Source organism: Prionailurus viverrinus, chromosome A1 (genome assembly GCF_022837055.1).
Source record: "Prionailurus viverrinus isolate Anna chromosome A1, UM_Priviv_1.0, whole genome shotgun sequence".
Taxonomy (NCBI): domain Eukaryota; kingdom Metazoa; phylum Chordata; class Mammalia; order Carnivora; family Felidae; genus Prionailurus; species Prionailurus viverrinus.
Genome location: NC_062561.1, coordinates 138209793 through 138498150, shown reverse-complemented (window position 1 = coordinate 138498150; position 288358 = coordinate 138209793). Strand labels below are relative to the sequence as shown.

The 288358-nt window shown below is 38.8% G+C and overlaps 4 protein-coding genes across 7 annotated transcripts; all 4 read right to left on the bottom strand.

The window, feature by feature from the left end:
* Positions 1-2784: 2784 nt before the first annotated feature.
* On the bottom strand, positions 2785-3705 carry TMEM174 (transmembrane protein 174). The gene is made up of 2 exons (XM_047864152.1): positions 3080-3705; positions 2785-2890 (listed from the first exon to the last, which is right to left on the bottom strand). Exons 1-2 carry the CDS (start codon positions 3703-3705, stop codon positions 2785-2787), a joined length of 732 nt encoding a protein of 243 aa, XP_047720108.1.
* A 31268-nt stretch (positions 3706-34973) lies between these two features.
* On the bottom strand, positions 34974-41476 carry TMEM171 (transmembrane protein 171). 2 transcript variants are annotated; one of them, XM_047878484.1, is made up of 3 exons: positions 40837-41476; positions 36879-37020; positions 34974-35172 (listed from the first exon to the last, which is right to left on the bottom strand). In XM_047878484.1, exons 1-3 carry the CDS (start codon positions 41474-41476, stop codon positions 34974-34976), a joined length of 981 nt encoding a protein of 326 aa, XP_047734440.1. The 2 variants fall into 2 exon arrangements, with proteins under 2 accessions (XP_047734440.1, XP_047734432.1); XM_047878476.1 differs by having other exon boundaries at positions 34974-35169.
* A 30909-nt stretch (positions 41477-72385) lies between these two features.
* On the bottom strand, positions 72386-196351 carry FCHO2 (FCH and mu domain containing endocytic adaptor 2). Of its 3 annotated transcripts, XR_007153008.1 has the most exons (27): positions 196238-196300; positions 179316-179407; positions 161452-161526; positions 157741-157882; positions 157497-157649; positions 147025-147129; positions 142972-143070; positions 141822-141918; positions 128748-128792; positions 126538-126610; positions 123204-123228; positions 112451-112508; positions 111996-112171; positions 110525-110536; positions 110027-110051; positions 108125-108167; positions 105629-105723; positions 100785-100888; positions 96295-96424; positions 92079-92190; positions 87974-88129; positions 87509-87641; positions 79597-79796; positions 78833-78897; positions 75133-75297; positions 74638-74811; positions 72386-73960 (listed from the first exon to the last, which is right to left on the bottom strand). XR_007153008.1 is itself a non-coding variant. In XM_047862900.1 (26 exons), the coding sequence occupies exons 1-26, from the start codon at positions 196268-196270 to the stop codon at positions 74789-74791; spliced, it is 2436 nt and encodes an 811-aa protein (XP_047718856.1). In that variant the 5' UTR covers positions 196271-196351; the 3' UTR covers positions 72386-74788. The 3 variants fall into 3 exon arrangements, 2 of the variants coding, with proteins under 2 accessions (XP_047718856.1, XP_047718867.1); XM_047862900.1 differs by having other exon boundaries at positions 72386-74811; positions 196238-196351; XM_047862911.1 differs by lacking the exon at positions 110525-110536 and having other exon boundaries at positions 72386-74811.
* Positions 196352-227857: 31506 nt separating this feature from the next.
* TNPO1 (transportin 1) lies at positions 227858-285928 on the bottom strand. The gene is made up of 25 exons (XM_047853667.1): positions 285797-285928; positions 285550-285663; positions 282713-282788; positions 278432-278581; positions 274602-274708; positions 272470-272603; positions 268670-268751; positions 265273-265395; positions 263021-263139; positions 256581-256641; positions 255865-256033; positions 252363-252515; positions 251417-251642; positions 249151-249322; positions 247396-247482; positions 246622-246729; positions 246331-246489; positions 246163-246250; positions 243771-243869; positions 243463-243558; positions 240532-240607; positions 239552-239651; positions 237054-237128; positions 235881-236023; positions 227858-233619 (listed from the first exon to the last, which is right to left on the bottom strand). The coding sequence occupies exons 2-24, from the start codon at positions 285652-285654 to the stop codon at positions 235916-235918; spliced, it is 2673 nt and encodes an 890-aa protein (XP_047709623.1). The 5' UTR covers positions 285655-285663; positions 285797-285928; the 3' UTR covers positions 227858-233619; positions 235881-235915.
* Between the last annotated feature and the right edge of the window lie 2430 nt (positions 285929-288358).

The window sequence follows — 288358 nt, the reverse complement described above, 5'->3', positions numbered from 1 at the left end:
GGAGAAGTGTCTCCTGGTGTTGTGGTAACCTAGATCTGAGCTTTGCCAGCAAAGTCAATGTTACACCCTATGTGACACTGCGTTTACCCTAACCAGTAAGTGTTCAGAATCATTATCACAGCTCCCTCCTCATTAAGAGCATTCAATGGCTTTCCAATTGCTCTGCCGACACAGACTAAAATGGCTGACAAGGCTGACAAGGCCCTAAAGGTTCTGGCCTGGGCACTGAAACTTTGAGCACGTTCCCAAAGCCAGGGCCACTTTGCACACTGATAATCTCAGGGTGGCTAGCATAGCAGGGGCCGGACAGACTCTGATTCACTAGCCCCACATCACAGTCCTCCATTCATCCCTCATAAGATACTGACAGAAAGAATGATAAAAGGCAAATATCCAGATGACAAACTAAAAACCCTTCCAGTCAAAGAGACCGAGCACAGACTCAGTGTTGGAATCCAAAAGCCATTCAGTGGGCTTTCTATCATGCTGGCACCTGCAACCCCCGAGTGAAGACAGAGACCATGGTGTCTTGAAGCAAGAGAGCAGGTGGATGTAATTCTCGGGTAGCAGAAGGCCCCTCTATTTGGTGCCCTGCAGTAGCAGAGGAATACTGTTTACACAGCCTGTAAGGTGCCCCCTTAATACTGCCTCCTGCTTAGGGGGGATTGCCAGGCATCTCCCTCCTTCTCTTTGACTGGGTATCAGCTACTGTTCCCTCAGCTACCAGGACAGTCCTCAGAGGTCAAGAGACATCAGTCACAAGGCTTTCCTGTGTGAACAGTGCTCCCTGGGGTTCTGCAAGGCAGGGGCCTTGACTTCACTTCCTCAAGCAAGCCCTCATGATCCTCCTGACCGGTCCAGAGCTATGAGACCCCTCCTGGATGTCAGAGAGTAGTTGATCAGATCTGTCTCCCCTCCTAGACTAGAAGCTCTGCTCTTCTGTTGGTGGGCTTTCTCACTGTTCTATCCCCACTTGGCCCATGTCCTACCAGGGAGTAGAAGTTGAATGAACAAGTTCTCATTTTCCCACCCCCTGACTATTCTAGGCCTGCCACCCACCTCGAGCTCCTGACACTCTGATGCACAGTCTTCGGAGGCATCGATGACCTCTGTGTTGGCACTTTTTCTCTTTCTTGGAACAGGGATGGTGCTGAGTAATTTTGTTGCCTGGAGCTAAAAACTCCCCAAGGCCACTTCCCTGCGTGTGGGACTCGTGGCATCACTGAGATAAATCGGCTTTCCTGCCTGGCCTGCTTCTACACATGGACACCCTTTCCAAACATCTTTTTGTGATTTGACCTTCCCTTGATGCTCATTATAACTGAAATCCAGGAATATAGGGTTGTGGGATGGGGGAGGATGAGCAGAGCAAGGGGTGAGGGAAGCAGGCACGCAGGGCTCCAAGTGTCATTGCCAGTAGGCATGCCACAGGTGATGCTCAGCTGTGTCCCTGTCCCCAGACTTCCTCCCCAGAACCAGTGGCTCTCAGTTAGGAATCCAATATTTCATGACTATTGTTTCTGTAAACAGAATCACATTTTTCCATTACTTTCTATCATCACACATCAAAACGAATTCTCATATAAAAAGGTTTTGTTCCTAAGATATAATACAGATCACAATAATAATAAACCAAGCATATTTTAATCATATCCTTGGAAAATGAGGTGTTTTTGATAAAAATTAGTAAAAATCATGAACATGGTACCAAAACTTTAAGGAATTGCTGAATACTGTCTTCCTCTGGGATGAGCCTCCCTTATCTCGAGTGACAGGAAAATATTTTCTTTTAAAACTCAATGGTCGTAACTGTCTCTTCTAAAGTCTTCGATCCGTGGTGGTGGTTTATTACCCAGTTCAGATTAAGGGAGATTAAGGCCACCAACTTCTTTTATATAGAAGATGAGCTTCTGTTGACCATAAAGATTGTTTCCATGATCCATGATTTTCCGGGTATGGACACGAGGCTCTATTTTGTCTAATTGAGCAGAACTCATCAACAGGTGCTTATAGAAGCACCCATGTTCTGTTGGCCCCTGGGCCCAGGTGGCTTGCGTCCAGCAGAGATCCTAGCCTGGGTGGACACATCAAGCTTTAGCCTTGCCAGTAGTCCTTGTGACCCAGTGATAACTTAAGGATTTATTGACATCATTATCCTATTATTATTTATTTTGTATGGTTATTATTTTATTTTGTATCCAGCTACCTAATACTTTTTGAACAGGAGACGTTACTTTACTTTATTCAGCTGTTAAAATGTTTTGCAGCCGTTAAGATACCCAGAGCCCTCAGGGGACACCGGATGGCAACCGAGTTGTTTGGGGATCTGCAAACCCCCTTTGAGGGGCTGAGAACCAGCACTGGGAAATCTCCAGGTGAGCCTATTTTCTCTTGCCCACCTGCTGCCCACCCCCCACTCTCACTTCCATGGAAACTTCCAGAGTCCCAGCAGCCGTGATGTTTCCCTTGGCTGCCGGAGCTAAAATTGAGACACCAGTGCCTTCCTGGCAAGGGGTGGGTTGTGGACAAAGAAATAAAATTTCTGCCCATGAACCATATGCGGGAATGTCCAGCTGTACCAGAAGGAAATATCCCCCCACCCCGGGCCTAATTTTTACCAATCTGAGACATGTTGGTTCCCATTTCCCCTCCCACCGCACCCCCTTGAACGGTCTCCATCAGGCTGCCTAGGCTGTCCTACTGTCTAGACTCTGAAAGTCACAGCATCTGACACCTCATTCGTCAGCAACAATGACTTAAATCCTGTTCCCTCAGCATCATGGTCTAGCGAGGAAGGGAGTATATTTCCTCATAGGGAGGAGGAGAGAACCAGGTGGAGTCCTCTTCTCCCAGCTGTGTCTCTTCCAGCTGGTCAGCATCAGGGCCGGACCTGGCAGTGGGAGCAGAAAACACAGACCCGTTACAGCCCACGACGCGTGTCTCAGAGCCGACGCCGCCATCCTGGGAAGAGGCCACACAGACCTCGCATTCTCCCAACACCTTCCTTCTAGACCGGACAAAGTCACGGGCTGTGACTGTGACACCCAGAAGGGGAGCGTCCCCCCTCCACACCACGTACCTGTCATTTCCACCAGCCACCATCGAAGAGTAGTCTTGCTCTCCAATAAACGTGGCGTTGTCTGGAGGGTAGATGGTGTAGTACTGAGGAGGACTTGGCGTGGCCGTCACCACCCCTCCAGGTGGTATGAGACCACAGGGGTTCACCACTGGCTGCAGGTAGGCGGCGTTGATCCCAACGGGCTCTTGAGAGCCATAGGGAGGAGGGATATATTGCACCACAGTGGCCCCATGGAAGGTGATGGGCTGGTTGATACCAGTGAAAACAAATGATTGTCCTCCCGCCGTCTGCTCCGAATCCAGAGCCCTTTCCTCACTTTCTTTGCACACCTGGCAGTAGAGCATTTTGAACTTGCACACAGCAATCAGGATGAATGTCACTCCGACCGATAGCAGGATGGGCCCAAGGAGCTGGGTCCATTCAAAGTGAGAGACACCTTGGTATTTGATCCAGCCCATGATGGTGAACGTGATCCCCACCAGTCCCAGGAAGATGCCTGAGAAGAGCAAGGTGGCCCCTGCCTTGTCATCATCGGACACCTGGATGTCAGCGGTACTGGGTGTGTAAGGAGTGACCGAAAACACGTTGAGAGGGAAGTCGTCCAAGCGGCTGCCGCCCTGCTCCATCGTCCGCACGCAATCACCCCGCTTCCCAGAGGGGAAAGGGATTATGAGAGCTCCTCAGAGCACAGCAAAGCAATCACAGGCTCCGATTAGTTATGGAAGAACTTTGGGCCTCTGTGGTTAACAGAGTATAACAGGCAGAGGCCTGAACTTTGTTTAGAAGAGCAAAGGTCTGAGAAATGAAGCTTGAAGTTTTCTTATACATTGTCCACGATTGGCGGGCCTCTGTTTTACAATTCAATGACAAGCCCTTTCTCATTCACATTCATTCATTCATTCATTCATGAATTCAAAAAGTGTTTGAGCCTGTTCTTTTGTGCCATGAGGTGCTTTTCTAGATGCTAAAGGAACCTCTCCTGGGCCCTGTTTGCATCCTGCCAAAACCAGGATTCTAGAAATGGCAGAGGGACCTCCGGGGCCTCTGGCAGAGCAGGGGCCCTTGATGTACCCATCGCATGCTCAGACACCTAACCCGCTTTTCCTGCTGGGTCAACTCACTGGAAGGGAACAGACACACATTTCTTGACTGTGTCGTCCTTCCCACGTCAGCGGGCTCGACCTGTGATGACCCTTAACCACCCACAGCCCTCACCGAGCTCTTAGGCGCTGCTGTCTTCTGGTCAGCCCATATGCCTTTTGCTTTCAGCCTTGGGGAACAGTTCCAACCAGGGGTGAGGAAGGACCCCCTAGGAAACCTTCCTATGCACCACATCAGTGGCAAAAGTTGAATGAGCGTCAGGTATGACCTGGCATCTAGGGGACACCTGCTGCAGACCCTCCCTCTGTGGTGGCAGCACGGTCCCTGGTCTCCAAGGTGAAGTCGACACCGGCTCTTTTTTTAAAGGGAACATTTTTTTTTTATTAATTTTTTTTGAGGGGAGGGGTAGAAGGAGAGAGAGAATCTCAAGCAGGCTCCATGTTCGGTGGCTTTTTAAACCTGCTGTGTTCGCAACCAAACTCAAGCTAATTCAGGGAAGAAAGCTTGACCTTTAATGACATCATCGGTCATTCATGATTGCAGAACTCGAAAGCGGCCCCATAAATTTGTTCCTCCACAGAATAGTAACTGTAATCCCCTTCCTTTCCTGGACAGGCCTTACCCAAACAGATGTGTCTCTTTAGTGGTTAAATATTATATTAGCTCCCTTTCCCATTAATAAGCAGAGGTCTGGGAAAAGAGTTGCCCTCTTGCCCTAGACAAGGCTTCCAAACTTTCCTAATGATACAAATCACCAGGGCCACTTTCTTTAAGGGCAAAATCTAAGTTCCTAACTCAGACCAACAGAATCAAAACTTCCAAGGAAGTGTGAATGCCCCGAGTGGCTTTTATCATCGGAATCTTTGTTAACCTACTCCAAGTTAATCCCAAGTGCTGCTGGAAGACCAGTGGACTTTGTTTCCCACCAAAAACACCTCCCCTCTGCTACAGGACAAGGCCTGTTGTAATCTCTGACTTCATTTCCAGCTGGGAAAGCAAGCAGGTGACCCCCCTCGGATATCGTCCCAGATGTGTCCTTAAGCAGCCAGATGGGCTGGTGGTGCATTTGAAGCGCTCTGCCGCTTTTCCCATTGAGCTAGATCAAAGACCCAGAGAAGCCAGCTTTTCTCTCTAATCATAAAAATTCTGATCAGCTAGCCTGACATTCTTTTCATGCTCTTAATCCCTGAGTTAACAGTTGAAACAGTCCTTGGCATTTAGAAAAAGCTAGGCTTTCAAAATTCTTCTTCTAAATCACTGAGTTTATATTTTTCATTTGTCTGTAGCTATGTCCACTTGCACTAAGAGAGTAACTGGGAACACTGAAGGAGCAGGGCGGAGGGATCGCCTTTATGAAAATATCCCATGAGAGCAAAACTGGAATGACTTTCACAGCAGACAGTCCAGGAAATTCTCTTGTTACACTTTCAAGGTCACCTTGATTTAGCTTCTCCCTCCAAAAGCTCAAACTCTGTGTATATGGTAAATAACAATTAAAAAACAAAACAAAACAAACCCCTAACAAACTGAATTCAACAGCATATTAAAATGATTATGTGCTATGACAACTAAGTGGGATTTATTCTTGGAATGCAAGGATAGTTCAACATTCAAAAGCCAATCAATGTAATACATGAACAGAATGAAGGGGGAGGGGGGGAACCCAGTGCTTATATCCGGAAAAAAGTGTTAGGGTTCATTGAACATACTATGGACCAGGCATGATTCTGGATATTTTTTTTTAATTTTCTTTTTTTCAATGTTTATTTATTTTTGGGATAGAGAGAGACAGAGCATGAACGGGGGAAGGGCAGAGAGAGAGGGAGACACAGAATCGGAAACAGCTCCAGGCTCTGAGCCATCAGCCCAGAGCCTGACGCGGGGCTCGAACTCACGGACCGCGAGATCGTGACCTGGCTGAAGTCGGACACTTAACCGACTGCGCCACCCAGGCGCCCCGATTCTGGATATTTAATATGCATGGTATCATTTCATCCTTTTAACAACCAGGTTATAGTCAATCAAGAAAATGATGCTGAGCTCCAGGGCCTGGGGTCACTTGCATATTTGACCACTGCAGCTTCATGGCAGCGGGGCCCTGGACACCCACGACCACAAAATAACATCTGACTCTGCTTTTCCCTCTAAAGTCATTTTGACTTTAGTCATTTCTTAGTTTAGATCCTACTTAATTAATGATGTGCTTAATTTAATTCTTATATATACATGATTTGCATATGTAGATAACGTCTAGAATTATGTACGGTGTTACGTTTACATTTGAGTAGATTGCCTGTTATTTCAGCCATTAATGTATTTCAGCATGGAAAGAGACATTTAAAACAATAAGATTATTTTAGGATGAGAAAAGAAAAGAACCCTATGCTGGTAACTAAGCTCCAAACCATCCTTAGGTACTCTGCTTTAGCGAAGACTCTACCAAGGAGATTTGTCCTTTGCCAGGTGGCTCCATGTTAGGCTCTGCCCATAGGGTGCACTGGAGGGAGACTGCAAGAGAAAGAAATTACTATTTCCTGTTTTGCTTGCTGTCACTGTCAGTAGATTTCATCATTCTGGCTGTGACAGTTCCAATTTCTAGGCGTCCCCCTGCAACACACCCAGACCAGCCTCACCGTGCCCCTTCAAAAATACCAGCAATGTATTGTATATTTGCAAGGTGCCAAGAGAGTACATCTTAAAAGGTCTCATCACAAGAAAAATTATGTAACTATCCATGGTGATGGATAGTAACTATGTGGTATATGTGAAACTAACACAATGCATGTTGATTTAAAAAAAAAAAATGACCAGCACCAGCCAGACAGTGCTTCCTCCCCAGAGGTTTTTGGTTGTTGGTTTCGTTTACTAGATCACTGGTTTATTATGAAAGGATATAACACAGGAACAGGCAGATGGTATGGGGAAAGGGCGGAGCTTCCATGCTCTCTCCCTCCAAATCTCCATGTGCTCACAATCCTGGATATGAGCACACATGTGAACCTCTCCAGAGGTTCTTGGCCCAAGATCGTCAGATGCCAGCATTAGCTAAGCGCCATTTTCTACTCAGAAAGCTGGGTCCCAATTCCATGGGGTCTCTTCTCCAAGCTTCTGCGTTGTAATATAATTCCAGCCTCTTCCCTTTGCCCCCCAACCTGCTACTACCTGAGTTACGTCAGTGCTCACTTTGTGCTTTTTCAGTCCCCCAATATCTGTTTAATTTCCTATATTAAATCTTTCTATTAAAATAGCTGGTAAAGTTTCTGTTCCCCTAACTGGATCCTGACTGATACATAATATTAACAGTGGGGTTAGGAAACAGACCTACAAAAATGGGATTATGGGGTTGGTTTGGTCATTTCTTGGCCTCAAAGATAGTGCTGAGCTCCTTGTCAATGAAGAATGGGATGTTAGTAACCTATGGCATGCAGTAATATCAAAACTAATCAAAGCATCACTTGTAGTAGGCTGTGAGGAAGTTCCTGGTGAAGAAAGTGATGTAAGGACCAAGTGGCTGCTACATTTAACCACGGTGGTAGCAACAATGGACTATGAGGTCTGTGGGAGTAGGGTGGCTGCATTGGAGTGCCCTAGAATAGTTAAAAAGAACATTAACGAGCTCAAGGCTTTAAACTCTCAGCTCAAGTAATGGTCGGGAAACCAAAGAGCTTCTACGGTGGCCCTAAAAGAATGTCTTTTTTTTTTTCTAGTACCTGCAGGGCTGACCTCCCTAAAAATCAAACACACAACTCAAATATGCAGGTTACATAATTACGACAAAAGTTTAATTTGAAGCCTCATCAAGTATGTCCTATGCAAGGTCAGGGGCTTGTGAAGGATTGGGCTCCTGAGATTTAGAAGGAGGACCCCCATGGAAACTCAGATGAAGTTGATAATCTTGAGCCCCCAAGTCATTCTGAGCCATCCTTGTTAGCAGAAGCAACTGTGTCCTCTTACTGTTTTTGGAGACACTATGGTAACCTCAACTGAAGTAGCAAACGATGCCTCGTTTCCTCAAAATTCCTGCTAACCACCCCTCGTTGCCTCTGAACATAATGGATCAGTTTTCAGCACACTCTAGGGAAGTGGTACAAGGTTCTGACACAGGAGAAAAGATCTTACAGTCTCTGTGATCGAGGAAGTCTCTCCCTTCAATTTTAAAATTTGATTTTCATTGCAGTGACATTATGTGCAATGAAAACATCCAACTTCCACCTTGCAGCTGTTCAAGAATATTTAGCATTGAAACTTGACAAATACTTGGTGACTAAGCCAACTTTGTGAGCCTTTTGTCATTAAGGTGAGCAATTCATTCATTCATTTTGTACAAAATTTGACCCTTTGTAGGATATTTCTTATTCAATGACTAAAAATAAGAATAATTCATAAAGCAGTGGTTCTCAAAGCATGATCTCCAGATCACCAGCATCTAGCAGCTTGTTAGATGTTAGCAGCATCTAACCCCCTAGAAATGTGAATTCTTGGGGGTGCCTGGGTGGCTCAGTTGGTTAGGCAACTGACTCTTGATCTCAGCTCAGGTCTTTTTTTAAATTTTTATTTTAGGTTTTTTTTTTTTTTTTTTTTTGACAGAGAGAGAGAAAGAGAGATGGACAGAATGCATAAGCAGTGGAGAGGAGCAGAGGGAGAGGGAGAGAATCTTGAGCGGGCTCCATGCTTAGTGCAGAGCCTGACTTGGGGCTCTGTCCCACAAGCATGAGATCATGACCTGAGCCGAAATCAGGAGTCAGATGCTTAACCGATTGAGTCACCCAGGTGCCCCCCCCCCCCCCAGGATCCCATCTTATCGAAAATTTCTGTGTCAGTTATTATCGGAGTACCTGGGACATGTCCTCACAGACAACATTATAAACCCAAGCTGTCCCCCTATGGGTTACCCTCACTCTTCCCCTTGCTCTCCACTTGCAGCAGCTGTGGGATTAAACGAACCAGAGGCAAAATAACTCTCCTTAAGACGCAGTTACAACTAAAAAAACAAAAAAAAAGTAAAAAGGGGTACCTGGGTGGCTCAGTCGGTTGAGTGTCCAACTTCTGCTCAGGTCATGATCTCGCAGTTCGTGAGTTAGAGTCCCATATCAGGCTCCGTGCTGACAGCTCGGAGCCTGGAGCCTGCTTCGGATTCTATGTCTCCCTCTCTCTTCTCTACCCCCCACCCCGCACATGCTTTGTCTCTCTCTGTCTCAAAAATAAATATTAAAAAAAATTTTTTTTGAAGATGCAGTTACAACGACAAAGGAAAGCTAATCAACTAAAACTACATACTTCCAAGAAACAACTCAGGTTAGTGCATCTGCCATTTAGCAAATTAGTTGTTTGGGAGATCAACCCAGATCCATGACTCTATGTAGAATAAAGACTCGGTACATCATCGACATCTATGCTTGTGTCAAAACATTAAAAGTTGATCTCAGTCTTTCACTAATTGTTCAAATATGGCTTTTTGGCACATTAAAATGTATCTTTTGCGGCCCCTGAGTGGCTCAGTTGGTTAAGCTTCCAACTCTTGATCTCAGCTCAGGTCTTGATCTCAGGGTTGTGAGTGCCAGCCCCAAGTTGGGCTTCATGCTGAATATGAAGCCTACTTCAAAAAAAAAAAAAGTCTCGTTTGATGAAAGCACTCTTTTTGGTTTGGCTAACTCTTTCGACCTAAACTTTTTTCAGCCACATCTATAGAGCAGACCCACCTTCTTCTGAGGCAGTCATGACACTGACCTTGCAGGAAATTTCAGGTAGTGTTTTATTTGCTCGTTTGGTTGTGGTTTATGATTTTATAGAAATGGAATCACGTTAATCTTTGGCTCTTTTTTTACCTAGCAGCTCATACCATCTTTCCCAAATCCATACAATTTATTTTTAATATTCTCACGAAAAGGACTGCTTGATATGGTTACAGCTGAGCATTTCTCCAACAAGATATATCAAGATATGAAATTGAGATCAAGGATTAAGCTCATTTTTTGCCACAGTAATAAAATCCATAACCGGAATAAGAATCCAGGGTAAAAAAAAAACATTTAAACTTTGGTAGAGGCACTGTTGTGGCAAGAGTGTAGGAAAACAGACAACTTTAAGTTGTGAGAACCTAACTGGGTACAACGTCTTTTTTTGGGAACAGAGTGATTTGGCAATATCTATTACAATTGAAAATGCACATACAGTTGAATTCAAGAAGATGCAAGTATTTTCTTCTAGGAATGTAACCTACATATATATATTTTACACGAAAGAGTGTCTTAGCGGAATAGACAATGAATGTCTGCACTGTCAGTGCACAGCCTGCTTGGGATTCTCTCTCTCCCTCTCTCTCTGCCCCTCCCCACCCATCCCCCTCCCCACAAAAGAGCAAGCAGGTCTATAAGAACAGGTATGAGATGATCTTTAAGATGTGTTGTATACTGTTGTATAGTATATTTACTATGCTACCATTTGCAAGGGGAAAGTGGTATATGCTTGTCACTGAATGTATGTGCTTAAAATATCACTGAAAGGATACACAATAAATTGGGAAAGAGAAGTGGCTGGGTGTTCCAGTTATCTATGTATAACAAACAGTGATCTATATAACAAGCCACCCCCAAACATTGTGGCTTGAAACACAATTCCGTAGGCTGACTGAGTTTTGCTGGGCAGTCTGCTAGGAATGCAGCCATCTGTCAGCCCAAGACTTACAGACTGAGCTCAACATCCAAGATGGTTCACTCACACGGCTGGGAGTTCTGCTGGCTGTTGTTAGGAGCTCAGCAAGGTTGTTCACCAGAGCTCCTACCTGTGGTCTTTCCATGTGATTTTTCCCAGCACGGTGCCTGGCTCTCAAGAGGGAGTGTCCTAAGAGTGAGCATTCCATGGGTCCCAGGTGGAAGCTGCAAGGATCTTACGACCTAGCTTGGAAGTCTCAGAATATCACTTCCGTTTCATTCTGTTGCTCAAGCAGACCACTAAGCCAAGCCAGATACAAAAGGAATGGAATTAGATTCTTCCTCTCTATGGGAAGAGTGTCAAGGACACAGTGCATGTGGAATAGGAGATAATATTGCCATCCTCTGGAAATACAATCTTCCATAGAGAGATACTGACTTTTTTACCGTTTAGTCTGTGATACGTCTTGAACTTCTGTCCACATGGACATCCAAGTGTGTTTCAAGATTTTAGATCAACCACATTTGTAATTGTTTATGGTTGGTTAGTAACCTCATCCTTCTTTACAGACAAGTTCTCGGGAGGACTCATGGGGGTTACACTGTCACAGCCCTCAGTAACATCAAGTTCTGAATTGTCCTGAGTTTCTTGCACATTTTCACTGCTTGTCAGGCTTACCCATCAAACTTCCTGTTTTTAACCACCAACCCACAGTCTTAGTTAAAAATTGTAATTTTGAAATTATTATAGTTCAAAGAGATCAATGAAAAGTGACACTGAAACCACAAAAACAGAGTTATCAGAGAACTCTTGTGGGAAGTGAAACTAAGCATGGTCATGCATTTGTTAACAAAACATTTGATTTCAGCACATTGTGGTGGGAAGGAAACTGCTTTGTGGAAGCGTGTGTGTGTGTGTGTGTGTGTGCGTGTGCGTGAGATATCAAATGCCTGGAACCTCACCCTCGAGAGAGAGGATTCTGCGCTTAAATAAATGTCAGGTGTCTATAAATCAGTTGGAGGTGGATATTTGAAGGAAATCTCAATATTAAGAATTATCTACTAGCCAACTTGTTTCATTTACTTGAATTATGTCTGTGACCGCAGTTTATAGTCCTCTTTTACAATTAAAAAAAAAACCATGGTGGTTGAATCATAGCTATATAGTAGTCATGCAGAAAATCAAAATTGTCCCTGTGTATTTTACTTTAAGAATCACCAAATATTTGGGGGGGGGGGGGGTGAGGATCGCTGTAGTATGGACTCTGAGCATTCATCCCAGCCTCTTACTTGAGTTTCCTAATACCCATGTGAGGGGCACTGCCTCAGTTTTACAGGTGATTAATCTCAGCCACAGGAAAGGGTGTTATCTGACCAACCAGCAGGGCAGGAGGGCAATCTGTTTTCCTAAACTGTTTTTAAACCGCTCTTCCATGAAGGGCACGCGCCTGCTGATGAGCGATCCCTCTGTGTTCCTGAGCCAGGCTGCGTCTGCTGAGGGTCACTGGGACAGGCGGTTCTTAGGATGTTCTCTCCGACAACCTTTACATTTCTTTTTTCGACTGAACTGAATGTTACTTTGGTGGTGCTAGAATGTAAGTCACAGCCACTGACATTTCCAGCAGGCAATAAGGTGGGCCCCCCTAGGGGCGGAGCTCGAGGCCTGAGGATCTTCTGAATGGGGTAGGTCTGCATCAGGCAGTAGCTCCCTTCCAAATTTGGAAATTTAGGTACTTGTGTTTACAGCCATAAGAAGTTCTGGGCTCTTAAGGGAGCCGTGTAATTAGATTACACTCACCTGGATAATCCCTTTTTGCATCAACTGTGTCATATAACATAATGTAGTCACAGGAATGATATCCCATTCACAGGTTCAGGGGAATAAAGGGTATGGAATCTCTTGTGGGAGCAGGTAGGGCATTTTTAGAATCCTGCCTACCACATTCTGGTTCTGCTGCTGGGAGTCAAGAGAGCATTTAAGAACAAGTGATCAGATGAGAATGACTCTACTGGGGATATGTTTTCCCAGGCTTCATTGGCATTAATTGCTAGGTAGGTTTAGGTAACATTTGCAGTGGGTCTTATGGTCCTTAACGTGCACAATTTACCCTCATGCCATGGTTCTCACAGTGTGGGCGCAGGACCAGCCTCATCAGCATCATCTGGGACCTTGTCAGAAATGCAAATTTCGAGTCCCGTCCCAAACCTACTCAATTAGACGCTCTGGGTTTGTGGTCCTGAGATGTGTGTCATAACAGGTGATTCTGATGCTACTCAATTGAGAACTCTTTTTCTAAAGTAAGTCCCCAGTTTCTTTCTTTCCTTCCTTCCTTCCTCCCTTCCTGCCTTCCTTCCTTCCTTCCTTTTTCTTTCCTTCCTTCCTTCCTTCTTCTTTCCTCCTTCCTTTCTTCCTTCTTTCTTTCTTCCTTCTTCCTTCCTTTTTTCTTTCCTTCCTTCCTTCTTTTCTCCTTCCTTCCTTCCTTCATCCTTCCTTTGTTCCTTCATTCCTTCCCTCTCATTTCTGTGTGTGTGTATGTGTGCATGTGCATAAATCAGGCCATCTCTAGTGACTTCCGTTTCCAACAATCTATGATTCTGTGAATGTTATTAAAATGATTACAGTGTATAAACTAAAAGGCACATGTGTGCATCATCTGTGTGTGTGTGTGTGTGTGTGTGTGTGTGTGTGTGAGCTTACATACGCACAGTGGCTGAGAGCAGTCAAATCCTGGGTCCACTAATTACTAGCTGTGTAGCTGGGGCGGCTGCTTAGATTCTCTGAGGCTCAGTTTCCTCATTTATAAAAGAGGCTGCTAATAGTACCTACTTCGGAAGGGCACGAGGATCGAGTGAGACGACATGGAATGAGTCCGTAGCCTAGTGGCTCAGTGACTGTCAGCTGTAGTTATTTTATCTTGCTACATTTATTTAAGTGTTCCCCTTGGGTTCTTGAGGAGCTGGGTCCCTAGTAGGGCTGGAGTACCAGGCCCAAGTCAGGAGGCCCTGAAACCACTGCCCGGATACTAAGGATTAGCTGAAGGTCAAGATGAAACTTCTCTGATTCTCAGGGTCAGTTTAAGTCATCCCACTACAAAGGGAGTCATTTGGGTAGAGTGTGTACATAATCCTGTGGCTGCCTCAGTGTCCTCCCCTGGGAAGCTTGAGGAGATCACATAGCAACATAGAATCAGCTGAAATGTGGAGAAAAGAAGCTGCAAACAGTGGGCCTCTGTTATCTGTGTGTGTCTGTTTATATGTTTATTTTTGGTTTCTAATTTTCTTGTTGCTTTTCTTTGTTTTGCATCTTGAAAGGAGCAGAAATAGTTAAGGCCTGGAAGAGGGTCAGGATGTGCCTCTGTGAGGAAGCGTGTCAGGTGGGACACCCCTCATCCCCCCCCCCTGCCACCTGACTTCAAGGGACCCTCATCCCACCCCGACTTCATGGGCCTCACCAGTCAGGCTTCGAGGGATCTCCCCAGAGCTCGCTAAGAGGCCTGAATAAAGATGAAGACCTCGTGGAGCCAGACACAGGGAGAGAGAAGAGGCCCCTCAGCAGGGTCTGCTTCCTCCAAGGGGAGCTCCGCACTCCTCAACCTTCTGGGTCATCCTCCTGTGAGCTGATGTGGGAGGGAAAGCAGAGGCCACCCAGTGTGAATTGCTGCTGTCTGAAATGGAAGCCATTCTCTCACGCGTAGGCAGGCAGTGACATGAGGGGCTGAGCCCCACAGCTGCTCCCCACCCGCAGCCTGTTCCCAGGCACCACATGGCTCCTTTAAGCTTCGATGCCACCAAGAGAGTGGCCCAGCCTGGGAGACACTGCTCTGCTAACAACCGCTAATAACCACAGGAACTCTCCCGGTGGGATGCGGATGCTGGCCTGGTCCTCTTCAGCCCCAGGAAGAGGAGTTGGAGCTTGCCGATATGTGCGCTATTCGAGGTGGGTCTCTGGCTGAGGTCTTAAGCGGCTGCCATATGTCCACCAGTCTTATGCAGGAGGTGAGCTCCCCCAGTGAGAGCTCTTAGGACTGCAGACCGGCCAGGTTCCTGGAAGGCCTCACCATTCAGAGTTAGAGGCCCAAAGGTGCACTCATAACCATTCTTGCCATCCAACACTTCTCGTATTCCCCATTAATGTGTCTGCATGTTAATCCACTTGGTCCCCTTCATGCAGACCAAAGTTGGCCAATGTGGGGAGTGATTACAGATACTGCCTTCTCCCCTCTGTTGCTCCAGAAAGCCCGTCAATAATTTGATTCCAGTTAGCTGGAACCCCGGGTAACAGAACATTCTGCAACGGTAAACAATGTTTATAAAATGTTTATAAAAAAAATTTGGAAACCAACACCCAGCATCCTGAGGATATATTTTTTAACTGGTGCTGGGTAAAAAAGTGTTAGAAAAAAAAAAAATGAAGTCCGTAGCACAATATAACATATGAAAATAAAAGATCCATACACAAAAGAATACTCCTAAAACTACAATGATATTTTTCACATTGATGTGGTTGCCTGTTTGGAGTAAAGAGATTAGCGCTTGGAATGGAGAAAGCAGGGAGAGGGGAGGAGAGGGGGTGGAGCGGGGAGGAGGGGAGTGGGGGAGGAGGGCGCAAGGGAGGGAAGAGGAAAAGGGTGGGGGAAGGGGGAGGGAGGAGGAAGGGGCGGGCGAAGGGAGGGGAAAAACTTGTAATGATGATAGCCAACTATGTCTCAAGGAGTATGAGTAACTCTGTCCTCTAGAATGAAGTTACAAGACAAAAGGTAAGAGAAGAAGCAAGCCGTCGACTTGTGATTTCACTTTACAGATGGAGAAACCAAGGCTCAGAAGCATGAATTCTTTGGTTCTGAGGTGTCACGGCCATCAGGGGCAGAAACCAGGTATTTTGACTCCACTGCTCTTTCTACTATGTCACACTGCTGCACAAGTATTTACAATACCTTGATTCTTGCCCTTCTAATGAGTAATTAATTTGGTTATAGTTTTAACAAGAGAGGTTGATCATCGCCGGTCCAACTCATAACCTTCTCCTCCTGGAAGCTACCCCACGCTGCACGAAGACAGTAGCCCCGCTGGCCACCAGACGACCTAGCCCTCCTCCTCTTGAGGTGGGCATCTGATGCAAGGGCAGCCTTTCCACAGATAGGGGGAAGGCTGGCCAACCATCCTGGTTTGTGTTGGACTGGGGGGTTCCCAGAAGGCAGGACTTTCAGTGCTAATTCCAGAAAAGTCCTGCGCCAACTAGGACAAGTTGTTCACTCAGGCGGGAAGGGACTTATGACCTGTGAGCTCGGGTTCCAAACCACAGAATAGGCAACCAGCTTCTCAGAAACTGGGAAACTAAAAGACTGGGCCTGTCACCTGAAATAGAAGGGCCATGATATAGAAAAAGGGCAAGGAGAGTTGAAGAGCTGCCGTGTTGATCACATGGAAACAAAACTTACGAGCAGAAACTCTGAGCAAGTAGAGGACACTGACTGTATTTTAGGAAAACTGACTTTCAGTAGCTTCTTCCTTAAAAACCACCATGGCCAATTGCAGATCCTTGTGGAGACTCTTTCCAGATGCTTCTGTTTGTTGCTGCTGCTGCTGCTTCTGCTTTCATTGCCAAGGAAAGGGCTACAGCAGACTCTTCCATATTAAAGCAAGTTCCCTCCAAATCATGCTGCTTATCTTCCGAATTGAAACGAAATGAGCAAAATCCAGCACACTTAGAAATTTCAAGTTGGCAAACCCCAGAGTGACTCTTCCTGACTCCCACCTCACATTTTTGGAGCTCAGGAAGCTCTTAATCAGCCAAAGCTGATGTAGCAGACTGTTTTTCCCAAAGAGAGCCGTGACAACATTTCCCATCTTTCATCCTCTTCTTACATTATTTGACACCCTGTGGCTACTGTGAATGTTGGCTGCTGATGGCTCACAGCTGATCCCAGTCCAGAGACTTGCCCTTGGCCCATGGGAGCCTTCTCTCCCAGAGGAATATGCCGACCCCCAAGGGAACACCCAGCCCAAGCCAAGCTGACACAGGGGTACAAAAGGCCAGCCTCACTGCGTCACAGAGGACCAATCCAGTGGCACGATTCTTGCTTCACTACTTGGTGGGATCAGGCTGTCTCTCGTCTCCAGCTGAGGCCACATCCTTGCTGAGCGTCCCCCCCACCTTGCACCCCTTTTTTCTTTCCTTGCTCCTTTCCCCGTGTAAGTACTTCCTTAACTAAGAATCCCCCACTCAAGGGTATTTCTGGAGATCCCAACCCAGGACACGCTTCCGGGGAAAGTAACAATTGTGCACTTTCGACTGAAATCTATGTGTGATTTTTTTGTGATTGGCTATTAGCTTCATTTAACAGCATTTATTGGCGACCCATGATACACATAAAGTGTGAAATAAGGCCTGGCTTTTACAGTCAAGGAATTTATATTGTAGTAGGGAGGACTTACAAGTAACCACAAACTCTACTCCAAGATAGAATTCAGTATGAACGACAACAAAGTTAAAAACCTAATTCTGGAATGTAGAGAAAGGGGTGCTTGATTTTGACCTGCAGAATCAGGAAAGAAATAGGCACGGGGAGGTGGCATTTCAACCGAGACTCCAAAGGCGGTAGCATCTTGGTAGCCAGAAGACACAAGGAAGGACATTCCAAAGGTGGGAACAGTGTGGAAAAGGCACACATTCCCGGGATGCATGCTGTGCTCTCTACACACCAGAGAAGCAGTCTGTCTGCTACGGTAAATTTGCTTATCTCTGTTCTGTCCAATATGTGTTGAGCCAATCTTTTTTTTTTTTAGGTTTAACTCTCAGAGGGCAATATTATTTCTCTTATTTGTGTGTTTCTGGAAGGAAGCCCTATTACAGCCCCAAATATTGATAACCGAACCATGAGGTGTTACTTGCGGCAGCCACCAGAGGGACCTCCTAATGGTAAAAATGGCTCTACAGGGATGACCAGAGCCTTCTGCTCGCCTCATTACCCGTAAGTTAGCATCATCCATAGACAGGAGAAGCCCAGTCTGATGTCTACTCTAAAGCGCCTCCCTCCAGGTAATCACTACCTCTGAGCCCCAAACCGAATCTACTTGGACATCTGCCTTTGAGCCTGTCGGCCATACCCCACGGGAGCAAGACCCTGCTACAGCCTGCATCCAGGTACCATTTTGTCCCAGAGCCTTTCTTCTTCATTTTCACATATGCACAAGTTGGGGCTTTGCACAAAGGAAGTCAAGTTGTAAAATAAAATTTTATCTTCCTGCTCTGCCAGTCTCTTCCCAACGAGAATGGATCCCAGTCAAGTTAGAAGCTTTTCAAGCAGGTATTCAGGACCAAAATACATTGGAGTTGGCTCCAATGGCTACAGGCCTGTGACTTTTTCACAGCCCTGCAAGGAGACCACAGCAAGAAACTGAAAAGACCTTAAAGGAGGGTATTATCTAGGAAAGTCGGCGATTCACCCAGAGGCACACTCCCAGTCTGCTTTGCCCCAGAAGGGTCGGTGTGTGTGGACGACCTAACTGTCCATCTCTCCGGGAGATTTCATGTGATCTTCCTTGGTATCTTTCTCCGCTTTGCTACTTTTTCTATGCCTTTCAGTCATTTCGCGGCTTAACTTTATTCACCATCTCAGACTCCTCATATGTTTTTCTTTATTCCCTCCTCTTCAGACTTTCTTCCCGAATTAACTGACTAGAAGGAGGCCAAGATCCACATCTACGCGAAAATGAGGTTTAGGTTTTTTGCTTTTTTTTATTGATGTATAACTGATCCACCACATTATATCCGTTTCAGGCATGCCACATAATGATTTGACATTTGTGTACATTGCAAAACGGTCACCACAATAAGTGTACTTAATATCCATCACCATACATCGTTACAAATGTTTTTCTTGTGATGGATTTACTCCCAGCAACTTTCAAATATGCAGTACGATGTTACCAAAGAAGTCACTCAACTCCAAAGCTGGGAAAGTACCATGTGTGGTGGGCAACTGGCTGAGTGATGCTGGTATCTTACTCACTATTTCAAAACACCCCATATCTTTGTCACAGCTCCCCCACCCCCCACCGTTGCCTTCCCTCTATCTCAGAGAAGCCTCTTCTTGCTAAGCCCCTTTCCACCTGGGTTATAATCTTATCTCTTCCCTTAACTAGCCTGTCTCCCCCTACCTAGCCTCTCCCCACCGATCTCCAGACACTCAAAACCCTCTCCTTTCTTCCCTACCTCATGCTGTCTTCCACAGCCATCCAACTGTTGCCCCAAACTTCGCGAAAAATCGTTGGCACAGTGTGCCTCCATATCCTCCCTCCTGCATAATCCCTACAATCTCCCCCCCCCCCCCAACCATTCCAGGGGAAATTTCTCTGGCCCCGACAGTCTGATCCAGGGAACTTTCTACAGCCCTTAACTTCCGGCGCGGGGGCGGTTCTGTAACATCTCACACCATCTAAGGCACCTCAGCACCTGAGAAGGCACAGACTCCTCCCCTTGAGACTCTGCTCTCCTCTCTTCGCTGGCTCCTCCCCCTACTTGTGAAAGGCACACTTTGCTGAGAAAGAGCTTCCAGATTTCTTACCCTTCCCTCACCATCTCCAGGACCTCACTTGCCAAAAAAGCCCTGGGCAGTGTGTCAGGGTAGGTCCGAGGGAGGCATTTTTATGCCAAAATGTAACCTTTTGTAAGACGTGTGTAGCCTTATAGAAGGTGCCGGTGTAAAGCAGGTTTTCACTGTTTAACAAACAGGGTCACCTGGGCCTTGTTCCCCTCGCCGCCGTGCATTTGCATTTGCTGTAAGACTTGCAGGGAGAGCCCCGTGCAGGCTCAGAGAAGGTTCAACAATGCAGGGTGGGTAACTAACCATTCACCTCCCTCCTGCCAAGGCCAGCAGAGAGGTGGCCCCAGCCCTGGTGCTCCTGACACACGTTTTGAGAGTCTCCCTGCACCAGCGAGCAGCCAAAGAAGCCAGAAGGCAAACAGGTATTCGTAATGCTCTTTGTTGCTGGGATTCTGTTCAAAAACAAGCAGTTAGAAGAATTCAGAGAAAATCATGACTCTCGCCCTGTCCTCATAAGTATCTGTCTGGGTCTAAGAAAAACTTGTAGACTTAAGAGGAAACCATAACACCTCAACATTAGCTTCCCCCGCCCCCCAACCCCCAGTGGTTGTTGTTATTGTTGTTATGATTATTGTTATGTAATGTTGAAAAGTCAGAAACGTCGAAACTGCAGTGAAAATCTATATACCACCCCCCCCCACCTTCTTCAGCAATTATTCATATCTGCCAGGTCTGTTTCGTCTCGCTGTTTTTGTGTGCATTTTTTAAAACAATTCTGTACGTCGCTCAGCACTCACCACGGTAAGGGTAGTCACCAGCTGTCACCATACAGCCTTATTACAATATTTTTGACTCCCATATTCCCTATGCGGCACTTTTCATCTCTGTGCCTGATTTATTTTATACTGGAAGTTATAATCTCCTTCACCTGTTTCACCCACCCTCTCACCCCTCCTCCCCTCTGGCAACCACCAGTTTGGTCTCTATTTATTAGTCTGTTCCTATGTTTGGTTTGGTTTTGTTTTGTTTTTTAGAGTCCACATAGAAGTGGAATCATACGATATTTGTCTTTGTCTGACTGCTTTCACTTAGGATTATAGCCTCAAGTTCCATCCCTGTTGCAAATGGCAAGATTTCATTCTTTTTAATGGCTGAATAATATTCCATTGTGTGTGTATACCACATGTTTATCCACTCCTCTATCAATGGACACTGGGCTGCTTCCATATCTTGGCTATTGTAATTAATGCTACAGTAAGCATCTGGGTGTATATATCTTTTCAAATTAGTGTTTCTGTTTTCTTTGGGCACATAGCCACTAGTGGAATTACTGGATCCTATGGTATTTCTATGTTGAATTTTTTGAGGAACCTCCATACAGTTTTTCAGAGTGGCTGTATCAATTTACATTCCCACCAGCAGTGCTCGGGTTTCCTTTTTCTCTACATCTTCACCAGTGCTTGTTATTTCTTGACTTTGTTATACTAGCTATTCTGACAGGTGGAAGGCGGTATCTCATTGTGGGTTTGGTTTGTATTTCCCTGATGATGAGTGATGTTGAGCATCTTTTCATATGTATGTTGGCCATTTGGATATCTTCTTTGAAAAGATGCCTGTTCAGGGGCGCCTGGGTGGCGCAGTCGGTTAAGCGTCCGACTTCAGCCAGGTCACGATCTCGTGGTCCGTGAGTTCGAGCCCCGCGTCGGGCTCTGGGCTGATGGCTCAGAGCCTGGAGCCTGTTTCCGATTCTGTGTCTCCCTCTCTCTCTGCCCCTCCCCCGTTCATGCTCTGTCTCTCTCTGTCCCAAAAATAAATAAACGTTGAAAAAAAACTTTAAAAAAAAAAAAAAAGAAAAGATGCCTGTTCAGATCCTCTGCTCATTTTTTCATTGGATTGTTTGGGGGTTTTTGGTATTGAGTTGTGTAAGTTCTGTATATGTTTTAGATGTTAACACCTTATCAGACATGTCATCTGCAAATATCTTCTCCCCTCTAGTAGATTGCCTTTTCTTTTTGGTGATGGCTCCCTTCATCGTACAGAAGTTTTTTATTTTTTTTTAAATTTTTTTTTTTTCAACGTTTATTTATTTTTGGGACAGAGAGAGACAGAGCATGAACGGGGGAGGGGCAGAGAGAGAGGGAGACACAGAATCGAAACAGGCTCCAGGCTCTGAGCCATCCGCCCAGAGCCCGACGCGGGGCTCGAACTCACGGACCGCGAGATCGTGACCTGGCTGAAGTCGGACGCTTAACCGACTGCGCCACCCAGGCGCCCCCAGAAGTTTTTTATTTTGATGTAGTCCCAATACCTTGCTTTTGTTTCCCTTGCCTGAGGAGACGGTGTTGCTCAGCAGATAGCTGAGAGATTACTGCCCGTTTCCTTTTAGGGGTTTTATGGTTTCAGGTCTTACATTTGGGTCTTTAATCCATTTTGAGTTTATTTTTGTGTATTATGTAAGAAAGGGGTACGTGTTTTTGTTCTTACTGAACCATTGGCAAGTAAGTGGTAGACGTCATGATATTTCAATCCTAAATACTTCAGCTAAGAATATACCTAAGAATAAGGACATGATCATACCTAAGAAGATTAACAATCATTCTGTAATATTATCTAAGAGCCATGCCCTATTCAAAATTTCCCAATCATCCTAAGAATCTTTTATAGCTTTGTTTTCACTAAATTAGAATTCAGCTGAGATTGACACATTACAGTTTGTCGTTATTTCTTTTTAGTCTACTTTTTAAAAGTTTCAAAAAAAATTTTTTTTTCAACGTTTATTTATTTTTGGGACAGAGAGAGACAGAGCATGAACGGGGGAGGGGCAGAGAGAGAGGGAGACACAGAATGGGAAACAGGCTCCAGGCTCTGAGCCATCAGCCCACAGCCCGACGCGGGGCTCGAACTCACGGACCACGAGATCGTGACCTGGCTGAAGTCGGACGCTTAACCGACTGCGCCACCCAGGCAACCCTGAACGTTTAACTTTATAAGAAACTGCTGAAGTGTTTCCCAAAGTGTTTCAACATTTTACGCTCTTACTGGGAACATATGAGACTTCTGGTTTCTCTACATCCTCACCAGTGCTTAATACTATCTTTTGCTTTTTGGCATTTTATTGGGTGTGTAGTGATCTCAGGGTGGTTTAAAAAATTTTTTTAACATGTATTCATTTGTGAGAGTGAGAGAGACAGAGCATGAGTGGGGAAGGGGCAGAGAGAGAGGGAGACACAGAATCCGAAGCAGGCTCCAGGCTCTGAGCTGTCAGCCCAGAGCCTGACACAGGGCTCGAACTCACGGACTGCAAGATCATGACCTGAGCCGAAGTCGGACGCTCAACCGACTGAGCCACCCAGGCGCCCCCCTTTATTTTCTTTAATTTTTTTTTTTAAACATCAGCATGGTTTAATTTGTATGTCTCAGATCGCTAGGGAAGCTGGACATCTTCTCATGTGTCTATCGCTCATATATATAGTACAGCTGACCCTTGAAAAACATGGGCTTGAAGTGGGCAGGTCCACGTTTATGCAGATTTCTTACAATATAGTAAATGCATTTTCTATTCCATATGATTTTCCTAACATTTTCTTTTCTCTAGCTTACTGTATTATAAGAATACAGTACATAATACATATAACATACAAAATATGTGTTAATTGGCTATTGATGTTATGAGTTAAAGCTTCGGGTCAACAACAATAAGCTAATTGTAGTTAAGTTTTGGGGGAGTCAAATGCTATACACAGATTTTTGACCACACAGGGGATGGCGTCTCAGCCCCCACGTTGTTCAAAGGTCAACTGTCTGTTAAAATATTTGCCCTTTAAAACTTGGGTTATTTGTTATTGATGTGCACCTATGCATTTTTGCCAGGTTTATTCATTATTATTTGTTTGTTTGTTAGAGAGAGTGGGAGTGCAAGCTAGGGAGAGGGGCAGAGACTAAGACAGAATCTCAAGCCGGCTCCATACTGAGCATGGAGCCCACTGAGGGAGCATAACCTGAGGCATGATCAAGAATCAGACACTCGGGGCGCCTGGGTGGCTCAGTCGGTTAAGCGTCCGACTTCAGCCAGGTCACGATCTCGCGGTCCGTGGGTTCGAGCCCCGCGTCGGGCTCTGGGCTGATGGCTCAGAGCCTGGAGCCTGCTTCGGATTCTGTGTCTCCCTCTCTCTCTGACCCTCCCCCGTTCATGCTCTGTCTCTCTCTGTCTCAAAAATAAATAAACTTAAAAAAAAATTAAAAAAAAAAAAAGAATCAGGTACTCAACAGACTGAGCCACGCAGGCTCAGTTGTATGCATTATTGCCCCATAAATGCCCCAGTTTTATGTGTGATTAATATTTTCCTCCAATGACTTGGGCTTTTCATTTTCTTAATGGTGTGTTTTGAGGAGAAGTTTTTATTTTTGATAAAGTCCAATTTATTAATATTTTCGTTTAAGATTGGTACTTTGTTTATATCCTGTCTATGAAATCCTTGCCTACCCCAAGATTAGAACGATTTTCTTCTTTGTTTTTTCTAGAAATATTGTAGTTTTAGCTTTTACATGTAGCCCTATAATCCATTTAATTTTTATATATAGTGTAAGACAGGAGTTAGGATTTTTTTCATACATATATCCATATCTTCTAGCACCATTTCCATATATTCTAGCACCATTTGTTGAAAAGAATATATTTTTCCCATTGGATTACCTGAAAAAAATAAACTGGGGACACCTGGGTGGCTTAGTCTGTTGAGCATCCGACTCTTGGCTTCAGTTCTGGTCATACTCCAAGGGTCATGGGATTGAGTCCCACATCAGGATCCGTGCTAAGCATGGAGCCTGCCTGGGATTCTCTCTCTCTGTGTGTGTCTCTCTCTCTCTCTGTCTCTCTCTCTCTCTGTCTCTCTCTCCCCCCATCCCTCCCTCTGCTCCTCTCCCCCACTCATGTTATCTCTCTCTCTCTCAAAAAGAAGAAAAATAACATGTAAAATAAGTTGATCATAGATATATGGATCTACTTCCGGACTCTAACCCATTGTCTATCCCATGCCAATATCACAACAATTACCAAGGTGTTACAGTAGCTCTTGAAATCAACGTGTAAGCCTTCCACATTTGTTCTTTTCCAGAATTATTTTAAATCTTCTGGTCCTTTACATTGTCATATAAATTTTATAATAAGCTTCTGGTTTTTATTTTTTTTAATGCCTGTTGAGATTGTAAGTGGGTTTACTTTGAATCTATAAATCACTGGAGAAAACTGACATTTTGCCAACATTGATTCTTTGAATCTCTGAACATGGAAAATCTGTCCATTCATTTAGAGCTTGTTCAATTTCAACAGTGTTTTGTTGTTTTCAGTACACTATGTGTGTGTGTACACATATGTACATTTACATATAAATTTATCTGAAACATTTTTTGACATTGTAAATAACACTTCATTTCCCACTTGTTTGTGCTGAAATACAGGCATACAGTTGCTTACTGTATATTGACCTTGTGTTTTCCATCCTTACTAGATTCACTTTTTGGTTTTCGTAGCTTTTCTGTGAAATTCTGAGGGTTTTCTATGTTCACAACCATGTTTTAGTTCTTCCTTTCCAATGTGTGGGCTCTTTCTTCCCTTGCCTGTTTGCACTGGCTAGGACCCCAGCAGAACGTTCACTAGAAATGGTGAAAGAAAACTTCCTTCCTTGTTTCTGATCTTAGGTGGGAAATATTCAGTCATTTACCAAAAAGTTTATTACAGAAAAAAAGGATTCAGAAAAAATCATCTTACAAAATTCAAAAAATCCATTCATGATTAAAGTTCTTGGTAAACTTGGAATAAAGAGTCAAAGGTATCTATCCTTGTTGTCCTCTTTAAATACGGTTAAGTTTTGTTTTCACGGATAGTTAATTTATACATGGATTAACTTGATTCTTTGAAGACCTACTTTTTTTTTTTTTAATTTTTTACTTTAGTTTTTGAGAGACAGACAGAGACAGACCGCAAGCAGGGGAGGGGTAGAGGTAGAGGGAGATACAGAATCCAAAGCAGGTTCCAGGCTCTGAGCTGTCAGCACAGAGCCCAACGCGGGGCTCAAACACCGTGAGATCACGACCTGGGCTCAAGTCAGACGCTCAACCGACTGAGCCACCCAGGCACCCAGAAGACTTACTTTTAAGCTTCGTTGAGATAGATCTAGAGTAGCTAGTTAGTCCTAATCCTGAAGTGTGGCCTTTTTGATAGTCTACTGAAAGTCCTTGGTGTTCCAGGAGGCCTTTCCCCTCTGGCTGGTCAAAACTCAATCATCTCCCAACTCTGTGTGAGCTCCAGGAGTTGTTATGTTTACGGCTCCACGGTACCCTTTCTTTCCTGGATGGTGGTTTTTTGGCCAGGCTGCTGCTGTCTCCCCCAGACACATGCACGACCTGGTATTTAGCCAAAGACTCAGAGAGGATCCCGTGGCCCGAAACCCCTTCTTTGGTTAGTTTCTTCCTCAAAAAATATTCACCGGTGGAAATTCCAGCTGCCTCAGCCTCCCCACTCTCCAATGATCTGTCTCGTCAGCTCTGTGAGAACTCTGTATTCTGTTTGTGTCCCCCTCCCTGGGTTGGGAAATGCAAATGCCTCTGGTAGAAAGCCTGGGTGACTGTAGACTCACTTTGTTTGTTTCCTTTCTCTCAGAAAGCCCAGCCCTGTGCTGCCAATTATTTCACTTCTGAGAACAATTATTTAATATGTCTCATCTGCTGCTCTAATTGTGTGACAGAGTGGCTAGCCAGGACTACTTACTCTGTCATTGGTTGGAGTAGAAGAGTCACTGGTCTCTTAATTTAGAACAGGGTCAGCTAACTTTTTCTGAAAGGGCAGGAGAGTAAACACTGCAGGTTTGTAGGCCACACTGTTTCTGTTGCAATCACTCAACTGTGTCACTAGCACAAAAGCAGCCACACACACTACGTAAGCTAATAAGTATGACAGCGTTCCAATAAAATTTTATTTACAAAAATAGACCGCTGACCTGTGGGTCATAGTTTGGCAGCCTTTGATCTAGAACAGGACCTTGGCCTGTTTTTCCCTCCATGACATAGACTCTTTCAAGTGTCCAAGCCAGTCATCTTATTGAATTCCCCCAATTCTGGGTGCATGTAGTTATTTTCTCAAGGTATTGTGTGACACATTCCTTCATCCCCTGTGTGTGTGTGTGTGTGTGTGTGTGTGTGTGTGTTTTAAATAAATTGTTAATAATTAGGTCAAGAAGCTTCATGAAAGGGTAAATGTGTTTTGGCAAGAATTTGTCTTAGGTAATATTGGGAAGATTAACTTCTAAAAAAGCATTGTCAAAATCAGTACAACGGTGCTTCGATGACTGATGAATTCCTCCGCTCACCCATTCATCCTCCATCCATCGGGGATCCGTCGTGGGCTCACCCTTTGCCATGTGCATCTCTGAGTGCCCTGAAAGGCCCAGTGAGGTGGTCCAGCCTGCCCTCAGTGGGGTGGGGCAGGACAGGACTGTTGGGACAGAAACTACACAGGACAGAAATCACAGTGGTGAAAAGCCAATGCCTCACTCTGTCTTTCTGGGCCAGGGCCAAAGGGCTTGCTTGATCGGAAGTAGCTGTAAAAATTCACCAGCCCCTCAGACTCAGTGAAATAGAAAGAATCTCTTGGTGAGGTCCAACCTGCATTTTTAACCAGTTCCATTGTTAAAAATAGGTCAAAGGAAAGTAGATGTGATGAAAGTCCCTTCCTAAGGGGTGGGGAGCCATCCACCTGGGACATGGCTGCATTTCCCAGGACTTACTAGAAAGGCAGACACGCCTTACAGCCCAGGGGTCAGGCAGCCCTTTAGGTATGGGAGAAGAAACCTCTTGGCCTCAGGGACAGTGGCGATTTAAGAATATGTCCACAAATTCTCTGAGACACCTCCCTTGAAAAGATGGAGTTAATTCCTCTCTCCTTGAGTGTGGGCCGGCCCCAGGGACTTGCTTCTCACAGACAGAATGGGGCAGACATGATGACGTTTGGAGTCAAGACGAGATCCTGAAAAGCACTGAAGCTTCCTCCTGGCTTTCTCTGAAATCTCTTGCTCTGAGGGAAGGCAGGCATCACATTGCAAAGACACTCCAGCAGCCCTGTGGCTGTCCCCGTGGAGAGGAACTGAGGCCTCCTGACAACAGCCAGCATCAGCCCTATGAGAGACCATCTCAGAATTGGGCTCTTCAGCCCCTGTCAAGTCATGCCAGAGGCCTGTGACCCCAGGTGACATCTTGACTGCAACCTCAGGAGAGGCCATAGGCCCAAACAACTCAGCTGAACTGCTCCTGAATTTCTGACCCACCAAAACACGAGAGACAATATATTTTTATTGTCATGGTAAGCTTGTTGTCCTGGGGTAATTTGTTATGTGGCAACAGGTAAGTGTTACAGGGGCTTTGCACACAGTTCTGGACTGCTACTGAGTGAGCCCCATGTGCCACTCCAGTTGAGGCAGCCAGCTTAAAAACAACACCATGCAGGGTTGTGCGTGCTGTCCCGTTTGACGCATGTGTCTTCTCAACTGGCTGCTGACCTCACAGTGAAATTCCCAGGCAGAAACCTACACCGAGCTTCCAAAGAATCAGGAATTGGGGCATCCACTCCCCCGGGGGGACTATGTTTGGAGATGACGCCATTGCCCCTTCCTTACCCACAGAGTGTTCTTTTGAGACTTCTGTCTGAATGGAAGGCAGCTGGGCAGCCCCACTCCTGGCAGGGGAACAGCTTTTCTAAATGTAGAGCCGACGGCACATATGGGTATCAGAACCAGCACCTTTATTTCATTAACACCATGTTCCAACAGAATCAACTGACTGGCCATGATTTTGAAAAATAATGAAACGATGCTTTGGTGCCAGATTACCCCAGTCAACTCAACAGGAACTACGAGAACAGGTTAAAATGTAAGTGATCACCAGTACTTTTTGGATTAGAGTGAGTTTGGGAATGAGGGAGCAGAGGACAGTCCTAATGATGACTCCTTGTTAATGGAGTTTGTATCTGACATCTCTGTGGAAGGTAAGAATGAAAAGTGACTTTGCTCGAATCAACAAAGATTTGAGTTAAAAAATTTTTTTTCAGTTAGGCTAGAACCCAGGAAACAATGGGCAACGTACGGAAATAGTTCACAGAAAAGAAGATTCAAAAAGCTCTTGATATTTGAAAAAATTCCCAATTCCACTCACAAGGAAATGTAAATTAGAACTGCCCTGAAATAGGATCTCTCACCTTTCAGATGGGCCAAAATCCAAAAGTTGGATTTGGGTAACACATTCCGGTGTTGAAGTGGTAACGAGATAGGCGCCTGTGTATGTTGCTGGTCAGAGTATAGAAGGGCACACACCTCGTGGAGGAAAATGTGGCAGCATCTAACACAATGACCTACGCATTGACTGTTGAGAATGGCACCATTCCTCGAGGCTGGCACTGAAGACATACCTTCTCTGGTCACAAGCACTGTAAGCACAAGGTCATTCACTGTGATATTATCTCTAACATTAGAAGATTAGAAACAATCTAAATGTCCATAATTAGAGGAATGGTTGAAAAAACTACAGTATATTCACACACGAGGGGGCCATGTAGCTATACCAAAAAAGGATAAAGATCCCTACGTATGGAGTCATTGTCAGGAGACCTTGTTAGATGAAAAAAGCAAGATGCAGAGCAGCGTATGTTTGTGTGTGTGTGTTGTGCGTACATATATATATATACACGTCTATAAAATTAGCATATCGTAAACTACATGCTATAGTATTTTATACCGGATATATATTGGTACATATTTTGCAATATGTATTAGTATTCATATATAAAACATATATATAAATATGTATTGCAAAATATATATCAAAAAAAAAAAACACTGGAGGGGCGCCTGGGTGGCTCAGTCGGTTAAGCATCCAACTTCGGCTCAGGTCATGATCTCGAGGTCCGTGAGTTCGAGCCCTGCATCAGGCTCTGGGCTGACAGCTCAGAGCCTGGAGCCTGCTTCAGATTCTGTGTCTCCCTCTCTCTCTGACCCTTCCCCATTCATGCTGTCTCTCCCTGTCTCAAAAATAAATAAACATTAAAAAATAAAAATAAAAATAAAAAAAACACTGGAAGGAGACAACTGAAACTAACGGAAGGAATAATGACCTAGATGGGGTTGATGGAAAAGGGTAGGTGAGAAAAAGGATACAACCAAGACTTCTCGATGCACACCTCTTAATACAGTATGTGCTTTACGTGTTCAGAAACTGAATTAAAAAATAAAACTGGGCACACCTGGGTGGCTCGGTTGGTTAAGGTGTCCAACTCTGGCTCAGGTCATGATCTCACGGTTCGTGAGTTTGAGCCCTTGCATAGGGCTCTGTGCTGACAGTTCACAGCTTGGAGCCTGCTTCAGATTTTGTGTTTCCCTCTCTCTCTGCCCCTCCCCTGCTCATGCACTGTCTCTGTCTCTCAAATATAATAAAGTTAAAAAAAAAAACTAACCCTAAATGTCAATGGAGATTAGTGACCCAAATTGTATATCAAATTAGTGATACAAAGAAAAATAATTATTTAAGTGACTTCCAATGTACTGCTCTAAATTTACATTTGTGCTTAGTGAAATCTATTTTAAGGATTTAAAAAACTTCAAAAATCTTTTAGTTTATTCATTAGTTTCATTAGTAGTAATACCGAATGACAATTCAAACGGAGAAAGAATCCCAAAGCCAGGAATCTACTATGGAAAGAGGAGACACTTCTAGGAGCTGGACTGCGATTCTAGTTCCCTTCTGGGGCTGAAGGGCACCCCCTGAAATGGGCCAGGGCGGGAACAGAGCAGTGACCAGCCGATGGCCACATATAACTGGGCATCAAGGTCCCTTTAGCAAAGGTGCACAGCCATAAAGGGCACAGGCGTCGTGAAGGACATCAGGCTCTGCCAGCCTGTACCAGCAGGACCTGAGATAACCTGTTACTGCTCACAGGGTAGCAGGGAGCAGACACAGGAGGGAAGCAGCTTGGCCTGGCCTAGCACCTGTCAGACCCGGGCTTCTGCCCCAACCCTGCAGGTCCCCAGGAGAGAGCCACCGGTGGGGAGGCTCCTTCCTAGCAACTTTACTGCCTGAGCACCAGGAGGGAGGAGGAAAGTTCCAGAGCCTGAGAAGAGAATCTTGGAGGCACGTTAGTGCCTCATGGCCTTTAAATAAGTGTCGTCTGAGTGGTTTGGCACACAACAGCAGTGGTGGCTCATCTACCCCCAGCTCACCCTGCTGAACTTCTGGCCCCTTCAGGCCCAAGCAGCCTCCAGAGAGCAGCCAGAGTGGTTAAATCACTGACCCCATGTCAGCCCTGGTTGGGCAGGGGCACTCTCCTGAGTGAGGTGGGGGACAGATATCCTTTCCAAGCAGTCACATGCTTCACCCAGCTGGAATCTCCCCCATCCCCACAAAGCATTTCCTACTAGGGAAAGCTGCAGGCAAGCCTTCCGCTCTGTTCTTGTTGTGGCCCTCAGGCTGGTGGCAGCATGCATGATGCTCCAGGAATCCAAGCTATGCAAGATCCCAGGAGCGCGCGTGGCATGAAGCAGACTGACCATGCATGGTTCCCCACCAACAGTCAGAGGACATTTCACCCCTCCGGCCTGCCCACCACCCCCACAGCATGCTTCCCAGCTCGTCTCTTCTTTGGAGAAGTTCCTACAGCAGAGGCTGGAGGATCAGGGTGTCCCATGTCCAGCGTGGCAGCAGGGCAGAGCCCAGCCTACCACACTGACTGGGGAGCTCTCGTAACTGACCATCAGAGGCCGGGAGACTCCTCGAGGAAGCAAGACTCCTACTGTTCTCCTACTATTTCCCACTTGGACATTGTCAAGCATTTTCCATTTCAACCTGGCTACCTTTTACCTCCACTCTGCCTCATCTTGACAGACATCGTTGATGCTTGCAGTTGTAGGCACCCAGCAGTCCTGACTTCATCCAACACGAAGAAGCAAAGATAAACCCATGCCTTCCCTAATAAATGAGTCCAAGGTCTCCCAGTCTGGAACTACCGGAAGTCTCCCTACATGAAAGAAGCAAGGGCCTCTGACGTCATCTCCCCACACCCTCGGGGTTGTCTCCCGAATCACTGGCTGGGCTGCCTAGAAGGCTGGGCTAGGGAGACCGTGTGCAGCCCCCGTCAACACTGGGGGGCTGATGGTAAACCCACATCCTTCCCTTTTAGGACCCTCAGCACGGGGACGGGCTCAGTCAACAGGCCTCTCTGGAAGGCGTAGAAGTCATAGGGGCTCATAATCCCAGATATTCCGGCCCACTAGGTATTGCGTCTGCAGTTTCTGTGGTCCCCATTGGCAGTGTTTTGCAGATCCCGAGATGATAGATGTTACTCCCCTGGAGATTTGGATTTATTGGCCCAGTCTGGAATGGAACCCGGCCATTAACCTTTTCAATAGTTATAGGGGTTCTTATCCATGTGGACCCTCATAGATCCCGCCAGACTACCGTGTCTCTTCTGCCTGCCTAAGGCCACCTTCCAAGGTTCCCTTCCTATCTCTAGATCCATTACTTTACTATGACCTGCCCTGGAATGATATCCCCCTTCAGGGGCTATCTACCACCCACATGGCGATAGTTCTCTGCCCAGCAACCAAATCAGAAGGCCAACAGTCACATGACACAGTCACAGGACACCTGTCCCAGGGGCCTCGCCCCACCCCACTGCCGCCTCTCGGGTATAAATTGGATGAGCACATCCTTGCTCCCCCCTCAGCTCTCATCCTCTGAAAAGCTGCTTCCCATGGCCTGCCTGCTGCATTCTTCCTTAGTTTGTAAAGTGAAGAAATAGCAAAGGGACCTTACCTAGTCCAAAATTTGCTTTAGTTTTAGTAGGGGTTAGTCCACTTAACTGACCCCGGGAGAAGATGAAGAATCCACAAGAAGAGGTTTTCATGGCATGGAGGCAGCGTGGAAACAGTGTGCCTTGTGTGGATCGTCCCACCTGAACTTGCAGAGCCCGTCACTGTTTGCCAGAAGGTGGCTTTCACACCTCCCGCCACCACAGGAGGGAAATCAGGAGTGAGATTTTCTATGCCACTGATGATAACGTTTTGGTATTCAAAAACAAGTGACACCCTTGGAAGGATGTTCCATGTTATCGGTCACTGGAGAAATTCAAACGAAAACCGGAATGAGGTACCATTTCATACTAACCAGGGTGGCGATGATGATGATGGTGATAATAATAATAACAAAAAATAACAAGCGCGGGTGAGGACGTGGAAGAATTGGAACTCGCACACATTGCTGGTGGGAACAGAAAAGGTCCAGCCTCTGTGCGAAAAGGTTTTCATTTAAGTCAGCATGGTCCAGCAATTCCGTGCCTAGGTATATGACCAAAAGAATTCACACAGGCATTCCAATAGATGCTCGTACTGATATGGACGATGATGTGGATGAATCTGAAAAATATCATGAAATACCTAGAAAAGGTAACTCTACCAAGACAGAAGCAGATTGGTGGTTGCCGGGGGCTGGGGAGGAGGGAGGCAACGAGGAGTGACTGTTGCGTGGGGTTCCTTTTGGGGTAATAAAAATATTTTGGAGTGAGATAGAGGAGGTGACTATGCAACAGGTAAATGTACTAAATGCCACCGAACTGTTCACCTGAAAAATGGTTCGTTTAGTGTTATGTGAATTTTACCTCGATTTAAAACAATGTTGATACATACGCAGGAAAAAACGAAACAAGTAACAGTCCACTAGGTGGCTTTTCAGAAGCTGTCACCCTTTGCCAGAACCTGGATAGGCAAAGGATGGATCTTCCGTGACTCCATGATTAGCCCCAGCTCCACTGTGACGTCAGTCCTTCAATAAACATCTTCACCCCGGGGACCTGTCTCAATGCTCTGTCTTCTTCAGTCTCCACCTTCCTCAATGCCGCCGAGAACAACAGAGGTAGAAGAGACTTCCTAACTAGAAGGTCAGACTTACACCCAAGAATTTCTAACTGCATTTCAATTATATTAGCCTAGAAAGGGAAAATACCCAGTTACAAACCCCAGCTTTGAGCCACTAAAAGGTCTTGGATATAAGGAGAACTCATACGTGTTCAGTATGAAGTCTACCTAGAAATTTCAGCTTAATCATTTTAAACAAATAACAGCAGAAGGAAGTGGTCATAATCTACCCTTGGCTCTAATTTTAAAATGTGAATAATTAACCTTCCAGGAAAAAAAAACACACGGAATTTTAAGAGTAGTTCAATAAACGTCCAATTCAAAAATAGATCGTTGCTGGTACCCATGATTTATGGTGGTGGCAATTCCCACGGAATCAGTCATGACTTTGGTTAAACTACTGGAGCATTAACGCCCTTAAATTCTGCTTTCGGGCACGTAACTGCTGGGTAATATGGATTTTTTTTTATTTTTATTTTTTTTAACTTTTATTTATTTTTGAGACAGAGGGAGACAGAGCATGAACAGGGGAGGGGCAGAGAGAGAGGGAGACACAGAATCTGAAACAGGCTCCAGGCTCTGAGCTGTCAGCACAGAGCCCGACGCGGGGCTCGAACTCACGGACCGTGAGATCATGACCTGAGCTGAAGTCGGACGCTTAACCGACTGAGCCACCCAGGTGCCCCATGGGTCATATGGATTTTTTATGGGGGTTAGGCTTGTGTAAAGGCATAAAAAGTTCACGTTTTTGTTGATTTCATTATCACAACAGTGCTGTTACCACAGATTTTTATGTTCCCAAAGTCACTTTCTCCCGGGTAGAACTGCTAATACTTAGTGTTGATTTTTGGTTTATACCTAGAATGAAATACTTACCTTCGCACCCAACAGTACAAAAGCTGTTGTTCATCAGTAGCCTTATAAGAATAAAAGCCAGTGGTCCAGGCAGCCTAACACCAATACGTTGTAACCGAAAGGCACGCCCTTCCACGAGAATCTAGCTACCACAGTAGCCCAAGAAATCTCTTTTCTGACGGTGTCATTCCACAATGAGGAGGCTTCAGGATATCAACGTGCTGGTCACTGTCCCCGTGTAAACGACCTAATTACCTTCTTGCAAGATGGAAGAAAGAAAAGAGGAATAGGAGGAGGAGGAAGAAGGAAGACAGGGAGAGGGAAGGCAAGAAGAGGAAGAAATAATAAAGAACTTAGGAGAGTCGTCTAGTTTCTCTGCTTCAGAAGCAGTTAACATTGGAAATAGAATAGGCCAGGCTAAACATTAACAGCTGCCTCCGGTCAGCCTTTGACAGAAACAGGGTAGCCACAGGCTGGCCTTCAGAACCCAGCTAGATGGGTTCAAAACCCAACCTCACCACTGAGAAGCAGTGTGACCCGGGGTCACTTAATTAGCCTCTTGGAACCTTTGTTTCTTCGTCTACCAGCTTGAATGTAGTAGGTCTAAATGAGAGAATCAGCTTATGGGCACTTTGCCTCTCCCGTGGTCCAGAGCGCTTAGTGCAGAACGTTCGCTATGGATGTTGATACTGAAAGGCCAGGGAAATCAGAACAGAGCCGATGCCACTGTATTTTTTTTTATTACAAAACAAATTATATAAAATAGTGATTGATTTTATGTACAATTGAACTGGAGTCACGGTCGGGAAGGCTCAGAAGATGGGGATAAGGATGTGGTTGCCGCGATTTCTTTTTCTTCGTATCTGGGAGGCAGTTCAGAGGAGAGATGCGGAGTGTACGAGATCCCAGCGGATGAAGGAGACCCAGAAATGGTGTATATAGATTCACAATCTCTCTCAGAGCCCACACCTTGGCCCCCAGGAGTTGGGGTCCTACTAAAAAGAAGGAAGGAGAACAGAAAGGAAGGAGAGAATAGTGACACACATTAAATATGAGGTTCTTTTCAAACGTTTAATTATAAGCTTTTAGGAGCATTTGCAAGGGTCTCAGGAGTAATTTCTTCCATGTTGTATTTCTTATAGATATATCTCGATTCCTTACTCCCTACTGTCCTTACAGCTGATTGTAACATTAAGAGAATTTCACCCTGTTTTGTTTTCCTTGACATTGAGAAGACGCGAGGTAGGAACATATAGGTGCCATCCAAAATGAGTACACACACACACACACACACACACACACACACACACACAGGGTTATTACTCTTCTCTGCCTGACTCTTCTCTGTTTCTGTCTTCCGGGACAGCTAGCATAAGGCAGACAGACCGAGGCAAATAGAAAATTAAATCAAACCAAAAACTTGAAGGGAGGCAGTAAAGCATAGTGGTTACTGGAGTGAGTTCTACCAGGCAGACCTGCCTCTGAATTTCCACTCCGCCGCTTTCCAGCCGTGTGATCGTGAGCAAGTAATTTAACCTCACTAAGCCTCGGCATCCTCATCTGTAAAATGGGGATGATCAGAGTGCCTACTCTCCTACCCATGAGAATTACATGAGATAATGCAAGTAAAGCCAGACTGCGGCACACAGAAATCATGGTAGCAGCAAGTAGGAGTTGTTGTTGTCGTTTTTTACGTCAATAGACATTTATTTAGGGCTTGGGGAGGTTCATCACTGGAGTAAAGAATATAAAAATTCACTAACAGAATTCTACAAATGCCCAGAACGTAACCTCCCCTTCATCCCTGCAGGACGGTTCCTATATCCATCTCTGGTTGGATCTCCAGCTCACCACCCAGTTTGAAGCACAACAAGAACATGGGCCTTAAAACACGAAGGACCAGGTATGGCAGCACCCATCCCCAGCAGTGGGGGTTTCCAGACATCCCGGTGGCCATGAAAGTCAGCCTCCCAGCCAGTCTGGCCGCCTCCAGCCTTTCCCCATTATGAACTGCACCAAGCACCGCTTGCATCCCATGGCCATGTCTCTAAAACCTTCACCTGCGTCCCTCTGCAGGAAGGAAAAACACCTAGATTTATGTTGTTTAATCTAACCCCAGGTATGCGTCCTAATTTGTGGCATATGGGGAGCATGGCGGAGGGGAGTGTGAATCTTATATTTCTCTTCATTCAGTCTGAGAAGGTTCCGAGGCCCAGGGAACAACTGAATATTGAGAAGAGAAGCCAAACTTGGTCAGGTCAGGGTGCAAGCTGATTTTAGCCAGTCACCCAAGTACCTCCATGAGGTACTGAAAACCTGTGTACCTGTTGGAGGTCGCTAGGGGACCCCCATATCTCCCCATGATCTAAAGCGGCAAAGCCCAGTGCTCAGTCTGGCTGATGACATGTTAAACATTTGGAGGCTCACCCATGCTAGGAACTCATAAAAATACCTGGAGAAGGCTTCATATTAACCCTGCATAACCACTTTTACAATTTTTCACGTATGTGCTGCCTACAGTTTCCTGAAAGGTACCGTTACTATTAAGGCAATAATTCTGATACAATGTCAGCAAAAAAGATCCTCCCACTCTAACGTTGATTCCTGTACCGCAGCCTTAAAACTAATTTGGCCTGAGCTTAGCCACAGACCCGAGAAGGTTAAACATGCTTACTCTTGAAGTGCAAACGCAAAGTCTTACCCATAGGTAAAAATACTGTAATACGAAGGTGGATTTTCATTTGGAAGCAAACCGTTAGCTCCAGGACTTCGGGTTACTGCAGAAGCTGAAGATTCAGGAAAGTAAGGTGGTGGGGGAGGTGGGAATATTATCACGGCATCACCTGAGGAAAGACAGTATTTCGTTGAAAACAGGTGAGAAAGAAATGCAAGCACATCAGCAAGAGCAAAATAAATTAGTGTTACATTTGGCCCATGTATGTAAAAGGTCAGAACACCTATGCCAACTCCAGAATTGAAAAGTGGGACTATCAAATTCACAGAGACATAGGGTGGACGTAGCCAGGGGCTGGGACAAGGGGGAACTGGAATGAATGTTTAACGGGGGACAGTTTCTTCTTGATGATGAAAAACTTCTAGAACTTGGTAGTGGTTATGGTTCCAAACACCGCGGATGTACGTAATGCCTCTGTGCACTTAGAAACGCTTAAAATGGTACATTTCATGTGATCTGTAGTTTACCACAGTTTTTTTCAAACAGTGGGCCACTATTTCCTAGCAAGTCAGAGCTAAAGCGTTTCTGTGGAGCATTCACTTCCTGGGGTTGTCTCCTGCTGCAAAAGCTTACTCCTTCTCAATTTGAAATTGTGAGTCATCGACACTGAGCTGTTGGATGAGGCGCCTTGTTCCTTACATGCGGTGTTAGCCTCTGAGCAAATGACAACAGGCTAGGCCACAGCCGCTCTTTCAACTGCCAAAGCTGTGCTACGCGCCCTTCTACAAGCTTTTCTTCACCCTTTCACCCAAGCTTTCCAAGAGAAAGTCACACTCCAGTTAAGCTTGTTTTTCTGTTTTCGGTTTTGGTTTTTGTGTCTGCCTTTCTGTTGCTGCTGTTCATTCCAGAACACATCCCGTGTTGGGGGGAGGAGACAGTGGAAACCAGATGCAAACTCTACCTTGTACTCCAAATCCAATACAGAACGTCCCATGGGGGTTGCCCAGATCATTCTGGCCCTGCGGCAGCACCAGAGGTCTGCCGAAATAGAGGTCCGTGGGCAGCCTCTGATAAGCCGGCAGCACCAAATGACAGCTTACGCAACATGCAGGAGAGAGGACTTTGATTCACCACAGGGAGGCAACCGGTTTGTACGGGCAGCAGACCTGATGCCCGTCTAGGTCAGGACAAGGTTCGTTACCGCTACCAGGGTGCCATTTGCCAGTTACCAGCCCCGGGGGGCCTGGGCTGTCACATCTGTGACCGGCAGGCCATCCCTAACTGCACCTGCCTCAGAGAACGGGCAGCAGGGCTGGGTTCTTGTGTGCTGGTCACACAGCAGACTGACTCAGCTCTAACACACCCGCGAAGGTGCTTAAAGCCCAGGCCACCAGCAAGTGGCACCGATCCACGTGTCGGACGAAACACTCCCGGCTGGCCACTCTCTGCCGTATTACCTCGACTGCTTCCCCGAAGCGGACTTAGCCCTGCCAAAAATGTGTTAAGTCTTTCTCTCCCTCCACGAGCACATGGCGACTAGGGCTTAAAATGTACGTCGCTAACCTAAACTTGATAACATATAATGGTTATCTTGGGATCCTCATGTAGTTTTTTTCGCAGGTCTTGGTAGGTCAGAGGAAGTAAAGCTGACTGTGCACTTTAATTACACAGCGTGGGACAAAGGCCCCGGGAATAAGCCTCTAGAGCAGGCCGGTCACCTGTCCAATGCAAACAAGGAAGTGCTCAAAGCCACCAGCTGTCTCTGGGGCTTGTCCAAGCCTCTGCTTGTCCTCCCTCTGCAAGGGAGGCTCCCCGCCCTCCCCACCCTTGCAACCTGCTCTCCCTGAAAGCAGCCCCGTCCCCCCTGGATTTCCCTTTCACTGTGTCCCCCAGGACCTGATGTCTTCTGGGAGGTGACAGCAGACATCCCTCAAGGGAGGCCTAGCTCATAGCCCTGCTTGTATATCCAGGACCCGGCACTGAGTGTGCCCACAACGGGGATATCTCGTGTGTCTGGGGAGGAGGGGCTTCCATTCCAGGAACAGCTGAATTCTGGGACTTGGCCAAGGACTGCCTCTTAGCACCCCAATCCTTCATAAGGCAGAACTGAGCATCAACCGACAGGGTCTATCTGGAGTCTTAGCAATTACACCAAAAGGCATGGCTGCGGAAAACGTAAACCCTATCCCATAATATCAAAGGAGAGAAAAACAAGGAGTTAGGCTGCAGACTTTCACAGGGGTGATGGTACTGAAAGGGTTAAGCGGAAAAGCCAGCATCAGGATGAGACCACCCAGGAGTCACTGTGTCCCAGCACCAGCAGCCCTGCTTTCTGCTGCCCCTCAAGTCCGGCCACCAGGAGGGAGGCTGAGCCCCAAAGATCCCCCAGTAGTAAACCCCAAGGGCATACCTCGAAATGCTCCCGAGTAAGTGGAAGACTGTAAGCATCAAACACGTGTGTTTACTTAGACTTACCATGTTCCCCAAAAGGACTGAGAACATCTACAACATAGGGTAAGCCCTTTAGCCATGTAACGGCTGCCCAGGACCCTAGGCGAAACCAGTGCTACGCGGGGGGCCACGGTGTGTGCGTGGCCGCCTGCCTGGGTTGGGATCCTGGCTCTGCCACTTGCTGGTCTGTGCCCTCGGCAAGTTACTTGAGATCCCTGTGCCTCAGTTTCTTCATCTCTAACGTGGAGATACTAAGAGTAGCTGCCTCATTGGGTGGTTGTAGGTGTGAAAGAATTTGACAGAGTAGGTCCTTGAAGAACACTTGGATGGGTATTTGGTCCCAGGATGAACCCTGCGTCTGTGTTAGCTGTTATTAATGTATAACCGATATTGGTGTGGCCCCCATAAATACATAAATACACAAATAAGTAAGCCGGGAGCTTCAACCATGGCTCAAGGATGCGTCTGTAAACCCATGTGCCCTGCTCTCCAAGGCCAGTGCCATGCGAGGCTGGCAGTCCAGGGCACCCCCCGCTGTGAATACTGCTGCTTCCACCAGACCACCCCCCCCCCCCGAACATGAGAAACGTGTACCACACTCCTTCTCTGCTCCTGTCCCATAATGCTCTTTGCCGAGCCTTGCAGACATCAAGGCTACGGCTTGAGAGCTTTTCCCTTTCCAAAGCAGGAGACTGAAAAAAGAAAAGAGCGATTGGCGAAACTGAATAGCAGTGGGATTTTTCATTGGCTGTGTGAAACTGAGGCAAAAGCTACTGATGTTCTGTAGGGGGGCGACTCTGGGAGCTATTCCTCCATCTGTTCTGCAGAACCCAGAGAACTCAGAAGTCCTGGCTGGGCATTCCATGGGGGAAAGAAGTGACAGGTGCGATCACAGTTCAATTTCATCTGTGCCACTATTTCCAAACTTCACCTCCATCCTGAAGCCACAAATGACAGCAAACGAAGAACGACGTGGGAAACCTTGCAGAAAGCTGCCTCAAAACATAGAAGATGGCTGGCCTTGGGACAGACAGGATCCTAGAATGTTAGTGCTGCAAGGAATCTCAGCAATGCAAGGCTCATTTTATAGATATGTAAACTAAGGCCAGAAGAGGTTAAGGACTTCCCAAGGACAGCCAGCCAGTGATAGCCAGGGATGAGAGTCTGCATGGCCGGCACAAAGTGCCATGTCACTTGGCAGGTCTCTAACGTGACAGAAGGTTCCCAGGCTCTCCTTAGCAGTTTCTGTCACTTTCCTCTTAATTTGCTCTGTGACCTCAGTCAAGGTCACAACTTAATGTCCCAGTGCTTTTGCTAAATAATAAGGAATTGCTGGGAGGAGATGAGGTGTACAAGGATTCTTCCAGGGCTTAACACAGCAGCAGGACTGTGCACATGTGCATATGCGTGCACATGTGTGTAAGAGAGAGACACAAAAAAGAGAGACTCTGGGCCAGACCCGAGGGCAGCCCGGTGAAGCCTTGATGCTACAGCCACTGTGCTATGAGCATGCATAGGAATGACAGCCACCTACCTACAGTGACCTGGACAGGCTCCGTGTTCTGGATCTGTCTGTCTTCAGCTTCAGAGGCCTCCTGGCCCACATTGAAGTTGTTTCTCTTCTTAACATGGGCAACCACAAAGAAACACAATCCCATGAGTACAATCAAGGGTCCCATGATCTGCAGGGATAGGAATCCACAGATCTGGGGCTCCACGTCGGCAGTGTCTGTCTCATTCAGGGGTTCCTGTGCCCAGTCGGAGCCACATCCAGGGACCCAAATGCCAAGTATGCTGATGAGCATGCCGCTTGTCAAGAACAGAAACCCAAAGATGAGGCACTGGGCAAACTGGCGGCTCTCTCCACAGAGGAAGGCTCGGTCGGGGTCCGCCTGACTGCCTCGCAGGTGCCCCTCCCGGAGCTGAAGCCGTGCCCGGGAGCGGGCCAGGATCACAGCCCCGAGCCCAACGGCGGCACAGGCAGGCCCAGCCACCTTCAGCACCATGCTGCAGTCTGGGAAGGTTTTGTATTGGCATGTCTGGAACCCAAAGATGGAGAGCAGGACTCCCACGCACAACAGGATGGCACCAAAGACAAAAAGGAAGAAAATGACCTTGCTGACACTCCTGTCTGGCTGGACCCCATCTGGCTCAGCAGCAGCTACAGGAGACATGGCCAGAAGAGGCCCCTTCCCCAGAACCAGGCAGAATGGATTTCCTTCCCTCCAGTGGTTGGTTGGTTTCAACAGCTCTGAAAATGTAACCAAACACCAAATTAAAGTGGGCACAGGTGTTCCTGACCCGCCCTGGCCATTTCAGAAATCACACTGGGATGAAATCATAGGAACAGAACTTTATGCAAGGGATACACTGGGGAACAATGAGCTGGTTTATGAGTCAGAAGCACCGGCATTCAGAAACTCTTGAATATGTAATTTTATGAAGATACTCAAGAAGAGGAAATGCAATGACCATGCACCTAAGAGTATGTTTAAAAAAACAAAACCCATACAATAAACGTAACTGGGCGTGGCTTTTCCTGTTATGAGTCTTACAAACTCACTTCCCCAGGCAAAAACAAAAACAAAAAAAGAAAAAAAACAGTGGCGAGTGAGGGAAGAACTACTGGGATTATTTCTGATTTACAGACATCCCACATTTCATCACAGCTGCTCCGAACGTTTCTAAGTCGGTAAATTTTCGTTCAGTAACTAACTTTCCATTTCCTATTTTAGACTGTGGCAACTTTCCATTCCCAGCCCTTTTCTAAGGCTGTCGCATCTCCAGGAGGCCCAAGGTCAGCAGTTTCAATTGAATGGGAAGGCAGTTCAGGAACAGAGTGGATTTGGTGGATTTTAAGTGAACTGTGTCAAACTTCGTCCCTTGAGTTCTCAAACAGGCACTGGGGCTGCGCCAGCCTGGCTGACCGGGCTGGGATGACCCAGGGGTGTGTGGCACAGCGGGTCAGGCGAGGCCTTGCCTCCCAGGCGTGCAGATGGCCTCTCACTCACCCTCCTCCAAAGTGCCTCTCACTTCCACAAAAAAGGTGTAGGCTCAGTTAAAAATAAGCAGCCAATAAAACCACCAGTTACAGAGCACTAAACAGCAAGAGGACTTGACTTTGGAAGAAGCGGGTCAGTGAAACCAAGTGGGAGAGTACCTTCCACAAGATTACCAAGCCTCGCGCTTACATTATCCTATATGAAGGGTACCCTATGCCGTTGTGAAAAAGGTGCCTCGTTTACTACGTTGACTTGATCGTCCGTCTAGTTATCTCTTCTTACTCTAATGAGTGGAATATTTTACCAGGACCCTTCAAGTTGAGGCACCGGAAAAAGCAACCTAAACGTGAACACCATTTTTACTTGCTCAAGGAAAGAAAACTTAAAATGCTTTGTGCCATTTGTATCCATGATCATATGAAGGAGATTGAGATTGAGGCTCTAAAGCCAAGGCCATCTTGATAGATCCAAATGACGCCCAAGGAGGGTCAGCTAATTTAGGTAACGAAAGCAAATAGCTGGTCTTACACTAGGAAGTACTTTTCCAGGAAAATGTGCACTGAAATCAGAAGGAAGTTGGGGCGAGAAGGAAATATTGGAGGGAAATAAGTTTCCATTTTAGACCTAGACAAACTATATTTATGAAGATGCAGTAAACTGAGACAAACACTTAAAGACAAGGTTGCACTAATTGAAGAAAAAGAAATCTAGATCATGTAATCTCTTTTGCTGGTTCCAGTGATAAGGGTGATTCTCTGTTACAAAGTCCTATCAGGAATTTCTGGTACCTTCAACTCTGAAGCGAGTCACAAGGCTTCAAATGACTTCAGGCAAATTCCCAAATACTAGTAAATAGAAGCCTCAAACTGGACTTGTAGCTCTTTTCCATGGACTAGTGGACTACACACCTGCCATATGTATTAATCCCTCATCCAAAATAGCGTGTGGGTAGTCAGTCTGTCTCATATACATGCACTCACAAACGGACACAAAGACATCGACACTAACAGAAGAGTAAACCTTTTTTAAATACCAACCTACGTTTAATGTCCCCAAAGCCGAATCCACCTCCCCAACACAATTTTTCAAAGGACATTTCCAAATCATCGGCATCTCACCCAGCCTAAAACTCGGGTGCATCTGGGGATCCAGGCAAGGGCAGCCAGAAGTCTTTTACAGGGAGTAGTTTCGTGGGTTTTAAGGAGCCGAAGCGCAACAGCAGCCCCGAGCGGTTCCGCCTGTGGCTCCCACCCTTGCGGGTTTAGCTCGGGATCTCCGGCTCTGGCGCCGCATCTCGCCCCAAGACTTGGTCCCAAAAGCGCAGCGCCAGACCCCGCGCGGGAGTGCGGAGAAGCGCGGGGACCCGAGCCGCTTACCTGAAGCTTCGTCGGGCGTGCGCGCTGCCTGCGCCGGGGCGCGTCCCGGGAGCCTGGCCCGGGCCTGGGGGAACGCGCTCTGGGAGGCGGCGCTGGCCGTGGACACCCGGCTGGGCGCGGCCTCCCTGTGGCGGCCGGCACCGCACGCTCCCACCTGCGCGTCCGGGCGCGGAGGGCGGGCCGCCACTGTATTTACAGAAGGAGGCGGTGCCAGAGGGGGCGCGGCGGGGCAGGGCCGACTGGCGGGAGCTGGCCGCCGCCGGGTGCTGCCCTTCGGGGCCGGAGACGCGCCCGGCGCGGCAGTGGAGGACGGGGGACGGCCTTGGAGCCCGGGGCGGGCAGATCTGGCCGCTTCTACGCCCGTGACCGTGCGCGCAAGGAATCCAGGAAAAATGGGCACCCCCGCCACTTCGCTGGCCCACAGCCGTGGGAGGTAGGGGGCGGCGAGTTGAGGTTCTCCTCCCGGCTGTCCGAACTGCGCGCTGCGAGATCCAGGCAGCAGGAAGGGAGCCGGTTCCCTTCAGGGTCCCGGGCCCAGAGTTGGGGCAGGGGGAGACGCGGGAAGGGGACTCGCCCGCTGCCCTCTCCGATGTGCTGGTGGCCCAGGCAGGACTGGGCCCTGCGTTCCTGAGGCCGCGCTTTCGGCCACGACGCCATCTAGGGCTAGTCTACCCAGCGGCGTGTGCCACTCCTGCCCCTCCGGAGACCTTGAAGGGGGGTGGGGGGTGGTCACTGGAGCAAGTCCCTCGCTGCAAGCTCCCCGACCAGAAAAGGGTTATGGAGACACCAGGTCCCTGAAACTTGCGCTCTATTAGAATGTGAGACAAGGGTCCTCCATACCTGAGCCATCCAGGCAGGAGCTCCTAGCTCCAGTACTGAAGCGGGCCTTGGGCAGGTCAGCTCTGTCCCTTCCGCGCTCACACTTAGGCTCCGTCCGCCTTACCACAGAACCCCCTTTCGGGTTCTCGATTGTTAATAGTCGGCCGGAATTAAACTGGTAACTTTCCCTGCCCTTGAACCAGTCCTTTCCTTTCGGGATGGGTTTGCTAATCCCCATGCTATTTGTAACCTGCCCGACGACACGTGACAGGGACCCAACCGCGCCAGTTTCCACACCAGAGGTCAGGGCGCTGTGGAAGGTGAATCAAAGGCTCGGCCCAAGTACAGAGGGGAGCCCTGGGGACTTTCCCCAGCTCCATCGCTTCTCCCCACTTCCTGTCCCCTTTGCCTGAAACCCAGTCTGGAGTTAATGCCAGTTGCTTTAAGCTTTTTAAAGTGTGAGCCCTCTGCATATCTAATACAGCAAGTTGTTCTCTAGGTCTCACTCTGCTTAGCTGATTTCAAGGCATGAGAAGCAGGGGACAGAGGGAGGCAGCGGGAAGGGCGCTTCCCTGGGCTTTGAGTGAGGGACCCCTGGATCGGAGACCTGAGGCTTGGGGAGGGAGGCATACTGGACACGTTCCTGCGTTGGGACTTGCTGGGGACAGTTGTCCCGGTGGCCAGATGTCGTCTTTCTCCCAGCCGGAGTGCCTTGGCCTCTGAGAATCTCTGCCCTGACTGAACATCACTGATTGTCACGGCAATGCATGATACTGATGACACCACCACCCCTTGTTCTGTGCCAGGCCCTGCGTTACCCACTCTACCTGCAGCCTCCACTTGCTTAGTATGTCTCCAGTGCCGCAGAGAAGGCTGGAGCCAAAGAGGATGGGGGGCTAAAAACCGGTCCGTTTTCAGTTGTGGAAACCAAGACCCAAGGGCAAAAATTGACCTCCCCAGCTGGCTCGTGTGGAGCAGGGGCCTGAACCAGATGTTCTGGCTGTTCCTCCTAGGTACACCCGTAACCCAGAGGACACACAGTGCCATGAACTCAGAATGTGGCTTTTTATTACGTGGCTTTTTAATCAGTGTAATAATATAGACACCGTATCCCAAGGACATTGCAGCAATCCGTGTCCCGGGTGGGGATCCTGGTCAAAGTGTCAGGATATTTCCAAGGTAGAGAGGCCTCAAAGTACACCTAGCTAACAAGCAGAGAGCCGGCAGGGGTGATTTCACAACAGCAGTGGACACGGAGCTTTCTAAGAACACAGGCCCTGTATACAGAAAGTGCTCTCCCTACGCAGGCCTGCTAACAGCTCTTTTTTGTACAAGGGGTTTCCATCGGCTTTCCCCGCTCGTGCTTTCCTTCTCCTGTATTTGAAACTCAATCTCTGGCCACATCGTGTGCGGACCTGTGAGGGCCCTGTTGACACAGCTGCCCCCCCCCCCCCCCCCGGTGCCACATGACTGCGGGCTGGCCACACATGACGGACTTGAATGTACTGGCACCAAGGACGATCAGATTAGCCTCCACTTGGGATATATCTGCCGCTTGGACTGTTTGTCTTTTGGAGCCTGTTTGACTAAATTAAAATCCTTAGAAACCGATCAGCACTCAAGTATGAAAGACATGACCACCAGCCTCCAAGGTGCTCGTTTTCGTAGCAGACCTACTTTCAGGAAAGAGGCTGGGTCACCTCCTGCCTGTGTAAGACCAAGTGGCCTTTTCCAGCTTGTGTGGTAGTGAAAAAAGACAAGACCAGACAGACTCCTTAGAAAAATAGGTGCAGAATGAACTATGAAAAACGGATGAATCTTGCATTCAGGAAGTGAATCTGGACAGCGAAGACGTGGCATGCGTTCATTCATTCATGCGGCAAATATTTAGTGAGTACTGAACACATGCCAATAAACAAGACACAAAATCCTTTGCCCTCCTGGAATTTCTATTTTAGTAAGGATGAGAGAGACAATTAAAAAAAAAAAAAAAGACATGTACGCTATCCGGAGTATTAGGTGGCGGTAAGTGCTGTGGGGAGTAAGAAATCCCAGGAGGAGGCGGGGGACATTTTGCTTTCAGCAGGGTGGCTGAGGAAGGCGTCTCTGAGAAGGTGACACTGTGGCAGAAACTTGAAGGGAATGGGGAAGCGAGCATAGTCATGATCTATTATTGCCTAACAAATTACCCCAAAACTTAGAAGCTTAAAACAACAAAGATTTATTACCTCTCACTGTTTCTGAGGGGCTGGAATCTCAGAACAGATGGGGGAGGGTGGTTCTGGCTGGAGATCTCCCATCAGGTTGTGGTCAAGCCATCTGAAGGTGACTGGGGCTGGTGGGTCTGCCTCCAGGGTGGCTCACCAGGGCTCTGGGCAGGAGGCTTCAGTTTCCAACCATGTAGACCTCTGCGGAGAGCTGCCTGATTGTCTTCATGACATGGAAGCTGACTTCCCCTAGACTGCGTGATCCAAGAGAGAGCGAAGGAGGGGGAAGACGCAGTGCATTTCGTGATGTGGTCTCTAAAGTCCTACACCATCACCTGGCTTTGCGTTGTTCCTTCGAGCTGGGTCAAAGGGAGGGAAATTAGTCTCTACCTCTTGAAGGAGGTGGATATCAAAGAACTTGTGAACATATTATATAACTATCACAGGGAACAATAGGATATTTCGGCAAAGGTGGGAAGAGCACTTCAGACAAAGGAAAGAGCGGATGCAAAGGCCCTGAGGCAGAAGCAGGCATATTCGAGGAAGAACAAGAGGGAGGCGAAGGTGATGAGGTAAGCAAGGGGATGAGGAATAGGAGAGGAAGTCAGAGAGGAAAGGTGTGAGGTGAAGGGGGTGGGGGGCACATGCACCAGATTGCGAAAAGCTTTGTGGTGCTCTGAGTGACACGAGAAGTCTTTGGAAGCTTCTTTAGCAGAGTGTGTCGTAGTCTGACTTTTTTTTTTTTTTTTTTTAAAGGGAACAGTGGCTTCCAGGTGAGAGTCACATGAGGTCCTCCTCAGACTCAGGAAGGGTAGAAGGGAGACATTTAGGAGGCTAATAAAATAACCCAGGAGATAAATGACTGTAGCTTGTGTTTGGAGGTGATAAGGCAATTGGACTCTCTATATGCCAGGAAGAGAGAGTCAACGGGGTTTTCCTTGGACTGGATGTGGGTTTTGACTTTAAGCTTTTGGGCCTGGGGAACCAGAAGGATGGTTCTGGCATTGCCCCAAGATGGGGAAGAATGGGGGCACCTGGGTCGTTCAGTCGGTTGAGTGCCCGACTTCCCTTCAGGTCACGATCTCATGGTTCCTGGGCTCCAGCCCCACGTCGGGCTCTGTGCTGACAGCTCAGAGCCTGGAGCCTTTTCAGATTCTGTGTCTCCCTCTCTCTCTGCCCCCACCCTGCCCGTGCTCTGTCTCCCTCAACACTAAATAGACATAACAAAAAAAGAAAAGAAAAGAAAGGATGGGAAGAATGAAGACAGGACCAGTTTGAGAGGGAAGCTTTGGGGCCTGTTAACTTTGAGGTGCCCAGGAGACATCTGAGTGGAGACGTTGAGTAGGCAACTTTCCTGTGCTCTGTCGGGTCTGTTGGTTAAATCAAGAGGGCTGGGGTCCCTCTCACACGTGCATACGTGGCTACAGCTGCCGGGTAGCAATCAGTGCGACTGAGGGCTCCGAGCAGGCACGGAGCCGTGGGCAGTCTGGGGCTGACCGGTGCCGGAGTTCCAGTGTCCCCAGGGGCCGCTGGCAGCCAGCGTGGCCAGGAGGGAGCGCTTTCCGCCAGTGCGGCCACGTCCGCTGCTCGCTGCTCTGTTCCCAGAGCAGTGCCCTGCGGAACCCATGTCCTCCACTCCCCCCACCCGGGACAGGCCACTTGGCACTCCCTGGAGCACTGCCCTGCTGAGAAACAGCTTGGGGCGGGGCCAGCGGTGCCGATTGGCTTCTGGAGCTCAGTATCACGGTTTCGGGATTTACAAGAGTGCAGAAGGACAGGGAAGCAGCCAAGTGGGCCACATTCTTGTTCCTCTCTTCTGCCCCAAATTAACCTCAGCAGCCTGAAGCATGCTTTTCTCTTTCCCATATCTGACGTTTCTCGGGACTCTGATGGAATTTGCTCTCGAGCGCTTGGTCTCGGGTCCGTATTTCAGGGAGTGCTCCCAGGACAGCTGGCGACACCTCTGAACCTAGATGGGTGTCCTACAGCTGCCGGCCCCTGCCAAGCTGCCGCAGTCGGGGGAGGCCGAGGCTCCCGGGGCATCTCCTTCCTCTGCGCCCCTGTGTGGGACTTAGAATAGGCCTGACAGGTATACCTGGGTAGGATGGACTGACTTGGCGGGCTTGAGCCGAGGGCTTTTATTTGGCCCCTTAGCTGACCCCCAGTGCAGACTGATCTTTTGCAGAGTCATTTTATTGCCTGGAATGGTTCTGTTGACTTTCACTGGCGATAACAGCTTGGCAGGAGTGCGGCGAGCTGAAGCCAGGGCTCCGGAACTCGAGGGGTTGTTTCGTAGAGAGTGAGTGAGGATTTGCAACAGTATTGGCCTCCGACTGGCCAGAGAGAGAGGGCACTTCGACAGTGGTGGCAGCCTGCGGGCAGCGGGCTGGAGGACAGACCAACACACTGACAGCAAGAAGTTTCTGGAAATGTGGCCGTTTCCTGGCGCCTTGCCTTGCCTCCATCAAACACCTCGCGCTGACTGGGTGTCAAAGAACAAAGTGTTTCTCTCCAGCATGTAAAAGGGCGTGAGTGGACCACAGTTTAGATCCCGGCTTTGCCACCTAGTAGCTGTGTGACCTTGGGCAGGCAAACAACTTTTCTGTGCCTCAGTGTCCTCATTTGTAACACGGGAATAAGCAGACCTACCTCAGACAATGTCTTGAAGAATAAATTTCTGGCACGTGACCGGCCACCAACAATGTATTTCTGGCTAGTCACCTCATCTTCCATCTGTGCCTCCTTCCTGGCCCATAATTTTCACAAGGCTGATCTGACCAATCCATGGAGAAGGTTAAGGGGTGGATGAGGACGGAGATCAGGAGCTCTCTCCCTCAGAGCAAAATGAATCGTGTCGACTTCTCTCGCGCAATTGCAACGGTCTGAGCCGCTGCTAACTCAACGATAGCACATTTCCCAGTTATTTCTAGGGGTCCTCAAAGGTATTTATGACATGATTTCAAAAACGACCTGTCCAGATGGCCCCCCTGTGTTGTCTGCCCTGTTGTTCTGCCTCTGCTCCACCACCATCCCCAGCCACCAAAGCTTCTGCAAGGGGCCTTGCCGCTGTTGGTGTCCCAGGAGGGATATGTGGGGACCCATGCAGGCTGCTCCCCCAGCCCGTCGGTGGCCAGGGTCCAGGGTTCTCCGGGCCGTCCTCTCCTGGATCCACCTGTGCATCTCGGGCCCATCACTACACCCTCGGTTTTGGCCCTCCACTTCCTGGTTGCCCCCGATGATTCCAAAGAGGAGTCAGTTCAGCTTACAGTGCTCCAAAAATATGGCCACGTGAAGTAGATATGAAAATAAATGAGAAAAGGAAAGGAAAACGAAAGGTTGGGTATATTTCCAACCTGATTCACACAGCTCGTGGTGATGGATGGTATGGTCTGGTGTGGATGCCAGGATCAGGTGTGGACGCTTGTCTGAGACACATAGAGATGGCTCTCAGAATGGCTCCACCCAGACTGGGAGCAGGCCACCCGATGGCGGAAGTGGCATCTGTGGGGACCCCAGCCCCCAGCTGGAGCCCCGAGGCAGGTTGCAGCGTCCCCGGTGGTCCCTCACAGTCACACACTCGAACCCTTGGCTTCTCCCATAGCGACTGTGGCCTAAAAACTGAAGCGGTAAGAACCTGAACACCTGAGAGCCGGGCATCTGAGAGATTAAAAGGCAGTTTGGCAGGAAGCCACCTCCTAAGTGCCCCAGATTTTAACAAAAGGCCCCTTGTCACAGCAGCAGAATGCAGGTTAAGGCCAGGGCTTGAGGCAGTGTTGATCCAGAAAGAAGGAAAAGAAAACTGCTCTTTGGGTTTTTTTTCTTGTTAACCTATCTCACAGGCTTATTGAAAGGATGAAATGAATACAGAGAGAAAGACCTGCTGTAATTTAGGCTTGGATGCCATCCCCCAAGAAATAATTTCTCCTAAATAATAATAATCGCTAACTCCCACATAAAACAGACTCTGTTTGTGGTGACGCACACACCTGACTCATTCGCACTTCCTGGCAAGCCAATGACATAAGTATTGTTGTTCCCCATTTTACGTGTGCACAGAGGGGGTGAGCAGCTCCGACCTGAGCTTGCAGGGAAGCGGCAAGGCTGGATTCGAGGCCCCGTGCTTCTTCCCTCTCCTAAGTGAGCCTGAAGCGTGGCCCACGGCGTCCTTTTTCATCGCCCACCGGAGGTAGCCGTGGCTCTTTTTCCGTGTCACTTTTGAGTCGCTCAAGGGCAAGCTCGCAAACTCCCTTTCATCTTTTAATTCGCCAATGAAATGCCGTTTCCCCAGATAGACCCTCCAATCTAGATCAGCCCGACTCCTCACACCCCCCCCTTGTTATTTTCAGAGCACCTGGTATTTTTTCATTCAGGGCACTTGTCACAAGCGTAGTTTATTATCCGTCTGAGATCACCCATCCCCCACCCTTGGCTGTTTAAACCACTGTATCCCCCTCTCCCTTCTTGTCGCTGTCATCTAGGACCTCCCAGACCTCCCACCATCCAGCTCAGGTTTTGGCCCCTGCTGCTCAGGCCCCTCCCACTTCAAATCCTGCCTCAATCCTGGGCACCTTAAACCTCCCGTGAATGACCCCGGGGATGTCCAGGCCTCCACACCCATCCACCTCAGCCCACACCTCCCGCCAGCACCTTTCTAAGCCAGGACCTCTGTGGCCGCATGCTGCCGGTGAGAGACACAGCCCCAGAAGCAGCCACTGTCTGCATAAATCAGTGTCCCCAAACGGAAGGGTCCTCGGCAACCCAACCCCATTTTGCTCCTAGACTCACTTCACTTTCCACAAGACTGTGTCAGCAGGTGGCCCACAGCCCAGGGAGCCCTGTCCTCTGCTGTGGCGGTGCCGCTGATGGTCACGATCCCTGCCTGGCCATCATGGTTCTTCAAGGGCAAACAACCCTTGGCCGAGTGTGCCCCACCTACCATGCCCCTGGCTCAGGGTCCCGGGGTTACAGCCTCTTTAATTTGCTCTCAAGGGCCTACCTCTTAAAGCATAATGGCTTCTAGGCCCAGTCAGGCAGCTTTAGGTCTTAGCCTCCTGCTGTGCCAAAGCCAGTTCTCCTGTCGCGGTGACTTCACCCTGACATCGAACCCAAGTCACCATTCTAGGCTCCCCTCTAGAGTGACCTCTTCCGTGAGGGCTCTCGACACTTGTTGCCAAAGGTCTCAGTCAGAACCGCCTTCATCCATCACCAGCGTATTGGAGAGGAAAGATAATTTTCCCTCTACTCTTCTGAATTCTCAGCTGAAAACTTTCAATAAGAGACCAATTAACCAGAGACAAACAGAAGCTTACTAACATGAACACCACGTATACCTGGGAGATACGGAAGAATGAGTAATTCCCCAAGGTGACCTAGAATTCAGGCTCAATACCATCCTAATAGGGAAGCAAGATGCCTGATGGCAGCCTCTTGGGGAGAGTAAATGACTTTTAGGAAAGATGAATGAGTCCTTAGAAGACGAGAGGGAATGTGTAACATTTTGTGACAAAGCCTGGGTGTGGTATCAGCTTCTGTGTCACCTTCCAGCCTGCTTTCCTGTGGCAAGAGTTGACCGTCCCTGGTTGATGAGACCCCCAGGGAGGAGATTTGTGACAATGGGGTTCCTTTTGGAGAACTTGTCTTCAGGCAGACAAGGGGGGGTCAGAGGAAGGCTCTCTGCGTTTGCTCTTTTTCAAGTGCCTACAGCTCAAACGGTTTGCCAACGTGCCACATTTTGGGGTGTCGTATTCTGCTACCCTTCAAAGGCTTAAAATACAGTCGGTAGGGGCGCCTGGGTGGCGCAGTCAGTTAAGCGTCCGACTTCAGCCAGGCCACGATCTCGTGGTCCGTGAGTTCGAGCCCCGCGTCAGGCTCTGGGCTGATGGCTCGGAGCCTGGAGCCTGTTTCCGATTCTGTGTCTCCCTCTCTCTCTGCCCCTCCCCCGTTCATGCTTTGTCTCTCTCTGTCCCAAAAATAAATAAACGTTGAAAAAAAAATTTAAAAAATACAGTCGGTAAAAGAGCCAGAGAGTACGTTGTTTAGGCTTGTAGGACATTTGGTCTCGACTGCACCTGCTCATCTCCACTCTCATAGCGGGAAGGCAGCCTTGGACACAGATAATATGTAAACAAATGAGTGTCACTATGTTCCCATAAAAGTTTACTTCTGGACACTAAACTTGAATGTCACACAATTTTCATGTGTCACAAAGTATTCTTTAAAAATTTTTTCAACAGTTTAAAGCATAAAAATCAGGGGTGCCTGGGTGGCTCAGTCAGTTGAGCATCTGACTTTTGATTTTGGCTCAGGTCATGATCCCAAAGTTGTGGAATTTAGCCCTGAGTCAGGCTCTACACTGAACATGGTGTCTGCTTAAGATTCTCTCTGTCTCTGTCTCTGTCTCTCTGTCTCTCTGTCTCTCTCTCTCTGTCCCTCCCAACCCTCCCCCTTCCCTCTCTGCTGCTCATGCTCTCTCTCGGTCTAAAAAAAAAAAAAAGTTAAAAAACCATGCTTAGTTCATGAGCCACACAAAAATAGGAGGCAGCCATATTTGTCCTGTGGGCTGTAGTTTGCTTTTCCTGTGCCAAGGTGTGGACCCTGTCCTACTTTCTCTGAGCGTGCCCAGTTAACCTGGACAAGGATAATGCTGAGATGGATCTACGCAGGAGGCTTCCTGATGGCTCTGAGTTCAGGCCTTCTTACCCCAGGTGCCGTGACTGGATGTTGTCACCTTTCTCAGTCGATGGTCCGTTGGGGTCACAAGGGGCCTTTTTATATGTAGTTGAAATTCTTTTCCTCTGAACCACCCTCTCACACTTTTTTGCAGCACAACTCCCTCCCCCAAACTCTGTCAGATTCAAGGTAGAGCTATTATTTCTAGTAATAGTTGGCTTGCGTACTTAATGATTACCCATATTTCTAATATATTCATATCTGATCAATTAGTGCTAATAATAATTGTGCTGATAGTCCAATCCAAAATCATTTTAATTCTTACGGTTATAGGAAACGAAAAACAGTTACATATGTGTACATTTTCCTGCAAAGCAAAATATATGTATCTCAGAGAAATAATATGGTTAATAAATGCTCTTGCATAAAAATATTACACTAGGGATAAAATTCTCTGGGGGGAGGTATATGGATTTAAAATTTTAACATAAAAGTATGTAAAATGTATTAACATTTTTTAAAAGCTCGCTAATTTTGGGGCTGCCTGGGTGGCTCATTCGGTTAAGTGTCTCAATTTGGCTCAGGCCATGATCCCACAGCTGTGAGTTCCAGCCCTGCATTGGGCTCTGTGCTGACAGCTCAGAACCTGGAGCCTGCTTCGGATTCTGTGTCTCCCTCTCTCTCGGTCCCTCCCCCACTTATGCTCTGTCTCTCTCTCTCTCAAAAATAAAGAAACATTAAAAATAATTTTTTTTGGGGGGGGCGCCTGGGTGGCTCAGTCGGTTAAGCGTCTGACTTCAGCTCAGGTCACGATCTCGTGGTCCGTGAGTTTGAGCCCCGCGTCGGGCTCTGGGCTGATGGCTCAGAGCCTGGAGCCTGCTTCCGATTCTGTGTCTCCCTCTCTCTCTGACCCTCCCCGTTCATGCTCTGTCTCTCTCTGTCTCAAAAATAAATAAAGGTTAAAAAAAAAAATTAAAAAAGAACCAAAAAAAAAAAAAAAAGAATTTTTTTTTTAAAGCTGGCGAATTTTAAAAAATAGATTATGGTTGGGGTGCCCGGGGCAGCTCAGTCAGTTGAGCATCTGATTCTTGGTTTCGTCTCGGGTCATGTTCAATCCCTGAGTCGGGTTCTGTGCTGACACTGGAGATCCTGCTTGGGATTCTCTCTCTCTCTCTGTCTGTCTCTCTGTCTCTCCCTGCCCCTTCCACTCTCTCTCTCTCTCTCTCTCTCTCTCTCTCTCATAGTAAATAAACTTAAAAAATAGATTATGGTTATGTCATGAACTAAGCTAAACCAGCTTAATCATATAACACTGCCCATACTGTTTTCAGTAGCCTCCTAAAGATGTCTGAATTACCTGAAGGCTCGCTACTCCCACACAACCTCACCAATGTCTCAAACCCCTCACATCAGGTCTACTGGACATACAGACCCTTATTAAACATTTATTAACAAACTGGCACAAAGCAGTTAATATGGCTGTTCTGTTCCTTGAGCTTGATGACCTTGACTTGACTGGAGTCAACCCCGTGACATTCCAGAGCCAGGTCTCTGTGCTACTCAGGATGCACCAGGCCACCGGACATCTTTGTCACATCAGTGGCCGCTGACTGGCCTGTGAGGGGATGAGATGAGCCTCAGACGCCCTCCCAGTGGATGAATTAACCTTGCCCTGAGTTCATATGAGGGTAAGGGATAGTACTTTTAAAATCTGTTAGCCAACCCACATGTCTTAGATAGCGCCAATACCCGCCAGAAAAAGCCTAATTAGCTTTATGCTAATTAGCAGAGGTCCAGGTATGGATTGTAGCACCCGTGGAAGCCCCTGGCCCGTGGCCTTTCTGACCTTAGCTCCCTTCCCAGGCTCTGTGGTCTTGGAATCCTAGCTGACCTGGTTTTAGTTTGACCTCAGTAGCACAATATCACACTTTGGCTGCAGAATTAAAAAAAAAATTTTTTTCTAATGTTTATTTATTTTTGAGAGAGACAGAGCATGAGGAGGGGAGGGGCAGAGAGAGAGGGAGACATAGAATCTGAAACAGGCTCCAGGATCTGAACTGTCAGCACAGAGTCTAACGTGGGGTTCGAACCTATGAACCATGAGATCATGACCTGAGCCAAAGTCAGACCTAACCGCCCCTTGGCTACAGAAATTTAAAATATGGCCATTTAGCAGTGAGTGTCAAACCACTGATGTATTTTATTCCATTAGGCATCTTTAAAAATGACATATGTTTTGTTTTTAAATGTCAGTACTTATAACATGCCACAAATACCGGTTCTTTCTATTTAAATTTACGATGGAAATTTTGAATGTCAACTTAATTTTTTTAGTTTATTTTTTATTTGTTTTACTTGTCAACTTGCAAATGAACAAGAGGGTAAATAGTTTTTACAAGTCATTTCAGAGGTTACTCTCAGCAGAGCTGTCCTTGGTGGTGGGAGAGAATGTCTCCTTGGTTCTTCGTGCACATTTGCTCACCTTCTTCCCAGAGCCCTCAGGGTTCTGCATTCCAAAGGATTAGGTGGAAGCCTTTACAACACAGCCAAGTTTCTGTGACACCTTCGCCCAGGCAGAGGGTGCCTTCTGGCCTTTTGGTTTATAGCTGAGTGAGGTCTTGGGAGATTCTTCCAGAATGAAGAAGATCTGCCCCTAGGTGATTTGCTTATTCCACTTAAACTGAGAAGCACTAGTAACTTAATATCTTCCTTCTTTAAACTAAAATTTTACTTTATCAGCACCCTCTTCACAGCACAATTCTGTATTTATTTGTTTTAAGGATTTGTGTGCCTTATTAGACTATAAGCACCATGAAAGCAGGGATATGCCTGAATTGCTTACTGCCATGACTCCGATGCTTGGCAGAGTCCCTGGCTGGCCCATGGTAGGTGCTCAGTAAATATTTGCTGAATGATGAGGTGAGATGAGATGAGATGAGACGAGACAAGACAAGACAAGATGCTGAGAGATGGAAACAAAACAGAAACAGAAGATGCCCTGTGTCAAAATCGAAGATGGAACAGGAGCTAGGCCATCAGTCAACCAAGAGGATACAGCAGTCCTAGTGAAACTGGAAAAAAGCTTCTAAGGATAAAAGACAGAAGACATAGACCAGCCAGGTCTGGATCCAAGTAAAGCAAGCCAAGAGTTCCGGGCTTCATAAGGCTGACCCTAGGTATGAATTTACATGACTGACCTATAACATAAATAATAATTTCATTTTATTTGTCCCTAGTTGCTCATGCGGGACCTTAACATTCCCTTCAATGCCTCATTCCAATTCTTTCTTTAGCTCTGTCAGTTCATCTTTCATTTCCTACTTTCTTACTAGTCTTATCATGAGCTCTTGTTTGTCTTCATTATGCTCTTGTTTCGTGGAAGTAATTACTTCATGACATTTTTAAATTCATGATTTTATATTTGGTCTCATTTTTCATCTCTTTCATGGAAAGATATTTCTTGTGAGTATATTTCATCTGCCATTTGTTTTTTCCTGTCATGTTTCTCAATCTTTTGTTCTTTCTCCTTTTTGCTTAACTGTTACTATACAGACATTTTAATTTTTTTTAACGTTTATTTATTATTGAGAAACAGAGACAGAGCATGAGCATGGGAGGGGCCAAGAGACGGGAGACAAAGAACATGAAGCAGGCTCCAGGCTCTGAGCTGTCAGCACAGAGCCTGGCACAGGGCTTGAACTCACGAGCTGTGAGATCATGACCCGAGCTGAAGTCGGACACTTAACCGACTGAACCACCCAGGTACTTTAAAATGACCCTTTTATACTGACATTTTAAAATGACCCTTCTTTGGATAAGATGAGTACTTCATGGGCAAGACACTTTTAGGAGTTGTGTGTGGGGAGAGGTCAGGCCTGTGTTCCAGACCATAACAGGAATTCTCCTATGACCCGAGGTTAGGTGCATGACTAAGTTCTTTTAGACTTTACTTCTCCCAAGCCAACCAAGATTGCAACTATAGGGTTCTTCAGATGGACCATGTAAATATGGCTTAAACATGTGATTCCACATTTGGTCCTTCTTCCCTTGCATTATCTTGGAGACAAATGGGGTCCAAAGTAACTCCTGCTGCCAGGCACTTGCTTGTTCTCGTTGCTAAAGAGGTTTTTATTTTTAACCCTCAGAATGGTCACCAACTTTTGGAGAACCATGTATTATTGGTTTCGGTTTCGTTCGGTTTCCTTTAGGACTCTCGCCAGCATTCCAAAAGGCACCCTTCTTACTTGAGATGTTTGCTTTCACCTGTTAATGAGGTAGGGGAGGGGGGAGGGAGTGGCTAGCCTACTCTCACTACAACCTTCAGTACTCTCAGGATCTTCTCATATTCTGTTTGCCATTGTGCAGACAGCTCTACATCATGTTTTGTGATTTTGCGACATAAAAATCCTCTAGTTGTGTCAAATAGGGAATTTGCATTTCTGTTTCTCATTGTCATGGTAGATCTTCGTGGGCAAAGATCAGAGATTTGAAGAGTGCTTTGGAAATAATTAACAGACTGATACAAGCTAAAATATTGAACGAGGTCAAGGGAAGGAGGAGGGAAATTTACCTGGAAAAGCCAGAAGGATGATAATTTTGAAATCCTTCAGTACCAGATTGGGAGGGTTTTACTCAGTTCTACGGACAAAGGAGAACCAATGAAAGTTCTAAAGTAGAGAATTAGCAAAGTCACAGCTTACAGGATAGGTGGCAAGTGGAGGGAGCCTCGGGCAGCAAAGAGAGCAGTGCTGACATTCAGAAGGGAGGTGTTGAGGAATCAAACTCAGGAACTTATAGTTTCCTTTATTTATTCACACACTGTACAGTTAAACTGGTGTACAAAGTACATAGAATCTAACCATATAAAGTGAAATAACAAATACCGTGCTCGAGTAGAACCGTGCCGACCTCCTCTACCTGATTCGAGTTCCTCCAAGGCCAGAGCAGTGTATTTTGTTGTCTTTCTCCTCCCTATAGAAGGAGGATGCATAAGAGTGAATAGAAGAAAGGAAGGACAGGTCTAAGGGGTGCTGCCAGCCATGTCTTTCCTGCGCAGTCCTGGGACAGTAAGGTACGAGTTCTGCTACAAGCCATCAAGTAATTGGTTGCTTAGCAGCCGAGAGCTTGGCCGGGGTGGAGCTGTCTGGAAGCCTGCATGTTTCTACAGTCCAGGAAATTTAGGGAAAGTACCGGGGTGCCTGGGTGGCGCAGTCGGTTAAGCGTCCGACTTCGGCTCAGGTCATGATCTCGCGGTCCGTGAGTTCGAGCCCCGCGTCGGGCTCTGTGCTGACCGTTCAGAGCCTGGAGCCTGTTTCAGATTCTGTGTCTCCCTCTCTCTCTGCCCCTCCCCTGTTCATGCTCTGTCTCTGTCTCAAAAATAAGCCTCCTAGGCAGTCAGCTCGACCATCATTTCTGTACAGAGTCTCCCAACGCTGGTCAACTGTGGCGATGAGCTCTCCGTGGCCCTCGGGGGTCCAGTGCTCCTGATCCACTTCTGCTGGCTCAGCGAAGAGACTAGACCAGGTAGAAAACAGAATGGCCTCAGCTAGGAACATGCTCTGCTGATAGGCCGGGTGTGTGTCTATCAGATGCTGCATCTCACTGGTCTGGAGACAGAATAATACAGTCAGTTCATACTTCTGATAGTCCTGCCTAGTCAGCTGTGCAGTTTATGACTCCAACCAGGAGGACTGCAAGAGGGAAAAAAAGCATCTTGGAAATAATGGTACAGCTTCACAGATCATTAGCAAACCTGACTTCCCATTACTAACTCGAGAGTTGTAGTGTGAGTTTTATTTTCATCCAACCTTTGGCTATTATTCAAAATGAAAAAATTTACCCTCAGATCTTTATGCTCTTTGTAATCAAACCCATTTCTCTTAACGCCGAGAACTGGAAGATGTCAGAGAAAAGTACCCATTTAAAACATAAAGCATAAGTGAATTAAATACCCATATAGCCATCGTAAAAGAGAAGATGTATGTATATGAAGGGGCGTTCCCCATCAGGTACATTCTTAGAGATACAGTAGCTGGCCATTAGGTCATGTTTTCATCTCTCCAATATTCCTAGGGATTCTAATGAATATTAAATCACAGTCCTCAGAATAGGCCATAACTATTTGTAATCTCAGCGTTATAAATAAAAGCTCACTAATTGGAGAAAAGAAAATCTATTCCTGGGAAGGCTGAATTAAAGGTTACATTAAACACACACACACACACACACGCACGCACGCACGCACCTGGATGGCTCAGTCGGTTAAGCGTTCGATTCTTGGTTTCAGCTCAGGTCATGCATGAACTCACGGTTCATGAGTTCAAGCCTTGCGTTGGGCTCTGTGCTGCAGCATGGAGGCTGCTTGAGATTTTTTTCTCTCTCCTTCTCTGCCCTTCTCCTGTTTGCTCTCTCTCTCTCTCACTCAAAAAAAATAAATAAGCTTAAAAAAAACAGTTCTCTTTTCCTCAGACAAGCAGTATTTATCAATTCATTCACTTGTTGACAAATATGTTTTTTTTTAAATGATTTTTTTTTAATTTTTTTTCCAACGTTTATTTATTTTTGGGACAGAGAGAGACAGAGCATGAACGGGGGAGGGGCAGAGAGAGAGGGACACACAGAATCGGAAACAGGCTCCAGGCTCTGAGCCATCAGCCCAGAGCCTGACGCGGGGCTCGAACTCCCGGACCGCGAGATCGTGACCTGGCTGAAGTCGGACGCTTAACCGACTGCGCCACCCAGGCGCCCGTTGACAAATATGTTTAATCCCTACATTCCAGGGCATGTTCTAGGTGCTTAGGGTGCAAAGGTGGCAGAGACAGATAGGTCCTGCCCTTGGGCAGCTTACCTTCTAGATGAGGAGGCAGAGCACAAACAGGCAAATCCACAAGTCTGTAATTTCCAGCAGAGATGAACGCTACAAAGAAAACAATTGAGCAGTGTAATGGTGGCAGGGGCACTATTTCAGAAAGAGTGGTCCAGAACGAATTCGCTGAGGAGGCGACATTTGGACAGACATCCAAGTTAAGTGAGAGAGTGAGGTGTGCAGAGACCTGGAGGAGATGTCCAGGCAGAAGACACTGTGCCTGCAAAGGGACATGCACAGTGGGAATGGGCGTAGAGGGTGGGATATGCCCGGGGAACACCGAGAAGGCAAGTGCAGCAGGGGCAGAGCAAGGGAGGAGTGACAAGAAAGTAGGCACGAAACAGTCATCCCAAGAGAGCAAAAGAGGGGCTCCACTCTATAGGATGGTGCCCACGTGGATGGGGCTACCAGTGGCTGGTAGCTGGTGATCATGAATGAAAAGCAGGGCTGGGCAGTGTGTGTCTCTTCTGTGGCGATCGGAGCAGATCAGAGCAGTGGGAAAGTAAGCTCCAACCAAGACTAGTGTTTTTTCATCCCAATAAGAGGGGTAACGGGGTTGAGAATATTGTAAGGAGTGGTCGTGATGGGCAACAGCATCCCAGGTGGGTAACAAGGGAATGGGGACCACAAGGAGTGGGGATCAGTAAATGGTGATAAGACCAGTGGGGTTGAAGAATGTTGTGAGGTACCAGATGGAATGATCTGGAAAGACAGAAAGTGGTGGTTTGAGAGTGGGATGCTTAAGATAAAGATTATGGAGGGGCTGGAGTTGTCATGACAAAGTCTGGAGTATGATCATGGCGGTGAGTAGCTGACGAGAGGTCAAGGAATGGAGAGGCCAGTATGCCGGCCAGACGGCTGACATGGCTGTTGAAATCAGCGTGGCTGATGAGGAAATACAGGCGGGAGAGAGAGAGGCAGCGATGAAGGGGCCAAAACCGCCAATGAGCAGAGTCATTGGGAGGGTAGTGAACAGTGGCAACAGGGGAGACTGTGTGTGTACATTCTAGGAGATGGGTTTGCAAGGGCAGGAGGAGAGAAGGTCTGACAGTGGCTCTGGGGAGCATGGTCCTCTGGGAGGATGTGGGGAAAAGCAGCTGTATCATTCATCACATCCAAGTGAGCCCTTTCCAAGATGGCAAGATCTGACCGGATGGCTCTTTTCCCAGCATGTCTCTCTACAGTAAGTGCTCCCCTTGTTCCCTCAGGCAGAGCGAGCTGACTCTTCCTGTCCATCTTTCCTGTGCTAGTCCCATGATCATCTTCGGGATGTGCTGGGAAGCTGACCAGATACCTGAGAGCCAGGTCTGCCGGATGTGAGAGTCCGTCCTCTGAGGCTGCGGGGTGGCTTCCTGAGCCTCTCCTGACAGGCGGGCCCACAGCACCAGGTGGGATGCTGGCTCCACCTGCAGACCTTGGGGAAGAAGTGGCTAAAGCCACATCGGAGAGATTTGGCTTCATCTCTGGGAACATCTGTGCAAAGGGTAGGCCAAAGAAGGCCCACAGAAGGAATCGCTGAGGAAGGCAGTGGACTTTCCAAGAAGGGACTTTAGGATGGGGCAGTGGAGTCCCCATGACATCTCCAGGCCTGATGTCATAAGGACATTGCCCAGACTCATGAAAGCTGCTCTAGGAGTTGAGGGGAAGAGAGGCTTTGGACACTGAAATGCACGCTCAGCAAAGGGCAGCACACCTGATGATCACGGGGTAGGGAGCCATCTCTGCACTGGGCCCTGGCCAGCAGAAGGCATCCTCCCTCCCTTCTCTCTCTCTCTCTCTCTCTCTCTCTCTCTCTCTCTCTCTCTCTCTCTCATATAAGCAGATGAGTTTCATTTCAGACAGTATCTCTCTACCCCACCTGGTGAGTGTTTATCCCAATGGGGGTCGTCTCCCCTCAGCTGCATCTTAACTTGCTTAGATCTTTCTGGCATCTTCAATTTGGGAGACCTTTTCTTTGCCCATGTGGCAAAGAACCCTTATGTGGGATGCCAGCTGGAGAGCACCAGTGATACCTGGGGGAGTTCCCTTTGCGGCCAATAAAAGGAACACGGACAGGAACCACGAGACTGCGTCCTGTCCTGGCTTCGTGTCTCAGTTTCCCCTCCGGCTAGAGCTGGGACAGACGATAGTGCTAGGAAGGCAGAAATTAGGACGTCTCTGACAAATAGTGGTGTTGGGTACTGAGATCTAACTGGAGGTTTTATAGCAATAATTGGGGTAAAAAAAAGTTAATAGCACCTAAAACTGCATATCCGCTTGATAAATGTAGGAGAAAAAATAGGTCAACAGAAGCGGCCACATGTGCTTGATTGCCAACTAAAAGTGGACCTCCTGCTGAGCCTGCCCCTGCCCTTGCTTCACATCCTCATGACACAAGTAGCGGTAGAAATGACGGTGGAAGACATCACACACTTACATTATTTATTCGGGGGAGCGCTGCTACATCAGGAGCTCCAATTACCGGTGGAACTAGCCAGTTTTCAAGCTTTCCAATGATAATAGGTCTAACTGTGAAAAAAAGGACTACAAATGGGCAGGCGGTTACAGTTCCGTACCCTGTGCATTTGATCATCTCCTGGTGAAGCTCCAGGCTGACCTCGCTGGGTTTGGATGGAAAGGCTTAAGACAGTACCTATTCCAGCTCAGGCGCCCCAAACAGGTGTAGAGTGGCAAGATGTTTATGGTTTGTTGAGAATAATTGGTGGTTTATGAACATTGGTGAGATGGCTGAGCAAGCACTAGATGGTAAATCTAAAGACAGAGGTTGAGTCTTCTTTTTACCAAGCCCTATAATGAATAACATTACAAATGGCAAACCCAAAGAAGCAGCTTCAATTCTGCTGGGGCTCCTCCCCACTTCAAAGCATATTGTGAATTTGAGTTTCAGTCTAACCAGAGAGTTGAATACATGGCTGGGCTTGATACGGCTAATGTATATAGTCCATCCAGGTTTGTGTGGATTTTTGGATATGGTATGGGTAATGGAATTCGTATTGTTGGGGCCAAAGTGAGGGCTGGGATTGGTGCTGTAACAGATATTAATGATAATGGGTGTAACGGTTCTTTAACAAACAGCATGATGGCTTCAACAAGGGGACAGAGCAAACCCTGAGGTTTCACTTTGGTCCCGTAGGGAGTTGTATATACCCTTGTACTTCTCATTCAGTTAGTGTAATGAATGCTATGGTGAGTAGAAGTGGCATAATTAATACAAGAAGGTTAATGATAAACATAGTTAAGGAAAGGAGTCGAACTCTGGAAAACTGTGGAGGTTCCTCAAAAAATTAAAAATAGACTGACCCTATAACCCAGCAATAGCACTGCTAGGAATTTATCCAAAGGATACAGGAGTGCTGATCCATAGGGGCACATGTACCCCAATGTTCATAGCAGCACTATCAACAATAGCCAAATTACGGAAAAGAACCCAAATGTCCAGCAACTGATGAATGGGTAAAGAAGATGTGGTTTATATATACAATGGAATATTCCTTGGCAATGAGAAAGAATGAAATCCTGCCATTTTCAGCAAGGTAGATGGAACTGGAGGGTATTATGCTAAGTGAAATAAGTCAAGCAGAGAAAGACAGATATCATATGTTCTCATTCATCTGTGGAACTTGAGAAACTTAACAGATGACCATAGTGGAAGGGAAGGGGAAAAAACGGTTTCAAAGAGAGAGGGAGGCAAACCATAAGAGACTCTTAAATATAGAAAACAAACTGAGGGTTGATGCAGGGTGGGCGAGAGGGGAAAATGGGTGATGGGCATCGAGAAGGGCACTTGGGATGAGCACTGGGTATTGTATGTAAGTGATGAATCATGGGAATCTACTCCTGAAGCCAAGAGCACACTGTATACACGGTATGTTATCTAACTTGACAATGAATTATATTTAAGAAAGAAATAGAAAGTTTTGAGTATAGATGTATCTACTGAGAAGTAAAAAAAAAAAAAAAAAAAAAAGAAAGAAAGAAATTTAGGTGTGCTTGGGTGGCTCAGTCGGTTAAGCATCAACTCTTGATTTTGGCTCAGGTCATGATCTCCCGGTTCATGGGCTTGAGCCCTATGTAGGGCTCTGCACTGACCATGGGAAGATTGCTTGAGATGTATGCACTTTTTTTTTTTAATGTTTTATTTATTTTTGAGATAGAGGCAGAGTGTGAGCAGGGGAGGTGCAGAGAGAGAGAGGGAGACACAGAATCCGAAGCAGGCTCCAGGCTCTGAGCTGTCAGCACAGAGCCCGACGCGGGGCTCAAACTCACCACGAGATCATGACCTGAGCCGAAGTCGGTCGCTTAACCGAGCCACCCAGGCGACCCGAGATGTATGCACTTTTTAAAAAAGAGTGTGTCTTACATTTTACTTTCTAATATCATAGCATTATTTCTATCTCCATAACTACAAATCTTCAAGATTATTTTTAATACTTACATAGTATCTCACCAAGTGCAAGTAATCCATTTAACCAGTCCTCCCAATTTTTCATATTATAAATAATGTTGCAACAAACATCTTTGTGTATACACCGTTGGTTACTTCTCTGATTATTTTCTTAGGACAAATTATCCAAAGTGATGAATTACTAAGTTAAACAACAGATTAAAAAAAATTTTTTTTACTTTATTTTTTATTTTTTTAAATTTACATCCAAACCAGTTAGCATATAGTGCAGCAATGATTTCAGGAGTAGATTCCTTAATGCCCCTTACCCATTTAGCCCATCCCCCCTCTCACAACCCCTTCAGTAACCCTCTGTTTGTTCTCCATATTTAAGAGTCTTTTATGTTTTTGTCCCCCTCCCAGTTTTTATATTATTTTTGTTTCCTTTTCCTCATGTTCATCTGTTTTAACTCTTAAAGTCCTTATATGAGTGAAGTCATATGATATTTGTCTTTCTCTGACCGACTACTTTCACTTAGTATAACAGCCTCTAGTTCTATCCATGTAGTTACAAATGGCAAAATTTCATTCTTTTTGATTGCTGAGTAGTACTCCATTGTATATATATATACACCACCTCTTCTTTGACCATTTATCCATCGATGGACATTTGGGCTCTTTACATACTTTGGCTATTGTTGATAGCACTGCTATAAACATTGGGGGTGCATGTGCCCCTTCGAAACAGCACACCTGTATCCCTTGGATAAATGCCTAGTAGTGCAATTGCTGGGTCATAGGGTAGTTCTATTTTTAGTTTTTTGAGGAACCTCCATACTGTTTTCCAGAGTGGCTGCACCAGCTTGCATTCCCACCAGGAATGCAAAGAGATGCTCTTTCTCTTCATCCTTGCCAACATCTGTTGTTGCCTGAGTTGTTAATGTTAGCCGTTCTGACAGGTGTGAGGTGGTATCTCATTGTGGTTTTGATTTGTATCTCCCTGATGATGAGTGATGTGGAGCATTTTCTCATGTGTCGACCATCTGGATGTCTTCTTTGGAGAAGTGTCTATTCATGTCTTGCCCATTTCTTCACTGGATTATTTGTTTTTTGGGCGTTGAGTTTGATAAGTTCTTTAAAGATTTTGGATACTAACCCTTTATCTGATATGTCATTTGCAAATATCTTCTCCAATTCTGTCAGTTGCCTTTTAGTTTTGCTGATTGTTTCCTTCGCTGTGCAGAAGCTTTTTATTTCAATGAGGTCCCAATAGTTCGTTTTTGCTTTTGTTTCCCTTGCGTCTGGAGACGTGTTGAGTAAGAAGTTGCTACGGCCAAGATCAAAGAGGTTTTTGCCTGCTTTCTCCTCGAGGCTTTTGATGGCTTCCTGTCTTACATTTAGGTCTTTCATCCATTTTGAGTTTATTTTTGTGTATGGTGTAATAAAGTGGTCCAGGTAAATTCTTCTGTATGTCGCTGTCCAGTTTTCCCAGCACCACTTGCTGAAGAGACTGTCTTTATTCCATTGGACATTCTTTCCTGCTTTGTCAAAGATTAATTGGCCATGCGTTTGTGGGTCCATTTCTGTGTTCTGTATTGTGTTCCATTGATCTGAGTGTCTGTTCTTGTGCCAGTACCATACTGACTTGATGATTACAGCTTTGTAGTATAGCTTAAAGTCTGGGATTATGATGCTTCCTACTTTGGTTTTCTTTTTCAAGATCGCTTTGGCTATTCGGGGTCTTTTCTGGTTCCATACAAATTTTAGGATTATTTGTTCTAGCTCTGTGAAGAATGCTGGTGTTACTTTGATAGGGATTGCGTTGAATATGTAGACTGATTTGGGTAGTATCGACATTTTAACAATATTTGTTCTTCCTATCCAGGAGCATGTAATCTTTGTCCATTTTTCTGTGTCTTCTTCAATTTCTTTCATAAGCTTTCTATAGTTTTCAGTGTATAGATTTTTCACCTCTTTGGTTAGATTTATTCCTAGGTATTTTATGGGTTTTGATGCAATTATAAATGGGATCAATTGCTTGATTTCTCTTTCTGTTGCTTCATTGTTGGTGAATAGGAATGCAACCGACTTGTGTGCATTGATTTTATATGCTGCAACTTTGCTGAATTCATGAATCAGTTCTAGCAGTTTTTTGGTGGACTCTTTAGGGTTTTCCACATAGAGTATCATGTCATCTGCGAAGAGTGAAAGTTTCACCTCCTCCTGGCCAATTTGGATGCCTTTTATTTCTTTGTGTTGTCTGATTGCAGAGGCTAAGACTTCCAATACTATGTTGAATAACAGTGGCGAGAGTGGACATCCCTGTCTTGTTCCTGACCTTAGGGGGAAAGGTCTCAGTTTTCCCCCACTGAGGATGATATTTGCGTTGGGTCTTTCATATATGGCTTTTATGATTTCCAGGTATGCTCCATCCCTACTTTCTTGAGGGTTTTTATCAAGAAAGGATGCTGTATTTTGTCAAATGCTTTCTCTGCATCTATTGAGAGGATCATATGGTTCTTGTCCTTTCTTTTATTGATGCCATGAATCACGTTAATTGTTTTGCGGATATTGAACCAGCCCTGCATCCCAGTTATAAATCCCACTTGGTCGTGGTAATTTTTTAAATGTATTGTTGGATCTGATTGGCTAATATCTTTTTGAGGATTTTTGCATCCATGTGCATCAGGGAAATTGGTCTATAGTTCTCCTTTTTAGTGGGGTCTCTGTCTGGTTTTGGAATCAAGGTAATGCTGGTTTCATAGAAGGAGTTTGGAAGTTTTCCTCCCATTTCTATTTTTTGAAACAGCTTCGAGCAAATAGGTGTTAACTCTTCCTTAAATGTTTGGTAGAATTCCCCTGGAAAGCCATCTGGTCTGGACTCTTGTTTTTTGGCAGATTTTTGATTACTGATTCGATTTCCTTACTGGTTATGGGTCTGTTCAAATTTTCTTCCTTCCTGTTTCAGTTTTGGTGGTGTATATGTTTCTAGGAATTTATCCATTTCTTTCAGATTGCCCATTTTATTGGCATATAATTGTTCATAATATTCTCTTATTATTTTTATTTCTGCTGTGTTGGTTGTGATCTCTCCTCTTTCATTCTTGATTTCATTTATTTGGGTCCTTTCCTTTTTCTTTTTGATTAAACTGGCTAATGGTTTATCAATTTTGTTAATTCTTTCAAACAACCAGCTTCTGGTTTCATTGATCTGTTCTACTGTTTTTTCGGTTTCAATAGCATTGATTTCTGCTCTAATCTTTCTTATTTCCTGTCTTCTACTGGCTTTGGGTTTTATTTGCTGTTCTTTTCCCAGCTCCTTAAGGCATAAGGTTAGGTTGTGTATCTGAGATCTTTCTTCCTTCTTTAGGAAGACCTGGATTGCTATATACTTTCCTCTTATGACTGCCTTTCTGTGTCCCAGAGGTTTTGGGTTGTGGTGTTATCATTTTCATTGGCTTCCATGTACTTTTTAATTTCCTCTTTACCTTCTTGGTTAGCCCATTCATTCTTTAGTAGGATGTTCTTCAGTCTCCAAGTATTTGTTATCTTTCCAAATTTTTTCTTGTGGTTGATTTCAAGTTTCATAGTATTGTGGTCTGAAAATATGCACAGTATGATCTCGATCTTTTTGTACTTGCTGAGGGCCGATTTGTGTCCCAGTATGTGGTCTATTCTGGAGAACATTCCACATGCGCTGGAGAAGAATATATATTCTGCTGCTTTAGGATGAAATGTTCTGAATATATCTGTTAAGTCCATGTGGTCAGTGTGTTATTCACAGCCATTGCTTCCTTGTTGATTTTTTTTATTAGATGATCTGTCCAATGTGAGTGGGTGTAGAAGTCTCCTACTATTATGGTATTACTGTCAATGAGTTTCTTTATGTTTGTGATTAACTGATTTATGTATTTGGGTGCTTCCACATTTGGCACATAAATGTTCACAATTATTAGGTCTTCTTGGTGGATAGACCCCTTGATTATGATATAATGCCCTTATGTATCTCTTGATACAGTCTTTATTTTAAAGTCTAGATTGTGTGATATCAGTATGGCTACTCGAGCTTTCTTTTGTTGACCATTAGCAAGATAGATGGTTCTCCATCCCCTTATTTTCAATCTGAAGGTGTCTTTAGGTCTAAAGTGGGTCTCTTGTAAACAGCATATAGATGGATCTTGTTTTCTTATCTATTCTGTTACCCTATGTCTTTTGATTGGAGCATTGAGTCCATTGATGTTTAGAGTGAGTACTGACAGATATGAATTTATTGCCATTCTGCTGCTTGTAGAGTTGGAGTTTCTGGTAGTGTTCTCTGGTCCTTTATAATTTTTGTTACTTTTGGTATTTGTTTATTTATTTATATTTTCATCTTTTCTCCCCTCAGTCCCCCTTAAAATTTCTTGCACAGCTGGTTTAGTGGTCACAAGCTCCTTTAATTTGGGGAAAACTTTTTATCTCTCCTTCTATTTTGAATGGCAGCCTTGCTGGATAAAGAATTCTTGGCTGTATATTTTTCTGATTCAGCACATTGAATATACCCTGCCACTCCTTTCTGGCCTGCCACGTTTCTGTGGATAGGTCTGCTGCAAACCTGATCTGTTTTCCCTTGTAGGTTAAGGACTTTTTTTTCCCTTGCTGCTTTCATGATTCTCTCCTTGCCTGAGTGTTTTGGGAGTTTGACTATGATATGCCTTGTTGATGGTAGGTTTTTGTTGAATCTAATGGGAGTCCTCTCTGCTTCCTGGATTTTGATGTCTGTGTCTTTCCCCAGGTTAAGAAAGTTTTCCGCTATGATTTGCTCACATAACCCTTCTACCCCTATTTCTCTCTCTTCCTCTTCTGGGACCCTTATGATTCTGATGTTCCTTTTTAATGAGTCACTGATTTCTCTCATTCTTAAATCGTACTCTTTTGCCTTAATCTCCCTCTTTTTTTCTGCTTCATTATTCTCTGTTGGTCCTCTATATCGCTGATTATCTGTTCTGCCTCATCCATCCTTGCCACCGCAGCATCCATCCATGATTGCAGCTCAGTTATAGCATTTTTTATTTCACCCAGGCTAGCTTTTGCTTCTTTTATCTCCACAGAAAGGGATTCTAATCTATTCTCAACTCCAGCTAGTATTCTTATTATCGTGATTCTAAATTCTGGTTCAGGTATCTCGCTTGTATCTGTGTTGGTTAAGTCCCTGGCTGTCGTTTCTTCCTGCTCTTTCTTTTGGGGTGAATTCCTTCGTTTTATCATTTTGAAGGGAGAGAAGGAATTAATGAGGTAGAAAAATTAAAATAAATAAAAATTAAAAATATTAAAATTAAAAAATTACACACACACACACAAAAATAAATGATGCTAGATCCTAGGTGTATTTTGGTCTGGATGTTGAAAGTGGCTTGATAGATTAGGGAAAAAAGGGGAGAAAAAGAAAAAAAAAAGAAAATCGTTTGAAAATTTGAAAAAATGAATACACTGAAGTAGACTAAAATGAAATGATGGAAGTAAAATAGAATTTTAAAAGATTTACCCAAAAGTAAAAAGTATAGTAGAAAAAATATTTTAATAAAAATTGAAAATAAAAATGAATTTTTTCTCTTTCTGTAAGAAAAAGAGAGGAGAAAAAAAAGAAAATTGAATAGTCGGGCTGGTTAACAGACTGAAATACTACTGAAATTACTTCGTTTTCCCCTGGAAGTCAAACTATGAAGTGCTTTATAGTCCATAAACTAAGGCGGTGAGACTTGTGTTCTTGAAGAGTGAGGTTGGCCCCGTTGGATAGGGTTTAGTGTAATGGTTCCGTTCTCCACTAGATGGCACTGCTAAGCCTACTGGGGGGATTGTTGGTGCGTTCGTAGGTGCATGAGCGCATGCGCGGGAGCGGTGAAAATGGAGTCACCCAGCTACCCAGTCTCTAGTATCGGAACTCTGTTCTCCCTGATCAGCAATCACACACCCATTCTTCGTCTTCAGCTTCCGTCCACTGCCTGCTTCCACACTGTCCGTGACCAAGCCCCAGGCAGTACCTCTCTCCCGAGTTTTGTCTCAGATGTGACTGTTTTCCCTGCCCACCCCCCCCCCCCCACTTCTGAGGGACTGGGGCTTTGACCCATTCTGCCCCTCTGCTGAGGGTCTCACGGAGCAACGGCTGAAAGCCGGCTGCACCCAGGAACGTTTGTGGGACCGTGCTGCTGCCGATGCCTGGAGACTGCAGGCAGGTACCAGCCTGCCCCAGAAAAAGTTCGCAAGCAGAGTTTCAGGGATTATGGAAAATCACAACACATCTGGCACTAAGCTTCACCCCCAATGGCCTCGATCCAGCACCAGTGAATGTGGCTGTTCTCTGGGGTGTGCTGGGCACAGGTGGCCTCACAGCCTCTACCAAATGTCCTCCCAGCAATGGAACTGCTTCTCCCCATGTGGCCCAAGAAACTTCCAGACCCTGCTCTGCTCCTGGAGATTTGCCCTTCTCACCAGGGCACTGCCAGGTATCAAGCTGCGGAGTTTCCGACTCTGCGCTCCCCATTTATGGTCGTAATGGAATTTAAGCCCTCTCCTTTCTCCCTTTTTAGTTTAGTCCCTGTGGCTGTTTCCAATTTGCCACTGTCTCTCCAGCTGCTTTTGGGGAGGGGTGCTTTTCCTATAATCTCCCCCCTCATCTCCATCCTCTCTCCTGACGCAAAAGCGGCTCCCTGTCCTCCGCTGCTTCTCTCCCCCCAAGTTCACCTCTCCGCCGTATACCTGCTGAATTCTGTGGTTCACGTTGTGCAGATTGTTGTGTTAATCCTCAGGTCAGTTTTGTAGGTGTGCAGGATGGTTTAGTGTTGGGCTGGCCGTATTTCATGGGTGCAAGACGCACAAAAAACTTGCATGCTGTTCCGCCATCTTGGGTCCTCTCCAAATTTTTTTTTTTTTTTTTTTAAGGCTTTGGTTTCTCTTAATTCCAGTTTAGTGAACATACAGTGTTAAAGGCTTTGGTTTCAAAGTACTCAATACAAAGGTTATACTGATACATTCTTACTAAAGATAATAACAAAAGATTTTCAAGTTTTCCCTGCTCACTGCTGAATTTATTTTTAAAAAGGGGTGGGCGGGGGGGGGGGGTGTTGGGGTCTGTCTGTATCGGTCAGAAAAATCTGTGGCTGACTTACTGGCCAGCTCACCTTCAGCCATTGCCAGCCTCTTCTCCTTTGGCCACTTCTATTATAAACGCTACTTGCTTTGTTTGCTTCTCACACACAATTCTGGAAGACAGGATAGAAGCACAAATGTGGTGAAAGCTTCTGGAAAAGCTTTTACTCTCCTTACAGAAAGGACAGATAAACCAGGAACTGCCCCTTCACAGCTTTGGATGTAAACATACATTCTGGACCTGCAACAGCCATACTGTAGCATAAGGAAAAGGCCAAAAAACCCACTTGTTCTGACCAATACCAGCAACAGATGAAGAGTAGGGTTGCTAAGCAGCTATCTGGAGGAAAGTCTTTGGTAGAGCTTGACATCAATTTAAATATATTTAGAAACTATAAGTGAGAAAATGTATTTAAATATGTTTAAAAATCACTTTCAAAAAATTTCTGCATCTTGGGGTTATAATGCAAATGAAGTTTTCCTATATAACCAGTTGAACTAAATTAACAGAGCAATCTGCATGCCTGTCAAAATGGTGATACCATGTTCAAAACCAATTACTCCTCACCTGCCCCGCATTGTCCTAACCATAGCTATTACTATCATTAGGGGTACAAAGACACATAAACCAACTGATAAATTATATATTACATGTTTATTAAGGGCACAACTTTTATGTAAAATTTACATTTTATGAAAAAATCAAAAATATTTACAAAATTGTGTAAGATAGATTTGCATTGTTCTAATTACAACTCAAGGTAGTAAATAACATTTCTTAAAAACTCACATTTGTTAGAGTTCTTTGTTTACAAATTCTTGGTTAAAGAGGCAGCTACAAAGTTTATCACTATACAGCAGCAAGAACCAGCTTGCTAAATACATTTCCCATTGAAAATCTACTGGTCTTTTTTACACCATTAGTGGATTTTTAAATGAAAAAAAAAATCAATATAAACTCATATGGCTTCAAAATTGTAGCCTGCGCCTAATACAAATGTAGGTATCGACACTTGGCATGAAGACTGTGGTAATCAGAAAGTGCAGAAGTTTAACCATTTTACTAATCTGTACATGTTTTAGGTAATACTTGATTCGAAACAAACCTGGTGAGTGCAACTGTGTCTGAAGTCCAGTAATAAAGTATTAACTGCCCACAGAAAGCAGTGTGATTGCAAAGCAGTTACATTTAAGATTCCAGTAAGGGATTGTAATTGGCATTTAAAAGAGCACAACATAAGAGTTAGAAATTCCCATTTTGCTATTTAGTGAAGATGAACATTTCAGCGAATTGTCTTAATATGCTGCTTTAATCAAATCTAAATGTCGAATTGGGCTAATACTGAATATACTTAAAAAGCACATACTGTGTTCTATGTATTGCTAATAAGTAGATTTTCTGCTGTATTTAGTAGAACAAGATGTTACATAAATGTCTAGTAGTAGGGGTTTTAATGTTCTGTAAAGCTTAACAGAATAATTAGTGGTTTTATATAAATTATCATATATAACAATTTATCACTTCTACGTAAAAGGCAGGACATTGGTATTTATAAATAAAATTCCCACTTGTAAATTATGAAACTGTCCAAAACATTTTAAGTCCTTCAATTAGGATTTGCTATAAAGTTAGGTTTTTTTTACTATTTAATATTAGTAGTTCAAGAAATGCTTAACCCAATCCATCACTTCAAATCCTCTCCCAATTTCTAGCAGTTGGCAATTAACCAATAACATACAAATTGGTAACTGTCCCAATTGTTGAAATGAAAACAAACGGCAGTACTTCTCCAATGCCAAAACTAATCTTCTCTAAAATGTGTTCCTCGCGAAATACAAAACTCATGCCCCCAACACATTCATTAAATGTATAAATTTCCAATGATAAACAGAATGAAAGGAAGTGTCAAATTGAGGATTAAAATAGCAGTTACCAAGTTACCTTTAGTTTTTCATATTGGTTTTATGATTTACATACTTAGGTGGAATATCTGAAGGTAACTTTTCTTTTCCTGTAAACATAGGCGATTAGGTGTATTTCTCTTTCTATCGGCTACAGTGTATCACTAAAGAAGTGAGCCAGGATTTTTAGGTACAAATTAACCTTTAGTTACTCTGAATTCCCTTCCCAATTGAGGTCAAGATATTTACAAAATGGCAATTATCTTGTAAAAATGCTTGACCACTCTAACACTGAATAGAAGAGCCAGACTGTGAAGGGAAAAAAAGTGAGGCACATTAACGAACACAAACCTGGATAGGCACATTTCTGGCTTTTGTTATTGTTTTAAAAGGCACACATTATGCAATCCATATAAAAATAAATTAAATCTACAGCATTAATTCTTAAAAACAATCACAAATTCTATAAAGTTAACTAACTGCAGAAGTAAATTTCTCTGCTGTCTTTTGCAAGCTTATTTTAAAACACATTGCACTTGAGAATTAAAAAAATCATATAAAACAGCATTTACACTTTATTAATGTTTCTATGAGATTCAAATTATACATTTTTTGCGTACACCTTGGACTCTGGTCTGATTACTTTATGGCACATAACTCAATTTGATTGAGTGTTCAGAATTAACGTTATCCAAAACTTAGAATTCATGTTCTGTCTCCATTCAATATCAAGCTTAGGAAATTTCAAACCTATCTCTGACTCTAAAAATTTATGGAAAGCTGAATTATTTGGTGCTTGCTCTCCTGAAATTTTAGGTCTGATAATACACTATATAACTCAACATAGACACTGAAGACAATATGAAATTTCAGCCTAGGAAAACTTCATTTTACTGAGAATGTCTACAAATGTGCTTCTGGAATATTGCAGTTGATCATTAACAACGATGAAAATCATTTCAGTGCTATTGCTTTTGATGACTCACTTCAAAAGTGCAATTTAATGTTTGTAATCAGTTCTCAAATGTGTGTACGTTCAAAGGACCTAATAGAAGCTAGAATCGTGTTGGAAAGAACAGACAATGCAGGATGTCAGACTTGTGCTTCTGTCTCGAGCCAACCCGTTTCCCAGGTCCATCAGCAATCTGCCAGGTATCGTCCTGAAAAACACCAAGCAGACCCATGCAATTACAATTTCAAATGAACTCAAAGGACGACATTTTCACTGTGGTTACAGACACAGAACCCTAGTTCCCATCTGCTGTTTATGATACATGAGAATCCGATCACAGGTGTCCATGTATACTGACCACAGTTATTCTCTCCCAGGTGTGTCTCTACCTGGCACTTTGTACCAAAGGTCGAAGAAGAAATTTTCCATGACTAGATGATAAACTGCTTGACAGTTTATAAAATAGTTGCTTAGTAGCACACTGTTAGAATGTTCCCATGTACACTAAAAACAAAATCTCTCAACTTACCAGTGGCAAACCGCTTCTTTACTAAGGAAAGCCTATAGCCAGTGCCTACAAGTTCAATATCTACTCCCGAGAGGGTACTTCCCTCGCTGAGGAACTGCACTGCAAGTGTTGTGGGTTTACTAGGTCCTTCTGAAAGATCAAATTTTGCTCTGAGGGACCCAGAACCTACAAGGAAAAGAATAAAGAACTTACCCAGGGCAACATAAAATTAACAGAAAAAACAAATAAGATAAACTATGTTCTATGCCAAATGCATAAAATGTATATAGTAAACACATCAATGTCCTGTGTCCAAATCAGACTTGATTCAAAGAATCTGAATTAAGTCGTTTTTTAATTGATTTTTTTAATGTTTATTTATTTTTGAGAGAGGCAGAGGATGAGTGGGGAGGGGCAGGGAGAGAGGGAGACGGAATCCAAAGCAGGCTCCAGGTTCTGAGTTGTCAGCACAGAGCCCAATGAAGGACTCAATCTCACCAACTGTAAGATCATGACCTGAGCCAAAGTGGGATGCTTAACTGAGCCACCTAGGCACCAGTGAATTAAAAGTACTCTTAATCCTTGCTTTTCTTTGACTTAAAAACACCCCTGTAGATCTGTATTGAGATTCAACATGATACAGACACATGTTGAAGTAAAAAAAAAAAAAAAAGTCAAGGTGGGCAGTTCAGAGGAAAGCGCTTAGAGGAGTAGTGCGAGTAGGAATAAAGTCCAAAAACAATGATGACCGTCAACTACCATATTACAGGGATGGGAGAAGTAAAGAAGGAAAGACAGCTAAGAGTAGGAAATCTGTATCAATATTATTATTTTCTATTCCCCTTCTTAAAATTTAACTTGCCTATCATGCCAAATACAGCTGACCTTTGAGCAACATGGGTTTGAACTCTGTGGGTTTACTTAAACAGAGACTTTTTTCATTCAGTGCAGTGCTCTTAAGTGTATTTTTTGTCTTTTCTGATTTTATTTCCTTTTATCTAGCTTATTTTAACAGTACAGTATATAACACATAAAACCTACAAAATACCTGTTCATTGACTGTTTATGTTACCGGTAGAGCTTCTGGGTAACAGTAGGCTGTTAGTAATTAAGTTTGGGGGGGGGGGCAAAGTTATACATGGATTTTTGACTACACAGGTCCACCAGGGTGAGTGGTGTGCGGGGGCTTGGCACTTCTAACCCCTGCATTGTTCAAGGGTCAACTAGATATTTGAGATGTCTTCTTTGCAGTCTAACCATTTATTCTACATACCTCAGTCTAACAGTATGCCAGAAACTGTAAAGCAAAAAATTGTGATGAATATGATAAATGCTACAAAAGTGCTCTGAATTGCTATGGGTACAAAAGCACATAAAATGATGGTGGAGAGGACAGTGTGAATTGCAGGCAGGGGTAACTACAGGTAGAGAGGGGAGAGAATACAGTGCCTTTAAGGGAACTGCATGCATATCAGAAGACCTAGAGGATAGGATACAAGAGGGGCAGAAGACTAGAATGGTAGGAAGGAACAAGCTCCAAATATCTTTACATGCCACGATAAAAAATAATCATAGGAAGTCACTAAAGATAAAGAAGACAAAAACAATTCAGATTAGGGTCTTAAAAGGGGACAGAGGTACAAGGTGCCAGGTAGGGAAACCAACTGAAAGTCAATAAAATAGTGTAGGATTCTAGGTGACAGTTGAAGTGGATCTCAATCAGGCTAAGGGAAAGGAAAGAAGAAAATGCATTTGAAAAATATTTCAGAGTTGGAATCGAGAGGGGGAAGGGAGGAGGAGTCTCAGAGTGTGCCCAGGTTTCCAGTCAAGGAAAACCGACAACCACTAGGTAGCAGGAGCAATATTCTAGGATACACAGAAGTAGAACAGCACAGCATAACCCTGATCCATTCTGCACTACTGTGCCTCATGGCACAGATTGGCTGGGAGGATGAAATGCTGCCTAATTCTTAACCACCGTCCAAGCCCAAGTCCTCCTTAGACTTGCACAATTCTCTTGATAGGCAATTCAATTCTGTGAAAGTTCTACAGGCCAAGAGCAGCCACCTTGGCAAATCTTAAACTTGAAAATTATTTCCTGTCCCTCTTCTGGGCATAAAGCCAGAGCAGAAACAATTTCTATTGTACAGTATCCTAATTTGCATATTTCTTTTTAAAGGTTAACCAAATCAGAACATTTATAGTATTTTTCCATTTCCTCACATAGATATCCTGATTCCTGAACAGCAGAGGAAAAGTATTCATCTATCTGATTAGAAAATTTGTACCCTGTTTTTGAGGAAACAATTTCTCTTGTTAGTACTTACAATAGTATAGTTTCATTAAGTAGGGGGAAATATGTATTCTCATTTTCCTGCTAGCTGGTTACGTAAGCCCTCAATTCAAACAGGATTTCTGGTTTACTTCCAGATTTAACTAGGAATTTCAGTTTTGTCCCCCCAGAAGCGATACAGCTCAAGCAGAAGTCAGCACCTTTGGCACATGAAAATAGGCAACAAAGGAACTGTAGATCAGCTTGGTTATTTCACCAAATAGGTGGTTCTCTAGTAAAAGAGTGATTCAGCATGACATGTATAAATAGCCACTACAGATATATTCCTGCTACTTGATACAGAAATACATAGGAGAAAAACCAGGGATATGATTTATGCTTTGATCACATTATGCTTAAAGTGTTCAAAGAGAAAAAGCTAAGCAAAATTTGAAAAGCTAAAAAAAAAAAAGTCCTACTTAGTAATAGGAAAAGTTATTGGAGGTTAAGTAGGCATCCAAAAAAGAGCAAGAGAATTCTCTTTTTTTTTTTATTTTTTTAATGTTTATTTATTTTTGACAGAGACAGAGAGAAAAAGCATGAGCGGGGGAGGGGCAGAGAGCGAGGGAGACACAGAATCCGAAGCAGGCTCCAGGCTCTGAGCTGTCAGCACAGAGTCTGATGCGGGGCTCAAACTCAGACTGCGAGATCATAACCTGAGCTGAAGTCAGACGCTCAACCGACTGAGCACCCCAGGTGCCCCAGGAGAATTCTCTTAAGAGAAAATAGGAATAATTAATGTTAAAGACTTGATTGTCCTGGAAATTACATTCTAAACTGAGTTAGGGAAGACAAGACAGAGGCCAGCCAACAGAGATTTTTCCTTTGCCTTGTGAGCACAAACAGATACAGACTTGGTGGGAGTAAGCAATTAACTTGTTTCTTCTTAAAATAATTAGCAGAGAAGTAAAGGCTGTTGATGGTTAGTTTTACTAAGGAGAAATGACCAGGAAAAGTTCTCTTGGAAAGTGAAGTAGGCAAAAAAAGGGGCTTTTGAAAGCCTGCAAGCTTCTACATGATTTCTGGGAGGACAGGAGGACCCCAGGAACAGAATGAGCTAAATGGTATATTAAATCAGTTTCAGTTATCAGGTCACTTGAAAATACCTAATAATATTCTCATGTGAATGTATGCATTTACACAGTATTTATAAAGTTAGAGCAAAACAAATCATTTTTCTTACAGAGAAAGCATATTCAATCTAGAGGGGAAAAATGGGTTCTGAATGTCAACTGGTCCACTCTTATTTAAGGTATTAACTTCCATCTAGTGGTCAATTCTAGAACTGAAGGCATGAAAATCTAGGAAAAAACTGTCCATAAAAATGCCTCAAAAATCAATTTTCATGGACACTGAATTACTAACAAAAAGGCATACACACACACTTACCTCCATTTTCTGATTTTTCTGAAATACCAGACAGTTTCCAAAAGGCTTTCATTTGTTCTGCATTCCTATAAGAACAAATATCTTCTGATTAAGTGTCTAGTATAGGGGCTTAAAAATGGATGGGCTGTCAATAAATGAATACATTTTAAGTATTTCACCAAAACAACTATAGGGCTAAATTTATTTTCAGTAGCATCACCAGGTGATAATGTGTTTATGATGTAAGTAAATATAATGCTATATCTTAATGGAAGTTTACTAAATTACATAATTCTTCTAGTCAGAAAAAGGAACACTGAAAATATATGTGGTTCAGTACCTTCATTACTGAAGGACAACAAACTTTTATTAAACAGTGAAGAATCTAGAGTGTTAGTCTATACTAATTCAGGGAACAAGAGAGGTAGTTAAGAGATGAGAATTCCTAAACTATTAAGACAGGTGTTCTTACAGAGATGATAGATGCTATATTTACCCCTCTAAAATAATAAGTATTATTTTTTAGAAAAATAAAGTTGATGGAGGTTAAGTGATTTACCTAAAGGTAAAGTTGTACTGAGTCATTCAAGCCTGGGTGGTGAACGCAAACTTACTTTTGGATTGAGGCTATTGTGATTTGACTAGTAAGATGAACAGCATCTTTTACACCACAGTTTTTATGGTAAAATGCACGAATACTTTTCAAGCTTACAACTTTGAAAATGGGTTCTACGAGTTGGAGCTTGCAGCAAAATTTAGCAGGAATTCAGAAAACTGAAATTTACCATATTGCAGGGGGAAGGGACTGCATATTTGTGACTCCTCCATCCACTGGTACCACCACCTGTATGTTTGAAAGCACGCTCGGTGCCACCATAGCTTCTGGGTTGTACTTATAATCCACTCTAAGATCTGTGGTGCCAGCACTACACTTCCAATATGTTGCAAGATTTAGAGGAGTGGACTGAATACCATTTGATGATACCTTTAAAGAGAAAAAGAAAAAAGTTAGTTTTTGCCCAAAAAGTAAACAAGTCATGCTGAAGACATGTATGCTTGAACACAAGAGTTCTCAGAATCAAAAATAATGATGGAAATATCGTTAGGCAGAAGAAAGCAGGCTTATCTCCGAGGAGTAAGAGCCAGTCTCACAGTGTGGATCTCGGACCACCCACATCAAAATGTCCATGACAGTTGTGCAAAATACACATTCCTATAGGTCCAAATGCAGAAAATCTGACTCAACTGCTTAGGTGCTAGGTCCAGAAAGAAGTATGTCATCAGTTGATTCTTCTTTATGCATGTTAACTTAAGAATCCCTTTCAACATCCAACACAGAATTCAATTCTAAGATTCCTTACGAATTAAAAGAATTTAAATTAAAAAAAAAAAAAAGGATAACTCACCAGGCAATATTGCAAGTCTGGAATTAGAATACTTCCGTACTTCCAAGTGTTTAATTTTAATCACATGACCCCTAGTAAATGGTGCAATTCCTTCCCATTCTTTAGATCCTTGCTCAAGTTAACTCCTTTTTAATGAGACCTACCCTGATCACCCTGTTTAAATGTACACTAACATTGCATTTCCAGTTTTCCTTATTGTTTAACCAACTGAGCCACCCAGGAACCCCTCAGTTTTCCTTATTGTGAACACTATGCCTTTTTTCGAGATAACAAAACATACATACATACTACCTCTCATGCTATTCCTGGCAATTAGCAAGCACTGAATAATAAATGTTTACTGAATTAAGAATAATGAATACCCGGAATAAACTCTAAGCCTACTTAAGTCGCACCACTTTCTATTCCTTATTTATTTCCCAAAATCGTAAGCCATATTAATACAATTACTCTATTAAAATTTCACATAATACATTAAGTATATGAAGTAGGAAATTTATCCCTTAGCATTCTTACTCCCCACTGTTAACACTGTAGGCACGCATGCACAGATCTCATTATTTTTTTTTTTTATTTTTTTTTAACGTTTATTTTTGAGACAGAGAGAGACAGAGCATGAACGGGGGAGGGTCAGAGAGAGAGGGAGACACAGAATCCGAAACAGGCTCCAGGCTCTGAGCAGTCAGCACAGAGCCTGACGCGGGGCTTGAACTCACGGACCGCGAGATCATGACCCGAGCCGAAGTCGGACGCTTAACCGACTGAGCCACCCAGGCGCCCCTAATTATTTCTAATGGCTGTAGTAATTCATTTAATCATTGTCTTCTATAGATGTATGCTCACATGGTTTCCATACAGTGCTGCAGTGAAAATCCTTTGCACCTTATCTTCTTTTTTTCCTCCCATGTGTGCTATTTTTGACAAACTGATTTCTTGAAGTGGAATTAAAGGTTTGACTATTCAGCAGTTTAATCCAACAGCTATTCAACAATCTAACAGAACTGCTTTCTAAGAAGTTCGATTAATTTGTATGCCTACTAACAAGTGGTCACAGCTCTCTTAATACAGTCTTTCCCATTTTTGTTAATCTGATGGGCTAAAACTGCTATCTCATTGTCACCTTAGTATCCACTGCTCTGATTACTATAGACATGAAACATCTTTCATAAGTTACCTATCTCTTGAGTTAACCATCATTTAAAAGAGCTCTTCAGAGTAAGCCTTTTGGTCTGTCTTATTATATTATGAAAACTTTTCCCTCAGATTAGATACCAATTCTGTTTAAGACTTTGTTTTAACAAAGAATTTATACACATTTATTTATTGTCACATATCCCTCTCATACCATGGCTTCTGGGTTCTGTATTACACTTAAAAAGGTCTTGACACTTCAAGATCAAAATATGTAAAAACATATACATATTAAAAATATACATATATACACACACACTTGCACACTTTATATTCATCCATGACTTTACCCCATTAAAACTAAAACATTACTCCACATTACCATTTAAAACATTTTTATTCCAAGCTTTATTCTTCCGGAAAACTTGAAAATGACTGTCCAAACACCAATATATACACACTTCCATTGGATTTCTGATCAGGATCGCATTAAATTTCTAAGTTAATTTAGAAACACCTAAGCTTTTTACAACATGACTCTTCATCTGAATAAAGTATACCTTTATAACTATATTCAACTCATTAGAAATAGTGTTAGGTTTCTTCCTAATTAGTTTTTATTATGTGTTCATTGTGATTACAGGAAAGGATAGTTTAACATGTTTTTTTAATTTTATTGCGGTATAATTGACATGAGTTTCAGGTGGACTACATAAAGGTTCAATATTTTATATACTGCAAAATAATCACAACTACTTTTTGTCGTGATGAGGATTGAGATTTACTCTTTTAGCACCTCTGAAATATGCAATATGGTTTTACTAACCTTAGTCATGATGCTCTATCTTCCATCCTCATGACTTATTACTGGAAGTTTATACTTTTGAATCCTTTTACCCACTTTGTCTACCTCCCTCCAAACCCTATATCTGGAAACAGTATGTTCTCTGTTGCCTCTGAGCTTGGCATTTTGTTTTTTAGATTCCACATAGAAGTGGAATTATACGGTATTTCTTTTTCACTGTCTTAGTTCACTTAGCATAATGGAATTGCTGCCTCCTCTTCTATTTTTTTTTTTTTTGAAAAGTTTGAGAAAGATTGGTAATAACTCTTCGCTGAAAATTGGGCAGAATTTACCAGTGAGACAGTGTAGTCCTGGACTTCTGTTCCTGGAAGGTTTTTGATTACTGATACAGTCTCTTTACTAGTAACTGGTCTATTGAGATTTTCTACTTTATCAGGATTCAGTCTTAGAAGGCTGTTTCTAAAAATTTATTTCTTCTAGGCTGTTCAATCTGTTGGCATAAAATTGTTCATGGTGGTTTCTCATGACCCTTTGTATTTGCATAGTATCAGTTGTAAGGTCTCCTCTCTTATTTCTGACTTTATTTGCACCCTCTCTGCTGTTTTCTTGGTGACTCTGATTAAAAGTTTATCAATTTTATTTATCTTTTCAAAGAACCAGCTTAGTTTTTTCTATTGTATTTTTAATTTGTATTTGATTTCTGCTCTTGGTTACTTCGTCCATTCCACTAACTGTGGCTTTATTCTTCATTTTCTTAGTTCTCCGAGGTGTAAAGGAAGTTTGAGATTTTTGTTTGCTGGGTAGGCATTTACTGACAGGAACATCCTTCTTAGCACTGTTTCTGCTACATCCAGTAATTTTGGCATATGTCCATTTTCATTGGTCTCAAGATAACTTTTCATTTCTCTTTTGATTTATTCATTGACCGAATGGTTGAGTAGCATATTGTTTAATTTCCACAAATTTTTTAATTTTCCAGTCTTCTTCCCATAATTGATTTCTAGTTTCGTATCATTTTGGTCAGAAAAGATGCATAACAGGATTTCTATCTTTTCAAATTTATTAATACTTGTTTTGTGGCCTAACCTATGATCTTCTCTAGAGATGTCCCATGTGCACTTGAAAAGAAGGTATATACCGCTTTGGGATGGAATGTTCTGTATATATCTTTTAAGTTCATCTGGTCTATCATGTCATTTAAGAAAAACGTTTTCTATTGATGTCTGTCTAGATGACGTAAGTAGGGTATTCCCCTTTTGTATTGCTCTCAATTTCTCCCTTTAAGGTCTCTTAAAAGGTAGATTTAGGTGCTCCACTGTTGGGTGCATAAATATTTACAAATATGACATCATCTTGGTGGAGTGACACCTTTATCACTATATAATGCCCTTTTCTCTTAATTCCTCTAATTTTAAAGTCCATTTTGTCTATTAACCTACCCCAGATTTTTTTTTTTTTAATGTTTATTTTTGAGACAATGCGAGAGACAGAGTGCAATCAATGGAGGGGCAGACAGAGGCAGACACAGAATCTGAAGCGGGCTCCAGGCACTGAGCTGTCAGCCCAGAGCCCGACAAGGGGCTCGAATGCACAAACCCCAAGATCATGACCTGAGCCGAAGTTGGATGCTTAACCGACTGGGCCACTCAGGCACCCATAACCTACCCCAGCTTTTGATTTCTATTTGTAAGGAGTACCTTTTCCATCCCTTCATTTTAACTCTGTCTTTTAAAATTTTTTTTTAATGTTTTATTTATTTTTGAGAGAGAGACAGAGCATGAGCAGGGGAGGGGCAGAAAGACGGGGAGACACAGAAACCGAAGCAGGCTCCAGGCTCTGAGCTGTCAGCACAGAGCCCCATACGGGGCTCGAACTCATGAAATGTGAGATCATGACCTGAGCCGAAGTCGGACGCTTAACTGACTGAGTCACCCAGGCGCCCCATTAACTCTGTCCTTCTATATGAAGTGAGTCTCTTATGCACAGCATTATACATGGGTGATACTTTTAACCCACTCATCCATTCTCTTTTGACTGGATAATTTAGTCCATTCATAGTTAATTATTTACAGGTATGTACTTACTGGCATCTTCTTAACTGTTTTCTGGCTGTTTTTGTAGTTCATCTGTTTTTTTTTTTTTCCACCTGTGCTCTTCCTTTGTGGTTTGATGACATTATTTACTGATATGCTTAAATTCCTTTTCATTTTTTATGTATCTACTATACATTTTTATTTTATAGTTACCATGAGGCTTACATATAACAACCTATATTTATAAGTATTTTAAGTTGAGAACTGAAAATTGAACATATTCTAAAGCTCTACATCATTTTTAGTCTCCCTCCACTGCACATTTTATGCTTTTAATGTTACATTAAAACAGTCATTTTAATGTTTTATTTTTGAGAGACAGCATGAGCCAGGGGGAAGAGGGAGAGGGAGAGGGAGGGAGGGAGAGAGAGAGAGAATCCAAAGCAGGTTCCAGTCTCCAAGCTGTCAGCACAGAGCCTGACACAGGGCTCGAACCCACAAACCAGAGATCATGACCTGAAGCCAAAGTCAGATGCTCAACCAAGCCACCCAGGTGCCCCTGAGATCACATTTTATATCTTTTTATCTAGCGTATCCCTTAACTGATTATTGTAGTTAATTTTACTATTCTTGTCTTTTAACTTTCATCCTACCTTTTATGAGTAATTAATCCATTCCACCTTTACCATATGTTTACCTTTACCAGTGAGATTTATACTTTTTTAATTAGTGCCCTTTACAGCTTAAAAAAGTTCCTTTAACATTTCTTGTGAGGCTGGTTTATTTGTATTAAACTTGTTTAGCTTTTGCTTTTCCAGAAAACTCTTTCTCTCTCCTTCAATTCTAAATGAAAACTTTCCAGGGTAGAGTATTCTTGGTTGGAGATTGTTTTCTTTGAGCACTTTGAATGTATCCTGATCTCTCCTTTCTAGCCTACAAGGTTTGTGCCAAAAAAAAAATCTGATAGCCTCAGCAGATATATAACAAGTGGTTTTTCTCTTGCTACTTTTAAAACCTCTTTACCTTTGACTTTTGATATTTTAATTATGTCTTGCAGAAGTCTCATTAAGATCATCTAATTTGGAACTGTCTGGGCTTCCTGGATCTGGATGTCTGTTTCCTTCCCCAGGTTAGGGAAGTTTTCAGCTATTAGGTCTTCAAGTTGTCTGTGCTTTTCTCTATCCTCTCCTTCTGGAACACCTGATGCAAAAGTTAGTCTGCTTGAGGTTGCCCCTTTAAGTCCCTTGAGCTTTCCTCACTTTTTTCATTCTTTTTGCAGCTCTGATTGGGTGAGTTACACTGTTCTGTCATCAAGTTCACCAATCTCTTCTGCTTCATCTAACCTGCTGTTGAACATCACTAGTTTGTCAGTCAGATATTATATTCTTTGGCACTGTAACTTCTATTTGATACTTTCTTATATTTTCTGTTTCTTTGTTAAAGTTCTCACTGGGTTCATCCATTGTTATCCTGAGTTGAATGAGCTTCCTTATGACCATTACTTTGAATGTTCTATCAGGTAAATTACTTACCTCCACTTCATTAAGGCTTTTTTGTGAGGTTTCATCTTGTTCTTTGATTAGGAACATATTCTTTTATTCCTTTATTTTGTTTGACCCTGTTTGCTTCTATGTATTAGATGAAACAGCCACCTCTCCCACTCTTGAAAGAGTGGCCTCATGCACATGACCCTTTATCATTCAACCTTGCCTTAGCTGTTGCTTGTCTTTTGAAACTTTGTGATTACCAAAGAAGCCTATTCTTTAATAGCTCCCAATTGTTGAGGGTGTCCCAAGACCTGTCAGCACCTACACTGAGAATGACTGGAAGCCAAACCATCAGGCAGCAGCTTTTAAAGAATGCAAATATAACTGGTCTTGCAAGACCACAGGCATGAGCCCTGCTGGCCACCAGACCAGGCAATCTACAGGTGTCCCGCTAGGCAACAGTTGAAAAAATCAGGGCTCCAGACAAGTGTATAAGCTCCCTTCTGGGAGATACCACAAGCTGTAGCAAGGCAGGAGAGCACAAAAAATGACATCGCTCAGCCTATGTTCCCTGGATCATAAAAATGGCACCCTTTTAAAGAAAAAAAAAATCTGGAGTTAATATATAATATATAAATTATTTTAATATACATATTAAAAATCTGGGGGGGGGGTGCGTGTGTGTGTATGGCACCTGCCAGCTTTGGGCACTAAAGTGCTGCCTACTAGCTCCTCTATCCCTGGAGAGAATCTCAGTAGGCCTCTGCCTCACTGGCTCACACTTTATGATAAGCCAAATGACTCTCTTTTCTCATATAATGTGGTCACCTTTTGATTGGCTGCTTCTGCATTGGTCCCTAGACTGAGTGAGTCTGTGTGAGAATCCTCCAGAAGGTGTTTTTCAGATCACCATAGCCCTTGGGTATCATGGGCATGGGCTCTGGTGCTTTTCAAAGCCAGAAGTTTTGGGGGCTCTTCTCTCAGGTATAGATCTTAAAAGGTGGGATGCCTGATATGGGGTATGAACTTTTCACTTGGGAATTAGCTCCAGGTTTGTGAGTTCCCTTCTGATTGTGGGTCACAGTGCTGGTGGTGGAGTTTGTGGGGAGAATGAGTCTCACCCCTCCTGCATGCTTCCATGTGACCCTCTGCTTGTTTGCTAATGTGATGGAACTGTTCAGGTGGTTTTCAGGTCTTTTTCAGAGGAAACTGTTCCAGAGTAGCTGTAGCTTTGATGTGTCCATAGGAGGAGGAGAGTTCCAGATCTTCCTATATTGCCATCTTCTAGCACCTCTCCAAGTCTGATGAGTTTAATTGTCAAAATTTTTCTGCATTAATATTCCTAACTGGATATTTAGAAAGCTACTAATCTTTGCATTAATTTTTAAACTCACCTCTTTATTAAAAACCCCTACAGCAAATAGTTTTTCAGTTCATTCTTAGGTTTCCAGGAATATAACATCACCTGTAAGTAACAGTAATTTGGGTTCCTCCTTCCACTATTACTGCTTTATTCTCTTGTGTAACTGTACTAACACATCCAGAAAAATCTCTTACAGTTAATGAGAATAATAGATGTCTTTGCTACTCCAGACTTTAACTGCTTTGTGTGTTTCATTATTAAGACTGATGTTGCTGGTCTTTTCAGGTTAAGGACATATTCATGTATATTTACTCAGTATTTGAATCAGGAATAGATAGTGAATTTGATCATCAATTTCCTTTGGCTTCAATTCCTGGAATAAAACTCATGAGGCCATAACACATTACTCATTTAATCTATGAGAATCTATTAATATTTTAATTTATGATTTTTACAAGGATAGAACACTTACCTGATACTTTAATACATCTACATTATAATAAGAAGCAGCTGGATTTTGCTCTGATAGCTTCTTGAGGTAGACAGTAACAGCTTGCATGTTCATCCAAAAATCTTTTGTGTTAGAATCACACTGTGATGGATCACTGTATGCATAAGAAATATTTTTGTTATTTTATTTAACTTAGCTTCATCCTTTGCCTCTGTATTGTTATTTGGTGACCTGGGAAAGACTAGTAGAAATAAACCAAAAGGTGGGATGAGGGAAAACTAAGGGGGATAAAGAATAAAACATAGCAGAAACTTGTTTGAAAAATGAGGTAACAGAAGAGAAGGACTTAACAAATACCACCACCAGCAAAAGCACAGAGCGCAGAAGGCTGTTTAATCATAACTTTTGTATTGTCATCCAACTGAATTATTGCTTCCATGAAGCAGGAAAAATTTAACTTCACCTTCAAAACAAGAGTACACGAACCTGAACACAAGTTGAGCATTCGGAAGAATTTGCTCTAGTCTGCTGATGTGTTTCACCCTGAAACACAGCACAGCTGGAGATGGATTGCTAGTGAAGACTTTAATAATTCCACTCGGAAACGATATTGTCATGTCACCAGTGATCTTCACAATACACCTGAAATTAGGGATTTGGAAAATTTTAAGTGGTTTAAATAAGGCGCTTTAATAATTAAAACTCCAAACACAAATGTAAGAGTAAAGATCACATCTCTTCACTTGTTCAGAAAAACCACCCCCTGGCTGTCCCTTAAGGAGACTGCTTCCCTGGTAACACCATCCTCAGTTGGAGCTGTTTTTCACTGAAACCCCACTAAATACAAGGCCTGAGTGGCAGTGGGAGAGGTCTTCCTAGCTCCTCATTGCCTCTTCCAACTCTATATTCCTACATCCTTCCTAAAAACCTCCAGCCTCCTATCTAACTCAATATACTACTTGCTACTCCATCCCTTTCAACACTGTTTGATTTTTCTGAAAATGTTAGCTCTTTGCCTGCTGTCAGTCTGTCTCTGTATCATTACTCCTATCACAATCTGTAGTGATTTCAATATCCACACAGATAATGCTCTTGATATTTTGGGCACCTAGTTCTCAGCCCCTTGTCTCCAAACAATCCTGTCTTCCAGCCTACTTCGGTCACACAGCAGCCCCTTCATAATCTTGATTTCAGCCTCCCCATTCCTCTATTGGCCACTTCCTCTTTTCCCAACTTACTCTGTCTAGTACCACATCTCCAACAATTCTCATCAAAGCCTCCACAATCCATTGTTCCTACTACCTTTTCACTTCACTCATTCCTTCAAACCCTCCTTTCCTCCTAGGATTTCCTGGTCTATCATGCAATTCTACCTCTTCTCATTCCTTCCTTCTTCTCCAGTCTGAAATATTCCTTCCCTCTACTCGCAGCCATCGACTTTAAATTTTACTGAGGAAATAAAATCAGTAAAGAACTTCCTTACAGTCTCACAGGTGAACTCCTACTTGACTCTGTATCCATACCTTTCCTCCTGTTTCAAGAGATCAGTCTATGCACGTAAGGCCGATCTCACTGCTTCTGCACTGAAGCTCATCTGTTACATACCAGAGACTTCTCTAATGCAACTACCCTGTTTCCTGAAATTTCCTACCCAATTTTTTCCAAAAATATTGGATCTTCCCCATTAGTGTATAGACATGCTGAAATGTGTATCTTTTAAAAACTCACACTAAAATTAATAAAAACTTCCTCTGACTCTATCACTTCTCTATCACTACACCTCTCTGCTTTCACTTAAAGCAAAACATCCTAAATTTTTCTATACTTGCTCCTTCCAAATACAGTTGTATCTGCATCAGCTCCTACTCTTGTTTTAGTTTTTATGTTTTATATTTGAGGGAGACAGAGCACGAGCAGGGGAGGGGCAGAGAGAGAGGGACACACAGAATCTGAAGCAGGCTCCAGGCTCGGAACTGTCAGCACAGAGTCTGATGAGGGGCTCAAACTCAAGAGCAGGGAGATCATGACCTGAGCAGAAGTCAGATGCTTAACTGACTGAGCCACCCACATGCCCCCTCTTCTCCCACTCTTGAAAGCATGCTTAGGGGCGCCTGGGTGGCGCAGTCGGTTAAGCGTCCGACTTCAGCCAGGTCACGATCTCGCGGTCCGTGAGTTCGAGCCCCACGTCAGCTCTGGGCTGATGGCTCGGAGCCTGGAGCCTGTTTCCGATTCTGTGTCTCCCTCTCTCTCTGCCCCTCCCCTGTTCATGCTCTGTCTCTCTCTGTCCCAAAAATAAATAAAAAACGTTGAAAAAAAAAAAAAAAAAAGAAAGCATGCTTAGAGGGAGTTCATCTCTACCACTTGACAAACTGCTCTTGTGAAGGTCACCAATGACCTCCATAATGTCAAAATTCAATTTTTCTTGACGAATCAGAACTATCCGATACAGCTTCACACCATCCTTCACAAAAGGGTTTTATTCACCTAGTTTTGGTACACTGCTCTTCTGATTCTCTCCTCACCTCTCTTGTTGCTTGTAGTTTCAAACTCCTTTACCCAATCATTTTGTCTTTCTGTTTTCTAACCACTGAAGGGAGCCACAATCCTCATCAGATCTCTTCCGAGGCCTTGTGGTTTTAAGTATCGTATACAAGTTAATGACTACCAAGTATTTCATCTCTAGCCTATGACCTAGGCCCTGAAATCCAGTATCATGTATTCAGTTGTCTTTTTTTTTTTTAGAGCGAGAAGGCACAAGTGAGCGAGAGGTAGAGGGAGAGAGAAGTGGGGCTTGAGCTCACCTGAAGCAGGGCTCAAGTCCCCCCAGTATGGGACTTAAACTCATGAACCAGGAGATCATGACGTGAGCCAAAGTCAAATGCTTAATGAGTGAGCCACCCAGGCACCCTGTATTCATTTGTTACCAACCGACTCCCTTAGCAAATCTTGACAACTCTGTTTTCAAAATGAATTCAATATCTCACTATTACTCATGACTTCCTCAGTTAATAACCTTATATAGGCCACCATCATCTCTCACCTGGACTGCTGCAGTTAACCTTCTCTCTCTCTCTGCTTGTACTCTGGCTCATTCTAGTTTATTCTCCATATGGCAGCCAGAGTATTCCTTCAAAACACTTATAAGTAACTTTCTCTGCTCAAAGACCTTCACTGGTTCCCACCCTGCTCAGAATAAACTCCACACTCTTTACCATGGTCTCTAATTCCCAACCTGATCTGGCCCCTCAAAGGACTCCTCTTTGACCACTCCCCTCCTTGCTAACTCCAACTTAGTGACATATTTCTCTTTCCTTTGAATATGTCAAGCACGCTTCTACCTCAGTCTTTTACACTCACTGGAATGCTCTTCCCTCAGACATCTGCATGGTTGGCTCCTCAATGTCTTTGAAATATCTGCTTAAACTTAACATCCGAAACGCTTTCTCAGGGCGCCTCTGTGGTTCAGTGGGTTAAGAGCCTGACTTTGGCTCAGGTCACAATTTCTCAGTTCATGAATTCGAGCCCCACATCAGGCTCACTACTGTCAGTGCAGAGCCTGCTTCGGATCCTCTGTACCCTGTCTCTCTCTGTCCATCCCGTGCTCGTGCTCTCTCAAAAATATTTTTTTTCTAGGGGCACCTGGGTGGCTCAATAAGTTGAGCATCCGACTTCCACGCAGGTCATGATCTCACATTTCCTGAGTTTGAGCCCCGTGTCGGGCTCTGTGCTGACAGCTCAGGACCTGGTTCCTGCTTCAGATTCTGTGACTCCCTCTTTCTCTGCCCCTCCCCCCCTCATACTCTGTCTCTCTCTCAAAAATAAAAAAAAAAATTAACAAAAATTTAAAAATATATTTTTTCAAAAAGAAAGGCTTTCTCTGATCATAAAAAGAAAAAAAAAATTAGTTTGGTGCCTGGGTGGCTCAACCCATTAAGCTTGACTCTTGATTTTGGCGCAGGACATGATCTCACAGTTTGTAGGTTCAAGTCCTGTGTCGGGCTCTGCGCTGACAATGTGGAGACTGCTTGGGATTCTCTCTCCCTCTCTCTCTGCTCCTCCCCTGGCTCATGCACACTCTATCTAAATAAACTGGGGGTGGGGGGGATCCCCTCCAAAACACTTTCTTAAAAGAAGGAGGTTAAACCAATTCTACAAGAGTCTCATAAATGAAACATACATTTTAGGTCTCTCCTGCAAACATTACACATTCCCCAAAGATACACATTAAGCCAATATTCAAAGTTCTATCCCACTTCTAGGTCAGCTGCCATCATCCTGATCTTACAGATATATCACACAGCAGATGGTGCACAAAGCTTGGGCAACAATGTAAATAAACTGGGGAGAAAAGCCATCACCACTGCTGATTATAGTGATTTGTTTTGTTTGGAAAGACAATTGCTAAATGACTATATGTGATAGCAAAAAAACCCAAAAAAACAAAAACCCAGGTAAATAAATAGAAAACTCTAACCTATAGAGAATCAAAATGTAACTCTGCAAATATATTACCAAGCCCCCTCCCCACCAACACACACACACACACACACACACACACACACACACACACACACACTTTTTAAAAACTAACTTGGTAGGGTCTGCTCCTTTAAAGTAGGCATTAACAGATTCTGTAAGGGCAACTGCCACAGGTAAGGTGTCCTGATTTCCAAGGCTGACAGGGCTGGGACCTCGTGACACACCTAGAATACATATGCAATTTATTTGTTAAATCCTATAGAAAGAGCTTTATAAAATATCAAGACAGGTAAAGTCACAAGGTTAGCTTGTCACAAATGACTCTATTATTGGTTCCATTGATGGCCCAGGTATAAATCTGGAGGTTAAAAAATAGGGCAGAAAACAAATTGAAACATAATACAGAGGACAAAAAAAAATCACAAAAACATGTTTTACTGACTTTTCTTTTAAATGAAATGACACTAAATGCTTGGGTTAAGGAGTGTCAGAAGGAAAAAGCCCTTCACCTGAAGAACAAAACTACTAAAATATGTTTTCACAACCATTCAGATGCTAAATTGTTTCAAGTTCTACCACTCAAATACTTCAGGGCATTAAGCTGGATTTTTGTGTTTCAGCTATTTCCACCCGTCAGCTATTTCTAACTGAATAACATAATGTTTCGGACACTACTCACTAGAATTCTTTTACCTCTTTGTCTAATGCATACATTATATTCCCATATATTCCCATTATCTTGATAAACAGGACAAACAATGTTAATTTTAAATATTCCTGACACAAAGTTCACTTAGATAACACACCTTTAGAGTTAAATAATATAAAGATCAGTTATTTTAAAGCATAATAAAATGTAAACAAATTTAATCTATGCATGTATTCAGGTTTTTTTAACCTAAGCAAACTTTCTAGTTTATTTCATTATAGAAAAATCCCTCAAAGCAGTTCATTGTCTTTCTTGACAAATGTACTCTTCCCACTCTTCTCATGTGGTAAGGTTACCACAATGGCTACTGACTGGAAGGTGGAGCATTTTATTTAATATACAATAAATGATGCAATTTTATATTTTAAAAAAGGCCAATAGCATAGATTATTCAGATTTTCTCATAAGAATAAATAATCTAAGTCAACGTAGCTCTGAAATTTGAATGTATGCTTTTCTATAAATATTACACAATGCTCATAGCCACCAGATAGTTCTATTTCAGCTAAGATTACCTATAGTGAAAGGGTGAGTTACTTTTGAAATACCTAAGATACTAAGCCTGACAAAAATCAGTACTAGTTCTCTCTGCCTCACAAGTAAGCCCGAGATTCTACACACAGTGAGAAAAAGCTTTTGTTAGCTGTAAAGGCCAGGAAGATTTTGTGGTATTTAATATTTTGAAGAATTCTGACTTGGAAGGTTCTTCACAGTTAGAAAAATAGCTCAGGGATTAAAAGTACATGGAAACAAGAACTGCTGCGAGGCCAAAGGGAAAAGTAAGTACTCCCTCTGACTGCAAAAAAACTTAAAATTTCATACGAAAATTTAAAACTCAATAAATATAAAAATTTACTCAGAAAATCACAACAGCTACTATTTACTAATTCCAACAAATGTCTAGTACTGAGCTAAGGAGGCATGAAAAAAATGCTGCCTTTTGGAGCCACAAGTAGTTTTGCAAAGCGGGAACATACTTAGTGGGTAAGGGATGGCTGGAAAGATGAGAGGACATGAAAATCTGTCTAGAGAAATGTTTAAGGCCCAGATCATAGCACAGGGGACATTTAATTTTATCTCTGTGGCACTAAAAACTACTAAAAATGTTCAAGAGAAACATGGTTACATTTTTCATTTCGTGAGATCACTCTGAACACAGTGGATCCTAGAATGAAGAGAAAAATGTCTGTTGTCAGGGATTCAAATTTGGATCAGGGGACAGATGATGAAGTGAAAGATAAGGGGCTGACCAAGAGGCAGAAGACTCATGTATATGCATAAGAAAATGTTAAGTGAAAAAAGCAGACTAAGTAGAGATTAACTGAATATATCTATGCTGACACATGTTTGCACAATGGGAAAATTTCACTGTATGTGTGAATTAGTTCAGTGAATTTTTTAAAAAAATATATTGTTCTATATAGAGACTCACTAGAAAATCATAAAAGCATATGTTTTCTAGGGGAAGATGAAAGCTATAATACTCTTTATTAAAGAAAACTATATTCTCAATTATGAAATTAACCTTTCCCCTTAAACCACCTACGATAAATGGATATTTACACACAGTCATGGGTAACACTAATATCTGCTTCTACTGTGACATTAAAAATCAAAAGAAGCCTACATGTTACTGTTTTCACTTATCCAACTGGGCATATAAAATGAGAATTCTTAAAATAATCCGTATGAATTGTTAAGCCCATTACTGAAATACTGGCAAGAAGAAAAAAGTACTGAATAGGAGGGGGGGGGGAACTCAAAATCCACTTAATATTTTGGCATATGTCCTTGCGTATTTTCTATTCTTGTTTTCAAGATTATATTGCACATACATAGTTCAAAAAAATGTTTGCATATTTCCTGTATCGAGTCCTTAAACTAAGTATAAAAGTCTAAATTTATAATGTATTATTCCAAATACATAATTTCTTAGAAATAAAAAATCACCTGTATTTATAAGGATATTATGTATTCTAATTTTGGTTTAATTGTTCTACATTTAAACAACCGTATGTTCTGAAAATGCAGAACTTATAAAGTTGAAGAAAGAGAAGTTGAAGAAATATCCACTGTAATAATCAGTGGATATTTTTGGAGAATTATTTACAGCCAGGAGTAAAAAACACTCCCAACTATTTGATACCTTTTTGCCTCTAACTTCACCTCACTATATGGATGGCCTTCCTAGGAAAGCCTTTGCTCTGGTAAGTTAGGTATTTAAACTAACATAGTCTTTCTGCTGCTTTTCTAACCACTTTTTCTCTGATTCTGACAACTTTAGGGGTAAGATTTATGGACATTTCTTAATGTTGAGAAGGAAAAAAAAGCAAGGAGATGAAGAAAATGCAAAAATACTGTTTTTATAATTGGGGATTTGATATCAATAAATCCTATACAGCAACTGGACATAATTAGTACAAACTGAGAAAGTTAAACCTTAGAGTTATTCTTGACTTCTGAGACACCATACATTGCTGAAAAAGGAAAAAAATGAGATAACAAAGTATTTTAGATACACTTTAGGATCATTAGTCAACACACATATATTGCTTTTGATACAATACCTTGTGAAGTCTCACAGTGCTTTTCAATTTCAGAGAGTGTCCCAATCAAATTATCATCTTCTATCATATTTAAATAAAACAAAATATTGTAGGAAAAGAAAATATTTGCAAGAAATAAGAAGGATCAAAAACTTAAAGAGAGCTGAATAAGCATCATAATTTTAAAAAAGAGAACTTTTATGGTAGATTTAAAGTATCTTTGTTGCACAAGATCCACATTATATCCAGCCTGCCTGTTTCCTCCCTCACCTGTGGTTCTACTATTGCCTGCCCTGGCCCAGACTAAAAACAGGTATGTACCTACTCAATCAAAAATATATTCTATTAAATTCAAATCCCTTTAAATAATTTAGAGAAAATGGAGACCTAAAGCTAATTCTGTTTACTCAGACCACATGTCTACTTCTAAAAAGATTCATCTATGTTTTTTATGACTAAAATACAGAGTTTGCAAAAACCAAAATTAACAAAATCACATATACAAACAAAACACAAGAATAAAGTGCTCATTATAGCTTTTTTGTTATACTAACAGTGGGTGAGAAAAGTAATAAGAATTTGTAGAAATTAGATAAAAGTGAAGATAAAAAAATGTCTTGAGCAAAATCTAGATGTAATAAAATATTGGACTTACTTGCTAGGGTTTAGGTTTATATACCTATGTCCTGATATCTACTACTTTTAAATCTTGAGGATTTAAATTCTTACAGAAATATATAATTGCAAGCACAAAACTCCTTCCTTAAATTGAATCGTTATTAAAAGCTCTTAGGAGTGTAAGCATCACTTCACATTAGAAAGGCCTGCATTATATACAGCCTTCAATTATTTATACTGGTCAGTAGTTTATAAATTTGATGCATTCTTAACAGTGTTAGAAAATTCTCCTATTCAGATAGGGAAAATGTGGCTAGTTTGACAATGCCAGGTGTGTCTACAGAAAACTGAAGTTTCTTAATGTTAAATTTTTCACGAGCTCATTAAAAAACAAAATTCAGCCTGATCATACTTTGGATGCTAACTTTCACATATAATCTATGATAATCACTTACCTACTGTTGGAGTATTGGCAGCACTTAATGAAGCCGAAGAGGAGATAGAGGAAGAACTTTCCGCCCGAGCTAAAGGAGCTGCAGGAGGTGGGCTGGTATTGGAAGTTACAGGTGGGCTGAATGGCCTGGGCTTAAAAACAAAAAGTTATTTACCAGAATGGTAAAACCATTCCTCTGTTATTAGAAAAGATATTTAGGTATGTTAAGATTAATTTTAATATAATCAACCAAATTTATTTTCTTTTAACTAAAAAGTTAAAAGAGTTAAAAGTGTTTCTTTTAACTAAAAATAGAGATGGCATAAGTCAAATCATTTTCAAGAATATGTTAAAGGCGGAGAGGGCTATTTTAAAATAATGCTGTCAAGAGAACCTTTATACATTAAACATTTTCTCTATTTCAATAAGTATACTTAAGACAGAGTTTCAGAGGTTAAATTATAAGCTTAAACACCATGAAGGCTTTTCTTTCATACATACTGCCAAACTGCTTCCCAAAAGGATTATTCACTTTACTCCCTATAAATAGAGTATTTCTCTGCACCTTTGTCAGCAATGAATGGATGAGCCTTAGATGGAAAAATAATTTAAAAATAGATAAAAATAAGATGGGCATTTTACCTTTTAGGAGTTGTCTTTGTTGGCTTTGTCTAATTTAGTTTCGGGGGAGCTTAATATTACCTGAGCTTTCACTAACCCTTTGCTTTATCTGCTGCAAACACTTTGTCCCTAAATCTTGCTCGCCTTTTATTTGTGGTGTTTACAGATCTGTCCACATTTGCCTTTATAATTCCTTGTAACGCTTTCTCATTGAGACAGTTCACTCAAAAAAGACGTTTGAGGAAATCTTAGTTCTATTGCCTTCCCACTTTTCTAAACATAAAAATACATATGAAAATTTGAACTTCTGTTCATTTCTTTTACTTGGGTGAATGGATTTTTTCCTTCCACATTCCTAAGTGTTCCAATAATACGTGAGCAACACTTCCTAAAGGGTTTCATTTTTTTAAATAAGGCATATTTAACTTAGTTAAAAATAACATTTTCCTGCTTGTGAAAGTATTACGTAAATGAATATAATACTTATTCAATGCCTACTATGTGTCACTATGGGTCAAGCCATGGGTTAGATACACTAGATACAAAGCAGTGAACAAGAAAGATCCTGTTCCTGTCTTCAATTATTTGAGGAATATGAAAAACTAAAGACAAAAAAAACAAAACCAAAACACCCTATAAGCACTCCTACATTAAAATTAGTCAACTCTCTATTGTATGAATACAAATTTACAGATAGACACACAAAAATTAGGTACCATCCAAAGTGTTTTATACTAAGTAACCTCCCACTCCCTCAATTAACTATTTTTGAACTATTAGTTCCAGAGAATAGCTTTTTGATGACTGATTATAATAACTACTAGATTTAAAACATATAGCAAGGCATAAAAATGCAGCTCTGTATACAGATGGAAGTGGTGCAAGGCATGAAGTCAAACACATATTAAACTCAACAGCTATGTGAAATCTATAAGCTTAGAAAAAATCTTGACCATGTACTGTAGGAGAAATTTCTCCTGTAGCAACATGGCCTCATGACCATACCATGTGGCTACATTTTTACAATTTACAGTTTAGAATGCACATTTTATAACTTTCTAGGAAAAGACAAAAACAGCTCTTAAGTGGTTTTCTGATTTTGGAATGGCACTGTCCAGTACAGTAGCCACAGCACTTGAAATGTGGCTAGTTCAAATTTGAGATGAGTTCTAAGTATAAAACAGACAGATTTTGAAGACTTAGCGCACACAGAAAAGAAACTCTCCATCTTTATAGTGATTACACTGTAAAATGTTTTTTTTAATATACTGAGTAAAATCAGTTAATTTTACTGTTTTTAATGTGGCTACTAGAAAAATTTCAGTATCTGCTGCGTTATATTTCTGTTGAACAGCACTACTTAAAAACAGCAGTTCTTAAACATGCATCAGAATCACTTGGAGGGCCACTTCCCAGAATTTCTGATTTGTCTGGGATGGAGACAGAGAAACTACATTTCTCCCAATCCTAGGTGATGGTAATGCTGCTAGTCTGGGGACCAAACTTTGAAAACCACTGCTCTAAACAATGAGGCAATCCCAACAGGAATGTGAAAAGGGTGTGTGATTATACACCCTTTGAGCATCTAGTGAAAGGTAGGTGCCCTCTCCCCAAAAAAGTGCACATCCAAGCAGGCAAGGAAAAGGGCACGTCGATGTACAGCTGGAGAGAATTAAAATCAGCATAAACTTTCTGGTGGGCAATACAGTAATAATCATCAAGAGTCTTAAAAAAGGTGCATACCCTTTAGTTCATGAATTTCACTTTAAAATTTACTAAACATAAAGTCTGCGAAGAACAAAAGGATATTAAGACATTGTTTATAATGAAATCATTAAGACAGTGCTGACTAATGAAAACTTGGAAATAAACTAAATGTCAAATCACGTCTCTAAAAACCTTTGGAAATTTAATGCTGACAGTGGTGTTACAAGATACAGCATTTATGCTCTGCAGCTGTTTCAAATGGTGCTCCCTGAAGCCCTCAAAGGGTGGTTTCTAGAAGGCTCTCAAGGCTGCGGTGGGAGTAAAGGATGAAAGATTCAAGTATAAAAGTCCCAATTTTGCTTATTTAATACACTTGCAACTTAAGATTATTTGACAAAAGATTCTACCACTTGAAATAAGTTTGAAATCTAAAGAGTAATTCATGAAATTGAAAGGTGTTCCCAAAATATTTTCAAGTGAAGAATAAAAAGTATGTTTGACATTAAAAATGTACACATATCATTCACAGTAACTTTTCTGAGCAATTACTTCCACTCCACAATGTTCTAAGTATCTAACACACAGTAACTCACTGAAGTCTCACACCACCTGTTATCTTTATACTTCTTTACCTATAAGAAAATAAGAGACTCCAAGTACATAACTTGACTAATGTCGCTCAGGTAACTATTGACTAATAAGCTTGTGCTTTTAACAACTATATTTTACGAGTCTGAATATTTAAGCACTCAAAACTTAATGAAAGGATATATATAAAAGTGTTAACTGCATATCTTTGAGTCATGAAATATGGAAGGGATTTTAATTTTGTTTTCTCTATTTCCCAAATTTCACATGATCATGTACTGCTTTTGTAATCAGGAAAAAATCCCATGTTATTAAGAGGTAGTCATTTTTATATTCTATGAAAAATAATTATCTCCTTACCAGCTTGTATCTAGTCTTTGATCTCATTTCCTTAAGTCTGTTCGTTAGGGTAGCAAAAGAAAGAGGTCACTATTTCAGCACTTGGTGCTCAAGCCTTTTAGATTTTTCATGAAACATCTCCTATGTGACAGGCATTATGCAAAGTACTAACGTGGCAAAGGCATAGTCCAGTGAGGGGAACACACACAAAGAAAGTATATACAATGTAATTTGTGCACTAAGAGAAATATGAGCAAAGTACATGGGTGGGTATAAGGAAGAGAGTGATTAAATCCACTTGGGGAGAAGTAATGATCAAAGAGGGATTTAGCTAGATGGTATTTAGCTGGATCTTAAAAAAAAAAAAAAAAAAAGAGGGCAGTTTCCTATATAAACAACTGAGGGGCATTTCCGTAAAGGCTGCAAAGTAAGACGTGGATACATAAAAGAGCATGATGTGTTTGGGGAACAGTGGAAAGTTTCAAATGGCTAGAACGTTAAGTTGCAAAGAGGAGAAAGTTGGACAGTTAGTCTGGTAATAATGCAGGTTGTTGAGGCACCTTTTTAAAGAGCCTTGTACATTCAGCTAAAACATTCAACCACATGGACTATAGGCAACCAATGGAGAGGTCTATCTAGAGAAAAAGAAGATTAAGCTTGACTTTCAGAAATTTAATACTGGCAATTAGTGTAAAACATGACACACAGTAGGTAAGAAGCAAGAAGACTGGTTTGGGAAAGTCTCTCTCTGAATATAACTCATACATTTTCTTTAGTTATCTGACAACTTTTGTAGACCAATGTTTTTTTCTTTAAGCAACATGTACTTTCACAAGCCAGTTAAGTAACATCACCTCCAGTCTCTTTATGCATAAAATAAAGCTGGACTAGATTCCCTCCAGGATTCTCCTGGAAGTACACTTCTAAACCCTAGGAAAAGGTCACCATCTCTTCCATAATATTTGATTTACAGCAGAATTATATGAAAATTGCTTCTTAATTGTGAAAGAATGGGTACTAAATGGTTATTCTTATAATGTGCTAACTTTCTCAGGAAATCTCCTTTCTTACCGAACAATGTCTTGCTCCATGTAACATGAGGAAGTAAAGGAAGTGTTGGCTAGAAAAATTTTCCTATAATTTGAAGACTCAAGTAGATAATTCCAAGCATTTAATGGTAAAGGGGTATATAGAAAAATATTTGCATCTTAAATCAAACAGTTATAATTAAAAAAAAAAAAAAACCTGAGTACATACTATTTCATTAATCCCACTGAGTTTGCCTGAAGTAAGCTTTGGTCTGGAAGCAGGCCTTGGAGGTGGGACAATGGTGCCTACAGAAAGAGGAGTTGTGGGCCTGGCTGGTAGGGGGAAAAAGAGAATTTGAAGAAAACCATTAGTATGTAACAAACCTTACATAAATACATTCTATTATAGAGGAATTCTTAGGACTCAAAGCTAATTTTTCAGGAGTTTTGTAATATACATATTATATATCTATAATATAATTATAGATACTTGTTGAAATACTGGAAGTCTATCAAATATGCTTTTCTTGAAGCTAACAATATTCCTAAAAAACAAAACATTGACTTTTCAGTAGAATTGACACACGATATAAGTGTATTCCTGTTTCAATTCTTTACACCTATAAAAAGATAAAATGATAAATTAGCTAGTAAAAATACACCAATTTCAGGCCTAAGGTCTTTAGTTTATTGCCAATACATCTACTTACAGAAATGCAAGACCAAGCCTTTGAAGCAACACCTTCACATGAACTCTAAATAAAACACTTACCTTAATTAAACTTAAAGGTCAAATTACAAGTTGAACTACACTGTAAAGTTTCTGGTGATAATTAAAAGTATTAAAAATACCTTATTTATGAAAAAATTCCTGTTCCTAAATCCTACATAAATTTAATGTTCACTGTTTTTCAATGCCATTTACAAATTTTGCCATTTTATAAATCAGATACTAACCAGAGTATTTCTAATTAAAAATAACTCCATCGTAGTAGAAATTAATGAAATTCAAGTGTACATCATCACAATTCACAAATGTATTAGCATAACCAAAACAAAAGTGAAGAATGGAAGCTGATATGTTTAAATCATGGTATTTTAAATGATTTTCAAATCCCTTTGCTTCAATCTAAAAGATGGGACTGTAATTCAAACTGAAGAAGAGAACATGGATGGGAAGAATATAATTCATTAAGTTAAGTTTGCAGATGTGCAAAGTTAAAAATATATGAATGGGCCTAAGTATATCCATGGAGAAACAAAAGGCTGAGGATCCATGGTCACTGTCAGAGGAATGCAGGTGTGAAAGGAAGGAGAATAGAGGTGACAGGAAAAGAGCTAAAGAAAAAGGTAGTCACACAGGAGTGAAAGTAAAGGCATGAGGGGTATGGAATCATTCAGAAAGCACATACAATGAAGGGATAATAGATACAAGCATAGTTCAAGCTGCTTGAAGAAAACAATAAAAAGCTGCTAAGAACCCCTATGTAGATCCCAAGGCTGTTGCCTTCTTCCAGTGAACACTACTTTTTTTTAAATGTTATTTTTAAATTTATTTTTGAGACAGAGAGAGACAGAGCATGAGCAGGGGAGGAGCAGAGAGAGAGGGAGACAATCTGAAACAGGCTGCAGGCTCTGAGCTGTCAGAGCAGAGCCTGACGTGGGGCTCGAACTCACGGACTGTGAGATCATGACCTGAGCCGAAGTCGGAGGCTCAACCAACTGAGCCACCCAGGTGCCCCATGACATACTTACTTTAAAGACAGGTTCGTTATCAATGAAACCAGCACTCATCACTACTCAAGGCATTTCAAGCTTATGAGAATGTAACATAGTAGAGATAGGTATGTATACCTGAGCTTCATCACTGACAAATGGATTGTCAATGTATTAAGACTGACTCAAACCAAGCCTGGTAGAACTGTTAACATTCAGCTCTTTTAAATAACCACAATTTGCTTTTTCAAAGTCCAAAAACATGCTGGTTTCAAGGAAAGATTCAATTCCCATACACTCAAATCAGTGGGAGACAAAGAGTTTGTGTTGCGTTCTTTCTAAGTTCAGTGGAAGAAGGAGAAAGCAGTTGAAAACCAGAAGCAACAGGAAAATTCTAGAACAAAAATATGAATCTACATAGCCAAATAGTTTTCTCATTTCAGGTTAATGTTATTTTAGTCCCTCAAAACTAGAAAAATATAGTAATACAGGAAGAAAAGCAGGAGCTCAAACTTTCTATTAACTGAGGAAATTAAGTATGAGCATAAGAAACTTAAAGAACATAAGAGTAAAACTCAAGGTCAAAAATATATAAAGCCACAATTATTCCTGTTTGCCCAGAGAAGTAAAAGGTAACTCTTAACAGCTGGTAAAAGTATAAATATTTATATATAAACAAACCCCTCCTCTGATAAACCTTACTATAGACTATGTCTTCTCTGCCTGTAGATTAATTGAGCTCTGGTGCTCAGCAAAAATCCCTGAAAATAACGTTTTGAAAAATATTATGCCTTTTTTTTTTTTTTTAAGGCTGGTTTTTTGTATTAACTCCAAAACTGATTTAGTCTGTCTTACCTCCTAACATGTTGGGAGTTTTACTACTAGCCAGTTAGGCACTTGTTGCATAACACAGCACTATCACCTTTACACCTTTTTAGACTTGTATCATCATCTCTTTTCAACAAGACTAACATTCCCTGAAAGGCAAAGTAATTTGATATCATTTTTCAGACTATATAGAAAGGTTTAAAAATGCATATGAAAGTGAACTTAAAAAGTAGCAAACGGTTAATAAATGTTTTATTTCCTAGCTACTGCACATCAAATGGCCACTAAATGAAAATGAATCCTTTTTGTCTGAAATTAAAAGTGATAGGGGTGAAACATTCTTCAGACAGTTAGCAAGAGGAAAAGAGAACTTTTTTGAAAAGTAAGAAACTGTGTTAAAGAAAAAGAGAGGGGTGCCTGGGTGGCTCAGTCGCTGGAGCGTCTGACTTTGGCTCAGGTCATGATCTTGCCATCTATGAGTTCGAGCCTCGCATGGGGCTCTGTGCTGACAGTTCAGAGCCTGGAGCCTGCTTCGGATTCTGTGTCTCCTCTCTCTCTGCCCCTCCCCCACTTATGCTCTGTCACTCTGTCTCAGAAATAAACATTAAAAAAAAATTTTTTTTTAAAAAAGAGAAACTAAGGGCAGAGTTAGGAAGAAATTTCTGTATCACTAAAGCCTCTGATTTTCAATGTGAAAATTTTCATTAAGGATTCTGATAAATAATTCATAAAAGTGTATTAACAAAGTTAAAATACACTACTTATGACCTTCTTCATTCTAAATACAAAACACCATTCTGACATTTTTACTAAACAAAAACAAGACCTAGGGGTGCCTGGGTGGCTCAGTCGGTTAAGCGTCCGACTTTGGCTCCAGTCATGATCTCATGGTTCGTGAGTTCGAGCCCTGTGTCGGGCTCTGTGCTGACAGCTCAGAGCCTGGAGCCTGTTTCAGATTCTGTGTCTCCCTCTCTCTCTGACCCTCCCCCATTCATGCTCTGTCTCTCTCTGTCTCAAAAATAAATAAACATTAATAAATAAATAAATAAATAAATAATAAAAAAGAGACCTTCATGACAACTTCAGTTTTGCCTGTACAATTAACCTTCCTTATATAATCTATTAAGTTTAGTTTTATAAAACTACTAACAAGCCCACTGAAGAAGGCTGTAATGCCACTTCAGAATATGTTCAACTGTCTTTTGTTGTTTCTTGCTATTTTACAAAGTATTAGATACAGAGCACTTTCCCTTCAAAATTCCAAATTGGAGTTAAGGTTGCCTAAAATCTACAATTTCTTTTAAAAATTGGTTTATAAATAATCTAATTTTAAATACTAGTGTTTATTTCATTAGTAGTAAAATGGTTCAGCATGGATTATTGTTTAGTTAATATGTCAGAGTGCAATGAACAAAGACTTTCTAATTATAAGATCCAGATTTGATCAGATGCTTCATCATTTCCAATTTATATGCTCTTACAGAAGTTCCTGATCGTCTTCGAGCTTTACGTTTTTTCATCTACAAAATAGGGACAATAAAATGGACTTCATGGAGCAGTTAATGAACTTAAATAGACGATATGCAGCTCCTAGCAGAGCAACGTGACAGGAACTCAGTCAATTCAAGTTCTCTCCAACCATTCTACCACTCTCCTAACCTCAAATACGGAATGGCATTTCTGAAATACCAGAGAAGGCAGAAGATCAACTTAAAGTGAATTTTGTTTTATTTTTTTGCTTTGAACAAGCAGTGATTTTATTCAACAAGCATTTGGATGCTTGCTTTGATTGTTGGCTAATCGGATTTTATATTTTGAAGAAAAGAGAACACATTCTTGTCAAAACACCAACTAAAAAGCATTCATCAAGTTCTTTTATATATTGCTTGGGAAGCACTAACACCTTTCTGGAAAGCAGTTTGGCAATAAATATCAATGGGTATATCCTGGGTATATCCTGGATGTACTGATAAATTATAAGGATATTATGAAACATGTACACAAAATGTGTTCTATTCATGGATGTTCACAACACTAGAAAACTGGATGCAATTCAAATGTCCAATAAAAAAGGACTGGTTACATTAATGCACATTCATGCAGTGGAATTATCTATAAACATGTTGTGGGGTGCCTGAATGGCTCCGTGGTTGGAGCATGCAAGTCTTAATCTGGGGTTGTGGGTTTGAGCCCCATGCTGGAAGTAGAGATTACTTAAGAAAATAAAATATTGGGAAAAAAATTATTTGGGCACAGATAAGGGAATGATGCATATAAATAAATACATGAATGAAAAAAAAAACTGGTTTGATGTATTTTTGTTTAAGCCATAGGGTCTTTCAGCTAAGTTAAGAGAACCAGTACAAAATCACTTTTACCTGGCAATATGCGAGGACAAGTTAAAAATATTTTTGATTGTTAAGAACAACACACAAGTAATGAACAAATCAATTAGGAAAAAAGTAACTAATGCATTCCTCACTTTAAATATATATATATATATACACATATATATTTATATACATTTACCTGATGATGACGACGAAGTTAGTGAAGTAGAAGAAGATGAATCAAGAGATGGTCCAAACAGGGGATCCCAAGCAAGTAAATCGCTGGTCCCCTTCCTACCATAACATTTAAAAAACAGATTTAATTAAGGAATATTTTATTAGTATAAAATCTAGTCACTTATTTTTATATCACAGAATTGGAATAGCTAAATATATATGATTTAAAATTTGGGCATTCTACCAAAGGAATATGTGAGGAAAGTTTAAATTAAAATTTTATATTAATAAATAATTCGTTAACTGCTATAAGCAGACCCTCCAATAACATTATGTGAAATCGCTAGGGTGGAATAGAGAAGATTAATTCCCATCAATCACACCTTGTTATACTCTAGCAATCTTTGGGGTTCTAAGAACAGAAATCATTTCAGCTTTACAAGAAAAGCAATAAAAGGTTCTAAAACAGCTGCCTAAGGACAGAAAGGTACTTAATTAATCCTACAATAGTGTCCTAGCCCCAAGTCATGGATAGAAAATTTCTTTAAGTGATAGGAAATCAGGTACAAATTTTATAAGGTCATATTTAAGTACTTTTTAAAAAATCTTTAGGGGCGCCTGGGTGGCTCAGTCGCTTAAGCATCCAACTCTTGATATTGGTTCAGGTCATGACCTCATGGTTTGGTTCCTGAGTTCAAGTGCTGCATTGAGCTCTGAGATGACAGCACAGATTTCTTTCTCTCCCTTCCGTCCCCAAAAATAATTAAAAAAAAAATCTATTTATCCTTTTCTTTCATCTTTGAAATTGTCAAGTACAGAAATAAGCCCAACAGCTTACTTGATATAACCCTGATATAACCTTCAAAGGCCTGATTATTATAGTAGATCATGCAAGGGCAGGACTTCTCCCTGGGCAATCCACAGCCTGGGTCACTGAGGCAGTCTAGTGAAATGTTTGGGTCACTCAGGTCTTTTTATGAAAGGTAACCAAGACTATGGACAAAAGCATCAAGAACACCAAAATTCAAGTTTCAAAAAAGTCAACATGCTGCATAACCAAAGATTTCCCTCTACTGACCCCTTGGAATCCACTGGCCTAGTTACTCTCAAGATTGAACTTGCAGCTCTTTACTTTAATAAAAACTTTTAAATCCATGTTTCTTTTTTTTCATTTTAGTCATACACCTTTTAAGATGTCTCATCTCTAAGATCCTATAGTACCTGAACTTTGCCACTACCTCTTTTTTAAATTTTTTTTCCAGCTTTACAGAGATATGACTGACAAGTAAAAATTATATATAAGATGTAAAAAAAAAATTAATCCCATTAAAACAGTATTTTAATGTATCAAACAGCCATTAATTTTTAACATTATGTTCTCACATCTTAGAAAACAGGCTCATTACAATAAAAATGGTAGTTATCTATAAGCACATATCTAGTACCTCAACACGCACTTACATGGAAGCATACCACACCTTGTATTTAAAACCTAGGATCACAACTGCATAAATTACTGAAAACAAAATTTTAAAACACTGACTTTACCTTTTAAAATGATAAATGAATACCACCACTGTGCTCAATTAATGCCTAACTTTAAAAGTATTAAATAATTTTAAACTCTCCATTTAATGAAGACTACTTTTACTTACACAAAAGAAAAAAAACATTAAAAGAATATATTCTTACTGACAGATAAAGAAATGAAAAAAAAATGCATGAAAGAAACACTGGCTTAAAGTATTTTTTCCTTTTTAAAAAGAGCTAGCAACATGGTTTCTAGCCCTCTCCTTTTTTAACTTGAGACATCTTCTTGTTGAAGTTCATTAAAAGTGCAGTATATTTTACAGGGTTACAGCCAATAATTGAAGGAAAAAAACGAGAAAATTTCCATGAGAATAACTAGTTAAAATACAGACATATATGAACTTGGGACACTACCATTTATTTAGAAGTAGTAAAGCCACCAAGGCCAAATACAGTTAAATGGATTTTTTTTTTAATTATAAAAAATAGTGTCAAGTGAGAAATAATTTAAAACAACCAGAAACCCCAAAGAACAATTCACAGCTTAGAGGATAAACAACACTGTACTCTAATTGAAACTGCAAAGATAGTAAAATTTTCTAAGAAAAAAGTATAAAAGAATGATATCTAAACACATTAAAGAGGGAAGGATGAATAGGTGGAGGGCACAGTTAAACTATTCTGTGTGACACTATAATGTATGGAGACACACGTCCTTGACCATTTGTCAAAACTCATAGGACATACAAGACCAAGAGTGAATCTTAATGTAAACCACAGACTTTGGGTGACAATGATGTGTCAGGGTAGGCTCAAAAATTTTAACAAATGTTTCATTCTAATGGGGGATTATGATAGTGAAGGAGGCTGGGTATATGTGGGAGCAGAGAATATACATGCAAAAACTGTATCCTTGCCTGAATTTTGTTATGAACCTAGAATTGCTCTAAATACAGTCTATTTAAAAATAAAAAAATGTGAAACTTACTCATTAGATCCAGCACATGGCTTCGATTTTGTTAGCTCTTCACCTAATTAAAATCAAAATATGAAACAATTCATAATCTGAGTAATAAAATACTTAAATGGAAAGAGACACTAATATATCTCATTACTATGAACAATTTAAAAATTATGGAATTGATAACATAAATCGAATTTTTTTAATTATGAAGAAAAGGAAGTGGCGCCTGGGTGGCGCAGTCGGTTAAGCGTCCGACTTCAGCCAGGTCACGATCTCGCGGTCTGTGAGTTCGGGCCCCGTGTCAGGCTCTGGGCTGATGGCTTGGAGCCTGGAGCCTGTTTCCGATTCTGTGTCTCCCTCTCTCTCTGCCCCTCGCCCGTTCATGCTCTGTCTCTCTCTGTCCCAAAAATAAATAAAAATGTTGAAAAAAAAAATTTAAAAGAAAAGGAAAATAAGCCTTTAGCAAGTTTTCTAACTGACTTAAGAATATCAAAATAATAACTGAACTTCTGCTATATCTTCATTTCTTTTAACACCTCTGGTAAGAAATTACTTAAGTCAACTAAACTGTCATATTCATGAAAATAAAATTGGTGTTCAGATGAAAAAAATATGGGCTAGAACTTTAAAAATTAGAACATATGTTCAAATACTTAAGTATTACTCAAAAATGATACGTGATGAATCATGAAAGCATTTTTTCAAGCTGTAAGAATATTATTAATGATTATATTGACCAAAAGTAGTTAATTCTTGAAGGATGTCGTATCTCGAAAAATTAAAATTTTTATAGCACTCTAAAGCAACAGTCTTTATAAAATAGTCTGTTTTGCTCCCTTTTGCATTAGTAATGTGAACCATTTCATTAGCAACTATTATACAAAGGGGAAAGCATCAGTAATATGCAAAAGTCATGTTAGTTCATAAGCAAATTTCCCTGTACTTTGATGTCTTGAATGACCAACATGTAGTTGATGAATGCAAAATGTATCAACATAGGTAACTGCAGCAAACTACAAGGAATACCACACTGTATATGATGCCCCTTCATGTCACATTGTCCCATCTGGCTCAATGTGGCCCTTTTTTTGGCCTCAAAGTACTTACTGTGCTGTTCTCCTCCATGTTTCTACAATTTGCCCTTATCTCCATAACTCCATAAAAGGAGCCCACTTTTATCCTCATTTTCCCCACATCCCCTATCATCAAGCTACTCACCATTTTTTTTTTTAAAGTAAAATCCTACTTTTAGTTTGATATAATGCATTTAATAGGTCTTTTTCATTGTGCTAGAATTTTTAATAGGATTGATGTTATGGTTTATATTAACCATTTTGTTCACAAATTGCATAACTTTTGAGTAGGATGCCTTAACTCCATTTTTCTCACCTTTGTTATTTTAATGCATGACTCTGCATAAGATGTTAACAACCCCCTAATTTTTTTTAGTATAATTAAGTTACTATACTAAAAACCATGGAAGTAGGGTGGCTCCATAGCTCAGAGGTTAGAGCAATGGTCTTGCAAAAACCATGGAAGAGAAACTGCAATTGTGATAGGACAAATAAGTAAAGCTAAAGCTTACTCATTCTCATAGTCCCTTCTGGCTCATGAGGCTGAGTTATGTATGTTACATTCTCAAACAGAAGCTACTATTTGGCTTTGTTGATTTCTGAAAAATGTTGTAGCCAAGTATTAAATTTAAAGGCATGTCTAAATGCTAAAATAAATAGTATACTTAAGTTGTCTCCTGTTTAAAGTAAGTATCCATCTAGCCTGTTGCTAACAGTCATGATGAGAACAAAGCATTTATTTCTATAAATAAATATATATATATATATATATATATATGGCTACAATAAGCTCAGCAAATTGCCTGATAAATTTTAATAGATACAAAATAATCAATTTAAATGTCAAACTTACTAGATGAATTCCTATTCATCTGCACCTAAAAGAGAAAAGCAAAAACTAAAAGTTGTTAAACAAATAATTTAATTTGGTAATGAAATACTTCATAAAAATTTTTCTTAATATATTTTTTATTTTTTAAGTAGGCTCCACACCCAACACAGGGCTTGAACTCACAATGCAGAGCAAGAGTTGCATGCTCTGGCTGAGCCAGCCAGGAGCCTACTTCATAAAATATTACTGGGAACCTAACTTTAAGTTGTTTTCGGCATATCTGCTCAACTGTAAACTACATAAAAATTGTTAAAAATGCAGTATTTTTTATAGTAAAAGATAATACATGTATCTTTAACACTCAAAAGTTTTAAAATATGAAAATATTAGTGCCTACAGCAAGATACTTTGATCTGCTAATTTAAAAAACTTAACACAAGTATTCTGAAAAACAATGTTCGAACATTAAAATGATTTTTTTTTAAGTCCATAGGTAATAATATAAAATCTTGCACTTACTGGGCTGTGTCTCTAGTAGTACATGGAAAGAAAAAGAAAGACATAGTGTACATTTTAGAATTTACAACAGCTTATTTTCTTGGTTTCATAATTGGTCTATTACCTTCTAAACCATACCTAAAAATCTATACACCTTAAAACACATGCAGAGCACTGTTTGGGGTAGGGGACATGAGCTAGATGAGCACACTGCTCAATAAAATATACTCAAAATATCCTCTTTTCAAACCCAATATTAACTATTAAACTGTTCTCATTATTATTTATTTTCTCAGTATGAAACTAGAATGTTCAGTTTTTTAAAAAATAGAAGAGAGAGAAAAGTACAAAGAAAATTTAAAACCACTAATGCTTTCACTAACAAGAGCAAGGTGCTTAACATTCTGGTATATATTCCTCTAGGCTTTTGTTTTATTTACACATATTTTTAAAATTAGTTGTATTCTTATATAATAAAAATTTTTAGTCATTTCATAGCTTCCTACTTCATATATATATGTGTGTAGATATATATGTATGTGTATATATGTGTACATATATATATCATAATTTAATTTGGGTGTTAATCTTAAGGTTAAATAGCAATGGGAGAATAAAACCTCACTTCAGAAATCAGTCTTTTTTATACAAAAAAATAAATTCTAAAAGTGCATGACTGAGAGAAAAAAACTTTTTCCCAAATACAGACTTCTTAAAATATATAATAACAATATATAATAAAAAAATATGAAATGGGTAATACTTATTCTGTATTATCAAGGACAACAGGTATAATATCAGTTATGATGAGCATGTACAGATAGACTAAACTGTCATTCTAAGACATGCTTTTTTCTCATTGTTTAACATTCCTGAATTTAGACTATGACATCAATGGAAAGATTAGCTATGGTGATTTTTTTCTCCTCCAAAAGCTGTTAAATATGGGATCTTAGAATTGAGGAACTAACCATTATCACTAAGAATTCTTATATTTGCCTTTTTTTATAAAAAGTATGAAAAAACAAATATTGCAGTTGCAAAAGCATACAGACACATAACTTAATGTTTAAATCCATTTTTACTGAATTCCTGTTCATATAAAGTTCATAAAATATGGATGAAAAACTTTAAAATTAGATGAGGAAAAGATTAATACTGCCAGTTCAAATTTCTGAAACATACATACTGGAAAATAAAATAAATGGCAGAAATAGATTTTCTACATTTTTGTTTCCCAGTAAAACTTTCAAAAGGAAACAAAACTAAGCCAAACTCAAATTCATTTGCCTATATAAAAATCAGACACTGGAGACCTCAATAAAACTGACGACAAATTATAAAGTACCTCCTTATCCAATATGCTTAATTAACTATTCCTAATGATATTTTATTTTATTATTCCTAAAATTAAGCAGATGCAAGTAGATAAGGTTAAAAAAAAATAAGGTTTCTACATGAAGAGTACGAACTTGCTCTTATTCTTACTTACAGATATTGCTGGGGACAGTGTGATATTTCCTATAGATACTTTTAATTCATCCAAGGAAGCCATTGTGTGATGTGAGTTATTTGGATGCACAGGTTTGATTTCTATCCGATATTTCTTTGGTTCTTCATCTTCAGAATCAGAATCACTAGATGAGTAGAAATGGTTCTCTTTGGTATGTGAGTATCAGTTAAAGAATTCGGTTCTTAAGTGATCTTAATGCATAACCAGTTTTCATACATTTACAAAAAGGAATATAAAACCTTTAAGAGATAAGGTAGACTTTCACAGAAACAGAACTACTAACTCATTAGTAAAAACATGTCAAACTATTATGGAGTCACATTTTATTATAATTAAAAATTTGAAGTTTTTATTAAACAACAGATCATTTTGTTATAACTGTCTACTTATATGCTAACACAATCCATAGGAATATCCAAATGATGAAAGGATATCATTCTGATTTGCTTCTGGTTTTATACTATAGCCTTCTTCATCTACATCAGGAATGTTCTATGGGAAGAAAAATAAAAACTGTAATCATGGATCCTACTACAGAAATACAAAAGATTAGCAAAGTAGCTTCAACTATTATAGGGGCTATGTCATTTATCAAACACCAACAGGCTCATACAATAATTAAATGGAAAAGTTACATCTTTTTGGGTAAGTTAGCTTCAGATCACACTTTATGCTTCAGATGTCTGAAAGAGAAAAGCACTATAAAATTAAGTAGGAGAAGCACTAAAAGGAAGAGAATAGGTGTTTGAGCAGGAACACCAACAGTTCTGTAGATAACCAAATTTTCATCCCAGTCTTCAAAGTGGAAATGAGAGATGATTAAATCAGAGGGCTGACAGTCTCAATAAATGGAAATATTTATCAAAAATACAGAAAAAAACAAAGATGACCAAGAAAATTAAAACTATACTAAAATAATCATCTTACCCATGAGCCAGGCAAAATTTCAAAAGCTTGAAAATATATTCTGTTGGCATAACTGTGGGAAAATGTACTCTTAGGCTTTGCTGGTATAAATAAAAAATAGTACAATCTCTAGAGAAAGAAATTTAGCATTATCTAACAAAAGTATAAACATATTTACTCTCCCACCCAGGAATTCAATTTCTAAGAATTTACACTGAAGATACACCTCCAACAATTTAAAAATATGTATATAACAGATCAAAGATGATCTGTAACTCAGAACTGCTGGAGAGCATCTAATGTCCAAGCATAGTTGAATAAACTACAATACACACAGAAAACAGAGTACTATATATCTATTAAAAAAATCAGAAGTTTCAGGGCGCCTGGGTGGCTCAGTCGGTTAAGCATCCGACTTCGGCTCAGGTCATGATCTCACAGTTCGTGAGTTTGAGCCCCGCGTCGGGCTCTGTGCTGACAGCTCAGAGCCTGGAGCCTGCTTCACATTCTGTGTCTCCCTCTCTCTCTGCCCCTTCCCTGCTCATGCTGTGTCTCTCTCTGTCTCAGAAATAAATTAACATTAAAAAAAATTTTTTTTTTAAATAAAAAAAAAAATCAGAAGTTTCTATGAACTCATAGCGAATGACTTCCAGGAAAAACTGCTAACTGAAAAAAGCATATAAAGGAACATATATATCTTTTAAGTAAGAAAGAAGGGAAATTTTAAGAACACAGATCTCTTCTTTATGGGGGAATAAAAGCCACTGGAAGGATCAATCAGAATATAATAAAGTTGGTTACCTACAAGGGAGGGTGATGAAGTATAAGAGATAAAGGATGGAGGAACACTTCTCTAAGTATGCTATGTTAAGAGAATAATCCCATTTTTAAGAAATACACATTTAGGAAGTTAGGAATGAAGGACCATAATGTATAGAATTTATACTAAAATGATCAGAAAAAGAATTATATACACATACATAAACACATGTGTGTAGGGAGAATGCAAATAACTTCTAACTTACAAGAAATATACAAGAATAAAATAGTTCCAAAATAATTTTTATATGAAATAAAAAAGATCGCCAAGAAATGCCAGTTGGAACTGGACAGCCAATATTCTTGTACTGGTAAAGTTTACTATTCTTCGTCCATTCACTTGCTAAGGCTCAGCAAGAACAGTATGAAAGATGATCTCAGTCACAGCATAAGGTCAAGGAGAACAAAGAGCAGAATTAACATGGCTATAGCTTCCAAACTGAATAAAAAGCCTACTGTAGCCAGCAGTGAGTTAACAGACTGGATAAAATCTAGAAATGAAAAATCTAATACAGAGTGAAGAGTAGATACTATAGATTAAAAGATGAAAAGGGGTATGTGGGTGGCTCAGTATGTTAAGCATTGGACTCTCAATTTTGACTCAATTTTGATCTCACGGTTTGAGAGGGCGAGGCTCCAAGCTATCAACATGGAGATTATCTCACTCCCTCTCTACCCCAACCCTGCTGTGTGCTAGGGCCCTCTCTCTCTCCAATAAACATTAAAAGAAAATGATGACAAGTGATACACTTATAACCCCTAGAAATAGAGCACTTTAAGTTCTGCATATTGTTTGCTAGTATGTAAATAATACTTTAAAATACTTTAAGCTTTACCAAATTGGATCCATTAGAAATCAGAAAGTTTTTATAAAATACTTTATTCTTATTCCCAGTACCCTAAAAACATACAGATATGTAATCTCCTAGAAGTTGTAAGAATTTGTTGATACCACTTTTAAATTTGTTTACAATACACTATACAGTATGATGTAATAATTTAAAATAATGCCGAGCTGTTTTCTACAGGACTGAGTAAGCTGCTTTTGGAATGACCTCTTAAAGATTACAACTATAAATTCTGGCTAGAGAAACTACCGGGGGGCACCTGGGTGGCTCAGTTGAACATCCAACTCTTAGTTTTGGCTCAGGTCATGATCCCAGGGCTGTGGGATAGAGCCCCGCATCAGGTTTTGTGCTAAGCATGAAGTCTGCTTAAGATTCTCTCTTTCTCCTTCTGCCCCTCTCCCCAGTTTGTGCTCTCTAAAAACTTAATTAAAATTTAATTTAAAATTAATTTAAAAATTAAAAAAAAACTATCTGAAGGTAGTGAAGAGTGAAAACAGAGCCATATGTTCAAAAACTTTATAAATAAATCATAATGCAGTTCTAAAAAAGGTTCAAATAACCCTCAGGGAAGGCAGGAAAAAGAAAACAAAATGAAAACCAAAGATAAAATGACACACATAAGCCCTGTTATGTCAATAATTATGGTAAGCAGTCTCTATCAAAATAATACTAGCATTCTTCACAGAGCTAGAATAATACCAATATTTGTATGGAACCAGAAAAGACCCCATATAGCCAAAGCAATTCTGAAAAAGAATACCGAAGCTGGAGGCATCACAATCCCAGACATCAAGATGTATTACAAAGCTGTAATCATCAAGACAGTATGGTACTGGCACAAAAACACTCAGATCAGTGGAACAGAATAGACAACACAGAAATGAACACACAAACGTATGGCCAACTAATCTCTGACAAAGCAGAAGAGAATAGCCAGTGGAATAAAGACAGTCTCTTCAGCAAATGGTGCTGGGAAAATTGGACAGCAACATGCAGAAGAATGAACCTGGACCACTTTCTTACACCAAACACAAAAATAAACTCAAAATGGATTAAAGACCTAAATGTTAGATGGGAAGCCATCAAAATCCTAGAGGACAAAGCAGGCAAAAACCTATTTGACCTTGGCCACAGCAACTTGTTACTCAACACCTCTCCAGAGGCAAGGGAAACAAAAGCAAAAATAAAGGGGCGCCTGGGTGGCGCAGTCGGTTAGGCGTCCGACTTCAGCCAGGTCACGATCTCGCGGTCCGGGAGTTCGAGCCCCGCGTCAGGCTCTGGGCTGATGGCTCAGAGCCTGGAGCCTGTTTCCGATTCTGTGTCTCCCTCTCTCTCTGCCCCTCCCCCGTTCATGCTCTGTCTCTCTCTGTCCCAAAAATAAATAAACGTTGAAAAAAAAAAAAATTAAAAAAAAAAAAAAAAAGCAAAAATAAACTACTGGGACCTCATCAAAATAAAAAGCTTCTGCACAGCGAAGGAAACAATCAGCAAAACTAAAAGGCAACCTGCGGAATGGGAGAAGATATTTGCAAACGACATATCAGATAAAGGGTTAGTATCCAAAGAACTTATCAAATTCAACACCCAAAAAACAAACAGTCCAGTGAAGAAATGGGCCAAAGAAGACATCCAGATGGCGAACAGACACATGAAAAAATGCTCAAATCACTCATCATCACAGAAATACAAATGAAAACCACAATGAAATACCACCTTACTCCAGTCAGAACAGCTAAAATTACCGACTCAGGCAATGACAGATGTTGGTGAGGATGCAGAGAAAGAGGATCTCTTTTGCATTGCTGGTAGGAATGCAAACTGGTGCAGCCACTCTGGAAAACGGTATGGAGGTTCCTCAAAAAACTGAAAATAACCCTAGGACCCAGCAAATGCACTACTAGGTATTTACCCAAGGGATACAAGTGTGCTGTTTTGAAGGGGCACATGCACCCCAACGTTTACAGCAGCACTATCAACAATAGCCAAAGTATGGAAAGAGCCCAAATGTCCATTGACGGATGAATGGATAAAGAAGATGTGGTGTGTATGTATGTATGTACACACACACACACACACACACACACACACACACACACAATGGAGTATTACTCAGCAATCAAAAAGAATGAAATCTTGCCACTGGCAACTATGTGGATGGAACTAAAGGTATTATGCTAAGCAAAATTAGAGAAAGACAAATATCGTATGACTGCACTGCACTCATATGAGGAATTTAAGATACAAACAGATAAACATAAGAGAAGGTAAGCAGAAATAATATAAAAACAGGGAGGGGAACAAAACATAAAAGGGTCTTAAATATAGAGAAGAGAGGGTTGCTGGAGGGGTTGTAGGAGGGGGGATGGACTAAATAGGTAAGAGGCATTAAGGAATCTACTCCTGAAATCATTGCTGCAGTATATGCTAACTAACTTGGATGTAAATTTAAATAAATAAATAAATAAATAAATAAATAAATAAATAAATAAATAAAAACTGTCCAAAGATAACAAAATACAGATTCGTAGAATGGATTAAAAAACATGACCTAACTATATGCTGTCTATAAGAAATTCACTTCATATATAACACCATAGATGGGGGAAAGTAAAAAAAATAGAAAAAATATACCATATAAAAGTTAATTAAAAAAAAAAAAAAAGATGGGCAACTGAGTGGCTCAGTGGCTTAAGCATCCAACTCTTGGTTTCGGCTCAGGTCATGATCTCACAGTTCATGAGTTCAAGCCCACACTGGGCTCTAAACTGAAAGTGTGGAGTCAGCTTGGAATTCTCTCTCACCCCTCTGCCCCTTCCCCAGCTCATGCACACTCTCTCTTAAAATAAATAAACTTTAAAATAAAAAAATTAGGGCAGAATGACTGTCTTCTTGTTAGATAAAACCAGACTTCAGAAAGAAAATTACCAGGGTCAGAGGGGACATTGTGTCCATAGAAAAACCTGTACATGATTGTTCAAAGCACTTTTTTCTAATAGCCAAAAACTGGAAACAACTAAAGGTCCTATGATAGGTGAATGGTTAAAACAAATTTTAGTGCATCTATACCATGGAATACTACTATTTAACAACAAAAAGGAATAAACTATTCATACATTCAAGAACCTGGGTGGAACTCAAGAGAACTGTGCTGAATAAAAAAAAAAATCTGAAAAGGTTATGGTAGGATTCCAACTTAAATAACATTCTTGAATTGACAGAATTATAGAAATGGAGAAAAGATTATTGGTTGCCAGAGGCTAAGGAGGGTGGTGATGGAAGAAAAGTGGCTGTAAAAGGGCAATCAGCACAAAAGACCAAAAGATCCTTGGGGTCATGCAAATGCTCAGACTGCATTAATGTCATCATCCCAGTCATGATACTGTATTTCTGCAAGAAGTTATGACGAGAAAACAGGTGAAAGGCACACGAGACTGCTCTGTACTATCTTTGCAACTTGCTGTAAATTAATTCTTTCAAAATAAATTAGGATTCTCAGTATATTAGATATTCAATGTTGAAACTATTCATAGAAACTTGGGATTAAGAAAAATTTAGACATTACCTGTTTACAATCTTTGTTCATTCAATCCATGATTTCTATATTATGGCCCCACACTGTTGGAGCAAAGCATTAGGCCAAAGCAATATGAAAAAAAGAGCAGATAACTTAACCCACTAATCTTAAAAGACAAGTTTGGATAGTGGTGGCAGTGATTTTTAACAAATATATTGGAATAATTAATTAATTGGAGGGGCACCTGGGTGGCTCAGTCAGCTAAGCATCCAACTCTTGATTTCTGCTCAGGTCATGATCTCATGGGTTGGAGCCACACATTCCAGCTCCCAGCTGGCAGTGTGGAGCCTGCTTGGGATTCTTTCTCTCCTATCTCTCTGCCCCTGCCCCCACAAGCTCACTCTCTCTCTCTCTCTCAAAATAAAGAAACGTTAAAAAAGGTTAAAAAAAAGAAAAACTAAAGATGTAGTCCCTCAAAATAATTTAATTATACAGACCATTTAGAAATGGAACAGAAATTAAATGGTAATTTCCCTACCAAGACATCTAGACCATGGATGCTTTTTAAAGAAATCATTAAGAGTACCATAGGGCACCTGGCTGGCTCAGTCAGTAGGGCATGCAACTTTCGATCTCAGGGTCATGAGTTCAAGGCCCATGATGGGCATAGAGCCTACTTAAAAAATAAAACACAACAACAAAAAAAGACTAGCCATAAAAAAGTCATAAATAGGCCATAAATAATAATAGGCTATAAATAAAACAACAAAAGAAAGCCTCTTCTCCCTGCTGACCACCACTGTAATGCTGCTCTCCAAAAGTAACCACAATTAAGTGTCCAGTAATACATTCTTTAAAAAACGAAACAAAAAACACCCAAAGATATCTGCTCATTTATATTTTTAAAACAGCAGTTACTTAAAAATCATACTTGCTGCTTCTCTTTCCATATCAGCAGGCACAACAACCTAATTCTGTAACGTGTGACTATTAGAGTGAATGTTTAATAATTTATTTAACCAATCTCCATTTTGATGGATGTTTCCAGTTTTTTGTTAATATAAACAATGTTGGAATAAACATGTCTCTACTTCTCTCTCCCTCCCCCTCTACATACAGTAGTCCCCCTTATCCATGGAGGATACATTCCTACACCCCAGTGGATGCCTGAAACCAAGGACAGTAATGAACCCTATGTATACTAGGTTTTTCCCTATACATACATACCTATGATAAAGTTTAATTTATAAATTAGATACAATAAGAGATTTTTTTAGACACCATAACATTAACAACAATAATAACAAGAATTACAACATACTATAATAAAAGTTATGTGGATGTGCTCTCTCGCTCTCTCTCTCTCTCTCTCTAAATATCTTACTTTACTGTACTCAACCGTCTTCTTGTGATGATGTGACATAATAAAATACCTATATGATAAGATGACATGAGGTGAATGATGTAAGCACTGTGACGTAGTGTCAGGCTACTAATGACCTTCTAATGATATATCAGAAAGAGGATCATCTGCTTCTGAACCACAATCAACCGTAAGTAACTTAAATCACGGAAAGCGAAACAGCAGATGGTGGGGAGGGCTACTATATGCATATATCTTGACCAAGTACATATAAAACCCTAACAGTAAGTGGCAAGCAGTAGGAATGGGGAGTCAAAAAGAACATGCATTTCTTATTTGAGAAGATAGTGCCAAACTATCCGCAAGACAGACTGTACCAATTTACATTCCTGTTAATACAAGTAAACCAAAACTTTTGCCAATATGATAGATAAATAATTTTATTTTAATTTGCATCAGAATGAGACTACCATTCTGAGCAACATTTCTTATGGTTATTTACCACTTTTATTTCTTTTTATGGGAACAGCCTGTTTTTATCATAATGCCCCTTTCCTACTGAGATGCTTGCTCACCTTTAAAAATGATCTGTATAAGAATTGATGGTACAGTATTACATGATTCTCACTATGATGAAGTTAAAGCTCTGTTGCTGAATTCTAAATTCTAATAGGGAATTCAAACTCCAGGTGTCCTCAGCTGGAATTCTAATGTTACTATATACATGCTTACGTCTCCCTCTTCCTCAGCACAGGAGGCTTTTCTAATCACATAGTGAATGTCATGAATGGTTTTAATTTGTGAGTTAGATATTTTCTAATTACCACAGTAAATGTTAAACTGGTTCCTTATTGATGAAATTAAAAATATTCAAGATACATGGATTGGTGTGCTTGTTATACTTGTTCATCCTTTTGAGAACGGTATGTAAGAATTCAGCAAGGTGTAGACTCCTTATTCTTAGAGATGATGACCGAGCTCAGTAGTATATAATCACCTTAGTTTCAGAATCCATGAACATTTATTGAAAATTCCCTGAGTATATATTATGAAATTGAAAGTAAAATTAAAATATTTATTAATTTAAAAATAGTGATAAAAGTATTGTGTTAAACATAAATACTTGTGAAAAATAAATTTATTTTTAAAATAAAAAAATGGGAAGAGTAGCATTGTTTAACATTTTTGAAAATCTTTTTAGTGTCGAGTTTAGAAGAGGACATGATTCTCACATATTTCTGCTTTCAATCTGTGAGATATTTTGTTTTGGTGGAAACATATAAAGAAAACATGACTTTATAACTCATCTCACTTATTAAACTGAAAAAAAAAGTAGTTTAAAATTTCTGCAGATACAGTAAAACCTTGGTTTGTGAGCATAATTCATTCCAGAAACATGTTTGTAATCCAAAGCACTTGTATATCAAAGCAAATTTCCCCATAAGAAATAATGGAAACTCAGATGATTCATTCCACAACCCAAAAATATTCATATAAAAATGATTGTAATATAATATAATAAATAAAATGCAAAATATAAAGAAAAAGAAATTAATCTGTATTTACCTTTAAAAACCTTCATGGCTGGTTTGAGGGAGACAAGAGAGAGGAGGGTGATTGTGTAGGACGACTTTCAATAATATCACTAACGGAATCACTGTTATCTATTGGTTCAATGGAATCTTTTTCTGCATGGGGGCCATTATATATGCTCACAGGGATGCTGACTACAGTGCATATTAATAAACTCTTGTCATATACTGTACTTAATATAACTGACAATAAGACAGAGGAGGGGAGGATCTGTATCTGCAGGCAGCCTAATCTAGAGTGAAGCAAAGCATCCCTAAACTTATTCTTGTATGGAAAAGCAAAGGACTGTCCGTTGGTGCCCTGAAGTGACAAAAAATACACTAGGGCCAGTTGTGAGCACCTTCCAACGTTCTGAAAAATCACTGATTTGTGCCAAACACCACAGCTTGAGACCAAGCATCTGAGAATGGGAGATGATCACCCACAATCCCGTAGTGAGAGAGACAGAGACAGAGACAGAGAGAGAAGAAGAAAAGAACCACTGGCTCAGTTGTGATCATGTGACATTCAGCATCATGTACTACTCCTATTGCAAGACATTGCTTGTTTATCAAGTTAAAATTTATTAGAAATCTTTGCTTGTCTTGCAGAACACTTGCAGAACAAGTTACTCCACAGTCCAAGGCTTTACTGTAATTTGGATATGTATTTTTGGTACTAAATCACAGCATAAGAAGTGACGGTTTATTGAAATTCATTGCACTGTGGAATCTGAAATAAAATCGGTTAACATTTAAAAAAAATGATCTGTATAGAAATTTTACAAAGGAAATTAATTAGCCCCTTGTTATATGTCTTACAAACATACTCTGCCAATTTATCTTTACTGGTTCATATTCTTCTAAAATTTTTTTGGTAATTAAAATTACAAAACATACTGTTTTGTTTTCTTTCAACACAAATTTATGAATCATTTCTTATATGACATTAGACTTATGCATCCTTTTTATAAGTGCTTTTCTAATTCCAGACAAGTACTGACAACAGTTCAAAATTGGTTAACACTGATCATTACAGAACAGTATCAATTAGCTGAGATTTTTAACCCTGGATGACACTAGAAATCTATTTCTTTCTTTTCACTCTACATTTATCAACAAATCATAATCTTCTTATTTTAAAGTTGAAATAGACAGCAAAAATACTAATTTTATTTTAGTTAAGTTACATAAAACACAATGTTTCACAAAATATCTTTATCTTGGTATATACACCATTATGCTGTAAAAGATCAAAAGGTTTTTGGGCCAAAAAAAAGAGTAATTATGCAAGCAAGAACAATAAGCAAAGGAGACAGGCAGCTTGATCCTACTGCACTTAGCAACATGACCACTGTCTAATGAACAACTTGAAAAGTGTGTCTGTCTATACAATACTTATACCATTTGGTAAATCTACTCTCCCACTGTAACCACAAGGAGCTCCATTTAATGTCTTCTTTAATTACATATAAAGAAATATATTTAAATACGAAATATAAACAAACTTTCTTCAGAACAAAAAGCACAGAGAAGTACTAACCATGATTATTACTGCTATGTTTTCTAAAATGATAACCTCTAAACAAAACTCAAATACTTGAATAAAATTTTAATAATCAGGAACACATTTTTATTTTTAATGCTTACTTATTTTTCAGAGAGCATGAGAAAGAGGAGAATGGATAGAGAGAGGGTGAGGGAGAGAGAGCAACTAAAGCAGGCTCTGCACTGACAGCAGAGAGCCCCATGTGGGGCTTGAACTCAAGAACCACGAGATCATGACCTGAGCCAAAGTCAGACACTTAACCAACTGAGCTAGCCAGGTGCCCCAGGAATACACAATTAAGAGCATCACGTTTTAAAGTATGCAGATTTGAGATCTGGCATATTTCTCAAGAAAAAGCAATATGGTATGGTACCATTCAAATTTTTAAACTAAAATGTCCACTTTTCAAAGGTAGATAGAACTACCTTTTATTTAATATAAAAGCATCTAGTAATATAAGGCCAAAATTTTATCTGTGACTTTAATAGTGAATTTACAATAAACTGGCTAGTATTTTTCTTAGAAAGATTTGTGAACAACTCAACCCAAATATGCTGGGTATTTCCTAATCAAAATAGCTAATTTACATGGTTTATATCAAAGTAAAATCTACTTACAAGTGAATCTGCATCAGGGCATTCCCTATTAAAATAAACAAAATATTATAAATACTCAATTATTACAACTATCTAATAATAACTGTATACTGAAAGTGATCATCTTGGTATTTAAATGTAACTTTATTTAAACTTAACAAAAATATTTAGAAAAAATCAAATCATGAAGATTAAAATATACTAAATGATTTTAAAATTCAAAAGAAAGCATTCCTATATCCATAATACATGACAAAATGAAACTCACACAGCTTACAATTATTTTAAAAACTTGTACTTCACAAGTACTTCTTTTCCATTAACACACACACAAATCTTATAAAGGAAGCTATCAGTCCTACAAGGATTTCTTAGTGGCTTTTAATTCTTTAGGCAGAGAAAGCTAAAAAAATTTCTAAGAGGAAAGCTCGCCTTTTTTTTTTTTAAGTCTGTACTTGTATTAATTGGTAAATACTAGTAAATAACATTTTACAATATACTTTTGTTAAAACTTCAGTTTCATTTGAAGTACATTCCATAGCTAGCATATAAACAAAAGCCAAAAAAGCTATTTTTCTCCATATATGTTAAATGAGTAGCCACACTTCCACTTGAAAAAGCTTTCTAGTCTACTAAGTTGTTGAAAATTGTTAATTTTATCACTTATTTAACTGATAAATATTAATTTGGACGTAAACTAGCAAAAATATATTTTATTTATTTTTTTAAGTGAGCGGGAAGCAAGAACTTTATCAGAGTATAAAATTAGAAAGTAAGAATAGTAAGAAAGTTCTCTTTACAGAGAGGGGCATTCGAAAGTGAATGCCCCCCCCCAAAAAAAGTATTTTATATGCAAAACCAAAACATAAAGAATCAACCTTCTCAAATAATCAAATAAAGACTTAGACATATAAAATTAAAGACATTGAGGCCATGAAGAATACGGTTAGAAGAATTTCTGTGTACATTTTCTAGATCAAATTCACAAAAATCAGAGTGCATACTGAAAACGTATCTAGATTAGTTGCATAATTCTTTGACTTTAGACAGTTAATGCACGCAGTATCAGAATCTGCCACTTTAATAACAGACTAAAAACATACCTTGAGAGCCCACTGGACAATAAAAAGTACTAAATTAATAAACAGGATATGCAGGTCATCTCTATCTACCCAAAGACTAAGCACAAATCAGAAAAATCTACAGAGTGAAGAATTCTGTTAGGGGAAGACAAAATGGAACAGACTGAAATAACGGAAAAAGAGGGAGATGACCACACTGCTCTTAATCCAAACTCCAGCACCAAAGCAGGTAAATGCAAACCTCTTGTGTCTTTATAGCCATTTAAATGTCACGTAAGATTGCCAATTTTGAAAAAAGAGCTCCCTTATTACTGATATATGAGGGGTATTTATCAAAAATCCTACTGCATACTCTGAGGAAATGTTCCAGAAAAGACAATATAATAATGAATTCAATTCCTCTACAGAATCATTTAAAATGTTAGAGCACTTCTACTTTCTTCTTTTTTTTTAAAGATAAAGTTTAAATATCAAAGTGTCAAAGTTCCAAACAGTTTATTCTCTGGCTTTAAGCCAGAACTGTCCAGTCTTTGTGGGAAAGCACTCATCTGTTTGCTTTCACAGTGGGCTGTAATGAGACCTGCAGATGAAGCCCCAGGAAGAGCAAGCTCTGAGCAGGAACCCCCTTCCACAATCACTGGCATTTCAAAAGCCTTCAGGCTGTTTAAGAAGCAGCATGCCAAGAGCCTTGGGCATTTCAAACAAAGAGGTTTCTAATATTTCTCCTGCCTACAAGTGTTGAAAGAAGACAATCATGATGCAGTTGTTTAAAGCACTGATTTTCTGCCCTAGTATTCTCAGTGGTGAAAAATATTCCAATATCCAAGTGGCCTAATGATGGTACTGGGAAATTACTGATCATGCAAAACAATTCTAAAAACACAGAATACACAAAAATATTATAAGCTCCCTGAATTACCAGCTGTGAAAACCACCTATTATAAAAATAATTGAATTTAAGGCCTTTCTGTCTATAATATACTAACAAAGTGGCTACATTTCTAATTTCATGTACGAATCAACTGTTTAGACTTCCTTAAGTATTTCCAATGTTACAAAAATAGTTTTGATTCCATCTCCTTAGCAAAATACTCCCTTCATAAAGCTGAAAAGACATCTGCAGATGAGATGGTAACCACAGATATAAATCACTTCCCAATCAGTCTTAATTTGTTAACCAAGCGAAACTAAACTTGGGAGGGGGTTAGAAACAGACATTTAGAATGGTAGAAACTCAGATAAAATGAATTTAACTAGATAGGAGGTAAGAACACCCAAAGCACAAATCGTTCTCTTACACTGAAAATATGAGTGGCGATGAAAGTTCTGCTAATTACGCTGGAGAAGCAGGGATTTTAAATAAATTTCAAGCCAGTGTTACTGGCTTAACAAATCATTTAAGACTTGATTAGCGTCTTGTCAATCTATATAGGTTGAGTAATTACAGAAACAAAGATTCCTTTAATTCCAGTTTGTGTCTGGTAAATCATAGCTCTTAAGAGCTTCTCAACCCCAGGTGTATATTAGGAATGACAGAGGCTGCTTAAAAGCAAACCAAACTAAACAAAACAAAAATTATGCTGTGTCTCACACCCTGCAAATCTGTAATAATTGGTCTGAGGTGGGGCCTGGCATAGATATATTTATGTTAATTTTCCACGTAGTTCTAATGTGTAGCCAAGACAGAAAATTTCACTTACCCAATATCTGTTGAATTTACTATATGCTAATTATATATTCTTTGTATCCTAACTTAATTTTTTTTAAAGGTAAATCAGATTTATATTCCATCCTCTATCAAAAGCTGATGACCTAGCATAAATGTTTAAACCATGTTAGGGCTTTTGTTCTTCCCCATTTTCTGTTTACGTGTGCATATATCGCTATGAGCCTATATGTTTAGAGTTGTCTAGAAGGATATTCATCAAATTGTTGACCATGGGTTTTTTCTTAGGCATTAAGATTTAGAAGAATTTTTAGTTTCCTTTGCACTTTTTTTTAAATATGCATGTATCATTTTGTAAAAAGAATGTCTTTAAAGTTTAGATTTCAAAACACAGAAGCCTTTATCTTAATATTTTAAAATAGTAAGAAATCTAATACTTTTAACCCAGAGGAGCTAGCAAATGTATTCAGAAAAGTGTATTTTTTACACCTCAGACATACATACATTGAGTTATTTCTGAAGAAATTTTTCTTCTCACATTCAAAACAACAGTCTTATTCTTAGTTACTTAATAACAAAGAATTGTGACAATATTTAATATACTTACACAGACTCTGCATCCTTTTCCTTTTTAATTATTCCTGGCAAACCAAAAGTCTTTCTTTTCCGTGGTTTTATACCTTAAAATAAATGTATATTGTCACAGAAACATAACTGCTGCTGATAAATATTACACTTGTATCCTGACACATAATTTGCTTATGTCAATACTAAATCTGGATGAAAGAAATAAAAGTATCAATTGGTAAACTCTAATGTTTAAGTCGTAGTCATAGTCTGTTTAGATTTTTCTTATGTTAATTTAATAAAGATTTATCACTTGATTAATAAAATTCTCTTTTCCTCTAAGTCTCCCCTAAATTACCTCAGACAACATAAACATTTGGAGAATCTTAAAACTTCAAAGAAGGGACATTATTCACTATATTAGATTTTGTTATAAATCCAAGTCAAATCATGTTTCCTGTCTGGAAGATCAAAAAATACGAATGCGGTGTTTAAAAAAAAAATTTTTTTTTTCAACGTTTATTTATTTTTGGGACAGAGAGAGACAGAGCATGAACGGGGGAGGGGCAGAGAGAGAAGGAGACACAGAATTGGAAACAGGCTCCAGGCTCTGAGCCATCAGCCCAGAGCCCGACGCGGGGCTCGAACTCCCGGACCGCGAGATCGTGACCTTGCTGAAGTCGGACGCTTAACCGACTGCACCACCCAGGCGCCCCGAATGCAGTGTTTTAAATAAAAAGATGACACAACAGATCCATTAACAGTAAACACAGAAAACTTATGGCATTCTTTTGCACACATATTATCTTTAATATAATGAATGTTGTCAGTTGATTGTACCATAAATGAGTATCATCTTTATTCTGCCTAATATGGCAGTTCTTCCTCCTCTTCCTTCATGACAAATTATTTCTTAGAAATCAGCCATACTATTAATTGTTGCTGGAATTCAGCACAAAGCTTAGCTGCTTACTCGGACAACTATAGAGCATACCTAAGATAACCTCTCACCATATAGATGAGGAAACTCAAGGGTATTTTTTGGTTTTGTTTTTTTATCTCAGTATTATCCAGCTACTAAATACTATAGCCAGGATTAGAAACCAGCTGTTTTAGAACAAGGTACTTGCTTCCATGCAAAACTAAACCATACATTTGTACAGCATGTTATATCAAATACATTTTTTTCTCACAGAGTATTACTTACTATCCACATTTTACAATAAAGAAAGCTAAAGAACAGAGAACTTGCATAGTTACTGTTCTCAAACAGCTAGTAACTGTAAGAAATCTAGGCACGAGAGCCTGACTCCTCCAATGATAGCTTTACACACAACAGTAAACCTTTTCTCTGAATTCTCACATAAATGTTGAGAGAAAAATAAATAGAAAAGATTGCTTCCCAAATTATTTCTAGTAGCTCACAAAGTACTTAAACAGGAAGGTAGGTGCCTGGCTGGTTCAGTCTGTGGAACATGTGACTCTAACCCTGGGGTTGTGAATTTGAATCGCACACTGGGTGCAGAGATTACTTAAAAATAGAATATTTAAATAAACAAACATGAAGGGTTGTAGACCCTTTCTTCAAGTCACATCATCACTCCTCCTGAATGAGGGGAATATTAACATCAATATATAACCTTCATTAATTACTGAAATGTTTCTCACTTTAAAATTAACGTGTAGCAATGATTTTCATATTTATGACATGAGAATGTTTAAAGATGGATGTCAATAAAGAAAACAATCTCGGGGCGCCTGGGTGGCGCAGTCGGTTAAGCGTCCGACTTCAGCCAGGTCACGATCTCGCGGTCCGTGAGTTCGAGCCCCGCGTCGGGCTCTGGGCTGATGGCTCAGAGCCTGGAGCCTGTTTCCGATTCTGTGTCTCCCTCTCTCTCTGCCCCTCCCCCGTTCATGTTCTGTCTCTCTCTGTCCCAAAAATAAATAAACGTTGGAAAAAAAAAAATTTTTTTTTAAATAAAAAAAAGAAAACAATCTCGATGTGTATTTGAAAATAAATACATGTTATATTTAATCTTTTAAGATATATATTCTAACACACTAATATTCCTTTGGGCAAACCTACTGTTTACTTATTAAGATTAAAAATCTATAGGCCTTCAAACTACATTCAGATTTTTTATATCACTCCACAAACATGCTGACATCAATGGATAATAGCCACTCTTTATTTGTTCAATAAACAGAAGATATTAGCTAGTTACCACACATTAGAACTAGTCAACTTACCTTCAACTGCACTAGCAGGGTCACATTCTTCAAATTCAATAAGGCCTAAAACAAAACAAAACAGATGAACAGCTCTTAGTTAAAAAAAAAAAAAAAAAAAAAAAAATTTTAAAGCTGATGGAAAACAATCAGATCAAATCACATTACATCTTTTTAATCGACTTGACATGTGTTCTAGTGTTATCTGATAGTGTTATTAAAATATCAATAATTTTAAAAACCAAATAACCCTAACACTGACAAAAACTGACACTAGTCTATTATTATGATCACAGTTAACTGAAAACCCTTTATATATGATACTGTAGAACTGGAGACACCTACTGTGTACTTTCCGTTTTCAAGGAGCTTGCAGGATACTAAAGAAAAAAATAAGCACAATAAAAGGCAGGTGCTGAATTCCTGGTTGTGTTCATGGGGAGGATGGGGGACCAACATAGTAAATACTACTAGAATGTCAGCTTGGGAACTTGTCCCTCTCGTAGACCACTGTGAACTGGCAAATAATAGGTCTTTAACAAATATTTGCTGAACAAATAAATGCATTAATTACATCGTAGCTAAGTAGTGATCCTCTAACTGTAAAGCAGGTCAAGGAATCTGAACTTTTAGTTTGCAGGTAATGGGAAGAGTTTTCATGAGAGGTGATACATACATGCCCCTATAAAGTGGTCTTAAAAGAAAATTAGCACTGGTATGAGGGATAGACTACAGAAAGAGAGGAAGAAGATAAAATAGAAATCAGTTGAAAAACATTTTAAGTTGCTCTAAAATGACAGATCTACTAAGACTAGCCTTAAATGTCATATAATAGATTTCATGTACATGGGATACTAAACTATTTAGGTAGTAAAGAAACTAGCAAAAGCATGAATCACTGTTCTGCTAAAATGTCCCCAAAAGTAAATATCAGACTAAAAAATATCTTGTATTAAACAGTCATTTTACCCCTGTTTTATAATACTGAAATTTATGCAAGTTCAGCATTTTTGTGAAATAAATTTTTATTAATAGTAATAGTTTCAACATACTATTTCAAAAAATTTAAAAATCAGCCTTGGGGGCACCTGGGTGACTCAGTTAAGTGTCCAACTCTTGATTTCAGCTCAGGTCATGATCTCACAGTTTGTGAGATGGACCCCCACGTCGGGCTCTGTGCTGACAGCTTGGGGCCTGCTTGGGATTCTCTCTCCTTCTCTCTCTGCCTCTCCCCTACTTGTTCTCTCTCTCTTTTAAAACAAATAAACATAAAAAAATAAAAAAATAAAAACAAAGCTTGAAGAGTGGAAAACAGAAGATTTCATTACTGGTTCTTCTGAGACATTAAGCTAAACTAAAACTATGAATAAGTTCATCATCAGAGTTCTCACTGATCGTCTAATTATAAAAGAAAGCCACTAATTAGTAAGAAATATTTCTCTACAAGAAAGAACATCTAAAAATATTGGTGGATCAGTCAGTTGAACGTCTGACCCTTAATTTCAGTTCAGGTCATGATTCTAGGGTTGTGGGATCAAGCCCCACGTCAGGCTCCATGCTGAGCAGAGAGCCTACTTAGGGCTTGCTTGCTCTCTCTCTCTCTCTCTCTCTCTCTCTCTCTCTCTCTGCCCCTCTCCGACACTCATGTGCTCTCTCTCTAAAAAAAACAAAAACAAAAACAAAAACAAAAACCAAAAAAACCAAACAATTGGCTAAAATGTCCTTCTTAACCCCAAATCTAAGATCTACTTCTTCAGTTCTGGTTTCTATTCAAATAGAGTACATTAACATTTAGTGATAAGCAAAATAACAACAACAACTGAAAAAAAAAAAAAACCTCATAAAAGTGAGTTGATAAACAAGGTCCTGATTAATTAGTGATACCTTTCTAAGTATTCTTATAATACACATGTGACTAAAAAAAATAAAATACCTTTACTACTTCCACCCCAAAAAGCCTTGAAATCAGAAAATGACCCAATTAAAAATTTAAAAGACTTCAAGTTCGGTTTGCAAATCTGGAAGCTAAAAATTCATTAAATGAAAGGGTAATGAACTCATTGTTAGAATTCTTTAGAGGCATGCATTAACAGTTTACAAAGAGATTAGAAATGAAAGATCAAGAAAGGTGAAGAATTTTAGTATGTGCGTCTAATAATTAACAACTACTTGGTGTAAAAGAATGAAAAATTTCCACCGAAATTACCAATAGTTTATTATGTATCATTAGCTTTATAACTTACTAATAAACCTTAAGAGACTATGACCACCTGTCAAATAAATCTGAGAGTTCCTACAGCTATACATCGCATAATCTGTGCTCAGTAACTTTTCACATAATCTCAAATAATCAAGCTATGGGCTTAGAGAGGAAAAACAAAACATCAATGCCAAACAAACTGCAGGATTTTAAAACACAAAAAAATAGAGTATCTAAGAAGACTTCTGTAACATCACCTTAGCAAATATATTATTCTTTTAAGATCTTTGGATGCCTTCATATATGTGAAAATACCAAAGGCATCCCTTAACGCTACAAAAATTCCCTCAAAGTTCTACATTTTTTTCTCTCAAAATCTTTTTCCTATACCAGACATACCTCGATTGCTTTTCCCTTTCCCTTTTCTAAACATCCTCTTAAAATCTATTTGAAACAGGAAAATGTCCAATAAAAACAAACTATTCAAAATCACACTTTTGAAACCGAAGATGCCAGATCCTTTCAAACTGTAAAATATATATAAAAATTTTAAACTGAATACCTTCAGCACATAAGCTTTTCTATTAAAGACAGAAATATTAACAGTTTCTGCTATAATAAAACTAAATATGCCCTTTAAAAAGAAACATTAACTCATGCATGAAAAAGATTTCCAAATGGCATATGCTCCACACGCCACTTCCCATGGCAAAGCTTTGCGTGCCTGGCTCTGTGCCAGTTGACAGCTCAGCTGGATATCAGTGCACACTGTGACCCCCTTGCATCACGTCACTTCTGAAATGTTTCACAAGTAGAAAGTTTATTCAGCATCTTCCTCAAATGCAGTCCACTGCCCATCATTCTGCTATTTAATCCTAAGACAAGTTACTTTTTTTGACAGTCCCAAAGCCAGGGTAAGAGTCAGAAAGAATAGTTTGCTACAACTGGAATTTCAACTGTTTTAGGCTCAATTAATTCTGTTGTCAAAATAAATAACTGCTCTTAGCGCTTAGATTTTATACTGGGCCACAAGGGCAATTTAATTTGTATAAAAGCCAGAAAGACCATTTTGGCTCTGTCTCCTGATGCTCTTTTACACATTATATAAAAATGCCATCATGAGTTCAAAAAGCAGAAGAAATTAAAGGCAGACCTCCAAGAGGTCAACAATAAAGTAAAACAATTCTTACAGAGGACGCTTTCTTTAATCATCAGGTAGGAATAAATTATTGCTGAAAGAAAACAAAGAAAGAGAAAGAGAAAAAGAAAGAGAAAAAGTCAACAACGTAAAGAATTCTACTTTGAATCAAAACTTTTAGGAAATGCTACAGGAAGAAAGACAATTTAATAGCAATATTTAATCAACACATTCTGTGGTTGAAGTACAGTATTAAAAAATATAAAACATTTAATAGTTGCCATCATTGTGAATCAATTCTAAATCTCAGGCCACCAACAGGGCAAATCTGCAACTTAGTCTAGTTAAGAAGTGGCCTCAAAACTGAAATAGTAAGTCTGGGCCACGCAAATCAAGCCTATCTCTGTATTTACCCAACTCAAAGAACAGAACACTTGGTTCTAATTAAAAGCCAAAATAAAACATATGAACATGCCCAGATCCCAAAGTCTAACAAAAAGAATGGTGATAACTGGGGAGAGTGGAGGGGTGGGGGTAATGACACAGGAAAGAGGGAGGGAAGAAGCGGAGGAGAAGGGGGTAATGACTCATAACAATGGAAGTCAATGACTACATTTTCAAGCTTGCTCCTGGGCAACACAGCCACATTCCTCGGTGTCTGGGATGGTAAACCAGGCAAGCTAACATGAAAAAGAACATCAAACTCCAGCCTGTAGTAATGAGCAAAGGGCATGCAGGCTCAAGTTCTGGTTTTGCCACTTGCTTGCTGGCTAATTACTTTAATCTAGTTACCTTCTCTACTTGAACCTAAGTCATATCATTTTTATAAATAAGCTATGGCAGAAGAAAACCTTTTGCATACCTGCTTTCCCTTTCTCTACAAATACCCATACACACATACAATTCTTTCTTTTTTAGTTTGCTAAATCATTTGAAAGTAAGTTGCAACGTCAATGCTACTTCACTTCAGGGGTACTTATTTTAATAAAGGGCTTGAAGATAGAATTCTCTCAATCCAATGGTTCCAAATCCCAGTGCCTAGCTGAATCTCCTAGTGCAATGCTTCCTGCTTAAGAATCATCTGGAGAGGGCCGCCTGTGTGGCTCAGTGCGTTAAGAATCAGACTTGAGCTCAGGTCATGATCTCACAGTTCATGAGTTCAAGCCCTGCATTGGGCTCTGTGCTGACAGCTCAGAGCCTAGAGCCTGTTTTGGATTCTCTCTCTCTCTCTCTCTCTCTCTCTCTGCCCTCCCCCATTCATATTGTCTGTCTCTCAAGAATGAATAAACGTTAAAAAAAATTTTTTTTGAAGAATCATCTGGAGAGCTCATTAAACCACAAATCACTGGGCCCCAGCCCCAGAGTGTCCTATACAGAAGGTCTAGGTTGGTGCTCAGGAATGTGCATTTTTCACAAACTCTCAGGTGACTGCAGATGGTCCTGGGATCACAGTTGGAGAACTACACTCTTAGGGAACTCCTGGGTCCACTGCCAGATACTCACTAATTCTAGATGGTACTTCTCCAATTTTACTCTACATACAAACTGCCTAGGTGTGAGAAGTGAGATGGTTCATTTTCAGGAAAACCAAACAAAAGCTGTGCTAATTAACAATGGGTTTACAACCTATTGGAAATATGTACGAAGCCCCCTTACCATGATGGAGTACCAAACCCTAAGACACTTCACTTCCTGGTTCTTCCTCCCCTCTCCATTTCGCAGGCTTATTTTTTGCAGGCTTTGCAATAAGCATGCGCCAAAGAACTGAAGTCTCTGTGTCACCTCAAGGAATGTACATTTGTTCCAGTCAGACTACTTTTTCCCTTACATGAGCAAAGGCAACCTCCTGGTAAGGCTGTAACCTCTTAGTATTCAGTCAATGAGCAATCAGGGGAAGGACTTGCATACTATGAGATAAACTGCCTGCTGTAACTGCCCATCAGACACCCGCTCTTGCAAGAACGTTGAGTAAAGCCTAGTTTCACTGTGCTCCAAGTCTCCATCACTCCTTTGACCGGGTCAGTGGGCTTATTTCTCACACTAGAATCTTATTAAAATACAGATTCTTAAAGGGGTGCCTGGCTGGCTCTGTAAGAAGAGCATGCTACTCTTGATCTCAGTTCAAGCCTCACATTGGGCAGTAGAGACTACTTAAATAACTTTTTAAATGCAGATTCCTAAAGCTAAATAAATACAAAAAAATGCAGATTCTATTTCGGTAGGCCTAGGGTAGAGTTTGAGATCCTGCATTTATAACAAGCATCCAGTGATAAAATGCTCTAGTTACTGAACAATGGCTGTACCTAAGACTCAGATGAGGAGTTTTAAAATATAGTGGTACTGAGGAACCACCCTAGACCACTGCAGTCAGAATTTCTGGGACAGGGAACTGTCTGTACATTTTTTAAAAAAGAGATAGGCAGGGAGGGGGAAGAAGGGAAGAGAGAGTAAAAGAGAGGGAGAAAGAAAGAGAAAGGGAGGGAGAGAGAGGAAGGAAGGAATGGAGGAAGAAGAGAAGGGAAGAGAAATGAAGAGAAATGAAAGGGAAAGAGAATAAAATTTCTACTGCTGATTCTTATATATATATCCAAGGCTTGAGAATCAGTGATGAGGCAAACTTAGGAACCATGCTCTTAAATGAAAAAAGCTGGTTTTTCACTATGAAATTTCAGTCACTGTAAAACTTCAAAGTCCAAAATTTCATTTAGTTCTCCAAACAAAGAATCTTAAACACTGAAGTATAATCACCTACATCCAAAATCTGACACTACCTCTATACTTCCATATTGAGTCATTTTTTCACCCTCTGTGATACTGATAAAACCTTACGTGATTATACCCAATTCACTAAATCTCTTTTCCCTGGGAACTTCCCTCTTCACCACCAGTGGTGAAGAAGCCTGTTTATACTATGTGATCTAGTCAGAAATGACTAGATTAGAAAGATTATCTGGACCAGATTCTTTCTCCGAGAAATTTGTAAACAGAACAAAACCTGGGTTAATTCTGAGCTGTGGCTTCAACTAAAGAACCAGTAAAAATACCTAGAAATTACAGAGAGGTCACCTTATGTCCTATGCCTGGAAAAGCAAAGAAACCATTGTGCAATAATAATAATAATAATAATAATAATAATAATAATAAAGCAGTAGAGATAGATCAAATGAAGGAAAAATTATTCCTAGTATTACTACAGGTTTGAGTTTCCTTCTGCAGCCTGGCTACACTCCTGATTTTGGATCCTTGGGATATGTTTCTTTCTAATAAATCTCCTTTTAGTCCAAACTGGTTTAAGTTAGCTTCTTTTACATACTGCAGAAAAAGCTAAAACTCTGTTCTTGTTATTATGCACATATAAAAATTATAATCAGCTTACTTTACTTTTTTACCTCTATTTTGTTGCCTGTGTTATACATTTAACATTTTTAACGGCTACTTCAAATTAATGAAATAAGTTGTCCTTAGACAAAGCCTACTCAAAACAGCTTAATTTTTACTTTGTAATTTAGGATTATTATTATGAGAATCGGTTACTATGCTGTGACATGACTGCAGATGTAGTTAGGGCAGGGTGTCAGAATAAATTTTTTCTGAACTGAAGAAGAGCAGAATCAGCTTTTGAAGAAAGATTATATACTATTGTGGGACACACAATTCTCATGAACTATATGACATACCCGCTACTATACTACACAGGAAGTATATTTTCTAACAATTCTGTAAAGAGTAAAACAGTAAATATATTAGATTTTGTGGGCCCTAAGTCCTGTCACAACTACTGACCTCTGCTCCTGTGGTACAAAAAGTACTATAGACAATACATAAGTAAACATGACTGTTCAAAACAACTTGCATCAACAATGACATCTGAATTTTCTAATTTTTGTGTATCATAAAATACTACTTTTCTTTTGATTTTTTTTCCCCCAATCGTTAAAAAATGTAAACCCAGGGGCGCCTGGGTGGCTTAGTCAGTTAAGCATCGACTTCAGTTCAGGTCATAATTTCACAGTTCATGGATTTGAGCCCACGTCGGATTCTGCGGTGACAGCTCAGCCTGCTTCAGATTCTTCTCTCTCTCTGCCCCTCCCCCACTCGTGCTCGGTCTCTCTCTCAAAAATAAATAAACATTAATTAATTAAAATTGTAAATCCAGTCTTTGCTTGTAGACCTCTACAAGCTGCTATAACCCAACTTAAAAATAAGCAGAGCTAAACTTGACTCAATGGCCATAGTTTGCTGATTCTTGCTCTAAAAAATATAGAAGAGGATCAGTATCAGGTTCCATGTACATCCCATAAGGCTGAGTTTTATGTCACTGCACTGAGTGACTAGAATACAACAGGTAAAGCTGTACTTCTTCACATATAACCTTTTCTATGTTACTTTTTTGGACAGCTCTCCTCTTTTACTTTCTATTTGTGCTAATCTACATTATCCTCTTCCCTAATCATCATTCTGAAAGGTCAACTGCTTTTGCTATAAAATAGAAAAACCAAGAAATCACAGCTGGTGTAGTTTATGAGTCTATGTCTCTTCTCGGCTTTTTAAATTTTGCTTTTGACACTAGGGTTTCTTCTCTGATTAAAAAAAAAAAAAAAACAAAAAACAAACTTTGGTAGGGAGGAGTGGTAGGAAGCTTTATTTGTGCATTTGACATTATTCCAAATCCTTGAAAGCTCTAGAAACATGATTTTAGATTTTTTAAAAATTATTTGTTTTACCCTACACTTCAAAATAATACACATAGGGGCACCTGGGTGGCTCAGTCAGTTAAGCGTCTGACTTCAGCTCAGGTCATGATCTCACAGCTCGTGAGTTTGAGCCCCGCATCGGGCTCTGTGCTGACAGCTTAAGAGCCTGGAGCCTGCTTCAAATTCTATGTCTCCCTCTCTCTCTCTGCTCCTCCCCTGCTCATGCTCTGTCTCTCCTTCAAAAATAAATAAAAACATTAAAAATTTTTAAAAATAAAAATAAAAATAAAAAATAAAATAATACACATAATGTAGAAGCTAAAAATTTCCAAATATCCCATCAATTTCATTTAGGCAGTATGACCATAGGAATCTTAGTTTTCCTTTTTCCTTTGTGGCTGATTGTTTTTCATGTGTACCTTTCTCAAGATTTTCATATTTTTATCTTTAAACACAGTATAATTCCTGGAAGTCCTCAAATGAAAGCTATAAACCTATATTATCATATAATGAAAATACAGATAAGTTTTATTTAAACATATTATACACTGGCCTACCAACTTTTTAGGTATTTATCCTTTTGTTTCTTATAAAAAGAAACTTGTTTAATTTTTATGGATTATAAAAAGTATATAGCAAAATCAGCAGAATGACTGTAAAACAGGGAACTCCAAATATGGTTATAATCTCCTTTGGCAATTAAAATACATGAGAATTGACAGGAATACTAGGATGTTATTTGAACACAGAAAGATATTCACAGTTAGAAAACACCTGTTCATTCATAACCCTTTCAGACCACAGGTGCTTTGATATTCAAAGCATCTGCTTACAGTGGTGACTCCAATTCCAGAAAAGTCAAGCAGTATTACACTCAAAAAGTAATGATAGTAAGAGTACAGAGGTTCCTCAAAAATTTAAAAATACAACTATCATATGATCCAGCAATTCCACTTCTAGATATTTATCTGAAGAAAACAAAATCACTATCTCAAAAAGATATCTACATGCCCAAGTTCACTGCAGCCTTATTTACAATAACCAAGATGGGGTAACAACCTAAGTGTCCACTGATGAATGAATGGATAAAGAAAATGTGTTGTATATATACAATGGAATATTATTCAGCCATTAAAAGAAAGAAAGAAACCCTGCCATCTGCAACAACATGAATGGACCTTGAGGATATTATGCTGAATGAAGTAAGTCAGAAAAAGACAAATACTACATGACCTCACTTATATGTGGAATCTAAAGAACACCCAACTCATAAATACAAATAAAAGATTGGTGGTTGCCAAAGGTAGGGGTTGGGAGTGAAGGGTAGGTGAAATGGTTAAAGATGGCAAAAGGTACAAACTTCTACTTATAAGATAAGTAAGTCCTGGAGATGTAATACACAGCATGATGACTATAGTTAACAACACTATGCTGTATATTTGAAAGCCGCTAAGAAAGAGTTCTTAAAAGTTCTCATTACAAGGGGTGGATGCTAACTAAACTTATTTGGTAATCGTTTCTTATATACATATATCAAATCATTATGTTGCACATCTAAAAATAATACTATATGTCGATCATATCTTAATTTTTAAAAAGGTAATGACAAAAAAAGCCACTTCATATAATAAGTATTATAAAATAGTCTCAATGAATAGTGAAAAAGTTGTAATGCTCTCAGTGCTGATTTACATAGGATAACTGGACACAAAGTTAGAGGTTGTATCTTTGAACAGGTAACTGCTAAAGGAAAAAAAGGTCATTTTTCAGCACAAGAATAACAGGTTAATTTTTAGATATACAAAATTTTTACAAAACTGGGCCTCTTGTTTTCTTTATAAAATAATATATCCCATAGGACAAAAACTAGTTTAAGAAGGAATTCATCCACCAGAGGGGGCCCTTACAAAACAGGAAAAAGAAAATGTTAACAACAATCAGCAGTATATACAATTCAAGGTTAGAATACATCTCACAGAAGTCTATGAATTCCATACAATCACATGTAAATTTTTTGAGTACACTATTTTTCTGAGAAACACAAAATTTTTATCACTGCAATGGGCCCCCAGGCTCATTTGTTCAGGTGCCCGTAAGCTGAACAAATACACAGAAAGAGCTGTGACTAGTCACCCATAGCAAGCCAACTAGAGAAGTAATATTTATCTCGTCCACTCCACTCCGACACCATTCTTTTTTTTTTTTTTTATAGTTAGCTCTAGGACCACTTTTTTGAAAGTTAGTCATTTATAGTCACTGTCAACCCTAGAACTGTCACCTAACTCTGGACTTAGTGATTATTCCTAGGAAAGCCCATGTCATCACCATGATGTGGCCTCTGTTTTACCTCCTACACTTTAGCTACATAGGAATTTTCTACATGTCATAGTATATCTTAAGACCAGAGAATTTAAATTTAAAAGGAAACAATATCCATTAATAGCCACACACTAATCAGAAATGTATTAATTTTTTAACATAACATTTATTAAGTACTCAACAAATGTTACATTATCTTATGTAACCCTCACTCACAACAACCTCATGAAGCAAAATACTATTATAATCCCTACTTTACAGATGACGGCAATAAGGCTTAAAAATCTCGCTGCTAGTAAAGAACCACCACAAACTACAGGGCTAAGTACTGTGCTATATCACAGATAAGAAAATAACTGAAATTTTTACTGAGATAATTACAGATTCACATACAGCTGTTAAAAACAAAACAAAAACAGTTAAAGGGAGACTCCTGGTATACTTTGCCCAATTTCCTGCCATGATAACATTTTGCAAAACTACAATGTAACATCACAAACAGGATACTGATAATAGTACAATTTACCAATCTTGTTTAGTGTTCTAAGGCACTTTTAACCAGCCAATACATCTTTGCTTTTATCTATCAATACTTTTAAATGCTCTATATAAAAACTGTATTTGTTCTCCAATTGTTTTTAACCTCTCTTAACTGATCTTCCCTCTAATTTAATCTCTTTATAAAGAATTTTATAGTTTCATACTTTTCTGTAATTATATGTCTCAACATCCTCATTCTCTTTATATTTGTAAACCTGCTCAGTTCTAGTCTATTTTCTCCAAAGCATGGGCCGTGGGGTCAAGAATCCTGGTATTTTAGTATCAGCTCTACCATGTACTAGCTTAGACAAATCATTTAACCTCTCAACATTTCCCTCATCTTTAAAATGAGAATAATAGTACCCACTTCAACAGTTGCTAAAGATCAAAGTTTTCCTGCAAAGTGTTTGGCTCGGTACATGGCAGAGAGTAAGGCACTACATTTTAACCATTATTTACTATTCCTCACCAAGACTTTTCTAACAGCAAATTCATCCACTGCAACCTCCTTAACATCCTTTACTAGTATATGTCCATTTGTTCACTCAACAAAAATGTAGTATTACACATAAACAAGATAAACAGATGAATCAAATATAGAGCTTTTCTTCACATTTGCACAATTACTAAAATTTAAGGTAGACAGCAACAATGCCAAAAAAAAAGAAGGAAAAAAAGTACAGTTAAAGTTCTATGGCACTTTCGATGGAGGAAGTAGCAAATATCCTGGGTCTTTAAGAGTTCGTTCACTCAACAAATAAATGGAAAGATATGGGGAAAGACAGGAAAGAAGTAGGATATAGCATTTCCTAGAATAAGAACATAAGGACAACTAAAGCACCAAGGGGAAAAGGGACATGTATAGGAAACAGAAAGCAGTTCCAGCTGACAGCAGTGGAGGGTAATAAAGGTAAAAAAGACCAAAGACTAGTCAGGGCCAGATCCTGAAAAGCTCTGAATCTAAATCCGGAGTCTAAATTTCATTCTGTCTATAATGAAAAGTCAAAGATTTATGAGTAATGCATGTAAAAAGGATTTGAGCAGAAATGTCTACTGTGCCAGTATTTAGAAATCTGCTGCAATTGATCAGGTGGGTAGAGAGGCATGAAAAGAAGGTACGAAGGGAAAAATACTAACATATGTGGACCAATGATTTTAAAGTTAATAAAATGTAAAAGAAAAAGTGAAGAAGATTTAGGTTACAAGCCTTAGTTCTGGTAAATGCACTAAAGAATACCAGCTCCCAGACTTCCCTACAAATCACTTATCCATTCTCCTGAATTCCAAGCCACATTTTCTTTAGTAGATTGAATTATTTTTACCTATAGAGTAAAACAAATATCTTACAAGAACATGGTATAGTAACTAATAAACAAAATCAAGAAATCTGGAAGACTCTATGCTGAGCAGGGCAAGAGAATGGGCTACTGACTACATTTGACATATAACATGCTTATTAAAAGTAAGATTCAGGATACTATAATTATTCATTCATAAGACAGAAACCAGAATTCCTGTATTCATTTGTTCAGGATATAACCTCAATGTCTAAAACACTGTCTGAAATACCTCTAGCAGCAACAAATATATTTGTTGAACATATATGTCAATAAGAAAAATTTTTAAGCTATTACATTTTACAAAAGGTTTTCTGTTGGTCTCAATGCTCTGAGGGCTCAATATTCTCTCCTATTCATCCTCTTACTAAGATGGCCTTCTGTTCATACAGAAAATAGACAATGATATTGTAATAGCATTGTATGGCAATAGATGGTAGCTATGCTTGTGGTGAGCACAGCAAAAACCAGAAAGAAGGTGAATCACCATGCTGCATGCCTGAAACTAACATTATGTGTCAATGACTATGATACTCAAAAAACTTTTTTAATTAAAAATAAAAAATAAAAATAAGCTGTTACTCTTTGAAAAATGTAAATAAACTGCAGCATATTAAACTGCAGCATTCTGAGTATTTATTCCTAACTAAAGGTTATAATAACCATTTTAATATTAAATTATTAACCACTAAAGGCCAGATTAACTTAATATATTATCAGACACGAAATAAATGATATCTAATATTCTACACATATTTTTAGATACCTTGCAAGCTACATTTTGCAGGCTGGGAATTCAAAAGCAAATATATTTGTTCCTAGATGGGAAATTTGAATACATTTCCTTACAGAGTTTTATCATCTTACCAGGTCTTTCCTTCCCAGTGCCTTTTGACTCAGCAAATTTTTGTATCAAGCTTTCAACTGTAGTGTTAGCCATGTTATTTATAAATTCTTCATGGACCTATTAAAATGAAATAAAGAAATTTTTTTTCCACTAAAAATTCTTACTATACTTCAGACAAAACTTCCACAAAGAAATTAATATTCATTACACCAAAATATGTGGTTTTTTCCATCCAAAGCCATTGAGAACTTTCATTTACCTAGCACGCTCTTTTACCTCACAGTGTTAGTAAACCCGTGGGTACCAACCACTGTTTACATGAATCCCTCAAGATATAGCCTCCCAACCTTAGAAGTCCAGGGAGTTTCCTGTTCTCATCTTTGAATGTTTTAGACACATAATTCCTAAGACTAAAACTTATACAGATCTCTAATAATTTTTAGATCTTTAATAAAAAATAACAGACTTCATCCTTCTCTATTTTAATGTACTCCAAACTGTCATCATTAAACTGCTTTCATATTTTTGGAAAAAAAATTTTTTTCTTAAAGATTTTCTTAAGTAATCTCTACACCCAATTTGGGCCTTAAAATCACAACCCTGAGATTAAGAACCGAATGCTCCCCCAACTGAGCCAGACAGGCATCCCTATTTTTAGAAAATTTCTAAGCACAAGTTCTATAATTCATTGCTGCTCTAAATTATAAAACAGAAAAACTTAAAAAAAATTTTTTTTTAACTGGTAACTTCAGAGTTTTAATGTAAAAGACTGAGCTACAGTTAATCTTTTTTAATGTTTATATATTTTTGAAAGAGAGAGCGTGAGCAGGGAAGGGGCAAACAGAGAGGGACAGGATCTTAAGCAGGCTTTGTGAGAGCCCGATGCAGGGCTCAAATTCATGAATCATGAGATCATGACCTAAGCCAAAGTAGGACACTCAACCAACTGAGCTGCCCAGGTGCCCCAGAGCTATAATTAATTTTAACAATTAATTTGAATTATCATCCTTGGTAGCCAATCAAAAATCCATTTTATTTTATATTTAACACATGCAAGTACATATTCTTTATATGCAATAAGTCAGTATCATATTGAGTTTTGCATTTTTTAAAGAGTCATATATGAACATAAAATTTTCATGAATCTGTTCAACAAAAGGAAAAACTTACCTGGCCTATTTGCAAATGAATTTCCTTTATAGCATTTGACAAGGATTCTATAATTTCCTTTATGTGAATGACATGAGCTTCTTCAATATCTTGAAATTTCTGGGTAACAAATATGAAAAGTTATATATATACACACACACACATATATACACACACATAAAAGAAATATATACTCTCTCTCTCTGAAATCAAAGAATTTTTTTTAAATTTTTTTTTTTCAACATTTTTATTTATTTTTGGGACAGAGAGAGACAGAGCATGAACGGGGGAGGGGCAGAGAGAGAGGGAGACACAGAATCGGAAACAGGCTCTAGGCTCCGAGCCATCAGCCCAGAGCCTGACGCGGGGCTCGAACTCACGGACCGCGAGATCGTGACCTGGCTGAAGTCGGACGCTTAACCGACTGCGCCACCCAGGCGCCCCCAAAGAATTTTTTATATAATTTATTTTTTTAAGTACTCTCTATACCCAATGTGGGGCTTGATTGAACTCATGACCCCACAACCCCAAGATCAAGAGTCACATGCTCTACCAACTGACCCTGAAATCAAAACACCTTTTAAGTCATCTTAATAGAGCTAACCAAATTTAGTGAGTTACCATTATTACGTAAGGTTTAACAATACTTCTAGACAAATGGGTCTAGTAAACATAATGAAATGTTTAACTTTTTATTATGTTAATTTTTTGTTATGTCATTTCTCAGGCACATATGAACTTGATTTTGAAGATGCCACAAATTAAAATCTAAAATCATGGTCATAAAATTAGAAGGAGACCTAAATGAGAAGTGTCACAACAGCCAAGCCAAGGTAGAAGTGTTTCAAACCAAAGAGCAATTAGGTGACAGAGCAAAAACTACCGTTTTCTTCTGAAGACTTTACAATCTAACCCAAAGACTCTAACAGTATGTTTTTAATCCTTGAAATGTTAACACGTAGCCTTCAAAAGAAGTAATTTATGGTCAAAGAAATGTGGAAAAGCCTGTATACTCGATCTCAGCAGTTCTAAACTGAAGGTGGGGATATATCCAATCACCTGGAAAATGTTTTTAAACTACAGAACACATAGATTTTCTACAACTACCCACAGAATGGAAGTGGAAAAAGATGAAAATGTTTTTTGGAAAAATTCCCCAGGTCATTCTGAGTATTTATTCCCCAAGAAGAAAACTTGGCTAGACTTGGCTTCCAACACACAGATTAAAAACCCCGAGAAATACTGAAATAAAACATGTTTTCATTTTGCTTAACCCAGTGTTTTCTAAATTTCTTTGACCACACAACCCTTTTTGTTTTTCTTCTTCTCTTAATATCTATTAATATCTCAAAGAACAATAATAATCCTCAAAACAGGATTTGGGAAATGCTGAACTAGCTTTCTTCAAACAAAATATATTTGTCATTTCTACTGCACAAACCTGATTACCCTTATTTTTTTGTTTTTTTGTGGGTTTGTGTGTGTGTGTGCGTGTGTGTGTGTGTGTGTGTGTGTTTGCCAAATTAAATCAGTTCTAAGAAATAGGCCTAAATGCCATGTCATTTTTCTCTGGTTAGTTTATCAAATTAAATTCCCTTACCCTATATTTAATATAAAATTTTCTTCAGCAGTGAGTCATAGGACCAGAAAATCACTAAGCCAAATGATCATACATATAAAGGGTCTGAACTTCTCTAAAAAGAATCAATAATGGTGAAATTATAATTTTGGCAATAAGGCAACCCAAATTCACAAACTTAAATCAAGTTTATTCATAAAAATGGCAGAGTTAAAATGTCTTATCTTGACTAATTCTGACCAAATCAATGAGAATATCAATATTTCAAAACTCTGAATTACTCTCTTACGAAGTAAGGAATATTCAGCAGAAGCATGATTCTTGTTTATGTTCACATTCTAAGAATTTGCCCTCAGCTTAATATTCTGCAATTAATCAGAAATTTTCTCAAGACAGACCCAAATCCAGAAAACCTACGTCAAACATCCACAAGTTTCATATGGATAATCTCTAATTGCAAGAAAAGTATGCCACCTTCTCATTCTCTTTTAAAACAGCTACACTGAATAAGACATATCCTTAATGACTTAAAAATATCTTGAAGTCACACAAAAACTCAAAAGTATGATTCACATTTAGATATTGTGCTGGGTTGTTTTTTGTTTTGTTTTGTTTTGTTTTGTTTTGTTTGTTTTTTTAGGGGGTGGGGAATGTGCTAAATATCGCAACTGCTCAGAATTAGTGACTACTAAACTCAGAGTAATGCAGCAATGGGCCTCCTTTTTAGAAGGAAACGTAAACCCTACTAGAGCCTGCTCCTTGCCTATCTCTTTAACCTCACTTCTTACCACTATCTCTCTTCACTTAGTTTTATTAAGCACTCTTTGCTTTCTACAATGTGACAGCTCTTTCATACTTCTGGGTCTTATACCCATAGGTCCCCAATGCCTGGAACACTCATGCCCTGGAATGCATCCCTTTACTCATTCAAGTCTCAGTTTTAAATCCCACTTCTCCAAAAAGGCCTTTCCTAACTCCCAAATCCAAATTAGGTTGCTCCTATTATTCTATCTCATAGAATCCTTCTTTTCCTTGTAATAGGTATAATAGCTCGTAACTTTATATTTAACCATGTATTTGTTTGCCTCCCTCCTCTATATTGTACACTCCACCTAGAGCAGGGAGTTACTCGTTTCGTTTACATATATACCGTATACACCAGCAATTAGCACAGTGCCTACAATATCGCAAGACAGATGCACATATGCCTGCACACAAGCATGATAGTCTTTTGATTTCTGAGATGTCTATCAATCATCTCTCCAAGCAGGAAGACTCCCTAGAATCCAAAAAGGCAGATTAATATAAAGTCCTTCTTCACACTTACTGAAGGCCTACCAAGCGCTGGGAAGTATTTTAAATGCTAAGGAAATAATAAATCAATCCCTTTTACCATAGAACTTATCCTTTAGTGGAGGAAGATGAACAATAAAAAAAATATAGGTAGAAGAACTAGTGTGCTTCACTACATTCAAATATGATAACTAAGAATAATGTTCTAAGAAGAGGTTCCTTGGGGCGCCCGGGTGGTTCAGTCAATTAAGCATGTGACTTTGGATTTCGGCTCAGGTCATGATTTCATGGTTCATGGGTTCAAGCCCCACATCTGGCTCTATGCTGACAGCATGAAGTCTGCTTGAGATTCCATCTCCCTCTCTCTCTGCCCCTCCCCCACTTGTTTGCTCACTCTCAAAATAATAAACAAAAATAAAAAATAAAAACTACATTTAAAAAAAAAGCTCACCAGCTTCAATACCAGAGTGAAGAAGACACAGAATAGTTACCACCAGCCCATGATGAGTAAGAACATAACAAATAAACCCTTGCCACTGTAAGCACTGAGATGTGGGTTTTTGTCATCTCAGCATACCCAGCCTATCCTGACAAAGTGCTTAGGAGCAAAACAAAACAAGAAAAGAGTACGAGAGAGTGGGAATAGAAGTTTTAGGTATGATTCATAAAAGGCGCCCATCTTAAACCTAGGCTTTTAATTAAGGTTCTAAGAACATTGAATAGGGTATAAATTATCCCAAGTTTATGGGAGACTTTTTTTTAATGGTCTGTTTTCCTCAACTAAAATGGAAGTTCTATGGGAGCAGGGATTCTTGACTCTTTTGTTAACGGCTATATTCTCAGCGGTGAATCATTTCCAGTTCTCTTAAGCAGAAATCAATTTTAAAATTCATACATGAGGCTAACAATCAGCACTGTCTTCATCATCTACCAATTTCCTCACTTTCCCCAGTTGTCTGTAAACAGCCTTTTCTGCTGTATCTGAATAACCCCTTATCATGTCATAATTATTGCTTAATTGCCATAATCATTGGTCCTCGATCTCCAAAATAAGATGTGTATTTTTAAAACAGCATTAAAAAAACATATAGATTGTGTATTTTAACATTTCTAATACTAGAAAATTATATGGCACAAAAATCATTTATTTGTATCAGTAAATGAAATATCCTGTTTTAGATTTAAAGCTTAAAAATACCAACCTGAGCTGTTTCTGTCATTTTCTGTTCAAAATCAGCTTTCGCTAATGCATATTTTTCCACATAAAGTTTATAGGTATCTGTAGCTTTCTTAGATTTAACAGCTGCCTGTAATAAAACAAAAACATTTTTTTTTTTTAATTTTTTTTTCAACGTTTTATTTATTTTTGGGACAGAGAGAGAGCATGAACGGGGGAGGGGCAGAGAGAGAGGGAGACACAGAATTGGAAACAGGCTCCAGGCTCTGAGCCATCAGCCCAGAGCCTGACGCGGGGCTCGAACTCACAGACCGCGAGATCATGACCTGGCTGAAATCGAACGCTTAACCGACTGCGCCACCCAGGCGCCCCACAAAAACATTTTTAACTATACAATGACCTGTTTTCTTTCCTGATGTAAGTTCATATGAAATAACTATTTAAATGCATTTTAAGGGGTGAGGCCTATGGTGAGTTCAATAGGACATAAACTAACTTTAATACCTTTTTTCAAGTCCTCATTGGCAATATTTTTTTAGTCACAGAATAACACAGAAATTAAACACTGATTCTCCTTTCTGTCTGACAGAATGGGCTTTGAAAAGTTAAAATACTCTTATTACATAACTTAGGGTAAGATCATATAACCACATTCTAATGTGTTAATAAGAATTCAATGAACAAAATGTGACAATACCATCAGAATATGCTTGACTCTTCCACACCTGTGAGTCTTTCTTCCTCCCACAATACACACATATCCCATTTAATGTCTAATTAATAACTAAAAACATAGCTCAAAAGTTGAGAAAATCAATTTTCTTTGTTTCTCAGTTTCCATTATGCTCTAACAAATCTACAAATTTGTTTTTAATCATTGCCCAGTTTTTCAAGATTTCTATTTTTTTGAGGGGGGGTGGGGGGGCAGAGGGAGAGAGAGAATCTTAAGCAGGCTCCAGGCCCAGCATGGAGCCTGACGTGAGGCTCAATCTCACAAACTGTGAGATCATGACCTGAGCCAAAATCAAGAGATGGATGCTTAATGGACTGAGCCACCCAGACACCCCTTAAGATTTCTATTTCTAAAAAGTAGTTATTACATTATTATAGCTCTAGTTTTATCAAAGTTACTTACTCAATAAAAACTTGATATATTAAATATTAGGCAGTGAAGAATATGAAGATAAATTACACAGGGATCTTTTCCTCAAGGACTTCATAAAAGTAGTAGAACCTATTTTTACCTAGAAATCAGTAGAAAGCAACAAAGCCACAGAAGTAAAGATAAATGCTATAGAAGACAGACATTCAGGAAAAAGAAAGATTATGTATAACTTGTAGGGTGGAGCAGACATATGGCTATCAAGAAACAACCATTCTCAAAGGACTGATCAATTTGGACATGGGAAGTCTGGGAGAAGATCAAAAAAGGAGAAGATAAGGATTTCAAGATACAAATATCTTGATGAATTTTCTTGATGAATTAAGAGATTGTTAAGAGGAGGAACTGAGGCACCTGGTCATTCTGTTGAGCGTCTGACTCTTGATTTCAGCTCAGGTCATGATCCCAGGGTTATGGGATCAAGCCCTGCATCGGGCTCTGCACTGAGTATGGAGCCTGCTTAAGACTCTCTCTCTCCCGCTGTTCCTCTCCCCCATTGACACACTCTCTCTAAATAAAATTTTTAAAAATTTTTTCAAAAAAAAAAAAGAGTGGGGAAAAGTAGAGTAGGATACGACTGAGAGCTTCAAGAAAACAAACAAACAAAAAAATTCACACCAGGGTTGTGGAAGATACAACAGGTAATAACTAGATGAGTACAAGTATTACTAAGAGCCACTGAGGGCTAAGCAAAGCTGGAAAACATGGAATTTGTATGAAGCTAATCTGAATCAACATGGATTATCTCCTACTATGTTCAAGAATAAGGATTAGTCGGGGCGCCTGGGTGGCGCAGTCGGTTAAGCGTCCGACTTCAGCCAGGTCACGATCTTGCGGTCCGTGAGTTCGAGCCCCGCGTCAGGCTCTGGGCTGATGGCTCAGAGCCTGGAACCTGTTTCCGATTCTGTGTCTCCCCCTCTCTCTGCCCCTCCCCCGTTCATGCTCTGTCTCTCTCTGTCCCAAAAATAAATAAACGTTGAAAAAAAAAAAAAAAGAATAAGGATTAGAAACAGAAAGTTGGGTTTACCTGGAGGTTTGGGACTGCCAAGAGATGTAGACAGTCCTACTCTCTAAAAAGGGCCCAATGTATGCGCCTTAAATTATGGCATCATACATTATATTAAAGACAGATGCTCCATGCTTTCCTGCATTCTTAAATAAATAATATAGGATGCCACTTTATCTTGTAGCATACAGAAAACTGGTTTTGGAGCCAGAAGACTCTGTCTTGGAGCTTTATATAGTTCTCTCATTCCTAAAATGGGAAGAATACCACCTAGTTTTTAAAGCTTTGGCAGTGATGAAATGTAACTTATGTAAAATGAGTGGAACAGGGTCTGGCATATAGTTAAATCTACAAAATAAACAGTATTTGCTATTATTATGATTTCTGAAAGTAATACCAGTAGGAAGATATATCATTGTAAATTTTATGGTTATTGTATCTAGTAGTTGTACTTAGTTAGTTCTCCACCCCTAGAGTAAGTAGTTAAAGCCTATAATGATTTTCTAGTTTGCTTTATGAGTGTTGTTGTGTTTTGTTTTGTTTTGTTTTGTTTTGCCCTTTTCCCATTGTCTCAGGCCATTTGACATTAATTATACTATGGTCAGTATAGTTGCTGTAACATCCTGGCCTTGCTCAAACACGTAACAATTAAATGACATAGATATTTAAAATTTACTAAGTATGTTTACAGGAAGCCCAGATTTAAGAAAACATTTCAATGGTGTGATTATCCGAGTTTCCTTTGGATCTTTTTAATACCAACAGACTTCTGTCTCTTCTTCCAGCTACCTAAAGTTTCAGTCTGTGCAAGAATAATGAGCAACTTACAGTCCGTGGAGTCATTTTCAATGACAGAGTTTAGCAAAATAATGTAGTCTCATTGGCAGCCCCTTCTTCTTTGCTTGTTCCTTATCCTAACACCTATTCCTATTTTCTGTTGCCTATTAAGTTACTGCCTAACAATTTATGTGCTAGCTACACAGAAAGACCTGAGTTGTGATCACTCCTAGAGATATATGCAATTTGAAAAAACAAATCATAAAAATGGAAAATTTCCCCAAATATGACTATAATGATTGTGTCTATACTTTTAAAAAGTAATTTATTTCATGAGATCTTCCTGTTTTCTTTTTTACAGGTTCTGTACAAAATAGGTCACTCTGCCCTTTCTAAACTTACCATTAAAACCTCTAACCTCTTGCTCTGCACTATTCAATATGTTTTGGCTCCCCCAAAAGAAGGAAGTTTCTTGAATACAGAAGGAGGGAATATGTATTTTAGCCTTTAATAAACTTCATAACATCTAGCATAATGACAGGCACATGGTAGGAACTAAAACATTTACCTAAAACATTACCTACCTACTGCACGCATATTATCACTTTATAAAGCAACAATCAGAAAAATTTGAGGGGTGCCTGTGTGGCTCAATGGGTTAAGCGTCTGACTTTGGCTCAGGTCATAAACTCAAAGTTCCTGAGTTCAAGGCCAGCATCGGGCTCCCTGCTGCCAGTGCAGAACTCACTTTGGATCCTCTGTCTCCCTCTCTCTCTGCCCCTCCCCAGCATGCACGCTGTCTCTCTCTCAAAAATAAATGAACATTAAAAATATATACATGTATTTGAATAAGCCACTTAAAAAGCCAAGAACCTAATCTTTAGCCTGTATTTAAAATAAAATAAACTTTATTGTATTAAGAACAGGAAAAATTCAAATAATATTTTGCTATAATGATTATTTTTCCAAGTAAACATGTATGCTGTGTTGCAAAAATATAATGATAGTGTCTCACACACAAGAAATTTATAATCTAACAGAAATAAAAGATCACTGCATGGGGGTCAATTCCTGCTTATAGAAGATCTATCATATTTCTACAATGTAAACAAAGCAATTATTTTACATTATTCATTACACTTATGGGACTTTAAGAGATGGAAAGAAGTTCCTGGAGCATCATTTCCTCTTCCTAAACTCAGTCTCTAGAATTCAAACTAGTTTTGGTACTCAAATTTTTACTGAGTCGACAGAGTTAGCAATAATTAATTTTAAAAGTTTAAACCATCATACTTAACTTTCTTTTTTCCTCCCAGAATATTCTCACTGTAAATCTTGGTCTAGCTATTCAACTCAGCATACTAACTTCTTTGTCCATTATTTCCAACCATAATATTATTATCTTCATCTCAAAAGTTCAGAGCAGGATCTAATTCAGGATGTAAACAGATAAGTCTTTTGGAGCCTACTTTCTGATACCAGGAAGCTGTGTAAAATTTCACTTCTCTTATTTGGAGGCATGAAGGAAGAGAGAAGATAGCCTTTAAAGTTCTAACTTTTTTTTTACATCAGCCCTCACTCTTCAAAGGTAAAAATAATATACCACAATCTTAAGGAAATTATATACCAACTTAGAGAAGTATCCTGGAAAACTAACAAAAGCAGTACTTAATCATAAAGGAATAAAATGAAAAAAGAAACTGTTGACTCATAAAGTATTTTAAGTAATGACAAAAACAAATTTAAAGAAAAATAAGGGTATTATATAAAAATATGCAGAAGCAATTTTAGAATGTAATTGTACTAGGAACACCTTATTGTTTTTAAATTTTTTTTTAATGTTTATTCATTTTTGAGAGACAGACAGAGAGACAGAGCATGAATGGAGCAAGGGCAGAGAGAGACACACACACACACAGAATCTGAAGCAGGCTCCAGGCTCTGAGCTGTCAGCAAAGAGCCCGAGGCGGGGCTTGAACCCAGAACCTTGAACACAGAAGCTGTGAGATCATGACCTGAACCAAAGTCAACACCTAACAACTGAGCCACCCAGGTGCCCCTTTACTTTTTTTTTTAAAGCAAGAAAGAGTACTCATAGGAAACAACTATATAGCAGTATGTAGTTAAGTCAAAACAACTTTCTAAATAGTATATATATATATATATATATATATATATATATATATACTTAGAAATGCTGTAAATTCTAGGATAGAATTATAAAAACTGAGTATCCTAGTAATAATGAACTTGACAAGTTTCATAAAGTCATTATTAAAAAGGGAAGTTGGAACATTCTTAAATGAGGAAATTATGCTTTAAAAAAAACAGCCACATTTCTTCTCACAAATAAAAGATTGGCTTTAACACATTACCTATTGATAATAAAACAAATCCTACATTGTATTGATTTCCTTAGCATTATAAATAAATGTACTGATATACTACAAGAAATATTTAAGTGCCTATAATTTTTATAGTAAAATCCTAAGAAGCAAATATACACATATGAATTAAGTCATATTTAGTCATAGTCCACAAATGAGTGCCTTCTAAATAGTGTTTTATAAAAAATTAAGAGCTTTTAAGTGAAAATCAGAAGCATACTATGTCATAATAGCCATAAGTATTTGTTTTCAAATTTATTAAAGGAAAATGGTTCAAAGATTTAGGTTTTTAAAAATCTATATTCATGTTAATAAAAAGCTTCTTATTACAGGTCAAAATTAATGATTTACTTCAACTTGGATTTGAACATATATAAATCAGACACCTACTAACACATTTAGTACCACAAGCAAAGATACCACCTCTGAGCAAAACAATGAGAAAAAGGCACCCCTTCTCTGTGGGTCCATGCCACAACACAAGTGAAGCACAGACCACCAACTCACAACCCTTGGACACAACTGTATGCTACCATATGTTAATCAAAAAGAAATCTTTTAATTTAATCTAAATCATTACCTTATATGAAGCCTTTTTTTGGTTTATATCAAAAGATTCAGACAATCCTTTCTTTAAGCATAATCTCTAGTTACCATACATTTTTCAAGTGGTCAGTACACACTAGGTACTATGTTAAACCCACTGGGTTTCATTAAAAAAAAAAAAAAAAAAAAAGCAAAGAGCAGTATTTAGCCTAGGAGTACCTTAACCCTCTGGAAAATTTCAACTAACTGAGATAGTACACGTTTGCATTAATTATATGGAATCCATACCAATTTATTGACCTGTATGTTATAGTATGTACTGTAAGGAACTATTCCTATAACTCACGTTTTAAAAAATAATTATCTTAGGGGCACCTGGGTGGCTCAGTTGGTTGAGCATCCAACTTTGGCTCAGGTCATGATCACATGGGCTGTGAGTTCGAGCCCTGCGTTGGCTCTGTGCTGACAGCTCAGAGCCTGGAGCCTGCTTCTGATTCTGTCTCCCCACTCTCTACCCCTCCACCACTCATGCTCTGTCTCTCTCAAAATCTAAATAAACATAAAAAAAATAAAAATAAATAAAAAATATCTCTTTTAGTTTGAACTACAGTTGGCTTGGGGTACCTGGGTAGCTTAGTGGTTAAGCATCTGCCTCTGGATTTCAGCTCAGGTAATGATCTTATAGTCCTGAGATCAAGCCCCATGTCCAGCTCTATGCTAACAGTGCAGAACCTGCTTAGGATTCTCCCTCCCTCCCTCTCTCGCTCTCTGCTCCACCCCTCCTCACTCTCACTCTCTCAAAATAAACAAACTTAAAAAAAATAAAATGAAATGAAATATAATTGGCTTTACACTGTCTTTGTTCCTATCTTTTTTATTCTTTGGAAAAAAATTAATTATTACATAGACAAAGGGAGCCCCCTGCCCTTACCAAGCCCATTCCCCACTTGCTCTGCAAAGGTAACTCCCAATATGTGGCACAGTGTTTACTGTCCCTATGTATGTCCCTAATATAGTTAATTATACTTCAAGGCTTGTTTGTTTCTTTTTTGTTTCAGGGTTTTTTTTTTTGTTTTTTTTTTTTGGTTTTTGGGGGGTTTTTTTTGCAGAAAATTAAAGACTATGTAAAAGGCATCAAAATATACATATTCTTCTGGAACTTTGCTTTTCTTGCTCAATATTATACTTTTTAGATTCACCCAAGTCAGTGTTAATTCATGTCATTCTAGCTCACTTTTTTTTCTTTTTGGCTTTTATGATAAACATTTTAAAGCACACAAAAGAAGTGTAATGTACTCCATTAACCTATCACATAACTTCAAGATTCCATCCATTCTTCCCCCTCCAACATTTTTTTTTGCTAGAATATTTTAAATCCCAGATCTACTATTTTACCCTATATAATTTACTTGAACTGAATAGTCCCATTATATAAAAAAGTCTTCTGTTGCTAAACATTAACAGTGTTTTAAATAATAATTTTTTTCAATTTGAAAATCAAACTATTATTAGAAGTCTAATTCATTTATACATATTATGGTTTAGGTATATTTGACCTTCTTCCAACTTATGTTGATCTTTCTGCCTACCATTCTTTTTTTCCCATATCCTCCTTCCTTTCCTTATCAATAAATTTTAATATCTTTTCTTTTTGCCATTTTTAAAAGATTTAAAATATACTTCAGTCCTTTTAGAAGTCATGTTTAATGTACACAGTCAGTTACTACTAACTCTAACAGACCATTAACTTATAAAATACATCATCCTCTTGTGTACCATTAAAATAGAAAAATGCTATCAACTAAAGTATAAAATAATGCTTTCTTATCACTTAAAATTCTAATTTTATGTTTCAAGACAGAGTGCACCCGAGCAAGTAGGGGAGAAACAGAGGGAGAGAGAGAACGAATCCCAAGCAGGCTCCACATGCAGCACAGAGCCTGATGGGGTGCTCAATCCCACAAATGTGATATCATGACCTGAGCCAAAATCAAGAGCTAGACGCTCAACTGACTGAGCCAACCAGGCACCCCTAATTTTATGCTTTTAAAAGAGCTCTTTTAGACTTACTTAGGGGTACATTTTTATTCTATTACCACTCCTATGTGATACAGAATAAAAAGGAAGGCAAAAAGAATTAATTCTCTTGACATACTCCTAAATCTTCCTCATATTCAGATTTTGACCCTTCTCACTTGTTTTCCACTTGGGAGATTGCTGAGGTCTGTTTTTTCCCCATACAACATTATCCTCAATATCATCAAGATCATTATTGATATAGCACTTCTTAAAAATGCTCCATTATTATCTCCCAGTTTCTTCTAAACACTGGTGCTCACATTTTCTTAATCTTACCAGGTCTCAACAAATGATTTTCAGTCAATACCAGAACAATTCCTTCCTCAAATGGTCTTAAGATATTCATCATCTTAAGTTGTACTTAAGTTGTACATCAAAATATTGCAGTTGTTCAATCATGCCACCAGGTACTATAACCAAGTTCACATAGGCAATAAAACTACACACAAAAGCCACCTCACCAACAGCAATTATATGATATCATCAATTGAAGATGTATTCTGACTTCAAAGATGTGAGAAAACAAGAAATACCTGGTAGCTTTTTTTCTAGTGCCTAGGTCTGCACAGACCTTTATGTAACTTGCTTAATACCAAGAATGTACTTTCAATCTGGGGACTCTTTTTTTTTTCTTTATATTTATACAGGCACATTTATTTTTTGTAAGTTTTTAATTCTAATTAACATGCAGTATTATATTAATCTGGGACTGCTGAATTTCTTCAGGTATGAAAAACTCTGAGCTATTAACTCTTCAAATATTACCAGACCACCATTCTTTCCATTTTTCTCCTAGAATTCACATTAGATGAATGTTGGTAACCTTTACTTCTCTGTATTATGGTCAATTCCCTCAGTACCATCTTCCAAATTCAGTCTCTGACTATATCAAATTTAAAATCTGTCTTCTCTAGTACTTTTTTTCAATAACCATATTCATTTTCAAGTTTTATAATTAGCTGTTTTCCTATCTAGTAAATCTTATTCCATTATGACTCTATATTTCTTAATCTTATTTAATATTTTATATTCACTTTTCTCACTGAACATCCTCAACCACATAACATTTTGTTCTTTTGTTTTATAAATTTAAATTATATCTGCAGAGAATTCTTTTTTCTAATTGTTAAATTTATTGCTGTCTTAGTGTCAGATTTCTTAGATGGGCTTTAGAATTTTGGTTATTCGTTCATTTCCTCTTCTCTTTTTCTCTCTCCCTCCACAAGTGCTGTGTGACAGTTCCAGAGAATACAATGTATATGTTACCACCTAGAATTGTGTTATGTTCTATCCTTTGTGCCCACCCATCCCCACCAACAGTTTTCAGATTACCTCATGGCAGCTCTCCAAGGGCCCAATTTAGTCTTATCAAGTCTTACTTCCTTGGAAGAATATTGGAAATATGGCTAAAATTGTCATTAAATGGTTCCTTAGCTTGATTCGCACTCAAAATTGTGTCCATAAGTTCCCATCTTCCAATAAAGCTTTAGCCCTAGCCAGCAGCCCAAGAGTCTTCTTTTTTCCTACCTATATAGCTTCACCCAGTGAGTGGGCTCCTTGTGCTTTACTGCAAATGGGGAACACACAGTCCCCTTTAGCACACAAGAGCTTGAAGTGCAACAAACCTGCAAAATCAATCTCTACAGGCCATTTTGGGTATCTGTCCCATTTCTGGTTCATAGAGATATTATTCTTCTTTTTTGGACCCTGTTATTTTGTTTTCCCTTCTTGTATTTTATTCGTAATTGCTGTTGTCTGGAATGGTCTTTTAAACTAGTAACTTATTCTTATCGCCCTCCCAATTTTTATTTATTACACATACATTAAAGGAAATCAATTATGCCAAATTCCATCAACTGTTTTGACTTTTCCATATTCTCTTCTAGTTTCTGCCCATGTATGTACACTTTTATAATTATTATAATTGCTATAATATAGTTACAACTTGGTTTTCTTTTTTTACTGGATATTTCAAATACTTTAAAAAGCTTTCAAAATTATCACTCCCTATGGCTCATTCCTAAATGAGATACAACACATCAAACAAGTGAATGGTTAAACTGTTTGAAAGGGGGAAAATCTACTTTCAATTAAAATGCGAGTGGGGGAAAGGGTTGTGGTTTACCGCACTACCTCATAAATGTCTTCAAAGTCAGCAATAAATCACCCACAATACATATTTTAAAGCTTATCTTCAAGTATCTATGCCTTTCTAAATATACCACTCTTGCCTCAAAAAAAATTTTACCTCACTGTTAAACCTGACACCAAGCAGTATCTTATCAATTATCTTATAAAAATATCTTACAAATGTCAATGACATAGATATCATTCCTTTTTAAGTATTTGCTAATCTATTTACTATACACAACATATTCTGCAAACCCAGTTCTGTTTCACTTAGGTAAATCACTAACACTCAGTGTCACAGTGTCTTCATCTTTAATATGAGGTCATTCTTAAGTGTCTGAAGATCAAATGCAGTCTTATGTTTGAAAGTGCTTTGAAACCACAGAGATATTATTTTTTATTACAATTACCTTTTCTATTTCTCTTTGAGTAGCTCCTTCCTTTTTCAAACGTTCTTGTTCTACACACTTGGCATTGTAATTTTCCTTGGATTTCTGAAGGGCCTGAGTTATGCTCTGAATGGCTTGAACAGCTTCCAGAGTTCCTGCAACCTCTTCTTTAGTCTGTATGGTATGAAATGATTCATCAAAATGATCAAACTGTAAAGCACTCAATATCTGATCGATCAATCCTTTAGCAGGAAAAAAGTGATACCTTTTTATGAGATTTTACTTGTTCTTCTCCATACTTCTGAACTTCCTTTATTAATTCTTGTAATTTTCTAACAAGATCCAAGTGACAGTTTGCTAATTTCTCTGTAGATGTTTTGAACACATCCCACACTGGTGCAAATGTTCTAAGGGAAAAAAGTACAGGAATTATTTAATAAAAGAAAAAAAAAGTTTAAGGCTCCAAAACAGAACCACCAGAAACAATATTATGTTCAGCAATTTTAATTATGCAAAATAGGAAATTTAAATAAATCATAAATGAAATGATTGGCAGACTGATGCTGATTTTTTAATCCGTGGTTAATTAAAATATTTTTGGACCTCAGTCGGGTACACAGAAATCAGTTAAATATTTATCAGAGGTCTGGCCATGGCTCTCTATTAACCATATCATACTATTTTCTGAGTTGATTTGGTTAGACTTGTCTATTATAAAATTAACTTGTTTCCAAATTTTAATTTTTGACTACTTAGTATTCATCTAAAATGTCTCATCAAAAATAAAAGTTCCTCTGGGACACCTAGGTGGCTCAGTTGGTTAAGCGTCTGACTTCAGCTCAGGTCATGATCTCACCTATTATGGATTTGGGCCCCATGTCAGGCTCTGTGCTGACAGCTCAGAGCCTGAAGCCTGCTTCAGATTCTGTGTCTCCCTCTCTCTCTGCCCCTTCCCCATTCGTGCTGTTTCTCTCTCACACACACAAATAAAGATTAATAAAAAAAAATTTTAATAAACAAAAGTTCCTCTGATTTCAAACACGCAAAAGTCAAATTCACAGAATTTTTTAAGATTAGTCACCTTAATAATCATTTGATAATATTTAGAACTGTTAACCTGAAATCTTATTTCAGATAATTTTATCTGCATACTTTAAAAAACACTAACACAGTCCCTTTCTAGTACAGGATACATGATGCAAGACATACTTTCCTACCACTTTTTCTCAATACTGAGAATTTAGTATTCTCAGTACATTCAAGTATGTCCAAAAGTTACTACATTATTGCATCCTGGATAGTACAGTATTTAGGGATGTCAATGGTTAGCTTAAACCAATTTAGTCAATAAGGAATGATCTACAGATAATTTTACCCTATGTTTTCCTCAAGTACTTCCTAAGATATTTTCAACAGCACCTGTTCTCTATGACAAAACTTCTAGAAAACAAATAGCAGCACACAGCAAGAGGGTAAAGAAATAAATTACTTATCCTATTACGTACATTTCCTACCAATTATTACATTTCAAATTATTACATTTCCTACCCAGTAGGAATGCTAACACATGATGGTCATTTTAAGCAATAATAAAAAAGTTCAAACAGGAAAATTAACATGCTTAGAATAAGGCTGTTCCGATTAGATTTCAACTTGAAATTTAAAATCTAATCAGCTGGCAAGGAGTTAAAAGGAGGAGTTTGAGAATAAAAATAGACAACTGAAAATTATCCACTCACTACAGCACCAAAATACATATATATCACTTCATGTAAACCTGATACATGGTAGTCCGGACTGGACAAAGCAGAAAGATGGCAGTGTACCTTTACCAAAGGATTCTTTACACTGTAAAGGCGTTCAACATAAGATTTCTTTAAATACAGGTTTTCTTAAGGAATGTCAAATTTCTTTACATTTAAAAAGTTTGATATACAAACCTTTTTTTCTGGTCAAGTAATATATATTAATATATAATAAGCAGTAAGAAAGAAAACTGACAAGTCCAAAGTATTTTTAAATGCAAAAAAAATAAAGAGAAAATTCAATTGCTTAAATATCCATCAGTAAAATATTAATATTTACAATATTTATGATCTTAAGTAATGACACTAACACATAAAATATCATCTATTATTTATGAGAAGCACACATTCCAAAGACAGAAATGTTGTCAATATCTTATCCAGAAACACAGTTGAAGTTAATTCATGTTTTTTGTATCTCCCACCTGACAACTAAAAATAGGGTAGAATTTCCTATAATAAAACCACAACCAACTGTTTAAAGCCAGCTTCTGCTATTCCAGCTACTTTCTAGCCCTTCTACAATGGTAAATAAATAAATAATGTTTTAGAAGCATGTCAACATAAAGGCTTTAGAAAAAGGAAGCTGCCAGAAAAGTGATGTATCAAGGGAGTGGGGTGTGGGAGAAAGAATTGGAAGACAACTGGAAGAAAAACAACACTAGATGGTCATCAACTAACAGTCCCCACTCTCCTCTGGGTGAAAAAGGTAGCAGCTCCCCAGCCTTCCTAGCCATAGTACAGGGCTACAGAAGGTCCTCTTAGCTGCAACTATCAACACTTAATATAATGGACAGTGTCACCATGATGAGGATGAACTGAGAGTACAACTCTCTGCCTAGGCCACAATTTAGCAAGATTTTCATTTAAACTCATTCAACCACACAAAAGAATATTTTCATTCTTAACCAGTTTTTTGGTTCAGGGAACCATTTGTGAATCTAATAGATGGTATAAACCCTCTTCATCAAGCACTGGGTGTTGTATGGAAACCAATTTGACAATAAATATCATATATTGAAAAAAAAACCCTCTTCATCAAAAATATGAACTAATACCTATTAAAATTTCAGGGGATGCACAGGTGAATTACTTGTTAAGTTATCTTAAAGTATAGCCTTTCCCCAATTCTTAGATAATTAAAAAAGATTAAATATTCCTCCCAGGGTTTTTGTGGTATAAATTATACAATATCTCCTCCCAGAACTACTAAAGCCATGTAGCGTATCTTATTTAAAATGAATTCTTATTTTATTTTTTTTTAAGTTTATTTTTGAGAGAGAGAGAGAGAGCACAAGCAGGGGAAGGGCAGAAAGAGAGAGAGACACAGAATTTGAAGCAGGACCCAGGCTGCGAGCTGTCAGCAAAGAGCCTGACACAGGGCTTGAACTCACGAAATGTGAGATCATGACCTGAGCCATAGTCAGGACTTAACTGATTGAGCCACCTATGCACCCGTAAAATGTATTCTTAATATTCATTTTTCAAAGAACACATTTTCTCACCACAAATTTTTTTTTAAACTTTTTTTTTTTTCAACGTTTATTTATTTTTGGGACAGAGAGAGACAGAGCATGAACAGGGGAGGGGCAGAGAGAGAGGGAGACACAGAATCGGAAACAGGCTCCAGGCTCTGAGCCATCAGCCCAGAGCCCGACGCGGGGCTCGAACTCACGGACCGCGAGATCGTGACCTGGCTGAAGTCGGATGCTTAACCGACTGCGCCACCCAGGTGCCCCTCACCACAAATTTTTAAGAGAAATATTTAATAGTCTATAAAATCATGAGACCTTTTTAATAAATTTTAATCATTTCAGTCAAGTTTAAGTGAGTTTGTAAAGATCGCTATTCAACATAATTTAAGTGAACTTACAGAAAACTAGAATAACCATGCACAATACATAACATGTATGATCTCAAAATTATACTACCAAATGACTAGGTAGTTAAATAAAGGGGGAAAATGGGTTTCATTTACTTAGACTGCATTAACTGATTAGTTCAATTCTATTTTCTATTAAGTCAAGAATATATTCATATATAAAAACATTTTTCAGTACATTATATATTATTATATTTACCAACAATTAATCTTCAATAAGAACCTAACATTCTCAAGAACTGTACCTAAATCAACATTGAAAAAGAGTTTTTCAAAGACATTAACTCACCCAAGCTGTGAATAGTTGCTTGCGGATTTTGCTAGTTTTGTCATTGACCTGGAGTATGCTTCTTCTATTGTAGCTCTGTTAAATCAAATTTCCGTATGATAAGAGCTCTCAAACACAGAAAAATTATCAAAATACAATTAAAACTGTATAAACAAAAAACTCAAATATATATTAAAAATAAGTAGGTACTGGAGCACCTGGGTGGCTCAGTCGGTAGAATATTCTATTCCTGATCTTGGGGTTGTGAGTTCAAGCCCCATGTTGGGCACAGAGCTTACTTAAAAATAAACAAATACGTGGTCATAAATTTCAGGCCTATCCTTAAATGCCCTTTGAGCACATATATTTAAAGAACTGGTCTGGTATAGAACTAAAAAAATTTGTATCCCAAAAATTAAATGAAATCATTACTCTTTTTATTTTAACGTATCAGTGGTTATTTGAACGACAAGTACAACAGCACTGCTTCTTGACTGTCTCTCTTTATTTCTCTGTAAATTCAGTGTGAAAGTCATTTGCACTTAATACTTCTCTAGTACAGTTAATATAGATTTATTATTCTTTAATACTGTGATTTCACTATTATGCACATTTAATGGAACAAAAGATTGATGACTGTCATTTGGACAAGCCAAACATAAGTTATCAGGGCTTAATCTATTTTGTGATTAAATCTAAAACACTAATAAATAAGTATTTCATGCTAAAAAACTGTGTTTTATGGGGCACCTGGGTGGCTCAGACAGTTAAGCGTCTGACTTCGGCTCAGGTCATTATCTCCAGTTCATGAGTTCAAGCCCCACGTCAGGCTCTGTGCTGACAGCTGGATCCTGGGGCCTGCTTCAGATTTTGTGTCTCCCCCTCTCTCTGCCCCTCTCACACTCTGTCTCTGCCTCTCAATAATAAATAAACATTAAAAAAATTGTTTTAAAAACTGTGTTTTATATAACCACTAATTTAGCATATAAGATTTTAGGCTTTAAAAAAAATCAACCAAACAATTAAATATGGAAGAAAACAATTATTCCCTTAAACACATAATCTCAAAACCAAAATATGAGACTGTATTGGCCTTCTTAACACTAGAAAAGTTAAGTTTTGTCTTATCTCTCCCACAATTACCCTGTCCCTTCTCTATCTGTGCAACCTGTAACAGTGAAATAATCTACAAAACACCAAAGACCTTCCATCTACTTTGACAGGTTCAACTTTTTTTTTTTAATGTTTATTTACTTTGAGAGAGAGTGAAAGCAGGGAAGGGACAGAGAGAGGAGAGAATCTCAAGCAAGTTCTGCCCCATCAGTGCAGAGCTTGACATGCAGCTTGAACTCACAAACTGTGAGATCTTGACCTGAGCTGAAACTAAAAGTCAGTCACTTAACCGAATGAGTTGCCCAGGTGCCGTGAAACTTTCTGCTTTTAATGTCCAAATCCAGATCTCCACACTGTTCTTACATCAAACCATCAATTTAATATCTAAATGTCTCAAGCATAACCCTACTTAGGTACCTTAATTCCCTCAAACTCAGAATATTCAAACTAAGCTTATCTTCAAACTCTTCCCCAGCGCCCTGCTCACAAAAACCAGCTAACAAAAAGGAACTATTATTAGTAATTGCCTCTCACTGATGGGACCGTGACTTCTTTTTTTTTCTCCTTTAAACTTCTGTGTGTCTTTTTAATATACTATACCACAGGGGCGGTACTTTGATCATCTAAAAAGAGTTAATACAGAAAAAAAAATATTACTATCTCAATGGATAAGTTCAACAGCACAAAAAAGTGATTCAATCTCCAGCAATAGTAAACTGATACAAAAAAACCTCCTGATGAGGAAAGCCAGAAAAACATGGAGAAAGGGGGCTAAAAGGCAACAGAAGCTAAGGAAGGAGTTAAGACTCAGTAAGCCAATAGGGCCCCTGGGTGGCTCAGTCAGTTAAGCGTCCAACTTTGGTTCGGGTCATGATCTCATGGTTTGTCGAGTTCGAGCCCCCTGCGTCGGGCTCTGTGCTGACAGCTCAGAGCCTGAAGCCTGCTTCAGATTCTGTGTCTCCCTCTCTCTCTGGCCCTCCCCGCTCACACTTTCTCTCTCTCTCCCTAAAATAAATAAACATTTAAAAAAAAAAAAAGAGCAATGAGTAAGCCAAGATTTAAGAGAAGGCTATCCGGAAAAGTAAGTCAGATATGTCGGTCAGCTTTTCCCTGGGGGGCATCTAGAAGCAGCAGCTGAGACTGAGAAGTGGAGCAGAGTTGAAAAACTCTCACAGAGCAAGGGAGACAAAACTAGATTGAGACTCGCCAAAGATGTTAAGCATGGGAAATCCCATACCCTTTGAGACTCAAAGAGTAAGGATGAATGTTTAGTAGGCAAGTTCTCAAAGGGATTGCAAACCATACCTTTTCAAACCTTGATATTGGATCCTGTATGGATGTCTTAACATACATTCATAAAACCATCAGGCAAATATGACAAATGAACGAAAACCAGGAGGAACAAATGAGCAATGTTTCAAATGCTGAGATTACAAAGCTTGGACTTTATGAGTTTATGTATTATGTTCAAGGAGACAGTACATTAAATCAAAAATTTCAATAGAGAAACGGAAATCTTTTTTAAAAAGTAAAGGAAATCATAGCAAATTTGAAAAAAGATACAAATTCTGTATCTGAAAAATGTAGTATCAAAAATTAGTATCTCAATGGATGGGGTTAAACAGCAGATTCAATACACTATAATGAGTATAAATAAACCAGAAGAGGGATGAGAAGACTCTATCTTGGTATAAAGCTCAGAGAGACAAAAGAATGGAAAACAGAAGAGAAATGGAAGAATGGAAAACAGAAGGACAAAGGACAAAGTAAAAAACTCTAACATATGTGTAACGGGGGAAAAATGGGTCAGAAGAAATTATTTTCAGAGATAATAACGGACAATTTTCCAAAACTGACAAAAGGTTTCAAACCACAGATCCAAGTAGCCCAACAAACCCTAAGAGGATAAATAAAAAGATATGTACATCTCATCACATAGTAAAACTACATCTACACCTAGTCATAGTAAAACTGCTGAAAATTAAAGACTAAAAGATTTTAAAAGCAGCTAAACACTTCCAACCACTGAATGTTACCTCTAAAGAAGCAATAATCACTGATAGCTGACATCTCAACAGTAGATACTAGAACGATCTTCAATTTTTTTTAAAATCCAGTGAAACACAAAACTGAAGCTCCTAGGAAAAGCATAAGAAAACCTAAGAAGACCTTGGGTATGATGTCTTAGGTACTGTCTTTTTAGATAAACAAAGATAAAATCTATGACAGAAATCAATGATAAGGTGGACTTCATTAAAATTAAAAACTTTTGCTCTGTGAAAGACAATGTCAAGAGAAAGAAGTCATAGGCTGGGAGAAACTATTGGCAAAAGACACCATGTGAAAAAGGACTGTTATCTCAAATACACAAAGAACTCTTAGAATACCATGATTAAAAAATGGGCCACAGACCTTAACAGACATCTCCCTAAAAAAAGATATACAGTTGGCAAATAAGCATATGAAAATATGCTAGAGATCATGTCATCAGGAAAATATAAATTAAAACAAGATATGACTACATACCTATTAGAAGGACTGAAGTCTGAACCACTGAGAAAACCAAATACTGGCAAGGATGTGGAGCAAAGGAATTCTCATTCATTGCTGACAGAAATGCAAAATGATACAGCCACTTTGGAAGACAGTTTGAGGGTTACTTATGAAACTTAACATACTCTTACTATATAATCCAGCAATGGAGTTCCTTGGTATCCACCCAAAGGAGTTGGAAAACTTAAGTTTACACACAAAACCCGCACACAGATGCTTACAGCAGCTTTAATCATTACTGCCAAAACTTGGAAGCAAACAAGATATCCTTTAGTGGGTAAATGGATAAACTATGATAAATCCAAACAATGGAATATTATGCATTACTAAAGAGAAATGAGCTACTAAGCCATGAAAAGACAGAGGCACTTTAAATGCATATTCCTAAGTGAAAGAAGCCAATCTGAAAAGTCTATTACACACTGTCTGATTTCAACTATATAACATCTGGAAAAGGCCAAACTATGAAAACAATACAAAAGAATGCAAAGAATTCTTGCAAAGTCATAAATTCACAAATTCTACATAATACTGTAATGATGGATCTATGCCATTATCATGTGTCCAACCCATATAATGTACAATACCAAGAGTAAACCCCAAGGTAAAACAATGGACTTTGGGTGATTATGATGTGTCAATGCAGGTTCATCCTTGGTAAAAAATGTACCATTCTAGGGGATGGTGGGGAAATGGAGAAAACAGGTGAAGGGGAGTAAGAGGTACAAACTTCCAGTTATAAAATAAAAAGGTTATGGGTATGAGAAGTACAGCATAGGGAACAAGAGTCAACAATACTGGAAAAACTCTGTATGGTGATAGACTGTAACCACGCTTACAGTGGTGAGCTTTTTGTAATGTATGTAATTGTCAATTCACTATATTGTATGCCTGAAAGTAATACAAATTCATATGTCAACTATATTTCAATTAAAAATTTTAGAAGTCTTTTAAGGGGCGTCTGTGTGGCTCAGTCAGTTAAGCGCTCAACTCTTCATTTCAGCTCAGGTCATGATCTCACGGTTCATGGGTTCAAGCCCTGCAATGAGCTCTGTGATGACAATGCAGAGCCTGTTTGGGATTCTCTCTCTCTGTTCCTCCCCTGCTCACTCTCTCTCTCAAAAATAAATAATTTTTTGGGGCGCCTGGGTGGCGCAGTCGGTTAAGCGTCCAACTTCAGCCAGGTCACGATCTCGCGGTCCGGGAGTTCGAGCCCCGCGTCAGGCTCTGGGCTGATGGCTCGGAGCCTGGAGCCTGTTTCCGATTCTGTGTCTCCCTCTCTCTCTGCCCCTCCCCCATTCATGCTCTGTCTCTCTCTGTCCCAAAAATAAATAAACGTTGAAAAAAAATAATAATAAAAATTAAAAAAAATAAATAAATAAAAAATAAATAATTTTTTTAAAAAATCTTTTAAATATACCATTCTGGTAAATGATGTTGATGACAGGGGAGGCTATTTATGCATAAGTTAGGGCAGGGAACAAATGGGAAATCTCCCTATTTCCTCTCAATTTTGTTGTAATCCTAAAGCTGCTCTAAGAAAAAAAAAAAAACCTTACCAAAAAAAAAACCTGCCAACTAGAATCCAATATCTAGCAAAAACATGACTGGAAATAAAAAACATTAATGAAATCATGGATCTAGGTGACAATCAATACTTACTAACATAATAAAACAGATATAACCAGATAATTATATGACTCCAGTGAAGTACACAACTCCACCTATGAAGTATTCTTGTCAAAATACTGAACTCAGTCTGATCAAGCTGCTAGGTTTAAATGACAATTTATAGGAAATGACCAAAGAAAAATACTGAATAAAACTATGGATATGCAATTAGCATATTCCAGGATCGTGGACACTCTATAGAACAAAAAAATAAATCTGGTTTCTAAAATGAAATTAAAAATTATGAAGGTGATGGAGAGATAGACCTACAGATTAGCATTTGAAAAATCTCAAAAATCCTATCAACCAAACAAAATGTGTAAATCTTCGTGGGATCCTAACTGGAGGAAATCAACCACATGTACTGTGTATATAAGACAACTGAGGAAAACAAAGCACTGACTGGATATTTGCTGATATTAAGAAGTTAATATATAATTTTAGATAACATATTGTGGTTATATTTTTTAAAAAGCTCTTTTTATTTTTTCTAAATACTAATGGATGAAATGTAATGTTTCTGAATTTAGATTTGCTTCATATTTCTACAGATTTTTTCTACAGATACATATGAAATACTAATGGATGTAACGTAAGGTTTCTGAATTTGAGATTTGCTTCACAACAACTCAGTGGTATAAAACAGATGAAACAAGACTGGTTGTGTTTTGCTAAGTATTCATGCTCAGTGATTACAACATGGAAGCTCATTACATTAAGTTCATGACTTCTGAGTAAAGTTTTATATGTGTTTGAAGTTGTCGATAATAAAAAGTTTTTAAAATGAAGATAAAGATATGATCAGACTAATAAAAACTGAGAATTCATTAACAGAAAATACTCATTAAAAGAAATATTTAAGGGGCGCCTGGGTGGCTCAGTTGGTTGAGCGTCCAACTTCGGCTCAGGTCATGATCTCACAGTTTGTGGGTTCGAGCCCTGCATCAGTCATTGTGCTGACCACTTGCTCAGAGCCTGCAGTCTGCTTCAGATTCTGTGTCTCCTTCTCTCTTTGCCCCTGCCCCACTCACGCTTTGTCTCACTTTGTTTCTCAAAAATAAATAAATGTAAAAAAAATTTTTTAAAGAAATATTTAAAATGTTTAAAAAAAATTTTTTTTTTACTGTTTATTTTTTATTTTTGAGACAGAGACAGAGCATGAACAGGGGAGGGGCAGAGAGAGAGAGGAGACACAGAATCTGAAACAGGCTCCAGGTTCCGAGCTGTCAGAAGAGAGCCCGACATGGGGCTCGAACCCATGAACTGTGAGATCATGACCTGAGCCGAAGTCGGACGCCCAACCGACAGAGCCACCCAGGCGCCCCTAAGATGTTTTTAAAACAGAAGTGAAGGGGCGCCTGGGTGGCACAGTCGGTTAAGCGGCCGACTTCAGCCAGGTCACAATCTCGCGGTCCGGGAGTTCGAGCCCCGCGTCAGGCTCTGGGCGGATGGCTCGGAGCCTGGAGCCTGTTTCCGATTCTGTGTCTCCCTCTCTCTCTGCCCCTCCCCCGTTCATGCTCTGTCTCTGTCCCAAAAATAAATAAAAACGTTGGAAAAAACAAACAAACAAAAAAAAACCCAAAAAACCAGAAGTGAAGGGGCGCCTGGGTGGCTCCGTCGGATGGGCGGCCGACTTCGGCTCAGGTCATGATCTCACGGTCCATGAGTTCGAGCCCCGTGTCTGGCTCTGTGCTGACAGCTCGGAGCCTGGAGCCTGTTTCAGATTCTGTGTCTCCCTGTCTCTGACCCTCCCCCATTCATGCTCTGTCTCTCCCTGTCTCAAAAATAAATTAAACGTTAAAAAAAAAAAAAATTTAAACAGAAGTGAAAAAAGAGAAAAAGGACAAATTATCAGAGAAAAAGTAAATAATTGTAATAAATCTAAATAATGACCATCCAAAATACTAAGAATACAGAAGAATAAAATATGTAACAATCTGATTTGAATAAATCAGCTGGATGAGATATTAGAAAATATTTTCTTAGTTACAGCTAATTTTATTAGATGATTAATAATATCATTCTTCTTTAAGTCCTTAGGTATTAGAGATACATATAAAAAAAGTATCCATGAACATAACAATTTGATGCTAGGGAAATGGTTTAAGCAAGACTAGCAAAATAGCAAAAATTGTTGACACTATATTAGAGTTCATTATTTAGTGGTTTATATATTTAATGCATTTTGTACTAAGTTTGAATTTTTCCATAATAAAAAGTTAAAGAAATGTATTTCCACAATAAAAAAAAAGTTTTTAATGGAAAATTTTCAATGTTCATAGGACAAAGTTAAACACATACACACAAATGTCCTATGAGGCATTAAGTCAGGACGTGATAGTATTCTGAGGTTTCGACATTTTCAGAAAGAGGGTAAAAGGATCAATTATTATTGTAAGTTAACAGCTCAATTAAGTGTGTTATAATCTCTAGGATAACTAATAAAAGAACAGTAGAAGAGGGTTTTACTTCTAAGGTAATAAAAAAAAACAAGAATTAAAAAAAAAAAAAAACAGGCCAAAAGGCAAGAAAGAAGAGGAAAAAATACCAAACAAGTAAGACAAATAGCAAATACTAAAATAACACAGAGTTTGGCAATCTACAATACCATCAACCAAAGATGGCCCATTTTTGTCCCCATAAAGTTTATTAGCACAGCCAAGCACATTTATTTACATGTTGGCTATGACTACTTTTGTACTAAAATGGCAGAGCCGAATACCTGCAACAGAGATCAGATGACACACAAAGCCTAAAATAGTGACTTTCTGGACCTCTACATAAAAAGTATGACAACTTCTGGGACAACAGATTTGAACCCAACTATATCCGCAATTCTGTACGTTACAGACTAAATGCTCCAATTAAAATAAAGACTGTCAAAGTGCCTTTAAAAATAAGAAACAAAACTACACCACAATAAAACAGCAAAGAAAAGACATATATCATGCGAACACCCACCAAAAGCAAACTGATGACCCTACAAAAACAAAGTAAACTTCAAGGCAAAAAACAATGTCACAGATATAAAGGACACTTCATAATGATAAAAATTGCAGTTCATCCTGAAGATGTAATAGTTTTAAATTTGTACCAACCCAGAAAATCTAAAGACATTTTTTCAAAGAAGACATACAGATGACCCACAGACACATGAAAAGATGCTCAATACTACAAATCATGAGAGAAATGCAAATCAAAATCATAGTAAGACACTACCTCAAATCAGTCAGAATAGGTAATATCAAAAACAAAAAATAAACAAAAAAACAAGAAACACGTGTTAGCGAAGATGTGGAGAAAAAGAAACCCTAATGCACTGTTGGTAGGAATGTAAATTCATGCAGTCCCTGTGGAAAATATTATAGAGGTTCCTCAAAAAATAAAATACCATACAATCCAGTAATTCTACTACTGGGTATCTACCCAAAGAAAATAAAAACAATAACTTGAAACACTAACTTGAAAAGATATATGTACCCTTATGTTTACTGCAGCATTATTTACAATAGCCAACATATGGAAGCAACCTAAATGTCCACTGATAGATAAAATGGATAAAGAAAATGTGGGAAGGAAGGAAGGAAAAGATAATTACTCAGAATGAGTAATCTTGCCATCTGCAACAACATGCATGGACCTAGAGGGTATTACACTAAGTGAAATAGGTCAGACAAATACCATATGGTTTCACTTATATGTAGAATCTAAAGAACAAAACAAAGAACAAGCAAACAAAAACAAAAACAGACCTATAAATACAAAGAACAAACTGATGGCTGCTGGAGGGAAGGGATGGGGAGGAATATGGGTGAAGGAGAGCGGGAGGTACAGGCTTCCAGTTATGGAATGAATAAGTCATGGGGATGAAAGGTACAGCATAGGAAATATAATCAACAGTACAGTAATAGCACTGTATAATGACAGATGGTAGCTAAACTTGTAGGCATAGCATAAAGTATACAGTTGTGAAATACCTATGCTATACACCTGAGGCTAATGTTAACATTGTGTGTCAACTATACTTCAATAAAAAAAAAAAGAATTTGGAGGCGTCTGGGTGGCTCTGTCAGTTAAGCATCTGACTTTGGTTCTGGTCATGATTTCAAGGTTCCGTGAGTTCAAGCTCCACATCGGCTCTCTGCTGTCAGTGCAGAGCCCACTTTGGATCCTATCTTCCTCTCTCTGCTCTTCCCCAGCTCACATGAACATGCTATCTCCCAAAAATAAACATTAAAAAAAAATTAAAAAAAAAAAAGGGGCGCCTGGGTGGCTCAGTAGGTTAAGCGTCCAACTTCAGCTCAGGTCATGATCTCAGTCCGTTGAGTTCAAGCCCCATGTCAGGCTCTGTGCTGACAGCTCAGAGCCTGGAGCCTGCTTCAGATTCTGTGACTCCTTCTCTCTCTCTGCCTCTCCGCCTCTCACACTCTGTCTCGCTCTCTCAAAAATAAACATTTAAAAAAATAAAAAAATTAAAAAAAAGATTTTGTAGCCCCCTACTAACATGCCTCAAATACATTAAGCAAAAATTGACACAACTACATGAATACACAGAAATATCACAATCAGAATGAGATTTTCCATATAACTCTCTCAGAAATTGATAAAACAAGCAGGATAAAAAAATAAAAACCAGTAGGGATGTATTACAGTTGAACAACAGAATGCACAAACTTACCCTAACAAATACATATAGACAACAAATGCAAAATACAGTCTTTTCAGGTATATGCAGATATTTACCAATACCGACTCTATCCTGGTCCATAACCCAAGTGTGAACAAATTTCTAAATGCTGAAATCATACAAAGGATGTTCTCTAACCACATGTAATTAAGCATGAGCTAGACTATACCTTTAAAATCATCACATATTTGGAAATTTAAAAACATACTTCTAGTGGTGCCTGGGTGGCTCAGTTAGTTAAGAATCTGACTCTTGATTTCAGCAGAGGTCATGATTTCATGATCATGAGATTGAGACCCATGTTGGGCTCCATGCTGGGTGTGGAGCCTGCTTAAGAATCTCTCTCCCGGGGCGCCTGGGTGGCGCAGTCGGTTAAGCGTCCGACTTCAGCCAGGTCACGATCTCACGGTCCATGAGTTCGAGCCCCGCGTCAGGCTCTGGGCTGATGGCTCGGAGCCTGGAGCCTGTTTCCGATTCTGTGTCTCCCTCTCTCTCTGCCCCTCGCCCGTTCATGCTCTGTCTCTCTCTGTCCCAAAAATAAAAATAAACGTTGAAAAAAAAAAATTTTTAAAAAAAGAATCTCTCTCCCTTTCCCTCTCCAGTGCTCAAGCTGTCTCTCAAAAACAAAAATAGTAACAAAAACAACAATATAAATATATATCACATACATATTTATTTATACATTCTAAATAACCCAGGGAGGCAACGAAGAAAGCACATTATCTTTAAATTCTTTAATCTTTAAAATATCTTTAAATTAAATATAATGAAAATCCTATTACTCAAAACTCGTGAAGCATAACAAAGCAACGCTTCAGGGAAATTTACAGATTTAAATGACTATATCAGAAATGAAAAACGGTTGGGGCACCTGGCTGGCTCAATCAGTGGAGCATGGGAGTCTTGATCTCGGGGTTCGGAGTCTAAGCCCCACATAAAGTGAAGAGATTATCTAAAAAAATTAAATCTTGGGGCACCTGGGTGGCTCACTCAGTTAAGCATCCAGCTGAGACGCTGACAGCTGAGAGCCTGGAGCCTGCTTCAGATTCTGTATCTCCCTCTCTCTCTCTGCCCCTCCCTGGCTCATGCTCTGTCTCTGTCTGTCTCTCTCTCAGGAATAGACATTTAAAAAATAATCTTAAAAAAAGTAAAAATGGTTGAAAATCATTAAGTCACACATCTATGTCAAAGTTAGAAAAAGAACAGCAAACTGAATACAAAGTCAAAAGAGATAAGGAACACAAAGTTAATGAAATAAAAAACAAATATTCAAAAAGGATCAACAAAATAGTTGCTTCTTTATAAAAACTTTTAAAACCAACAAGTGACAAAGGAGACTGATAAAATCCAGAGAAGGTACAAATAACTGATGTCAGGAATGAAAAGGGGACATCTAGTACAGATCCATCAGATATTTAAAAGGTTTACAAAACAGGGGGCCTGGCTGGCTCAGTTAGTTAAGTGGCCAACTCTTGATTTCTGCTCAAGTCATGATCTCGCAGTTCATGAGATCAAGCCCCACAGCAGGCTCTGTGATGAAAGCATGGAACCTGTTTGGGATTCTCCCTCTCCCTCTCTCTCTGTCCGTCCCTTGCTCATGCTCTTTCTCAAAATAAATAAGCATTTTTTAAAAAAACAAAAATAAAACAGTTCAAAAAAGAATATTAAGAATAAGGTTTTGGGGCACCTAGGTGGCTCAGTCACAGTTAAGCATCCAACATCAACTCAGGTCATGATCTTGCAGTTTATGAGTTCCAGCTCCACGTCAGGCTCTGTGCTGACAGCTCAGAGCCTAGAGCCTGCTTTGGATTCTGTGTCTCCCTCTCTCTCTGCCCCTCCCCTGCTCATACCTCTCTCTCTCTCTCTTTCTCTCAAAAGTAAATAAACATAAAAAAAAAAAAAGAATAAGTTTTTGCCTATAAATTTGAAAGCATAAATGAAAAAAATTCCTTAAAAATATAACTTATCAAACTCACAGAAGAACTAGAATCCAAAGAGTCCTGTAACTATTCAAGAAATTACATATGTAATTGAAACCTTCCTATAAAGGTGATTTCAAGTCCCAGTGGGTCTACCAGCAAAGTTAATGAAACACATAAAGAAGAAACCATAATCTGCCACATATTTTTTTCAGAGAAAAAAAAAAGATGTATACTCCCCAACTCATTTTATAAGGCCAACAAATCTTAATACCAAAACCTAAGAAAGATAGTTAGATAAAGGGAATTTTTCAGGCCAAATTCAATCACAAATATAGATGATAAAATCCTAAATAAAATAGCAAAGTGAACCACCAATATACAAAAATGATAATACATCTCCACCTAGTTGAGTTTATATGAGGAATGAAAAGTTAGTCTAACATTCAAAATTCAATGTGGGGCGCCTGGGTGGCTCGGTCAGGAGAGCATGCAACTCTTAATGCTGGGGTTGTGAGTTTGAGTCCCATGCTGGGTATAGAGATTACTTTAAAAAAATAAAATAGGGGTGTCTGGGTAGTTCAACTGGTTGAACGTCTGACTCTTGGTTTTGGGTCAGGTCACAATCTCACAATTTTGTGAATTCAAGACCTGTGCAAAGCTCTACACTGGCAGCACAGAGCCTGCTTAGGATTCTCTGTCTCCCCCTCTCTCTGCACCTCCCCTACTCGCCCTATCTCTGTCTCTCTAGAAAATAAATAAAAATTTAAAAATAAAATAAAATCTTAAAAAAAAAATCAATGTAATTCAGATTTTAACAAGAGAGGGGAAGAAAGAAAGAAGAAAAACATACCGCATCAATGGATACAGGAAAAGTATCTGACCAAATTCAACATCCATGCAGAATTAAAAAAAAAGGAAAGAAAGAAAAACCTTACAAAACAATATAAACAAGGAAATTCCTATAATCTGATTAACAGTAGAGAAAAAACAGAATAAATATATCATATTTAAGAGTGAAATGTGAGACTGGGAATAATAAGACAAGGACACCTGCCATTTCCATTTCTATTCAGCATTATACCTAAAGTATTAGCCAGTATGAGAAGTCAAGAAAAATAAAAAAAGGTATAAGGATTGGAAAGGGAGATGTAAAACTGTCATTTGTACAAGATGACTGTACGCATAGAGAATCCAAAACAATCTACAGATAAATTATCAGAATAAGCAAGAATTACCAGGTTACTAGACACAAAATCAATATATAAAAATCAAGGGCATTTATATATAAATTTGTAACACCTTACCAACAAACTGCATCCCCCCCAAAATATGTAAAAATTCCTTCAATTTATTTTTTAAAAGGGGGAAAAAACTAAAAAGATATACAAGACATGAACAGGGACTTCATAAAAGAAAATGCAAATGACCAATGAACATATGAAAGGATACCAAGCTTACTATTCATCAGGGAAATGCATTTTAAAACCACAGTAAGATACAGGTATCCCTCACTATCCAAAAGTAAAGCCTTCTGAGGAAACATTTCATAAGCCAAATGGCATAAAGCAAAGAAACAATTACATTAATTTATATGGAAATTATTTTGAGCTTTCCCAGACCCCAAAAATAACCTCTCTTAGGCTTTTCTGATACTGTAGGACACATCTTGCTAACAGATGCACAAAATAAATTGAAATAAAGTACAGATGCTCAAAGACACAGTTCAACATTATGGCAGCTTGATGCTGAGATGCTGAGTAAAGGTCCCGGGAAAGGAGCTTGGCAGTGCCACCCTCACTGTGCACACTGCTTCCTTATGGAAGGAAGGACTCACTGCAAAACAAACACCGAACGCTATGTTCACATTTTGCCATTTTTTGTAACAGCAAAAATCCTCTTCGAATTTTTCTTGGGTTAGCAAAAACAGGTACTAACGTACGTCTTTCATAAAAGCCAACTGGCATAACGCAAGCTCCTGAAAAGTGGGGGATACCTGTACCACTACTTATCCAATGATTCAAATTAAAAGACTGGCAATACCAAGTGGTGATGAGGACATGGAACGACTACAACTCTGAAACAAAGCTGCTGCTGTTGTAAACTAGTACAACCACCTGGGAAAATTCTTTGGCATTACCTATTACAGTTAAACATACACATTACTCTATCACCTGGCAATTCTATTCCAGAGTATATACTTAATATAAATATATGTATATGTATACCAAGACACATGTGCCAGAACATTCAAAGCAATATCACTTGTAATAGCAAAAAGAACTGGAAACATCCCAAATTTCTGTCAATGGTAGTAGATACATTTTGGCATATTTAATACTACATGGCATTGCAAATGAATTAAACTAAACTCAGTACAAATTAATCTCATAAACATGCTGAGTGAACAGAAGACAAAATAACTACTATATGATTAAACTGATATAATTAATACAAAGTTCAAAAGATAGGTACAACTTCCTTTGACAGATGAATGGATAAATTGTGATATCTATAAATGGAGTACTACTCAACAGTAGCAAGGTATGAATGCAACTACATGGATCAATCTCAACATAATTATACTGAGTGAAAGTACTGGATAACAGACTATACCCTGTATGATTACATTCATATAAAATTCTAGAAATGGCAAACTAACCTAAATGTCAGAAGCAAATGAGTGGGTGTTTAGCAATGAGGGGGAGAGACAGTGGCAAGGAATTACAAAGGAGATGATGAATATGTTCACTACCTTGGTTGTGGTGATGGGTTTCATGAGTATGTGTATATGTCAAAATTTATCAAACTATACACTTCAAATATGCAGCATACTGTATGTCAATTATACTCCAATAAAGCTGTTGGAAAGAAGAGAGGAAGGATGAGGGTAGTAAGGGAGGAAGACAGGAAAGGAAGAAAGGAGCAAAGAGGAATACAAGAGGGAAGAAGGGAGCAAACCAGTAAGGAGGAGGGGCTGAGGGGAGGAGAGAAACTGAATGATTGACTTAGGAAATCAAACTTTCTGGGCCCCGATTTTCTTATCTCTAAAATGGAAGTGAAACTTTTGATAGTGAAAGGAGGTAACTAATGTATGCAAAATCCATACTGCACAGTATATGTTTATGTGTCTATCTTTTCTTCCTTCCTTTCTCGTTCACTCCTTCAAGAAATATGAGTATCTAATTATGCCAGGCTCTGTACTAGGCACCAGGGTAAAGAAGAATACTACATACTTTTCCCTTTATAGGGAAACACAGAGACAAATTAAAAAATGAATCATTATAAAATGTTATAGATACTGCAAAGAGATATATGATGTTGAGAAATACTATAATAGGTATTTCTGACCTAGTCAGGGAAATGAGGAAAAGCATCTCTGGAGAAGTGACCACATTGCTCAGCTCTAAAGAACAGGTGTTAATTAGGCAAAAACAGGAATAAGCATGTATAAAGCCTGGACTGGAAGACGTCTTTCAATAAATGGCCAATGTCTCTGGAAAGGAAAGAATAAGGATCCTGGCATGAACTAAAGCTTGAAAGGTAGCTTGGGATCAGACCAAGATGTTGGCAGACTTACCTTAAGAGTAATGGGAAGATTTCTAAATCACTCAAACCAGAAAGGTAACAAACCTCATTGCAGTTTAGAAAAAGCACTCCAATTACAGTACAAAGAATAAGGTGCAGGGGAATAAGAACGAATGTAGACAGATCAAAGAGGAGCTACTGTTGGGGCACCTGGGTGGCTCAGTCAGTTAAGCGCCCAAGTCTTGATTTCGGCTCAGGTCATGATCTCAACAGTTTGTGAGATTGAGCCCTGCGTTGGGCTCTGTACTGACGGCATAAGCCTGCTTGGGATTCTCTGTCTCTGCTCTTCCCCTGCTGATGCTCCCTCTCAAAATAAATAAATAAACTTAAAGAAGAGGAGAAAAAAAAAAAAGAGGAGCTACTGTTGCAGTTCAGGCAACAATGACAGCTTGGATCAGGGCAGTAAAGTCAGAGATTTATTCTGTCAAAAAATCCTTACTTAGGGCCTACTAAGAGCCAAGCACTCTCCCAAGCTCAAGAGATGGAGTAATAAGCAAAAACAAAAAACAAAACAAAAATCCTGCCCTTGTGCCTTATGGGATTTATATTCCAGAGGGGGGAGACAAATAAATAAGTAAAATATCACACACCTCATGGTTTTAAGTGCTATGAAGAAAACATTAAAGTAGGGAACTAGTGGAAAGAAGGGTTGGTTGTCTCACTGCCCAAAGAAGCATAAAGGGATTAGATTCTGGACAAGAAATGGTAGATTCTGGACATCTTATGGTAACTGACATAAATAGGCTAAAAGGCCTGATGACAACTGCCCTGAATGTCTCAAAGTAGTTATAGTAGTGATGCAAATGTTGGGGGAAAAGGAAGGCCAGAGGACATGCCAGGAGATGCAGCATTCTGAGGCCTCTTCTTTACTCCTGCCAGTGATGTTGCAGAAGCTAGTGAAGGACAGTTTTATCCATAGCACTTAGAGCTTCTAGATTCTCTCTTACCTCCAAAAGAGAAGTGAAAGCCAGAAGAGGACTGGTCTTACATAAAATAGTTTGTTCCCCAATTCCTATCAGTTGGTAAACTCTATGACAGCAAAAGCTATGTCTTTACCCCTATATTCTCAGAATCCAGACAAGTGCCTGGCACACAGCAAACATGGAATATGTATTACTGAAAGAAGAAATGAATGGAGTATTGTTTATATTTTTAAGTAACCTCTATACCCAATGTGGGGGTTGAATGCACAACCCCGAGACTGAGAGTCACATGCTCCATCCACTGAGCCAGCCAGAAACCCCAATGAATGGAGAATTATATCAAAAGGCAAAATATTGGGGCACCTGGCTGGCTCAGTGGGTGGAGCATGTGACTCTTGATCTCAGGGTTGTGTGGTCAAGCTCCATGTTGGGTGTAGAGATTACTTAAAAAATAAAAGCTTTAAAAACAAACAAACAAATGAATAAATAATGGCAAAATAGCCCCATATTACTAAGATAAAGATTTTAAATGTGCTCATATATGGGCGCTGGAGTCACTCTGTCACTTGAGCGTCGGACTATTGATTTTGGCGCAGGTCACGATCCCAGGCCCGTGGGATTGAGACCCATGTCAGACTCTATACTAAGCACGGAGCCTGCTTAAGATTCTCTCTCTCCCTCTGACCCTCTCCCTGCTTGCACTCTCTCTCTCTCTCAAATAAAAAAATAAAAAACAAAAACACATGCTCGTATAAAAATCACAAACTGGGCCTAGCCACAAAATAGCTTTAATCAAACCAAAATACATTGATTGTAACAGTTTTTAAAGTATTATATTCTAAGAGTCTTAAAGAAAATCACATTTTACAAATTTACAGAATGGAAAAATATATACTTATATTTTTTAAAAATAAAATTACAGGAGCACCTGGCTGGCTCAGTAAGTAGAGCATGGGACTGTTGATCTCTCAGTGTTATGAGTTCAAGCCCCATGTCGGGCATGGAGCCTACTTAAAATCTAAATAAATAAACAAATGTTTTAAAAGTTATAATAATACATAATTAAACTACAAATTCAGAAAATTTTTCAATTTATTTTAGTATGTTTAATGACATGTTTGTTTAAAGAAATGATAATATTTTATCCCACAAAATTTCTCAATTTTTCTATTGTACCACCTTGCTAGCTCTTTCAACGAAAAACAGGTATATATATTTAAGCAGTGATTTGCAAACCAGGAGTGTAGCAATATTATTTGGAGCCACTATTTAGCCCTCACCATGTAGATGCCAGGTAACTACTACTTTAAAATATAACTATAAAAGTGTACTTGATTATTTTAATGCAAATCTAACTAAAATTTTCCCATCTCTATTCTAAAATTTAATTTGATGATGAACTGTTAAATGACTTACTAAAAAAATACATACCTTTCTCTCACAAAATCTGCTAGTTCTTTCGTGGATATCTGTCCATGTTTCATATTATGGTAAAGGACATCAAAGCCACTATTTTTTTCCCCCTGAAATCGAAAAAGATTTTTAGTTTAACAAACAAAAAAGATCAAAATGACCAAAACGACTTACAAATAACCCTCCATTAACTAATATGCAATGCTAATCCTCAGGTGAGCTATTTCTCCCTAAATGAACCATTGCTGCTCCTTGTATGACTTCAAATTATATGAAAGGAAAACTCTACACTTTGATGAAGTTTACAATTTATTATACATATACACACATTAAACACACATGCACACGTTGTATAATCACTCAAAAAAGTATATTAAATGAAATTAAGTCTGAAATTTTAAGAAATAACATGCAGCCTAATTTAGAAAAGATAACCATGTATCTTTTTAAATACATCACCAAATCCCATTTCAATTCCCTTAATACGCACTAAGGGATTCCTGATTATGTAACAAAGAGTCCCTGTTTTAAAACAACTAAATCCTGGGACACCTTGGTGGCCCAGTTGGTTGAGTGCCTGACTCGATGTCAGCTCAGGTGGGATGGAGCCCCGGGTTAGGCTCCGTGCTGAGTGCAGAGATTCTCTCTCCCTCTCTCTATCCCTCTGCCCCTGTCCCCTGCTCACAATCTCTCTCTCTCCCTAAAATGAATAAATTTTAAAAATTAAAAATTAAAAAATAAATAACTAAACTTGACTTCTGGGTCAAGATAGCCTATTACTAATCACATAACCATTCAATACCACAAAATACTGTATAATCACTAACGTAAATCTTTCAGTAAACTTAACCAACTTGAGAGGTGAGAAATTTTAAAATTTTAATAAGAGAGTAGTAACACTCATTGGCTAGTCCTCTACTAATGGAAAATTAGCAGAACCAGACAACTACACAATCCTAGAAAAACCTTTACTGCCATTTAATCCAATAAATGCTAAATTAGCAAGTCAGAGCAAAGAAAACATTAGAAATACCAATTTTATAGATGAAACAAAAGACTCAATAAACTTAGCTCAACAACTCTCTTTACAATTAGTTTTTATTTTGCTCCAGTGAAAATAAAATAATAAAGAACTGATTATATTTGTTGGAAATAGAAAGCAATACAGTAAGCAAGAATTACACAATATGAAACCTAATTTTTTTACAGCTCACTGAAAACAGGAAACTGGAATTCCTGTTATACTGAAATGATCCCTACCAAAGTTGTAAACTAATACAGAAAGTAATTATTTTGCCACATATACAATAAAATGTCCTATTTATAATGAGATAATATAAACAATACACTCGGGATGCCTGGGTGGCTCAGTTGGTTAGGCGTCCAACTTTGGCTCAAGTCATGATATGGTCTGTGAGTTCGAGCCCCAGGTCGGGCTCTGTGCTGACAGCTTGAAGCCTGGAACCCACTTCAGATACTGTCTCCCTCTCTTTCTGCCCTTCTCCCACTTGTACTCTGTCTCTCTCTCTCAAAAATAAACATTAAAAAAATTAATTATAAAAAAATAAAAAATATACTCAACATTTTGAACATCAATTTCTTTTTACAAGTAAGAATATAACATAAAACCAATATCTTTAATGAATCCAAAGATACCCATTTGGTTTCTATATTTTTTTATGTTTAACATAAAGAAAAAAGTTATTATCTAACTTTGGCTTTTTACTTTCCATGGGTTTTTCATGCAAATTTATTCTAACCATAAGAAGAATATTCTCTGACATAACCATTATCCCTAGTTTATGGTAAGCAAAAATAACATTGTCATGCAGATTAGTAAGTACAATTACAGACAAAATAATGAAGGACCTGAATCCTCAAAGCGATTCATTTGATTACTTGAATGCATAAATTACACATAATTACCTATCCACCAACTTCCAAAATATAGTCATGAACTCTAAAAACAAAATAAAACTTAAATTCTAAAACCATAAAATCAAAAGTCTGAAGCTCTCATGCCCCAAAGTTCTCAATAGACATCTACTACTTATCATTTGCATATAAATCTAACAAGTCAGGTTACCTGGGTTCCCAATATGCATTATGCATATTCATTATCATATTCAAATTGGAAGCGAATTAGGAGTAAAAGGCTATTCAAACAGACACACAGACTATTAGAAATACTCTACCAGTTGGGAGAGAACCAAACCATAAGAGACTCTTAAAAACTGAGAACTGAGGGTTGATGGGAGGTGGGAGGGAGGGGAGGATAGCTGATGGGTATTGAAGAGGGCATCTTTTGGGATGAGCACTGGGTGTTGTATGGAAACCAATTTGACAATAAACTTCATATATCAAAAATAAATAGGGGCGCCTGGGTGGCTTGGTCGGTTAAGCGTCCGACTTCGGCTCAGGTCATGATCTCATGGTCCCTGAGTTCGAGCCCCGCGTCGGGCTCTGTGCTGACAGCTCAGAGCCTGGAGCCTGTTTCAGATTCTGTGTCTCCCTCTCTCTCTGCCCCTCCCCTGCTCATGCTCTGTCTCTCTGTGTCTCAAGAATAAATAAACGTTAAAAAAATTTAAAAAAATAAATAAATAAATAAACAAACAAACAACAAAAAAAAGAAATACTCTACCGGATTACAAGGTAAAAAAACAAAACAAAACTTTTTTTTAAAAGAGATAAGAAACTGGACACCATCTAGTTAACTGGGGCAACAAGGTCCTGAGCGTTTTGCCTTACTGTAACAGTATTTATGTTTATTTATTTATTTTTGAGGGAGAGAAAGGTAAGAGAGTGGCAGAGAGAAAGGGAGACAGAATCCCAGCACACAGCCTGACAGAGGGCTCAAACCCATGAACTGTGAGACCACGACCTGAGCCAAAACCAAGAGTCACTTAACTAGAAGTCACTTCACCAAGGATGTATAACTGACTACGCCACCCAGGCACCCCTCACTGTTATAGTATTATAAACATTTAGGAATCAAGTAAAGGTTAAATTACATTTGGAAATTTGGGTTTTAATCAAAAAGTCCTTTAGGGGCGCCTGGGTGGCGCAGTCGGTTAAGCGGCTGACTTCAGCCAGGTCACGATCTCTCGGTCCGTGAGTTCGAGCCCCGCGTCGGGCTCTGGGCTGATGGCTCAGAGCCTGGAGCCTGTTTCCGATTCTGTGTTTCCCTCTCTCTCTGCCCCTCCCCCGTTCATGCTCTGTCTCTCTCTGTCCCAAAAATAAATAAACGTTGAAAAAAAAAAAATTAAAAAAAAAAAAAAAAAAAGTCCTTTAAAGAGTAAGCTCTCTTTTGGGAACTTCAGATATCCAAATAGCCTACTAGTTAAAAATCCTAATAGAGGAAATTATGAATATTAATCTATTTAATATGCAATACAATATTAATACAGTATCAATAATATACCTTAAGAAACAGTACTAACTACTCCATCCCTCAGGTCTTCACTTGGAAAGACAAGGAAAATTCATTCTAATAAGGATGTGATACAGAAGAACCCTGCCTCAAAATGCACTAACAACTAAATATAAACATATATTCACATATAATGAATATGCATAAACACATGATTACAAATCCATTTGTCATTTCTTATTTTCGGATTTTTCATTTATTGAGGTCAGAAAACATGAGTCTAACTCCAGGCACTATTCATTAACAATTTCACAAACCTATTAACACAATTATTTATTACTCATGAACTTTAGCACAAACTAAACAAAAATTTTACTACTTCAAATGGCGCTAGTGTGTAGGGTGATCTCTCTCACTCCACACACACACTTAAATACAAATAGACCTTTTTTCTAAAAAAAAAAAAAAATTTCAACGTGTCTGACAAAGAACCCAAATTGTATTGTCCCTTGCCAAAAACTTACTTTACAGCTTTGATAACAGATGACTAAATAAATACTAAATACATAGACATTTATATGTCAAAAAATACAGCAGAAGACAAGACCCCTGGAGCTGAGGTCTAGGCCCATTTGGCTTCAGTGTCTTCACCTGCACAAAACTGAAAATTCTGGTGAAACGGGGAGAGACCACTCTTAAAAAAGATAATTGTAACTCATTGTAATTCTGCCACCATTTAAGATCACCCCAATTTTTTTTAACCAGAAGTACCTCCACACAGGTTCTGAAATTTTATATTAGTCACCAACGTTTTTAGTAGATGGCTCTAATTCAAAGAAAAGTACAATAAGAAGTATTTCTGAACTGCATATCCATTTTATCACCTTAGACCTTGAAGTGGATATGTTCTTCTCATTTTCAATACAAATTTTTTTTTCTTAACAAAATCTGTTAAGCAAGCAGAACTGGCTTTTCCTTGACTACAAATACATGAATGTACAAATAATCTGACAATAGACTTTTATTATCAAATAGAATTATGTCTAAAGATGTCTTCTTATCTTCAATATTTTACTAAAACCGTAAATATTCATGCCCTTTGATTCAGCAATCCCACTTTTAGAAATCTATACTACAGAAACACACACACACAAAGATACATGTGAAAGAATATTTACTGAAGTACTATTTATAATAGTGAAAAATGGAAAAAACTCAAAGACACCCATTAATATTACTGGTTACGTAGGGGCACCTGGGTGGCCCAGTCAGCTAAGAGTCCGACTCTCGACTTTGGCTCAGGTCATGATCTCACGGTTCACAAGATCAAGCCCCGCATCAGGCTCTGTGCTGACAGCATAGAGCCTGCTTGGGATTGTCTCTCTCCCTCTCTCTCTGCCTCTCCTCACTCGTGCATGCTCACTCTCTCTCTCTCTGGCAAAATGAATAAAACTTAAAAGATATAAAACTGGTTAAGCAGATGACAGTATATCCTACAATAAAATACAGTATTTTTTAAAAGACTACAGTAAAAAAAAAATTGCAGATTTTTAAAATTCTTAAAACGGACAGATACACTGTCAATGGAAAAAAGCAAGACACAATTACCATGACAGCCCAAAATAACCTAATGTAAGGAACAACTTAAATGTCCAGCAACCAGTGAATAAAAAGACAAAATAAGGTATATCCATACAACGGAATATAATTCAGCAATAAAAGAAACAAACACTGATGCATGTGACTTTATGAATATATAATCATCTTAAAGAAATCAGACACGAGACCATAAATTGTATGACTCCATTTATACAAAATGTCTAGAATAAGCAAATCTGCTGAGATGGAAAGATTTAGTGAGTTGTTGGGAAGGGGAGGTTGTGAAGTAGGAGGTAAAAAGAGGTACAGGTTTTCTTTGTGATGTAATGAAAATGTTTTAAAATTGACTGTGATGAGGACTACATGTCAAAAAGCACTGAACTGTACACTTTAAATAAGTGAACTATACAGTAAATAAAATATATCACAATAAAGCCATCAAAAAGCTTAGGCAAATATTTTTATCCATTTCAATCAAATTCTTGCAGAGAAATTTTCAGTATTAAGTGACAAAAGCAACAATTAACACTATTACTGGTACAAGGAAGACAATTCTTTTGAATATTTACGCTAAGATAAGAACTTTTTTAATCTGCTGGTCTCAATGCACTTTACAAAGAGGTGGCACATTCATAAAAGTCTAATGACTGTGCCTGGGGCAAACAAAATCTTGTTATAATCTGGTATAAACAAGTGTTAAAAACCTTTGAATTAATTCTTAACATGAAGAAGGAAAAAAGTTTTATTACTCTTTGAAGATGTTTAGTCCAGAGTCATACAAGTCCTTTAAGAAACCACAAACTTCTGGGGAACCTTGGTGGCTCAATCGGTTTAGCTTCAGACTCTTGACTTCAGCTCATGGCATGATCTCACAGTTCCTGGGTTTGAGCCCCACGTCAGGCTCTGTACTGACGGCTGGGGCCTGGAGCCTGCCTGAGATTGTGTCTCCCTCTTTGTCTGCCCCTCCCCTGCTCATGCTCTGTCTTCCTCTCTCTCTCTCTCTCAAAAATAAATAAATAAACATTAAAAAAAAAAAAGAAAGAAAGAAAGAAAGAAAGAAAAGAGAAAGAAAACACAAACTTCTGGGGTGCCTGGGTGGCTCAGTGGGTTGAGTGTCTGACTCTTGATTTTGGCTCAGGTCATGATCTCACAGTTAGTGGGTTTGAGCCCCATACTGGGATCTGCACTTACAGTGTGGAGCCTGTTTGGATTCTCTCTCTTCCTCTCTCTCTCTGCCCCTCCCCAACTCATGCTTGCTTGCTTGCTTGCTTGCTTGCTTTCTTTCTTTCTCTCTCAAAATAAGTTAACTTAAAAAAACAAAAAAGAAAACAAAAACCACAAATTTCTCAGAACCTATTGTCTCTTCTTACCACTCTGTCTACAGTTAACAGTTTATCAGTCCAGATTCCTTTTCCCATACATATAGTAACATGTTACTTTTTTTTTAAGTTTATTTATTTTGAGAGAAAGAGAGAAAGAGTATGGGGGGGGGGGGGCAAAGAGAGAGAAAGAGAGACAGAATCCCTAGCAGACCCTGACACGGGGCTTGATCTCATGAACCATGAAATCACAACCTGAGCAGAAATCAAGAATCAGACGCTTAACTGACTGAGCCACCCAGGGGCCCCATGTTACTTTTTAACATGAAAATGAGATCACATTATGCATAGTTTTGCACTTAAGGTCACCAAGTCACTGGAAATATTTAGGTTTTTTTCTAGTCTAATTTAGAATCTACAAGTGAGACATACTTGAAATTTCAAGTTAAAAAGTTTGAACACGTCATCAAACCTACTTTGGAAACTCAAAGACATCTTTTTCTGGTTGACTTTATAACATCACTTTATAATTTAAAATTTTTTTAAGGAGATATGAAATACAATCTAACATCTTTCTACTTGAAGAAAAAATAGAACTGTTAATGTACCTGGGTTTTTAAGATCCATGAACAGCAATAGTGGAAAAGTACAAAGCTATATAAGTCCTACAGATTTTAGCTAATGGTTTGAAACTTCTCCTTCAAAGACCTTTTAAGAGCAACAGTAAATTAAAAACTAAAAACAAAAAACTGGATTATCTCTCACTTTTGATGACTCCAAGATCTGGAAAACAGGCAGAAGATGGGGTGCCTGAGTGGCTCAGTCAGTTGAGCATCCGACTTCAGCTCAGGTCATGGTCTCGCAGTTCTTGAGTTTGAGCCTCGCGTCGGGCTCTGTGCTAACAAACAGCTCAGAGCCTGGAGCCTGCTTCAGATTCTGTATCTCTCTCTCTCTCCCTCTCCCCTGCTCATGCTCTGCCTCTCTCTATCTCTCAAAAATAAATAAATGTTAAAAAAATTTTTTTTGAAAAAAAAAACAGGCAGAAGATAGTGTATAATCAGGCTATTGATTAAACAGCTGATTTTACCTAGTGCCTTTTTATTAAAAAAAAAAAAATTGGAAGGGGATGAAAGGGTCATGAGGTGCTATCACGTGAATAGCAAATAACAGGCCTAACCTTCCTCTCAACCTCAAACCGCTTCAAAAGTAATAAATAAATATCATCACTTCCTACCACTCTACATTTTCCTTTTGCACTAGCTCTTATGTAAGCAGTTTTTCTATAAGTAAATAGCACATTTAACCACAAGTTACAAACTCTTTTAGTCAACCTTCTATTTATACATTGAAATTTTCACACATGATCATCAGAACTATTCTACAGAACTACTGGCAAGATGTTTTTAAAGAAGAAAACAGTGATTAAAGATGTAAAATGAGCATTGCTCAGCAGTCAGAGCAGGCAGGTAGAAAAGTCACTCAAACACATCTGTCGGTTGGCTGAAGGAAATAAATCTTATTATATTAAAAAAATTATTTTCTAACTCCTCAGATACTCCCTAAACTTTTCAGTTATAATTCACCTTTTCCAGTTAGTTAAATCCTTAAAGCCATCTAATAGATATTATAGGGATTCAACAAAAATAACAAAAGCAAACAGTTGTGAGATAATTTTTTTAGAATTTTCAAATTCTCTGTAATATTCTTTAAAGAATGTAATTTTAATTACCCTCAACATGAAAAAATAAAACAATTTCAGGTTTCTCAAAAACTCTTCAATCTGTGCATTCGAAGGCATTCTTAAAATGACATCTCTCGTTCATGTTGTTAAATCTTCAGTCCTCATAATTCATAAATGAAAAAAAAACTGAAAATAACCTAAATATTCAAAGTGGGAGTAGTTTTAAAAATTACCTATGCATTCCATGAAAACCTATGAAAGTCACCGCAAAGTATTTTCAAAGAATACTTAATCGTATGAGAAAAATACTTGATACTTGTTTTCATTTGAAAACACCAAGCTACAGAACAATACAGCAGAACCTATTGTGAATGTATGTATGTGTGTGTGTGTGTGTGTGTGTGTATATATATATATATATATTTTTTTTTTTTTTTTTTTTTTAAGATTTATTTTTGAGACAGTGCAAGCAAGGAAGGGGTGGGCGGCGGGAGGTGGCGGGTGGGGGGTGGGGAACAGAAGATCTGAAGTGGGCTCTGCACTAACAGCAGTGAGCCCGATGTGAGGCTCAAACTCATGAGCTGGGAGATCATGACCTGAGCCGAACGAAGTCTGAAACTCAACCGACTGAGCCACCCAGGCACCCAATGAATGTTGTATTTGGAAAGAAAATCTTAGAGGATACAGGGAACAGCGATACATAATTTTAATTTTCTTCTGTATTCTGTGTCCTACCTATCCCATAATAATGGTCATATAATTAAAAAGGAAAACTATCTTCACTGGTTCTTGTTTCAACCAAATAAAAATTAACACTTAGTAGTTTTAAGATCCAGCATCACCAATTTGCTTTACATATACTGTACCTTCCTATCTTTTCCCTGAAGTCAAGCAAATATGCTTGTCATATCTTTCATAACTTTTACTTCTGCAGTTCCATCAAGGAGCATGTGCCTGACAGAAGTGATGGACTTGTATGCCTCAACTTCAACACACAGTTCACAAATCATTTCGCAATTTAATCCTCTCAATCTGGCTATCCCAGCAATATTCTTTAGCGACTTTACCAATAGATATCATTTTAGGCCTCAGTTGCTGTTGTACTGTTTTTGTACACGCCCCCCCCCCCAATCTGACCAATTTATGCTTATCTGGTGACCAAACTGCTACTAACATTCTTCCAACTCTAGTATTCTTCGTTTTTCCACACTAGATAAAGTGAAAACCAAACTTTTATTCCCTTTAAGTCTCCATGGCACCATATTCCTATACGGATTTTTTAGGGTGCTTCTGTTAAATGTTTTAGAATTGTGAAACCAGGATGGATAATCTCAAGAAAAAGAACTCAAAAACTACTTCCACGGGGTTTATACTAACCAAATATGCATGATGATAAAAAAAATACGTGTTCTCCCATGCTTTCGCCTAAACAAGTAGTTCTGAAAGGATTAGAGCATTTAGGATTTAGTGTGCAGTGTTAGAAAAGAATCCAGACAGCAAAATTTTATCCTTTCCATGTCAATGTTCTAAAATCTTTCCCCTGAACGGAACTTATACAGACTAAATCAGTAAATTTCTCACTTTCAAATTTCTCCAACAATTAAGGCAAAAATATAGACCACCACTGCACCCCCTAAAATTCTAAGTGCCTCACAATAAAATTTAATGTCATCTAAAATACTATGATTTTATAATGTCTACCAGTCAGGTCTACTTAAACCAAGTTAGATGAATCTGTATTTTGCATTTTCATAGCTTGTTGCAGCTGAAAACAATTTGGGCATGGCTAACTGGCTAACAATTATACAATAACACATTTTAACTTAGTGTATGTAATTTGCTTGTGTATATACAGAGATCATCTCTGGAAAGCAACAGAAGAAATTGGTTAACAGTGACTGCCTTTGTGGAGATCTTGCTGGCTGGGAAAAAAGAAATTTTATACTGTATTCCTTTTGGTACCTTTTGAAAATTTACTGAACCATGTAAATTTTGCAAATCTGTTAACTAATCTATACATAAATATGCATACACATACACTTCTTAAATTTCAGTATATCACCAAATGGAATCATATCCCAAGGAGATATCACAAATTACAGTATTTGGAAATTTCAAGTAATAAAAACAAAGTCTTTATTCTGGGTTTCTACAATCACCTCAACTAATTTTCAAAAACATATACGCTTAAATTTGCATATGGATATAACCCACCAAAATACGTGTGTGGGCACATGTATAGTTGGTAGTCTCTCATCTAGGATACTAAATTTAGATTAAATAATCAAGCAAAAATATAACGTTTTGCATTCCAAAGTCCTATTAATAGCAATTCCAGGTTTTTAAAAAACATTTTAATCCTTCTAGTTTATCCATGTAATGACAGATCAAATTTTGGATGTATAATTAAGCACTCCAATTTTATTTAAAAGTAAAGCATGACAATACCAGGGAAATCAAGAGATAAACGGAATGAGACTTCTGTACTGGTTAAATAATGAAAGAAATAAGGACAAGAAATACTTCAAAATAAAAACACCCAAGATAATTATTTCATTCTTGATGTGCTGACTGGAAATAATCTTTGCAAAAGGTCACCTAACTAAAAACGTTAGTTCATTACAATGTGATATATGCTACAGGATACTTAACGTCTTTGGGAGAATGCTTCATATTTTACAGAAATTAGGAATGTTACGCAAAATGAGGTTTCTAAAGATTTAAATCAGGTTTTGTTTAATTTTTCCCCTCAAATAATTATCACTAATGAAATCCATTCTTAAAAAAAAAATTTCAGGGGGTTAGTACCCAAAATATACAAAAAACTTATACAACTCACTACCAAAAAACAAACAATCCAATTAAAAAATGAGAAGACATGAACAGACATTTCTCCAGTAGACATACAGATGGCCACAGACACGTAAAAAAAAATGCTCAACATCACTCATCATTAGAGAAATGCAAATCAGAACCACAATGAGATATCTTATACCAGTCAGAATGCTAAAATCAAAAACATAAGAAACAAGAAGTGTTGACAAAGATGTGGAGAATGAGCAACACTCAGGCACTATTGATGGGAATGCAACCTGGTGGAGCCACTATGGAAAACACTATAGAGATTCCTCAGAAAGTTAAAATTAGGATTACCATATAATCCAGTAATTCCACTACTGGGTATTTACTCAAAGAATATAAAAAACCTAACTCAAAAAGACGCATGCACCCCTATGCTTATTACAGCATTATTTTTTTAAGTTTACTTATTTTGAGAGAGAGAGAGCACATGTGCACGCATGCAGGAGCAGGACAGAGGCAGAGAGAGAGGGACAAAGACAATCCCAAGCAGGCTCCACACTGTCAACACAGAGCCTGAGGTGAGGCTCAAGCTCATGAACCATGAAACCATGACCTGAGCCTAAATCAAGAGTTGGACACTTAACCACCTGAGCCCCGCAGCAATATTTACAATAGCCAAAATATGGAAAGAACCCAAAGGTCCATCTATATAGATGAGTAGACAAAGAAGAGTAGCACAAACACACACACACACACACACACACACACACACACACACACACACACACAGGAATATTACTCAGCCATAAAAAAGAATGAAATCTTGCCACTTGCAACAACATGGATAGAGCTAGGGAGTATAATGCTAAATGAAGTAACTCAGAGAAAGACAAGTACCATATGATTTCACTCATACGTGGAATTCAAGAAACAAAACAAAAAAAGAGACAAGCCAAAAACAGACCCGTAATTATAGAGAACGAACTGATGGTTACCACAGGAGAGGCAGGTGGAAGGATGGGTGAAACAGGTGAAGGGGATTAAAGAGTACGGTTACCATGATGAGTACTGAGTAATGTATAGGACTGGTTTTTTAAAATTATTTTTTAATGTTTATTTATTTTTGAGAGAGAGAGACAAAGACAGAGCATGAGAGGGGTATGGACAGAGAGACGGAGACAGAGAATCTAAAGCAGGTTCTAGGCTCTAAGCTGTCAACCCAGAGCTCAACGCAGGGCTCAAACTCACAACCTGTGAGATCATGACCTGAGCTGAAGTTGGATGTTTAATGGACTGAGCCACCCAGGAACCCCTGTAGAGAACTGTTGAATCACTACACTGTACACCTGAAACTAAAAAACACTGTATGCTAATTATACTGGAATTTTTTTTAAAAATTAAAAATTTAAATCCTGAATTAAATAATCTGGGTTTATATAAAAATATAAAGCCATTTTAATTACTATGGAGCCATCACTGGTGACACAGACTATCTCAAAAGTATTATAAATTTTACTCTTACTCTGAAAAAGCAGTGTACATAAACACTTCCTCACTATAATATTTGCAATAACTCTTCAAACTGACATTATCTTTTGAAGGGTTAACAACTGTTTTTATATATTAAGGCAATGGTGTGGATTTGTGCTATCAAAATTAATTTTGTTATCCAATTTTAATGGAAAAGAAAAACATTTTCAACTTGATTATCAAAGGCACTATACTTCGTGGCAAAAAATGACTAATCAGCAACAAAACACCTGTTCCGTAGGAACTTTTAAATACATTTTCTCTTCAAAGTAAAAAATTAAGTAATCCTTAACATAGGATACAGTTTTAGTTACGAAAAACTATACTTTAAAGAAAAAGGCAGGATGTGCTGCTTTCGAAAGGGCTTGAAAATAGTTTGAATGACTCAAACTTTCCTCTAACAAATGCCACAACAAAAAGGTTTGTCTTTTTCTTTGTAGGGAAAACAATAATTAATAGGTTGTTTGATTAGAAACTTAAAAATTCAGAGTTTCCCATTACCTCACTTTGACAAGTTTCATTTATTCTGACAGTGCCACTTTAAATACTAGGGGAGAAAAGTGAAATTAATATTACAATTTCTCTATTTTAAGAAATTATAAATGGTCCTAAAATATGTACATTTTTGAGTTGTCTTAGATAACTATCCAATTCTCAGAAGTGATTTAGTTCCTGTTCCTAGTCTTGCCCAGTTCATTTAGTCCTCCTTTGGAGCTTTTTAAAGTTCCAGTTTAGAGCTTTCAGCCCCCATTCCAGGCTTGAAAGTAAAATAAAATGCAATCTTTTTTTACTATTTGTATTCAACAGTGGAAGTGAAGGCAAAGACAAAACCATAAATTAAACTAGGAATTCTGTCTAAATTTCATATCCAAATTTATTCCTGTCCCTTCCTTACGAGGGACAAACAGGGGCACCCAAAAACCAATACAAAGAATGTTCACAGAAAGCATTATTCTTAATAGCCAAAAACATCAGACAAGGCTATGTTCAAAGCTCAATTAACAGAAACAAAAAATAACTTTAAAATGTTAATGTACAATTTGCAGTAAACTATTTTTTTTAAATCTTAATGAACAATTTGGAATTAAGTCAGCAAGCTTCAAGAACACATTCACCTATCAAAAACCATGCAAAACATTCAAGAATGTCCAATTTTAAATGATCCTCACAATAGTTTTATAAATTGCCACTGTAAAACCTAAAGTCTAAAATTGACAGGTTATACATATCAACTAAAATTAAATAACTAATTAATTAAATTGATAGGCTAAGCCTAAAATTCATGAAAAAACGCAAAGGACCCAGAATAGGCAGAAAAATCTTGCTAAAGACCAAAGCTGGAAGACTCTCACTTCTTGATTCTAAACTTGCTGCAAAGCTATAATAATCAAAACAGTGTAGAACTAGTATAAGGATGGACAATGGAATACAAGTGAAAGTCAAGAAATAAACCCATACTCCTATGGTCAACTGATTTTTGACAAGGGAGCCACGACTATTTAACTAAAAGAGAAGAGCCTTTCAACAAATGGCACTGGGCCTAGAATGAAGCTGAACCTCCTTCTGACACCACACACAAAAACTGACCTCAAATGGATCACAGGCCTAAATGTAAGAGCTGAAACTATAAAACTCATAGAAGAAAACATTCGTGTATATACTCTTTGTGACTGTGGGTTAGGAAAAACTTCTTAAATAAAACAATAAAAGCATAAATGATTACAAATAAATTAAGCTGGACTTCATCAAATTTTAAAACTTCAATGCTTCAAAGGGTAGTATCAAGCTACCTCACACCAGATGGAACGGCGATTATCAAAAACACAAGACACAAAAAGTGTTGGCAAGGACATGGAGAAAAAGGAACAGTCGCATACTGTTGGTGGGAACGTGTATTTGTGTGCAGCCACTGTGGAAACACTATTCGTCAAAAAATGAAAAAAACAAATACCATACAATCCAGTAATTCCACCTCTGGGTGCATACCTGAGAAAATGAAAACATGAATTCAAAAAGATATATGAACACCTATGTTTACTACAGCACGATTTATAATAGCCAAGATATGGAAGGAACCCAAGTGTCCATCCATAGATGAATAAAGAAAATGTGGTATGTATACACAATGGACTATTACTCAGCCATTAAAAAAGAATGAAATCTTGCCATTTGTGATATGGATGGATCTAAGGTACATTATGCTAAGTGAAACAAGTCAGACAAACACAAATACCGTATGATTTCACTTATATGTGGAATCTAAAAACAACTGAAGAAAAAGAAACAGAAAACACTGGTAAATCCAGAGAAAAAACTGGTGGTAGCCAGAAAAGAGGGGGGTGGGAGATAGGTGAAATAGATGATTAAGAGGTACAAACTTACAGTTAAAAAGTAAGTCACAGGATGAAAAGTACACCTTAGGAAATCTATCAATAATACTGCAACACTGTAAGACAGTAAGAGCACTTACACTGGTGAGCATTTCATAATACATGTAATTATCAAATACTGTACACCTGAAACTAGTATGTCAACTATACTTCAATTAAAAATAATTTTTAAAAACAAATAAATACATGTTTAAAACAGGCACCTTCAAGAAAATGAAGAAGACAGCCCACAAAATAGAAAATATTAACAAAATCATCTACCTGATAAAAGACTAACCACAATATAAAAAGAACTCTTACAACTCAATGATAAAAACACAAATAACCGAATCTAAAAATGGGCAGTGAGTCGACGGATACTCCTCCAAATAAAATATATAAATAAGCACATGAATAGATGTTCAACATTATTAGCTACCAGAGAATTGGAAATCAAAACCACAATGAGATACTACTTCACACCCATCCACTATAATAAAAAAAGACAGCATTCCCCAGCATGTAGAAAAAGTGGAACATCAGACACTGGGACTGTAAAACGTGCACCCACTTTGGAGAACAGGTTGGCAATTCCTCAAAATGTTAAAGAGTAACAATATGACCCAGCAATTCTATTCCCAAAAGAAATAAAGACATATTTCCACACAAAAACTTGTACCAAAAAATAGCAGTATTATTCAAAATAGCAAAAAAAAAAAAAAAGTGGAAACAACCAAACGTCCATCACTGATGAACAGATAAAATGTGGTATATACATACAATGGAACGTTTGGCCATAAAATGGAATTAAGTGCTGATACATGCTATACCATGGATGAACTTTGGAAACATGCTTAGGAAAGAAGCCAGTCACACAGAACACATATGATCCCATTTATATGACATGTCCAAAAGAGACAAATCTACAGAGGTAGAAATTTATAGATTAATAAGTTGCCTAGGGCTAAGTTAGGGGGGAAAGAGGTAATGACTGCTAATGGATACAGGGATTCTTTCTAAGGTGATGAAACTGTTCTAAACTGATGGTGATGTAACTGAACATATGAAAACCCCTGAATTATACACTTAAATGAGTGCACTGTATATATAGTATGTGCACTGTAACTTAATGCTTTTTTTTTTTAAAGAAAACCCTGTCTAGTGTTTATATCACTTGCAGAAAACAAGAAATATTCAAAACAAATAACTCTGAACTGATTTGATTACTAAGTCTATGTGAGACACTTAAAAATAAGAATTTAAGACACACCTCCTAGTCACTGAAAGATTATTCCTTTAGATATTCACAAATTTTAACTAAAATGGAACTGTAGTATTTGCAAATGTTAGGACAAAAAATGAAATTCACCCAAGATACCTGAGTAAACATGTTACTTTCCTGTACACGGCCGAACTGCACTTCCCATTACAACAAACAATAACTGCAGAAAAACACTCCACACGGAGCCGGGGAAGTCATTCTCAAAGAACCACCTAATAATACTGAGTTAAGAGGAGGGGTGTGGAAAGAATGAGGAAGGGGAAAGAGCACAGGGCACAAGGGGAAGTCTTTCGTGCACTTAAGCCCAAGGAATTCAGTTACATTAAATTCAACTTTTATACGCTTTGTGAACAGGCCCAGAGGCAAAGTCCTGGGCGCAGACCGAAGAGCGGAGCTGCGAGGCCGAGAGGAAGTGCTGATCCAGGCCAAGCCCGCAAAGGATTTCGCATGGAAATGGTGGGGGGCAAAAGGGCTAAGATGGGGGCTGCGGTGCGGGAAGGAAGCGAGCACCCCCCACCGCCCGGCTCGGGCTGGCGCTCGCCGGCAGCGCGCAGCGGGAGGCGGCCGCGCCACGGGCCCGGCGTCCGCGTCCGAGCGGCGGGGCGCGCCCGGCGCCCAGAGCCTCCGGCGGGGCTGGGTCCCGTCTCCCGCCCCATCCGGCGCTTTGTCCCAGAGCGGGCGGCGAGCGGCCCCTTGGCGCCCCCACCGTGGGCTGACGGGCCGCGCTGACAGTCCTCGCCCCCGCAAGCGCTGGGAGCCTGTGAGACCCGGCGTCGTCCGGCCGCCCGTCGCCCGCCTGGCTTCATCCAGGCGGGACCCAGCCGGCGGCGGTACGAGGACGCTAGCCTTCCCGCGAAGCCTTAGCCGCCACCGCCGCCACCGCCGCCACCACCGCCGCAGCCGCCGCCCGGAGCGCACACAGGCCGACGTCAGGCGCAGAAAGCCTCACACCCCAAAACGCACACAATTTCCAACCTCCCTCTCTTACCCAAAAATTCTCGACGAAATGCGCCATGACCATCCTGCCGCCACCGCGCCGGGTTCCGCGTCCGCGTCCGCCCGCCGCTGTGTAAACACGGGCCCGGCCCCCACGGCGCCCCCGCCTTTCCCCGCCGCCGCCGCCGCCGCCGCCGCCGCCGCCGCCGCCTTCTTCCCGGAGACCGGCCCGCACCCTCCAGGGCGCATGCGCCACCTAGCGGCTGCCGTCGCGGGCGAGCTCTTGAATGCCACCGCCTTGGTTGCGCATGCGCCCCGCGTCCCATTCCTGGGATTTGGTCACCTTCCTTTTTATCCCGCGCGAGCGCGGGCTGGGCCAAATTGAGTATTCTCTTGGGAATGGTGGAGAACCGGGTTCTTGAGGAGTCACTTGGGAGACTGCCCGCACCCTTTGCGGTACAATAGGTACTGGCCCAGGAACGGAGCGAAGAAATGAGCTGGCCAATGGCATTGGGTACGACAGCCTGACTGCCTGCTCTCTTCCTCTTCTCAAGACTTGCTTCCCCGGCCTTCGAGGATCTTGAAGGAACCCAAGTCTAGTCGAGCTGGGGTAGGAGAAACTTGGCGTCTAGCCACCGGGAGGAGACAGGGAAACCTTTGGTCAACAGGGTGCCTTTCCTTAACAAGGAACTAAGAACCAAAACAAAACCTTCCGAGGCCGGAAAAGGAGGAGACGCCCAGTGTCGCCTGAGAGTCGCTGGAGCTGCGGGAGACCCAAGCACGAAGTCCCCTGCCCAAACCGCTGACCTCTAGCACGCCAGGAGCAAACCAGCCAGTCCGGGTGACAGCAGGAACGTGGCCCCGAAGGAAGGAATTTCCCTGATCCAGGCAGTTAAAAAAAAAGTCTCTTCCAGGACTTGTTCATTTAAGCCCCTAGTTCTCTTAGCAACTTGTACATTTTGGAAAAAGAAACAAGTTTAAACACGTCCTGGCATAACATAAACTAAATCCCTTTCCCACACCTTGCTTTCCAGAGGTTAGGGGGAAAAATGAAATCCTCGTGGATAGGCCTCGAGTTCACTGTCACCAGGTCAGCTAGATGCAAAGTCTACAGTTCTTGAAGCCAAACCCCACTAATAGATTTAGTGCAGTTTTAACTATATACATATATTACACCTCCTCAGATCTTGCGATTGAAACATAATGAACACTACAACAGTGTTTTTTCAACCTCAAAAGCAAAAACCACGGTGCCAGGATGGCTCAGTTGCTTGAGTGTCAGACTGTTGAGTTCGGCTCAGGTCATGATCCCAGGCTGGTGGGACAGAGACCCACTTCAGGCTTAGTGCTGAGCATGGACCCGGCTTGGAATTTTCCCTCTCCCTCCCCCCCCCCACCCCGCCTCGTGCTCTCTCTCTCTCTCTCTCTCCCTCTGCCCTATTCCCCGACTTGCACTCTCTCTCTCAAATAAAAAAAAATGATAACAAAAAAATAAAAAAGCAAAAATCACATAGCGCCTTGCACCTGGGTGAACCTGTAAAGTGTTTGTTGAATTGGGAATAATTGGATAATGGTATCGTGATGGTATCTTTTTTAAGAATATCTTTTAGAAATATATAGGATGTAATGATAACACATCTAGGATTTGCTTTAAAATAACCATGAGGGGGATCCCTGTGGCTCAGTCGATTGACCGTCTGATTTTGGCTCAGGTCTCATGGTTTGTGAGTTTGAGCCCTGTGAAGGGCTCTGTGCTGACAGCTGGGAGCCTGGAGTCTGCTTCAAATTCTGGGTCTCCCTCTCTCTCTGTCCCTCTCCCCTTCATGCTTTCTCTCTCTCTCTCTCAAAAATAAATAAACATTAAAAAAATTTTTTTAAATAACCATGAAGAAACAACGAATAGGAGTATTGATGAAACAGGATTGACCACGAGTTGATAATTGTTGAGAGCTAGGTAATGGAAATATGGTGGTTCACTATACAGTACTATACTCTTTTTGTATATGTTTGCTATTTCCTTTTCTTTAAAAAGTCTTCATGAAACTATCATTTGCATCTAACTTAAGTCTAACATAAGTCTAACTTAGAAATTTGCTACAACTCTCTAAACCATTAGTCTAGCACTGTCTTTCTTCATCCTGAAGAAATTCTAAAAATATATACAACCATCTAGATCACTCTACAAGTAAGCATGGCATTAAAATCCTAGGCACTACCCAGCTTAGACCTGGAGAGGAGAAGTCTTATCTTGGACCCATACTTTAAAAGACCTTACATATTACTAACATATTCTTTATTAAAAAACTAATAGGTGCCTCTGACACTCTCGAGCTGAGGCTGAACTCTGGCCCATAACTACATATACCCTCTCCCATGACCAACACTTATTCAGGCCCGTGAGAAACACTTCTCCGTAGCCCTTGCGCTGTGTCTTCAAAACAAAAGGTAGAACTCCAAGATACTGTGAAAATCTGTGGGTGGGATAGCTGCGCATATCACAGAGAGACTGCTTTGGAGTTCAGACAGAATCTGAGCAACAGAAGTGCTTAAAAGACAAATTAGTTAACTTGTTGAATTATTCCTCCCAACATGAATGCAATAGATTCTTGCATAACAAAGTACCGTTTTACATAACAAAGTGGTATCAAGCACAGATTTTCCTTTTTTTAGTGTTGCAACACTGACAATTTAGCACAGAACTCAAATAACTGTGCATGGTACGCTAGTCTCCGTTTGTACTCCTACCTCTGGTCCCATAAATATTAGAGGCAGGCTTACCACAAAGATAAATATTCTGTGTATTTTAGGCACTTACGAGATTCATTGGGGCCAAAACACCATACCTAAAACACCAAAATGCCATAATTGCCTGATATTTAAATTGTGGAAATTTATTGTAAACAGTGACTAAGGTGACTAAATTGCAGGCAAGACGGTGAAATAGAAGAAAAATGTGGGTGGTATTAGCTACATTCTGTTCTCTCGAGTGAAGCTTCCTGGGATGCACATACAATCTGGCAGAGCATAGATAAAGCCCTGAGAGGGTAGCTCACTTATATGTGCCATTAAGTATTTGTGACCCAAACACTTAGTCCTTACTCATCCAAACACATTCCAAAACTATTAAAAACTGACACAAGAGCGCCTGGGTGGCTTAGTCAGTTGAGCATCTGACTCTTGATTTCAGCTCAGGTCATGATCTCACAGTTTCATGAGTTTGAGCCCACATCAAGCTCTGCACTGACAACGTGGAGCCTGCTTGAGATCCTCTCTCTCTCTCTCTCTCTCTCTCTCCTCTTCCTCCTCCTCCTCCTCCCCCACTTGCACCCTCTCTGTCTCTCTCAAAATAAATAAACTTAAAAAAAAAAAAACTGACACAAATAACAGTGTTCCACTCCTTGCCTGGCACTTAAGAGTCACTCAATAAATGGCAAAACAATGGATGAATGATTGAACCTATCACAGAAATGTCAAGGTGGATAAGACTTTGAATATGCAGTAACCCCATTCATCTGTTACTCATACTCTTAACTGCATATGGTGCTAGATCTTAGAGCTTATAAAAATAGCAGTATTGATGTTCTACTTGAGTTAATTTTCTCATTATTTTAAATATTTTCGAAAGAATTCTTTGGGGCTTGAGTATACTTGAGTATACTTCTTAAAGGATAAGCTGACTTTTGTAATAAAAATAAAATTAAATTGAGATCATAAAGTCAAGATTGGCTCCCAGAGGAGATCTCCTCTTGCGAAGGGCCTCTAAACAAGTTGGCCTTCAATTTTTGGGTGTCCCCACCACCAGATTCATCTTCCTCGTAGGATCTCTCTCTAATTATACCTCCTATCAACATGCTTCAAGGGGACGCTGTTGGTCGGCATTAAACTCTGCCCCAAACATGTATGCTATAATCCAAAGCTATAACATAACAGCTATAATATAATTTGACAAGTGGTAGCAAATAAGACAGGAGAAATTAACACAAAATAAATCTACATTCTCTGGTTTACAAAAATATGACTTTGTCTCCAACATTTGAGGACAAGATACTCAGAGAACATCCCCTCTTCATTCCTTAGCTTGATCTCTTATTTTCCATCTTGGTTTCACAGCTCATACCCCCTTAATCAACAGTTAGTTATAAAGGCCGCTTTCTCATTACTTCCTTTAAACTAGTTCTGTTCTAGGGGTGCCTGGGTGCCTCTGTCAGTTAAGTGTCTGCCTTTGGCTCAGGTCATGACCTCATGGTTCATGAGTTAAGACCCACATCAGCCTCTGTGCTGACAGCTCAGAGCCTGGAGCCTGCTTCATATTCTGTGTATCTCTCTCTCTCTCTCTCCCGCTGGTGCTCTAGCTCGCTCTCTCTCAAAAATAAACATTAAAAAAATTTTTTTAATAAATAAAACTAGTTCTGTTTCAGAAGAGTTGCCTATAAAGTAAAACACATTTTTCCCATTTTGCAAATGAGAAGCTTTTATTATACCTCTCCTATTTCCTAACTTCTTGAAAGGGCAGCATCCTGTGTCAGATGCGGTAGTCCTCTGTACTTATCTTGTACTTGATGATAACAAGCCGCAAAAGGACTGAGGGTCATTAAAAGGCAGAAGAGAAAGAAGTAGATCCCTGAAGTCTGGTGTTCTCTTGGTTTTCCTTACTCAATAGCACCATACTGAAAGCAAAAACTTTACGCAAAACAGAAAGAAACGCAAAAGCTTGGCAGATGGTATCCAGGCAGGCTGCTATACAAGGGCCAGGAGACAGAAACATGCTAATCAAAAGTGCAGAATGGAGCTAAATATCACCCTGCGCACACTCTTCTCATTTCAGAGCGGCTTGCTAGGCACACCCTTCTTCTCTCCTGAGTGTACCTGGAATTGACTGCCTGCTCTTTGATGTGGCATCATCTCTTCCTCCAGAATGAGATGTACTTCCCAGTGGACTCTTCTTATCATGCTGTCTGTGAAAGAAACATAAAACACCTGACAGGTTGTTCAGAGGTTTACAGTGCTAGTGATCACAGGGAACCCAAACAGTTTTCAAAAGAAGAGACAGGGGACACATTTCTTGATCTCGAGGTCATGAGTTTGAGCCCCTCATTGGGTGTAGAGATTACTTAAAAAAAATTTTTTTTAATGTTTATTTATTTCTGAGACAGAGAGAGAGACAGAGCATGAGTGGGGGAGGGGCAGAGAGAGAGAAGGAGACACAGAATCAGAAGCAGGCTCCAGGCTCTGAGCTGTCAGCACAGAGCCCCACGCGGGGCTCGAACTCACAAACTGTGAGATCATGACCTGAGCCGAAGTCAGTCGCTCAACCGACTGAGCCACCCAGGTGCCCCTTTACATTTTTATAAAGTAAGAAAAGAGAAATTGGTAAATTACAGAAAGTCATAAATGTACAAAGTATGATAATGTAAAAACATAAATATGTTTGTCCTTAATAAGTGGAAAGGCAGAAGATGACATGGGAAATACATTAAAGTTATGTGTATAAAAAACTATGAGTGCAAATGGACAAAAATCAAAAGCAAGCATGAAAACTGTATTAGGGTGGTGAGATTATGACAATTACTAAACATCTAAATTTATTTTAATGTAATAACATAGTACAATTTAAAGAGCAATCACTGTTCTTTGTTTTCATTTGAATATAGATGTAATTGGGCCAAATCTGCCCTAAGTCTTTCACTAACTCTCTCCTCTCATTTATTCAGGCAATAGACAATTATCGGGCACTTAATACAATGAAAAGACTACCTCTGCTTTTAAGAAATTCACAATCTAATATAGACTCATAAGAAAGAAAACAATAGAGACAATGACAATTGCAAAATAATGCACCTAGAAGAGTGCCTGGCATATAGCTGAAAACCAATAAACATTTATTAAATGAATACATGAACTGTTTGTTCTGAACCTCTCAAAGAAATTCAATTTTTTCCTTTTTCTTTTTCTTTTGCTATTTCTCTCTCCCCCTACCCCCTCTTTGTCTCTGTCTCTTTCGGTCTTTTCAAGAAAAGTGACAAGAGGGGTGCCTGGGTGGCTCAGGTCCATGGCTTAAGCGTCCAACTCTTGATTTCTGCTCCGGTCATGATCTCGTGGTTCGTGAGTTCAAAGTCCCACATCAGGATCTGTGCTGATAGCAGGGAGCCTGCTTGAGTTTCTGTCTCCCTCTCTCATGGCCCCTGCCCACTTGTTCTCTCTCTCTCTCAAAATATATTAAAAAAAAAAAAAAAGACACCCCTGTCTTTTCTTACTTTTGAAAACTGTGTTGGGTTCCCTGTGATCACTAGCACTGTAAACCCTTCAACAACCTGTCAGGTGTTTTATGTTTCTTTCACAGACAGCATGATAAGAGAGTCCACTGGAAAGTACATCTCATTCTGGAGGAAGAGATGATGCCACGTCAAAGAACAGGCAGGAAACTGACCTCGGTTCACAGGATGTTTCTTCCATTAGCACAGAGGTCTTTGGGTCCCTGGGGGAGTAGATTCCAGAGCCACTTATAAAACTCAGGGCTTCCGGGAGCAGCTAGCCCCCTAGTAGCTGGCTACGTATGGGAACTGGGAGAACAGAGCACTAGGGATTATAACCATAGGAGCCCAAGAGAAGAGGCACCTTTGGGTGAGCTAAAAATATAGGGGGGTGGGCTTGGTCTCCCTTGAAGATTTGCTGAGGCCTGAGCAGAGGCCTCAGTGTACCTTGTGCAACTGTGTAGCACTAGATATCAGCAGTAACACAGTGTACTGGTAAGAAGGATAGTCCCTGAGTTTCTTGGACAAATGAGGGGAAGGAAGAGTAACAAACATTCACCGTACACATATAAGCCCTCTCCTAAATACTGGGCAGTCCAATAGTAAAAGAGACAAACAACTTCATTATTCTCATGGCACTAAGTGTGGGAAGACAGGCCTTAAGGATAGTGATACATACTATGACATATAATTGGGATAGATTGAGGCAGGGAGCGGGGACTTATTCTCCACCTGGAGTGGCACCTCTAAGGAAGCGACATTTGAGCAGCAAACTGAATGAACCAAAGGAAACAGCCGTGCAAATGTCGGCAGAGAGGTCCACGTGGAAGGATCAAACAATGCAAAGGCCCAGAGTTAGCAATGAGCTTGATGTGTTCAAGGAAGTGGAAAGGAGGCCAGCATAGTTGGAGTGGTGGTCAAATGGGAAATGATAAGAGATAAAAGCAGAGTCAAGGACTGAGAGACTGGTTCATAGTCTAAGTGGCATAGGAAGCCAATGGAGGGTTTTAAAGCTGCAGAGATACCTGGTTTATGTTTTAAAAGATCACATTGACTGCTCTGGGTGAAAGGATGAGGGGGTGGTAACTGGGAGGCCACTCAAAACATAAATGCAATAGTCCTGACAAGAGAGGACACGCAGGAACTAGCTGACAGCAGTGGAAGTGAAAAGAAGAAGCAGTCAAGCTTAAGATCTATTTTGATTGTGAAGCTAACAGAATTTGCTAATGGATTGGGCATGGGGTATGAAGGGAAGAAAGAAATCAAGGATGATCTAGCAGTTATGCCTGAGAAGTAGGTGTAAAATGGTGCCACAGAGGTGGAAAAGATAGGAAGAGCTGCTGTTCTGGAGAAAGGAAGGAGGACCCAAGTGTTCTGATTGGCCAGGTTAGGCTGAAGTGCCTATTGGAAATCCAAGTGGAAATGTCCATCAGGCACCTGGATGTGTGATTTGGGAGCTCAGGACAGAGGCTGCATTGAAGACAACATTGAGGATCATCAACAAATATAGATGAGATCACAGAGAGAGAAGAGAGGAGGGGGAACCGAACAAAAAGCTCTGGGGCACTTCTACACTTTCAAGTCAGGGGAAGTAGCTGAGCCTGCAATAGAGATTAAGGAAGAGAATCAAAGTAGAAGAAAGGTCAGGAAAAAAAGGGATGACGGGGCGCCTGGGTGGGTCAGTTGGTTAAGCGTCCAACTTTAGCTCAAGTCATGATCTCACGGTTCGTGAGTTCACGCCCCGTGTCCATTTCTCTGCCGTCAGCACAGAGCCCACTTTGGGTCCTCTCTCTCCCTCTCTCTGTGCCCCTCCCCTGCTAGCATTCTTTCTATCTCTAAAAAATAAATAAACATAAAAAATTTATAACAATATAAGAAAAAGAAAAAGAAAAAAAAAGAGAAAAAAGGGATGACGTTGAAGCCAGGAGAATGTTTTAAGAGCTGGTCAGAGGAGGACAAACACTGAGAAATGACCAATGGAGAGAGCCTTGGCAAGTGGTGGAGATATAAATATGGTGAGAATGGGTTGAAGGGAGAAGGGGAAGTAAGTAAAGACAGCTCGTTCAAGAAGTTTTGCTGTGAAAGGGAACGGTGACGAAAGCGGGCCGTGTTAAGATGAGCAGTGCGAAGTCATGCTGGGATGCCACAAGGTTGAGCCAAAGTGATAGAAAGGGAAGATAATGGTAGAAATGTGGTCCTTAACTAGAGGAAAGGACATGAGATGCAGAGTACAACTGGAGCTACAGAAGAGTGCTTCTGGATTAGACCTGTCTAGGTCTAATAGGATCTTAATCACTTAGTTGGAAAAAACAACCCTAACTGCATGTGCAGTCATAGCTTTGCACCAGAAAGGCCCCTTTCATGAATCTCCCTCACTGAATTCTCACATTAAGCCTATGATGCCATTACTATTATTGTCCCAATTTTACAGATGAGAAAATATGCTCCAGAAAATTAAATCAATTGCCAAGGTCAAAAAATCTAGCAAGTGGTAAACTACTGTTAACTTGTGGAAAACTTATTCACAGTGGTAAACTACTGTTCATAGAAGCATGAAGAAAGTGTTAGGAAGGAAGGTAGGTGAGGCCACAAGAAACAGAAGAGGTCAAAAAAGGTGATTGGTCAAGGGTGGAAGTTAAATTCATCGAATCAGGGCTTTTATTTTTATTTATTTGTTTTTAATATTTATTTACTTTGGGGACAGTGTGAGAGGGGGAGGCGCAGAGAGGGGGGGCACAGAGGATCCGAAGTAGGGTCTGTGCCGACAGGCCGACAGCAGCGGGGCCGATGTGGGTAGGGCTAGAACTCATGAATCTCAAGATCATGACCTGAGCTAAAGTCAACCACTCAACCAAGTGAACCACCCAGGTGGCCCTATGGTTGTTTGTTTGCTTTTTTAACTCATGATCTGGTGTTCATCAGACAGTTCCTTGGTTACTGTCTTTCTAACCCAGGTGCTCTGAATGAATATGAATGCTAACTAATAAGGATCCCATAAAAATTTCAAACAAATATATTTCCATCTTATTCTTTTAAAAAAAAACCTTTTCTGTCCTCACTGTCAGTTCTGAAACATGCAAAAAATGTAATTGTCCAAAAACTCAGATTCTAATCAAAACCTAAAGCTGTCCCACCCCAAACAGGATGTCTGACAAATGTATCAAAAACCAGCCACTTTTCAAAAGACATGAATAGACACTTCTCTAAAGAAGACATCCAGATGGCCAACCGACACATGAAAAAATGCTCCACATCACTCATCATCAGGGAAATACAAATCAAAACCACAATGAGATACCACCTCACACCTGTCAGAATGGCTAACATGAACAACTCAGGCGACCACAGATGTTGGCGAGGATGCGGAGAAAGAGGATCTCTTGCAGTGCTGGTGGGAATGCAAGCTGGTCCAGCCACTCTGGAAAACAGTATGGAGGTTCCTCAAAAAACTAAAAATAGAACTACCCTACGACCCAGCAATTGCACTACTAGGCGTTTATCCAAGGGATACAGGTGTGCTGTTTCGAAGGGACACATGCACCCCCATGTTTATAGCAGCACTATCAACAATCGCCAAAGTATGGAAAGAGCCCAAATGTCCATCGGTGGATGAATGGATAAAGAAGAGGTGGTATATATATATATACAATGGAGTATTACTCAGCCATCAAAAAGGATGAAATCTTGCCATTTGCAACTACATGGATGGAACTGGAGGGTATTATGCTAAGTGGAATTAGTCAGAGAAAGACAAACATCATATGACTTCACTCATATGAGGACTTTGAGACAAAACAGATGAACATAAGGGAAGGGAAACAAAAAGAATATAAAAACAGGAGGGGGACAAAACAGAAGAGACTCACAAATATGGAGAACAAACTGAGGGTTACTGGAGGGGTTGTGGGAGGGGGAATAGGCTAAATGGGTAAGAGGCACTAAGGAATCTACTCCTGAAATCATTGTTTCCCCATATGCTAACTAATTTGGATGTAAATTTTAAAAAATAAAAATAAAATAAAACAAGTTAAAAAAAATAGCCACTTTTGCGCACCTTGGTGGCTCAGTGGTTTAAGTGTCCAACTTTGGCTCAGGTCATGATCTCTCCGTTCATGAGTTCGAGGACAGCATTGGACTCTGTGCTGACAGCTTGGAGCCTGGAGCCTGCTTCGGATTCTGTGTCTTCCTCTCTCTTGGCCTCTCCCTCGCTTGTGCTCTGTCTCGTTATCAAAAATAAATAAATATATTTTTAAAAAGTCACTTTTGATGGGCAGAGGGAACAGCAACCAAAGGAGTCTGTAGATATGACTGCAATGTTCTCTAGCAAATCCTTAAGAAAAACCACTAAATCCTGATGAACTATTTGCAGGGAGGCAACTGGACTGGCCAAACTGGCCAGATCCAAACGTGACAAAACAAAATTTCATTTCTAGCCTTACAACTCCACCGGATGACATCTGCCTTAATATGCTTTTTTAAAAATACTGTTTCAAGAACAAACTGTCACCAAGTAGTTTTTTTTTTCCATTTAAATCCAGAAAATGTATGGTTTTTTTTCTTCCCACTTCCCATATGCTGGCTAAAACCACCCCTTTCTTCAAGCTGTCTTCAAGCACAACTCCTCCAAAAAAAGAAAACTGCTAAACCATTACCTTCTGGGTAATCTCACTTATATTGCATCTTTCCTCCATGTATTCACAGATCTATTCTTTAGATTAAGTAGTTTATATCTTGGGGGTGCCAGGGTGGCTCAGTTGGTTAAGCATCCAACTCTTGATTTCAGCTCACGTCATGATCTCATGGTTCATGAGTTCAAGCCCTGAGTCGGGCTGTGCTGGCAGTGTGGAGCCTGCTTGGGATTCTCTCTGTCTCACACTGTCCTTCCCTCTTTCTCTCTCTCAAACATAATAAACATACAGAGAGAGAGAGAGAGAGAGAGAGAGAGAGACCTGGCTTTTACAACTTTTGAGTTTTGTTGCATGTGAATGTACTACTTATTTTAAAAAAGATGAGAACTCACAGGGTGCCTGGCTAGCTTAGTTGGTAGTGCATGTGACTCTTAATCTCGGGGTTCTGATTTGGAGCCCCATGTGGGACATAGAAGAAATAAATCAAATAAAAATAGATTAAAAACTTAAACATTAAAAAGAAAGAAAGAAATCGAAATAATTTTCCCCAGATGTTAAAAAATAGTAGTGAAACTAGGTTTGGGGTTAGGGCACCAGTCAAAGTTACAGAAACCAATTGGATGTTTGGGAGCAAAAAACACAGACATTTTACCACCGAAGGTACGAGTATGTAAAACAGAACAAAAGTAAAATGTTCTATTAATTTTTCACTTCAGTGACTATTTGACTGCTTCAGTTGCGTAAAATTATTGTGTCTGACTTGATTTTCTCGATTTTATGGGACTGTTCTACTGTCTCCTACAAGTAAATATCCCATAGAGAAGTCTGAAGTAAGCCTGAATTAGTTTTCCTTTTTTGCATCATTTTTTTCAATCTGTCTGTTCAAAAGGTTATCTGTTTTTGTTTGAAGTTAAAGAAATTTATTACAATTTATCTTATTGGAGATGTTCCACATTCATTTTGTCTGTGACTCTGTTAGGATAGGCTAAATTACTATAATAGATCCCAAATAAAATGAAATGGCCGTAATGAAATAAAGTTTATTTCTCCCTAGGGTAAATGTCCACACTAGGTGTTCCAGATCATAGAACAACTCTCCTCCACACAGTGATGCAGGGACTCCAGCCATGCCCAGCTCTTTGGAAGAAGGGAAAAACAAATTTTGGTATCTGGCAAGCAGATTTGGCCAATGATACGTGGTGTCTCTTTGATCAGTTGGTATAAGTCTTTTGTTACTGAAATATCCTTTTTTTTTTAAACTTGTTTTTAATGTTTATTTATTTTTGAGAGAGAGAGAGAGAAAGAAAGAAAGAGAGACAGAGCATGAGCGGGGAGGGGCAAAGAGAGAGGGAGACATAGAATCCGAAGCAGGCTCCAGTCTGTGAGCTGTCAGAGCCCGTCTCGAGGCTTGAACTCAAGAACTCTGAGATCATGACCTGAGCCAAAGCTGGACGCTCAACTGCTCAACGGATTGAGCCACCCAGATGCCTCTGGAATGTCCTTTTGAATTATATCTTAAATGCTTCTTAAATGTTCATTTAAATGTTATCTTAACTATCTTATTGCAGTGTTTAAGCCTGACAGACACCAATCATGCATACATAGATTTGTTATCCCTTGTTTTCCAAAATTCTTATTTTTCTCTCTGATCCTTTTAAATTTTAAAAAATTTTCATTTTGTTTTGTTCTTTTTTTTAAAACCTGTCCTCTGTGTACCTACCTCACTGTGTTTTCAGCAATACCTATTTTCCTTTGTGCTGCTTCCTTTTCTTTTAATTTCTTAAAAGTTTATTTATTTATTATTTTGAAAGACAGAGAGCACAAGTGGTCGAGGGGCAGAGAGAGAGAGAGGGAGAGAAAGAGAATCCCAAGCATGCTCCACACTATCAGCTGCTTTTTTTCCCCCAATTTTTAAAAAAAGTAATCACTACACCCAGCCTGGGGCTCCAACTCAGGACTCTGAGATCAGGAATCACATGCTCTACTGACTGATCCAGCCAGGCCCCTCTTTGCAATTTTTATTTTCTTTTCATTTCTTCATGAGCCCAACTGTCTCATGTCGTCAACATAAAGAAAACTTATCTCTGTGTTTTCATGTTATGTTCCCTTAAATCTTATATATCTGCTTTATGCTCTTGTTTTATACAGATTAATAAAGATAAAATTTTAGGGGCTCCTAGGTGGCTCAGTTGGTTAAGCATCCGACTTCAGCTCAGGTCATGATCTCGTGTTTCACGAGTTCGAGGCCCATGTCAGGCTATGTGTGGACAGCTCAGAGCCTGGAACCTCCATCAGATTCCGTGTTTCCCTCTCTCTCTGCCCCTCCCCAGCTCACACTCTGTCTCTCTCTCAAAAATAAATAAGCATTAAACAAAAATGAGATAAAATTTTAAAACTTAATTTGTTTGGCCTCAGTTTTTATCTGCTCCGTGGTGAAAATTCTTCATCTGTCATTTGTTTTGCCTGTCCACCCCCCTCCCCTTCTTTCTTGTCTCTTTCTATAGCTCTATGCTAGCTCTTTTTTTTTTTTTTTTTCTTAACTTATGCAGCTTTAAATGAACTATTAAGACAGCAATTTACTGGAATTTTGTGTGAGAGATGCCAGGACACATTCATAGTCAGAAGAAACTCTCCCCATAACACATGGTTGGTTTTGTGTGTGTATCAGTGCCTTTGGATTTTGCTTCTCTGTAGCCTATTTAAGGTCTGCACCAAAGGGATGACACAATGCAGTCTCCCCCTTTCCCTCCTCCCTCAACAACTTCCTGAAAAATATGATTAGTCTATGATATTTCTTGCTTAAATCAACTTCCTTAGCTTTTTCTCAGTAACAAACTGATTCCAGAGAAGTTCTCACCACCTCCATTGTTACAAAAGAGGGACTATTAATTTTCACCCTAAGCAATGCACTTTACTTTAGAGTCATGGTTCAACTGGCTTTTTCTCAGATATGCAGCTCTGGGTTCCATGCTTCCCTGACCTCTGTTTGACCTTTGCCAGGTTGGCAGTATTTCTTCCTATTTTAGCTTTAGATGCCTTCTAGTTTCATCAGATATGGAGTTGGCAAAATTCTTCTGATTACTTATGGGTGGTTTCTAAAAACAGAGGAAGGAGGAGCGCCTGGGTGGCTCAGTTGGTCGGTTATCTGACTTGGGCTCGGGTCATGATCTCACAGTTTGTGAGTTTGAGCCCCTCATTGATTGGACTCTGAGCTGACAGCTCAGAACCTGGAGCGGGCTTCAGATTCTGTATCTCCCTCTCTCTCTTTGCCCCTCCCCTGCTTGTGCTCTCTCTCTCTCTCTCTCTCTCTCTCAAAAATAAACATTAACATTTTTTAAAAAAATAATATAGGGGCACCTGGGTGGCTCGGTCCATTAAGCGTCCCACTTCGGCTCAGGTCATGATCTCACGGTCCGTGAGTTTGAGCCCCACATCGGGCTCTGTGCTGACCACTCAAAGCCTGGAGCCTGTTTCAGATTCCGTGTCTCCCTCTCTCTCTGCCCCTCCCCTGTTCATGCTCTGTCTCTCTGTCTCAAAAATAAATAAACGTTAAAAAAAATTTTTTTTTAATAATAGAAACAGAGGAAGGAAAGACTTCATTGTCATGTTAGTTAATACTTGGGTATCTTTAGAAGATAATTTTGCATTAATTCTGCTTGGCATATAATAAGCCTCTTCTGTCCAAGTCCCTCTTTAGTTTTGGGAAATGCTTTTTTCTTATTTCTTTAATAATTTCTTCCTTTGCATTCTCACAGTACTATACCTACAATTTTTGTTGCACTTCTCTTCCAAGTCTCTTAACATTACTTTTTTCTTTTTTTCTTCCGTTCTGTTTCTTTCGTTCTTTCTTTTTTCTCTTTCTCTCTCTCTATCCCATCTTTCCTTCATTTTCTCTCCCCCTTTCTTTCTTTTTTCATTTTTTGGCATACCATTTTGGAATAGTTTTTGCAACTCAGTTTTTTAACTCATTTGTTGCATATTCACCCCAACTATTATGTTTAACAATCATATTTTTAATTTTTCATCAATTCTGGTTGTGTTTCATAGCAGCTCTTTCAGCTTACTCTGAGGATATTAACTATGTTTAATCTGTTTCCATTAACTCTGTATTTTTATTCCTAGGCTAGTTCTGTTTGTTGAATTTGCTACTCTCTTTCATGATCTTGGTTTTCCCAAAATGTTTGTTGAATCCAAAATTCCTATTTGTTGGTGCAGGTCTAAACTGAACTTCTTTCATAATTGGAATGCATTTGCTCACTTCAAATAAGAACTCCTGTTTACCTGGCAGTGAATGCATGTTTTGATTACAGGAATCTGCCTCATCGGATTGTGGAGGGACAGGCAGGCTATGTGGGTAACTTCTCTTCTTAGCATAGTTTCTCTGACCCTCCGGGCATTGTCCTTTTTCTCTAATCTTAGCTTACACTGGAGCAGTGGTATGCTGGTAAATGTTTAACAACCATCTCTAGAGTGAAGGGAGCACACCTTGATTTGTAGCATTTGCTGATTTCCAGGTTATAAATCTTCCTTCCCCAGCCAATTTCAAGCTAGTGATATAATATCTGGGAGTTGGAAAAAGATGTGCACATAGACTTCCAAGAGCCTTGGTCTGCTGTGATAAATAATTACTTAAGAAAACTATACCTATGGCCTTCAGGTGACCCATGCAAAGGACTTAGCTGCTGCAGGAACAGCTCCAGGAGTTGGTGACTTGGCAGGGTTTTAGAAGTATGGCTCAACTCTTTATTTCATTAACTGCTCCAGTGCCCTGTTCTCTGTTTTAGGTTCTTCTGTTCTGCTAGATTTGTCTGTCAATCAATTCCTATTTCCTTTATTCTTTTTTCTTAAAAAAATGTTTATTTTTTAAATTTTTTTAGTTTTTAAAATTTACATCCAAATTAGTTAGCATATAGTGAAACAATGATTTCAGGAGTAGATTCCTTAGTGCCCCTTACCCATTTAGCCCATCCCCCCTCCCACAACCCCTCCTGTAACCCTCTGTTTGTTCTCCATATTTATGAGTCTCTTGTGTTCTGTCCCCTTCCCTGTTTTTATATTATTTTTGCTTCCCTTCCCTTATGTTCATCTGTTCTGTGTCTTAAAATCCTCATATGAGTGAAGTCATATGATATTTGTGTTTCTCTAATTTCATTTAGCATAATACCCTCTAGTTCCATGCATGAAATGTTTGTTTATTTTTGAGGCGGGGGGGAGAGGCACAGAGAGGGAAACAGAGGATTGGAAGTGGGCTCCACACTGACAGCAGTGAGACCAAGGTGAGGCCCAAACTCACAAGCCACAAGATCATGACCTGAGCTGAAGTTGGGCGCTCAGCCAACTGAGCCACCCTGGTGCCCCTCCTTTATTCTTTTCAAAAGTTCCTTACTATATTGGTCTGCTAGAAGCACCCTGATTTTCCTGTGTTGCTTTGAATTTCTTTCTTTTTTCCTTTTTTTTTTTGAATTTATTTTTCTATTTCTTTGCTACTTAATTGGGATTTGAAAAAGAGGTGACAAAGCAGAAGTCCCTCTCCTATTTCATCATGTCTTGTCTTGTTTTCATTAGAAGTCACGTCCTCTTATTTCAGGTTGATTCTGATCTGCTATGATCACTGGTTTTCCTGTAAGCTCATTGCCCTGAATGATGGTTTGACTAACCAGGGCCACTGGCTGCTGGAAAGTTTTAAGGAACAGGGGTAATTGATTGAGGCTATCTGCCTCTCTGCGTGGGCTCCCAATGAGGAGCACAATGCTGTGCTCATAGAGGCCGTTCTCAATGGCCAGAGAGGAGAAGTTTAGCAGGTGTCTTACCTCCAGGGTGGAGGACGGCTAGTGGCTTGGAGTGGCAGGTGGCTTCCAAAGGTGGCCAGAGCAGAAGGATCCAGGTGAACATTTTCCATGCTTACAGGCCAAATTAGATGGCTGCCCAGATTTACTCAGAAGGTAGTCAGTCCCAGATCTCCTCCATGTGACTCTTTGATCGATGCACCTGGGACCCCAACACTTAGAAGGCCCGCTCTGTCCAGGAACAACTTTTACTTCATCTGGAAACATGGGCAGGTGGGCATAGAACAGAGTCTGTCCCTGGGGTACAATCTCCTCCAGGTTAACTATATGGCAGTCACTGTTCTAAGCCTTTATATGAGTTAACTCATTTAATTGTCATGACAAACTTCTAAAGTAGGTATTATTATTCTTCTGAGTTTACAGATGGAGCAACTGAGACACAGAAAGGTCACACAGTCAGTAAGTGGTTGAGGCATGATTCAACCCGGGAAGTCTTATGACAGCTGTGGTGAGTCAGTGGTGGTGGATTCCAGGTAGGTGTGTGTATGGGTAGGTATGTTGTGGTTTCCCCTCTGATGGAAAACTCCCAAAGCACTGAACCAAAGAGGTGGCAGCAGGTCCCAGATCCTTCTCAGGTGTGCAGGCTCACCCAGGAGCTCAGCAGGCTAAATCCCAGGTCACATTAAAGAGGCAGGCTGGGGCACCTAGGTGGCTCAGTCAGTTGAGTGTCCAACTCTTGACTTGAGCTCAGGTTGTGATCTCATGCTTCATGAGATCCAGTTCTGTCCGGTTCTGTGCCGACAGTGGAGCTGGCTTGGGATTTTCTCCCCCTCCTTCTCTCTCTGGCCCTCTCTCTCTCACGCACTCTCTCTCTCTCTCAAAATAAATAAATAAACTTTTAAAAAATATCTTTAAAAAAGAGGCAGGTTTACAACCAGTCTATCTCCTTGTGATTTATGATTTTAGACAAAAGATTTGAGATACAAAAAGAAATAAAAAAAAAAAAAGAGGAGAGCCTGCTTGGCTCAGTCAGTTAAGCATCCGACTTCAGCTCAGGTCATGATCTCACAGTCCGTGAGTTCGAGCCCCGCGTCAGGCTCTGTGCTGACAGCTCAGAACCTGGAGCCTGCTTTGGATTCTGAGTCTCTTTCTCTCTTTGCCCCGCCCCTGCTCATGCTCTGTCTCAAAAATAAACAGAAACATTAAAAAAAAAATGAACATAAGGGAAGGGAAACAAAAATAATATAAAAACAGGGAGGGGGACAAAACAGAAGAGACTCATAAATATGGAGAACAAAGAGAGGGTTGCTGGAGGGGTTGTGGGAGGGGGATGGGCTGAATGGGTAAGAGGCACTAAGGCATCTACTCCTGAAATCACTGTTGCACTATATGCTAACTAATTTGGATGTAAATTTTTAAAAATAAAAAATAAAATTAAATAAATAAATAAAAACCAAGAAGAAAAAAGCAAAGAGCAAGAACTAAAGTAATTCAATAATGGCACCTAAATGGGAGAGAGTGATGACCAAAGTTACAATATCCTAATGTCCTGGTGCTGTACCCCTCCACCAAAAAAAAAAAAAAAAAAAAAAAAAAAAAAAAAAAAAAAGATACTGGCTAACTGTAGACAGCACTGAGTGACATATTAGGAATGCATGTTAAAATAGCTGAGATCACCATAAAAGAATATAACTTTCAAACTAATAGGGAAAAAATGAGATTAAAGAAAGAAGAAACGGGGCGCCTGGGTGGCGCAGTCGGTTAAGCATCCGACTTCAGCCAGGTCACGATCTCGAGGTCCGTGGGTTCGAGCCCCGCGTCGGGCTCTGGGCTGATGGCTCAGAGCCTGGAGCCTGTTTCCAATTCTGTGTCTCCCTCTCTCTCTGCCCCTCCCCCGTTCATGCTCTGTCCCTCTCTGTCCCAAAAAAATAAACGTTGAAAAAAAAAATTAAAAAAAAAAAGAAAGAAGAAGCAAGTTTAATCAATCCCTCCAAAAAAGATAAGAAAAGTTGGGATATAGAGATAAATCCATACACAGTAGTAATCATCATATATGTGAAAGAACTAAACTTTTTTACTTATAAGACAAAAACTGTCAGACTGGATTTGAAAAGCAAACCCAATTATGCTTTCTAATTACCATTTTTAAGTAATGCACATAAAGAAATGTAGGGAAAAAAAGATGGAAAATATACATTAAGCAATACCAGCCAAAAGAAAGCTGGTGTCATTAACACATTTATTTATTTATTCATTTAACAATGTAATTTGTCTAAATTTATTAAAATGATAAGAATTTAATTCTCTGGGAAGTTATGACTTATAATTTATATGTAGGTAACAACCTTTCTTCGATGTGTGTCAAGCAAATATCGACAGAACTACAAAGGGCAACAGGCAAGTCTGCGATCACGGTGAGGGATTTTAGTAGTTCTCCCTCGGTACTTGATGGGTCAAACAGTAGGCCCAACGGATCCGTATACCTACCAGAGTTAACCTTTCCAGATTTTGAGTTCAAATCAACATACTTGAGCACAGCAAAAGAAGCAACTGAACTGTCTGAATGATCCTCTGAATGATCGATCTTCTGAATGGATCATCTGAACGATCCTCTGAATGGATCCTCTGAATGGCCAAATTACCCCTTCCGGCTCCAGCTGTTTAGCAGCAGTCCTACCTCCTGATGATTATCAGGGCCAATCACGCCTACCAGTGAGATAAGTCCCGCTTTTTGCCTGCCGGTCTGCTGGTACGAAAAGCTCTAAGTGACAAGCAGCTTCTAAGTGTGGCAAGACTCTTCCTGTGATCCCTGCAGAAGCATCTTTCCTCCAGGAAACAGTATCTCTAGACCCAGAGAGCCTAAAATTGTGGGAACAGGAAGCACAAACTCCCCAGGTGGGTCACTGGGAGTGATGTGTGTGTGGCTGCTCCAATGGATTCTAGGCAGTGCCCAGTAGCCAAGGGCAATCTTCAGGAGGAGCATGCAGCTGTGGGCTGCTGTCAGCCTACCTTTCGCCAGCTAGGGGATGGTTGGCTCATGGACTTTGGAAAGAGAATCTGGAGGGGCACGAACAGTGTCTTACTATACTGAGCACTGAGTAAAGCATCAGAAAAGGTTCTGTTCACCTCATCAGCTAAAGAGCACAAACACACTCAGGTACTGGCTGAGAGCAAGAAAACATGGAATGAGTAGAGGGGGGAAGGATGTTATACGTCTCAACTAGTGCTCTTACTAGTCGAAGAAGAAAAAAAAGATTGTAGCAGCTATCATGGCCTCTCCCTTGCCTTGTTATTAATATATCATAGTGACCGATTTTCTCCACCCTCCCCTTGTCACTGCTATTCAATACAAGATAAATCAGTAGTAGATACTTTCAACATTTTCTCCTGGGGATAACAACATATGAAGTTACGGTTGATAGCGTGGGTTAAAAAAAAAAATCTGTTCGGAAATCCAATTGGATTTTTTGTTCACTCTAGTTCTTTCAGCCCATCTCTGAAGTGAAAAAATTCCACACACACACGAATGCCCACTGAGGCTCTGAACTTTATGTGTGGGGAGAGGGGAAAGGAGAGAGGAGAGAGGAGAAAGGGAAAGCCTATGCTTAGTATCACCAAATTTTATACTGACACAAATATAAAGTCAAAGTTCTTTATTTTTGTGTGTTTATTTATTTGAGAGAGAGACAGAAAGCACGAGTGGGGGAGGGGCAGAGGGAGAGGAGAGAGAGAGTCCCAAGCAGGCTCTGCACTGTCAGCACAGAGACTGATGCAGGGTTAGAACTCACAAACTATGAGATCATGACCTGAGCTGAAGTCAGCGGCTCAACCGAGCCACCCAGGTGCCCTTAAAGTCAAAGTTCTTTAAAATCCATTTAGTCATACTGATATAAATGAATAGTGACAAAGGAAAGCCGTCTCTTATAATAGAATGCCACCTAAAAAATGTGGAAAAACACAATAGTAACAATTGACGCAAACAAGAATAATCAATAAATGCTGAGATGAATGAGTGAAAGTTTAAAGAGAAACAGAATATTTGCCTAATTTTAAGGTATTAGCCTGCAAAATACTTACCAATTACAAAGAAGAAATTAGTGATTTTACATTTGAGAAATGTGGTAGACAGTGCCTGAATTAAGAGATCAAAGTTGCCATCACTATAACAGCACAAATTGACATATGCCTCTTGCTCTAACAGTGTTTCTGTCAAAAAATGCATATTTCTGAATCCAATAGTTAGAAAACAGTACATAAACTCAAATTGAAGGACATTTTACAAAATAATTGGCTTATCCTCTTCAAAAATGTCAGTATCATGAAAGACAATGACTGAGGAATCTTTCCAGAATAAAGGATAAAAAGAGACACATACCTGCCTGAATAATATGAGGACATGGACATTTCATTTTGTTATAAATGACATCATTGGGGCAATGAGTAAAATTTGAATAAGCATACAAATTAGATTCTAATTGCAATCTCTCTGTGTGGTCACACAAGAGAGTATTTTATGAAATACATACTAAAGTATTTATGGACAAAGCCACATCTGCAACTAACTTACTCTCAAATGGTTCAGAGAAACAAGAGTTTTAGTTATCTATTTCTCTGGGACAAATTACGCCCAAACTTAAAGATTTAAGACAACAATACTTACCCATTAATATTTACCCAAGGAACACCTTTTGTACACCCCAAAGCTTGAATGCGCAGGTTTATAGCAGCATCATTCCTAATTTCCAAAGAAGGAAACAACCAAGATGTTCTTCAACAAATGAAAGAATAAACAAACTAGGGTATTCATACAATGGAACACGACTTAGCAATGAAAAGAAATGAGTCACTGATTCATGCAGTATGGATGAATGTTAAAAGCATTTTGCTAAGTAAAAGAAGCCAGACTCAAGAGGCTATATACTGTATGATTCCGTTTATATGATATTACTGCAAAGGCAAAAACAAAAGAATGGAAAACAGATCAGTGGCTGCTACGGGTTGGACAAAGGGAGAGTAGTTGACTAGAAGGGAATTGCATGAGGAAATTATTTTAGGTATTGAGCTGTTCTGTGTTGGTTCTCAAGTGGTGGAGAAATGATTGGTTATATTTGTCAAAACCCAGAGAACTTTTACTGGAAGCTGATTTTAAGAAATGAACCAAAAAGATGGGGGAGACAGAGATTCAAAGTATGAAATGCAGACTGATACAAGTGAATCTAACTGTACGTATATCTAAGTGTAGGGTTAAAAAAGCTGAGCTAAGCAAGGTGAAAGGGAGAACTATACCTGAGCAGCGTGCCCTAGGTGGCAAATTTGTTTCTTACCGTGGTTCTGGTCAATAATTCTGAAACTGCTTTACTTTTATTGGAGTCGAACAAATAAGTAAATAAATAACCATCGAAGATAAGTGGTGTCAGCTTATTATTTTCTGAGGAAGAAGTTCTAAATCAACAAGGTAGGGGCAGAAGGGAAGACTAGAATGGATTAGAGTTGGAAATACCGGTATAAATTGGTGTTCATTTTTACATACTGGTACAGAAATAAGGGCAGATGTGTGGGTGTACATGGGTTAGTCTATATATACATTTATTTCCTTGCTCTGCCCAGTAAGAGGATGTAAGGACAGTTATACTCCAGCAGCAGTTAGTGCCTCCAGCACCCAGATCTTGGTTTTTCAGTTCTGTTCTCCAATAAAAGGAAGCAGGGCTCAGAAAATAGCTGAGTCTAGGCCTGGAGCAGGGAATACACAAGATGAGCCTGGAGCATTACTTAGTGCCAGAAAGTAAGCAAGTGCTAAAAATAAAAATAAAGAAGGATGGGGACATGTCAAGAGTACACAGAAACCAACCTGAAAGTGTCGCCAGTAATCAAAGCTGGAAAAATCTGAGCAAGAAATAGTGACGTTATTAGGCTATAACTCAAAGAATAAAACAAATATCGTTGAGTTCATACTCATATAAACAAACAAATAAATAAGGGAGAAGGGACACATCTTTAGAGAGGAATTCCAAATAATCTATGTACGTACTCCCCCTCCTAGGGGGTGAGGTTTAATTCCCTTCTGTCTGAGTATGGGCTGGTTTTAAAGATTTGCTTCCAAAAAGAAGGGCGTATGGAAATGGAAAACCAGTAACATCACTCCGGAGGGACCTGACTGATCATACCTTAACAAAGTGATCCATGTGAATGTCACCAGTGAAAGCTCGTATTGATGTTACGATGCAGTGAGAAGGGTGCTTCACTTCTGCCATACTCTTCAAAAAAAAAAAAAAAAAAAAAAAAAAAAACCAACCCCCCCCAAAAAACAAACAAAAAAAAACATAACCCCAGTTTAAAATGAAAATAGCAGACAATCCAGAATTTGAGAAATATAAAATAAGATTCTATAAGACACCAAATACTCCTCAAAATTGTCGAGGTCAGGAAGAAGAAGGAAAGACTGAGAAACTCCAAGCTTGGAGGAGATTCAAAGAGACATGATGAGCTAAACCAGTGATAAAGAAAAATAAAACCGAGATATGACAGATAATGACTTGGGACTTGCAGGTTAGACTGCATGATGAGGAAAGGCCCCCTGTGGGGAGGTGATATTCAATCTAAAATATGAATGACCAAAAGGAGCCAGCCATGTGAATCAAAAGGGAGGAGATGTAGGAAATAGAGGGTGTGAAGGCTGTAAGGTTTCCCTCACTTCACATGTCTGAGAACAATGAGGTAGGTGTGGCAGGAGCTTCAAGACAGATGTGAATGTGAGCCGGGAAATGTAGCAAGAGCCAGAGGACACAGAAAATTGTGAAAATTTGATTTGGCCCCTAAGAACCACAGGAAGAAAACAATTTTAATATAGTAAGTACTTCTTCAAAGTACTGAGTTAGGAATAGTTATTCATTGTCAGAGAGAAGACTGGAGCAGTGATGGGACCTTTGGACCACAGGGAACAAAAACACCCAAAATAGGGAAAAGGTTTTGTAGAAATTTGAATTTATACAGGCTCTGCCATTTATGTGTCCTAAGATAAGCACTTTCTGATATGTTTCTGATATGTGGGTCTTTATAAACTGCTTAATAAATATGGTTTTACTGGGATATATATATATATATATATATATATATATATATATATATATATATTTTTTTTTTTTTCTTTTTCAACGTTTTATTTATTTTTGGGACAGAGAGAGACAGAGCATGAACGGGGGAGGGGCAGAGAGAGAGGGAGACACAGAATTGGAAACAGGCTCCAGGCTCTGAGCCATCAGCCCAGAGCCTGACGCGGGGCTCGAACTCACGGGCCGCGAGATTGTGACCTGGCTGAAGTCGGACGCTTAACCGACTGCGCCACCCAGGCACCCCTGTGGGATATTAATTCAAGGTAAAATGCAAAGCTGCAGAAATTTTAAGTTTCAACCGCAAGGCACATAAAATAGAATTTGTTGTAGGAAATTTGTTCAAGTAATAGTGAATGAACTTAATTAGTACAACCCAGCCCACAACTACTTAAATAATGAGTGACTTCTGGTCGATCTGTCTCCTTTTTGCCAGGTTTGCAAACGAGATCAAAGATTAGAAGACTAGAAAATAACAAAAAATAACAATATAAAGTAAAAGTTTCTTCTGATGATACGATGATATAATTGGATTAACAATTCCCAAAAGAAGCCAGAGATGACCCAACACAGAATCCCGGCTCAGCAAGACACCTGCAAGATAGATGTTAAATGACTCCCATGTGCCTGGATACCAATCGGCACTTAGGGAGTCCCTATTGGTCATCTGCAATTTGCGATCATTATTCATTCTTTCGGTCAATGAAACTAAAACTACAAGACTTAACCAAATTAGCTAATGGGGTAAGGACTGGTGGCATTCTGTTCCTTTGTGAACCCAGAGCGGGTCTTAGTTGAATGTCTATTTCTTTCCCACCCCAATCTGTAAGCCAACTCAGAAAGTGGGGAAATGGTGTGCACACTGATAACATACAGTCTTTTGACTCCCACTGTTGGGATTCTATGTAGTAGCATGGCCCCCCAATCTGGCAGGAACAAGTGACCATAAAGTGATACATTACAAAGCCTTTGGACAGTAAGTGCCTATATCACTTTGGGACTTTGTCTCTTTTTTGGTGATGGGTTACCTAAAAATGAGTGGCAACATAGTATTTTTGTCAAAAACACCGGGTCCAGAGCCAGACTGACAAGTTCAACCATGTATTGGAGTTCAAATCCTGGTTCCACTACATATGGCTTTAATTTCCTTGTCTGTGAACTGGAATAATAATGGTAATAATAAAAACTGACTTCATAGGCTGTCAAGATTAAATGAGTCATCGCACAAAAAAAACACTTAAGACCTTGCCTTCATTTATTCAAGAAACATTTATTGGACAGCTAATTTTGTTTCAGGAATTACTAAAGTGATTGTGAACAAAATACTTAAAGTCCCTACCCTTTTGTAAAGTTTACATACTTGTTAACTGTTTATTCTCTTATGTCATAACTCTCTAGGTTCTTGGTACTCCAAAGTAAGGTCCATAAACAAGCACCACGGCAACATGTGGGGATCTACTAGAAATGTACATACAATCTTGGGGGCACCTCGGTGGCTCAGTCGGTTAAGTGTCTGACTGACTTTGGCTCAGGTCATGATCTCATGGTTCATGGGTTCGAGCTCATGGTTCATCGGGCTGTGCTGACAGCTCAGAGCCTGGAGCTTGTTTTGAATTCTGTGTCTCTCTCTGTCCCCCTCCACTCAGGCTTTCTCTCAAAAAAGAAAAAAAGAAAAGAAAAGAAAAGAAAAAGAAATGTAGAATCTTGGCCCCCACCCAGACTTACCAAATCAGGTTCTGCACCTCAACAAGACTGTCAAGTAACATGCACGCATGCTAAACTTTGAGATGTCCTGCCTAGACCATAAACTCTGTAGTTGAACTTAAGGAAATATCTTGAAGTTTCCCTGTGTTCTACAAGAGAGTAACATTGAAATTTAAAAATCACAATCAGGAAAAAAAATTTTGAGATTATTTTAATGTAAAAATGACATTTTGGGGGTGGGCGTAAGGGGTGGAAATCTCTATGTATGTGCCTTATGCTCGTACAAAATATTGTACTTACAGTCCAGAGTTAATCTAGGTAAATGGCTCCATCTAGTGGAAATGTTTTGACTTAGACATATAGTACTTGGGTATAGTTTAAGCTAGTCTTAGATCTCAAGAAAATTAAAATTAGTGTTAAGAACCTTAAAGAAAATGTGCATGCCCACAAATGACAAAAAGGATGAGGCTTACCACAAATTATTGTAAAATTCCAAAGTTTATGGAAGAAAGGCTTAGTAACCGTTAATTTCTTCCTTCCCTCATATAAAGAGGCTTTTGAACATGAGTTAAATTTTTGAAAGTCTAAGTTGTGATAAGGAAATTAGTGTTAAGAAGACATCTTTTTTTTTTTTTTTCTGCTTTTTTTAAGTAGGCTTCATGCCCAGCTCAGAGGCTAACGCGGGGCCTGAACTCACAACCTGGGTATCAAGAGTTGGACTTTTAACTGACGGAACCACCCAATTGCCTCAAGAAGACAACATTTTAAATGAACTTTCTTATTTGGGAAAATGTGTCTTCAAAGTGAAAATGTAAAAATAAAATACTTAGAAACAACTTATCAGTAAAGATGCCAGAAAGGTGAATAGAGAAGTGTATTACCTGGCCTTGTTAGAAAGTATTGAGTACCTCAGAAGTTTAACAAAATTCTAGTTCCTAAGTATACTAGATTGAAATGACTTTGAGCTAACCCACGAAGTGTTACCAGAAGTAACTTGGCTTCAGGTCTGATTATAAAAGATGACCTTGTTATTAAGTTTTGTGTGAAACGGGCGCCTGGGTGGTGGAGTTGGTTAAGCGTCCGACTTCAGCCAGGTCACGATCTCGCGGTCCGTGGGTTCGAGCCCTGCGTCGGGCTCTGGGCTGATGGCTCAGAGCCTGGAGCCTATTTCCGATCCTGGGTCTCCCTCTCTCTCTGCCCCTCCCCCGTTCATGCTCTGTCTCTCTCTGTCCCAAAAAAATAAATAAACGTTGAAAAAAAAAATTAAAAAAAAAAAAGTTTTGTGTGAAACATACATGAGTACATATTTATGTACCATTTAAAGCTTTAGCATAAAATGTAGCCACAACTCACTCATTGCACCTTCAGCTCTGCAAGATGTAAACATGTTAATTTTGTATTATACATGTATTTTGCACTATACACGTATACATTCCTACTCATGTATTTTTCAGTTTCATGTTTTTGAATTTTATATAAATGGTTTTTCTATAGGTATTCTACCAAAACCCTAGCTTATTTTGCTTATTTTTGAGACAGAGAGAGACAGCATGAACGGGGATGGGTCAGAGAGGGAGACCCAGAATCCAAAGCAGGCTCCAGGCTCTGAGCTGTCAGCACAGAGCCCGACATGGGGCTCAAACTCAAAAGTACAAGATCATGACCTGAGCCGAAGTCAGATGCTTAACCAACTGAGCCAACTGGGCACCCCTCAGCACTCTTTTTTAAATGTTTACTTGAGAGATAGCGAGTGAAGAGGGGCAGAGAGAGGAGAGAGAGAATCCTAAGTAGGCTCTGAGCTGTCAGCGCAGAGCTGGATGTGAGGCTTGAACCTACGAATCATGGGATCATGACTTGGGCAGACTGAGCCACCCAGTAGCCCCAGTACCACTAAAAAAAAAAAAAGATTTTAAGTAATCTCTACATCCTATGTGGGGCTCGAACTTAAAATCCCGAGATCAAGAGCCACATGCTCTACAGACTGAACCACCCAGGCACCCCTGCTCAGTACTACTTTTAAAATTCATCCATTGTGTGGAACATTTCGACTGTTCCTTTTTTAATTTTTACAATTACAAAGTTGATATGAAGATCTTTGTAGGTTTCCTAGCACATACATGGGGTTATTCTAAGGGATAGTCGTAGAATTGTTGAGTCTTAGCATCTACAAATGTTCAACTTTACTAGGTAATGGCAAATTGTTTTGCAAAGTAGTTGTATTAAATCAGTATTGTGAGAGTTCCTGTTCCTCTGTTGTGGTATTTTCAATTTTTGCTCATTTAGGAATGTGAAAAGACGTGTGGCATCTTGCCATTATGGGCTATCATCTAAGTTACTTAGGGGAGGATTTATAGGCCAAAGGATATACATATTTTAAATTTTGATATTTCTAAATTGCCCTTCATATCCTATGAATTTCACTCCTGCTAGCAGTGCACAAACTCCTGTTTCCGTACTCCACAGGGAAGAGTGCACCGTCACCACGGCTTTCTAACTTTCGTCAATGTGAAAGCAACTCAAGTATGAATTTCAATTGACGGAGTTGAATATATGTATAAAACTGTATTTAGCCTTCTGTGAACTATTAATATCCTACACTGAGCTGCCTTACTGACTTGTCTTTAGAAGTTAAGGAAATTCACCATTTTCTGTGAAAGGAGCTGCAAAGTTTCCTCCAGGTTTTTACTTTGCCATGCAGAATTTTTACGCTTGTTAAAGAATCTCCTCTTTCAAGACTTTTGAGGTATCATACCTAGAAATGCCTTCCCTGTGCTAAGGAAAAAAAAAAAAATATATATATATATATATATATATATATATATATAATAAAATTTAAGGTTTCAACTTAGATCTAGCATTTTCTTAGTATGAGATAGGAATTTTTTTTTTTGCACCGATGTCTACCCAGATTTGCCAACACTTGTCAAATTCATCTTTTTTCACTTAAGTATCATATACTAGTTTCATGTATATTTAGATGTTTCTGGATTTAGTTCTTTTGAGCTACCTGTTCGTGAAGCAGTTCTTCATTTCTGAAGCCATAATTTGAAAAGAAAATATCTGAATGAGATTGCCCCATACTTACTACCTTTCTCTCATAATTTCTCTGGCATCCATCTCTTGCTTTGGCACATGAACTCTGGGCTAATCATATCTTAAATAAAAAACTGGCTGCTAATCTTGTGGGGAAGTTTTTAACTTTCGACACTACAAGCTGCTAATCATTTAGGGAAGTTCTGTATCTCTGGCCACTTTGGGCTGCTCACTCTTCACAAGCTTCCACATTTCTTGAACAATTTAGTTTCTAGAACATAAAACTACCTTGCCTTGAGGAAAAGGAAAACCTACAGGCTTTCAACCCTTGGGAGGAAGAGAGCTCCTATTCTGAGTCTTTCAGAGCCCTAAGTTTGTCAAAATGACCTCCGTTGTGTTAAATATAAATTCTTGTTCTGTTCATCAGAATACCATGCTCCCCTATAGTTTTATCAATTCTTAAGACTTGTGTTGGAGTGTCTCTTTCCTTTTTTTCCCCTAATCCTCTAATGATGTTCATTCAGTTTCATGGTTTGAAGCACCATTTATACACTCTCAGTTTTTCTGCATTTGTTAGCCAGGTTATCTCCGCTGACCTCCAACTGCCTACTCTACTTCTCCCCCCGCCCCACCCATGGATGTCTCAACCCAAATATTGGATTATTTCTATTCTAATTACGGACACTTCCATTCTTCCAGCTGCTCAAGTCAGACCAAGCCTTAAGAGTTCTCTTGATTTCTTCCCTTACACAACCTATCCTCATGTTGGCAAATCTGGATTCCTCCTTTAAAATACAGCCAGGTAATCCAACCATGGTTCCTTACTTCACAAGTGCAAAACTGACCTACACCATTGGGCCTTCAGTTACCTCTTGGATCATATCTAACTACTCTTCTCCCTTGCACCCAGTGCTGGAGCTACACCCTTCTCATTTGCATGCAAAACATACCAAACCTATTACTGTCTCAAGGTATTGGTCTTTCTTGCCCCCTTTACTTTTAAATACTCATTCCCAGACATCCATGGGCTGGCTCCTTCAAGTTTTTGCTCAAGTGACACCCTTTAGACTTTCTTCTATCTCCCCTCACCTCATTTAAAATAGCAAGCCTCATTCCGACCATCAATACCTTTCATCTGCTTTTTCTCCCTGGCACTTGCCACCATGTAACTCACTTATTTGCCTTCCTACAAGAGAATCTAAGTTCCATGAAACCAGGGAATGTGCCTGTGACAGAAGACTTAGACAAATGTTAAATATGTAACATGAAGATGAATTTTGTATATAAAATTTCCTAAAGTTAGAAAACCTTGCTATTAAATTATAATTCACAGCATACAACATCATCCACTGAGATTGCTGCTGGGTATGAAAATTAGAACTTTATCTGAAAGGAAATTGGGCTGCAGCTGTCTCCTTTAGACACGGCAATTCCACTAAAGACAAGAAAATCACTGCAGGCATACGAACATTTCAGCACAGGGACATTCATCACAACTTTTTTTTTCTTTTTAAAGTAGGCTCCACACCCAACATGGAGCCCAATGCAGGGCTTGAATTCACCATCCTGAGATCAAGACCTGAGCTGAGATCAAGAGTCAGACACTTTAACCAACAGCCATCTACCCAGGTGCCCCACAACTTTATTTCTAAGAGTGAAAAATGAGAACTTCTGAATGTCCAAAAGTAGTAAGATGGTTGTAAAACTGTTCATGGAAAGAGTGTAGCTATCATGTAAATGTGTATTAACAGGTAAATTTGGATACTAAAAGCAATGCACCAATTCACTATCTTCCTAGGTGCACAGAAATGGTCAATTATTAAATTGTTTAATGAAATTCTTCAAAAGGCTTGAAAAAGAATACTTGGAACTGAAAACAGTGTCAGAGAAAGATCATTATAAGAGGTGTAGAATGAATCACATTAACGGCTAGCACAAAAACCTTAAGGTTCTTAGTATACCAATTTCCCCAGGAACGCTACTGCCAATGGTTTAGAAATGGTGTTGAATTTCTGAACTGTAATTTGCAATTGTGTTGAACTGGAAATCAATGTGGATGTTTCAAGAGGTTGTCTCACATCCAGTTAACACGACTCTGAGATTAAGGATTACAAAATGACAGTCACAGCTTCAGTTTCTACATTCAACTGGTATGGTAAGGAACAAGTCCAAACTTAAGAGCTGTCTAGTTCAAAAGCTTCTTTTCCAATCACTCCTAAAGAATCATAGGTAACCTACTTAAAACAACATGAATTATGAAGTAATCACAAGATTAAAAATGCCCATCAGTTAAAAAAGAAGGATCAAGGGGCGCCTGGGTGGCGCAGTCGGTTAAGCGTCCGACTTCAGCCAGGTCACGATCTCGCGGTCCGTGAGTTCGAGCCCAGCGTCAGGCTCTGGGCTGATGGCTCGGAGCCTGGAGCCTGTTTCCGATTCTGTGTCTCCCTCTCTCTCTCTGCCCCTCCCCTGTTCATGCTCTGTCTCTCTCTGTCCCAAAAATAAATAAACGTTGAAAAAAAATTTAAAAAAAAAAAAAAAAAAAAAAAAAAAAAAAAAAAAAAAGAAGGATCAAGTGAAAACATCCTAACATTTGTATTTTAGTTTCACAAAAATATTAAAAGACTTACCAAAAAACCCAAAAGTTTTTACTTTCAGGCACAGTTTCTTTGAGATTATAGCAGCAAATCAGGATCTTGAATGACCAATAATTAGGCTGCCTTTGAGTATTTTCTCCCACAATCTAAGTCCTAAACCCTGGAATCTCGCCTTAATAGGACACACATCCATACACATTCATGCAATCTATCCTCACGATGTTTTATTCAGGACTTTATCTTTTCAATTCCTTTTGCAGAGCACTATTTTTCCCTCCTTGTCCACAAAAAGCTGAACCTAGAATCTGTTTAGAAAATACACCAACAATAGCAGTTAAATTAAAATGTGGGACAAATATTTTTACTGAACTATAAAAATAAAAAATACTTCAATTTAAAAATGGTTGCCAAACAAGAGTGCACTATATGTAAGCTAAGAAAAAAACGTGAAACAAACAAAAATCCCCAAACAACAAAAAACAACACAACAAGACTGATCTGGACCCAAAATGGGGGGTAGGGAGGGAAAGAAAGCTCATTTCCTTTCATTAAAAATCAGAGTGAAACATCTATAGTTAAACAACTTTATTAACATAGTCAAGCAGTGATTAACATTCACATCTATTATGTCACATCATACAAATGTAAATACAAAATTACTACAGTACAATATATATTCTCTGCATGATCCAAAATATTTGGTGGCCCCAAAAAACTCTCTTTAAAATTCAGCAGCTTATCAAAAATTAAAACCATATTCTATTTAAAATGAAGATCTGTTAGCACAGAGTTAGACTTCAAGAAATATCAATTTAGTACAGTTTGAGAAGTTGCAGGAGGATCTATTTGAAGGACACATTCTAACATAGTGTGGCAGGTACAGGAAACATCAGATTTAAAGCTTTTAAGCATAACTCATACAACCTAAGTTGTCAGCAGAAAGATCCAGTTATTTATAACTAACGCTAAAACTACTAAATTATTGCACCCAATGTTAACATGAATATTAATTGTAAAACTGCTTTATAATATGAAGTGAAGTCATTAACCACGTTTAAACATCTCTTCTCACAGATGATCATCTACTAAGTAAAATTAATTATACAGTATTGTCTAATTATTATCTCCATAGAAATCATCCAATCTTAATTTGGTTATATATCCACACAGGAAAACATCAGTAAGGTAATATGGGGAAAGTACAGCGAAACCCCTTTATGAGGCTGGTATTAGGAGGGGACAAACACTGCCTTACAGGCTAACCATGTTATAGTAGGCTTTGAGGAAGATAATTAGACTTGCAAAATAGCTAATTCTGCATAATACCAAGCCATAGTAAAAGAGGATTCTATGGTAGATGAACAAAAATTTCAACAAAAGGGAAAATACTATTTTCCTAATTAGTGATACAGTGCTTGGCAAAAAGATTTGGTTTGGTTTTAAAATGTACAAGAGGTGAGAAAAAAAAAATCACCATTTTAACTTCCCTTAAAATCATGCATACAGTTTTTTTTAAAAACACAATACATTCTGGGATACAAATCACAATAAACAGTTGCTATTAATTTAAATGTATACCTTAAAATTAACATGTATAAGAATTAGGAATAAAGGTAAAGAATCCCCTACATATAAGTAATACCAATGGGGGAAAGGTCTAAATTAAGACTGAAAAAATTCGTCACAAGTCACCTGGAAAGTGTACAAGTGAATGAAAACTTTTATGCAAAATTTAATTTTAAGAGGCATTAGAAATATCTCCGTATTTAATACAGTATGAAGTCTACTAAGTAAGTATACAATGCTCTTGCATGGTATTATTACTAGATGATATTGTTACACAGCTCTTTATCGATCTGATTTTTCACCTAGATTATCCGTTAATCTGAAGACCCTAGTTTTTAAGATTTCAATGCCTACACTTCAGTAACAGTACTAGTAGCAACAGTTAGTGTTTTCCCCCTTGTAATATTTGCAAAAATAACTCAATAAGCAAAGCTGTATTTTAAAGTACTACTAAAGAAGGATTTAAATTGCAGTTACGCATGGTACACTCTTCTCTTGGGAAGAATGTCTTTTGCACCGTTATCTGTTAATACATTCAATATGAATAATATAGATTAATTATATGAAGCAAAAAAACCACTTTTTTCTTTATGGCAAAGGATTTAAAGTTAAATTTAGACTAAAGAGCTTAAGATATAATTAGTTTAATTCTGGCATCTCAGCTATGCAGGGTAATTCAGTACAGGACAGAAAAACCCCTTTGCCTATCTTGAGGGTTTGGAGAAAAGGAGGACCAAATTGAACTCACTTTCAAGGTAAACCTGCATGCAAAAGGCTTGCCAGGAGGGATCTATACCACCCTAGTCTGCTAGAGTAAGGATTGGAAAATCTGACTAAATGTGAAGATTCTTCATGAAATACACTAAAAAACAAACTAAGTACGATGAACCTTTATAGCATATGTCACCAAAGCAAAAAGGATACAAGAGTATTCACCTGAGATAAAACTTGTATCTGAATATTTCATAACTGAGTAGACAAAGCATTTCAAGAGAGGAAAAGTCAGTTCAAATTATTTTAAAATATACATCTGATCCTATTTTACAATATATGCAATTTAAGCAATTCAGATCAATGAAAAAGTCTTAACAAAAAAAATCACAGTGTTTATCAATATGTTAATTACAAAATGTATGCTACTTCTTTCGTTTTTAAGATGTAATGGCTTGGTTAAGTGTCTTAAAATCTATTCTTCTGAAACCTAACTTGCGTCACAAATCAAGTAGCAATAATGTAAAGCATCAGAACTGGCTCTTAAAGATTATTTACATGTTGATTATTTGGGAAATAACCAACTAAAAAATATAAAAAAGTGATTTTTTTTACACGGTATGAAGTTATTAAAGAGATTAGACAATACAAAAAGCAAAATTCTTTCCTGAATAAATGAATTCTGTGGCACTAAGTTCACTTGCTAATGAACCGACTACAACACTGAACTGCCAAACATGCATTTAAATTATATTAAATACACTTTCTGTTTCCAACTTAGGTTGATCAGCAGCTTTTGTTCTGTTAGAATCCTTCAAAGAGAGAAGCTCGAACAGGAAAAAGAAGGCATATATAAAACAGTAAACACTGACCTCCTGAGGTTCCTACAACATAAAAATATTCAAGTAGAAAATCTACATCACTTAGCAGCGGCTATTTCTGTAGTTGAGCACACTAACAGCACTTTAGTGTGGAAGGAGCAGATGAAGTAAGCCGTGCTTTAAGCATGCCAAGAGGCAGAAACACTGGAATGTAACAAAGACAAACACGATTTCATAGACATTCAGTCAACATTCAAAACTATTAAGACTACACCACAAGAATTAAGTTGCTTTATATATATCCCATGATGTATTAAGTTTTATCAGAATAATAAATGCTAAATCAGAGCTTACCTCAAAAGAGAACTTAAATGGCTTCTGCAAATTCCTAGGCTATACTACGTATCTGAAATATAAATTAGGGAGAAACAATAACCTCAAGGGCAGAAAAGCACAAAAAACCCAACCCAATCTCAGGTTGCCAATCATATTTCCTTAATTTGACTATTTTTAAATTAAATTTCCTTTAAATTTAAAACAGGTTAAGTGACTACAAAAATGGGCACACTCCATCTTACATATCTGCTTAATTAAAAACCAATTTTTAATCAAAGAGGTAACAAATCGCTTTTCAGTCAGTGTGGAATTGTCAATCACAGGTCCAGATAATTTTACTGAGGGTTGTTTCTATAGGTTTGTTTTAAAGTGTTTAGGGAAGAATTTTGCCATTTCTTTCAATCTATATTTTACTTCTTCCAGAATACTAAAATATCTCCAACACTAAATTCTAAGAAGTATTTGACAAACTACAGAGTGTCACTAGGATTTAAGGATAAAATGGCTATACTAATCAGGTTTTGAAGACTGAAGCAAAATTGGAGCTCCCAATGAAGCAAGGTACTAGAAAGCAAAATGCTACATACCCTTTGGATCCAACTTTATAATTAAAAAAAAACAAAAAAACCAAACTGGACATTTGTAAAATAGGACTTAATTTTGGGCTCTACAGACTGAAATTTGCAAAGCCAAAGTAGAGGGAAAAAGGTGAAAGAACATGTTTAAAAAAATACACACATATACACACACACGCGCACACACACACACACACACACACACACACACACACACACAGTAACAAAAACCTTTCTGCATGCTACCATGCATTTGAAGTTGTTTGAAACGGTATTTTTAAATTCACACGCATACAGCTCAAACTTCAGTGCAATGGCTGTATCATTCAACACCTTTAGAAGAACAGAACCATGCAAAGAGGAGCAACTGCTTATAAAAATGGTTATTCAGGATTTATTCTGCAATGCAAAGGTGACAAACTAAAATATAAAAAGGTTGTTATGGCTTAACATTTTTGTTGCAGATTAAATATGCAGCATTGAAAAATGGAAAGGTGTGGCTTCATCTCTGACCAGCAGAGTTAAAAAGAAAAATCTCTCCATTTTCCTTCATCATCATGGGATACACTGTTCAGGCAATCCAAATTAATAAAGACTTGCACTTTCATATGGACACAAGATCAAGTGTACCAGTTAGGTTTTCACATTCACAGTATATAAGAAAATACACATGGAAGGAAAAGTAAAGGGTTAACTTAACAAGGATTTATTCACAGGAATACATGTAAGTAGAGAAAAATAACAGAAAAGCTAAACAAATGAAATGAAGAGGATCCAAACCAACTTTCACTCTGTAGCTTTTTACTTGCACCCTGTGTGCATCTGTCTAGGGCACAGAGGGCCACCAACATGCGCCAATACAGTGTAGGAACCCTGCATTACATCCATTAACTTAAACATCTTTAAGATCATGCTTTGAACAAAAAAAGAAAGCTTAGAAGGCAATATGTTGAGTGGGAATAAACATTGAGATATAGCAATCATGTCTTCAACTTCTACAATTGTCTTTATGTGCCAACTAACATTTATGCAGCCTCTTACAGATCTTTTACCATGTATTTTATGTTTTAGAAGTTTTGATAAAATCACTAGTAGTATATAACCATGCAGAAAGCACATCACACTGACAGCACGGAGGCAAAGATTTTGCACAGGTATATCAGCTTTCCACATTGTGCAGGTTACACACAATACAATATCAATCTTACTCCTAACAAGATCCTAAGAAGATATTTCAAGGCCTAGCTGTAAACTACAGTACTTTATATCTATATTCTTAATAAAAATAAAAAATCCACAAATCTTAAAAAGGAATTTTAAATGCAGGGCTATATTGAATTGGTAAACTGCAACACACACTGGCGCACCAGAGGTAAATGAATACCAATCTCACTCTATGTGATGCAAGCATGCTACTTCCCCACTAATTTAAAGTACTTTCAATCACTATGAGCCAGAATGCATGCCTGAACCTTAAACTGCACTTTAAAAAGAACGTCTTGGCCTAGAAATTAAATCTAATGAAGTACAACCATCAAATTATATCCACTACATTAATGTTTTAATGCAAAATCAAGATGTCAATCTTTAGTTTGATATGCCCAACCCCATTTATTCCTCCCTCCCTGCCCATCCCACAAAGGTAAAAGGAGTGACTCATTTGGCATTTCACAGGGTGCTTCATTGTTTAAATTTGCTTGGTTTTATTTCCAACTTTTTTGGGGTACCTTAAATTGTAACTTCCAAGAACCTGCTTCTACTATGGGTAGGCAAGCTGATTTTAATTCTATTAGCTTCATTTGTGTAGTTCTTCATCAGCATGCAAAAACAAGGCCCCATCATGTGGGAAAATTTATAAAAATCTTTAAATTAAGAAAAAAAAAAAAGCTTCTTTACTGTTTGTAACCCCATTCTTAGGTTTCCTTTATTGTGCGCTATAGAATTTTTCCTCTTTCTTATCCCTATGCATCATTTATGTGGTTCTTGTTTTGGTACAATTCCCCATAATATTCCAGGATGTACTGTTTTGTGAGTAGACTGAATAGGTTTTGTTTTTTGTTTTGTTTTGTTTTGTTTTTTGTTTTTGCTTCTTCACATCCAGTGCGGAGTTGTAATTGGAGACAGATTTCCACCCACAAAGGCTCCAGATGTTAAAACGTTTCCCAACATCGACTTAATACAGTGACGGCAACACCTCCCTCCCGCCCCTCCCAGTAGGGTTGGGATTGTACTGTATTCCCTACTGGTTTACCCTTCCCCCCTGTAAAGGGTAACATTTTCCCTGGGTGCAGAGGCTCCCTCATAGTCTCCAAGACTGAAGGACCTATAAGAAAAGAAAACAATTTTATATTTTAACAACTGTTTCTTTTAAAGCCAGTGAAACACATAACTAATCAAGTGAGAGCGCTACTTCTAACTACAGAAAATGACAAACAGGATAAATTGTCTAAGATCATGCCAGTAGTCAATGATAACCCATGTCACTGCCTTCTCCTATGGCTTTCAACTGTCATCTGCATCAGGTATGAGAAGTGACACCAAGCTGAAGACATGCAGAGAGGTGTGGAACACCTCATATAGATGAAATTTAGATGGACATCTTGTAGGATGCTATCAATCTAATTCTTTAACCCCCTTTGCACAATGGGCCCCAATGGGAATTGGTTATTCCACATGTAACAAGTTGCCTTACCTTCTTCAAAGTCAAATAACACTTGCTTTAAAATAATTCTTTCCTCAGTGAGAATGAATACATGATCTTTTTTTGGGGCCACTATGCCCAATATTATGCACATGAAAATCCAATCCATGAAAAAATAAAGAAGAATTACTTATTTTTGGTTGTCTGATGTTTTAGCTTAGGAGGCCCTAATGGTGTTTGAACTGTACTAAGGTTACTACATTCAGCAAATACCAGAAAGTAAGTTTTAACACCTGCCTCCTTGATGTTCCTTATTAATAATTCTTCGGGCCCTATCCTGCTCAGTCATTTCCTATGTTCTCAGACTTCTTGATTTTCCTATTAAAGACACTAGCAGTTTTAACGATAAGCACACTGAGAAATAAAACAGATTCCTAGGAGATTGTAACCAGTGCCTGACAGTGGTCTTCACAACAAAAATCTACTAACCACTCGTACCAAACACTGGACATTTATTATGAAGACTGATGTAAATTCAGGGTGTGATTAGCCCATCTGTGGAGAAGTACATGCAACACCTTTTCTCTGCCTCTGAAAAAAGGGAACATTATAAAAAAGGCAGGAATAAAGATACTGATCCACTTTTATCTCTAATTAGATAACGAATACTTTCGTCATACATTGTCTTACAGTAAATCAATTCAGTTAATTCCTAATTGGTGACTGGACAGAGATCACAGAAGACATTAAATCTGAAAAGTCTATGCTAAAGATTCAGCTCACTGTTCTATTTTTCAACCCTTGATGTTAAGAATCATTCTCATCTATTACATTTTCACGATTTAACATAAAGTGAATTATGCACTTTTCCAAAATGCTAAAGCCATAAAATAGCCCCAAGGACTCAAAACTACAGGGGGATAAGATGCATACAGGGCTCTGAGATATTCCAGAGATTACAAGTCCATTTCTACTGTCCTGCAGCTTTGACAACTTGGAAGCTGAAATCTTTCCAGGTTTAAAATCTAGTTCAAAGTAAACAAGCAAGTCGACAAAAACTCCCAACAGAAAAGGTGACTGAAGTTGGTGGACATCTTCTGGACACCAGTGAGTATACTCCTTGGCCCTCCAGTCAAATATGTCTCAGTTCATGTTCAACACCTAAAGAAGGGTATTCTCGTTCCCTGTACTGGTCCATATTCCTAACATTTACTGAGCCAACTTAGTGTGTTAAGCAATATACACTAAGTTCTGGCATCACATACAGTTTACTATTTAATCTTCAAAATAACTCAATGATGGAACTGAAGCTAAGAGATCAGGATTATTAGTTCTACATAAGTAAAGAAAAACTCGAGGAACAAGAGTCCAAATGGACTTACCCCTCTACCACCCCAAAGCGAAATACACTCTTCCATTGTCCATTTTAAAACAGTGCTGGTCACATGGCAGGTGCTCCGTAAAATACAACCTTGAAAAATGAATATTAAATATTCCTATCTACTGAGCCCTACACTAGTTCCAATTCTAGTGGGCTTTTCCCTGAAGCTCACAACCACAGAAGTCCTTCATATGTCACAGACGATAAATTCATACTTCAAAATCATTTCTACCCTGTGCCAAAGTGAACGTGGGGAGAATTCTTACAGGGCAAAAAATTTAAGAAGGATTACTATGTCGAGTAGTCTAACTAGCATACCAACTTAGATTTCCTTCTACTCAGGACTCAAAGTAAAATCATGCATTTTGTTAACCCTTGCTTGTCAGTTAAAAAAAAAAAAAATCTCTAGCCTTAAGGATTTTAAATTTCAAGTCTAATATAGCTTAAGAATGTTTTACTCAACCTCTGTAGAAAAACATATAGCTTTAATTTCACTCAGTAGGTTTAGATTGCAGACCTAAGTTTCTTCACCCTGAAAAACTCAAAACTTCTTACAACTTACCCCTAATTATGGGACTGCAGCTTAAGTGTATGAGATTAAACACCATAAAAAGCTGCAAGACGCTCTTTTAAGGGAAGCGGAAACTGGTCAGAGAAACGCCTCCAATTTTCATCCCCAACTTGATTTTTAAATCCATGAAGGATCTGCAAAAAGTGAAAAAAAAAATCATTAATTTATCACTAACAAGAGAAAAACTCCAATCTTTTTAAAAAATTTTATCCATTTTAAAGCAGTGATTCTCAAACTTTGTTGGTGTATCCTGTCTAAAAGCACCTCATAAAAGGGGCACCTGGGTGGCTCAGTCGGTTAAGCACCCGACTTCAGCTCAGGTCATGATGTCACAGTTTCTGAGTTTGAGCCCCGTGTTGGGCTCTGTGCTGACAGCTCACAGCCTGGAGCCTGCTTCAGATTGTCTCTCTCTCTCTCTCAATCTCTCTCTGCCCCTTCCCCATTCCCGCTGTCTCTGTCTCTCAAATAAACATTAAAAAAATAATAAAAAATAAAAGCACCACATAAATTTGGCTTTGGAAAGTTTAGATAGAATTCAGCAAGTGACCTAGTAAGAGATATATACTAAATAAACTCTGACCTAATACAAGAAAGTACAGAACTCAATCAAGGGATAAAATTCCTATGCACATTAAGTTTTTTCAAATTGAAAATATATAAATTTTGGGGTTCACATCTGCAACCACAGTTCACTAATTTCAGTAATAGGTGATTCAAATGTGTAACACTGTATTTCTTATTTTGTTAATGGTTGAGTACTGACTGGAGTTGATCCAGAGGGACACTACCAGAACAACTATATAGATTTAATTCCTGTGTAAAACACTTAAAATTTACTTTGTTCAACAGTTTATACTTCAAATCTCAGTCAGTCATCTTTGAAAATATATGCTGTTTTGTACAGGTGGGATAGGGGGACCACATGAAATCAGTGGTAATGCTTCAGAAAATATTTTTGAAGTGTGTACTCTATTGAGTCACTGCTATACCTTAAGAAAAGATCAAGCCAACTTTTTTGCCAAGACCAAAGGTTATATGGTCTACCAATCAATACGGATTCAAAGAGTCCAAGTTTCATATGAAATATAAAAGTAATTTAAACTTTCCAACCAGGATTGTAACAGTCCCAAGGTATCTACCATAAAAACTTTTTAGTTACCTTACCTTACAGAACATGTCTCTCAGATCATCTTTTGGGTTAATCCACGATGCAACAGCATCACAAAAAAATATAAAATCCTGTAACAAGCAGGAAACACATCTTAGATTGTTATTTGTCAAACACAGCAAAACATACCTATCACGACCAAATCCTACCTCAAGTTTTTTTATGATAAGGAATTATAAAGGATTACTTAATGGGTATCCCTATTATTCCACCATCGAGGAACCTCTACTCATTCAGTTTATATTGGAATGTAATGCCCCTTTGTATTAGATTTCCTACTCCAAAACCCCAGTCTAATGAGCATCAACAATGGACTGAAAATATTAAATGAACACCAGTTTTAAAAACCTTCATTCAATGAATTAAATTAAATATATAAATTGGGGTGCCTGGATGGCTCAGTCAGTTAAGCATCCAACTCGATTTAGGCTCAGGTCATAACCTCACGGTTCATGTGATTGAGTCCTACACTAGGCTCTGCATGAACAGTGTGCAGCCTGCTTAGGATTCTCTCTCCCTCTCTCTCTCTCAAAATAAATAAATAAACTGGAGTAAAAAAAAAAAAAAAAAGGGAAATACATAAATTCAATAATCTTACAGTTCTGACTGGCCTAGAAATAATTTAAAGCTAGCTAAGTAGAAGCCAAATAAGCTTGGGAATATAGGAATTAACAGATCTAAACTTCAGGTCGAAACTTAAAACAAAATGACCAAAAGTTAGAAGAAAAACTAATTATATATCAAGTTATAATACCCAATCCAACCTAACCTAACCCAAGCAAAAAAGAATATCCAATGCTCTATTATTTGAAAGATAATTGGGTTATTCTCACTATGAAAACAAGGTGACAAAAGGTATAGGCTTTAAATGTTTCATTTAAGTATTTTTCAATCTTGATTAGCATACTTCAACAGCAGTTCAATATATAGCATTTAAGATATTGCTTATGTTCTGATGTCAACTATTTAAAATTCTGCTATTAAATTCAGGGCACTTTCTTAAATTTCAAAATTTACCGACTGAAATATGTGCATAAAACACATATTTAAGCAAATAAAATTCCATGTGCCTGAGGATCTGTTTTATTAGAATTATGATTCCTTGTCTTCCAAATATCACTCTGTTGTTAAAAATTTAAACATAAAAAATAAACCTTAAGATATTTTCTTTTAACCACATATAAGTGAAGAATGTAAAAAGCAGAGATTTCTACCAGCTCTTAAACTGGCAGTGATTTCATGACCACATACATATGTGTTAGTTTTAAGGTCTTAAAATGTGAATTCAAAACCAAACAAAAACAACAAAATTCTGATGGGAAAATGTTTCTTTGTAATGTAGTATACATCATATAACTCTAAAAACATTAAAGATGACATAAAGTTCTTTGGTATTGAGGGGAAAAACCCCAAAAAACAAAAAAATAACCAGAAACTTAATGCCAGGAGGTTATTTTGTAAGTAGGGACCATTTCCAAAAATAGTACAGGCTTATTTTAATACTAGGTTATTGTTTTATGAATGAGAAATTAGTCAAAAGATTTTTTCCATTTCTAACTTTTCAATGCTGATCACCTATATCAATTTGAATCTTATAAACTTGTAATTCACATAATGTTTCTAAACTTGAACTAACAAACAACAGTCACTAACACAAGACAGGAAATATCAAAAAGTGTTAATTAAAAGATGTTCAAAGCATGTTATCTCTTGGAAATGAAAGGGTATTTTCTTGAAAACCCCTCCCATACTTTTCCTTACAATTCATCTGTTGAGGAACCTGGGATACTTAACCTAGAATTCTACAGCCTGCATTTTGTTAATTTCATACACGTGGTGTCAATCAACACATTCCTGTTTTGTGTCTTGCAAATTGACACTTGGGTCCCGAAGTTATCAGACTCATATCTTATACTTTTGCCAAATAATTTTTTTAAATGCTAAAAATATCTAGATATTATATAAAACTAAGATAAGAAACAAAATAACGATGAATAAATCATAAGCTCTCCAAGTTAAAGCAGTTTTAATGGCTAATTCACTATTCTCTTTTGTTCACTACTGAATTTCTAAGTTTAATTCTAAATAACAGAAAGAGTAACCTACTCTTAAGAAAGAGTAACCTAAAGTATTTGGGTCACTGTTAAGGGTAGGTATCTGCAAACTCAACAAACTGATATTCAATGATAGGAGGCACGTACAAAGTGGACGTAGATGAAAGATGCTTTGGCTTAATTTGAGACAAGAATCTGACTTGATTACCTCAATCTATTTATTTCATAAAAAAAAGATTTAAGAAATCACAAACAAGCGTTACCATTTCAAGATATTAAGAAATAACACATCTTTTTAAAAACATAATTTTTTAGTACCTTTGAAAATATATGTAATATATGGTATGTTTTCATGATTTAAAGCTTTAAAACAGGTGACCTTTTAAAAAGTTTCATTACTCAGAATATTAAAAGTTAAAAAATCTTTATGAACATCTTACTTGGATTACTCCACTGGGATTCACACTGATCATGGTACAAATCCCACGAAATGCTGAATCCTTTTCCTCATTGTCCCTTATGTTTCTCAGAGAAGTGCACCTATTAAATTATAGAATTGAGTTTAGCATTTAAGTAAAAAGCAGGTTCAATCACAATACTAATGGACAGTATTTAATGGAATAAGCAGCACAGTATAATGTTTATATTCAAAGAATTTTCATAAAGTTTAAGTTTCTCATACTTCCTGCATGTTGGGCCCATCTAATCTCAGTATAGTGGAAACCTTGAAATTCACATTTTCTTATTAATAGATTGCATCTATAAAATGGACAGTTGGTTTTTAATCCCCCGTTTAACTATTAAGGAGGGTGAGCCAAGAGTAAATTATTAATTTTTAAAACTGTATTATGACTTGTATTCCATTAAACACTACTAAAAATGACTTGAATTGAAAGATTATCAATCGAAAGAAGCAGAACATAGGATATACTGCCACAATATAAACTATTATTATACAACTTATGGTGTAGATGTTTATCTTTAACATTAACAAGCAAATAAGGTTTTTATACATAACGTAATTTAAACATGTATTTCTTAATGCAATCCAAGTTTTCAAATTAATTCTAAAGAAGAAACAATGCAAAAACCTAAATTTATAGAATTTGCATGCATCTTTATTTTACTGGTGGATATTTAAATGCTTTTCATGTATAATCAAGCTTTTTAACACAGCAAGCATGTGACAATCTTATCCCATGCATCAATTAGTCGTTAGCCACAACATAAAAATAAATATACATGACGATGCTACTGAAAAACCTCACAAACCTGATAGGACAAGATTAGTCACATGGTTGGCAATGATTAAGGATTGTGATTTTTGTAACCAACTGAAAATATATCTAAAAGTGAGATAGAAAGAGAAAGAAAGAGTGAAGAAAAATGAATTAAAAAAAAAAGATTGAATAATACACACCAGGGTCTTATAAACTGCTGTAGCATGGGGGCCACCTCTTGAGGACAAACGTAACCAAGACGACCAATTGTTATTGCTAAGGTAACGCAATCACGGTTATACACCACCAAACGCCAACCAAGACATGAGCAAATGAGGGGGAAGGAGAAAAAATAAAGAAAAAACAACAAATAACTCAGAAACAGAAACCAACAGAATTTGTGTATGATAATAAACATAAGATTTCACCAGTGCTGTTTATTACCACCCCCTAAAGTAAGGGGCAGCAACATATATGGCATACTCTTGGAAAAAGGAAAACGAAAGGAATTAAAAAAAAACTTTAAAGATTGAGAGAACACCAAAAACCAGGATGAATTGCTTTTCTCGCTCAATCAAGTGTGAAGACATTCTGTTAATAAAAAGATGAGCGATTAAATAGATGGATTTAGAGATTCTCCAAGGCCAGTTGAAATTTCAGAATTTAATAATGAAATCTATGTTCTTCCCCCAAGAAATATTAGTAAATGTGAAAGATTACATTTCTGAATTGTTCACTCAAACACAGTTCTCAGAAGTTAAAACAGTTAAAATTTCTTTACTTCTCTATGTCTTTTTAAATAAGTGATTTCCAGTCTTTGAAAATCGAGGAACTTAATTCCAATTTAGGTAGATTTTTTTGTCTGTTAAGATTTCTAAAACCAGTGGACTGATAGCAAATTGCCATATTGCCTAATTTCAAATCAGTGGTCAAATTTTAGGTTTTGCAGTAATGCACTAAATGAAGGAATTGGAAAACTGCTGCTGTGTTGTGTCAAATCCCATTCCAATAATCCTCTGATGGTGATAATGGTAACAACTCAGATAATAGCCCACTATTTTCAAACCGTATTTGACAGGAAGGAAATTGATAGTCCACTGTAATGAGGTGATATGTGGACAAAAGGAATAAACAAATAATCTGTCTTTGCTATAAAAGGCAATAGCACAAAATAGATAAGACATCATACTGATTACATGCTAATATTTTACTTAAAAAAAAAAATTTCGAAGTGGGAATTACTCAAACATATTCACCATCAAAATTCAGGAAGTCCTTAAACTTACAAAGAGCTAAAAGAAGTGCAACTCAGAACTGCATTCTGCAATTCAAAGGTACATACATATAAATACATTTATACACAACGGGAAAAAAAATACAAACAGAAAACAAACCATAAGGTGCTTTAATGGTGTTCTCTCAAAAACTTACAGGTTAACCTTTCATAAAAAAAGGGTGGGGGGGGGGTAAAGAAAAATGTTTAAGGATTACTTGAAGCAAACTACACAGATAATACTAAAATCCAGCAGATTCATAATGAAGCAAGAGAAAGAAAACCTATGTTCAAAAGACACAAACTATGCAACATTCTCATTAAACAGGCAAGTATGAACGATCCAATGAAACATGCGATAAAGCAGATGATGGTCCATTGAGAAAGTTCAGTGTAGGATATATTAATTGGAAAAAGAGCAAATAACGGCATACACTAAGGAATTGGCTTTATGAAATATTAAGAAAATGGTAATTAAATTGCTAAAATCTATTGACCTCAGTCATTGACAGTGGTTTTAATAATTAGCCCCTGCCCTTTGGATAAGGAATAATGGAAACATTTTCTGCAGCCATTTGTGATAAAATGAATCCACTGAATCTCTTATCAATTTAAGCTATCAACTTGATGAGCATAATCAACTACTTTTTGGTTTACTTAGAGTAGAATCATACTTAGAACATAAACTTATAATAAAGCCAATTTGTAAATGGAGCTGTAACAAATTCACAAGCTGATATCCCACAAGAAACTTTAATATACATTACATTCAACATTTATTTGCTGTTATGCATTCACATTTAAAAATAAATAGGAAGTTTCTTTAGGTTCAACAGTAATTTTATAATGGTAAGTGTTCCAAATCTGAATGTCATGTATAGGTACTGCATTCTAAAGATAAAAACCCGACAAGATTTCATAACCATCCTAATACATACATTTTTGTACTTTACAGCAAGAAAAATCTAATTCGCTTTATAAAATAAACAGTACCCATACAGCCAAACAGCTATATAACTGTTTCATAATTGAAAGATTTCCTTCCATACCAATAAACATATCAATTTTCATCACATTAAAATATAATATTTCTATAATTAAAACATATAAAGTTAAAATGCCTTTGAAAACAAATTTCCTTATTTAGAAAACCTTATTTTAATCTTTGTCCAGTATTTCAGTGAAACCCTCACTGGCTATATTTATTCAAATTATCTTAGGTATATAAAAGAAAAGGATGTGCCTGATTGAAAATAAAATTTACACCTTTTATCATTATTAGCAAAAATTAGGGAGGGTGGGAAAAAAAAAATCACCCAGAAATGTGTTCTATAGTATGGAAGGTACTCTTTAGTATCAACATGCTCTCTATAAATGCAAAAGAGAAACAAGCCTCTTGAATAGAAATCCTACAAGGTACTGCCTAAGTTCTCAATTTGAAGGAAAGTATACAATAAAATACAAAATACACATGCCATTGTTAACCAGTTAGCCACTACTACAGTCAAGGATATTTTTGGCCACATTTTTATAGATTAAAAAGAAAAATTACTTCCCAGCTGCCAGTTACTCTCTGAATTAATGTAAAATTAAAATTCATACTGTTCAGTAGTTATTTTAGCTGGGGTCCATTTTAGGGAGTATTAAACACACAGAATAGGAGAGAAGTGTTTTTCAAAGTCTCTGAAAACTGGTTATGGAATACAGTTAAAACAGTACGTATCACTACGGAGAATCTAAAATAGCTCTTACTAATAAGCTGGGTTTCTAAAGCTAGCTTTGCTTTGGTTTCTCTACGCATCTTAACCTTAAAGGCAAATAATTTTCTCTTCACCATAACAGTTCAGTCATATGGTACCTGTATTCTCTAACAACGTCTTTGGTGTGTTGGGTCTGTTAATGATTTCTACAAGCTGGTGCAACACCATAGGAATATAAGGCTGCATCTCTATACCTAAATCATCCCCAAAAGAGAAAACAAAAAAGAAAAATTTGAATGTTAAAATATCAATGGAAAATACTTTGCTCCCTCTATTCACTGTGACACAAGTTAATAATAAATATATGTATATAAAATTCATTTAAATTATAAAGAAAAAGCAATTCTAAATATACTAAGGCATCTAACAATTTATACAGTGCTCTTAAAGGGGAAAAAGATCTTACCCATTTGAATGGAGATTTCTCCAATTGCCCATGTGGCATTATTGCAGACTGAAATGAACTCTGGATTTAGGTTGGTTCCCAGTATAGGCATGAAATCAGCTAGAAAAAAAATTTTTTAACAACTATGTAGTAAACTTCTCAACAGTAGTGTACTGTGCTTTAAAGGAAATCTACTAGGTGGAAACTGAAATCTAGGGAAGAAATAATTTCTAAAAAGTATGGAGAGCATTTATTTTAAGAAAGTGAAAGGGGCACTGAACTTTCTATGAAGTAGAAGAGGAAACAGAAGTTTTGGTCTATTTGCGATATTATTAAAAAAAGAGTTGGTCAAGAAATCTCTCATCATGAGACAGAAAATTCAAATTAAAAATGAGGAAAACATGATACAGCTTTCTTCAAAGTTCATTTTTCACACACACAAATTTTTTTTTTCTTTACATCAATGGTTTTGGCTTTTAAAGTAACTTTTACCTTAGTGCTCAGATTATAGTCTCTAAATATCATTTTCCACTGAAAGGAATAAAGGCTATCAGAGAAACATCTCATTGCAGGCTAAAGGCAGGAAATGTACAAAACAAGCCTGGACTATTTTGTCATACCAGGAAGGACTAAGGAGCCCATCTGATTAAGCTCCCACTGCCAGTGGTAGGACAATTTGAGCATCATGAATTCATACTGACACTCAAAGAAGAACCAAACACAAACAAAAACTAAACTCTGAAACACAATATAGATACCTGTGGAAGATGCTGGGAATCAATTCATTATTTTGAAAACTGGTAAACAAAGAGAAAGAATCAAGTAATTATCCTGCCTCCCCTATAAGGTTTGTATCTCTCGGTAATAAATATACCGGTATGAAAAAGGACTCTATGTCCGTATTCTCACTATTAAATGAAGAATTAGAGTATCATCCTTTTTTTAAACCCCCAATAAACTCATGGATTTGAGACAGCGTTTCTAAATCTCAGTAATACCAATCATTTGGTCCAGATCATTCTGCTGTGGGGCAAGGGGTGGGAGGGGTTGTGGCAGGGGTGAGGGGCTGGTGAGGGGCAGGGCACTGTATCATGCATTGTATGATGTTTATCAACATCATTTGCCTCTACCTACTAGATATCAGTAACACACCCCCAGTGGTAAACAAAATGTCTCCAGACACTACCAAATGTTTGGGAGGGTCGGGGGTGTCAAAATTGCCCCTGCTTGAGAAACCCTAACCTAGAAAACAATCATAGCTGATAACACAGAGAGAGAGAGGGAGAGAGAGAGAGAAAGATAACTAGACATGGTGTACCTCCTGAAGAAGATACACATCTATATACTCTTAAAAAAAAAAGGAATGAAACCCTTCATACAAGTTTAAATTCATAAAAACTAAATCAGGTGGTAAATATCTGTAGAACAAGCTTTCCATAAAACAAGAATTGATTACACTTTCATTTAGAGTAATTAGGCTTAAACTTGAGGGTTTAATACAGAATATTATTCAAAGTTCAGAAATATAGTTGTTATTCAAAAGCACAATTGGGAATTGGACGAAGCTGGTTAAAGGCTACAAACTTCCAATTGTAAGATAGCAGATCTTAAGAGTTCTCAGTAAGAAAAAAAAATCTTTAACTATATTAAGGCGATGGATGTTAACTAAACTTACTGTGATTTTGCAAATATACATTTGAAATATACCTATTTCAAATCATTATGTCGTACACCTGAAAGTTATACAATGTTATATGTCAATTATATCTCAATAAAACTGGGGGGGGGGGGAATGCAAAAAAAACCCAAAAAAGTGTATCATAAATAAGTATTATTCAAAACATTGGGATACAGAAATGAAAGAAAACCCAAAACCCATTTAATCCATGATTTTGATAGCCAAGTCATAGTTGATGTTATTTAAGGAATCCTTTATTATCATCACAAAAGGCTAAGACAAATGCTATCCTAAAATAAAAACAAATCATTATTTACTTTTGACGTAAACCGTTTGAAAAGTTCCCTAGGATATCCGAGAAAGTACACTGTTTTATGATGAGAAAACCTGATTGTTATTATTTTTGATTACCTCTAATCCAAAAAGAGGCTATTCAAAAATTATCCATAAACTGGCATACAGTCCCAAGGCTTCACAGGTGGCATGTCCTTTATACTAAATATTTTTCCAGCTTTTCTCCAGTCACACAAGTGCCTAATGAGCTGCTGTAGTTGATGATGAATTCAAAGGAACAAGGGGGTTCCCATCCCACCTGCTTCACTCAGAGCACCTTTTACCAGTAAAATGCAAGTTTATGAATGTTGGGATTCCATGACATTTCAGTTTAATACAAAAACATAGCTTATGTAAAACTATTGTTAAAAATCACATCACAGCAGTAGAAAATATTCATACCTATACAAGGCTTAACATGCTGAAAGCAAGCTTTCGTCAGGTCACCTAAGAGGGCGAAGGAACTCTGTCGAACTTCTGGCATTTTATCCTACAAGGAATAAGAAGATATTAACCCCAATGTAACACAGAGAATCAGGTCTTAATTAATTTTAATTTAACGAGTCTCACCTGCATGCACTGATACATTAGTGTTAGAATGTTACTTCGGGCTACCAGCTGTTCAATGTTGCCTCCAAGTCCTTCAGCCAGGCCACTGAGTAAATCAAGAGCCACTATCATAAAATCTTTATCTGGAGCCTCATACTGATCTGGTTGAGCATTGTTCAGCTGAAATTACACAAAGTTTTAAAAGACTTACTTTGAATCAATTACATGAAAAAAATGTGTATACATTATGCCTATCCATAGAAAAATGTTTATGATGCCCGGAGGGCAGATATAAGTATTTTTTAAAAGTACCATGGCTTGTGCAAGAGTCTTCTGTACGAGGTTCACACAACGCTGGTACACAGGTTCACAGTATGGAAGGAAACCAGACTGCAGGGCTGTGGCAACTGAAGATAGGCACTAGAAAGAATAAAGTACAGAAGTAAATTTCTGGGTACCATAAAATTATGATAAATGCTTTAGGAGTGTACTCGGTATAATTCTGGTCATTTATTAGCCTGCTCTACTATTCTATAATTAGCAGGTTATCTTTTCAAACCTCTCCTTTGGATGCCAGCCATGGCTTTAAGTTTGCTGCTGGTAAGGGGAAGCCCCCCTCCCCACCCATCAACCAATCAATAAATAAATATCAAACCTCAAGCCGGTCAGAAAGGGTATGAAGTAAAGTCCCTCCTATTAGCACCAAGTCCCAATACTACTTCACATAAGTCTGAGTATGTGTGTATATACATTACATTAACACATAAAATAATTTGAACTATATTAATTATCATGGTATAGCTCTGTATCCATACAAAGAAATGTAGCTAAATTCACATGACATATATATATATGCTGATGTGGTAGGATCCATTACGCCTTTTCTATTTAACAGTATTTCTTAGTATGGTTGTAACATAATTAAAGTAAGAGCAGTTACATACTTATTCAGCATTTTAACAGAAATGGTTCAGAATGCAAACGTATTAACATTTTACTTACCACGTACACTCAACACTTCATATTTAGACATGTTGTTTTTGCTGAAACACTACGATTAGAGTAATGGTTGCCAGCTTAGCATACCTCTAGTAAAGGGAAGAGATCTTTATCTTCATCCTTTAACATGTTCCATTTCTGGATCAGTGGAGGCATTAGCATCTGAATATATTCCTATTTATAATGATGAAAAACACATAAAGCTCCACTATCATATGTAAATAAGTCCATCTTGGGTCTATGAAAATTAAAATCCACTTAGAGTAATTGTGTAAAATCATTACAGAATGCCTTGTAAGACTGAGTCTGTTCCTCTTAGCACCTTTAAAATTTTTACTTTCTGCCTTATCTTTTAATTTATATAATCTTACTCTATTCTTAAGTCATCTTCTATCCTTCTTCAAATAAAATACACCACTACAGAAAAATCCTTTGATCAAAATAAGGGATAATTCCTGTAAATGTTATTCTGAATTTTTTTAGTTCTGGAACTTGCAACATGTAATATGGCTCTTGCTGTACAGCATGTTATAAATGATACGTAAACTTACAGAGGCATTTGTAGAAAAAGATCGACAGTCATTTACGTGTCTTTTTTAAACGTTAGAATCCATAAACAGTTAAATACTAAATAAACAATAGTAATCATGTAAACAAGAGGCACAGACATTCAGAGAAACACTCCCCACGCCCCAGCACACAAAGCAAAACCAACATCAAAGCAAACCCATGAACCAAGTGTCTTGCACCGTTTTAAGTATAACTTATAAACACAGACAATTTCTCAAGACTTCTTATATAGCAATCATAAAGATGTAATCTATTCTTCTGCTGGGAATTTTGAGCTATAATGAAATTCTATTATTTTAATCCTATTTACACAAATCCAATTCCATCACCTTCTTAACACTACTAGAAACAAGAGTTTGGATTCTTAGCCAAACATACCTCCTCTTCTATACTGCTATTTAGCATTTTTAACTTACCCAACTTCTCGTTGTTTTACCTTAGTATATATTCCCCATACCTCTAAGTTCCAGCAAGAAAACACAGACATTTAGATATGGTATCTAGGGGCGCCTGGGTGGCGCAGTCGGTTAAGCGTCCGACTTCAGCCAGGTCACGATCTCGCGGTCCGTGAGTTCGAGCCCCGCGTCAGGCTCTGGGCTGATGGCTCAGAGCCTGGAGCCTGTTTCCGATTCTGTGTCTCCTTCTGTCTCTGCCCCTCCCCCGTTCATGCTCTGTCTCTCTCTGTCCCAAAAATAAATAAACGTTGAAAAAAAAAAAAAAAAATTTAGATATGGTATCTAAAGCTACAATATTTATGAAGTGGTGGATAGAAAAATACTTGGAATTAAAAGTTGAAATCCTTTATCCCTTTTCTATTTTATAAAAAAAATTGCATTTACTTAAATGAATAAAGTTTATTTATTTATTTTGAGAGACTGAGAAAGAGAGCAGGTGAAGGGCAGAGAGAGAATCCCAAGCAGGCTCTGCGCTGTCAGCACGGAGTCTGATGTAAGGCTTGCACTCATGACCTGTGAGATCAGGACTTGAGCCAGAGTCAGATGCTTAACCGACTGAGCCACGCAGGCATCCCATCCCTTTTCTAAAACGTGCTGGTGCATTCATGTGATATACTGATATAACTTCCACACCAAGAACATATTTATTAATACCATCTAAAAAGTAAAAATACTTGCTGCCTTTTAAAGATATACATTCTTAAAGTAACTAAGTGTTCACATCTCCCCAAACATTTTCATTTCCACATACGTGTTAACCTACTGATTTTAACTATGCTAGAATTTTTTTTCTTAACAGTTAAGAACAGATACTCACTGGTTTGTTTAAATGATGTCCTACTGAATCTGCTAAAGTTCCTATGGCATCATAAAGAATGAGCAAGTTCTTATGCTGGTATTTACTAAACGCGAAGACCAGGGTATCAAGTATATAAGCAAGGTAAGGAACAAGTTCCGTACAAGCCTCCTCTTCTAGGGTAGCAAAGGCACTACAGTTAAAAAAAGAGAGAGAGATTACTGCTGTTGTAGAAAAGGAATAGGTTATAATAGAGATAGGAAGCTACCTCTATAGTTTATACAGTATCTATTTACACTTTAAATGCCTATCTCCTTATCTCACCAAAACAGAGGCTTATTTTTATTGTTTCTCCCCCATTTCTTTCATTTCCTTCAAAGAAGCCGTCACCTATGTGCATCTGCTTCACTACAATGGTAAAATCTAAAACTATCGTTGGTTCTTATATTCAGACATTCAGCAAATTTATCTGGTATTTACTATTTAGTCACTTAGTGCTGGGAATGCAGCAATGAACAATGAAGAAAACAATGTCCCCATTTTCAGGGAGCTTAAATTCTAGTGACCGGTCCAGATGAATGAAATCAGAATTAAAAATGTTAAACTAACTTGCACCTTACCCTTCAGATTACATACCAAGAGTCACAAAATGACATTTTTAACAGTTAGTTTGAGATGTATCGCAACAGAGCATCATGACCTCTTAAATGTTTCTCTTAGCAGGAGAGGGGAAATGGGATGATGCAGATGGTCAAAGGGCACAAATTTGCAATTACAAGAATAAATTCTGAGCACCTAATACATAGCATGGTGACTATAATTAATACTACAGTGTTGTATACTTGAAAGTTGCTGAGCATAGATCTTAACCCTTCTCACCACACAGAAAAAGACAAAGTCTTTGTCAACTACGTGAGGTGAGAGATGTGCTAATTATCTTGATCTTGGTTACTGTTCCATAATGTATATTTTTATCAAGTCATACCACTTTACATTTTAAATATGTGGGTTATTTTTGCCAACTTTTCCTCCACAATTCTTAAAAATGTTGGTCTAAGTTCTACATTATACATCAGAATGCATAGTGCGTTTATTACTACAAATTTACCGTATGTATGGCTTATCTATTAACACAAATGTACAAGAAAGGAAAAAACTCCAGAGTCGGAGTAGTTACCTCAATTTAGACCTAAATTTGTCTGGACTCTTAAAGTATACCTGGCTCTTCACTTCTAAAATTAAAGTTTGTATTAGCTTCTATTCTACCCACTCAGGGATTTCCTAAAATGACAGGCTTAAACCATTTGTTAGTGAAAGCCCCATCTTAAATCATAAACTGTTTATGTATTTCCTTTACAGCACTTGCCGGGAATTATAATTATATAGTTATTTAGTATTCTGTACTAGCCTCTAAGTTTAAAGATGGCAGGGAATGTAAACCCAGCATTTAATATATGCTTAACAACTAGTAGAAAGTTTAAAAAAATACAGATTATGTTTGTAGGAAAGCAAATATAATTTGTATCCTCCCCTCACTTCAAAAAAAAGAAAAAGAAAAAGAGTGCTATTCATCACCCAACTCCCTTTGGTTCAACTTTCTTTCATCTTATTACGAATTAGAGGTATCTCCCAGGTATTTCTGCTTCACATCTGGTAAAGTCCAACTCTACTTAAATTTACACTTTTTCAACAACTGTTTCTTCTTATAAACAAAGTCAACAGTAAAGAAATTCTAATTAAAAAGTTAAGACCTATAAATATGTCAGGCCTTTTTAGAACACAAAGGTTTGTCCCAGAAAACTGGAATATTTATAGTAATGAAACTAACTGCTCATGTGATATAAAAACACAGCTCCAAACATGACCAACAGAGTAGCTACTGGGGTAGATTCACTAAGTGACAGATGATACGTGACTGCACTGTGGGACTTTCTATGGAGTTGTTGACCTTTAAACTAATGATGTGAATCTACCCAAACTTTTGTTATTCCTTCAAAAGCAAGACTCCCAACATCACCACTCCAGGTATCTGTGAGAATCAGGGTAAAAGAGAATTCTACTGTTATCAAAGCCACTGAGAAAAAAAGAATGAGTTGAAGAACCAGCAAAGAATGAGGTCTAGTTGCTTTACATTTGAATTTGCAAAACCACCAGGTAAAACCTATAGATGACAAAAGCTCCACTAATGGTTTAATACTAACATTCCATCATGGAGTTGACAATTAATTTCTCACTGAAATACCCACTCAAAAGCCCCACAATGAACACTGTTATGGATTTGTCCCACCTGCAGGCAGCTTCTTGTACTCTCTTGTTGCTGTCCAGGATTCGCTTTAGCAATTCTGTCATTAATGGCTTCAGGTACGTATCGGGGGGCTGGCTGACTACCCAATGTGCATAGCGGCTAAGAGTCCAGCACGTTATTGAACGCACAAGAGCCTTTTTATCAGAGAGGCACTGAATAAGGTGAGGAATGAGCTCAGGCAAGTATGGAATCATGCCTTGCATGCAACCTGGAATAAAAAGTAACAAATCTTGCAGAAAGTGCTAACATTCGGTTACAATTATTTCAATTGAATACTAAAATCATACAAGCATCCATCAAAAACACTCAGATTATCTCCATTACAATAAATATACTATAATAATCTGTTCAAAATTAAGGAAAAAAAAAAAAAAAGGAATGAGAGCTAACTGCTCCTAAGTATCTTCTAGTAGGGTTAGAAAAGTTCATTTTACTTCTGCTACACAAATTACAGCTTTCAGAAGTGCCTGTAAAATACTTCAATTTCTTGTATATACAGGCTTACAGCTAGGACATAATAACGCTTCGCAGAGAATGAGGAGACTCTCCTACCATGTTTCTTACACTTACCTACGGAGAACATGATTTTTCTAGCAATGGGGATGCTTCTGACATTAGTCCTCTCATTCTGTTCCCTTTACTGTAACAGAAGCATTTGTGAACTATCTGGGTGGGGTTAGAGATAAGCCGATGGCTGTTAAAGAATAGTTCACTGTTCAAGGTAAAACTTATCCTAAGATGGCTTCTGAATTCAAATATCTTTTTTAAGTTAATGTAGATCACAGTATTGTCTATTTCACATCAGCAACACAAGAGAGTATGTGAATTCCAGACTGAAGAGTCTGCTTATAGGGTAACACTCTTTAAAGTGGGCCATCTGCATTAGTGCCTGTAAGGACTTCACAGTTCAGTTCTGACTTAGACTTACCTTCAGCAATTGCTCCTAAAACCAAGATGCCAGATTCTTTAACAACCCATTCATGATGAAAAAGTAATTCTTTCAAAAGGGGCAAAATATGTGGCAAAAGCTCATCACGATACACATTTGCAAGAACATCTAGGGCAGCAGCAGAACATTTTCCTAAAGAAATATTTAATTCAAAAATTTTATATTAAACTCTGTTATCATTAACTCTATTATCATGACTACTGGTTACATGCATGACACTTTATTCATACATTTACCGTTTCAAAGAATTTAATTAAATAGGACACAGTCTATCTCTATAAACAAGAAATACTTTTTTATGACCAAGAATGAGCAAACTAACCTGCAGCAAAATGTGTACATTTATTACTTCTACTTAACATTCTTAGGGCTAGATCATTCAGAATCAAATACATAATGACTTAGCGGGAGGTTAAGCAAATAAATCTGAACAAATCACCAGCGCATGAAGCATAAAATATGCTGGAAAGCACTCTCTCCAGACAAAGAACTATTAGCCAAGGAACTATGTATCAATTCAGATTTCATTTAATGCAATAATTAAGAAAACAAAATGGTAACAAAAATTAAGTATAAAATTTTTTTCCCAATGTGATTAGGCATACTAAATAGTTGATCACAAACTGTTAAACAATAGTAAAATCCTTTTTTAAAAAAGGCTGTTAAACTGGCTACAAGTAACACCTTACATAACAGTAAGAGTCTTAGTTATACTGTATGGCAGAACCATACCAATGAGTATTAAATTACCATGAAAGAGAATGAAATCTTTATATACTGATATAGAATTGAGTTATACAATAAATGGAAAAGAACCAAGAGAGTACACAAAATCAATTTCATTTCACTGCTGTAAAGTCAACCTCTTCTCCAGGGAAAGGTATACATGTTTTTTCCACAGGTACACAGAAAAACTTCTGGAAAGATATAAAAATGGGTGGGATGTGAAGGGGAAGTAGTTCCTTTCCCCCAACTCAATGAACATTATTACTTTTATAATGTTATCTACATTATAATCTGAATCCATCCTGCTCCCAGCCTACAGGGATATATTGGGAGGAGGTAGAGTAGCACCTCACTGTGCAGTTTTTTGTACTCCATGATTTGTTACCCTTGGTTAAGTGCAGTCTAAAAGCAGATGATCCTCTTTTTAAAAAAAATTTTTAATGTTTATTTACTTTTGAGAGAGAGAGACAGACGCCAAGCAGGGGGTTGCAGAGAGAGAGGGAGACACAGAATCTGAAGCAGGCTTCAGTCTCTAACCTGGTCAGCACAGAGCCCGACCTGGGGCTCAAATTCACAAACCACAAGGTCATGACCTGAGCTGAAGTCACAAGCTTCAACGACTGAGCCACCCAGGCACCCAATATAACTGTTCTATTTTACTATTATGATTGTTAATCTCTTATGATGCCTGATTTATACATTCAACTTTATCATAGGTATGTATGTATGTACACGCGCGCGCACATACACACACACACACACACACACACACACACACACACACACACACACACACACAAAATAGTACTTAGAGGGTGTGGTACTATCTGTGAGTTTCAGGCACCCACTGGGGGTCTTGGCACATATCCCCTTGTGGATTACAGGGGGCTACTATAATTTGTGGCAGCAGTGAAGACCTCGTGTTCTCTTGTGGGAGATTTGGAGTCCAAGATTAAATATGCCATTAGTACTAGCTATGTTAACCAACTTTGGACAAGTTTCTCTTTTTGCAGTTTCCTTACCAACCTAAGGCTGTTGTAAAGATTAAATGGGATACACATGCCAAGTCCTTGGCCTAGTGCTGGGCACATTGGGCACTCTAAGGAACAGAAAACTAAATGGGCAACAGAGGAATTAGCATTATTTAACCAAATGAATTACACAGTTCAGTCTGATAATTCATGGATTTAACTGTTTCATCAGTTATTAGAAATCCCAACACTCTGAATTATAGCCGTGGTTCTTAACTAGCATAATTTTGTTTCCCAGGGGACAATGGGCAATGTCTGGAGACACTGGTGGTCATGACAACTGTGTGTAGGGGGGGTGGGTACTGCTCCACGTTCTACAATGTACACAACAGCCCCCACAACAAAGAACCATGTGGCAAAATGTCAACAATGTGGAGGTTGAGAAACCTTGAACTAGAGCATGAAACTTTAAGGACCAGCACAGAAACAAAAACAAAACACGGGTGTCTAGATTCCTCATTTCATTAGTGTGTGGGGCGGAATGCTGGCTCAATAGATGATTTCGATTTGCAGTTAAGTTTGAAAATAAGCAAGTTTTAAAAACTTCATTTGTAACTTTGAGAATGAGAAAACAATTTATATTATTTTAGCGTTATCCTTGATAATCAACAGGCAAATTATCATGAAAAATAAGTTTATATCAAGAAAACAGGAAAATCTTGCAGCCAATGTTCCTATTTTATAATGTCAAACAAAATGTATGGCTTTTTGAAAAATGGCAGTTTGAGGTAAGAAGTCTTTAAGAAGCATAATCACACCTACTAGAATGGCTATAAAATAAGTGACAACAAATGCTGGCAAGCATACGTAGAAACCACAACCGTAAGATAATGCAAGATAATGCTGGTAAGAAAGTAAATGATGGCGCCACTGTGGGAAACAGCCTGGTAGTTCCTCAAAAGCTTAAACACAAAGATATACCATATGACCCAGTAATCACACTTCTGTCTACATCCACAAGTGAAAACATATGTCCACACACAAACTTTACATTAACATTCTTAGCATCATTACTCACAATAGCCAAAAGGGAGAACAAAATGTCCATCAAGTGATGAATGGATAAAAACCATGCGGCATATCCACACAATGAATTATTTTTCCACATTAAAAAGAAATGAAGTGGGGCGCCTGGGTGGCTCAGTCCGTTGAGCGTCCGACTTCGGCTTGGGTCATGATCTCACGGTTTGTGAGTTCAAGCCCCGTGTCAGGCTCTGTGCTGACAGCTCAGAGCCTGAAGTCTGCTTCAGATTCTGTGTCTCCATCTCTCTCGATGCCCCTTCCCCACTCATATTCTGTCTCTCCCTCTCTCAAAAATAAACATTAAAAAAAAAATTAAAAAGAAATGAAATACTGATACACACCATAACACGAACAAATACTGAAAACATCCTAAGTGAAAGAAGGCAGTCATGAAGGACCACATATTGTCCATTTATGGGAAATGTCCAAAATAGGCAATTCCAGAGAGACAGAATAGAGACTGGTAGTTACTTTGGGCTGGGGGACTGGAAGAAATATGGGGCGCGACCTCTAATAAGAACGGGGTTATTTTTAGGGTGACGAAATCATTCCGAAACTTACTGGGGTGATGGTTCCATAACTCTGAATATACGAAAACGACTGAACTGTACCCTTTAATGAGGCCACTGTACAATTATGTGTATGATTTCTCAATGAAGTTGCTATCAAAGCAGGCAACTGTATTCTTCCCTCTGACTTACTTAGATTCCAGTCAGAAATTGTATCATCATCATCAATTTCATCGTCATCATCGTCTTCCTCTTCAATTCCATCTTCATCGTGCTGCTGAGCCACTGTCCTCGATCGATGAAAACGTGGCCTTATATCTTGTTCACTATCAGGAATTGTTTCATCTTCTTCAACATCACCCTGTTTTAAGAAAAATTTTGGTAATACTCAAACATCATTATAAGCTAATAACATGTACATGCATAAAAGAATCAGAATAAGGAGAGATGGTGCCATGCACATGGTTTTGAAGTACACCTCTTTGTTAAGAACCACTCTCCCCTGTGCAGAAAACAGTTCTGTGTTAAGGGGAGAAGGAACTATCATGTAACACATGTCAGGTATCAGGCACTTTTAATCTCATTATAGTACTGCCTCCCATCAACTGGTATAATCTAGAGTACCTGAATAAGACTGAGATCATATTCAATATAGCTTAAAATAAACTACAAATAATTTGAATCAAGAGGAAATTTCTCTACTAGTGTCACCATCTGGTTCCAATGAAGTTAGCCTATGTTATCACTCAAATTCATCGTTTGCTTCTCTGCACTTTGCAGCACATTATACGTAATAGGAAACAGATTTACACAGGGTCTATTTTAAATAAATGTTCTATTAGTCAACTTCAAAGATTCTCTAAGTCAAAAGAAAAAAGCTTCCCTATTTATCAGAAAAGTTTCCTTACCTTAAGAAGGATAATATCTATATCTGAGTACTTCATGCCATTCACTAACACAGGAATCAATCTATAAAGAGAGAAATTCATGAAACAAAGAACTAAAGATTTCATAAGAATTTTTAAGCAACCTTAATGACCTTTTGTATACTAGTAATACCGAAGAGCCAACCATCCCTGCCAGTACTGTCTTAGGGCATATTCTGTGATGTCTGCCCTTTTCAAATGACAAGTATTCCTCATTTATATCCCAGGCCTTTTACATACTCATGCATGGGATCTGCTGGATGGAATCTTAGGATAAGGTAGCTTGTCAACAGTGGTTAGAAAAAGAACGAGACACCAAAATAAATTACAGTATAGTTAAAATCAAACAAAAACGTGTAAAAACACATATAGCATTTGAGTTTCCATTTAAGTTAAAAGTATTGAGATTAACTATGTAATTACTTGTATAAAGAGACTATCTAGGAAAGATATACAAGAAAATGGTATCTTTGGAGAAGAAGCTGAACAGACTAAAAAGGGATAAAATTAATCATTTATTTCTAAATAGTGTGACATTTTTACAATGAGCCTACATTATTTGTACTTCTTTTAATAAAAGAGAGGATAATGTTCAGAATGTTAAACATACTAAGTCTAAAGTAAGTTATCCAAAAGAAATAATGCAAAAAAAAGAAAAAAAGACATGAGGTAGGCTCAGTGCGATAAGCGTCTGACTGTTGGTTTCGGCTCAGGTCATGATCTCATGGTTCATGACTTGGAGCCCTGAAAGGAGCTCTGCACTGACAGCACAGAGCCTGCTTGGCATTCTTCCCCCTCCCCTCCTTTCACCTCAGCCCTCCCCCATTTGTGCACATATGGTCTCTCTCAAAGTAAAAAAAACTTAGGGGCACTTGTGTGGCTCAGCCGGTTGTGTTCAACTTCGGCTCAGGTCACAATCTCATGGTTCATGAGTTCAAAAGCCCCGCAGTTGGGCTCTGTGCTGGCAGCTCAGATCCTGGAGCCTGCTTTGGATTCTGTGTCTCCCTCTCTCTCTGCCCCACCCCCTGCTCTCACTCTCTGTCTCTCTTAAAAGTAAACATTAAAAATAAATAAACTTAAAAAAAAAAAAGAGCTCTATCAAGAAGATCATAGCCTTTGATAAAAAAGTTAGGAAATTTTAATTTAAGAAATTAACTCAAATTTCCAATAAGAAAATAGTTAAATCAGGATATCATATCCAATCTAAAGTATTAATGTACTTATTAAATCAGAACCAAGATGTTTGTAAATATGGAATCCCAGGTATGTAAGAATAGTTTAAAAATTATCAAAAAACATAATAAAAAGGTCAAAACACTACAGTTCCTTTGTAGCTATGAGAATTTTAAGCTTTGATAGGTTTCTTAAGCTTTGATGATTTCCTTTCTCAGTGGCCCATTACACACTTAAGAGTCTACTGAGGATAAAAGGTTATGAGAACACTTTGGAAACATTAAAAAAGTCCACAGTTCTCTGCTTCTGAATTCTACCTTTAATAGTTCTGGGTGGCTTGGGAAGTGTGAATAGCCAAAAGAAACTCATACTCATGACTACCAGCTGTGGGACTTATTAGTAAGCACTTTTCTTATAATCTAGTGAAAAAGATATTATGATCTCCTTTTTACAGATGAGTCAGCTAAGCCTCAGAGATGTTACATTATTTCCACAAGGTCATTAATTTTAAGTAATGGGAGAGTCAGAATTCAAAACCAGTTTGGCGTGACTCCAAAAATAATTTTGTTTCCCTACAACAGATCTAAGAAATTCTCACTCTCTACAATAATGTCTTAGGCCTTTGTAGAGGCCTTACTTCAAAGAGTTACATCATCTGACACCAATTAAATAAACATGTGCACAACTAATTTTGGGTACAACTCTACCATCAATGAGATAATTCTGTAAGCCCTCATTAACTAAAGGAATAATAATAGGGAAAAGAAAGCAGTAAGATTCAAAATTTCCTAGACAGGTAGAAAAAATATGGGCCAGCCACATTTTCATGTTTAAATCCTTTCAAATTCTAAAATACAGATTAATATCAATTTAACATTACAGCTAATATAAGACAGCTATATAAAATTTATAACAAATAAAACCCTATTTTATAAGCTACAGGCATTTTGCAGAGACAGATCCATTTGGATCACCAACAATTAAGTCATTTCTGTCAATAATTTGGGGGAAGTGGGGAGACAGATGGCAGACTGTGAAATAACATGAGGTGAGGTAAAGAAGTAAGGACAGTGAGCCTCATCTGTTCTTCTGAATCATTTTTAAGACGGAAAAAATTCAAGTTATGGAGAAAGAGAAAGAAAGTTCAGAGACAAGTATATATTCGATGGAATGAGGTATCTGAAGAAAAAATTATGCTGTCCAAGACCACTCATGTGAAAATATATCTTTAAGTTTTGGGGCAAGATGAAGGGTCACTTGTTTTTCCTATAAAGCAGAAGTGCTCAGAATGAATGAAGAGAATTCAGAAGAGTGATAAAGGTTTGAATGGCTGCTCTACTGAATGGAAGATAAAAAGTGACCTGGAATAAGAAAAACTGGCAGTGTGAAGGGGCCACTTGACATCGAAAACCATGCATTTCTACAACCATCAATCCTGGTGGTGTGACTTCCCAAAAGCATTTGACAGGAAGCAAAGACAGTTTATTATTCCAGAGCAGGGGAGATGCAGGGTAGCTAGAAGTTTATGGTCAATATAGTTGATTTGTGAATTGTGATGTCTGTGCCAGAGAAAGACAGAATGAAAAGATATGCAGGCAATAAGGGACTGATAAAGCTGGGTAAGCAAATCAAATTGGAAAGTGAGATATGGACATTAACTGTGACCATGTAGCAATATGGCGTTTGTCTGAAGAATTCCCATCTTTCAAGGCAGACCACTATTTTTAGGTCTAATTATTAAGGAGCCTTCTCCTGAAGCCTCATGTAGCCCGAAAAAAGAGAATTTTTCTTTTTTAGAAAAAAAATTAACCACTACGCCCAACATGGGGCTTGAACTCATGATCCTGAATCAAGAGTCCCATGTTCTACTGACTGAGACAGCCAGGCACCCCAGTAAAGAGAGATATTTTTTCTTTTTAATGTTTTTATTTATTTTTGAGACAGAGAGAGACAGAGCAGGGGAGGGGCAGGGAGAGAGGGAGACACAGAATGTGAAGCAGGCTCCAGGCTCTGTCAGCACAGAGCCCAACGCAGGGCTCGAACTCATGGACTGAGAGATCATGACCTGAGCTGAAGTTGGACGCTTAACCAACTGAGCCACCCAGGCGCCCCAAGAGAGAATTTTTAATGCAATTTCACGGAAAGGCAACGACGTCAATACCAACAATGAATGTTTACTGAGTCCTTAAATACGTACTTAGCATTACTTGCTTTACATAGATTAATCCAAACAGTGCCAGGAGGTACTAATATTAATGTATAAGAATAAAGGTGGGGGAAAAGCCAAAATAACTGGGAATAAAAAATGAAATGAGGGGCACCTGGATGCCTCAGTCAGTTAAGCATTCCACTGGTGATTTCAGCTCAGGTCATGATCTCACAGTTTGAGTTCAAGCCCTATGTTGGGCTCTGCACTGACAGTGTGGAGCCTGCTTGGGATTCTCTCTCCTTGTCTCTCTGTGCGCCGCCCCCCCCCCCCCCCCCCCCGCCCCGCTCACTCACACATGCACGCACTCACTCTCAAAATAAATAAACATTAAAAAAAAATATGAAGAATTGCTCTGCCAGATAAGAAAATATATCATCAAATATTCAGTAATCAAAAGAGAATAATATTGGTTAAAACCAAAGAAAAAAAAAAAGGAACAGATTTTACAAAGCCCAGAAACACATAAAAGAATTTACTGTCATCCCTTGACACTCTGGTGCTTTCTATATGAGTTCATAACAACACAGTTCTCATTACATATACAATTTTTACTCCTAAGCAAACATTTTTTGCTCATAATAAACATGGGGCTGATGAACAGTGCTAGGAAAAACTAGTGCTTTTATTATGTTTCCTATTTCAGCATCAGATAAGTGTGGTTATTCTCCAGTCCTCAAAATGCATTTTTATAATGAAAAAATAAAAGTAGCCTTGTTTTATATAAATATGGTTCCCAAACCAATGGTTCGGAAGATATATGTATCAAACCCAGTTATGGCTGCCTTAGGTTATTTAAGGTCTGCAACAATTAGCATAGAAAAAAAGATTAAGTTCTGCTCTTTTAGCCTGATACCAAGTTCTTCCTTGCTTTAAGGATGTTTAGGTTTTATTAGTGTAATAACCAAGTTGGAGCATGAAGTTCTAATTGCTTATTAACAATACTTCCTAATGTTATAGCTTGGGTTTTCATGATAGAATTTCTTCAGTCTTTGTATGAATTAATGTCTGCTTATATAACACTAAAAAAAAAAAAGTTTTATTTATTTTTGAGGGAGAGAGAGAGCTGGGGAGGGACAGAGAGAGAATTCCAAGCAGGCTCTGCACTGTCAGCAGGTAGTCTGATGTGGGGCTTCAACCCACCAACCGTGAGATGACCGGAGCTGAAATCAACAATCAGATGCTTAACTGACTGAGGCACCCGTTTATAAGACTTTTTGAATTATATGGTCCTATAGTAAGAATTAAGCACATCATAAAAGTGGCATCACAAGTTAAGGAGAAAAAAAGTTAATTATCTGGATTTCCTAAAGGAGGAAAATCCATTTAGCACACCACCTTGCACTTTACTCCCTAATAAACTCCAGACTGACTAGAATAAAATATAGGTACAACTGCTGCTTTCTTGGTGGAAAAAGAAAAAGAATGCGACAGATATGAAAATGAGAACATCCAAGTAACATAAATATCTGGGAAAAAAAAAGTTAACCCACCGATACCATAACATACTAAAACAAGTGGTTTTGTTTTGCTCATCCAGATGACTAAGATTACAGAAATGGTAATGGCCAGCAGAAGGTTGACAGGATGGGATGCTGGTGGTGGCTTATAAATTGGTGTAACTTCACTACAGAACAATTTGTGGAGTATTTATGATCCTTTGACTTTGGTAAACATCACTTGTAAGAATTCTACCTGAAAGAGATAACCACTTATGGACAAAGAAAAGACGCTGACTCAGGATTACTTAAAATTTTTAAAAAAGGGCAGGGGTGCCTCGGTGGCTCAGTTGGTTAAGCATCTAACTCTTGATCTCCGCTCGGGTCATGATCTCATGGTTCTGGAGTCCGAGCTGACAGCATGAAGCCTGCAGGAGATGCTTTCTCTCTCTTCCTTTCTGCCCCTCCCTTGCTTGTACTCTCTCTCAAAACAAATAAATAAAACATTAAAAAAAAAAAAAGGCAAATGTAAATATTCAACAATAGAAGGGTCGAATATAAAACAGTATGCACAACATGATGGAATAGTATTCAAAGCTTAAAAACTGAGAAGGGGAAACTGCACAATATACAACTGAAAACAGCAAACCACAAAACAGTATAATCAAAATTTTAAGTACTGAAGAGAGCTAGATGCCATGTGAAGTGCTTTTACATACTATCAAATTTAACTCTCCCCAAACACTCTGAATAAATGTTATTTGGCATATGGCACTAACATACACAAAAAATTTTTCAAAAGAAAGTTAAACACTACTTTTATTTTTTTTATTCAAAAAAAATTTTTTTTTCAATGTTTTTTAAATTTATTTTTGAAGAAAGACAGCATGAGTGGATAAGGGTCAGAGAGAGGGAGACACAGAATCTGAAGCAGGCTCCAGGCTCTGAGCTTTCAGCACAGAGCCTGACGCAGGACTCAAACCTCAAACCGTGAGATCATGACCTGAGCTGAAGTCAGACGCTCAACTGACTGAGCCACCCAGGCGCCCCAAGCATTACTTTTAAAAGTAATTAACTTTAACACATGTATCAAATCATTATGTAGCAAAATTAATACAATGTTTTAGGTCAATTATGTCTCAATAAAAGTGGAAAAAAGATTAAAAAAACAACCTGATAAAACAGCATTCAGAGTTAGAAATAGGCTTAATAATAGGCTAACCAAAAACCCGATAGCATCACAACTACCGGAAAATAACTTTTGGGGAGAAAACCCCACCCAAGTCCAGTCAAATTAACAGGATTAAAGGGGAAAAAAAAAGAAAAAAAAGGAAAGAAAGAAACGTGCCACAAATTATCCACAATTAAGATTATGATTTAGAATAAACCACTCACATGTAATTAAAACAAAAAAAAACAACCCCAAAAACCGCTTCTTGAAAAATCTCTTTAGTTATAATCGACAGTTATACCAAGTAAAATTAAGTCTAACTCATTTAGAATTTCATTCCCTAACGGCAGAAGAATGCAATCTAAAAATGCAAAAACGAGGACTCACTGTTAAATATAAGAACAAGGTAGCATTCAGCAGAACGAACACTTACTTAGGAAGATGCCTTACGAGTACATCTTTGCATATCGGTTGCTCAGCCAAAGTGAGCCAGAATTCACAGGCTTCCAAAGCCACATTTTCATCTTGATCTTGCGTCCTCTGGAGCATGTACTACAAACAAAGCATTAGTATTAATCAGTTTAAATCACACAATTAAAATAAACCTAACCTTTTTCCAGCAAGGTAATGGTCATCCTCTGCTGTGGCCTTGAACTTTATAGTAATTCTCAACCTAGGCTTTGGATTTTTAAAAGTTTCTGAGTCAATTCTAAAACGCAGCCAAACTGAAGAACCACTGGTATAGAATGTTGCTTAATGAAAAGTGTCCTAAGCATGTCTGGCCTATCTGCTTCTGTACAGGTGTATTTTAGTTTATGAAATGTATTAACAAACACTGTTTTATTAGAAACATCAAAATAAGAAAGCCCATTATACCTTTCTTTAAAACGAAGAATCTTTTTATAATGTAACAACTCAAGCTGTCTTTTGTATTTTCACGAATATAAAGTGACATATACATATACAATTACAAAAGTTAATTTTTTTTAATTTGGAAAGAACTAGCGACATTTCTTAGTGCTACTATAATTTATAGTTTCCGAGAAAATAGGTTTATCATGTCCTTTGAACATGCCAAGCCAAATTCATTCTTAATTGTAGGAACACCTGATCATAAAATTTATCCAAATTTTGTGTCTACCTCTCTTTTAAAAAATCTTAAAAATTTTTTTTTTAACGTTTATTTATTTTTGAGACGAGAGAGACAGAGCATAAATGGGGGAGGGGCAGAGAGAGAGGGAGACACAGAATCGGAAGCAGGCTCCAGGCTCTGAGCCATCAGCTCAGAGCCCGATGTGGGGCTCGAACTCATGGACCGTGAGATGGTGACATGAGCTGAAGTCAGATGCTTAACCGACTGAGCCACCCAGGCGCCCCAAAAATCTTTTAAATCTTTTAAAAAATCTTTTAAAATATGCAAAAACAAAATAAATATAATCAAAGGCACTCATAGCATTTCCCAATGTATATGGGCGTGGAAATGGCATCAAATGATGGATGAAGCTTTTATACACACTCTCTCCCTGACTGCAACATCTCACAGGGCTAAACATGGCAACGCAAAAGATATGATTGGCCAACCCCTACTACATTCCATACCATGTCCTACTACCAAGCTCAGTATCGCTGAAGAATCGTAGAACTCTACGGTTCTACGCTGGCTTCCCAGGTATGACATGGCCCTAGCAAATGATAAAATAAAGGTCTTTAACTTTCTGGTTAGCTCCAGCTTTCACTAAACTCTCAACTAACTCCACCTGATTCTTCTAAGCACTTCAGAGAGAATAAGTTCATCAGAGAAAATGTACCTTATTCCCATTTAGTGCTGCTACATACCTTTATTTCTACAACGACCCTTCCATACGCTTCAGAAAAGGACTGGCTGTGCACTATCAATGCTAGCCTTTTCCTAACAGGTCTTAGACCCCAACCTTTAAAAAAAAGATTTTCTCTCTAACATACAAAGGATCTAAATAACGTTCTCACACACTTGCCAAGCTATATACTACTCACACACAACTATATCCAATAATATGAAAACTAGGTGCTAGAGTTTGACACTAGCAGTACTGAGTACTGCCCAAACAAGTTATTTTGTTCTAATAATAATTTTACCTTGGTGCTATGTACTACTTCCTTTAAATATGGCTAATCTATGATCAACATACTCAGAATTTCCTAGTAAAATTATTTTAATTGCATAGGGATTGACAGAGTCTTAAAAAAAAACCAAAACTATAGCGATTATGTCTTCTCAGAAATTTCACTGTTACCATAAATCACAAGTGGATGAGAGTAATTTTACCAGTAATGGGTGGAAAACAAACACTGTAATTCCAAACTCCAATGACACAAGAATGTGCTACTTAATGTACCACAGTTTTAGTGATCACTTAGTCTAACCCATATCTGATAAACACAAATAATTTAAATATTTGCTAGTTACTCTGGTTAAAAGCCATCTATTCCTTTAAATAATTTTCCCTCTCTATACACATCTTAAATCTCATGAGAGAAAAGTCACCATAAAGATAACTTACAATTTTAAGGCCAAACTGTTTTCATTATTCATCCCCAACAAATGTGTTAAATAAATTGTTAAATAAATTTGATATTATGCATTTTTATCTCAAGGATTTTCTTGGGGGAAAAATGAGGCGAGTGTCTTTAAGTTGTTTGTATTACCTCAACTATATTATGCATGTGAGGAAGCAGGCGATCCATTCGAACTTCAAGCAACATCACAAGTGCCCGGCACACATTTTTCCGTACCTCTGGTTCTTCATCACCAGCCAATGCAAAGAGGTTCTATTGCATGAGAAATTTTTCTCTTGTTAAGCATTTCAATGTATTAGAAAGGTTTATATATAATAACCAGTCATCTGTAAGTTGGTAACATTTAAAGAAACTCTAAGAAGGTACAAATAAAGATGGAATTAATTGGCCTGAAATATTAGGTTATTAACACAATTAATTAAATGTAGGATGATAATTGTCAAAACCCATGACTTTGGTAAATGACCTAAAGCCATTCTTTTGGAGACAGTATGATTGGTTGTGGGTTTTGTTTTTGTTTTTATGTTTATCTTTGAGACAGACAGAGAGAGAGAATGAACATGAGCAGGGGAGGGGCAGAGAGAGGGGGCGACAGAATTTGAAGCAGGTTCCTCGCTGTCAGCGCTAAGCATGACACGGGCCCACACTCAAACCCATGAACCATGAGGTCATGACCTGAACCAAAGTTGGCCACTCAACTGACTGAGCCACCCAGGTACCACTGATTGGGTATGTTTTAAGGTAATTTTAGTTTGTGCGAATAAAACCATGTCATTAGGACATGGGGCATTCATCTCCCTCACCCAGAAGAAAATCTTCAAAATACAATTTAATTTTCCTTCAAAATTACGGTCTGTCAAGAGATTATTTCTACCAATCCCAATTCTTAGGGTAGTAACAGGTACAAATTCTCTAAAAGTATCAATAACTGGGAAATGTATGCTGAGTTTCCAACAACTTAACCCCAAACTACTTATTGTTCTCCAAGCCAACTACTGAAAAAATAGTAAAAGTAGCAATCAAGATTGTTTTCCCAAACAGGTTTGTCACCAAGGTGAGGGGGCAAAAAGCCTGAATAAACAACAGACTATTTCATTTAGTCTTCTCTAAGATGTTGTTATACAATTTTACAGATAAAGAAGTTTAGAAGTTACATAACTTGCTACCCAGGGGGCATCTGAATTTGGTTTTCATGGAATTTTAAGTCCAGATTCATTTCCTTATACCAACAAGCTATGTTATGTAGAGGTTCAAAGTGGAGATATAAGCAGTAGAAACAGTAACCCTCCCCCATTTCATTCCTGAATTTTATCTACACATACACATGAATTATAATAAAAAGATTATTTAAAAAAATTTAACGTGGGGGAGCCTGGATGGCTTAGTCGATTCAAGCATCCCACTGTTGATCTTGGCTCAGGCCATCATCTCATGGTTTTCTGAGTTTGAGCCCCACATCGGGCTCTGTGCTGGTGGTGTGGAACCTGTCTGGAATTCTCTCTCTCTGCCCCTCCTCCACTCGTGCTGTGCCACCACCCCCCCACTCAAAATAAATAAACATTAAGAAAACTTCGATGTCCCACAATCTTTAAAAACAAAAAGCCAAAAAACAAAAAAGAAACAAAACCAAAACCAAAAGCCAGAGAAACATCTCCAAACAGATGAACTTGAAATCTTATTACAATGGATAAAACAAAGGAGAAGTTCAAATATCAAATGTGACAGTATGTGAAGTACTGATGTAGAATTTTAAAAACTTCGATCTTCGATTTCCCCAAGTTCTGCCTCTGCATCGGATGCTTTGAAACCTCTATAGTTCCTCTTTTCATCAGATAGATATATATATTTTACACAGAGAATACTCCGACAGCACTGCTTATAGGTTCAATACACATTCTTCGTTAAATTTAATGTTGTCTTAAGTATGAGTATTTAGCTTTGCCAAGATAGGTCTTAGCCACATAATAGTAACTAATACACTTTTCAGTCAATATTGTCAGACTCAGCAGACGTAACACCTGCCCCTGATAAAAACAATAATTCAAGAAATAAATGATCCATTTCTTCATTTAGCAAATGGTTATCGAGGGCCTACTATGTGTCAGGTGCTTCCTATGGATGTTGACTGCTCTCGTAGGATGGAGAACTAGTTGAATCTTGTAGGATTATCAAGTAGGAAAGAACTGTTAAAATGGTAATGGAACACTAATGGAAAAGACTTTAAAATGTTGGGAGATGTTCTTGCTCCACTTGCTGAGTATGGTCCTGTGGAAATTTTGTTTTCTGAGGAAATTTAGTATCTTTTATTCTAAATTATATTTCTATATAAGATATTGGTGTATCTATCCCTGTTCCTGTTTTAAGCTATGAAATAGCTCTGGAATAGCAGGCTCTGTTCCAATTTAGTTACAGCAAGTATCTTTTTAACAATCCAACAAGGTAAATTATTAGCCTCATTTTATAGAGAAGGTAATGGAAAACATGTTAAATAATGTGCCCAAAGTTAGCAGCTGTGGAGCTGAGATTTGAACCCAGGCAGGCTGACGCCAGACCTTGAGATAATCCACTACCTTCTACACCAAACCAGACTGAAAACACCTTGAGGCATAACATTTATTTATGTATCTATCCCTAGCACCAAGCACAATGCCTAATTCACAGGACTCGGCAATATCCACTGAAGACTCGTGTTTTAGTTTCAACTTTTAAATGGCTAGAGGATCCTTATGGCTACTACTCATAGTCTACTGGTAAGATATGTTCAGAAAAAAGCTTGTCAATTTAAGTGATGAGGGAAAAGATGACACCATTTTCCCCTCCTTTCTTATAATTTCCCAACAAAAATTCTAGCAGGATGGCCTCTAAAATTTTTAATAGCTGGAAAGGAATGAACTATTATAATGAAAATAAAAGTGAAATGCTTAAGGAACTTTAACAACTTGTTTACAACTGTGGTGATCAAGCGGTAGCAGTTCTGAAAAAATCCTGTTCCTTAGGGTTCATGGCCAAAAAATAATGCTGTTGTTGCCTTTCTGCTTTTATCGAAAAGGTAAAAGGGCCTTTAGAAATGCTTGACGAGATTTAAAAGTCAATTTTTTCCATGACACCTCTAATTTTACCATGGAAACCAATGGAAAATGAAGCACCGTCCTTTTAGTCTATGCCTTCAGATTCTTTATCAAGTTAAGATGATTCAAACTCACCAATGTTTCATGTTTCAAATACTGCAAAATAGCTGGGAGACTTAATTTACATTTGGAATTTGAATAGTATATTCAAACAAAAAATTTGATAAAATTTGACAAACAAAATACTCAAGATATTAAACACCCAAATTCCATAAGTGATGTTTGTATCGTTAAAAAAAAAAAAAATCAGTAATAGAGGAAAAGTGCTTTTATTTTTAGTTAACAAAAATCACAAAGTCTACACTGTATCCAATTTTAATACTATCAAATAATTTAACATTTTCTAACTTTCCCAAAAGCAAATGGGGGTGGGGGGAAGGGGAGAGAGACAATCTTACCTCGATAAAAGAATCAATGTGCAACATCAGAGCTTGAGTCCTACTGATGATAAACTGATTGACACATGCAACAGCGTGAGACCTAGAAACAAAATTTAACATTTAACACATGCTCACTGCAGCATTTTCTATTTACAGAAGACTGACAAGAACTTAAATACTCCTCCGTAAAAAAAATTATGGTGTATGTAGAACCATAAATGTAAGTATTTATATATATATGGCACACACATATATGTATACACACCCTGAAAAGAATGAGTCAAACTCTCTGTGTAGCTCACACAGAGTATGAATCTTAAATGAAAAACGCAGGGTGCAGAACATTAGTACTTCTCTGAAAGTGGAGAGACTCAAAAAGGACATGTGCATATTTTTAATAGTGGATACCTCTGAACAGTGGGATGGTGGGCAGAAGCATAATGGATATATATAAGGGGTACACATTCCTTTAAAACTAAAGACATAGTCAACTCAATGCCATAGCAACTCCTAATGGCACTACCTGTAAAAATATACCCATAATCCAATCACTTCTTAACCACCTTCACTTCTTCCCTAGTCCAAGCCATGATTTCCTATGAGGATTCCTCCAATAAGATCACATTATACCCTTGTTCAGATTTCTCCAATAAAACACAATCTATATTTTCTACAAAAGATCAAATGGTAATATTTTAAGATTTGTGGGTCACATAAGACCTCTGTGGCACGTTCACCCCCACCCCCAAACATAACCTTTTTAAGTATAAAATCATTCTTAATTCATATGTTATGGGCTGAATTTGGCCCCATGGGTTACAGTTTGCTGACTATTGGCCTAGACATTCCACTACAGTGTGGTTACTCCCTACGTTTCCTAGTATGATGCTAAGTTTTCTTTTTTGGTCAGTGTAAAAGGCTTGTTCCTAACTCTAGGACCTTTATACTTGTTCCCGGTCTTAAATGTCTTTCCCCTTGACCTTTCAAAGATGTGTTACTTTACTTTGTTCAGAATCTCTACACAAATGTTACCTGTACAGTGAAACTTCTATGTAAAATACCTCTAAGCCCTTACTCTCATTTTTCCACAGTACTTATCATGAAACTATAGTTTTTTTTCTGTCTGCCTCTTCTTCTGATAACCCAAGAGAAAAAGGCGACAGAAGAAGGTACCAGATACCCAATAAACCTATGACAAGATATTCAACATAACCAATGACACAGAAATAACCATCAAGCTGATAATGAAACACAATTTTCTATTTGGCAAAAATTAAAATACATGACAATACTAAATGCAGAATATACGCATCCAGAGAAACTTTTCCTTTGTTAATAGAAAGTATGAATTGATGCAAACGCCCTGGAAAAGTTTGGGGTTCTTTCCTTGTTATGTGCCCAGTGTCTTAGAAATTCCTCCCCAAAGACTTTACATCTTCCTAGAAACTCTTGCAAATAGACAAAAGGAGACAAGCAAATGTTTTCAACAGCACTATCCACACTAGCAAGTACCTGGAAGCCACCCAAAGGCTAAGGGGGGGGGTTCAAGGGGAACACCATGAATAAATTGTGTAAACCTCGTATGAGGTACTATACAGTTGTCAAAACAAATGAGCTATAATGACAAAATATGGACGAATCCTAGCAAAATATTAAATTTAAAAAGTCACCAAAGATTAAGTTCAGTAAAATACTATTTATAAAGTTAAAAACACATACAGATATATATATATACATATATACATTTTTTTACATATCATATATATTTTCAATAATTGTTTTTTTAACAATCCAAGGGAAGGGTCAAGTCAGGATTAGATGTAGGTTGCTGTCAAGACCTTAGCTTTCATTCTGGATGGTAGATTGGAGTGCTTATTATTAAAAATAACTAATATGTAACTAAAGACTAAATGCAAGTGGGCCAAGATGAGAAGGTCATGAGCTAAGAATGATAACCCAACTTTGTGGATTTCTGGTAGGATTTATAAAAAAATCAAGTGGCTCTGATTTTTCAATTGCTTAATCCTGTAATGGATAAAACTATAATCCTTTGCCTCATTCTATATTCTCAAAGTTCAGCAGTTATTTTGAGATGGAAAACCACTTTTAATAGTACATAAAAAATATCAGTTAAACTGTATAAATAAGGCGTTAAACAATAATATAGAATAAAATATAAAGATGAAGCTTAACGTGTTGCTAAAATACATAGCAAATACATTTACCCAAATACATGTTAAAGTGAAGAAAAAATTTTAATGGTATGTACAACAGAATCTCAAATGGGTAGTAATGAAGAGTCACTAAACAGAAACATTTCTATATTACTGAAGTCCACCTAGTCAAGTTTTAAACAAATGTCCACCCACAAAAACGTACTAAAATTACAAAACACTGTTATATCTAGTAATGGTATGCCAATTGCCAGGAATATGCTTTTTGGGTTTTTCTGTTTTTCTTTCAATTGTTAAGAATTGGGTCACAAAAAAAGTGACTTTCTTAGGAGTAAAGAAAAATATGCAAACAACTATACCTTTCTTCATCACCTTAGTTGAAAGATTAAGAGGAGAAGACTTCCTAGGGAACATGAACTCTAGTTAACTATGTCAGGAAGAGTAAAATGTCATTATTTGTTTGCATGACACTACCATAAATTAAGCACCTATTAAGTTTCCACTGTGAGAACACTGTATTAAGTACGACTTACGATGAAAAGTAATTAAAATTAGATCGAGATAAAGGAAAAAGAAATAAAGAATTTAAGCAAGAAAAAGATTCCTGATTACCCTCTGGTCACACTGTTGAAACGAGAATCCTTCAGAATACAGCTTGGAATCTTGGAATAAACTCCAATGAACAACTAAACAGTTATAGCCTATGCATAAAGTTCATGCAGCTGGATATCTCTGCCTCTGGGATCCTGCACAATTTCTACTTTAAATAGTAATATGGTGTTTGATCATTCTACCTGAAAGCATGAAGCACTGACAATGGGAAACAATAAAAATCAGAGCAACTGACAATCAGAAAAGCACTGACTTTTCCATACTAATGATAAGCAAAAGACAAAAGGAGAATTACTTGCAGAAAGCAAAAAGAAAAATACAAAAAACACAAAAAAACGAGTAGAGCAGCCTGGGGAACTTTTGGTGAAGTTACAGGAGTCTCACACACCTCAAAAGTGTGAAAGCATCATGATAATTATAGCTCAACAGGACAAGTGATGATAATCAAGTTACTCAAAGGCTAATATTCCAAAATATTTCAACAACTATATGCTAGGCACTGCTCAAGGAACTAGGGATATAACAGGAAAACAAAGCAGGCCAAGGTTAACTTGTGGCCAATTGGCCCTACTGATCTGAGTGTACTCAAAAATTCTTCTACCTTCACGCTCAAAGTGTTTTAAATTAGATGTAAAACGCTTAAACTGAAATTACTAAATAATTCAGATGTCGTATGGGAGCAATTTTTACCACAAAGCTGCAAATGAAGGTACCTGTACTTGGCAAGATTCATAAATTAAAACAAAAACAACATGACAACATCCCCAAAACACAATGACTTTCAGCCTTACACAAAGGATCTTTGAAGCATACCATCTAGAAGGTAGAGAACTATCGTATTGGATGAAAATTTCATCAGATAAAGTTCACATTTCATGTGTTTTGCTATGAAAGGAGTACATTTCAACTACTGAAGTTCACCTTTGTGGAATATCAGCATCTTCTGCCAATCACAAAAACATTAGGTAATGGAAAATGAGAGTGGTCAGGCTTACAGTTTACAAATTAATTTGATACTGGCTACACAGATACCTTATTTTTGGACTACTGTGCTTGAAGAACTGTAAAAACTTGGGGATCATGATGTTGAGAGGACGATCTAAAACATCACTATCTAAAATCTCAGCAGAATCTTCACAGATCTTCTGAAGGGCACCAAATGCTCCCTGTGAAAGATATTTAAATTATTACAATTAATTAAAAGTGACGCCATTTTATTTTTAATGTTTATTTTTGAGATAGAGACAGAGCACAAGTGGGGGGAGAGGGGGCGGGGCAGAGAAAGAGGGAGACACAGAATTCGAAGCAGGCTCTAGGCTCTGAGCTGTCAGCACAGAGCCTGACAGAGGGCTTGAACCCAAAGACCATAAGATGATGACCTAAGCCGAAGTCGAACGCTTAACCAACTGAGCCACCCAGGTGCCCCATAAATGAAGCCATTTTAAAAGCAAACTGAAGAATATTGACTAATTTGTATGAATGTTTTCAGCTCTCATAAAACCCATAAATTTAGTCATCAATTTTAATACAGAAATCATTTTACCATTGAAGTATCTAAAATCTTAGCTTAAACATAATAGTACATTTTTATCCTAGCATTTAATGACTTAAAATTAAAGGATATTTTGGTTGGGAGGGACTATAATAAATATTATCTAACTGAAAAAGCTCACTTCTCCCGAAATATTCTTTTCAATTTTAGGTCAAAAAGAAGTCTTAATATGTTTTAAAAATTACTTATATGTAAAACCATTCATTGGGTAATGGTGACAAAACATGGTAAACGGGCAAAAAATTCAAATTAGCAACTATTTCCCTACATCCATTTTACACCAAAGGGGTTAACCTAGAGCTCCTGCCAGTACACAACATGCAACCTACTAACCACCTTGAACATCTCATTTATTGCTTGTAATTCCATCAGGAGCAGAAACTTGGTACTTACTTTCCTCGTACAATTAATAGAAGAATACTTTCTCTTTAAAATATGACTTATGGGAGTGCCTAGGTGGCTCAGTCGGTTAAGTGTCCAACTCCTGGTTTCTGCTCAGGTTGTGATCTCAAGTTTGTGGGTTCAAGCCCCGCACTATCAGCGCAGAGCTAGCTTGGGATCTCCTCTCTGCCCCTTCCCCCGCTCACATCCTCTCCCCCTCTCTCAAAATAAATATTTAAAATACGACTTCTATAGAAGCTCCATGATTTCATGATTACTGTAGTTTTAATTTTTTTATTCTTGGTAAGTGCTTTCTAAAATTTTGATCTCCTTTCGTGTTGTTACCACTATACCAAAGCATGATTTAAATTTTAATCAACTCTTACTTAATGGCTGAATACAATTACTATTTCAGTTCTTCTGTAATCTTACCAGTGTATTTCCAAGGCATTATTGGAAAATGTACATATGGGAAAGTACGTCTTTTTTGTTTTTGTTTTTAGGGAGGGAAAAGTGTGACTTTAAAGACCCCTCTGCTCACTCCCTCTCTCTCCAGTCCCTCCTTTTCCTCTTTCAGATCAGGCGACAAACTGCCAAGTCAAAAGGCCACCTGATTTTGTTAGGTTATTTCAGTGCTTGTCCTGTCTACGAGCAAGGCTTGCTTTCTTGAGAGGGAGAGGAGTCCCTGCCTTTGAAGAAGCAAAACACCTAAAATGGTTCCCATTCAAAACAGATTTCTACACAAATGGGAAGCCGGCTAATGAAAGAGATACATAAAATGAGGAATCCACACAGACTCCCTTTCCCATATGGAAAGGTTGCTGTTAATTTGATCAGTGAGTGGCAAACGAGATTATAATTACTACATGATAAAAACTAGATTACATATACTGTGGACATGTCATAAGAGGCACAGAAACAATCTAGAGAAAGCAAAAAAGTAATCATGGTTGGTAAATTTGGTAAATGTAAATCTATCTTTGAAAACTACTACACAGATTAAACAATTGCACTTTCTTGTAGGAATTATAGTAAAGAACCTTTATAACTTAACAGTCGTTATAGAAAACAGTAAGATAAATTGTCACTAATGTAAAGCAAAAGGGTAACTTGAAACTTCTAAGTTTTGAAGTTCTGTGTTTCATAGAATTATTTTCCTCAAAGGTTACAAATACACAACTAGATGAGAAAAACAGAGAAGAAAAAGTATGTAAGAAGCAAATTTCTTTACCTCACAAGTGTTGTAATCTTCAGAATCCAACAGGCTACAGAGTTTTGGTAAGAGGTCAGGCCAATTCTGCAATTCTCCCTTGGAGGCTATGGTTGTAATCAAAATACCTTGAAAGAAAACATACACATTTAGGAAATCTGACGGCATTATGTCAGATACTGCCATGTGAATGCACACATGCACACTCTTTCACTTAAACGCCTCAAATCAGCCCAGGACCTCCACACCATGTAAATAATAACGTTCACCCAGGACCTCCCTTTCCACAACAGCACACCTGTAGAAAAACCACAGCATAAATCAGATGTTTCTAATCTTATTTTCCAACACTTTGCCCTCTTTTGTATTTTAACAATTATCTGCACAAAAAGACTACTCTTTTTGTACTACAAAAAGGGCAACAACTACTGTTGCCCTGTTCTAACAATACCAGTAGTTCCCCTCATTAAAATTAAAGTTAACCCACAAAGATTGGTGAACTGGGCTACATTAAAATTAAGAATCTCTGCCCATCATATAATACCATTAAGAGATGAGAAAGCAAGGCTTGATTTTTTTTTTTTTTTTTTGCCAGTACATATACAGAAATACAATTGATTATTGATTTTTGGAATCTGTAATCTAGTTAAATTCACATATTGGTTTTAGATTTTTTTCCTAGATTCCTTAGAACTATGTAGTTAATAGTGTTTTTGAATAAAAACAATTTTGCTTCTTCCTTTAAAAAAAAAATTATAGTTAACCCTTGAACAATGCGGGGGGTTAGGGGCACTGGCTCCCCTCAGTCGAAAATCCACATATAACTGCTGACTCCCCAAAACTTAACTAATAGCCTACTGCTAACCTGAATCCTCAGTGATAACATAAACAGTTGACTAATATATACTTTGTGTATTACATGTATTGTACTGTTTTTACAAGTAAGCTACAGAAAAAAAAATGCTATGAAAATCATAATGAAAACACATTTAGAATACTCTATTGTATTTATTGAAAAAAGAAATTTAGCCTAAAAGCAGACGCATGCAGTTCAAATCTGTGTTCTTCAAGGGTCAAAAGTGTTCCTCTTTTACAGAGTAGAAAGAAATATACCAAAATGTGCTTAATCACTGGGTGATGAGTAGGAGTCTGTTAATTTCAAACAAAAATACATTAAGAAAGTTGCAATCTGCTCTCTGACTTAAGCTAGGATCTCAGCCACAGACCATGGTAGGGACAGTGAAAGCAGATGAGCCATCAAGTGAAAACAATCCTGTGCCCAATAATCCCTCTGGTGTGGAAGACCCACACACTTCTCCAACAGTTCCCACTTACGGAACTGAATCAGTGTCAAAGTGATCTTGCATCTTGAAGGCTGAGGGGCACATGCTGACTGATTATGTCACCCTGACTAGACTGTTTCAACTGTGTTGTATAGATCAGTTGTGCTAGTTAATGAACTTGCAAATATACAAATACATAACACAAAAGTTTTGTTATACACGGTAATAATGCAGTAAGTTTTGTGTTAGTGTTTTCCTCTGCCCTAGCAAATTTAACATAAGATAATACAGGATGTTTGATGATTTAGATCTTTTAGTACCATAAGATCTGTATAAACACTGACAGTAGGTGAATTACAAGTACTCCAAACTTCAAAGTACTAATTTGTAAAAGTGAAGGAAAAAAAAGTGTTCTCTTGTTACTTTGAGAAGTGAGATATGCAAACAAAATGCCTGGCACATAATAAATACAGTAAGTACTCAATGATCATTACCGTAGTAAATTCTACAGTTTGGGCGTATAAACAGTTTTTCAATTTTCCACTGTTAGTTTTGAGAATGTTGCTCTCAATGGCAAAGAGCTAAAAAATGTAAAGTTGTTGGTCAATATGTACTCTGCACTAAAAAAATTCTAAATTATATGGTAAGGTCATCAATGTATTGATAGCATTTTCAGACATAACCTTTAAAATATTCTAATAAAATCAAGAAGCAGCAAGGCCAATAGTAGAGCTGTTCCTTCTCGCCATTTATTCTTTCCTGAAGTTAAAATATGTAAGAAGTGAGGGAGAGAGAAAGCTCTGGATCTGCCTCAACAAAGCCAACCATGTCTTAAAACAAGCAGTAATAAAAATTAAATGCCAGCCTACAATTTGGCACTAACAGATTGCTGACATTCGTTACTTCTGCTAGAAAAGCATTAAATGGTCAAAGACCAACAAATTCAAATTTAACTGGCCCATATAATTTCAACCACTCCCAAAAAATCTTCTAATGCCTAGCATCCCAGTAAAAAGCGAAAAATTGTAATTCTCAGTGTATATAGCAAAGGTGGGAATGAAAATTTGTATACTTAGCAATACCTATTAAAATGTTAAATGCTTAAACACCACACTTTGACCCAGTAATGCTACTTCTATGAATTCATTCTACAGAAACGTTCCCACATTGTTGAAACACAAATGACAGTCACTAAAATAATAAAATTATAAACCAACCATATGTTCTTAAATAAGAGAAATAATTTTATATTTGCTTAAAGAATTATCACAGTCAGTGCAATGTAGTTTTTTCAAATAAACTTCCTTGGCAAGATTCCTAATATGTACTGTGAAGATTTAAAAAATTTTTAAAGTCTGGCATACACTCACCATTCTTTTTACCAGTGTCAAGAGCTGGCAGAGCACTGGAAAGGCATAGGAGGGTCCATCAGAATAAACTAGGGATTCCCTTTTGTCAAAACAGAAATGACCTCTACCCATCCCATGTAAAATCAGTGTGCATAATGTGCATACTTAAGACGTTAATATTTTGAGAGAAGCCACAGAGCCTTTGGTTATTTTAAGTAAAAGATGAACTGGGCACTTTTCAAACCCATGAGACAAAAAATACAAAAGTAGAGAACTTTTAATGAAAATGACTGAATCATTATGGAAGTTCTCAGTAACCATAGCATACTGAACACTGCCCATTACTAGGCCCCTCTAGAGTCCACCTGCCTAGTTCTGCTTCCACGAACTGATGTTACCAATAGTCAGTTGTGTTCACTCCCAAACCTATTTACACCAGCTATAATTAAAAAATTAAACATCTTAATTCAATAAACGGATAGTCGTTCTTTCACTCAAGCTGAACACTCTGAAAAGACTAAAAAAACTGCTGTAATTAGACAAAGCAAATATTAAAAACAAGAGTAGAACATAATATGATTTAAGGTCCCATTCTTACGTTGTTTTAGTAAAATTTCCTTTCCGTGTAAAGAAAGCTTCCATGCATTACACAAGGAAGCCAGGTAACAAGGAACGCAAGCAAAAGGCAGTGATCCTACATTAACACCATTTGTTAATGCCCCATTTTAACCAACTTTGATTAAACCAACCACCAGTGAGTATGGTCTCACTAAATAAGGGATTTTACTATAATAAATAATATTACTTCCAAAGCATTTAGAAGTGGCAATGAAAAATTCCCCCCCCCCCCCTCACAATTCAACATGAAATGGGTAACAAAAATTCCTACAGAAATAGTCTATCATCTCGGGGCACCCGGGTGGCTCAGTCAGTTGAGTGTCCGACTTCAGCTCAGGTCATGATCTCTCGGTTCGTGGGTTCGAGTCCCGTGTCAGGCTCTGTGCTGACAGCTCAGAGCCTGGAGCCTGCTGCAGATTCAGTGTCTCCCTCTCTCCCTGCCCCTCCCCTGCTCACGAGCTCTCTCGCTCTCTCAAAAATAAACATTTAAAAAGAAAATTTAAAAAAAACCAAAAAATAAAGCTGAAAAAAAACAGCCTATCATCTCAAAAAACCACCCAGTTACAAACAGAATAAGCAAAACTGTAACAGTATAACTTACCTACAGTGGCTCTAATCAGAGGAGAGGAGTCACCAATATTGTTTAAACATTCACTCTTAATAAAGTCTGTTACACCATTTGGAAAGTTCTGAAAATGTGCTTTCACGTTATTCTTCAAAATGAGACCACTCAATGATCTTGTGGGTTCGTCTGTAATAAAATATTATTGAGTTTCAAAGTAGTTTTCATTTCAAAATGTATCAAGGACGCTAACTTTTAAAATACTCCTACTCAAAAATTGATTGCAACGTTCCAATAATTTTGCTATAACCAGGAAAAAAGTATCATAAATAATTATCAAAAGACTAGCTCCATGATTTGTAGTTCAGGGTTTCTCAACCTTGGCATGGACATTGTGGCTCAGATAATTCTTTATCGGGTGCTGTCCTGTGCATCCTATGACGTTGAGCAGTACCCCTGACCATAGATGCCAGTATTACCTTTCCAAGTTGTAACAAAAATGTTTCCAGATAATGTCTGGAATGTTGCAGGGGTGGGGTGGGTGGCAAGGGAGGACCAAATTGCACTTGGTTGAGAACCACTGACTTAAAAAGTTAATTTAGTTTACATAGGGCCACTGCACACAAGTTTTATTGGGACCTGATATAAACATCAAATTACAGATCTCAAAGTATTAGTGACTAAAAATATCTATTAAAAAAATTAAGTCGACAAAAAATACGGGATCACCTTCACATACAAATAAGTGACGTTCATTTATATCATGTTTTTCACTTGACTCTGAGCTAAAAAAAAAAAAAAAAAAAAAAAAAAGGGTAAAACAATTTTAAAACTTCCAGAAGTTAAATACAATTTACATTAAAACATTTAGTCCAAAGCTGGGTGTTAACAAATTTTTAAGAAGAAATTTAACACTAGTAGAATGTAATTGATGCTTTACCAACTGACATCACCACCAATATTAGCAATAGTTAGGATCTTTTGAATGCTTATTTGGTACTAAACACTGCTAAGTGCATTCCAAATAGTGTGCTTTTAATCCTCAGAACCCCATGAGACAGGAATTATTATCCCACTGCACAAATGAAGAAACTGAGGGCTCTGCCAAAGTCACACAAGGCTATTAAGTGAGGAAGTCAAAATATGAACCTCAGGAGTCTGGCTCAAGTCTACACTTGATGCATTCTACAGTATCACCCTCCTCAAAGGACTGGAAGACATGAAGTTGTGGTGAGTAGAATATGCTATTACAGCACTACTGTTTTACACACGTTATTTAAAAAAATAAAATAGCTGTGGGTTGCCTGGGTGGCTTAGGGTTAAGTGTTCGACTTTGATTTGGGCTCAAGTCATGATCTCAGGGTTCCTGAGTTCAAGCCCCATGTCAGGTCTGTGCTGGCAGCACGAAGCCTACTTGGGATTCCTTCTCTCTCAAAGTAAATAAACATGAAAAAATAAATAAGTAAAATACCATGAGCTTGTTCTAGTTTGTAGCATGCTGCCATCATCTGATTGGCACTGAAATATTAAATGGTGAAGCATATGGAGAGGCAAAAGGATAGCAAAATTTCTTTGCTCATAAACCCCACTCAGGCCATCATAGTAATACAGGCTAAAAGCTTTTGTCACCATCTAGTAACTTCTTTCTGGTTTCAATTACAACCCATTCCAATGAGTAAGTTAAAATGAAACAAAAACACTTCTAAATTCACTTGCAAGTTTAAAACTGCCATATAATAAATGAATAGCCAGATATTTAACTTCGACAAGCAATAATCCTTTTTGTCTTGTTAGCCCTTAATAATTCAGTCAGATAGTTTTAATTCAAATAACATATTTGTTTATAATACACACTATCATTCTTACAATAAATGATACAAGATGAGTTTTAATAGGCCACAACACAAGGTAGAAGTGATTTAAAATTAAAAATATAAAGCATTCTATATTAAAATATTTATCTTCATTAACATAAAAAATATCCTCTCTCCTAAATGCATTAAGAGCCACTGATCATCCATTTCTTTTTTTTTTTTAAAGTTAAGGCTTTATTTTACTGGGCCTCAATTTGTTGATTTGTACAGCGAGGGAATTAGATGAGCTTATCTCTGAGGTCTCTTCCAGATCTAAAAATTTCCTCCATGATTCAGAGTAAACAAATTCACAAGAGAAATGGTGAAAAGATTACTAAATAAGCATTTCCACTTCAAGATGTTATTTACGTTCCTTCACTAATAGGATGATCCCAATGCCAGGTTTTTCTTTAAATAGAAAATGGAATATAGCAAGCTCATGTCCCAAATAAATAAGGCACAAGAAATATTAACTGTTAAACAAATGTTAAGCTTCTATCGTGTCCTGTGAAAAATGGTGACTAATAAATTGGAGGCAGTTATATCCAACCGCTCGTGATTTGAATTGTTTGCTTTTAAAAATACTTATTTATTCTTAACATCTCAGAAAAGCTTTCAGAAAGAATATTTTAAACATCTTTAATATGTGGAACTTAGGATGTGCAGATGGACAGGACAGAGAATAGATGAACTGGTGAAAATAAATTTAAAATTTTCAAGTAAAACAGTTAGTTTAGAAAAATTCATTTCCTAAATATAAAGTTCTTTAAAAAAATGAGTAACACTGACTTGATTACAAATTAGTATGTGGGAAAAATAAATTTCTATATTAAGAAACAAAGCATCAAGTACATTTATCAAACTAGGAATATTAGTTGCTTAATTTCAAGATATGCTGAAGGAATTTTCAGTTTCTTAAAACCCAGATTTAGAAAGTTTTAAAGTTGCCATTACATCCCTCAACCACAAATTAAAATCCCTAAAATTAACATTCAAAATTAATCTAAAAAAATTACTATACTGTATAAAAATATTAAATCTGATAAAAGTATTAAAATCTGTAAGATTAGGGAGATTTTACTACACATGAAGGCAATTAACCCACTAGAGCCTTGGATGTCTAACCCTTACAGACAAGACGGTCTGGCAGTCTAACACAGGGCATTATATAGCTGGAAAAAGTAAGACACGTAAAATCAGTGTCAGAATCAGTGTCAGAGTGTAAGACTTCCCAACTCCAAGTGCCCTGGTTTTTTTTTGTTTGTTTGTTTGTTTGTTTTTTAAATAATTGCACTATGGCTTCTGAAACACTGATCACTGAACAGGGTATAGTGCTTTCAAGTAGAGGCCAATCAGTTGCTTAATAATACGTATTTTCACGCCTTTTGTGTGTCTGACAATGTTCCAGGAAGAGAATCTTCAATATTCAGGTAACTCGATAAAAAACAGCTCACTACAATGTAAGTTCCATGAGGGCAGAAATTCTTATTTTTTTGTTCACTTTCATTGCCCCTGAGCCTGGAAATGAAATGGTGCTCAATAAATATTTGAGAAATGAATGAATAAAGTCTAGTGGGAAACACTGACATAATATACAATAAAATGACCATATCATTTAAAAATAAAACTAGTTTTCATGCTTTGAATTGCCACAAAAGTAATTTAAGTTTAAAATTATTGTAGACTGGGGGTGCCTGGGTGGCACAGTCAATTAAATGTCCAACTTCGGATTACGTCATGATCTTGTGTGTTTGAAACCCATGTCAGGCTCTGTGCTGACAGCTCAGAGCCTGGAAACTACTTCAGATTCTGTGTCTCCCTCTCTACCACTTCCCAGCTCACACTCTCTCTCTCAAAAATTAACAAACATTAAAAAATTTTAAATAAAATCGTTGTCAAAGAATAGTTAATAAAGTTTCATTATACTGTTTAATATATAGTTAGAAGTTTTAAAAAAGTCACAAAAGTTTATAAAGAGAATGATCCCAATTTTAATTAAATTTTAAAATAGTAAATAGCCATATAAGACTGTAGAATTAATTAATCAAGAATAATAATAAATTCTCTCTGGGTGACAGGACAAGTGATTTTTCATTTTGGTTATATGAACTTTGAATTGTTTTCTATGAATCCACACATATTCAGTTAATGAGTAAATCCTGCATTCAATCTGTTATGACATTCATGTACAAGGATTCAAGCAAAATACCAAAGTAGACTCCGTAATACTCTTTTCATTCACAAAATATGAAGGAGTTTATGATAAAAACACCCGATTAACAATCGAATGTTTATTAAGGATCTAAATTAAACTTTAGAGTGGACTCTTAAATCTCTCTGCCCATTCCACATCTGTAAACCAGTAGTTACTATAAAACGCAAACCTTTGAAATTAATAACTCTCAGTATATTTTCATATATCTTGAAGACATTTCCAAGTAGTTTTATCAATACAAACCTCACTTACCTTCAGATTTTAATTTTGTAAGAACAAAAATCAGGTAGTTGTTAAAATCTGGATATTGATTGAGTTGTTCCAGTTTCTAGAACAAACAGTAGTTAAGGAAACTTCTCAATGTATCTAAGGAAGAAATTAAGCATTTTCAATCTAAAATCAGGAATCCCATTTGTGATATTTTAAAACTTGCATTTTCTTAGAAAGAATAAAATTTTCTTACTAAAACCATCAATACACTATTCCAAGAATGCACTAATGGTTATGTTAAATCTCTTTGGTGCTTTATGGCTGAAACATTAAACTTAATACTTTATATCAATTATATTCAATACAACATAAGCCAAGTTCTGAACAGGGTATATGCTCAACGTAGCAAAAAAAAAATTTCAAAAGAGAATGTTTTATTTGAACTTTAAAAACCTTAACCAGAAAGGTATTTACGTATAGAAATAATGACAAAAATGAAAAGCATCGCAAAGAAATGAAAACAGGTCTTTAAAGATCATTTACAGAACTTTATAAAATGGCTTTTCAACTTAGAAATCAAAAATGCTTTTACTAGACTCATTTACTAGACTCATTCTACTGAATATTAAATGCCACTTAAACACAAGTCTGTTATCAAATCTTATTATGTAAGGTCAGTATGAAATTACTGAAATGCAACAGTTCCACAATTGTGCCCCCTCCCCAAGATCTAACATTTCCAGTGACATAAATTTGCAAGTATTTCATTCTGTTGGCAGTCAACAGTGGCATGATACTCTATTATATCTTTCTTCATGCTCTCGTAACCTCTAATTTTTTTTTTTAACACTAATTGTTTTCTTAGACAGTAATATTCAAATGTTTTTATTCAGCAGACCTAAATTTATTTTTAAATTAAATCCCTGATACAAACTCTAGGTACACTGTATTAGCTATTTATTACATACTAGAATACCCTCAATAGGTAGCGGTCAGATTAACTAGCAAAAGCATTCTCTACAAAATTTCCAAAGTCTACTTTCTTAGACCAAGAAAAAAACCAATGGTTTTTCTTTAGTCAATGGCAAAGACTAGCATACTTATGTGGTAATTTTTCATAAATATTTCCTGCTAAAATTTACTTGAGCTATCTATCCAAATTTACTCGAGCTTTCTATCCAAATTTTATTAATGGTCTTGCAAGAGGTAATTAGGCCTATACAAAAACAACAATGAAATAAATGCTTTCCTAAGGTCACAAAGGAACAAGATCATCCATCATTAGGCACTTAGAAAAGATAAAGCAATAGGTATTTTTAAATACTATTCGCTTACTGAAATTTAACTTGTTTCTTTTGCAGAAGGCATACTATGCTCCAGGCACCCAGAATAAACTATAAATTTGATGGTTAGCCTAAGCACAGTTCCAGGCATATAAAAGGTATTTAATAAATAAGTACCAAAACAGGAATCTATAGTGCTACAGAAAAAAATTACAAGGTGGTTATGGCCTTGGCTCCCTTAAGAAATAACTGTGTCATACAATATCCATAATTAATTCAATAAATATCAACTTCTATCATTCCTACAGCTATAACAACACAAATTAAGACTGGGCCACCACAGGGTTTCAGATACAAGTACCCACACACCCCAAAACTCTACCCTTCCCTTGGTACTGGCATTATCCCCTTTGGTTTTAAATGAGCAGTATTATATTAACCAAGAAGCTACGTGCTTCCTCCTCTATTAAAGGTTTTAAGTTACAGCAATGCAGTACTTCGACACTTATTTAACAGAATTTCTCATGGAATTGTATATAATTTCATGTTTACAAGTGTTACTATGTTTAAGCCCTAAAGGGCTTACTTACCAAATTCTAGTTTTGCTGTTGACTAACAATAAAAATCAAGAGATTTTCTGCAAAAAAGCAGACTTAAATTGTTGAAAGAATTCACTTCTTTGGTCTCAACATAACAGGGATAAGGTTATTTATGACTGGGTGAGTAAATTTGTCTCCTTTATCGGATCCAATGATCCGATATTTATTTGCCCACAGTTCAGGGCACCATAGAAAACACAACAGAGGTTTTGCTGCTGCTTTTAACCTTTTCGGTCTCTAAAATCACAGCAACATGACCGCTACCCCAGCAAACTCCTTAAACATTGGGTACCTGAGCAGTCAACCTTTTGAGCCAAAGAGACTATTTCACTCGGGAGCCAGGAAGCCTGCAACAGGTGTGAGCACGAGCAGCCCTGGGGTGAGGCCTGGGACCCCCTACTTGTAGGTCTCCAGCACTTTTAGGGCAAGGGCCCTGAAGAAACCCCAGGCCCAATGCGGCGGCAGTTTAAACCCCGCGCCAGCTCCACCCCATTTCTGGTCGGACGCTCGGCCGGCGAGTTCCGTCTGGCACGCAGAGTACTCCACCCGGACTCTCGCTCGACCCGCTGCCCCCTCGGCGCGGGGCGCATTGTGTGGAGCCGGGGGGCCGGGGTCCGCGCCGCACCCGGGCCTCGCCCGCCCGCGCCGTTCTCCGCCCCATGGGCAGGTCAGCGGTGGGCGGGCGGGGACGTGGCGGCCGGGCGGGCGCACATGTAGCGATCGCGGGCGGCGGCCGGGAGCCCCCGCCTCCCGCGGGCCGGAAGCCGGCGGCCGCGGCAACACCCCGGGCCCGGGCTCGAGGGCCGCGTGCGCGAGGCGCCGGGCAAGAGCTGCGGCGGCGGACGGGCCTCTCCCCGCGGGCGGGCAGGCGGACGGAGGGCGGAGGGATCCGGGGAGCGGGAGGAGGGGGAGGGGCGGCGGGAGCCACCCGGCCGCCGGGAGCGGGCCCCGCGCGGGGCGAGCTGCGCGGGCGTCGGCAAGGCCTCGGAAAGGATACTTGTTGCACGGTTCTCTGGATGGTGGTGTCTGGGGACTGGGACTCCTTCAGCAGCTGCAGGATTTGCTGAAGCCCTTGCTCGTCAGGTTTCCACTCATACTCCATCTTGGTTTGCTGCAAATAAAGCCAGACACAGGAAGAGACGGAGCAAATGTTACTCTCCGTGCACAGGCCCGAGGGCTTCCCGCGCCGAGCAACCCCCTTTTCCCCGCCAGAACGACCCCTCTGCTCCCCACACGCCTCGGACCTGCTTGGGGTGCCCCGAAAGAAGTCTCGGACGGCGAAACCCGGGGGAACTGATCCTAGCAGCTCGGCCGCCAACGTCTGCTGGTGCTGGTGCTGCTGCTGCTGCTGCCGCCGCGGCCGCCGAGCGCAAGGAGCCGACCAGACTGAGTCACCGCGAATTTGCAATCTGGCCCCTAGATCCGCTCACGGGAGCCCCCTGGGTCCTAGTGCCACGCATTTTTCTCCAACCCAACCTAACTAGAGTTCCGTACAGTTTATTACTGATTTAAGGACTAATCAGAAGTCGAGTCCTTATCAAAACCCCGGAGAAACACCTGAAGAGATCTGATATGGGGTATTAGTTATTGTAAGGTAACATGGTGAATAATAGAAAATGACTGAAATAGAGGGAAAAGCCTGGTAATTCCCCCGACAATTCAACAATACTTAGAAAAAATAAAAATGCTTACATTTCAACTCGATATAACTGGCACTAATATTTAGTCTAAAACATTAAAAATATATTGCAATCACAACCCACATCTTGATAAACACCAAATACTGCATTTACATTTGCATGTGATTGAAAAAAACTGCATTCTTTTATAAACTTAAACTTTTGAACTCTTAACTGAAATAAATTACATCTCAAATAACCACATTTCACAACTAAGGGCTTTGGTTGGGATGAAGGAAAAACAAGACAAGTAACGTAATTTTATAAGTGGATGGTGTTTAATTCTATTAAAGTGTTCTCACATACATTTTCTCATTTGGTTCTCTAGCCAACCTGGGGACGTATATTTGACCCCATGTGCCAATTAGGGATCAAAAAGGTCTGAGCAAAATTACCACAGTTAATTAGCAAAGACTCGGCAGAGTATAGGTTTCTTAAGCTACTAAGAGTTGCATTTGCTACAATCAGTTGAAACTATTATATCAGTGACACAGTTTCATTAAAACTAAATGCTTAGACATAAACAAAACTTAAGTATCAAGCATAAATTATTTGTAAAAATCAAACTGAGTATGCTGAAAGAGAATTTTTCATAAGGCTTTACTACTACATGATGGTTTGACAAATGAAATTAGTCCCTCCCTAGTAGGGGTTAAAATTACCTGACCTTACTGTAGGTCTCTAGTTAGCACTGTTTTTCTTTCCTTCTTCCTTTTTTTCCTTTCTTTTTAAAACTTTCCTCTCTCCTTCACCCTTATTTTCTGGTTAATATCCTGTAATGTGGCTTGCTCACCATCTCCTATGGACTTCCTAAATGACGCAATGCAAAAAACTGTTCTTACTTAAAACAAACCTCCCCCCCCCACAACGATCATCTAAACATATCTATTAATATTATAATGTTTTTATTCCAGTCTTTATTCTGTGTGCTTGTATGTACTTTATATTTTATAATGGGATTGCTGTTTCTTGCCCAACTTCATATATTAAATACTTACTGAAAGTATTTTTTAAAAACATGATAGTACTCCCTTGTATTGCTGTGCCACAATTTTAATACACTTTCAAATACACATAACCTGTACAAATCATAGGCATACAAGTAAATGGGAGTTTTTCAAACTGAAGACGCCTGTGTAACCAATGCTCACATCAAAATACATTATGATCATTACCAGTACCAAGGTTTCCATTGTACCCATCCCAAGTCATCCAAAGTAATTCCTATTATAATTTCTATCATACAGAGCTCTCCTTCCCTCTTCTTTTTACTTCAGAAAACTTGTTAACAATTACAAAAATGACAAGAAATCAAACAATATGGTTGTACACATAAAGTTAGTTCAATCCTACCTCCAAGCTTCTGTCCACGACAGAATCAGTATTAAGTATGATATTAATCCTGCTACACCTTTCTGTATTCTCAAACATGCATATAGTTCTGGTTTTGTTTTTTAATTTTTTTTTTTTAACATTTATCTATTTTTGAGAGAGAAAGACAGAGTGACAGCAAGGGAGGGGCAGAGAGAGATGGGGACACAGAATCCGAAGTAGGCTCCAGGTTCCGAGCTGTCAGCACAGAGCTGGATGCAGGGCTCGAACTCACGGACTGGGAGATCATGACGTGAGCAGAAGTTGGAAGCTTAACCCACTGAGCCACCCAGGCGCTCCCATCATTCTGGTTTTGTTTTAAAAGCATACTACATACTACACTTTATTAATGCTACAACTTTTAAACACATAATATACCATCATTCCAGGCTATATATATATATATATATATATATATATATATATATGTATTTAAGGCACTTTTTTAATAGATGCACATAGGTATTTAGAATGAATAGGTCATAATTTGTTCAACCCCTTCTTGATTGGCTTCCAGGATGCTGATGCTTTTTTTTTTTTTTTTTGAACACACAAAAAAACATTCTTGTATTAATGTCTCTACACAGTAGTGGCACCCCAGTGGGATTATTAGGCCAAAAGTATGCACATTTAAAAATTTCTAACAGTTATTACCACATTACTTTCTAAAAACAGTTATGCAATTCACACTCACAAAGAATACGAATGTTTCCCACATCTCCACCAGCACATTCTTTTCATTTTTGTGAATCTAAT

What these genes read in the sequence shown, in the direction of transcription:
- TMEM174 (XM_047864152.1), bottom strand. Translation starts at nt 3,705, where the DNA reads ATGGAGCAGGGCGGCAGCCGCTTGGACGACTTCCCTCTCAACGTGTTT. An exon ending in GTGGCTGGTGGAAATGACAG is followed by an intron (nt 2,891 to 3,079) that starts GTACGTGGTGTG and finishes TCCCACTGCCAG; the next exon opens with GTCCGGCCCTGATGCTGACC.
- TMEM171 (XM_047878484.1), bottom strand. Translation starts at nt 41,476, where the DNA reads ATGTCTCCTGTAGCTGCTGCTGAGCCAGATGGGGTCCAGCCAGACAGG. An exon ending in GCCTGTCCAGGTCACTGTAG is followed by an intron (nt 37,021 to 40,836) that starts GTAGGTGGCTGT and finishes GTCTTTCCTCAG; the next exon opens with GTGATGCCGTGATAATATTC. An exon ending in TACAGTATTTTTACCTATGG is followed by an intron (nt 35,173 to 36,878) that starts GTAAGACTTTGC and finishes CCTTCTTTTTAG; the next exon opens with TAGGACCCCAACTCCTGGGG.
- FCHO2 (XM_047862900.1), bottom strand. Translation starts at nt 196,270, where the DNA reads ATGGTCATGGCGCATTTCGTCGAGAATTTTTGG. An exon ending in AAGTAAAATCTCATAAAAAG is followed by an intron (nt 157,650 to 157,740) that starts GTATCACTTTTT and finishes CATACCATACAG; the next exon opens with ACTAAAGAAGAGGTTGCAGG. An exon ending in CTCAAAGAGAAATAGAAAAG is followed by an intron (nt 147,130 to 157,496) that starts GTAATTGTAATA and finishes GTTTTATTACAG; the next exon opens with GCAGCTGTTAAATCTAAGAA.
- TNPO1 (XM_047853667.1), bottom strand. Translation starts at nt 285,654, where the DNA reads ATGGAGTATGAGTGGAAACCTGACGAGCAAGGGCTTCAGCAAATCCTG. An exon ending in ACATTGATTCTTTTATCGAG is followed by an intron (nt 265,396 to 268,669) that starts GTAAGATTGTCT and finishes CTCATGCAATAG; the next exon opens with AACCTCTTTGCATTGGCTGG. An exon ending in GACATCATTTAAACAAACCA is followed by an intron (nt 247,483 to 249,150) that starts GTGAGTATCTGT and finishes CATTATAAATAG; the next exon opens with GAATATATTCAGATGCTAAT.